The sequence below is a fragment of the Anolis carolinensis genome, chromosome 4 (assembly GCF_035594765.1).
Source record: "Anolis carolinensis isolate JA03-04 chromosome 4, rAnoCar3.1.pri, whole genome shotgun sequence".
Taxonomy (NCBI): Eukaryota; Metazoa; Chordata; class Lepidosauria; order Squamata; family Dactyloidae; genus Anolis; species Anolis carolinensis.
The window spans coordinates 216,150,716-216,439,073 of NC_085844.1; the positions used below are offsets into that span (position 1 = coordinate 216,150,716).

At 39.9% G+C, this 288,358-nt stretch overlaps 2 protein-coding genes and 3 long non-coding RNA genes across 14 annotated transcripts in view; 4 read left to right on the forward strand and 1 right to left on the reverse strand.

Annotated features, from left to right (window-relative positions):
- Window positions 1–2,085, forward strand: part of LOC134298450 (uncharacterized) — a 2,982-nt gene extending 897 nt beyond the window's left edge. The window contains exon 2 of the long non-coding RNA XR_010005548.1: window positions 1–2,085. This exon is cut by the window's left edge and continues 506 nt beyond it. This is a non-coding gene — a long non-coding RNA (uncharacterized LOC134298450).
- Window positions 2,086–14,569: 12,484 nt separating this feature from the next.
- On the forward strand, window positions 14,570–119,476 carry cbfa2t2 (CBFA2/RUNX1 partner transcriptional co-repressor 2). Of its 10 annotated transcripts, none has more exons than XM_062978795.1 (12): window positions 14,570–14,742; window positions 90,266–90,409; window positions 91,153–91,394; window positions 93,943–94,032; window positions 96,421–96,602; window positions 100,614–100,864; window positions 101,170–101,282; window positions 110,110–110,305; window positions 111,301–111,375; window positions 112,261–112,407; window positions 113,050–113,240; window positions 115,682–119,476. In XM_062978795.1, the coding sequence occupies exons 2-12, from the start codon at window positions 90,292–90,294 to the stop codon at window positions 115,970–115,972; spliced, it is 1,896 nt and encodes a 631-aa protein (XP_062834865.1). In that variant the 5' UTR covers window positions 14,570–14,742; window positions 90,266–90,291; the 3' UTR covers window positions 115,973–119,476. The 10 variants fall into 10 exon arrangements, with proteins under 10 accessions (XP_062834865.1, XP_062834863.1, XP_062834866.1 ...); XM_062978793.1 differs by lacking the exon at window positions 14,570–14,742 and adding an exon at window positions 18,374–18,524; XM_062978796.1 differs by lacking the exon at window positions 14,570–14,742 and adding an exon at window positions 50,272–51,172.
- A 43,156-nt stretch (window positions 119,477–162,632) lies between these two features.
- On the reverse strand, window positions 162,633–266,617 carry necab3 (N-terminal EF-hand calcium binding protein 3). The gene is made up of 13 exons (XM_008109993.3): window positions 266,249–266,617; window positions 221,036–221,060; window positions 218,666–218,774; window positions 200,566–200,591; window positions 200,100–200,197; window positions 177,101–177,237; window positions 175,515–175,636; window positions 173,942–174,021; window positions 173,587–173,640; window positions 173,185–173,297; window positions 171,106–171,186; window positions 168,552–168,643; window positions 162,633–165,674 (listed from the first exon to the last, which is right to left on the reverse strand). The coding sequence occupies exons 1-13, from the start codon at window positions 266,600–266,602 to the stop codon at window positions 165,646–165,648; spliced, it is 1,320 nt and encodes a 439-aa protein (XP_008108200.2). The 5' UTR covers window positions 266,603–266,617; the 3' UTR covers window positions 162,633–165,645.
- On the forward strand, window positions 187,157–191,386 carry LOC100565767 (uncharacterized). The gene is made up of 2 exons (XR_506301.3): window positions 187,157–187,363; window positions 190,960–191,386. It is a non-coding gene; the product is annotated as an uncharacterized LOC100565767 (long non-coding RNA).
- On the forward strand, window positions 223,898–244,422 carry LOC134298453 (uncharacterized). The gene is made up of 2 exons (XR_010005551.1): window positions 223,898–223,965; window positions 244,101–244,422. It is a non-coding gene; the product is annotated as an uncharacterized LOC134298453 (long non-coding RNA).
- Window positions 266,618–288,358: the final 21,741 nt, after the last annotated feature.

Below are 288,358 nucleotides of genomic sequence, written 5' to 3' on the forward strand. Positions count from 1 at the left end.
GCTCCTTCTGCAGCCTTGAGGGAAGAGCTTGGAATTGGGACTGTATTATCTGCCAATTGCAATGAGATTGCTCTAATATTGTAGTGCCATTTGTGTATCTATAGGTTCTGTTCTGCAGTATGCTGTAATATGCCTTGTGATCCAGTCATGGTATCATCATCATCTTCAAGGTTTACCTGCCAAGAAAGCAGGTATGACTTTCCGAATCATCCAGTGATTTTAACTGTGATATTTCTTGGTTTGTTTATTTATTATCCTGCCTTTCTTATAGTGCTAGAACCAAGCCACCTTGCATGAATTAAAGCAAGAAACAGTGAATTAAACCAGCAATGAAATAATATTAAAACTAAGAACTAAATTAAATCGGGTTTAAAGCAATTAAAAACATAGCCAGAAAGAGGTGAAATTAGAGCACCAACTCAATAAAAAGAGTCTTCTGCATAATTCTCTTTTTCCATTTCTGTATAATTATGAAACAAGTAGATGACATTGCTTTATTATCCTATTCCTATCAAAACTATTCAAGTTATTGAGCCCTATCACTAAAATACATTGGACGTCATTTGATGGCTTCTTTTGACATTCAGAATAACACTTACATTGGTTTGATGGTGTGCTGATAGATAAGCCCTACTGCCCCCTCCCCACCCCCACCCCATTGCTGATTTTGCCAACAATAGCATCTACTGCTAGAGTTATAGTTGAGAGTGGGGCATGATGCTGCCCAGATAAGAATTCTGTCTCCACACAACATTTTCTGTCAGTTCCAAAATACCTTGCATTTCCAGCAATGTAAAAACGGAGACATCAGGAATACACTTCAGTCATCCAAATGAGAAAAAAGCAACAACCCAGCCATACCAAACTAACAAATCAATGCAATGTGTCCTAAAGATTATGCATGGTAGAATCACCTCTAAAAAGAACAAGACATTTCTGCGAATGAGAAAGTAGGAACTGCAAATAAGGTAGTGGATAGTAATTTTAATTACAATGAAAGCAGACTGGAAGGTTTCACTGAATATAGAAAACTCCTGTGTTGGTTGACCTTTATGTAAATAGCACGTCACTGCATGAGTTGAAGCATCCTGCATGCATATACCATCTCCATGTGATCTGAGCTCTCATGATTACATCAGACATTGGGAATTAAAATGGTGATGGAGGAGGAGATAATGCTCTAGAACAATGGTTCTCAACCTGCGAGCCCCCAGATGTTTTGGCCTTCAACTCCCAGCTGGTAACAGCTGGTAAACTGGCTGGGATTTCTGAGAGTTGTAGGCCAAAACCCGGGAACCCAGTGCTCTAGAAGATTAAGTTCTAATGAGAACGTAGGGAAAATGTTGGAGAAACTCTTTGAAAAAAGGCTGCCAAAATTTCCACATCAAGTAATTTAGCCAATTTCATAAGGGAGACAATTTTTTTTCAGAAATCTGAATTATAAAATAGCAATTGAAAGATGAAAGAAAAAAACTGAATTATCCAAAGATCAGAAACTAATTCAACATGGGCAGATGATGCCCTTAGGAAGAGCAGGCTGGGTGGGGGCGGGGGGAATCAGATCCTCCCAAGTTGTTAAAAAAGCATTCATTTAATTAGCTTGCACTGTTACGACATCCATTTATGCTGAAGACTCTGACATCAGTTAATGCACAGTTTTGCACTTTGTAAGTGTGATTTATACTGCATTTTGAGTGTCTAGCAGCCAAGAAAATTCCACCATATTGATTTAGGTTACTGCTATGCAATCATTCTTTTCTTTGGGCAGCCTGATCATATGGTGGCAGTTCGATTGTACCAACCTAACCTAATCCCACCAATATAGCAGCAAATATTTGTGACTGGTGGATACATTGCCCTGCTACATTACCCTAAATTACCCTGTTACTATGTGGTCTATTTTATTTGGATTTATGGCCTATGCAATCAATCAAATAAATATTTCACTACTCATTACTAAATTGGGGGGTTGGGGAATTCTGGGATTTGTAGTCAAAAAAGTAACTTTCCTAAGATGTGGCTCAGTCAACGTGTAGGTTGAACCTCTATAGAGACTCCATGAATCCAATAAAGAGGGAAACCTGGGATTTAGCTCCTCTACTCTGCAATTTATTTCTAATTCTGAAAGAACCTCAGAATGCAAGTCATACGTTTGAATTATCACTGGAAAGTAGGACAATTACTTCTCTTGCTTGAAAAAAAACACATCAAAATGCTATCCACATTTTCAATATAATTAAAATGCACATACTTTACAATTCCTATAAGCAAATCTGGAACAAACAACAACCTAGGATACTATTTGCATATTGCCTAAATAACATGGGTGTTAAAGGAGAAGGTCTTAACAACTGCACTTTCCTGACATTTTGGCACCTGGGTGATCAATGAAAATACAATAAGTAAAATCAAAAATAATGTAAGTTTTGGGTGGGGATATTAGTAGTTTTTTAAAAAAAATCTTTGTCTTTTCTATTTTATGGATGTAAATGCATAACTTCTGGCCGGCTGCATTATGGATACTTACTGGTTGTTGTTGTTGCCAATCTACATGATGGTGTCACTGTTATTATTTTTGCTGCTGCTGCTATTACTATTAATAGCAGTAGTGGCATTAAGGCTGTCAAAATTGTCTACCTCTTGGAGACTTATATGTGGGCTTACACTCCCAGCCGACACACTGTCCCAGGTTAATGGGTTTACTTTTGTCATGCCTAGTAGGTATTGGCCTCTGCAAGTGGGTGTTATTTTGTTATTCTAAACCAGCAGCTGTAGGCTGGGATTGTAAGAGCAGGTGGCCGTTCAGCAGCCAAGGGCACAGCATTGGAGAGGCAAGGGGGCTGGGTGGAAAAGTGGGGGTTCAAGATTATGGGAAGAGGAGGAGGTTACTCAGGAGTTCACTATGTCCTGCATTGATGGATTAAACATCATGTGACACCGAGCTTTGGATTTGAGCCAAATGTATTTATTCTATTTCAGATGTATACCCCCTCTCCCAAAAAAAGAGAAACTGCTAACCATGTTTTGCCTCAAAAGAAAATAGCTGATCCTTCAGTTCTCACCAAATCTTTTTCACCTAGTTTCTGGTTGGTTGGTTAGTTGGTTGTTCCTTTGCTCTTATCCCCCCCCCCTTTTCTTTTCTTTCTTTCTTTCTTTTTTGAGAAAAGCTTAGGAATCCAATAAAAAGTTGAAAATTGCCAATTACATGCAAGAATCCCCTTCAGTAAATCTTAAGTATCTGAACCACAGTCAAGGCACTGGCCAAGAAAACTGAGACAAGGATGCGAATTCCATTTCATCCCCAAAAGAAAGAAAGTAGAAAATAAATAACAATACGAAGTATACAGAAGTCATAAATTAATGAATCAAATGACCAGAAAGCAAGCCACATTAACTAGATGTTTTTCTGTCCCTATGTTTGGCTGTTAATAAATTGGAGAGCTCTAATGAAGAAAACTATGCTCTCAAACCATTAACTTTTTCTTTCTTAAGAATTCCCATTGTTTGGTTCATTATAGAATGAAAATGAACAAAGATGAGGCAACTAGGTAGATTTCATAGTCCATAGTCCTTGTATTATGGGGAGATTTTAATGAGAAAAATAAGGTCAAGAACAGAAAGTAGGTGATGCTATTATTAATATAGTGTCATTTGGGAACATAACTTTGGGCTATATATAGAACATACTCTACTAGCAGTTAAAAGATACTGATAGACATTTTCAGACAAAGAAATCTCACAAACAGAAATGAAAACTGATATTTTAACACTGTTTTGTTGTTTTGGGGAACAATTATATGTTCACTTCGCTGTAAAGTGTAGGATTGGTTTTGAGTAGATATGCGCCCAATTGCATAGAATAACCTTTTTGGACATCATTTTCCAGAATCATGAAGGCAGCATGGACAATGGGGGTGATACTTCACATGCCACAATGTCACCCAAGCTTAAAAAAATCACGTTTTGGTCAACAATACCCATTATTCCCAGCCAGCCTATTATCTGGCTTCAAATAATGGGCTCTGTTGCCCAGTAAGGACAGTTCCGAGGACCTGTGGCAACATCATTTCATACAACGTATGACCATAGCATTTCAATCATTCAATTAATGAAATATGATGCTGAAAATAGTAGGAAAGAACCTCTCTCTCTCTCTCTCTCTCTCTCTCTCTGGTTGTTGATTTGCTGGCTTTAAATATCTTGTTTTAGACTTTACTCACTTGATAACCTTGTTCAGTCTCCATCATTTGTCTGACATCTCAACCGACAGGTAAAGATTTTGAAAACGTATAAAGTGATCACCTGAATAATGGAACAAATTGTCTCTGGACCCCAATCTGGGGAGCAGAGGGAATTCAGTTCCCTTCGGGTCACCAAGCAAATTTCCCCCCAGGAAGGAACTGTTGTTACTAGCATCTGCTAGGCAGAACACTCAGAATGTCTATTTACTTTTCAAAAAAGCAAACATTAATTTCAGGATGCTGTTTACGTAACAAAGCACATATAGCTTTAAGCCATTGCCTTTTTCTAGGTGTCACATGGCATTGCTGTGTATTTAACATTTAACTGTATGTTGTTTTGCTGATGGCAGATGGCAGGCAGTCTGCTAGGCTCGGCACTAGGAAAGGTGACTGTCATTCTGAATAAGAGAAACTGGGACACTTTTGAAATAGTGGGAGGAAGCCTGATTTACAGCAAGGCAGATACACTTTTAAAAGTGAAAATTAGTACTTAGAAATTGCTGATTGGTTGTAAGTTGTAACCTGAATCAAAGGAAGATATTTTCTTGGTGCAGAAAAAAAATCACTATATATATGACTGGAATTACCAGTTTTGCTAACATAACGCCTTTGTGTGCTGTTGGGTTGGATCTCCTAAGATGTTTCCATTGGTTAGGTCTGCTGGGAGCTTCAGTTTAAAACATTTGACATTATAGAAACTCATCTTGTGTCCAAAATGATGTCACATGCTGAGTCATATGGGTTAATATACAATACTCCATATTTTATACCACAGCCAGCATTAGCTAGTTGTTCTTATGTCGGGCAGGAAAATAATAAAAAAACAACACAGGTTCAGTACCTTGGACAGCTCCTTTAGTATTCTCACTAACTGCTGGGTTAGGTTCACTGTTAGGTTGATTGGAAGCCACTATAGTCCACAGTCATTAACTTTATGCCTTCAGTTTAAATCTGCACTTGTTGGCTGGGACATTTTTCCCATAACATAGGATTTATTAGAGACTATATTGGTTTGCAATATATTAAGCTATTAAGCAGGACAAAACATAGATTCAAAAGTATAAGTTTAGGAATTTTTATCTCAGAAGGAAATTGAACCCACATAGTTATTCACAGGCACATGTGCATCACATTGCATTGGTAATTTGGTAGGCTACTGGGGTGTTGCCAACCTAGAGCATTAGTCATGACCTTTTCCTTCAGAGAGCTAGAAAGAGTTGCTACTTTGAAAGTTTCTAGCCAAACTATGATTGGCTATGCTGGCCTACCCATGTTGATTGGCACTAGAGGGTTAAACAGGCAGTTTCTTAAAGATCACTTTTTAATCAGTAATTGTCAGGACCCAGGCTGCAGAGCACCAATAACCATGCGCAGAGACCAGAATCTAACTAATATCTTTATTGAGGAAATATGTAAAGTTAATAAAAACAAGTGTAGAATATAGTTCAGAAGTAGACCTTTCAGGAAAGGTCAAAAATAGTCCAGGAAAACAATGTCCAATATGAAATATTAAGGTCCAAAGTTGTAATCCAATAACCGAAACACACACTTTGCCAAGCAAAGTGAGGGGAAATGACAAGGTCCTTTAGTCCATGAAGCTTAATGCAAGGCTAGGAAGCAAACTAGATTCTTGGCAAACAAGGCTTGATTCAAGGCAACAAGAAGCGAGGAGCAAGAACAGGGTCCGTGGCGAAATCCGTGGCGAGGTCCGGGGAACAAGGCAGGGCTGGAACGAGAGCAAGGTCCTGGAAACTGGAGTAGCGTAGTCCACACACAATCTACTCCCGAAGCTGACGAATTGACTCCGCAAGGATTCCTTTGTGTCCAAACACCTATATAGGATCTTGTTTTCCCGCCAAAGAACACCTCCTCTGGGGAACAAGAACCGAAACCTATGCTGTGTCCAGATGCATGACTCCTTAAACTTTCCCAAGGGAAACAGACTTAATCATCTAATTGTCTGGCAGCTATCCTAGCGCTCCGGCGAGTCGCCTCCCGAGCGCTTCTATCTTGATTATAATAAAGACGGTGAGAAAATGGGGGAGATTTTTGCTCAAGGCTTGTTTGGCTGACTTCTTGTGGGCAAACATCCTGCAGCTGCAAGGGCTCCAAATCCGGCAGAAACGGTGGGAAACCCAAGTTTTCCTCTTCATCTGACACAACAGTACTAGGAACAGGACTACATGGCCCATGAGTCATCACAGTAATGGAAAATGTAGCAATGCTTCTTGTATATATACTGTTAATAATTTGACTTTTAATGAAACATATGTAGAAAGTACAGTAGGACTCACATATCCATGGAGGATGCATTGCTAGACTTATTATGGAAATGTGAAAATGGAGATAACAGTGAATCTTATTAAAATGAATGACTTCTGGCAGAAGCATACCACAAAATCACACAAGAGGACCTAGAAAATGCCTAGAGGGAATAGCCCTCTAGCATTTCTAGGTTCTCCATCATGGCCAACGTTTAGCAGAAACATACCATAGAATCATGACAGAAGTTCTACAAAGTATCTAGAGAGAACATATTTTTAAAAAACATGGGTCTTCCAAATGCCCAGACAATTCACTGGCTGCTGCAGAAGATGGAAGGTTATTTTTTCAGAAGAATAAACCTAAAGACCTACTAAAACTATAACATTGTAGTTTGATTTTTCAATCTCTAATCAGTTTGGCATATCTTTATACTCCTTCTAAAAAGTAACTTTCCCGATTCTGCTTGCTAGTCCCAAAAGCAGCTGTAGGCAACCATGTCTGGAGATCTTCCTTTCATCCTTTTCTTTGTCTTGCATTTTAGAGGCACTTCTAATTCATACCAAGAATTTGGGGAAAGTCGATCTTCACATTCTGGGAGATCACAACTACCAGAATTCCCACAGCAAATGTGGCCGAAAGATTCTGACAACTGTAGTCCAAATATATATTTCTGAGCTCTGCTCAATACCTCATTTTGAGAGAGTTTCCATTCAGAGATTATTAGACATAGCAAAATCTCTGAGCTGTATCAAGCCAATTTTTAAAATGAAAAAGAACTCGCAGGGTGCTTAAGAGCTTTACATTAATACTGTATTGAGCATTGGGGACATGTGTTCCTCAAGATGCTGCTTACAGCTCTCATCTTTTCCATCAGCAATGCTGTTTTAAGCTAATGAGGGCTGACGTTCAGTAAGGTCTAGAGGGCCACAGATCCCTTTGCCTGCAATAAGTCAATACAAATGTCACCCTCCACTTTTGCAATGCAGCACTGTCAAGCCTTCCGTGAAAAGTATTAGGCAATGTAATAGGGATGAACATCAAAAGCCATATGTGCACAATTTAATGGTCAAATATGGCCTCTAGCAACATTTTAACAAAAATAAAATGAACTTTGAGGAACTTATTTTCTTTTTAAAGGAACAGGCTAATCCCAAAACCAAAACATTATTTGAGTTGCATCAGAGATTTGGCCTGCTGACTTCATTTGGCATATCTGTGCATGAAGTAATCTCATGTCAAAAACAAATCACAGATACAAGCTCCTTCTGTACAGCTATTCGTTGGCAGCCACATAAATTCTTGTTGAATTTAGGAGAGATTGGAATACTCGTTTACTTAGATCTTTAAGAGGAGCCTTGTTGCAAGTGCCCCGGTCTTCTGAAGCCACTTTGGCAGTTACAAAGAACAGGGCTTCTTCTGTTGCAGTGCCCAGTCTGTGTAACTCCCTGCTTAAGGAAGCTCCCCAGGCAAGATAAATGCTTTCATCTTTTTAGAGGGTGTTTTTTTTTTTAAAAAAAGAGGGACATTTTTAAAGAAGCTTTGCAGAATTGCTTCAAGGTTTTTTTTGTGGGGGTGGCTTTTATATTTTACAATAATAACAAAAAGAATAAAATTATTAAGTTTTGTATTGTTAATATTATGACTGTTCCACTTTCCAAATGTTTAAAAGTAAGACACAAGTGTGTGCTTTCCACCTACGTAACTGTGAAGCCAACAGGAAACTTGGGAAGGCCAAGAGCTTGAACACTGATTCCATCCTAAATATCTTGGTGTCACCTTAGACCGAACATATAGGAAACACTGCATGAACACCAAGTACAAAGTAGCTGCATGCAACAACCTCCTGCGGAAACTTACTGACAGCGCATGGAGTGCAGACCCACAAGTAATAAGAACATCAGCCCTGGCCTTGTCTTTCTCAACTGCTGAGTACGCCTGTCCTGTGTGGCACAAGTCTGCCCATGCGAAGCAGGTGGGCATAGCACTGAACGAAACATGTAGAATAAGCACAGGATGCCTTAAACCTACACCTGTTGATAAACTCTATAAGCTAGCTGGCATTGCCCCTCCTGACGTGTGATGGGAAGTTGCTGCTAACTGTGAGAGAAATAAGGTCGAACATTGTGAAAGCCACCCACTGCATGACTATCAGCCTCCTCCCAGTAGACTCAAATCAAGGAAGGGCTTCATGAGAACCACCACTCCTCTTGATGTTCCCCCAGCAACAGCAAGAGTGTCCCTCTGGGCAGCTAAACCAGGGAATCCCAACTGGATGGCCCCCCATGAGGGTCTGCCTCCAGGGGCAAACCAAGAATGGGCAACTTGGAAGTCCCTGAACAGACTCAGAAGCGGAGTGGGCATATCAAAAGACAACCTGGCAAGATGGCACTACCTGGAGGAATCTTCCACCTTGTATGATTGTGGAGCTGAACAAACAACTCCTCATATGTATGCTTGCCCACAATGCCCTGCCTCATGCATGGAGGAGGAGTTGTTTAAAGCTACGGACAATGCGATTGCTGTTGCCCGCTTTTGGTACAAAACTATTTAGCTGTTTGTGATTTCTTTATTTTATCAGTTTTAAACTTATTTATATTGCAATGCTTTTGACACAAAATAAAAAAAACTTTCCAGGTGGAGGCCACAAGGGGGTGCTAGACAGAGAAGGATGGTTCATTTTAGGGGGGGGGAGGGGTGCGGGGATTGAAGGAGTAAAACCATTTCCCCCTGTTTTCCTGTTATTCCCCCCAGCCATGTCCCTGTCCTGGAAACAACCCTTGTTTATAAAATGGGAAGGGGGAATAACCAGTGAAAACAGGGAAAATTGTTTTCCTCCTTCAACTCCACTCCCCCCCCCAATAAATGACCATTTTTTTCCCATGCCTGGATAAATGGAGCAGTATCTTATGATATATCACTATATTAATGTATTGGCCAGCTGTTTTTATTATTTTTATCTGTCTAATGTGGGGATGGATAGTGCAGGTACAGCAACACTTTTTAGCCTCTGAAGCTTCCTTTCAATTTTCCAAAGCCTGACAACCTCTCACTCACTTCTTTAAAAAATGGGACGATGGTCGAGCAAAAATCACCCCCTCTCCTAATTATGATCAAAGGGTTAAGAAATGCACAAAACACCTCCACAACCCTTTTCTGCTCTGTATGCTGGTGAAAATGGAAACTGGAAACTATACAATGTCACTTCTAGTTGCCATTTTGGCTGGAATGTGGAGGAGAAGGAAGCCCTGAAAGGGAAGGTAGGCCTGAAGAGGCTGACACAGAGGTTTGTAGGAAAGGGAATTGATCCTTGTTTTTAGTGAGAGAAAGGGCACATTAGAAAGTCTAGAGGGGATGACCGCTACAAAACTGTCCAGATGATCCCAAGGCCACATTCTTCCTATTCCTGATTTATGGTGCCTCTGCACTGTAGGAATAATGCAGTTTGACATCACTTTAACTGCCATTGCTCATGGCTATGGAATACTGGGATATGTGTGAAGTTATTCAAGGTCTTTAGCCTGATTTGACTCACAAAATTAAAAATCTCAGCCTCCCATAGCATTGAGCCCTGGCAGTTCAGGTGGTGACAAACTACATTAATTCTACAGTGTAGAGCAGTGGTTCACAACCTGGGGTCCCCAGATGTTTCTGGACTACAACTCCCAGAAGTCCCAGCCAGTTTACTAGCTGTTAGGATTTCTGGCAGTTGAAAGCCAAAAACATTTGGGGACCCCAAGTTGAGAAGCACTGGTGTAGAGCACCCTTAGAGACATGGTTACTAAATATCAGGGTATTGGCTGAAGTCTCAAGGAGACTCCTCTGGGTATTCAGGCAGGCAGATACATATTAGGGAGAGCAACTCTGGAGGAAGAGTTTTGTAATGAGGTCCATTTTCACCTATCTCCTTCTGACAGATGGTTGAGTGGATTACTGTGAAAGCATTAGCACAACAAAAAGCCAGTATTGTGCTAAGAGGAGGGGACACTGGTGAGCAGTGATGGGTCTATATTCTCAGGTTATTTTAAAGAACGATAAGGAGTAAAGTGCCAGTCTTGCAGAATCTCCCACAAGCCCCAGGAGTAACACAAGGCTTGGATGTGTACTGAAAACAAGAATGTATAGGATGTCATTTTATTTATTATTTTTATAGTATGGCTGCTGGACATATTTTGCTGCCTCTCGTTCTTACACTGGTTAATCCAGTTAGAAAGGTTTATCCCAAGTCCTGCTCTTCTTTGTATTATGTATTCACCCACACAGCACCATTTTCATAGCCACAAATTCATTCCTAACCAGAGGATTCCTGAACAGTTTGTAGTCAGGAGGGGCTGGTACACCCAGAAAATCCTAGGAATGAACCACCAAAACTCTTAAATCTCCCAACTTGATAAATTCTGATGTAAGCAAAGACCATTCAGGACCATTCAGTCCAGAGACAAAATTACCTAACCCCATTGGCTACAGTCTTTCTATTTTTCAAGTCTTGTGAAAATGCTGCTTACCCTACATAAAGCATGGAGGTTATGTACAGTGTCTTACAGTCTCTCATTTGGCATGGTTTATTTTGCTTGCACATTGCGTGGGGTTTGGGTTACACAAATTCCTTCCATACAAGGATTTTATGCTCCACCTGTCAAAAAAATGAAAATTCCAGGACAGTTTTGCAATGCACAGTAAAATACAATAGACAAACAATCCAATATCAACAATAAAACAGAGGAGTTGTAGTTAAAAGCAACCTATGATATCTGCAGCAATGCCAACAGGGAACAGGACTGTTACAATAGTAAAAAAAAATGTTTTTTTCTAGTGTTTTTGTCACTAGAAAGGATAATGGCAGGCTCTAGGCAAATCAGACTTGGAAAAGTATTCTTCAACCGGGGGGACATCACAGTTTCATTCATAGGGTGTGTGCTGATGTATGACCGAATAAAGGGACAAGACCTTCCAAACATGAAGAGAAACGAGGTCAAATCTGCATATGCTAATTAAATCAACAGATGCAAATATGGACATTATAGTGATAATTTTAATATGAATGTGATGGTATTCATCATGGGGATAAGACTGTGGTCCTGTTTACATTGCTATATAATGCAGTTTCATAATAAACTTTAACTGTATTGAACTACATTATATGGCAGTGTGGACTCATATAATAGTTTCCATATGTATCTCCATAAGACACACAACAATAGAGGCTGTTCTTTCTAATTTGCCTCTTGCTTGGCCTTGCCTCTCTCCCCTGAAAGGCCATCATTGCCAAGACTAACCTACTTATCTTGATTGTTAATATTATGTGTTATGAATATTTCCAACTTATATAATCAACCAGATGTACTCTAACCATTTCCAGAGTCCGGGGTAAAGCTGTGTGAAGTAGTATCATTGCTTCTGGGTGTATCATCTGGAGGATGTAGTTACCATTTTAGCACACAGTAATTGCATTTTTAAGGGTCTCATCCCATAGCATTAAGGCTCCTTGCCTTAGGGAGAACCTCCATCTGGTCTCCTGATGTGTTCTTTCATATTGTTCTTTTCTCAAGTACCCTCAAATATCCCTGGAGTCGGGCAGCATTTCCCAATCTTCTGCCTTCCAGATGTTGAATTGCAAGAGTGATCATAATCACCTCAAATCAGCATTGTTATCACAAACACAAACCTTTCTAAAGTGTTTCATGGAAATGATCTCAGTAATCTTTGCAACAGAAATGGGGATACCTTGGGCCCTCCAGGCATTTGATACAGCTCCAAATGCCTTTCCATTGGATAAGCCAATAGGATTGTTGAGAACTAGAGACATCTGAAGAAAACTTAAGCTGAAACAAAAACTTATAGGGAAATAAGTTGGGTAGTCTTAAAACTGCCATAGAAGTCGCTTCCACTCTTCCTCCCCCTTTGCTTTCTTCCCTCCCTTTTACATTGAAACATATAACTATCTCTGAAAACTACTCCATTCAATGGCAAAAGCTACCCCTTTAAGAGAGGTCAGTATCTTTATTGTAGTTAGTGGAGATAATAGAACAACTGCTGAGCCACAACATCTTGCCTGAAGCCATCCTGTTATTTCAGGAACTAGTTTTACAGCTAAGAAAAACAAATGGAATTAAGGCGGGCTTTGTTTTCTTTAGTCCTTTATCAATGTTCCTGCAATGCCACTGAAGTGTTCAAAAGATACATATTTTATAGTCTCAGGAAGTGAGCGATTATCACAGTATTGAGAAACATTATTTGAAACAGCTAAAGTTAAGAGTAGAAATGGTCACATAAATCATAATGAAAACAAGTACCTTTGTATATTGATGAATAATTAAAACTTTAAATAAGTGTGTGTATTTGTGTGTGTAACTTCAGTTTGAATTACTTTACTTTTTTCAATGTTCCTTTTTCTAGCTAAATGGCCATGCCAGCAGTGGGATTCTCTTACAGTTGTAGTCCAAAAGAATAAAGGCATTGTGGCAGATCAAATTCAAAATAAATTCATCATTTTTACTGACCACTAGTTTTCATCTGAAATGTGGTGCTGGAGAAGAGTCCTATGGATAACATGGACTGTATAAACAAATAAATGGGTTCTAAAGCAAATCCAGCCAGAACGCTCCCTATAAGCAAAGGTGACAAAATGTTGTGTGCATCTATATTGTAGAATTAGTGCAGGTTGACACCACTTTAGCTTCCAATCCTTAGTGGGAGTTGCAGTTTTACGAGGACTTTATCCTTCTTCACCAAAGAACGCTGGTGCCTCACTAAACAACAAATCCCAGGACTCCGTACCATTGAGCAACAGCAGTTAAAGTGGTGTTAGCCTGCATTAATTCTACAGTGCAAATGCACGCTAGACTGACTGATTTTGGACATACAGTGAAAAAGATAACAATGTTCAGCAAAGTGGAAGGCAATAGGCAAGGGGAAAGACCACACTACAGGTTGATTGATTCAATCAATCAAAAAAGCTAATCCCAAATTTGCAAAGCAGTTAATGACTATGGCTGTTTGTGGTCGCTCATTCATAGGGTTGCCCTAAGTCAGAATTGACTTGACAAGCAACAGCTGACCCTCCATATCCATAGATTCTGCATTCACAGCTTGAAAATCCCCAATCTCCAAAAAGCAAACCTTGATTTTGTCATTTTATATAGGGGACGAAATTCTATTACACCAATGTATGTAAACGAATATCCATGTATTTTGGGAGGGTTATGGAACCAAATCTCAGCACATACCAAGGGCCCACTGTACTATTGAAGTCTGATCTATACTGTATCCCTTTTGTCCTCTTCTGAAGCTGCTGTTGAAACTGAGAGAAGAATGATTGTTCCCATCATCCTATAAGCCTGTCAGTTCTCTTTGGCACAGGCAACCGTGGGAAGATCAGCCGCCTTCCCCTGGGAAATCCAGCAAGGATTTTGCAGTTTATGTTGGGAAGGATATGCTTCAGCATTGCCTGATTTCAGAGGGACAAAGGTTGCATTATCTAGTGAAGCAGTACAATCATTTTAATATATCAAAATACTAATTGTCAATAAAAAAGTTATCTTGATTATAACAAAATGCAATTTTTCATTTATAAAATTAAATCAGACCATATAATAGTGTTTTAAAGGGATTGTAAAATATGGAGCAAATCATACTGCACATTTCCCCCTTTTGTTTGTTTGAATGCTGTGACTCTTTCCCCCTCAAAAAAGCAGCCCTCTGTTTGGAAGTGGAGAAGGTGAATCATGCAGTTTTCTGGACTAAAAGTCCCAGCAGCCCCACCTAACAAAATCAATGCTAAGAAATGCTGCAGTTCAACAATGTTTAGAGGGCCACATGATTCCCATAGTTATTTTAACACTCAATAATGATTGAGGAATTATGGCGAGTGAAGACTGGTGAACAGGGCATGATCAAACCCTGCTGTTCTTCGCAATCGCTGATTAGAGATAATAGCAGGATTCCCTCTTTCAGCTGGAAGACGGAGTTGCAATGAAATCCTGCTGTTTGCAACCGCTGTCAGAGATAACAGCAGGAGCTCCTCAGCTGTGCGACTCCCCATTATCTCTAATCAATGATTGGTGATAATATCGTGAAACGTTTGCACAGATGTGAGGAAATCTCTTTTCAAGAGGAGGCGAAAAGCTTCCAGATCATCCAGGTGGAGGAACTCCAGCCATCAGGATAAATGGTGAAGAATGATGGGGGCTGCAGTCCAACTACATCTGGGATGCCGCAGATGGCCAACAACTGGTATCATGTGAGTACATTATTTTCCTTTCATTAAGCTGACCATTTTGAAACTAATGCCCATTGGAATCCCAAAAGATCTGGCTCACTTTACTAATGGGGATGATTTTACCTAATCATAGTGTGGTTGTTTATATCCAAAGCGTTTCTTGCTTGAGTTTTAATAATGCCAAATTTTACTTGGTTTTTAACTATGCAAGAGCTAGTTCATAGAGTATTTTATGTAGTATTTTGGGGGTGCATCTCACCATTGATTTATGTAGCATTTTAATGGTTTATATAGTATTTAATGGTGTATTTTGTACAGTCAATTCACTTTGCTACTGGACATGGAAGCAATCTTTGTCTCAGACAGCAAAATATCTGACCTCAGTCCTTTGAATGTCTGTGTGCATATGTATTTTCATGTTGCCTGTTGGCAACCCCACCAATTTCACAGTGTTTTCTTGTACAAGGAATACTCATAGTCTTGCCAACTTCTTCCTCTTAAATATAGCCTATAGCACCTGGTATAGTCTCCCATCGCCTCAGGTAGCAAAAGATCTTAGGCCAGGACTTATCTCAGTCTTCTGAATGTGCTTTCATGTCATCTGTCACTTAATGATGATGCCATGGATATCATAACAGTGCAACAGTAGTATTGTCAGCTAACTTCCTCTGAAACATAGCCTACAGCACCCCAGTACTAATTGGCAGTCTCCCATCCAACCTTTGCCTCAGGCAGCAAAATATCTTAGGCTGGAATTGATCTCACTTCTCTGTATGTGCCTTCATGTCGCTGCTGACTTATAGCGGCCCAATAGCTTTCATAGGGTTTTCTCAAGGAATATTCAAAGGTGGTTTTGTCTGTTCCTTTCTGTGAAACAGACACTACAGCACCTGGTTTTTGTTGGTGGACCTCCATCCAAGGGCTAACCAAGGCTGATCCTGCTTATCTTCCAAGATGAGTTGGGATCTGGGGGCCTTTAAGGGAGTTTAAAGCCCACTGAAACATTTAGACTGCAAAGCTATACTAGTTTATCTTGGGTTAAATCCTGTTAAACATAATGGAAGTTACTTCTGCACACAGCAGCTGCTCACTGACATTTGTAGCTAAGGCTGCTTACTGGAGGCGGTAAGTGGATGTGGCCGAAGCGCCTTCCCTTCAGGCTTTACAGACACAGACAGCAGATACCATATCTAAGTGGGGAACAAAGATTTGAAAGAATAAGGACTAAAATCTGCATGATTGCAGGGATTGGAAAATTCCTCGGTGTGGAAAAGAAGCTAAGTTTGTCCAAAACCAGCATGGTATCTTAAAAGGAACTTACTTTTTAAAGCTGGTTTACATCTGCAACTCACTTTGTGTAGAGGTCTATCACAGTGTGATTTATATTTGAACACACAGGACAATTTATATTTGAACACACAGGCCCCTCAATTTTTGGATGAATGTACTTATTGCAGTTTGACACCACTGTAGCTGCTATGGCTCAATGCTATGGAACTCTGGGAGTTATAGTTTGGCCAGGCACCAACGCTCTTTAGCAAAGAAGGTGAAAAACCTTGTAAAGCTACAACTGCTAAGATTCTATAGCAGTTAAAGTGATGCCAAACTGTATTAATGCCAGTGTAGATGTACCCTATGTTGCACTTCTATAACTCCACAGTGTGTACAATATCAAAGTTTGACATCTCATTTACTGCCACAGAAAGGTGGCCTTTTGCAGTTGACCGATTGTAATTTTGTCAATGTTTATTGTTTCCAAATGCCGACTGAAATCTTTTGGTACGGCACCCAGTGTGCCAATTACTACCGGGACCACCGGTGCTGGTTTATGCCAGAGCCTTTCCAGTTCCATTATTATTATTATTATTATTATTATTATTATTATTATTAATGAAACAATTGAAAACTTGGATGTTTAGGCTGGCCTTTGGAGAGACAGCCATTGGATGACCAGCCTCATTATAATTCTATTCTGAATTTTACTAGGTCCCTCTTATCTGGGTATTTTAATCTAATGATTCTGTCTTTATATTGCTGCTGCAGTCCCACCACCTATGAAGTTTGACTGGTGGTTGTTTGATATTATTACTGTTGTATTAACTTTTGTTTTAACTTTTGTTTTATTACTTTATTGTGGTTTAACCTTTGTATATTGTGCTAATGTACTTGTGTTGTTACTTTTGTAACAATGTGAGCCGCCCTGCGGGGAGATGGTGGCGGGGTATAAATAAATAATAATTACAATTATAATTATTCAGCCCTGTCCTTCTCCTTTCCCAATCTTGAACCAGACTGTTGTTCCCTGGTCTGTTCTTACTGTTGCTACTTGGTCATTATACAGATTTCTCAGGAGATAAACAAGGTGACTTGGTATCCTCATACCACCAAGAACTTGCCGCAATTTATTATGATCTACACCAGGGGTCCCCAAACTTTTTAAACTGGGAGCCAGTTCACGATCCTTCGGACAGTTGGACGGCCGGACTATAGTTGGCCACCGAGCAATAAATAATAATAATAATAATAATAATAATAATAATAATAATAGACATTGGCAAAATTACGATCTGCCAACTGCAAAAGGCCACCCTACTGGGATCTGCACGCATCATCCGAAAATACATCACATAGTTCTAGACACTTGGGAAGTGTTCGACTTGTGATTTTGTGATACGAAATCCAGCATATCTATCTTGTTTGCTGTGCCATACAATAATAATAATAATAATAATAATAATAATAATACAGTAGAGTCTCACTTATCCAACACTCACTTATCCAACGTTCTGGATTATCCAACGCATTTTTGTAGTCAATGTTTTCAATATATCGTGATATTTTGGTGCTAAATTCATAAATACAGTAATTACTACATAGCATTAATGTGCATTGAACTACTTTTTCTGTCAAATTTGTTGTCTAACATGATGTTTTGGTGCTTCATTTGTAAAAACATAACCTAATTTGATGTTTAATAGGCTTTTCCTTAATGCCTCCTTATTATCCAACATATTCGCTTATCCAACATTCTGCTGGCCCGTTTATGTTGGATAAGTGAGACTCTACTGTAATACATCACACAGTCCTAGACACTTGGGAAGTGTTCGACTTGTGATTTTGTGATACGAAATCCAGCATATCTATCTTGTTTGCTGTGTCATAATAAAATAATAATAATAATAATAATAACAACAACAATAATAAAAAGAGGGTTGGAAGCGACCCTTTGGGCCATTGAGTCAAATCCCCTTCTGCCTTTGTGCACCAAAAGCACAAGCAAAGGACCCCTGACAGATGGCCACCCAGCCTCAATGTTAATAATAATAATAATAATAATAATAATAATAATAATAATAATAATAATAATAATAATGGTTGTAAGAGAAGAAGAGACCCCTTGGGTCATTTAGCCCAACCCCCTTCTGCCCTTGTGCCGTGGGGGCAGGATAAATGGCTTCGATGGGCCGCATCTGGCCCCCGGGCCTTAGTTTGGGGACCCCTCATCTACACAGTCAAAGGCTTTGGAATAGTCAATACAACAGCTAGGAGTGAATAAGTAAATACATAAATAAGCGCGTTGAACACTTCCAAAGAGACCAAAGAGAAGTTAAAGTAAACGAGGGAGGTTGAAGCCAGAGTGGGCGGGGAAAGGGCGGCTGACGTGGCCGGCGAGGGGCGGGCCAAGGCGGAGGCCTAGCGCCGCGGAGGTGGCCTCGGCTCCTCTCGGATTCCTCCCTGAAAGAAGGACGGAAGGAAGGAAGGAAGCGGAGCGGCGATGGTCGGCATCCCGGGAGCCTCCCCGTGTAAGACTCACATCGCGGGGCCTCTGCATCCCATCCCTTGGGGAACAGTCCCACTCTTGAACGGGAGGAGGACGGGGAAGGCGGTGATTGGGGGGAAAAGCCGGAGCAGGTTCCTTTCAAATCGGGGTTTGAACCCGCTTTCCCTGTGGGGGCATCTACACTGGCAGTTCGACACCGCTTTAGCAGCCATGGCTCTTGGCGGGCTGTCGTTTGTGAGGCGCCACCTCTCTTTGGCAAAGAAGGTTAAAGAACCTCGCAAAGTTGCAACTCTGAGGCATTGAGGCATGGCAGTTAAAGCGGTGTCAAACAGTGTACAGTGTAGATCGGGCATGGGCAAAGTTGGGCCTTCCCTCCAGGTGTTTTGGACTTCAACTCCCACCATTCCTAACAGCCTCAGGCCCCTTCCTTTTCCCCCTCAGCCGCTTAAGCGCCTGAGGCTGTTACGAATGGTGGGAGTTGAAGTCCAAAACACCTGGAGGGAAGGCCCAACTTTGCCCATGCCTAGTCTAGATACACCCAAAGAATAATATGACTTCTTTGTTGACCATTCCTAGGTACTTGATATTTTGGGGACGATCAGATACTTTATATTTCTGTTTATCAATGTGCCTTTGTTCTAGGACCCCTAAATTACCTTTGGAACAAACTAGGCCCTCCCGCCAGAGAAAGTTGGATATTTAGATCAATTGTATTGAATGTGTGTGTATATATATATATTGCAGCTCAAGGTAATATGACTCAAACTAAGTTAATCGTGGCTCATTCCACTTGGAGAGGCATGGAGAAAGCTTGGCCCTCCAGACTTTTTTTGACTGTCAGATGTGAGGGGCGATAGGAGTTGCAGTCCTAAGTGGCTATAGGGTTGTAGGTAAAGGTAAGGGTTTCCCCTTGACATTAAGTCCAGTCGTGTCCAATTTTGGGGGTTGGTGTTCGTCTCCATTTCTAAGCCAAAGAGCCAGCGTTGTCCCTAGACACCTCCTAGGTCATGTGGCCAGCATGACTGCATGGAGTGCATTTACCTTCCCGCAAAAGCTGTACTTATTGATCTACTCACATTTGCATGTTTTCGAACTGCCAGGTTGGTAGAAGCTGGGGCTAACAGCGGGAGCTCACTCCGCTCACCAGATTGGTGTAGGGTTGTAGTTTTGGGCAATAGGTTTTCTTGGAGCAAGGGGAACTTTCCTCCTCCTTTTTCCAACTTCATTTCCCTCCACATGCCATTATTGCATTAGTTTTGGTAGAGTTCAGTTGAACAGATTCAGCATTGTGTTGTCAAAGGCTGTCATGACCAGAATAAGTACGTTGCTGTGAATTTTCTGGGCTGTATGGCCATGTTCCAGAAGCATTCTCCTGAAGTTTCGCCCACATCTATGGCAGGCATCCTCACAACCTTTGAGGATGCCTGTCATAGTTGTGGGTGAAACATCAGGAGAGAATGCTTCTGGAACATGGCCACACAACCCGGAAAACTCACAACAACCCAGATACGACATTGTTAACCCTTGTTTTGGTATAACAGTGTTATATAGGATCTATACTTCTCCCCAGATGGAATATTTGTATTAAAATATACTTTGGGAAATGAGAACTATATTTGTTGTTGTGCTGCCTTCAAACACCTTGAGAAAAGAGTTTGAAGTAGTAACCGTAATGGGAAAAAACATCAAAATGTAATATATAAGATGTGAGGCATACCAGGTCTTTATGGTGAATTTTAAGAATTTCAAACACCATTTTTCAGTATGGTTTATCAAAGGCTATTATCTTAATAGCATGTGTGGTTTTTTTTGATGACTAGTTCTCTATATAATGTATTGCTACTTTGCACAAAAGGTGGTTGGTTAGTAAATAAATAGTTGTGGAAAATAAACACTTCATAATGTTAACCTCAGGCTTGAAAGGGGTGTGCATGTTCATTGTTTATAACACATAATTCTATTTATTTATTTCAGATATTTATATTTATATTTTTTTTGGGTGCAACCCTTAAGCAGGCTACACCAAAATCATAATGGCAGAATATATCAATGAAACTGCAATCTAAAACTGAATCTTTCTGATAGTAAAACAGCTGCATTGTAAAATGAAATAGATTTCTGTGCGTGATTCACTTGGAAATGAAATGTTTTCCTTTACCACAGTACCACCGCATCCTAAATGAAAGTTTCCATGTACTGAGCCAGATTTTACACAAAATACCTTTCATGAGAATGTGGATTTTTGCAGGTAGCAGATCACTGAAAGACATACCAGTGGTTTCAAAAAAGCCCTTGAATTCTAATATTATAATGCAAGGGAGGCATCTTCAAATGCTATGGGGTGCAATCATAATAAAATATCTGTGAGAAGTACAACCAGATCTGCAGTGTAAAATGATATAGAATTCTATGCATGATTCACTTTGAAATGAAATGTTTTCCACAATTTATTTAAAAAGGAGAGATCATAATTTTTGGTGGAGTTTTAGGACATTCTAGAAATATGGGGACCAATGGTAAGGAAGGCTGTCTTATCTCATGATTGCTGCTCTATAGTAGACTTCAATGACAAGTCCAAGAGCAGAACTACTGTGTTGTCTCAAAGCTTGAACAGGTTTGTGTGTGTGAAGCAGTCTTTCAAATGGTCGTGTCCAAAACCATTTGGAGCTTTAATGATCATAATAAACACCGTGGCATTGGCTCTAGAGATGGGTTATGCCAGTGGTTCTCAACCTGTGGGTCCCCAGGTGTTTTGGTCTACAATTCCCAGAAATCTCAGCCAGTGTAAGGATTTCTGGGAGTTGAAAGCCAAAACATCTGGCGACTCACAGGTTGAGAACCACTGGGTTGTACATTCGTAAACTTAAACTGGAAAGGGTCACAAGGGCCAATCCAGCCCAGCCCCCTGTGTATAAAGACCTTCAAAGGAGAGTCTTCCAAGCTTTGAGGCAATAAACTCTTAACAGTAAAGAAGGCCTTCCTTGTGTTTAGGTAGAATATCTTTTCTTGTAACCTGAACCAATTGCTGCTTAATCTTCAACATAGTATCCCATCATGTATTTAAAGAAGGTTGCCATATCACCTTAATCTTCTCTTTTCCATGTGTTATATACACATCCTCCAAACCCAGGGGTGTCAAACTCATTTCTATCAAGGGCCACATCAGTCAGCCTTACGGTTGCCTTCAAGGGGTCATTGAATCCATGGATGGAGAATCCATGGATACAGATGGCCAACTATAATGTTTATACATAGTGGTCCATGCGCTTTAGTTTTTACCCAAATTGGGTTCCCAGATGTAATTGAACTGCAACTTCCATCTCTTTTGATTATCTTTATGCGGACCGGGGAATGAGAATTGTAGCCCAACAGGATTTGTGGCCCTGAGGTTGGGGAAAAGTATAAAGACATGTTAAAGTTGGGCATCATAGCCATAAGCCTTTTATCTAAATATAGACCTCACTCTCCTGATGTAAACAGAACAAATGGCAGCCTGCCAGGTGTTCCTATATCCCAACTCCCATCGGCTGTAGTCATGATGTGCAGTGATGAGGAATACAGGAGTTGGAGTCCAGCATTTGAAAGAGAGCCACATAAAATGACATTGATTCAGCCTGTGGGACTTGAGTTTGACACATGCGTCCTAAGCAATTCCACTTCAGTAACCAATGCAGACAATCCATAATATAGATGTTCCAGTTCCTTTGCTTCTATTGCACTTCTACTGGTTTCTCTCTCACATGTGTGACAGGAACATTGTACTGTTCTGATCATAGGAAGATTTTTTAGGTGATAATTATATCTTTCCATTCTTCCAAATATCTCGAAGATGGCTGTCTTACAAAAACCCTGTAAGATTGGTCAGACTGAAAGCAAAAACTCAATATCATCCAGTGAATTTTGTGTGTCATTGGGTACTAGAATTTAGAATTTCCCACATCCTAATCTATGAGCAGGAATCATGAGGTTCTCACACTCCATTATACTTCGGTGCTTGTATGATTTTTTTCTCAAAAGGATCAACTGATTTTGACCTCAGGTCAATGTGATAAATTGCTATTTTCATCCCATTCCCACCCCCAAATAGCCTGAAATCATGATAAAAGTAAGAGTGTCTGGAAGGACACTTGTAATGATGGGAATGGGGAGATATAGCACTTAAAATGAACTGGAAACTAAAGATAGTCCTATGTGTGTCCACTCTTGCTGTAATGCCTTACAAAAGCAATCCTCTTATAGTCCCTCTTATGGTCCCTCATACTTTGCTCCAACAAAATAAAGCATAGGAACTTCTTACTAAAGTAAGGCATAGGAGCGTCTTCTGAGGTTGAAGTGGCAACTTAATTGTGTTCAATGCACATTAGGTTTACTCATTTGGCTTTCCTTTGATTCTTTGTCCCCCAGTATGAATTTGATGCACTAGAATTTTGCGTAGTGCTCCTTGGATCTGCTGAACTGGGCTCTATTCCATGAACATTTACGCCACAATAAATCTGTTTCTCTTTAAGGTGCCACTGAATATTTTGTTTCTGCTGAAGCTTCCCTTCTGGAAGTTCTTAGGCACATTCCTAAAAGTTCTGCAACTTGTTTTCAGTTCAGTGAAGCCACATCTGTTTCTCACTACGCTTCTTTTTTCTTTCCAACATCCACAAAAGCTTTCCCGTTTCTGTTGTGGCTTGCTTCACTGTGGTGTTGGTTCTCATTTGTCCAGCACTGTATTCTGATCCAGGAAAATACAGGGCTTTCTATAATCTATGGGGGATGAACATGTGTTTAAGAAAGTTCAAAAGATGAAAGAAAAAAGCTGGGGGAGGACAAAGCAAGAGATACTCATATCATTTGCACATTCCTTTTCAGATGTGTCGATGGCCTTCCAGTTCTGTAAAACTTTGGTTAATATCCCTCCACTTTAATGATACAAGCCATTTTCTGGCAATGTGTATACAGAATTATAGTTACATTTTAGATTTTGCATTATAATTATTTGCATTAAATTGTAGTTGTATTTTACACATTAATATAATTTTCACAGTGGATTTCTTTCTCTTTAATTAATCTGAATCTTTCACAGGATCACACAATATTTTGATGGCCTTCACTGGTTTTAAACTGCTGGAAACAAGATAGTGACCTTGGCTGTGGGCTTGGTCCAGCCCTTCCTTTTTCTTTACTGCTGACTTCCAAGTCAGAGGGAAAACATAGTGCATTGGCTTGATTATCTGAGTATAACTTTGCAAACCAGGTTGTGAATAATAATAATAAAAAACCATTTTTATTCCGCCCTATCTCCCCAAGGGGACTCAGGGCAGTTTACAACAAAAAAGGTTGGCAAACATTCCATTCTAACAAAGCACAGCAGTGGATCAGATCATAAACAATAAAACAAACAACAAAATTGAAATTTAAGTAAACAGATAAAACATTTAGGACACATTTAACTGATAAATCTAATAATAAGCAGTTAAAACATTAAAAGTATTGGGCAATTTGTGGCAAGCCAACAGTGCTGAGGTAGATTTCCATTCTCTTCAGTCAGAATGTTTAGAAGAGAGCTAATCCTCCTCCTCCCCATAGACTAGTGTACATAACTGGGTTTTTAACAGCTTCTTAAAGGAGAGGAGGGCATGGATCCCTGCCATGGAAGTCCACTGGGTGATCCTGGCCAAGTCACACTCTCTCATCCTCAGAGAATGCCCCTTCTGAACAAATCTTGCTAAGATTTGTTTGTTTTATGATAGGTTTGTTTTAAGTTGGAAATGATTTTAGAAGAACTAAAGTCTGTTATTGATGTATGCATCAATAACAGACTTTAGTTCTGCTCGGCTAGTCACAGCATTATTTATTTCAAGAACTGTATCCCATTTTTTTAAAACAAGGATTTTAGGAAGTCTACTTGCTAGGATGATCCTAGGATGATATGTGGCACAGACAAGGAAGTATTAAATGACATACATAACTCCTTTTCCTGCTTTCAGTTGATTGGCTTTACGATAATAGTGTGGAAATACCCAGTTTATCTGCCCTTTTCTTTCTTCCAACTATAGGTTAGCCCTATTTATGTTACAGTGGTTGACTGTTTAAATGTATTATTAAGAATAGCAATGCCAGGGGTAAGAATAAAATGCAGAAAGCACAGTAATAACTGCTTTAATGGTGGCCATTAACAAACAGTGGCATGAACTGTTGGGCTGAGGACCTTCCCTAATGCCAGAGCAGTAGGGACCTCTGCTGTTGCTAGATTAGCACTTCTCTCCTAAATCCACCATGACCCAGAGACTCTGGACAACTTTAGTAGCTGAGTATCCCTTATGTCAGGGGTCCCCAAACCTTTTAAGCAGAGGGCCGGTCCACAATCCTTCAGACTGTTGAGGGACCAAATTATCATTTGAAAAAAAATACAAATTCCTATGCATACTGCACATGCCTTATTTGTAGTACAACTACAACAACGAAAGAACAATACAAATACAATATTTAAAAATGAAAACAATTTTAACCAACATAAACCTATTAGGATTTCAATGGAAAGTGTGGGCCTGCTACTAGCCAATGAGATAGTCAAGTTAATTAGGATTGTTGTTGTTGTTGTGTGCCTTCAAGTCATGTCAGACTTTGGCCGAGCCTAAGTCTAAAATTAATTATTTATTTACTGCATTTATTTACTACATTTATATCCCACCCTTCTCACCTCGAAGGGGACTCAGAGCAGCTGTATGTACATACAATATATTTTATTAGCATAACACAATATTAGCATTATATATTACTATATTGAACTATACCACTATACTATTATATAATCTCTAATATATAACATATAATTAATATTATTATATGGTATTACTATTAGTATTATATTGTATAATATACGATTATTATCAATATTATATGTATATACAATATATTATACTATTAAAACTGATATAAAATATTATATTATAAAACTGAGGACGGGGGCCAGGTAAATGACCTTGGAGGGCTGCATCCGGCCCCCGGGTCTTAGTTTGGGGACCCCTGCCTTATGTGGAATGTCGAAATCCAAAATAGACCACATGGATGGCTGAGATAGTGACACCTCTGCTTTCTAATGGTTCAGTGTACTCAAATTTGGTCTCATGCTCAAAATTATTAAAATTATTAGATATAAATTACCTTCAGGCTATGTGTATAAGATGTATACGAAAACATAAATTAATTTTATTTTTAGACTTGGGTATCATTTGCAAGATATTTCCTTATGTACATAAATGGAAATAAAGATACTTAAAAATACAAAAACACTTTTAGCCCTGAGCATTTTTGATAAGGAATGCTCAACCTGTACAATAGTCAGCTAATACTTGGTAATGACTGTTTTAAATTACTACTTGCATTTTTTTGTATTGAAACTCTTTTGTCATCCCACTAACTTTGTTTGCCACCCAAGCATGTGTCCAAAAGGCCAACTAACTGAGACAGCACTCTATGTAATTGATGTATTGGGCTGCATTCAATGAAAGTTTATTCTCAAGTAAATCTATTAAGTCTTTTAGTTGCCACAATATTCATTGTTAGTTTTGCTGCATCAGTCTAACAAGGCTACCTTTCTAGAACTTACTTGTTTTTCCTTTTTTTAAGGAAGTCAGTGCAATATTCTAGCTTTACATCAACCCTGTAAACTAGATTATGCTAGTAATTTAGTAAATTTCTTAAAGTCATTAATGAATTCCAGAGATGGATATGAAACAAAATTGCCTATATTTTGGCCACTGCGCTATACTGGTTTTTTTTTAATGAACCTCTTTCTGGTACTCTATCAACTACATTTATAATAATAATACAATAATGCACTTTATTTATATTCAGCATTATCTCCCCGGAGGGACTCAGAGCGGATAACATTACACATATAAGGCAAACATTCCATGCCTTTTAAAACAATGAACAACAACATACAATAGACAGACAAGGTGAAAAGGCCTTTCCCCTTTATGAAGGGATCCGCAGCAGTATTGTTGACTGCATTTTAGGAAAATTTGAAAGTACATAATGCAAGTTCTCTTAATGCAAGTTATTTAAAAAACAATTGCAGTGAATATTCGTACAGTTTGGTTGGCATTTGAAAAGATGGGCTCAGAAAGAGCCTTTGTCCTTTGTTAAAAAATCCAATGGGGGTAAATAGGAATTTGAAAAGTGCCTTTTTGGGAGATGGTTGTGTGATGTCTGCTACTCTCCTCATTGAATAAGACTTTCAAGTTTAGATCCATAAGCATTGTTAGGGCCTACTGAGTTCTTTGTTGACAGATTATTGGCACAGGATATTTCTGTTGTGTGCTCTTTATGGTAGCATGCTGTGTTAGGGGATCCCCAAGATACCATTAATTGCTGACCTAATAGAGACCAATCAATACATTTGGGCCTTGATATCCTCTGGGGTTTGGTTCCAGGAGCCTTGTGGAAACGGAAATCTGTGGATGCTCTAGTCTCATTGTATACATTGATGTAGTAGAATGCACCCCTTCTATAAAATGACAAAACAAATATCTGGTTTTTGGAATTTCTAATTTGGAATATTTTCAAGTTGTAGATCTCTGAATCTATGGATAAAGTATCTGTGGATACGGAGGGCAAATTATACGACAGGATAGTTACTGTCTTCACTTCTTTATCATGCTGCAGGTATAAAGAATCAATATGCTAATTGTCTGGAGTCTTCTTAATTTTTACCATCTTCAGGAGAGGCTTTCTCTCCATCTGTTTTATGGTTTTCTTTAGTGTTTTAAATTAATGTCGTTGAAAATGATTTTAATGAGATTAGTTGTTCAACATTTTTCAATGTTTGTACCATATATTGTTTTACCTATTTTATTTTAACTTGCATTGTAATATTGGGTGAATGTCATGATATAAATCAAATTAATAATAATAATAATAATAATAATAATAATAATAATCATCATCATCATCATCATCCATTGTTGGTAAGGTGCCATCATTCCCCATCCAGTTTCTTTTTGCAGAGTTTTATTTTATTTTTATGTGAAGAGGTTTTCAGGCACCATAAAACAATAACAGATGGATAATAAGTTGCCTAGGCTTCTTTTGGAACAATGAATCAGAAAGGTAGATAAAAAAGTGACTCATGGTTTTTATTTCATCAGTGTCCACTGTATTTGCTCTTAAATGCCTGTCCTAAGATCCAAGACTTTCAGGGTTTTTGTCATCTGTTTGTAAGATATATGAGTCTGTCTTGCATACATTTGGACATACAAAGGGGAAGGTTGCAGTGACCACAGATGGAAGTGTTAGTTCAAGCCAGAATACAGCCATTGAGTGAAAGATAACTTGATTAGTCCAACATTGCAGCAGTTTCACTATTCAATGAGAATACTTTAATGAAGATTAACAATTGAATTTATACTTCTATATTGGATCAGATGGTTGTCATGTTAAGATCATCTCACCGAGTATCAGATCTAAAATCAAGCAATTTTTCAATCCTTTCAGAAGCAGGAAGCAAAATAAATGAATGTGCTTTGCTGTACACCTGATGTTAAATTCTTCCAAAACAATACTGTTGGCATCCTGAGTGCCAGTTACAGCCAGCTGTTATAAATCTTTGACCTTCATTTGATTTCGAAGCTTGGAAAAAATGTTCTTTTGGACTATAATTTACGTCATTCAAAAATATGTTTTGAAGCTCTATTTAAAACATGCCAGCATGCTCACACACACTCTGTCATTTAATGTTAAGAGTTCATTTTTTATATTTTTAAAGATTTTTTACTCTCTACACCAGTTATTTGGAAATACTTTGATGGGTTTTATTTCTCCTTTCTGGCCAAGAGATGGGTCTACAGGGCAAGTTGTTACAACTTTTGGTGCCATTGTGGTCCTAAAACCTCCCATCAATCCAAGTTAACACAGTTGATAGGAAAAGAGCAGGGGCAGTAAAATATAAAACATCTCGTTGGGGAAGTCTGGTCTTTATTTTAATTCCTTCTCTTTGCAGTTGTCATTGGGTTGTGAGAACTCTTAGTAAGCCAGAGTGAAAGAGTGGAATGAATGGCACAATTTGGGCTGTTGCTAAATGGGTCCACATACTACATAGAACTTAGGAAACTTCGAAAATATTTCAGAACAGATAGGGATATTGTGAGATGTGGGTGGTTATGTGTCCAAAGAAGAGAAAGTCAAAAATCCCACTGAATTTACTCAACTCTATGGTGGTATTGAAAAGAAGAGCTCTTTAAATCTTCTTGTTAGTCCTGTCTTAAGAATTCTGAATCCTTTTCATAGAAAAGGTGATTGATCTGGCAAGCACATGGGAATCCCAAAGGACTTATTGGACTAAGCCACTGAATTCATTCATGATTATGAGGAGACCTTTAAGAGGTCAAGCAAATGATCTCATGACTCCTATTGATATAGCATAATTGAAGTTAAATGGTGGGGTGGTCCTCATTAGTACTTTGATGGGAAAATACCATACAAACTCTGTAAGCTGCACCAAGCTCTGGTTTTATTCCCCCCTGTGCATTATGACTCCTGGATAAATTAAACTGTACCAATTTCTTCCTCAATTCTCATTTTCCCAGAACAACATTTCTATGTGTCTCTGGGCTTCGGGGCCTCCAAGTCTTGTCCCACCTCTTCTTAACTTAGAGCAGACTATAAAGCTCCCGAGGGCAAGGAACAGAGTTTATCTGGTGACATCACCAGCTTTTCTAGCATTCCAGTAATAGAAACAGTAACTTAGGCTGTGCTTTCTTTATCGTAGGCCATATTTTTTTGATTAAAAGCACAGCTCAGTAAATATTTTTTAAATGATTGAATTTCGAATCTATGGAAAACACATGTCAGTAGTCCGAAACACTGAACACTGTGTGTGATCAGTCCTAGTTGTGTCTTTGAGTTGAGGGGTGTGAATGTAGATCTAAGAACTATGGTTGGCAGGTTTATCTGGGATGATTGGCAAGGATTTACAAAGCAAGAGGGGATTTACTTACTTAGCCCCCTCCCTCTCCTTTCCTCCTCTTTTCCTTTCCTCTTATTCTCAGAAAAAGGAAATTGGGATCACATTAAGGCCCTAATTGGTTTGGCTCCAGCCATAGCTCAGAGCCTGCCAAACAGTTAATTTATTGTGTGAGTTGGGCCATGTGTTGAACAGCAAATGTGTCCTAAGCACAAAAAGCAAGAATAAGAATCTTTGTACACTGTACATGTAGTTGTTCGCCAGACCCTTCTTTTTCTTTACAAGTGGATTGTGCACAGGACACGGGGGAAGCATAAAAGACAATTCCTGACCCTGTTTTACATAACATTTTAAATCAGAAAAATCTGAATCTCTGGGGGCGGCTTTTGGGGAAAGTTGACAACCACTGGATCTTGTCTTCAGTCCTATGTGAAGGGAAGTCATAGGGAAGAGGGAGCAAGCTTGTTTTCTGCTGCCCTGCAGACCTAGGACACGGAACAATGGCTTCAAACTACAGGAAAGGAGATTCCACCTGAACATCAGGAAGAACTTCCTCACTGTGAGAGCTGTTCGACAGTGGAACTCTCTCCCCGGGGCCGTGGTGGAGGCTCCTTCCTTGGAGGCTTTTAAGCAGAGGCTGGATGGCCATCTGTCGGGGGTGCTTTGAATGCGATTTCCTGCTTCTTGGCAGGGGGTTGGACTAGATGGCCCATGTGGTCTCTTCCAACTCTACTATTCTATGATTCTATGATTCAGTCTTGTGCTCCTCTGAAGGAGAACTTTTTAAAGGGGATGAGGGAGCAAGCTTGTTTTCTGCTGCCCTGCAGACTAGGACACGGAACAATGGCTTCAAAATACAGGAAAGGAGATTCCACCTGAACATCAGGAAGAACTTCCTCACTGTGAGAGCTGTTCAGCAGTGGAACTCTCTCCCCCGGGCTGTGGTGGAGGCTCCTTCTTTGGAGGCTTTTAAGCAGAGGCTGGATGGCCATCTGTCGGGGGTGCTTTGAATGCGATTTCCTGCTTCTTAGCGGGGGGTTGGACTGGATGGCCCATGAGGTCTCTTCCAACTGTACTATTCTATGATTCTAAAATAAGTTCCCCCCATTTATTTGGCTTATTTAATTGAGAGAGAAATTGAGAGTCAGTGTGGTGGTGTTGTTTGAGTGCAGGACAAGGATTCTGGAGACCATGTTTTGACCCAACCTGAGAAGCCACTGAGTATTCTGGGTAAGTCACACTTTCTCAGTCTCTGAAAGGCAAAGGCAAGCTCTCTCAGAGCAAACCTTGCCAAGGAAAGGCCTGTGAAATGGTGCCTTAAAGTTGCCATAAGTTGAAAATGACTTGAATGCACAAGTCAGCAAGGGAACATTTAAAAGATGGAATGCACTTTCCTAAGTTTTGATTCTGACATGAAACTTTATCTGAACAGTTGGGGGAAAATCACACATCTACACTGAGAATAAAAGCAACCTCCAGGCTGTCACCTCCTGGTACGACCAGGTGGAGTGGCTTCCCCCCAGGGCATTTATAGCCTCAGTATGTTGTGAGGAAGGCTAAATAGGAATGCACTTTTATCTGGCTGGCTTCCTGCAGAATTTGGATTTGTTCTTGCCAGCAATGCTGTTCATCATCACTCATGCTGTAGTCTAGATTTGCTAGAAAGAGTTGTTTCATATAGTAGAATCTACTGCCATGAATTGGGAAGGTGTGTGAGTCAGAAAATTGCTCTATTTCTTAATTTGTCTTCAGATCTCCCTCAATTAATGAAGTAGATAAACATTAGTACCAAGGGTAGAAAATAACACAGAAAAAAAATAGAAATAGGTTACACAAAGAAAGAGCAAACTTCAATCAGTTTCAGCAAGTCTTTAAATTAAAAACTAATAATATACATAGGTGAATGAAACAACCAGATCAGGAAAGCCTTCCCTAATTAAATAAACATATCTTGATCCTCTTGGAGACATTTTCAGGTTTCTTCCACAGTGTATGCAGGGATTCTTTTTTTTCTTTTCCCAGCACGTAATTTTTACGATTTTTGTTACAGACCTATGCTTTTTTAGAAAACAGGTTTGAATAGCTGGTGGGACAGGCTTATTTGTCCCCCCCCCCTTTCTCTGTTCTGCTCAATAAGGAATTCTAGATGAAACTGCTGTTTATCTTGTCTTTTCTAGGCAGGCACACCCAGTTACAGTAGAATTAAATTCTTTCCCAGCTCAAGCTTGATTGCATTGCTTATTGCAGAAATTCTGCTGTGACTCAGCATTGAAAATGTATACTTCTCCAACTCTTCTTCACCCGTCCTCTCAACATTGATGCTGTTATAAAAAAAATCCAGGAAGACAGAGACCAAGGAAGAAAAGTGGATATGGTGCGGACCAGCATTAGAGACTTTCTAAGAAAGGATCTTCATCAGAAGTTTTGTTAACTAAGATATTATTGTATTTGAGGCTGCCCACAGTACACCAGAAAGCCAACTTTGAAGTTTACTTTGCTGAACTAAAACACTGTCAGCTGGAGATATTTTTATTTCTGACTTGGCTGTAGGCTGGGTGTCATGTTTTGAAATATTTTGTAATTGCTGAATAATGTTTTATGATTTCTTCACTGGCAAACTTATGCTGCATTACAGAGCTTCTTCCAACAAAACAAATGAAATCATAGTCTATTAATTTTATGGCATGTTGATGGCTTCTTTCTATTGAAATTTACTTCCTGATAAATTCATAGCATTAAAAATAGTGCCTTGAGAGCGATCAGAATTTTTGCATTTTTTAAAGGGTAATTTGGTTAGTTGCAGATATAAGATAGTGTTGGGGCTATAGGATTTCATGGGTAGTGTTTACCAAAGTATTGTTTACAATGGTGGTACATGATGCAAGTGTGTCATGCAATGTAGTCAAAGTGTTGTACTGGAATGTCCTTTAGGGCTTCTGTCCCGTTTTGACTGAGAATTTCAGTCTGCCCATATTATTTTACATGCTTATGTTGGTGGTGAGGATTCATTACCAATGAGCTATAATAACTGGGTTGGTGAGAGATTAAAGTCCAAACTCAGTGCTCACATTTGGGAAAGACCATTATAAATCTCTCCCAGGAGAGCTTCCATTCATGCAGTTTTTGGGGTCAGGCCTTTATAGCTTTAGCGGAAGAGCCATTAAAGGCAGTCACGTCTTCAGCTTATTAGACTCTTACTAAATTCAGGGCCAGGGAGCTCCTATGCTTCAGGCATCATTGGATTGTAGCTCTTATCAACCCCAGACCATTGTAGCCAGTAAGGAAGGAGGATAGAAGTTGCAGTTAATGACACTTGGACACATCCATCCCTGCTCATTATAGCACAGCCTTTGCTTTCAGATAAGTCAGCATTCTTCTTTTCAGTTGCAGGTCATTTTTTACTCCCTCAAAGAGAATTTTTAAATCGTTATTTTATAATACATAATCATAGATACGATACATTTTCCTGTTCCAGTCCCTTCTCCCTCCCCACACCCAGCTGCAGGTCATTGAACATAGTCTAATAAGCTCCACAGAGACGTTAGCTTCTCATTTTAGGGACAAATTGTTGAACATTCTGAAGGTAGGAGCCCTATAATCAAGTTAAACAATAAATCCCTAAGATGTATATCTGATGAAGCCCTATAATACCATATATGCTCATGAATAAGTTGGCCTCATGTACAAATTGATGGCAGGTTTTGGGGTAAAATTATGGATTTTTTATATGACCAAGGGACATTCCACAGAAGGAAAAGCAACCATGCCATCATTGCTACCATTTTCCTGCTCTGGCATTCAACAAGGTCAGAAGCGAAACTATGCTGGAGGGTAGAGGGGGTCATTTTGTCTTTTAGGTTCTTTTGGAATGGACTAAGCCAGTAGTTCTCAACCTGGGATCCCCAGATGTTTTTGGTTTTTGAAGGCCAAAAACATCTGGGGACCCTAGGTTGAGAACCACTGGACTAAGCTCTCACCTTTTATCACTCTACTCAGAGAAGGGGATGGTTCCTTTCTGATAAGAGTTAAGGTACACTATTCACATTGACCCATGGATAACTCAACCCAGTTTTTTGGGGGTTGATTTATTTTTATTAAAATTTCTAGACTTATACGTGAGTATATAGGGTAGGTTTGTTCGAGTCTGCTGGATCAGAAAAACTCTGGTGTTATGAAATCACCAGCCTGTACCTCCCCTCTCCGGTATCCTGCGGAGGTGCAGATACATCAGCATTAATGTAGCTAAATGCTAAGCATCTTTTGTGAGGAACTGTGGTGAAGGAGATGAGATCAAGCTGTTGAACTTCTTTGTAGGCAGGCCGCTTTTGCCCACGGCCACCTGGGGCTGCCACATGTTCCTCTGACACACAGGCTAACACTCCCAGCATGTGCCAGTCTTTTTAGACTGTTGCAAGGCCGCACAGAAGTCACGCTTTGTCCAGAGAGGCTGGGATTGTACCCAGCTGGGAAAACAATAATGATCAGTAGCATTCATAAGGGATGGTGCCCTTCTCTTTATTCAACTCCCAAGCAAAATCCTGTAAATTGCAGGTAATTAACATTTTTTTGAACATTCCTGGCTGCTGAGAAAACAGACTTGATAGAAAACACGGGTGTCATTTTCTCTGTGTAAAGAATACCATTTTTAGTGTCTGTCTGTTGTATCTTACTGTTTTTTATGGCATTGAGTCCTATTCTAGAAGGCAGATATTGGTATAGATTCATCTTCCTCTTCTGGATGATACTTTTTGTAAAAATTGTACTGTATCATAAAAGCGCCACTAACAAATAACTATTATTCCACGAGAGAGGAGTAATAAGAGTAAAGCTATAAAAACAGTTTGTGAGATGAAAAGGATCCCAGAAACTTATCTAATTGAGCCAGCTTCTTTATGGCCAGGTTTTTTGAGCATCACATTATAGAAAGTAAGCAAAGCCTGTTAATAACGGTGCCAACAACATAAACCCCAATTCAAACTCCTCCAAATTACCAAGCCACTGCTGTAGATCTGGCTCATTTAGGGTCCACTGTCTTTTAATGAGGGTTGCATTAATGAACCAATTGATAAGTTGTTGCCACTGATCAATTATTCCCCCCAGCTGTATTTAAATTTGCATTTTGACAGGGAATAAGAAAAGCGCCACTAATTATTTGCAAAAAAACTAAATGGCTTACCGCAGATTAGGAATGGCATATGGGGCCTTTCACTTGGAGGTCACTAGATCAGCTGCAGCCCAGGTTGGCATTGATGAGGTTATTACCATCTGACAGCTGTTTGCTGGCCTGTGTGAAATGAATGGCTGGTTTTAGTCCTTTTCCTGTCAGACAGGTGTCCTGCCACAGTTTGTCCCCTTTTACTTGGCAGTGTCTGTAATGATACCAGCATTATTAAGATATTTGGAGTGGGTACCCATTAGGCTTGCTGGTGTAGATCTCTCTTCGACTGTATCACTTACACTATCTGAAGTATCTTATAAAAATATCCTAGAAAATACATAGCTCTGCTGAAAAACATACTACTGGTTCATTTGCGTGCCTAACTGCATTAGTCGTTTGTGACCTAGAGGAAAATTGAAACCAGGCTTTTGACAAATCAGCTATTTTAGGAAGTCCAGTTAGGATTGGCCTTTTAAAATGGGTTATTTACCTGTAGAAATATGCATCTGCACCATAGAATTGATGCAGTACAACACCACTTTAACTGCCATGTCTCAATGCTGTTGAATCTTAGGATTTGTAGTTTGGAGAGGCACAAGCACTTTTTGGCAGAGAAGACTAGAGATGTTGTAAAAGGACAACTCCCATGATTCCATCGCATTGAGCTATGACTGCTAAAGTGATGTCACTCTGCACCAATTCTATGATGTAGTTGCACTCCTACCATCAATTTTGTGTGTTATAGGAGATGCAGTGGATTGGATCAAAAAGGAATAATCCTGGCTGCTTCATTATATCCTATCTGGGGGTATGAGTCAGTTTATTTGTGCCTCCTTGCCCCTATTATTTGTCCATTGCGTTTTTAGATTAGCAGATAGAAGAAAGCCTTTTTATGTGCTGTTTACCTGTGTGTTATTGAGGCTCACAGGAGGCTTTGAATATTGGATATTGGAATGTCCTGCTAGGGCTCTGACAGCATTCACAAAGCTGAGCTCCTGTTGAGGTCAATGTCATAAGCAGGGCAGTTAAATATAATGTGACATATAAACATTTTACTAAATGGGTGAAATGAGAAAAACAAAACTAAGATTCGGATCCAGTAGGTTTTTTTTTCCCTTGACAATTGCTGCTGTCAGTGTACCACAGGAGGGGACATTTACCCCCCCCCCCCCGACTCTCCAGTATCCCCTTCCACAGAATTGGGAGTCCCAATATGCATGTTGGGATGGAAAACAGGCTTACAGGATAAAAGAGCAGGGTTCTATCTTGGCACTGAGCATAAGCCTCAGTAATCATAGACATTTGCCTAGTGCTTTGGAAGTGTGCTTCATAATATTTTGGTAATCCTTATATCAGTTTTGTGAAGTAGGTCAGTATTATTTTCATATTGCAAATGAAGGGATGCAGTTGAAAGGTAGCAGTTTGCCTAAGGCTACCCAAAGAGCAATCTTCAGATGTAAGTCCCATTGAGTTTGGTGAAATCTACTGTCATGTATTTGAACACAGGATTGCATTCATCTTTATTCACACTTTATTGTTTAATCTGTTTTCACTCTTTAGCCAAAAAAGCTTACAAATGTGAGCAAACACCAGCTTGTAGTATTAAAGAAATGACACACAAAATAGAAAGGGACCCCAGAAAGTAAGAAAAGCATTCTTACTCATTCTTTTCTCTCCCTCCCGTTACACCGTCTAATAATTTGTCTTCATGTTTGTTTTATATTAAATTCATCTAACCATATTTATAAAACCTTTGTAATTAATAGATGCTTTACAAAAGCAAGGCTAATTGGAAAATAATTGCTGCTTTGATTTCAGGAAGCGGATTGATGTCAATTCTAAGATACTGTGACTTGCAGCAAACAGTTCATCCCATCCACTATATTAAGGCTTTCTGCTCTTAATGCTACATAATGAACAGAAGATACAATAGCTGACAGGTTCTCAGTCTTATCTCTGGGCTTGAAAAGTGAATGTTTCAGTTACTATTTGGAGTAGCCAAAGTGCAGCTTTCAGACAATATGTAGATTTTAGGGTCTACGGGTCATTTCCTAGGTTTTTTTAATGGTTGCTCCCTAATCCCTTTAGGAAATATAGGGGGTATTTTGCCAAATGTTTGTTCTCCTTCCCCAACAAATTTTAGGACTATGAAAGAACATTTTATAATCATCATCATCATCATCATCATCATCATCACAACAGCAACAGCAACAACAATTCTGCTTCTTACCCGCCTCTCCTTGTGGCTTGAAGAGGGGCACAGCATAGCTAAAACACTTAATAAAACATTATATGAAATACCTATATTGAAATACAGAAGACAGAGGACACAAGTTTAAAATCCATAGTTAAATTGACGGGATAGATCTGCTGGAAGTGATAGGTAGGTCTTTAATTGTTTTATTTAATTCCAACAGTTGATTTATATGTTTAGAAAGCAAGATATAATTCTGGACACTTCTTATTGTTAAAAAAAAAAACTCACCTGGCCCTGAAGTGTCCCATGAGAAGGGCAAAGCATGACAAAAATGCTTCAAAGGTGTTCCAAGTACATTTTGGTGATTTTGGGGGGGGGGGGGGGTGAGGGGTGGGGAGATGTATGTATCCCTACAAGGTCTCCTGGGGGCTTAATGTGACTTTCTAGCCTCCCACAGTTTCCCAATTCTGTTTTATTTATGTCACTTTAAAGGATGTGTGTGGTTTGATGCGTTAATCTATTGCAGAAAAACAGGAAAGAGTCACACGAATGAGTCCCACCTTAAAACCTATAATAGCACTTGCTAAATTTATAATTCCATGTGTTTTGATGAAATCTAGCCAGCTTCATTATATATCTGAAGAATTATTTTAAAAATCACATATAGTGTATGTGTATATATGGGCAAAGGGGATATTGTAGAAAGTGAGGAAATTATGACTAAGAAGAAATGAACCCAATTACATTTTCCTTTAACACTCTTGTATTAGGTTTACATGGAACAGTACTTTGTTAACAGTGAGTATGTTAACTACTGAAATAGAGTTTATAATTATATAAATTATAGCTTATTAACTAGGCCAAAGTTACAGCTAAGGTACAGCTTTATTAACTAGCCCAAAGCTGCCAGGACTTCTCAGTTCTTAGTCATTTTTTAAAAGTGCAAAGGAGGAACATGAAAGATCAGGTGTTTGCCTTGAACTTCATCAGCAACAGCTGTGGAAGCAGGTGGAGGCAGTGGGCAGAATTCACCTGGTATAAGTTAAGAAAAAGCCTCAGGTAGGCCGTGTGCCGTCGGATAGACTGTGTCATGGGAATAAACATGACCATTATGCCCATCTTTCGTTGAACATGTGCAAGATGTTAAGAGCATGAAGGTTTTCTGTTTCTTTTGCAAGTATATATTTTTTGCAACTGAAGTACTGCAAAAAAGAGATGTTTCAGCTCTCAGTTAAGCCCAGTTTAGTTGCCCTGAATTAGAGTATTCATTTTGGTTTCTTTTTGTTATTATGTGCCTTCGGATCATTTCCAACCTAGAGCAACCCTATCACCTGGATTCTCTTAAAAAGATATATCCAGAAGAAGTTTGTCTTTGCCTTCAAGGCTTAGAGAACCTGACTTGCCCAAAGTCCCATAGTTGGTTTCCATGGCCAAATCATGTTCTCCAGCAGTTCTAGTCCACTGTTTAAGCCACTAGACCAGTGGTTCTCAACCTGGGGTCCCCAGATGTTTTTGGCCTACAACTCCCAGAAATCCCAGTCAGTTTAACAGCTGTTAGGATTTCTGAGAGTTGAAGGCTAAAAACATCTGGGGACCCCCGGTTGAGAACCACTGCACTAGACCATCCTGGCTCTGCTTGTTTATATCAAGATTAAAGGGATTATTTCAGCAAAGTAAATTGAAAGGAGAGAATTTTTCATTGGGAACACACTATATATCAAGACAGATCTAATATAATTTTGGGGTCGCAACTTCTACTAACTGTGTATATGTAAGTAACATTTCTGCATTTCTTGTATAGTTTTAAGCTGCTAAATCAGCCAAGCTCTATGACTAAAAAGGCATTTTTAGAAGCAATTCCATTTTTTAAAAATCTACTCTTTAGGAAATTAGCTTTGGAGACTGACAGCATGCCAACACGAATATTGAAAATTCTTTGAACTGCATGTAGTTATATTGACCTGCCATGGTTACAATGACTTGTCCAGCATCCATCATTCACCATTACTTAAAAGTATTAAAACACTCCTTAATATTCAGCCTCTGCTTCTTGAGAAATCATCTTTAAGTGCTTTATCTTGCTCTTATCCCTAATTACAGGTGGAAGATAGAACAGTGTTGGAAATTATCCTTATTGAGCTCAATGGCATCTATCCCCTGGAAAGTGTGCATACAAATGCAATTAAATATTTCCACACTCTGACCAGTGACGTAACATTATATTCCATGTAACAGTGAAAAACAGATGAGTAAACTTGCACATGAATGGATTGCTCATTATTTTCTGGGAAAGTGGAGGGAAGGAAAGAACTACTGTATTGGAGCTTCCTCAGCACGACTCAGTTGAATCTTTAACACTATTAAAAGGTTTGCTATCAAACAGGAGGGATATTGTCCTCAATCTGTGTAGTTCCTGTATGCAGGAACTTCAGAAATGTTGGTGGACTGCCTCTTCAAACTCAGGGACACAATTTGATCCTGCCCTCCACTTCTAAAAGCACAACAGAATGTATAAGAAATGCTAGATTGTCTACTCATAGACCCCGTGAGGGCACTATGATGACATATATGCCAGATCCACTGACAGCTTTATTTTTAATGAATTTACCTTGAAGGTGTCCTTTGCTGCAGCTAGGAGAGTATAGATTGTCAGGGCTGTAATAGTATCCCAACACAGCTCAATCTATGCACAAACACACCCACCACTGCTTGCTTAGTCTGTGAGGTATGCTGGCGGACTCCCAATTGGATGCTGGGACTGCTACTATCCTTCCACTATCCTATATCAAGACTCAAACATTGTGCTGACTGTCTGTCAATATGATTCAAATGCTTTAAGTGTCTTATTATTTTTTAAAGTGTGTCCATGGCTCCTTATATCTCTCTTGGTGATGGTGGTTTAAGAAGTGATGAGGAAATAGGAATGTAAAAATGTCCAAGGGCAGGAGTACGAAGAAAGATAATGCATCTTGTGGAAAATGGTTCAGGTATAATCCAGAAATTCTGTGTTGGTGATGATAAATCTGCTTTTGAATGCTGCTTCTGTGGATTAGAGCCATAGTTTATGGTTGCCCTCACTGGATATTTCCATATTGTATTGTTTAAATGTTAATTCTTCTTCTGTGCTAGGAAAACTCAGTATGCCCTGCTTAATATTTACAAATAATTGAGATCTTCAGCTTTGCAGATAGTTGTGATCTTTTTGTTGTGTTGCATCCCATTAGCATGGAGGAGGGATCATCAGGGATACTATACCAGCCTTAGATATATGTTAAAGAACCCAACCACATACTATGTTTTAAACAATGATTCCCACATGATGATCACACCTGCCTTAGCGGATAACTTCCACTTGATGGGCTACACCCAGAGTTGTATGGACGGGCTTTCTAGTTCTTTTCCATGAATCTGTTCTAGAAGGTCCCCCGACTATGGCATTTTGAGGTGTTGAAGAGGATGCAGTAAGTGAGAGATAATTTTTATGTTAATGAAAGATAACTGTAGGGAGACCAGACACCCCATTTTCCACCTCTCAGAGCTCTATCTTCGAACCCCAACCCCCCCATATCAGTCCCCTTCCACCATCCCCAAAAGATGTACAACCCCAAACAGTATTAAAGTGGACAATCAAGTACACTGGGAATGTTACATACCTGTTTTAGATTGAAGTATTTTTGGGTTGGGGATCCTTTCAGAGCCACATGGAGACCTTGATAGCCCACAGTCATTAACTTCCTTTCCCTAGATAAACAAATGCCATTTCACTGGCATATAGACATATCTACTTCATCTATCATTTGCCTTGCATTAAAAAAAGTAAATAAGGATGACTAAAGGATGCATTAGAACAGGAAAGGAAGCTTTATAGAAGTACACTCAGTCCCCCCATATCCACAAATTGTGCAGCTAAAGATTCAATTATGACTGGAAAACGTTGTCAAAAAAACATTCCAAACTTTGATTTGCCAATATATGTAATAGATATCATTTTACCTTGCCATTGTGTATAATGAGACATGTGCATCCACCCATGTGGGTGTCCGCAGGGGGTCCCAAAACTGAAAGCCAGTGGATACCAAGGGTCCACTGTAGTTTGAAATGAACTTACTCACACCTCTTTTCTTGAGAAGGAGTGAGAGGATGAAGAGTAATAGAGAAAGAGTGTTTGATCCTTAACAGAACAGAGAGCACCTCCCCACCCCCCTCACCAAGAAAAAAGGGAAGAACTAAGTGCAAAGAACACATCTGTTTACATTGACCTAGGTTAATGGATAGTGACATGCCAAAACCTCCCAAAAACTGCACATTAATTAATATCTCCTGTGCCAGGCACACGGTCTGGAAGAGATCCTGTAATTCTTCTCTTGACCTCCGCTCTCCTCTCCTCTGGTCATTTGATTGGTTTCCTGTCTTAAGTGAAAACCACAACCTTTCAGGGTCCACTAAGGTGAAATGAAAGGCACATGGTGTGGAGGGTGTAAGAGGAACCCCGCACAGTCCTTGTCTGCACTTGGGTGGGCGTGCTGGTCCTTTCATAAACTAATAGCTCCCAGCACTGCCGCTGCATCAGACTTTGTGGAGCCAAGAGGAGAGAGTTTGGAATGCCAGGGCAGGCACAAAAGGTTTGTCTTTCCCCCCCTTTTCCTGGCCATGTTCCCCACCCCCTTACCAATGCTATTAATCCCGTAGACCAAGTGACAGTAAACTTAGACTTGAGACATTAAGACAGTGTGCAGGTGAGCACATGTGCGACCCCTTATTTAGGAATATATAGCTTGTGTTAAAGTGTGAGATGAGGAAAGGAGAAAACAGTATCAATGCTTAGCCTATTGAACAATCAATTGTCGAGTCCAAGGAAGATTTATCTATATGTATTGCAAGAGCTTATTAAAGTTAGTAGTATAACGTCTGTTTGTATTTATCTACATAGTCTATTACCAAATGTGTTCTTTTGCTCTTCCTTGAAGTGCAGTCTAAGCACCATAGAATACATCTAAGAAGATAGGAGCCCCCAATTGCGCAATGGGTTAAACCCTTGTTCCGGCAGGACTTCTTACCAAAAGGTTGGCGGTTTGAATCTGAGGAGCAGGGTGAGCTTCCATCTATCAGCTCTAGTTTCCCATGCGGGACATGGGAGAAGCCTCCTACAGGATGGTAAAACATCCGGGTGTTCCCTGGGCAACATCCTTGCAGATGGCCAATTCTCTCACACCAGAAGGGACTTGCAGTTTCTCAAGTCACTTCTGACACGGAAAAAAAAAATCTAAGTAGATGGGATAAACTGAACTCTGTGTTGCTTTGTATTTGAATCCATCTGTGTAATAACCACATGGAACATGTACTGGTGAGGATGTTTCTTGACGTTTGTGTTGCAGTACATCCCCCATTAACACTGTTGAAGCATCTCACAAGTAATGTGAGAAAATGTTGTGTGTGAAAACTATGTTTAAAGTTAAAGATGTGGTGTTTGAGAGCAAAGATCTTGCTTTGCTAGCAAGCAAAGCAGGCCCATCTGTCTTGCATAGGCATCCTAAGCTTACAAAACTTCTACCTCCTGCCTGTGACTTTGTTTGCAAAGCTGTTGGTTGTTTCTCTCAGTTTCTAAAAGGGATTAACCTGCTATTGTAATGCATCACCAGTGGCTCTATTCAAGCCATTATCCTAGAAGCCTCTTCCTCACCACTAGTTCCCACCTTGACTGATAGGTTAAAGCCTGAGCATTCTATTGCGTTATCAGAAACAATAGGTAGCAGTTACTTAAAAGGGGGCTACACACCAGTTGAGAAATTGCTCTGCAATGCTAAAATATTCTAACTCTATTAATCCCTGTAAGATGCTCCCCAAATTCTTTTTTTTTTTTTGAGCTCCCATTTTTTCTGTGAAAGATGAACACAGCCATTGGTATTACCAAATGCTCTCTTACGTCATGATATTGTGGGCAGAAGGAAGGAGGGCCTCTGAGATATGCTTGAACATTGCAGTAAAAGTGAACATGAGTAGAAGAGCTATTATATTTAATCTGAGCACTTGGAACATGACTATTGTGAAGGTTGATCATACAGAACTCTAGTTACAATTCATTATTTCTGCTGTAGAAAGAAGATAGGTCACCTAGCAGGAAATATTTTTGTGCCTACTACCTAGGGATGTAATGAATAAATTTTCTTATGCTACATGAAGAAATATGTCTCAATAAATTACAAAAGCTTTGTTTTTGCATTTGGATTTTTTGCCTGCAAATGAATTGGTGTCCCCAAGATCAGAATTGAAACCATTTCTGGAAGTGAGTTTGCATAACCTTTCTGACCTTCAGCCAATAGCCTCTGAGCAGGAAAGTGGTATTTTTAGGCCAGTGGAGACCCAGGAACAATTTCTGTTGGCGCTGTCCCAATGACCTAACTCTTCTGGGTGAAGCAGTGGGCAACATGTTGCCTTGAAAGATTCACTCTTGGGTCAACGAACAAGTGAGGGCACTTGGAGGTGGCAGAGGAGGGCTTGGACGTCTCCCCTTTAGGGCTATAAAAATTCTTCCTCCCAGCGCCGATGCAGGGATCACTGGGAAACAACTCGGTCCTTCTCTGAAGGCTGGCTGTCCACATTTTATGAATTTTCCCTAAATTAAAGGTAAAGGTTTCCCCTGACGTTAAGTCCAATCATGTCTGACTCTGGGGGTTGGTGCTCGTCTCCATTTCTAAGCCGAAGAGCCGGCGTTGTCCATAGACACCTCCAAGGTCATGTGGCCAACATGACTGCATGGAGCACCATTACCTTCCCGCCGGAGCGGTACCTATTGATCTACTCACATTGGCATGTTTTCAAACTGCTAGGTTGGCAGAAGCTGGAGCTAACAGCGGCCGCTCCTGCTGCTCCCGAGGTTTGAACCTGGGACCTTTCGGTCTTAGCTCCAAGCAATTTCATTTCTTGGTTTTGTCACTGAGTGCTTCAGAACTCCTTTTTTGGTTTGGAAGGGGATTGAAGGAACTCCCAGTATCAATTTACACATATTTTTGGTTATGTTTTCTGGCTGAGGGAAGAGCTTTCAGGGTCCAGGAGCAGCCTAAAAGGGAGAAAACTCAAAAGTGGCTGTGGACTTGCACAACTAGATCCAATATATGGTTTACAAGGTGCCAGAGATAATGGATTAGATGTACACTCTTCTTTACCCAGCCATTTGAATTAGTTCACCACATTCTGTTCCTACAGGCTCCAGTAAAAGGGGAAAAATACAGATTTCACAAACCAGAGGTTTGTCCTCCCATATCCTGAATAGCTATCCATAAACACATACAGGGGGAAAATTATAAAGTTTGTGACCAGACTTGTCTAACAAAGTGAGCTTTTGAGAAAAAACAGAAGTGAAATAGTTTGGTGGGGTAGAGGTCTCTGCCAAAGTTTCTGAAACTGAGACAACAACCACCCCATGGAAAGAAATAATCCTGCCTGCAATGGATTGTAGCTCATTTCAGTTTCTTCTCCTAAGACATTTCCATGCAACAAGCTAGGAAAACTAGTGTTTGAGCACAGAAGACTATTCATACTTGCATCCTTGATGTGGTTTCTGGGAGGAAACAAGGAAACCATATTTGAGTTCTATGCCAGAATTTCGGTACCTATCAAGGTCCATTTCCAAAATTACTCCAGAAGCTGTAGTCACACTGATGCTTATTAATTTTCACAATATGGTATGGGCATTTTCTTCTTATTTTGCATGCAAGTTTTAGAATGAGAGCTTCCTGGTTCCTTGAGTCTGCTTGCTTTTCTTTACTTTTGTCTAGCAGAGATGCCCAGGATTTCAGTTTTGAAGTGAGCAATGGAAAAGAACGTATTTGGGGAGCCTGATGCTGTTTCATGGGTTCATGCTCATTGCTCTGCTCCAAGGCAGAAAGTGGCACAGCTTGAATTGGACCAGTTTGGATTAAAATAATGAGTGACAGCTTGCTGAGGGGAAAGAGGAACAATTGCTCTAGAGATTATCTGAGTTTCCTTCCCTCAAAACCTTTGCCTTGCCATCACCATTACTTTCCCCACAAGTGCCTAGTTGGCTTGTTCTTGGAGTGAACCTGGAGCAAGCAGCATATTTCCTCCTCTTTGGCAAACAATGTTGAATATTATAATGTAGTTTCATTGTGATACACCTTATATTAGGCCTATATAGAGTATAGACCCCGAAATAAAAGAAATTTGTTGGGTACAACCAAATTACGTCCCATTCATTCCGCTGATTCAATTCCAGCTATGAATAATATTGCTTTTAGCAATTCATAATAACAGCTATCTACATTTGTTTTGCAATTACCGTCAGGTTTTATAGTTGCTCATCTGACTGGTGAGTTCACCATCTTTTTTTTTTTAAACCAGTCATGTGTTCAAACCCAAGGAAGTATCATATAGTTTTTAGGACTAGGAGATTATTGCTACTGTTGTGCATGAGTATTTATAATATAAACCATATACTATCCGTTAAGATTTTTAAAGAGTCAGCTTTCAAATACAGAAACATAGATTATTTTTGATACCTGAAACAAGATTGAGCATTTACCTTACGTATAGTTTGTGTGGCGCATACAAACATTGTGAGAATAATAGCCTATTTTGTGTACTTTTCAATGTGGATTGAGGGTTTATTAATTCTCTTTAATAAAAGTGTATTCACAAGTACAGAAACAAAGTGTGTATAGGAATGTGTTTAGCTGATTGAATAGCAACCGGGGATTCAGGAAAGTTTATGGTAATAAAATGGAACATTGGTTTGCTAGGTTGCTGTGCAGCCAAGCTGTGCTAGACAGCAGTGAGGACAGCTGGTTTTGCCTGTCCTTCCTCCTAATTCTTCTGTCTTCTTTTGACATAATATGATGCTGGAAAAAATGGTCCTTTGCCAGTAGCTGGAAAATTTTAACCTCGTCTCATATAATGAGTGATTTATGGTAGATAGAAGACCAGCTCTTATATTACATTTTAAAAGGATAAGTCTACTCTTCACTAGTCCAGCCATCTTCATATACATATGCAAGAATGTTAACACATAAAATTACAGTATGAACTCCATATCCATGGGACAGATATATGTGATTAAAAATATGTCCTCTCGACATTTTCTAAGTACTCTGGCCCAACTTGGTTATCTTGGGTCAGAAGACCTTCATTCTCTCAATAGGATTAGCTATTATCTGTGTTTTTGCATATCCACGTGAAGTCAGAGAATGTATCCCTCATGGATATAGGGCCGGCTGTACACTGAATAAGGTTATTAAAGACAAACTCACTTTTGTCTTCAATAACCTTTCTGAACTAATTATTTGCATTCTTTTTATCAAATAAAATCTGCATGCTTTGTTTTATCAAATGTCACCTGCGGGAGTCTACCATTGACACATTATGATGTAAGGTGATATCTCCTGTATGTCTTGGCCATGATTGATCTGCATCTTATATGTTTTATGTATATTCAAATGCTTTTGACAGAAAACAGATTGTGTCCTGAACATCTTCTCCATTAAAATCTTTTTCTTCGCCATGTGGAATTCATCAAAGCAAGAATTAGGGCATGATTATGCTGCTTAGTTGTTCTGAATACAAATTTAAAATGGTGGATAAGTTTTCAGAAATGTTCATTATATCTCATAAATAACAATTAAACTGTGATCTGCTTATACTCATCCCATTGTGTATGTCATTTTAATTCATTGGGATCTGAAGGAAAGTAACATGTGTAGGATTCCTTTAAGATGTCTTGGTATTTGGGAGCTAGAGAATTTGGAAATGATTACTTCAGTGCTTTTGTTACCTTGGTGTTCTGCTTCACCTTTTTCTTTTTCAAATGATTCAGTGCAATGTATTTAAGGACTCAGTATGGTTTGAGTGTTAGACTAAGAATCTGGAGATTAGAGTTTGAATCCGTGCTTGGTCATGGAGACCTACTGGGTGGACTTGGGCAAGTAATAATCTCTCAGCCTTGGAGGAGAGGAAAGGAAAGTCAACCCCTCTCTTGAACAAATCTTGCTGAAAAACCATGTGATAGGTTTGCTTTAGGATTGTCATAAGTTGGAATGCCAAAGGCACACAACAGCAAACGAAGAAACCACCTTTGGGTGTTGGAAGTTTATTGAGAACGAAGAAAGCAGAAGTGCCCATTTCACCCAATTGCAAAATCCTTATGACATTCCCTTGTGTTCTTTTCATTTCCTTCTATTCTGTTCTCTCTCTCTCTCTCTCTCTCTCTCTCTCTCTCTCTCTCTCTCTCCCCCCCCCCCCCCCTTACTCTTTTCTTTTCCTACTGGTTTCTCTCACATTGTCAAATGAGCCTTTCTCTCACATCACTTTTTCTCTTCCACATAACAGCCACCAGGAATTCATACCTCCCCAAATGTTTTGAAAAACTTGGGGATCTCTAAAGAGAAGCAGCATATGCAAAGAAATTACACTCCCAGGTCCATCTCCAGCCTTATTTGCATAGTAGATTAGAACTTCCAAATGTGTAAAGGATGATATAAGGGTCTAAATGTTGGATTACAACTTTGGATACTAGGATTCGAATCCTTGCTTGGCCATGGATAACCATTGGATGGCCTTGAGCAGGTCACACTCTTTCAGTTTCAGTAGGCAGCAAAGCCAAATACTTTCTAAACAAACCTTACCAAGAAAACCCTGCGGTAGCTTGGTCTTATGGTCACTATAAATCAAAAACAGCTTGAAAAGTACCCTAGAATGCATAACAAAGGTACTGCAGACCATCCACAGATTTCAATGAACCATAATTCTATTTAAAATAAAATAATGCTGAGATGTATACTCCCAGGGAACCTGTAAGTGTCTATGCCAAACACCATATGGCTAAGTTTCACATTCCTGAAACTATGCTAGAGACTGGTGTATTTTCTTTCACATCTATATAGTTTTGTTGATGGCAGTTCAAGAATTTTAGCCAAAGTATTTGATCATGATTAGAAAGCTGTAGTCTACAGCACACTCAAATGCTTTTAATACTGTCTCCCCTCTCTGCACAGTATACTGCTTTTCAACCTTTACATTTGCTACCACCTACATTTCCCTTAGACAGTGAGATTTCGTCTGGCCTGTGAGAATTGCCCCCTACATTTCCCTTAGTCCTTGAGAACTTGCCTTTTATAAATATTCAGTTCCTGTGTTGGGGATTCCATATTTAGATTAGTGCTTCTGCAACATCAGAACCCTATCATTTTTTCCTCCCTCACTTTTTTGGGGGAAGAGGAGAAGGTGCTGTTTTCTAATTGCTAACATATGCCAAGTTTATATTGTTGCAGACATTGTGGCCAAGATGTATGAGAGAATTTACAGGAAAGATTTGCATACTCCTGGAAGGCTTCAGAAATTAACAGGCTAATTTTCCAAACAGTTTCTCCAAATCCAAGTTCTTAGAAATCTGCAACTAAGATTAAATCTGTTTTCAATATAGAAGGCTTGTGGGAATTCTAGAGGGTATCTTTAATGATGTCTTGTAACAAAAACAGTGCAAAAAGGGGTCTGGTCACTTCATTAGATGTATGAAGCAGTTGGTAGACATATACAATGTATATATGCATATTTATGTAGCCCACATTTTAGAATTGTGCATCCCACTATTGTTTCTTGAGAGCAGTGCATTCAGCACAAAATCTTTATGCTGACGCAACAGTCTATGAGCATTACATAATTCAAATTAACACAAATCTACACTAAAGAAAAAATGTTGATAAGTATCCAGTAAAAATGTTGATGAAATAAAGGAAAAGTTAACAAGCCCATTGGTTCAGATATTTCACAAAAAAGTCAAGTTTTGCATATTATATCAAGTTGTGTAGCTCTGCTGGGATTCTCAGATATAGCATTCCACAACATTGATGTAACCACCAAGAAGGCCTTGTTCCTACTAATCATTTTCCATGCCCCATGTCACCTTATGTAAGGTTCTTTTGGGTATGGTCAATATGTATGGTAGAAGGTAATTTCTCAGATTTGCAGCTTCCAAGCCACCTTCCAACACAAGGTTTTGTTTTATTATCTTAATTTGATCTTGGAAGCTGATAATCAATGTAGAACGTTAGAGTAACACATTCTGACCACCTAAAACCATGAAGCAAAAGGATAGCAAAACATCTGGGCACTCCAGGTTGAGAACCATGGTTCTATAGATACCTATCAGAATCTTAAGATATAAGAGGAAGCCTTTCTTTTGGTCCCACCACCATCACAGGCTCTTTGCTTAGGGCATGAGAGAGAACCCTCCCATAATGTGAAATTCCCCTCCATGGAAGGTTAAGTTGGCCCTCTCCTTGCTATCCTTTTGCCAGAGGCAAAGACCTTTTGTTTGAGCAAGTATGTTGTCATGCTTTGAGTGTTGGAGTGCATCTCTGGAGTCTGGGGTTTGAATCCTTGCTTAGCCATGAAAATCTATTGAGTGACCTTGGGCAAGTTATACTCTTTCAGTCTCCGAATAAAGCAAAGGCAAATTCCCTTTGAACCAATCTTGCTAAGAAAACTCTATGACAGGTTCACCTTAGAGTTGTCATAGGTCAAAAACTATTTGAAGACACACAGTGACAATACTTTCGATGTGTAAGCAGGGAGGCTTCTTATTGTGGTGTGTAGACTATTTATATTTTAAGGTTTGCATGCCTTTTAAATAAATTACACTGTTTTAATGTGATAATTGTAATTGTTTCTAAAATATTGTTAGGTATTTAATTGATTATTTACAACTCCAACTAAGGAGAAAGGTGGGATACAAGTGAAATGAATGAATAAGATTCTCATAAAGTCTGACTTATCTCAAAGGAGAGATAGCTAGCAAATTAGCTTAATTGATTTTTAAAAAGTTTTGATTTTTCTCCTCCTAAGAATCATCTTCCAGGGTTCTTCCGGTTTGCAGTTCCTATCCTCCCTTACTATTGGCCATGATGGATGAGAAGGATGAGGATTACAGTTTAAAATATATGGAAAATACAAAATTGGAAAAGTTCGCAATAGAGTAGCCAGGAATAGCCTGCAGAAAGTAGAGATCCCTTTATTGGTGTGTGTGTGTGTGTGTGTATACATACATAGTAAAGGTAAAGGTTTCCCCTGACGTTAAGTCCAGTCGTGACCGACTCTGGGGGTTGGTGCTCATCTCAATTTCTAAGCCGAAGAGTTGGCGTTGTCCATAGACACCTCCAAGGTCATGTGGCCGGCATGACTGCATGGAGCGCCGTTACCTTCCCGCCGGAGCGGTACCTATTGATCTGCTCACATTTGCATGTTTTCGAACTGCTAGGTTGGCAGGAGCTGGGGTTAACAGCGGGTGCTCATTCTGCTCCCAGGATTTGAACCTGGGACCTATTGGTCCGCAAGTTCAGCAGCTCAGCGCTTTAACACACTGTGCCACCAGGGGCGCTGTATACATACATACATACATACACATATACATATATTGCTTCGACCTCTAACTATGGCATGCCCAATTGCTTCTTGTGTCTAATAACCAAGAGCGAATTGCAGTCATATTGATCTGTCTTTTATCCATTTGATTAGCTCCTTGTATTCATTTGTGCTTTGGCATAGTAATGTGGCATACCTCCTGCCTTACTACAGTCCCATTTGGCTTTGATGGCCAGGTCTGTCTGACAGAGTGATCCCATGTCGGCTTATGACTGTATGTATATATATAAGTATGCATGTATGTATATAGCCACTTAATGTATCAAGATGCTCAATGAATTCTGCTGGTGAGTGTGTTTTATGGAAGTGCTTCTCCTTTGGTCAGAACCTAAAAAAGGAGAAGACAATGGGGCTTTTGAAAGTGTCAGTATGTGTTGGGGTCATAGTTTCGGAGGCTCTGGCTCACTGTGACTCCTGAGTAGTTTTAGCACAATGTCATTCTTACTGCTGACCATATACAAATTATATTTCTTTTGCATGTTAATGTCAGAGTAGCTGAAAGCCACCGGTAGGTATGTACTTAATGACATCAGCTGGCAAAGAGCCCTGGTAACAGAGAGAGCAAAAGACAGAGAAGCAAAGGAGAGCTAGATAGGGAGTGTGTGTGTGTGTGTGTGTGTGCATGCTCTTGTGCATATACGCAGCAGATCTGGGTATTCTGGCAAGGTAAAGAGCTGGTCTGTTTGGCAGGACCTTCCCATCTGGGATCCATCTGTGTTTCTCTGGAACCGGACAGGCGGCTCTAAGTCAGTGAGAAATCGCAGATGTGAGAGAGCTGACACATGTCCAGCTAATGAAAAGAGAAGGAAGGGTGGTTGCAGGCTCGGCTTGAGGATTAGGAGCCGCAAAAGGAAGACCATTTTTTATTTGTATTTTAAAGAAATTGGGTGTCTGCGACGACCACCTGATTACTTGGGCCCTTGGGTACATACGGTAAGCAACCTCCTCTAAATAATAATTCTCTGAACAAAAGCTATTGGATGTTGAGTTTGCTAGGATATATTTTTTTAGAAAAAATGTTTTGTAGGCTGAACTGCACCAGAAGCATGGTTTTCTTCAGATCGCTCTTTGTGTGTTCATCTGTGCGTGTAAGAGAAAATGCTACCAGATGCAGTACCTTGCTACCTCTCCTCTTCCCTGCACCCTCCTCCCCACATCAGTTTGACTGCAGTGCCTCTGCTGTGTCAAAACTTCATTAAATGAGCTGATTTGTTATACAGATTCTTGCAGCTGAGAAAGATGTCAAATAGCATAAATCTGTGCCTCCCCTCTTTGTGGCTGTGATAATGACTTTTTATTATTTTGATTCCTTGGGAGGGGACAGTAGCTTTCAGGATTTCATAGTCCAAGGGAAAAATTTGTGGTGCCATAGACTTCTATGGTGGGAAATGGTTATTTGCATCTATGGATAATAATGGCTGACATAATGAGATAGGATATTTTTTTTAAAAAAAGACTGAACTCCAGCTTGGTATTTTCTTTTAAATCATCACAATGCTAACATTTCCTCTATTCAGTTCTTCTGCTTGCATTATGTTAGCGGTTGTGTATCCCTGTGTAGGACTGTGTGTGGTGGACTGTGAAAGTAGCTGGTAATTCTCATTGTGTTTAACTCTTTTGGTGCAGTATGTGATGCAGCAAAGTGTACTCTTTTGTAAGTGTTCATTTTCAAAAGCTATCCCTATTTTCTACAGAAACTTGGATTTTCCTTTGAGCATCCAGCTGTCACCTATATCTCAGTGTTGCAAAATTATTGTATATTTTTAAAAGCACAGATCTAAAATTCTGATTCCTCTATGCTTTCATTTTTTTCTCTTTGTGGTGTTGAAATCCTTCATTCTTTAACTTTGAGGTGAGACTCAAATGATTGTACATTGGGCAGGACACTTAGGCTGTAGCAAGTTTTATTCCCCATTGAATGCCTATAGTTGTTTCTTGCAAGCTATTGGGGGTTTCCTATTTCTGAATACTAAATTGCAGTGTCTGTTTGTTCAATTGTTCATTGTTCTATGCCCTAGCTGCAATGTACTTTATGTCTACCATGGCACACATATCTTAAACAGCTTTTGCTGTCTTGAACTCAGAAACATTTTGATTGAACAAGGTTTATCCTCTCCTTGGTTTAGGCAGAGGGGAAAAGGAACTCAGCTGTGTCTCTGCCCCTCCCCTCCTTTTGGTCATTTTCAATCCATACTGCTAAGAAATCATATCCACAATTGGGACATGTACAGTATTGTTTTCTGATGATTAATATAAATGTAAGTATTCCAACAAAAAGCACAACCTCGGTAACATTGGTGTTGAGATATTATGCTGTTGTGTCACATTTAGCGTTATCTTCTCCTCCTAGGGAGATCTGTGTGGCTTTGATTCAGTTTCCATTTTTCCCTGTGACTATCTAATAAGCTCTCTTTTATTAATCTCGAAGGTAAAGCTTTCACAGTGTGAGGTTGTACAGGATACTAATGGTTGCTAAGTCAGGAAGGGCGAACACCAGGAAAAGGCCAGAAAACAAGTGCAGGCTAAATGGGGAAACAAAACAAAATGATTATGGGGCATTAATTTTAAGATAGCATCAGGAATTTGATAACTAGGAATTGGATAATATGGAGATAAAAATGACATACCTTTTCCTGAAGACTATAATCTTAATGAAAGGTAAAGCTTTCACAGTGTGAGGTTGTACAGGTTCAAGGTTGATTCCCACTTTCTCATATGGGATAGATAATATTTGTAATGACAACTTTGAAAGAGGGGAAGAGGAAGCATATGTAATTGAATTTAGAATGAATAGGTGTAATGCTATAAATGACGGAGGAGAGTTTTACTAACCCCTTTAGGTACTGAACTTTCTTTTATCTTTTATACTATTTTCAGAACTCCTCTGGATGTGGGATGAAAGTGTTCTCAATCATGGCATTAGACTATAAACACTGATGATGTTTTAATGTGTAGCAGTCTCAGCAGAACATGCACAGACTATAGTATTCTTCTTTGTACTTTTGGGAAAGCTTCATTTTTCCGGAGTCCTATCTGAAGTATGACAAAAAGCTGTAAAACTGCTCTATCCAGAATACAAAAAAGTCAGTGTGTGTAATGTAAGGAAACTTCAATTTTGTAGTGCTGTCTCCAGACCTTTGAAAAGCTATATTCTGAATGTAGTCCTTTAGAAGTAATGAGTCTGATATTTGAAATAGTTTTTTTTTGGTTTTGCTTTTAGTGGGTCATTTGAAAGATGTTTGGGGTACCTGGGGAATGTTTGTTTTTTCTTTCTGTTCACAAAATGCCAAAACCAGTTGTTTAAATGTGTAGTTATATACTTGTTGCTTAATATTATTATTATTATTTTATTTTTATACCCCGACCCATCTCCCCGAAGGGACCCAGGGCGGCTTACATGGGGCCAAGCCCAGACATCAGACAATATAAAAACATAGCAATAAAACAAGTCTATCAACAATAAAACAAATCATAAAACAAATAAGGTCACATACAATAAATATACTGATAAAATCCTGGGTTGACTCCAAAAAGAACTGGGCCAGAAGTACAAGAAGTGTCACTACCATTAGGGAGAGGTAGATACAAGAGCTATTGTTCCCATTAAAGTGCTGGGGAAGGCGTACACAAGGGACTATTGCCAGCTAAAAAACTGGAGAGCAATAAAGATAAAATAGGCAACAGGTCGATCCTTTACTATGGAGATCAATCGCCAAAGGCCTGTTGGAAGAGCCAAGTTTTCAGGCTCTTCCGAAAAGTAAGGAGGGTAGGGGCCTGCCTGATCTCCCTGGGTAGAGAGTCCCAGAGCCAGGAGGCAACAGCGGAGAAGGCCCTCTCCCTCGTCCCCACCAACCACGATTGCGAAGGTGGTGGGATTGAGAGAAGGGCCTCCCCCGATGAGCGAAAAGGCCGTGCTGCTTAAAAGAGGTAAATGAATAGAATTCCCCAAAGATTAAGGTTTTATAGTTGTTTTCTTACAGTACTGAAAAGCGAATACTGTAATTCTTCCAACAAGGATGAAGGATGTCTTCTGTAGTACGTACTTACTTACTTACTTAGGCAATCCCTTGTAGTTCGAGGATGATGGTCCTCCGTCTTTGCTATCTTGGGGATGGATCCGTAGATGGCTGAAGAGACCTATTCTTGATCTGCATGTTCTCCCACAGTGAGGACATCGGTTTCCAGGTGGAAGGCGGTTTCGGTCAGGGTTGGCTTGATGCGCCTTCCTCTTGGCACGTTTCTCCCTTAAGCCCTCCATTCATGCCTCTTCGAACTCCGCAGCACTGCTGGTCACAGCTGACCTCCAATTAGAGCGTTCAAGGGCCAGGGCTTCCCAGTTCTCAGTGTCTATACCACAGTTTTTAAGGTTGGCTTTAAGCCCATCTTTAAATCTCTTTTCCTGCCCACCAACTGTAGTACATGGGTAGGAAAAGCAGCTGTTTTTAAATGAAAATCTTCAACTGGCTTTTGATAGTTATATTTCTCATGAAGGGATAACTGTAGTTTCACAGTTCTCCTAGACTCTTCACTAATTAGGAAAGCTGGTTTGGGAATGCCTTTTACCAGATTTGGCTAGCCAGCCATCTATGGCCCTATCTGGAGAGAATGATCACGTCTCAGTTTCCCACCCACTGGTGACACCCACACTGGACTACTGGAATTATCATTTCTGAGAGGCTGAAAACTGCCTGGAAACTGCAGTAGCTGCCTGAATTGGTGGCACACGTGTCACTGTTTGCAAACATTTCTAACCTGTTTAGAATGACACTGTTATCATGGTTGTCAGTATAAGATTGTTGAAATGATGCAGCCCAGAAATTTGAAAGCTTCCAATCCCCTGATGAGCTGGTGCTTAAAATTTTGACACTGGCATTCAGTTTGGAACACATTTTCAGTGCTGATACAGAACTGGAAAGCACAATCTTATGAAACAGTTCTGGTAGGAATATCACTGTTTCCTATTCAATTAGGTAGTTTAACTATTGGTTGTATTGAATAGAAAACGAGGGTGCCTAAAATCTAAAAACAGAGATGAAGCCTTTCCTCCTTTCAAATGAATTACATTTCTTAAATCATATATAGATGGAAGTTGGAAGGACTAAAACAGCACCTTCTGTAGAGCATGCTGCTCAAAGTGTTTTGCTTTGTCTTTCTGTAAACATAGCTTATAAACAAATTCACTGCTTTTACTTCTTTGGATGACAGAATTGCATGTTAAAGTTTTAGTCCTTAAATATTTTATTTTCCCCCAGTAGTCATTTATTCTATTCATGTACTGGTGCCATGAATAGAACATGGTCCAATTAGAATCTGTGTTCTTCTCAGATTTGACAGATAACATAGAAAAATTATCCTTTTTGAGTTTTGCTGGTTCATAGCCATGTCTGGCAGTTGAATAAATTCAAGAAGAAAATAAATATTTGTTGTTGTAGTTTTTGTCGTTATAGTGATCTTGCTCAATGATGAGCTTTTCCATGCTTACTGAAAATGTCATAAAACTTTGAGTTCTATCAGTATATTTCATTACTGAATTAAATATGGCAATGGTAGCATAAACACAACAAACACAAAAAACTAGGGTAAGAATCTCATACTTAAAAGTAGAGAACAGCAGTAAAAGCATTTGCAGAGAGAAAGAAGCATTTGTGAATTTCCTCTCTCTCTCTCTCTCTCTCTCTCTCTCTCTCTCTCTCTCTCTCTCTCTCTATATATATATATATATACCGTGTTTCCCTGAAAATAAGACAGTGTCATATATGAATTTTTGCTCCCAAAGATGCTCTAGGTTTTATTTTCAGGGGATGTCTTATTTTTCCATGAAGATGAATTCACATTTATTGTTGAACAAAAAAACGAGCATTTATTATATACTCTACAGTAGTTGTCATCACAACCAGCATAACCAGACAAACTGAATCCTATCAAGAATTTCTTGTTACTACCATTATTTCCATGTATAACACTCTATGGTACGTACATTTACCGATCCTACATGCTCTGGTGTTCTGTTCAGCGGGCATGCTTCCAAACACAAACTTTGCTAGGTCTTACTTTCGGGGGAGGCCTTATATTTAGCAATTCAGCAAAACCTCTACTAGGTCTTATTTTCTGAGGATGTCTTATTTTAGGGGAAACGGTGTGTGTGTGTGTGTGTGTGTGTGTGTGTGTGTGTGTATATATATCTATGACTAATAGAGCCTTTAAAAAGTTAGTCATCTCTAGAGTGATGTTTTCCCAAGTATGAAGTGTGTTGTTGTTTTAAAAGGCATGTATTTCTGCATAGTCTATGCCTTTCTGCTCTAATGGTATTCAGTGGCAATGAAGCATTTGGATGGTGACACAAATTTAGGATTGGAGGGGAGATGGACCAAACCTGTGAAATAGTGAAACGTCCATATGTCTGGAATACCAGGGAATTGCCTTGATTTCCCAGACTTTAGGGGCCTTCCATTAACTTAATTTGACATATATACACACACTTATTCCTAACCAGGATATTCCCCTGTTCTATGGGGCAGATTGTGATAGCCTTCTGTCATTTATCTCTTTCTAGGCAAGACAGAGAAGGGGGACTACTGGAGCTTTGAAAGAACTCAAACTTGTTGCTATACGTCAAGCTGTGAATGTTTAAAGACCTCATATGGCTTACACAGGCTGGTGGAGAAGGAGGGGGAGGATGGGCCACTTTGCGAGGGTAACAGATGTGCCCTGTGCTGTTGACGCGTGCCAGCTCTGTTCCTCTGCTCCTAACACCAGGTGCAGCTATTGTTCTAGCGGGTCTCTATTCATCCGGTCTCGTCTGTTACTCTGCTCTTTCTAGCTCATTGTTTTGGAGGGGAAATTAGCATTAAAAACCAATCCCGAGCCCCCATGTCCCTCAACTGCAGGTGACTGTTATTGGCCCCAGCTGCCACCCTTGCGCTTGATTACTTCCATATGGGCTTGTGGTGAGAAGTGGTATCCACTTACCAATTTCTCCACCCCGAAACACATACACTTTATTATCTGCAGTGAACAATATCCTGAAATCTATTAGATATCCCCCCAAATGGGCTTCCCATCAGTCAGCATTACAACTAAGGTGAACATTTTTACAAGTGAAGCTAATTATACGCTCTTCTCTCCACCCCTCCTTTCCTCTCTCAAGGCTTCCCAAATGAACAATAACTGTTGGCTAGTAAGTTAATGCTCTGAACTAGCCAACTGCATGGATGTTCACTAGCTAGAAATTTTCTGCTAGTTTACATATTTTCCATTTAAGATCATCTAGTCAATGAATTTTTGTATCCTGTTGAACCACTCCTATATGAGTGTAGCAAAGTCAGTCTCAAGAGAAAAGTGGTAACTTGTTGCTCATTATTTTGCTAAAAATAGCCAAATCAAGACAGGAATGTGGAGTTTGGAGGGTGAATAGATGTCTTTCTCTTAAATTTATAGTTGAAGGGCAGAAGTCAATTGGAAGTTGTCTTGTACAAGTATCATAAAAATGAATTCATTTTAAAGTTAGATTACTATCCCACCTTTTCTCTGGTGAGAAAAATAGTGATGTACACAAATTCTCTTCAGTTTATCTACCCAACACTGAGGTAGGCCAGACAGAGATAAGGCCAGGAGGCCCAATGAGTTTCATAGCTCAATAAGGAACAGACCACAGACCAAGTCCCATATCTAACCACTGTGCCATGCTGACTGAATGGTAGCATAGAAGGAAGGCAGGACTTCTCAGATTTGTTTTATATTAATTTTCCAGAGAGTGTCTGTGACTGTGCCTGATTTTTCTTATGTCACTAAATTACAAGTGTTCTGTTGATACTACTTTTAAGTAGCTTCTGTCTTAAGAATTCAAAACCATGAAACATACACTTTTTGGTTAAGGGAATATGTAACTACAAGGACCTTTTTGTATTCTGAACAAGTTTACAGCAGTGGTCCTCCAGTTGTTTTGGACCAACTCCCAGAAATACCAGCCAGCTTAACAGCTTTTAGGAATTTTTGGGAGCTGAAGCCCAAAGCACCTTGAGGACCAAAAGTTGGGTACCACTGACTTACAGTATGAACAAGGGTACCGTCATTGGTATTCACTAGTAAATACCATTTTTTGTTGCACTTATTTACTGAACTTTTTTCTGTATAATTCACTAGATAGCATTGTATCTGAATTTGTTGAGTTGGATCAGTATTGTATGAGGGGCATGTTTCATACATAAATTTTATCTAGGAGTTTCATAATTACCTGAGCCCTTCCACAGGCAAAGCATATGCTCTGTCACTCAGTCATATTCCATCCCTTCAAACAGGATGGAAATCAAGTGGTTATTCACAAGTTTGCAGACTCCAGCTCCAAGGATTCCTTATTGTTAGTTGTACTGGATAAGTTGGTTAGGGCTGTTGGCAGTTACCCTTCAACCACGTCTGACAGGATGCATGATTCCTATTCTTGTCTTAAAAGGTGAATGTGAAATAATTGATAATTATTGCAAAATGGTGCTGTTCCATTATCCAGAAGCCAAAGGGGGCGCTAGAGAGAGGAGGATAGTCCATTTTATAGAGGGGGGGCGGTTGAAGGCAGAAAACCACTCCCCCCATTTTCACTGGTTATTCCCCCTCCCCCTTACCATTTCATAAACATGGTGACATGGATGGGGGAAATAAAAAGAAAACGGGGGGAAATGATTTTACTCCTTCAAACTTCCCATCCCCCCCCCAATAAAATAGATTATCTTTCCCTATTGGCCTTTGTCTGGATAATAGAACAGTACCTGCCAAACTTCTGAATGAGGTTCTAGTGATACTGATGTCAACTGATAGTTTGTGATCCAAGCTGAGGAAATGTGCCTACATATGGCGAGGGTGGGCCCTTTAACCTGTTCTGTAAAAAACCCATGTGTGTATGGTGTGTCCATCCAGTGATTGAGCTATTACTACTCCTCTTTTAGAGTTGATAAATAATTTATATAGAATATGGTAGAATTCTGCCCTGTACCACCTCAGATTGCAGATGGAAGGCTCATAGTTTTGAATGTTTCACCTGCATTTAGAAATGAAACAAAATGGGGGGGGGGGGGGTCACACAAAATATCTCTCTCTATGAGCTCCTTCCCTTCCTGCAAGTACTATTTTAGCACACATTCCCTGTGCATTAATTTATATTGAGATTGCTTAAATCATGGCTATTGTAACTAAAATTGCCAGTCTCTAATGAAGGATTGTCTCAGAGCAAAAAGGAAAGAAATTACATGGGGCTAGGGAACTGTGTTGTAGATGAATGAGAAAGCTTAATTTTCCCTCAATGGGTCAAGGTAAAAATGCATTGTTTCAGGAGGAACTTTTATCTCTCTGTTCCAGCTGGCATTATACCATCTTATATATTTGCCAACCCCATGTTCTTCATAGCAGTGTGCCTAAGCCTCTGTTGCTTTGTGGGTGGAACTAAGAAGGAAGGCGAAGAGACTTAATTAATTACAGGAGATTAAAGACAGTTCAGGCAAGCTACAATCAAATTCCAAAATAAAAATAAAGATCTCCTAACTGCACCTAAGTGCTCTTTCCCTCTCCTCTTTGTATTCAAAGCATAAAGAGCAAGAAAGAAGAATCTTGAATTATCTTAGTCATAGTCCTTTCCCAAAATGACTGGGACTAGAAAACCCGCATTAATGAAATGAAACCTAAAAAGATACTATAAGACTCCATATGAGGTTCTATTTTCACTGTGATCATTTTAGAGCAGTGGTTCTCAACCTGTGGTCCCCAGATGTTTTGGCCTTCAACTCCTAGAAATCCTAACAGCCGGTAAATAAGTCAAGAGGTGCTCATATTGGATTGAAAATTCCTTATCTCTAATTTTTTTCAATGGGAAATACTTATTAAGCATCATTTTAATGCAGGATATTCCTGAAAACATTTGCTTTATTTTATTTGCTGGTAGAAGAGCTCCTATTACCAAGATTTAGAAACATCTAAGTGTCTACCCTGGTGTACTTCCTCAGTGTTGACAGCAGGTTCACATCTAGGGAACGTTAAACGTATCCCTTCTCGTTACTGAAAATGATACTGCATCTTGTAAATTTCAAATAATGAAAAGTAATTATTCCAGTTTAAAAATAACTCCGAGGTGCACACTGTAATGGTCTTCTTTGTATCCATGGCATGTTTCAGGTGTCTAGATTTTACAGTATTGGAGAAGGACATGCACAAGCACACATATTCTCTTTCACTATTAAGGGTCTACCGAAAGGGATTCATGGGGAACTCATGTTTTCCTGCTGCCTCTTTCTTCATCCTTTGTATCTTGTCAGAGCAGCTTTAGAGAGGCCTCATCTCTTCCTCTACTGTTTTTAAAACTTGAAGAGTCTTAGCAGAGGTGCATCAGCCTGTTTTCTTGTCCTTCCAGCAATTGTAGCAGGAATGCCCCAAGAGCCCTCTTCTGTTCTCTAGCTCCTTCTTTTCTAGTGTCATGGAAAGCCTCCATTTTGCTTCTTGGAAATCACACCATTTGGCAAATGGCTACTTTGACCTTGAAAGTAGCCATCACAACTTGGTCAACATTCAAAAGCTGTGTGAAGTACTTATCCTGAGAAGTTAGGGCATTCCCACCTGCTTGAAAATTCAAATTGGGCACTGGAACTCGACAACAAGTAGAAACACCGTACGCTTTTTCTGATGCAGTAGCACAGTATCCATTTTAGAAACTTCCCTTGTGTCAAGTCTTGCCTCTCACAAGCAGTTAATATGGAAGCAGATTACAGAGAAGCAGCCAGCAATACCACCATGATAGACCCACAGCCCACTGAAGTTTCCAGTGATTGTGATTTTGTGGCCCAGTCTTTAGAATGTCCCAGTAACACATCCAGGTGGAGGGTGGGCAAAACCATATTAGCAACTCACTAGATTTTGAGTTTCCTGGCTTTTCTACTTATGAGTTGTATATCTCCAAGAATGGAATAGAAAGCAAAGGAAAAAGTGGTAACAGAGCCCCACAGGCCACCATTCTCCTGCTGCTGAGACTTTTGGATGTTTGTTTTTTTCATGTAGAGAGAGAATGTATTATCTCTCTTGGCCACAAATAAACTGTGCCTGGGTCTCCTGTGGAGAAAATGGACATCAGGTTTTGAAAGGTTTAAATACACAAATACCTAACATGTGGAGTAGGTAGAAGAAGAAAGCTGATTGGGCTCCCATAATATATAGCCATTACATTGTTCAAGGCTAATTCTTCAAAATCATCATCTATGCTCAAACTTAACAGATCCTCAATTTTCTCACACACCGGAGCACTTAGCAACCTCCTTCCTGTGTACTGTGCTTAAGTGCATATTACACAGTATAGTGGCCACTTAAAGAAACTACGCAGTTTTGTGTTTTGAACACATAGCAACATTATATTAATGTAATGGCGTTGCCTGGTGGTTAACCTGGCTGAGAGCTAAAATGTAGGCATTCTCTTCTCACAGAATGGCACTCAATTACTGGAAACCTTAGTTATATTCTGTAATTCCTCTGTTTACCCAACTGTAAAATACCATTGATTCCTACCACTAGCTTGCAGGGGTCTAGACAATGAATGCAATGGTTTCCCAACAATATATAGCAGACATTTTTTCCATTTACTTTGTGACAACCTCTTCCAAACCAGACCTCAGACTAACCCGTTTCGAGATAATAAAAGCCCAAAACTTAGGAAGCCAGCTTGAGCATCCCCTGTAAACTTAATCACTTAATTTAATTATTCTGAGGTATTGAACTTGCAGTCACTCCAGGTTCCCTTTCCTTTTTCTGACCCTTTTTGGTCATAATGAGAATGGGAGAAGCTTCTCTTCATCTGTATCTCTGAAAATGTGAGAAAACAGATTTGGAGGTCTGTCTGCTCTTGGTGGATATGTGTGTGGGTGGGACAGAATTGATTTTTTCCTGCTGTGTTTACAAATTAATGGGACAAACCTCCCAGCTGGTGGTGATCAAGCAAGTTGTTTGATTCCAGCTGCTGACACAACCATTTAGCTAATGTGGGCTGCAGAAAACTTCAACTATTACTTGTTCCTTTTTGAGGATTAACACTGGGGGAATTTGGAGGCTGCAAACAAGCCTTGAAAAGGAACTTGCAAGTTACTTTAGAGCCTGGTTTTGTGTTTGAGTTGCTTGATGTTCACATACACTTGGATTGTGTGCCTTTTAAATGTAGAGGAGATGATGTATATTCTGTTTTATCCCCACATTAAACATGAAGTGCAAGTTCCTGACACAGTCATGGTTTATTTGTAACATCTAAACTGTCCTTCATCAATATCAGCAGTGTTTGGATTGTTTTTGAAGTCAGAATACTCAAAGCGTTTTTTACCTGGAATCTCTGATTTCTCCAAAGGGAACTTTGCTCTGAGAATTGTGACATTGATTTACATTGCCAAGATGTAGATATCAGAATGCCCCGCAACTTGTGATGGTTTCTTTCATAATCTCAAATTCTCCCTTGAAGTTTCTATTACATATGTTGATATTTCTCAAAATATACTTTCTCTATAAAGTATCCTGCATTGAATAAATGCTTGCGATCATGTACAGGTATCATGTACAGATACGTGATGCTGTGTGAAAACTGTCCATGGAGCGTTTGCAGAATACATCAGTGGTTGCTGATGTGTTTGATAAGGACTCCACAAGACTAAGTCCATTTTGGGACTGTGGCTTTTCTTACTTACTCACATTTGGTAAGTAGAAGAAAGTTTGTTTACTGTCTTACTCAATTTTTAGAAAAAATGCCTTACCTCAAGGGTTATGAGATCTGCTTCTTTTCAGCCTCTTTGGGCAGAAAAAATAGCCCCGGGTTTCAGCAGCCATTGGCTTTTAACTGCTATTGTTTTTAAAGATTTTGAAGTCAGGATCTGTTGTTAGTCTCTCTGATATCTACCAGTAGAATCTTCTGTTTGTGCACTTTACCAGTGTTCCTATTCTAGAAGGAAAGTGTTTCTCTGAGTAGCATAGGAAATGCAGATAACTAATCATCCTTTCAAATATTGATGCACATATTTTATTTATCTTCATTTAGTTTGTTGGTCTTCCTACAACATTTGTTCTCAGAGAAAAATAACCAAAAATAGTGGCATCAATAAAATCCAAAGGTATTGTCCCAGAAATATGACAATAAAACAATCTGCTTAACACAAAATGGAGCCTAGAATCATTTTGTTTATTTAGTCATTGTAATTCTTCCACTTTTATCCAGTTGAATAAAGAAAGTTCTCTGGGTGGCATCATGCTAGGTATGACACAAAATAAAACCAATAGAATGGGATAGAAGCAGCACATAAAACCAAAGTTGGTTTAGGAGTAAGAATGAAACAATGCCAAAATAATAAAATGACCTTCTCTATATAGGTAGCAATAGCACTGAACTGAGGTTCCATCTACACTGCCATATAATTCAGTTTCAGAAAGCAGATTATGTGCATTGAACTAGGTTACATGAGTCTACACTGCCATATAATCCAGTTCAATGCAATTAATCTGCATTCAGAAACTGGATTATATGGCAGTATAGATGGGGCCTGAGAGGCCTGGAGGCAGAACATCTGTAGTCATCCAAATTAAGGTATTCCTGACACTATTTTTATACCACCTGAAATGTTTAGACAATGGGTCCACATATCAGATCACAACAAGTAAGTCATTTTATGAGGAGGACCATTTGTCAGCCGTTTCTAAACCATGAGGATGAAGTGTTTATCACACTGCACTACATCATATTATTCTCTGTGTTCACTGTCAAGATGAAGCCCCATAATAGCAGCTGCCATGTGGAGTGCTTCTTTAAAGCAGTCTCAGTGCCAAACCTTTACCTTGTAAAACACCTGTTAGTATTCTTTGACTTTGTCCTCATTTGCCTTATGGCTCATTGTGTCCTGAATTCATCTTTCTTCCTACCCATAACTTACCTCTAGTGGCTTTTTAATCTTGGCTATGGATACCTGTGCAGTATCTAATTTTTAAATGCATCCTTAAGCTTCTACTACTTACCAAAAATATTGCTTCTAACACTCCCCCTTCTCACATACTCTAGACCTGTTGCTCTCTGTGTATGCCACCCATGATGGATCTGGAACACACTTGGTATACATATTGTCCATGAACTAACTAAAAATACTGGAGAATTATGGGAGTTGTAGTCCATCTACATCTGGAGAGCCATGTCAATCCCACCAATGATAGATCTGGACCAAATTCGCAACACTCATCATAACCAACTTAAAATACTGGCATGATTTTGAAAGGGGTGTGTGTGTGAGATAAAGGATTATGGGAATTATAGTTGCTGATGGGATTTGCACCTTACTGGATCTGGGGGAAATGGGAGTTGTAGCTGGCCTAATGAGAGTTACAGCCTGACCAGGTCTTGAGCTAGTGGGAGTTGAAACCCCTCAAATGTACAATTTTTATAAATGGTCCAATTATATAGTTATGCATTTTCTAATGAAGCCATTCATACAATTCAAAACCAAACAATGACTATTTCTAACAAATAGCATTATGAACTACCTAACCCAGGCAACACCAGGTACATAGAATAGTATGATATATTTGGCACACATGCAGCTGGTGATGGCTCTGGTTAATCCAATAACATTGCCATATACTGGAAAACTAGGGCTGCTTCACTTTGGGTCTCTTATTTATTTATTGCACTCATATACCGCTTTTCTCACCCCAAAGGAGACTCAAAGCAGTTCCCAACATATTCAGTGGAAAAAATTAAATGCCTTACATGTTCAATGCCTTAATCCTGCCAGTTGAATGTCCCAAACTGTGACAACATGCTGGGTCCTTAGACTCAATCTTACATGCTCATTTGACTGCTTAGTACAGTGGTCTCAACCTGTGGGTCCCCAGGTGTTTTGGCCTACAACTCCCAGAAATCCCAGCCAGTTTGCCAGCTGTTAAGATTTCTAGGGGTTGAAGACCAAAACATCTGGGGACCCACAGGTTGAGAACCACTGGCTTAGTACCACATGAGCTTAGGCAGTAATTGATGTGTGTCAACTATAGATGCTCATTAACATGTACTTGTTTCTTTCTCTTTAACTTTGGGATGTTGTATTTTCATATTAACCAGAACCAGTACTGATCTTCGAGTTGTGGTAAATATGTTTATAAAATGTTAGCAATTTCACATCTGCTTTGCATAGTCAGTGTGTCAAGGCAGGAGGGGTTCACTTTTTTGTAGTATCAAATATTCTACAAAGACATGTGAACACAGGTGGTAATGATGGCTCAGATCTACAGTGGTAAGTTGTCCTAAATGTGTTAACATGTAATTATGCACATCGTAGGACACCAAGTAAATTTATGTCTGTTACAGTAAAAGGTCACTGCTGTCATGAAGCCCAGGTTTTTTTCATATCTGCTACTACTAAATACAGTCTCGGCTCATGAATAGTTCTAAACATCTTCCTGCATAATTCATGGGCACATTATATCTATTTTTCTTAAGGGTCTCTTTCTTGTCTTGCCAGTTATCTTCTCCTGGGCAAACCTATTTTGCTTAATGGCCTTCTGAATGTAATTGAAAGACTTTCTATCCTAAGTAATTGGGCGATGGCTCACCTGTGCTCACGCACCAATATGGCTCCATCTGCTTTGTTCAAAGAAATTTATAGGCCTCATAGTATTGATTGACGTTTGAAAAGTGAGTAATGCTTATCTCTTTGTGTCTTACACCTGGAGCTGAAGAGCATCCTTTCTGATGATTGATTTGTGAGGATCATGTGTTTGTGTCCTGCATTAACCTTATTACAAAGTCATTACCAATGTAGGCAATGTATGATTAAAATTGGTTATTACCACATGGTAGATGTTTATAAGATGCTAAATAAATTTGAACATCACTTTGATGCATTATCATTTTTCCAATATTTTAGCAATACATTCCGTTTTTAATTAAACCAATTAATCTGCTTTTTATTCAAATAAAGCTTATCAGTTTTGCTATCATGTCAGATCTATAAAGAGTTGACTCTTAATTCAGTCGTACTGTCTTGAGAGTAGACCCACAGAAATAAATGGAACTGAAGTTAATTGCAGTTAAGTGTCATTGATTCCAGGGTGTTGATGCAATGTTTGGACCCAAATTGTAACTCTCAATGACATAGAGTTCATTTTCCAGAATTTTCCACTGCAGGATTCTTGATACTTCCATGTACCATTTACGCTTTGCCTAAAGATGGATTTAGTTTGGTTTAAGAACTGAAATCTATATTACCACAATGAAAATATTGGGATCCACTAATATATGTTGGGCTCTTTCTCCATCCACTATGTCATCACTTTATGGAATTGTAATTAGAAAGTCTGATGTCAAACTGTATTTGAATGGATACTTCATGGATCATCAGCCACTTCTGCACCACCCCACCATTGCTTACTGTCTTTCCTGATGGAGAATTTTGTAGTCTGTTGTTGTTCAGCAGTGAGATGTGATGTGAGTTGTGGGGCAGAAACGTATGAAGGACCGCACCTTCGCAATCCAAAAACAGATATCTGCTGCGGATAAGATCAACTGACCGATCACTAGAGGGCGAAAGGGAGAAACATGGCAAGAGGAAGGCACATCAAGTAAGCCCTTGTCAGGAACGCTTTCCTTTTGGAAATGTATGTCCTCACTTCAAAAGACTATGCGGATCTAGGATAGGTCTCTACAGTGACCTACGGACCCACCACCAAGACTTTTCAAACGTCAGTCATACTTGGCCATGAATGATACCTATGATGATTATGATATGTTCACAGTTCTGAAGTTACTGTGAGTGTCAAAAAAATGTCAAGTTTTATCTGACCATCATTTCTTTTGTAATTTCTTGAAGTGGGCTTTTGAGCTACAAAGCTCATTAAGAGAGAAAAAGTGGGATCTGCAAGAAATACATGGGCCGGGCTGTGGCGCAGGCTGGTTAGTAGCCAGCTGCAATAAATCACTATGACCAAGAGGTCATGAGTTTGAGGCCAGCCCGTGGCAGAGTGAGCACCCGACCATTGTTGACCTAAGCAACCCAAAAGATAGTTGCATCTATCAAGTAGGAAATTTAGGTACCACTATGTGGGGAGGCTAATTTAACTAACTTACGACACCATAAAAATTTTCCAGCAGCGTTTGGAATGGGGAAGTCGGCATCACAGTGGATGACGAAGCAGCTGCTCCCCCTATGGCCGGAATCGAGCATACTCTCAGGAAGCTGGAAGCTGGAGAAGGTTAAATTTGCCCTATGTCTGTCTCTGTCTCTATGTTCATATGGCATTGAATGTTTGTCTTGTATGTGTACATTGTGATCCGCCCTGGTTCCCTTCGGGGTGAGAAGGGTGTAATATAAATACTGTAAATAAAATAAATAAATAAGTAAATACTGAGCTATATTAGATAGGGGACCAGTATAGCAGGGGCTAATTTTCATCCCTGCAGAAAGACACACTGTTTCCACCTGAAAAAAGGCTCTAGAAGTGACCAGATGTCTTGTTTCCAGTTTCTACCTTCTGATATTTTAGGTTTATTATTGGATATTTCAATGTTTCTGAAAGGTAACATTCAGGTCACTCCAGGTAATCTTTTAAGGACATTATGGTAATATGTTTCAGTTGATTTGTAAGGAACAAGGGGAACTTGAGAGTTTAGAGCTGCTTATGGTTCATAGGCTTCTCCCCCCCCCCCCCCCCAATCTCTATAAAAGAAGCTTCTCTCAGGTTTTCTCAGGTTCAGTTATCATTGTGTGTGTACTTATGTGTGCTGGTGAAATTCTTTCTCCCTCTTTTCCCCCCAATTCTTTTTGTACTTCTCAAATCTCAGGTTTCCCTTGGAAGCCTTGAGATTCTGCTCTCGGACCCACCTCCTTCGCAGGCATGGTTGGTGGGAACAAGAGACAGGGCCTTCTCAGTGGTGGCCCCTCAACTGTGGAACTCCCTCTCCTGTGATATTCGATCAACTCCTTCCCTACTAGCCTTCAGAAATAAAGTTAAAACATGTCTATGGGACCAAACTTTTAGAGAATAACTGTAGTGCAATAATTGAATGTAGAATCTGTGCAATGACAATTGGAATGGCCCTGGATTACGATTTTGGATTATGTGATTTTAATAATTGATATAATTGTTTACAGATGTTTTCTCTGGTTTTTAATGTAGGTGTTTACCAATTGTATATTATTTTAAGGCATTAAATTGTTGCCGATATGTGAGGCCGCTCTGAGTCTCCCTCAGGGTTGAGAAGAGTGGGGTCCAAATATGGTAAATAAATAAATTGTTTCTCAGTGATCAGTTTTGGCTCATTTACTCTTGAACCTCACCATCTCAGTTTGTAATTAGGAGTAATAATAAATTAGTGCTTTACCCAAAAGCATATTCTTTACTATGTTATCCCTCACTTTTCTTATTTAGAGAGAAGGTCAGTCTCCTAATGTTTCAGCAGATTGCCAGATTGCCTAAGGTGTTTTGAGGTTTTCAAAGAGCATTTATATTCTTTCATGTTTAATGATTCTTTTGTTGGTTCTTTTCAAGGAAAACTGAACTTACAATGAAATTTGTTTCTCATCTCAGTTTGGTAGTTGTCCCTTTCATTTTTGTGGGCTGCATGTTGTCTGCCTAATTAAAACTGACTTTGTTCAACAGTTGTACACTTTACAGTTGTCATTATCTCCCTGCCCCCTTATTTTGAACTTAAGATCTCTGTTTATGCACTGCGTTTTGGCTTTACTTACTAGGTTGCTCCTTCAAAGACTAAGCACTACCGGTACTTAGATTATTGTGCAGTTGTTATCTAAAAAGGTCTGTGCAATTTCCAGATTTTCAGAGCAGGCTTTGTGAACTTCTGAATCTTGATTGCTTTTCAGCCTTAAATAGAGCCATTCTGCTGTGATTTCTTTAATGTATCTCCTTTTAGATGATATTTAATTCACAAATATATTTTCCAATTACTTAGAAGGCTCTCATCTCATAATCATTGTTCCCCAGAGTTTCTGTACTTTGTAGAAATAACAGACTGATGGATAAAATTCAAATTAGGATTGTTTATAGTTTTCATCACTATTTGAATTTTATTTTTAACTACATTGCTTCCATAAGGTAATTGCATCTTTTATTTTCATTACTGATTAATGTTTATAATTTTTGCCAGTATTCTTCATTTACAAATCTCAGTTTAAATATTTTGGGATTTTTATGAGTTGTCTGTAGTTTTGTTTAGTATACCCAAAGCAATATGATACATTATTTGTTTCTTTGAATAATTCTCAGATTGGTATTCCTTTTCTTGCGTCCAACTTTCTTCCCTAACTGTGCGGGTAAGGAGACTGTACTCTTTGGTAAAGCCAGGTACACATTTTTTCTTCATGCATCTCCCTCCCTGTTTTTAAAATAACGTCACATTTCATATAGCATTTCACAAACTGGAAGACAAATTCTTTAGAGGCCTATACAACATTAGTAGAAAATGGAATTCAAAGTCGAGATGTAGAGTTTCCAAAAATGTAAAGCTGGAAGTAGTAGTAAGTAGTATGAAAAGCAAAGGTGGTTCTGTTGACCATGAGGGAAAAATATTAGTTTGTTGTTGTTGTTTATTTGGTCAGTCATTTCTGACTCTTTGTGACCTTATGGACCAGCCCATGCCAGAGCTTCCTATCAACCACTGCCGCCCCCAGTTCCTTCAAGGTCAAGCCAGTCACTTTAAGGATACCATCCATCCATCTTGCCCTTGGTCAGCTTTTTTCCTTCCATTTTCCCCAGCATCATGATCTTTCCAAGCTTTTCTGTCTTCTCATGATGTGGCCAAAATACTTCATCTTTGCCTCTAATATCCTTCCCTCCATTGAACAGCTGGGCATTATTTCTTGGAGTATCGACTGGTTGGATCTTCTTGCGGTCCAGGGCACTCTTAAGAATTTTCCTCCTACACCACAATACCAAAAATATTATTACAATGTCTCAATTAGACCAACCATAAGGGTATAAAAATATTACACAAAGCATATTGGGGGGGGGGGGGGTATTTTATAGCAATATTTTCATAGCAATGTAAGAAACCATCTTATAGTAAATCAAACTATTGGATTGTCTAGTTCAGTCAACTTGGACTAGCAGTAGCTTTACAGGACTTCAGATCCTGGTGGCCTGCCATGCAAGAACCAACCAGGGTCAACTATGTATAGTATTCAAAACAAAATAAGGGTGTCTTCAAGATCTTGTGGTGATATTTAATAAAACAGCATCTTGCCCAGTGAAGAGTTCTAGATCTCTCATATACTTCCTCATACTTCCATGTTCGTTTGTTAGACTAAGAAAAATATTCACATATGAGCACTATTTAGTAGGTGGGGTTATTCCAAAGTTGTGAGCTTGCTTATTTCAGGCTTCTATGAAGTGTGTTGATACAGTGGGTGGTAGTGGCACAGATTGTGTGAGGGAGAAGAACTTTAGAAGGTTGTGTTAGATAGAGAGCATGACTATGCATGGCTTTCAACTTTGAGAAGTAGCAGCAAAGGCTAATCTTGTTGTCCAAGTTGCCTGGCAATTTATGGTGACTCTATAAATTCATAGGTTCTTCTTAGATAATGATGATGATAATAAATAATAATAATAATTAATACTTTATTTTTATCCTGTTCTGTCTCCCCGAGGGGACTTAGAGATGGTTTACTCAGAGAAGGTTCACCAATTCCTTCCTCTGAAATGCAGCCTACAGTATTTGGTATTAGTTGACACATGCAAATATTAACGAAGGATGACTCTGCTTACTTTCCATGGGATCTGGTGCCTTTAGGGTTTAGGTCTTTAGGCTAATTTTATGTTACTTAGTAGATTGAGTGGAGAAAAACACAATCTTTGCAGTGTGTTTAAAGGAAACCATTAATACTTATAGATAGGTAGTCAGAATGTATGCTATGTAATGCAGGGATGTGTAGTGTTCCAGATAGATTCAGATCTCTAGTAAGCACAGAGTTCTGCATTCATATCAGTAGTGAGAGACAATCCAGAGCTTGAAAAAGTTACTTTTTGAACTATCCAGGCAATATAACTACAGTGTTTCCTCGCTACTTCGCGGTTCACCTTTTGCTCCCTTGCTGTTTTGCGGGTTTTCAATTAATATTCATGTACACATTTATCCCAGTATTTTTGCTGTTTCGCGGGTGTTTGGGGTGTGCAAAGGATTTTGGAAGGGGGGTAAAGGGAGAAATAAAGGGAGAGGGGGGGAGGGGAGGGAAGGGTTGGAAATAAAAAAGGGTTATTTAGTTTCCATTCTTCTCTGCCGGTGTACTGTATATTGTAACTGCTAAAATGAAGTACAGACTGCATTGTACTAAGTAGTCTGTGGTTTGCTCTCCTCCACACATAGAATAAATACAGTGTCCCTACTTCACGGATTTTCACTTATTGTGGGTGGTCCTGGAACGTAACCCCCACGATAAGTGAGGGAACACTGTATTATGTTTTCAGTAATACTAATGCTCTTCTGGAAATAGTAAGCCAATCACATATAGCATTTTATACAATGTATTATGTGAAGGATCTGTTCCAGGATCCCTAGTGTAATACAGTAGAGTCTCACTTATCCAACATTCGCTTATCCAACATTCTGGATTATCCAATGCAGTCTGTCTCCCACCCAGATCCACAGCTGTTTCTCTAGGCAGCAATGACTGAATTTTTTATGCATTTAATTTCCGACAATATTATTACTGTAAGTTCATTTTATGCAATTCTATCTTTATTTGTAGTCTATTTGTTAGTAGCCAATGTTTTTGTAGTCAAGGTTTTCAATACTAAATTTGTAAATGCAGTAATTACTACAAAACGTTACCATGTATTGAATTGCTTTTTCTGTCAATTTGTTGTAAAACATGATGTTTTGGTGCTTAATTTATAAAATCATAATGTAATTTGATGTTTAATAGGCTTTTCCTTAATCCCTCATTATCCAACAGATTATCCAACGTTCTGCCGGCCTAAGTGAGACTCTACTGTATATTGTGCATATAATCTGGAACCCTATTTTTACTACCTGAAATGAACAATGTTTTGTGTTTGTAGCCAAAGCACACTATAGGATTGCCCTGGGGAACATAGTAATGCCCAGAAAAGTGTTGTCTTTAAGCCCTCCATCATGATTCCATCCATGGTATACAAAACTCATCAAGCGTAAAACAGACAATTCAACAAGCTCACATAATGAGTGTGTCTACTATACCTTTAGTTTGGAAAACAGTATGCAAAGCTTCCTAGCCCACTCTGTCTATATAATAATTTATTGTAACTGGCAATTGTTTATCTACTAGCCAACTGCCCTTAACATCCAATGCCAGATAATTATCTTAGATACAAAGCATATGTCATATTCAGAGTTTGGAAAAGTTTGAATTTTTTTGTTGGTAATTCCAGCTTCATGTTGGCTGGGGGATTTTAAGAGCTGTCTCCAAAAAAAGTAACACTTCCACACTCTGGGAAATCCCTGTGTCTTTCTTTGCATGTTTGGCTCCTCTCTCCGTATGGGCCAGCTGTTCTCCAAAGCTTCCCCACATGGAAACGATTGGGGCGACTATCTATGACTAGCGACATGGCCTTGCCTGCGGGAAGACCACCTACATGTCTGGGAAAAGGTTATAAAGTTCTTTATAAATGTTTTAATTAAGCCTCTTGGGCTTGCTTGCCACATACATGTGAGGAAGGAGCCTTATTAAACTAAGCTTATAGATGAGGAAATGTTTCTAACTCCTCTCCTGATCTAAGTTGGAGAAAAACATTGAAACTTGATACTTCCATTTACAACCAAAGTATCTAGTTTTAAACATCTTAGGGCCCTTCCAGACAAGCTCTATATTCCAGGATCTGATCTCTGGTTTTCTGGTTATCCCAGATTATCTGTGAGTGGGGACTCATATAATCCAGTTTAAAACAGAAAATCTGGGATCAGATCCTCGGGTGTAGGGCCTGTCTGAAGGACCCATAGTCCCTCTCTATGACCTTGTTCTTTCTGCCTGCTCAGATCCCAACTGGAAATGGAAGGCCATTTTTTCCCTTCCCAGTCCAACATCTTTGATGAGGCTGTTTGGTTGAAGGAAACAAGTCAGCTCTTTAGGCAATCGACAAGGATGTCTGGTTTGCGTATCTTTTTGTTTCTTCAAACATTGCTGTGACCTTGGCCAAGACACATTCTCTCAGCCTTGGAGGAACAAATCTTGCAAAAAAAAAATACCCTGAACAAATCTTGCCAAGAAAACACAGGTTTACCTTAAGGTCATCAAAAGTGGGTAACAACTTGAAGGTTGTTGAACTAGACAACAGTAGAGGGAGTGGAAAGCCTGTTTGCAAAATCAGGATGCATGAGGAATTGAGAAGAAAAGATTAAGCATGATTCAAAATCAGCTCTGCATTTTGTCAACTACCTAGAAGCATTTGAGATAATAAGGAGAAAAGAACACTGAACAGAAAAAATGATGTGGGAATTTCTTTTTTTCATTTCAAGAACTCTTCTGATAACTGGAAAAATAAATGTTTTGGAATAAATTCATGAAATTATATGATTTGTGTAAGAACTCATGCATGGAGTTGAAATCATCAAGACCAACATGTGCTTAGCATTAAGTATGCAAGTAAATCATCCCTGTGCACAGGATCCAGACTGAGTATATACACAAAGAGTTCTTTATTCAGATTTACTGTAATCTGTCTAGGGGTAAAAGGATTCATTTTCATTTTTGTGTTTGGTAGAATCACACATCTCCCCCCCCTCCCCCCGCATGCTTAATAATGCTGGACTATTTGGACACTGGCTGTTTCTGCCAGTTTTTCTTTAAAAATGTAAGCAAATTAGAGTTCCCATACTTTGGATTAAATTGACATGTATCGTAGAACCATTTTGTCTTCCAAATAATTCATTTAATATGCCATCGATACTGGATATTTCTCTTAATGTTGAATGTCTTGAGTCAGCATTCTGCTGAAATCCAGCGATTCGCAGTGTGAGATGGTTGGTATATTACTGACCTTAGTCCCATTCCCAATTTGCGAAAGATTCATTTTCTGCATTCCAAATATGTCAGTAAAGCAACCTACACATTGAGCTGTTAGGTAGAGCATAGGGACCTGATGGAGCTTCCTTATCTTCAATTGGAACAGGAAGGGAACCTTTGGTTCTTCAACTCCAGCCATCATGAGCAGTGGTCAGGAATGATGGGAATTGTAATCCATCAACAGCTGAAGGACCACAAATTTTCCAGCCCCATTTTGAACTAACAACCTTGTTTCCACATATCTATACAAGGATTGTCTGTTTCAGAAGTGATGAAACATATTTTTGTTTTTGTTCAGAGCTACATTTTGGCAATGGTAATACGTTGGCTACATATCAGTGAAGCTGCTGTTGATGGTGGCCAGAGCCCAAAGTGGTTCTGTTCATCCTTTCTCTCCTCCCCACCTTCCTCTGGGCCCATAATTCAACTGGATGAGGCAGATATATTAATATTCAGCCTATATACTCATGTATAAGTATAAATTTTAATTACAAAATTAATCCCCCCAAACCAGGTTCAATTTATTCAAATGCCAATGGGAATACTGTACCTTTCAGAATACTGTACCTTGCCCACATGTCAATGGGAATACTGAACCATCCCCTTCCCTTAGTAGGGTGGCGAAAGTCAAGAGCTTAGTCTATTCTGAAAGAGGCAATGACTTGCTCTATTCTGTCTGCTGCTGTGCCACTTTTGACCTTTTTGAATGCCTGGGCGGGGAATTGGTAGCGGCAGAAGAGTGGCTGGCCCATTAGGCAACATTGGTGCTTTCTGCAGAACGTTAAAGGTCATTTTGCAGAATGAACTTTAACTTACCATATAAAAATCCATAATTTTGGCCCCAAAACATACCCTCAATTTATACATGAGTATGTTCAGTAACCTTACCTACCCAATGAAATATTCTTTTGGTGGATCAAATCTTACCTTGCTTGTAGAGGGTATTTTGACATTAGACTTGAGCGTGGTTCACAACCTGTGCGTCCCCAGATGTTTTGGTCTTCAACTTCCAGAAATCCTAACAGCTTGGTAACCTCTCTGGGATTTCTAGGAGTTGTAGGCCAAAACACCGAACCACTGGACTAGAAACTGTAAGAAGTTGAGTTGAAACCTGGTTGCTTACCTTTGTCTATGCTGACTGTACCAGGGAGCTCATATGAGATGTATGTTCTTTCTGAGCCTTGGGTTGTCAAAGATGATTGATATTCACTAACTCTGAGTGGGATCAAGCACCAGTGATGTCATGTATATATTGATTTCCACCACTTATGCTCTGCAGCTTGTTTGGGGATTCAGTCCATGTTTCTGTGGAATAGATCTTTCTTTTCAGATCTAGCAATCAGTGTGTTTTGGATAGTATATTTGATTTCTCGGTGACATGGGAAGTACTCAAGGAGTTCTGTTGTTTTTATTCTCTTGTCCTCTGTATGATGCAGATGAGCATATTTGCTTTCAAGATATAATTATATTGTTCTTTGTGTCTATAAGAGAGAGGGGGAGATTACCTTGTCTGCTTAAAGAAACACTCAGAAAATTTCAATGTGTTCAGTATTTGTGAGTGGCTCAATAATAGTAATTTTTTGCTCCAGATTTTTCTTTAGTTTTGCTTGTTATGTCTGGGGAGTGTTGGGATTGGAGTTGTTAATCTTCCCCATGTTTTCTTGGCTGAAACAAATGTGAAACAGATGTTCACATCTGGAAAGTAATTCTAGGCTTCATTGTTGAAGTGAAATAGTTTAAATTGTAACAGAAATATTCAGAGTGCACACGCAGAAGACAATTTTCTTAAAACCTCTTGGTCAAACATGCATTTTTTTCCACCAGCATGTTGTAACTTATGCCTTTTGAAAATTTTCAATCTGTATTTAAATACTTGAAAAGGAGCATTAAAGAACATTTTGTTAGCAATGAAGAGACTTAAAAGAAATCTTTTCTTATAGTGTTAAATTTAATGCTGCAGTCCTAAGTCGGTCTACTTTAAATTCCTATGGCCATGTAAGAAGGATTGGCATGCTGAAGAATTTACTCGGTGACAGTACCATGAGAAAATTATGTACCCTGTGTGTTTTTCAATACACATATTAATAGTCATTCTTTTTATTTAATGTGTATGTCTTTGTGGTCTAATGACTTATACTGATCCCATGGATTTCTTAACAGTTTACTTAGTCAAGGTTTATTTAGCAGTGTTTCTTGGTAATTCTTTCCTCTGAAATATAGCCTACAGCACTTGGTATGGGTCTTCCATCCTTAGCTTCCAAGATTAGATGTGAACTGGTGTCTTTTAAGGTATAATAAATGCTAAAGAGTTTGGTGGTTATGTGAAAGAGAGAGCAGTGAAAGTGATTATCCACAGTTTTGACAATTTAAGCAAGCTGCTGTTCTCTCGACTTCTTTTCTGAGGGTTGTTGTATGTTTTCCAGGCTGTATGGCCATGTTCCAGAAATGTTCTCTCCTGACGTTTCACCCACATCTATGGCAGGCATCCTCAGAGGTTGTGAGGATGCCTGCCATAGATGTGGGTGAAACGCCAGGAGAGAATACTTCTGGAATACTTCTGGAACATGGCCATACAGCCTGGAAAATATACAACAATCCTGTGATCCTGGCCATGAAAGCCTTCGACAACACATTGAACTTCTTTTCTACCTTTATCATTAAAATGGGATTCCTACTGTCCTGTGTTGATTGATGGTTGTAAGTGGTAATAAATCTGAAAATAATGTATGTGATTCTGGCAAAGCATTACATAAGGACTGTGTTATTATAAATTAGACATATATTGCTGTCAGCTCAGCAAAGCTTTGGCCCATTCCCTAATCTCTTGCCTAGATGAATTGTCTTTCTCATGTTCCCTTCCCTCACTTTGGTACCTTTGGATTTGTTCAGCATTCACCTGCCAAAAACTTCCCCTTTTTCATTGCTTTCAATCATGTGATCTCATGTCCCTGTGTCACGCCAATTTTGTGTCCTCTGGCCACCACACATTTTGATGCTTCAAATGTTAGCTCTGTTTCTGGGTATATTTGACCTGCTAATTAACACTTAACAATTAGCAGGACGAATTATTATTATGTATGCTGGAACTCAATTGACAAACCTAGTCTTTTAGACTTGAACATGCCTATCTGTATTTTATAAGTGTTTTTATGAATGTCTGATTTAATTTAATAACTTTTTAATTGATTCACAATGTATTGTACACTTTTATATATGTGTTTTATTGTAAGCCGCTCTGAGTCCCCTATTGGGTGAGAAGGGCGGGATATAAATATCGTAATAAAATAAATAAATAAATAAAATAATTCTAAAAATGGCACCAGCTTTCCCTATCAGCTGTAGTTTTTGAGATGTCACCTACCAATCACCATCTGCTCACCCAGAAAAAAAAAATCATGATAACCATATGTAAGAAACAAAAATTGATGTAGTCTATTCAATGCATTTTTCTGAATCCATGCCTCAAATGACCCCAGGAACAGGCCTTAAAACCAAGACACCAAAATAGATTTGTCTATCTATCTATGTATCTATCTATCTGTCTGGTTGGACAGTGTTATTATTACATGCTTCAGTCCACCACAGATGTCCCCAACTAGGCAAAGACATGACTTGAAAGTAGAATATTAGAAGAGACGCTGTCATAGGAAGAAACTCTTACATCATCTAGAAGTGCTCTATGCAGGCTGTTAAAAACTTCCACATATCTGCAGAATGTGCTCGCCATCTCCTTTCTACCATTTTTATTAGCCACCTGCCCACATATAAATGTGCGAGTCAGCTGCAATATATTGCCAGCCTGCAGGGTTGGGGTTCAGGCAATACCAACTGTCCTTCAGTTTTCAAAGGCTTTGCCAAGATAACCATGCAAAGGAAAATTTACAAGCTTTTGTAAGACTGCAAGTTTTCCCAAGGCAATTATGAGCATAAAAGTGGCTCTTTCTGTGAGCCAGAATTCCAGCAAATCTAGAGCATTATTCCTAAGAAGCATGCTGATACACCCTGCCTGAGTTATCTTGGCTGGCCTTTCCCACTGCCAGGAAAAAATAGAGCAATCCATTGTTAAGCAAGAGGCAAAAGCCTAAGCAAAAGGATCCAAGCCAGGATTATTGGTTTGTCACTCCCTTAAGAAGGCAGAATCTGGACTCAGGTTTTATAACTGGTTTTTGATTTATTTTAGAGAATGACAGGTTGAGAACTTAACTGGGTTGTACATTTTTGATTTTTAGTTACTTGATCGGAGTTTGCAGTCCTGCAGCTCTCCAGATATAGTTTGATTACAAGTCCCACAACTTTACCTAGCATACCAGAAAGTGAGGAATGCTAGGAGCTGTAGACCAACATCATTGGGAGGACCACACAATCCCTACTTCTCTGTTAAGTGCTTCCACTTAAAGAATGATGAGAGTACCTCGTACTTTTTAATAGTTGTGTGATGAAGGGGAGTTTCAGCAGATGTAACTTGGAAGGTACTCAGACTCTGTCTTCTTTTCCTGTGATGACTCTAATTAGACTATGGCACGGTAGATGCTAAATCAGAAATTTTAGTCATCCTTCCCGTAATAAGGGTTGAGGTTGAAACACTCAGATTTGGGGTTGACCGCTCTCTTTGCAGAGAGAAGCAAGCAGAAGCTGAAGTTATAATTTCTAAATTAAACATATAATAATTGCAATAACATGATGATAGTAATAGAAGACAAGCCATCATAATTTTCAGGCTGTGAATATGAATAAATTTTAATGATGGATAGAGGGCTATGCTTCAGTCAAATCCATGTAAGAGCTCTTCATTTCCCTTTACACCAGGAAAATGCCATATATTCATTTTCCCTCCTTTATTAAATACTTGCTAAATGGATTTTGAATGGTAAAATACTCTGCTGTACCAACCTTTTATGCTTATTTTTACTGCTGAATTGAACATAAAATGAAACAGCTGTGTGTGGGAGAGGCATGTATTTATTTTTGAATTGACTAGTATCTGGCCCATGCTTCTGGGGTTCAGTTCTGCAAGCTGCTGAGAGCTCACAAGAAGTGTTAAATCTCTTCCCCTCCCACTACATCCTGGAGAAATAAAATACCAAGGGATAGATTTCCACCAGTATGCTGATATTCACTCCCCTTAAATATAAGGGGTCATTTATGTCCTTCCTTGAGTGCTTTCATAAGACATTCAGAGCACTCCAGGAAAACAGGATAAGACTATTCTGCTCAATGAGAAAATAGTTTCTTTGAAGGGACTTGCTTTCAAAATGCTTTTTTGCCTTTCCCAGAACTTTTGACACTGAGGATTAACAATTTAGGAATTAGAGAGTCTCAGAATACACCTAAAATGCCCCAGCTATGGGTTAGAAGCCACCACTTCATGACAAAATGTATACTATTCAATGGGTTTGGCATCATGTAAAATACAAGGAAGTGGCAACTACTCAATTCATATTTTCAGCACTGAATAAGCTGCTCCTCCCAGGATTAATTTCAATTGCTGCTAACATCTGCAACTGCCTTGCAAATGGCTCCAGCATGGCCCTAGGTTGGTATGGCAAAAGGGAAGAATAAGCTATTCTACACTTGCCTTTCTATTTAATTTTAATATCATGGGAGGGTGTGTTTTTTTAGGAGCCTATCCAGGTTTTTATCCAAGTATGTCTTACTGTAAATGTGATTTTAATATGTTTTGATTTGTTTTTATATTGTTGTGCTTTTTATACTGTCTGTATTCACCTGGGCCTGGGCCCATGTAAGCCGCCCCGAGTCCCTTCGGGGAGATGGAAGCAGGGTATCAAAATAAAGTTGTTGTTGTTATTATTATTATTATTATTATTATTATTATTATTATTATTATTATTACTACTACTACTATCATCATCATCATCATCATTATTATTCCACATAGTTTGTCCTTCATTATATTTCTTCTTCTTTGCTCCTATTAAGAGAGGCTGACAGTGAATTCAGGATCACTAAGACAGTTTGTTCCATGAAATAGGTCAACATATCAACCACACTCACTCATGTCAAGGGGAATAATGCCCAAAGCTAGCCAAGGTATTGTGCCATATATGGCGGGAAATGCCACAATCACTTCTTCCCATATGACATTGAAAATGCAACATCATTAATCGTTCTGAGTCCCCATTAAGGAGATAGGGCAAGATATAAATACAGTTTATTATTTACACTTATTATTTATCAGTAAATTTGTGTCCTGCCATATTATAACACTTCTCCACATGATTGTCTGAGGTGGCAACATCAACCTGCCAAAAGTGCTGGCTTTCTTGGGGTTGAAATGGCAGAATTGATGGGGATGAGCTGATAGCAACATATGATAGGAATGAATAGCAGTAGTCCCCATAAAATGTTTCTTGAGGCCCCAGATGGCTGTAGTCTCTTGTTTCCTATAAGTATCCGGCTGGCAAGTCCAGTTTTGTCCTATAATCCACTTATTTACACTTTCTTGAATCATCAATACGTGTGTCACTTTTATTTATATGGAACCGAAGCTTTAAAGACTGCTTTACAATATATCTAATTCTTCCATTCAGATCACTCAAGGCCCTACTCACTTTAGTTCAATTATGTGATGGTAGCGGACCATGCCCCCCCTTTATATTTAGGATATTTTCCATAGTTTCCCTGTTGTTTTAGTCCTTTTGTAGTTTGTTTTGTTTTTGAATATTTCAAGGTTGACAACGCTTTTTTAATAGCATTGTTTCCAAACAATCCAAGGGTGAGTTATTCTTTTGACAGTACATTATTTGCAGATTTGTCTGAAATAAATCATGGCACATCAACTACACAAAGATAGTTGCAGAACCAAACAGGTGATGAATTGCTCTGAAGGGTGTTGAGTTAGTTCTGGGATGCACTTCTCTACAGTTGAGTACACAAGTCTGGCTAGTGACTGACAATGGCTGGAAGGGGATATTCTATAGTAGCCTTAACCCCAATTTGATGGTTACAGTTCTCACAATCTTCTACTTACTAGAAGTTACCAGACCAAGCTACCAAAATCTAGGTGTATGGTCAATGTCTAGACTGTTTGGAATAATGGGATTTTAGATCAACGTATTATGAGGGTGCTGGGATGTATCCCAGAATCTTATACAATATTCAGAGGTTCTTCAGTAAATAAGGGAATATGGAACAAATTTTGTGAGAATAGAACTGCTTTGAAAAGGTTTTGGTAACTAACACATGCTTACACATATACATGTACCTTGTCAACTGAGGATGTCAGTGGATACAGAACCATCAAGTAATGGATAGGCTTGAGTCGCATGACCTCAAATGGGGGAAACAATGTTAATTATAAAACAAAAGAGAGAAATTCCCTCCTTTTTTCTGGTTCCCAACATGGGGGAAGAAATTAGCTTGAGGAAAACTGAAAACAGATGGTGAACAGCTGAAGTAGATAAGTGTGTTGTTCAAAATAAGCACTTACTCAGGCTGGAGAAGTGACAAGCCATATTTACATTATCTCATCCAATTACAGTGAAACTACTTTTAGCTATAGTAAAATGATTATCATGCAGGATACTTGGGAAACACAAGTATCCTTCCATTTTGGTGAAAGGAGAACTTGATAAAAAAAGACTGGCCTGTTCTTTGCTTCAGAGTCAGCAGTCCCTCCCTGTTAGTTTTAAGGCCCCCTAAAGTAATCTTATCTTGAATGTATTGATTGATTTGCCACTGGTGTGTGGCCTAAAGTTATCCTTCAAAGAAGGTTTCTAGTCTGAAATTGTCTTCCTTTAAAAAAAAAACAACCCTTAATACTTTATTATTGGTAAAGATTTAATGGGGTAATGGCTGTAAGTCAGCCCTTACAAATTCTGCATCCATGGGTTTGTGGTCTTGATAGATACAGCATGGGTTAACCAAACCAGAGGCGAGTAACTGTAATCCTTGATCTGATAGTCCTTAATATGATGGCTGTGATGGCTTAAAGTTGACAAGAATTGTAGTCCAGTAACTTTTGGAAAGCCACAGTTTTCTCGAATCTGAAATGATTCAGTTGTTTACAATACTAAGGAAACTAAACACCTTATATCCTGCCTTCCATAGAAGAAAATGACATTGGCTTGGCAAAGTTAAAATATCCAATAAGGGCATGTGGGAGGGCTTGCCTGAAAAGATGATGACTAGGAAGCGATCCAAAAATGAAAACATGAAGAAACAAAGTAATGGAGATGTGTGAAAAGGAGAAAGTAGTGCTGATGCAAAGTTATGCATAGCACAGGAGCCATGAAGCTAAGCAGTATTGTCAGGAAAAAAAAAGGCCAGACAAATAAATGAGCCATAGGGACATTGGTTCTATAGAGCAGGGCTTCCTAAACTTTTCCACTTTGGATCCTCTTTGACTTGAGAATTTTTACTTGATCCCGTATATATATGTATATAAAACAGGTATACAATCAAACATTTATTGATAACAAATCAATCTTCGCAAGGCTTGGCTAAACAGGTTGATTTTCCTTTTTATGAAGTACAGCTTAAACATTTTCTGCAGAGTCCAATTGGATTACAGATTCATATAAATGTCTAAAACAGCCATTTGGTGACGTTCAGAATTTTTTGGGAGGACCTCAACACGAAGCTAAGGGGACTCAATTTTGGGTCAGGACCCACAGTTTTAAAAGCACTGTTGTAGAGTGTAGACCATGTGCAGTCTTCCCCCACCTCCCTAATATTTTGGGCTACAGAATTCTTAACCATTGACCATAGAGCTAATGGGAGTTGAACCCAAAGCACCAGGTTGGGGGAGTATGGCTTAGATCCTGCCAAGAAGTATGCCAGTTAGTGGTTTTTGCTATCATTGTAGAAGTGTAACCTCACGATCCTAAACAAAAAAATAGGGCTGAGAAGCAGTAGAAGGAAGTATGATAACAGATACTATCTTGGTTTACTAGCAAGCCTTCCCATCAGCTCATATAGGTTTGAAGAGAAGGCAAGGATTTTGGTTGTGTACATTGCAGGGATTAGAAGGTGCTGTTGCTTTTCTGCTCAAAATTACTACACTGTTAGAACATTCTTCAAGTAAACACCCATCATGCACAGAAATGTTGGAAGAGAGAGGAAGAGAGAAAGAGTCTTGTCCCAGTTAAGTGAAGACTCAAGTAAGATAACAAATAATGGGACAAACATCTGCAGTGTCTTCACTCATCAAGACTTATATACAAATGAAACAAGGCTGACTTTCTCTGATTCTCTGCAGTGAGCTTGGAGGAAGGATGGAATATTCTGTCACTTGCAGGGCAGCATGTGGAAGAGAATAACAGGCTGGAGAAAATTCAGCTGTTTCTTCAAACTAAGCAAAGTCTGCAGATGTTGCTTAGACTCTTCTTTGCCAGAAGCTCAGGGTGCGTTCTCCTGTTGAACTGGGTGGTGGTGATTCAGATAGTGATTTCAGTTGGCCAGCCAGTTCTCATCTTTTTATTACTTTGGGGTTTTTCTAATAAATAAATAAATAAATAAGCCATAAATACATCAGCCCAGTTTTTGTGTACTGAAATTTATGATAAGAAAAAGAGCATACGGCTGGTGGGAACGAGGGACAGGACCTTCTCAGTGGTGGCTCCTCGGCTGTGGAATGCCCTCCCCAGTAACATCCGGCAGGCCCCAACTCTTTTGGTCTTCAGGAAGAACATTAAGACATGGCTTTGTGCACAAACATTTAATGAGTAAGTACTATATTGACATGGTTTGAACTAACGTATATGTGTAAGGTTTGTTTGTTTTTTGGAAGAATGGAAGTAATTAATTATATGTTTTTAAGCTTGAATAATGTATTTTATGGATTATTGTCAATGGTTTTAAATATGTTGTTTTTTACTGATTTTGTGTGGCATTGAATTTTGCTGGTTGTTGTAAGCCGCCCTGAGTCTCCTCGGGTGAGAAGGGCGGGGTAGAAATGTTGCAAATAAATAAATAAAAAGAGCATATGGCTGCAGATTGAAGAATCAACACAATTTCTGCAGAATGAATCCAGAGGTTTTTAACTAATATGTTTCTGTCCATGCTTTCTAAAATCTGACATTCGAAGAGTTTGGAAAGATCTTGCTTGTTTGGTCAGCAATCCCCAGAATCCCTCAGTTGGCCTGGCCATTTGGGGGCACTTCAATATTTGGAAAAAGGATCTTATTATCCAGCTTACAAAAATGTGAATGCCCCTGTGGATTGTGAAAAGACTGAAATAAAACCTTATGAATAAGGTATCTTTTAAAAAGCACGCATTCATGTTCTGGGTTCTAGATCTTGTTGCCTGACTTCGAGCAGTACTATGCATTCTTAGTACTTTTGCTGAAGACATTGTAGGAGTGCATGTAACCAGTTTTTGAAGTCTGGCAGTTCTCTATGTCTCTGCTTAGTCTTCATCCAATACTATTCTGAAAGTGATGACCACATTCATAAATATTTCTTAGATTTATTAAACCGTTAACATTGGATCAACGTGTACTAGCCAGTGCTTAAGACATGATCTCAGATTTGATAATATTTCAAAGAGACAGAGGTTAGTGGCATACCTCGGCAAAATGCTAAAACTCCCTGCCGGTTATAAAGACTTTAAAGTCTTTTATGTGAGAAGTCATGTTAAAATGACATTCAGAGGCTGTGTTGAGAAGGTCAAAGCAAAAATAGTTTGGGTAGGATGATGTTGGTGCAAATATTACAAAAATTGAGGAAGGATATTTGGTAAATCAGGTTGAATTCTTTGTCTCCCCAGTAGCTTTTGAGAGCTAACATTCTTATTGTGAAGTAGTCTGAGAACAGCACAGTCCCATGTATTTTTTCTTGCAAGTAAACCATGTTGAGTTCATTTGGACATATTCCCAGATAAATTCATGTAGGATTGTCATTAAAAATAAAAGTAAACAAAGGAGGTTCATTTGGGCTTTTCTTTGGATGGAATAAAGAGTTGGCCAGGGCAGCCACAAGTTCTGTGAGTTTATGCAGACTTGTATTTGGGGTTTGCCACCTTGTGTTCTTTGCTTGACCTTAGTACAGCTGTCAGATGGCTGCATAGTTTAGATATTTAGCATTACAACTATTTAAGTGCATGAAATGTCATTTCATGTTAGGGGGGTGCCTTCAGAACACATCCTATCTAGATTACAGCAGTAGAAAGTACTATAGTTATATTTGATGCACAAGATTTTTGGTAGGTAACAGTTGACATCTTTGTTTACACTGGATTGCATAGATATTGTGCATACACCCTACAAAGGTTAATAACTACACATCTTGTATTACTAAGTATAAAATATGCATTCAAATGAGAAATAACTGACGCCTTCGTGGTGAGACACCCCCCCCCCCATTTGATTCCTGGGAAATGCTATTATCAAATTTGTTAATGAATTCCAGATTCCAATTCTGATGCCTTCTATCCAGAATTTTGAAATCCTTCTGTTTAATGAGTAGCTTCAGATATTTTAAATAGAGGAGGAAAGGAAGAACAGAAGGCCGATCTCTTTTTTCCCCACAGAAGCTCTTTTGAATGTTACAGTGAGGTGTGTACTTTTCTTAGCTCTCTTTATATTCAAGTGTAAATGCTATTCAGAAGTGCACAAGATGCAGATGGACAGAAAGAAAGTGCCATTTAATAATCACAAGGTGGTACAGAGAACAGGAAACATAGCCTCCTTGTACTTCAATCCTACCTTCTCAGTCAACATTTGAAGCCGCCCTAAATATTACAGTACTGCCATAAGAATTGCAACTTTCTTGGCGATTGAAATCTTATTTGTCTCTTCTGTAAAGGTACCAGATCTCATCTGATCTTGGAAGCTAAGTAAGGTCATCCCTGGTTAGTACATGGTTGGGAGACCAGCAACAAATACCAGGTGCTGTAGGCTATATTTTAGAGAAAGGAACTGGCAAAACTTATCTTTTGAATGTTCATTGCCTAAGAAAGCCATATGATATAGGGTCACAATAAATTGACAGGCTACATGAAGGCACATATGAACACACAATTCATCACCAATGTGTCACCCAGAAAATAATTCTGAGTAATGAGAAGCCTGTTTGATGGCTTTACACTAAAGGCAGCCTAAAAGAAACTTTAAAATAAAATAAACTTCCTAAAGAAATTTAAGAAATGTAGTGGCTTTGCAGGCAAGTCAGGTGCATTTGACCATTCTGTAGAGTTGTTTACATTGTATTAAAATTGAGTGTATTGCAAATGCACAACATAGTAAATGCACATCTCAAAAACTTTGGAAATTCTTTCATGATGCATTGGATATTTTAGGCTCTGTAAGTAAGGTCAGTCTTGCCTTAAAGAGTTTAAAGATGAAAAAAACCACTTTCTAAGTCACTAAACACATGCAAAAAGGAATGATAAATGTTTCTTTCCAGTATTCATTTCTGCAAATCCATAGTTTTTGCTAGACTTTTTTCTTCTAAAATGAAGCACAAAGGTCAGACATTGAAACATATTAATGCTAGAAATAATGTTTGTTCTTGATTGCTAGGGTTTACTTTTTTCTAAAATCTGGTTTCTGCAAACTGTCTAATGTACCAGGGATTGAACAAGTTAAAAAAACACAATGCTCCTGTCATTTTACAGACAATAACCCTCTTGGTGTTGTAGTGAAATGCCACCACCCTTTCACCATAATTGTCTAACTAACAAGTTTCTCTGTTTTTATGTTTTGTGTCTGTTATATGACACAACTTTGATGAGATGCTGTTTTCACCAATACAGACACTGGAGAGAATGCCAAACAAGTTTTTGCTTGCTTTGCTATTCCTTCTGGATTTTTTAATGAAAAAGTGAGCCAGCTCAAGGCACGGTCTGAGACTAAATAAAATCGTGCTTTGAATTTCCACAGGAATTTCTAGGTAAACGGCCACTGAGCACAGACCTTTGTGCAGAAGTCTTCCTGTGCTACTTCGGTGTCTTGCATATTTTTACACCCTGACTTTTTTTGGGGTGCTCCTCATCACCACCACCTTTAAGTGAACAGATTGCCAACAGAAGTTGCAAAATGGTGTTTGTTTGGTCATGGTAATTCAGTGAAAACCTGGAGTTTTCTTTTATTTGACTGGGGGCCTCAACAGTTCTTTAGAGCTCTTTACATGCATAACACTCAATGCACTCAGAAGAAATGTAGACAGCTTATTCAAAGGAAAGTGCTTTAACTGTTTTGCTCATTCGCATGTTTGTGGTTTTGACTTTTGCAGATTTTATAAAAATATTATTTCTACGACTCTCTTGGACCTCTCAGTGCAATTCTTTGGTCATCTTTATTCACTTTCTCACTTTATTTTCCACTTTCCTGCATCCCTTAATCCCAATGAATGTGAAGGGCTAACTGAGTTGATGATGCCCAGGTGTTCTTGGGTCCCTGTCCAAAGCTTGGAAATGTTACATTTTGCATTTTTGAAGTTCCGGAAGTTGCAATTTGTAAAAGTCACTTTTTGCGTTCTGTTCAAATCTCTTTCTTCTGAAGCTGGGTTGATAGGATCAAAAAATAGGGCCAACTCCTTGTTCTTGGACCATTTCTTTTGAACCTTTAGAAACAGAATAGTAAAAGATGTTCTCTTCTTGTGCGGCTAAATCTTTAGGGATTGGTGTGATCAGTATTGGTTCCAGCTACTGACTGTTTTGTTCCAGAGTTCATGATGATTTCCATCTCATTTTTATTGATATTTTAGGAATACTGTTTTTATGTTGAAAATTCAATTGTTTCAGCCTTACATGAGCTGAAGGATTGAAGTGGTGCCACATATAGTTCAGGTGTTCCTTCCAATTCAAGACCTTGAGCTCCCATTGTTACAGAAATATTCTTTAAAGAGATATGATTTGTAATTGATTTCTAAATAAAGTATACTTATATTATATCAAATGTGATAGTTTACCAATTTATCTTAATTTCCTAAAGAAATTCATTGAGTCTCAATTTGGAAAAGGTTCTAATATGGCAGAGGAAATGAAATGCTTTTCAAGATCCACGAATTGTACTTCAATTGTTAGAATGCCATATTCAATTTATATTTAGGGGAGGGAGCTGCAGTGATGTTAAAAGAATTTAAATTGAACAGCACAAAAGTCCAATGAAATCCTTCATAGTTTCTACCCCTAAAATGTTGTGGCCAGGGAATCCCATATCTTGGAAGCTAAAAATGCCTGTGTTCTGAAATGACTCTCAATTTTTCTTAAATTCTTTCTGCTAATTGTTGTTATGTTAAAATGACATTGATGGAGCAATGTTATCCTGCTCTGCCTCTGTATCTAGTAATTTCAGGAATACAACCAGCCCTACATACTTGTGGGTTTGACTTTTGCAATTTCATTCATTCACCAATTTTATTAATAGGATCTCTGCTGGATGTTGACTGTAGTTGTGCTGGAGGACCTAGCGATTCCCAGAGACAACACCTGCTTGGAAACTGAAGATCCTCTAGCACAATTATGTGGTTTTTTGTGGTTTTCCCCCTTCTCAGTGGTGAGTGTTCTGCACCCCTAGCCCCAGAAAATGTGGAGGACTGACTACCTCTTCTTTTTAACATGAAAATTCTGGTTACTCTATGCATAAATTTCTGTAACCCATCTTCATTTTAAAAAGCCACTTCAGCTGTCAGCACTATCTCACAGTAGTAAATCCTGAAAGTTAATTATGCATTTTGTAAGTTAATTATGACACATTGGAGTTACATGATAACTCTACTGATGGTACGCATTGAATGGAATGCAGATTTGAACATCAGCCATCACAAAGCAGCAGCAAAACTCCAGTGTGCCAAGTTGGGGGTTGGGGGAGAGCTCTTTTCTGTATGCTTATTGAGTAAGTAACGGCTTCTTTGTGTATACTAATAGAGGCTGCAATTTCCAGTGCTAGAAAAATGTAATCAAGTCTCCCTTTGTACCCAATTTGTTTTCATAGTCTGTCATTGTTCTCATAGTTACCCTGCACATTCTTGTAGAGATGGTATTTTGGTTTTCTGCGGAAATGTAGATGCTGCTTATTTTTGACTGGAGAGAGCATGTGGAGTTTTCCATCTACCTTCTGAGCAGGCTTTTCAGCATGCCTGTTGGTGAGCTGTGCTGAATTTTGCCAAGTGCTGAAGGTTGCTTGCAATGTGTCTGACTGCAAAGACCTCCTCTGGGCCTATTGGCGCCCATCGCTGAACAAGCAGGTGGTCTGAAGTGAGGGCTCCCTTTGGGGTTTCACACTCTGTGCACAACATGCAAAAGTGAAAGACAACTGTCAGTTCCTTCCATCCCTACTCGTCTCCCCTTTAACAAAAGGAGTACGGCTGTGGGGTGGAAGATGGAACACAGATGGATCTGTTGGAAACCTGTCAATATGTTTAGGAAGGAAATGCTAAGTATCAGTCCCAGATTGCTCATGAAATAATCAAATGAGACAAGCGCCCATTTATTTATTCAATAAATAGGCAGTCCCTGTGGTGTGTAAGTGCTACAGAGTGTATATTTTAGGCTGCAAACTTGCAAAAAGGTAACTTTCCAGCCCATTGTGTGGTTCTACTAAAATGGCCCCACATATGGAAGAAGCCAATAAACTGTAACTTCTTTTTCATTTTAGTAAAATATTTTGATAAAGAACCAAAGACCAGCTGTAATTTACACAGTTCTGTTTATGATATTCTTGCTTTTTATTTTTATTGTTAAAGATGAAATTACAAGTATTTTCTGTTCAGTTATTTCCTCTTGCAAACAAAATTTGGAAGGAAATTTATGTCATTGATCATTATACTGTTCCATCTTACTTATTTCTTTACACCCTCCCTGTAAGTTGGTGCCTCCTTCCTCGTCTTTCCCAAATTTTAAAAACTCAGCGCCTGAGATTCTTTAAAGTATTATAATACGTTCTTTGAGTTCTGTGAAACATGGCGTAATGGCTAAAACCATCGTATTTTCTTTTCTCTGTATTTTTGCTTTCTCTCGGCATTGTATTTGTTTTACTGACAGTCCTTATTGTATATGTGGCTTTCTAAAATGCTTACTTCTGCTTTTCCTTTTCAGTTGCTAGTGAGAAGAGGGTACCAGTAATGCCAGGATCCCCCGTGGAAGTCAAAATACAGTCAAGATCTTCTCCATCCAGCATGCCACCACTGCCACCTGTCAACCCTGGAGGACCTCGACCTGTCTCTTTTACCCCAGCAGCATGTAAGGCAGTGGCATCTTAGACTTGCTCTGAACAACCATTTTACTTTACTATTTCCTATCCATTGGGTCTCTTTGTTATGATTTTGAAAGAGTCACCATTCTCTCTTTCATTCTAATGCAGACAATATAGAAGGGAGTAATAGGTAAACTGGTAACATTATTGCCTGATGAATTTCCCCTTTATTTTAATCAACAGAAGTTAGGAAAAACTTGCTGATATTTAGATGTTTAAAAAGGAATCGCTCTATCAGCTATACAGAAGTTTTTATAGTGCCCCAGTATCCATGGGAGATACATCCCCAAATTTCATGTGGATATGCAAAACCACAGATGATGATGATGATGATAGCAATAACAACAGTAATTGTATTTTTTACTCACCTCTGCTTGTGGTTCGAGTCAGGTTTCAACAATGCTAAAACCACATAATCATCTAAAAACATTCTATAAAATACAAATATTAAAACATGTTTCTACAAATATTAGCAAAACCTATTGAAATGAAGGACCTGTGCCCCAAAAATCCCGGAGTCATGCTGGAGGACCTAGAAAATATCTATAGAGACAGACATGGATAAATGAAACTGCAGATACCAGTCCTACAGATACTGTATTTTCCAATAGTTTTTTCCCGCTCATTTTTTTTTAGGAATGGTGGGTGGTGATAGTTTTACGATGGCTTTAAGTAGTCAGATTTTAAACATCTTACATCTTCCTTTTTTTAACCTCTTCCTGGCCAATAGTACCCAATGGGATGAACCATTCTCCCCCGACACTGAATGGAGCACCGTCGCCACCTCAGAGATTCAGCAATGGGCCTGCCTCCTCATCTTCATCTTCTCTGACCAATCAGCAGCTCCCCGCTACCTGTGGGGCTCGACAGCTCAGCAAACTGAAGCGTTTCCTTACCACCCTCCAACAGTTTGGCAATGACATTTCACCAGAGATTGGGGAGAAAGTCCGGACCCTTGTTTTGGCATTAGTGGTGAGTGTTAATAGGTTGAAAGCAGCAAAGAACTGAGAAATAGAGGCTCTTGCCATTAATTGCTGGAACATCTCACAGTGTTAGGAATTTTTTCAGCTTAATGATATTATACAATAGCTTATTTACACTCTTCTGGAAGTCAGTTGTGAATCTTTTTTGGAGAAACTACTTGTCATGCACACCAGAAGAATGATGTTTTAATCATTTTCTCATGTTCAATTACATTCTGTGAAAAATTTCAGAACATCCCGGCTGAACTGTTTTTTTGTTTTGTTTTTTTTACTGCTATTAAATTCACCTTAAATTTCTTCTGAAGAATCTTTTCACTAAAAGCACGCCTGTGTGGTGATTGGGAAAAACATTGAATTCTGGCTCACTTCTGATGAGTGCAGTCATATTCTAAAACTGGGTAGAAGCAGCTTTTGAAGCTAATGTATTTTTTAAAAAGCACTTTGTTTAATAAAAATATGACCTCCAGCTTCAGTGTGCATTTTGATGTATGCAACATATGTTTTAAATGAGCAATATTACAAATTTACAAATAGCATGTCAGTCTGTGAGCTTTCAGAAAAGAATGCATTATAAATCATGCCAGATCAAGCTTAACATCCTTTTTTGAAAGAGTTTTTAGTATGACAAGTGATGGGAAAGCTATATTCATATCTTGATTTTGAGTATTTTACAAAGTTATTTGTGATGTCTTTGTTGTCATACAGGTCAAAATGGACGAAATAGTAACAGCTAGGTGGATCCACAGTTGCTTGAACAGCCAGAATCAATTTAAAGTTGCTCTTTGTAAAAGTGGAGAAAGGTCTCAAGTGGTAGTTGTAGAGCTCTGTCCTAGAACTTGTGCTGGTCAGCATTTTAATAATTAAGTGGAGATTATATAGGGAATTCTTTTCACATTTTCAAAAACAGGAAGTTACAGACAAGGTAGGTTCTGTAGGTTAGTTCTTAAGTTAAATTTCCATGCGGAACAGGTACATTTTTAAGTGTAGCTCCAGCCAAAAGTATAAGTTTTTTTCGTTTTAGAAAGCACATGGAAGGCTTAACAGCATTGTGGCATTTGTTTTGCTGTCTGTGCTCCTATTCAGAATAGGATTGGTGGTAAAGTTTCAGTGGAGAAAGAATAATAATTCTTTCAGGAGTGAATTTCTCTTTCTAGGGGTAGATCTCTTACCTCCTGTTGTCTCACCCTAATTCTTAACTATAAGTTGTTTGTAAGTTGGGTGTTTATAACTCGGGACTGCCTGCTATGAAGCTTGACAGGAAAGCTAGTATCATGGCAGGAAGAAAGCAAGATCCTCACCTATATTTCCTGGTTGGAACACAGAGCTGAAGCCAACAAGGTGAACTTCAGCAGGTATAAATGTGGGTACAAGAAATCATGTGCACATTCAGTAGGAGAGATCTTGCTTGATAGTAGGGCATGTGAAAAGTATATAGGATAAATGATCGGAAGCTGCATTTGAACATGCAGCTGCTAAAACAATTAATCCCATCTCGAACTCTGCTTAGAGCAGTGGTTCCCAACCTTTTCTTGGCCAGGGACTACTTGATCAGGGACCACTTTCCAACATTAGTACCAAAAGAGTTACAAATCAGTTTTTGGTCAACTTTAGATCCGGTTTGGTTATTTGAGGTGCTGATTCAGAAAGTTGCATTGGATAGACCATATCAGCTCTAGTTTCTGATACATAACATATGCCACCCAGTTGTCGCCATCAGCTCACCCACAGAAAACCATATTCAATCATCTAAAGCTGATGTGATCTATCCAATGCAATTCTCTGAATCAGCACCCCAAACAACCCCAGGAACAGGCCTAAAATAAAAACACCAAGGCACCCCCGCTTCCAGGTGCCACATGGAATGGCTCCACTCAGGGTTAGGGAGGAGAAGAAAAAGCAGCAGTCAGGCAGCTTGTCTGTGGCTTTTGTGGGTAGTCAGCCTTTCCCCTCCTAACATCCCAGTTGCCTCGGTACTATGAAGGTTTTGCGAGACCAGTCGCTCTTGTTCCAACGGTGTAGTAACTGTGAGGCTGCGGACCATATTTTAGTTCTTGGGGACCACTGGTGGCCCACAGACCACAGGTTGGGAAGAACTAGCTTAGAGAAACATATTAGGAGAGGTCATAGTTCCATTCTATTTTGTGCTAGTCATTTGGGCTACTGTGTTCAATTCTGGATGCCAGTTTTCAGCAGTCTGACAAATTGAATCTATCTGGAGAAGGTTGTTTAATCTTCTACAGTCAAAAATGTCCCCATTCCTCACAAAATTTGCTTTCAAGATTCTCCAACATTTGGTTATTTTTTGTATCGCAATCTATTTAAATTGAAATATTCTGTTAGAGCTGGTATGATTTGTGAGCTTCAATGTGTTTTCAGATACATATGGAGTGGAACTGAATAGCTAACTGAATGCTACAAATGGTTAATTAGTTCTCCCTCAGTAAATGCAAAGCCAGCTTCTAAAACAAACATTGTGCAGGAAGGGAGAGCTAGTAAAATTAATTAAATCCCAATTAATCCCCTCTTTTTTTTTACAGAATTCTACAGTGACAATAGAGGAGTTCCACTGCAAACTTCAAGAGGCCACTAATTTTCCTCTTCGTCCATTTGTGATTCCATTCTTGAAGGTGATTAAATACTTTGTAACCACTACCCTTTTTGTAAACTTTACCAAAGGATGGTTATTTAATCCTACAATATTCAGAATATACAGCATCTGCACTTGTTCAGGCGGTTTTCATTTGAATTGCAAGTCAGGGCTACCATACTGTTAGATGGCTGCCTCGGGCAACATGTTTTTCCTGTTATCACTAGGCAGCATATAATTAATGAGCAATTTATGATATTTAGACTCCCAAGGAATTTGTGAAGGTACTTATAAGGTTTTATGCCTTAGGTGACAAAATACAACTTGATTGTTTTTTTACTATTGTATAAAAAACAGAAGTAGCAGTGTGATCAGAACAAAAGCAGATCTAGATAATACCACAGATGCCGCAAAAATGTTCTTTGGATTGCTTCAGCCATTTTATCAGCTTGCGGTTTCTATCTTGAGATTTAAGTCTAAGTACTGAGCTTATGGCCACGACACCCGACCTGATTCTTTAATTTTACTGCCTCTCATTCCAATTTTTTGCAACATCTGTTCTGATGAAGAGCTCTAAAGGACAAATGTTTGTCACTTCTGTGATGTTTCAGTGACCCTAATAAAAGCATAACCCTACTTTAACCATCACTACTGTTAATCTTGAATTGAGGGAGGGTGGATTCAGTACTTAGCCTCAGACAGCAAAATGTCTTGGACCAGGCTTGTTGTAAGTACAGGAGTTTACTGTCGGTCCTCCATATCCATGGATTCAGCCATACACATTTTGGAAATCTTAAAAAGTACATTCCAAAAGCCAAAGCTTTATTTTGCCATTTTACATGCCATTATATTTAATGGGACTTGAGTGGCTGCGAGTTATGGAATCTACAGGAGGGCCTGGAACCAAATCCCAGCAGATACCAAGGGCCCTTTTTGAAAGGGGATTAAAGATGTGTAAACTATCATATTTATTTCCTGAATTAAGGCACATATGGCTTGAATCAGTTAAATTGTAATATTTGATAATGTTGTTAGGCCAAGTTTATTCTAAGGTGGATTGTTTCACCAACAAAATAATTTGCAGATTTTGAAATTGCTTGACTTGACTAGCAGACACAGCAGATAATGCTTCACCGTATGTATTTTCATAGAGCTGTTTAAAGTTGATGAATGTTGTAGATTTGTGTAAATGCTTGAAAAATTCTCACTTTAATTTGAGATGCTACTATGCTGGTGGAATACTAGAGATAGCATCCCTTTGGAACTTTGGTACCAGTTCATGCCTACTGAATTTAAAGGCAGCATCATTCCCTTATTGCTTTAAGGAAGATTTAAACTTGGCTTTTGCAAAAATAAATGGCAAATATGATCATGAAAAATACCTAAGCATTCTTTAAACAACAATAACACAAGAATTGTCACACCTTTACTTGGGTTGCATTTTATCTGAACTGCAAGGCTGTGAGATTCTATTAGGAAGGGTCTGAATGTGGGAGGAAAGGTCTTCTACACCAATCAAGAATAGCTGCTGAAAAATTGTTTTTTTCCCTATCTTCCCAAATATAGCCCCCCTCCCAGCAGACTCTGTTCAGTGGATTATGTATTTGCTCTTTGCCTGCAGCATGTGTACAACAGGAGCAGCTTTCCTATTTTGATTACTTTGACAAAATGGCAAGGGCCAGCGAGAGGAGTTTCCTTCTGTTTCACAGATTGTTTGCCCTGGGGTGCCAACTGGACCGAAGGTTTTTCTGGTGTCTTTTCATTAGCCAGTCCCTTCCCTAAAAGGACAATGTTACTGTTTTAATGATCGATTGGCCCTTGAACTCAATCATTCCCACAATAGCCAAAGCCATACGGCAGAAACAGAAATCCAATAATAAGTTACTTTAAAGGGTAACACAACACTGTTAAGAACATTATTTCATGCCCCAGGCCCATTTAGGTGTCTGCTTTCTCCTTTTCTTTTGTTGATCCACTTGTCTCACTTATGTGGAACTACTGGATTATGTCTCTCTTCTGTGGATATTTTACCTGTAGAAGGAAGCAGGGAAAGGAAACCATACTAAATTGCAATATCTGGGATCTAACAGATATCCCTTGCTCTTTGTCTTATCCTAATGAAGAAGCTTAGCCCCTTATTAGTGTTCCACTAGGCATGTGTGGGTTTCAGACCTTCAAACCCACTGCAGTCATGCCTGGGAGTAGGGTGTTAGTGATGCTGATTACTAGTGATTCCACTACTTTTTTGTTTTGTTTACTCTTAAAGCTTTGATTCCTTGGTTTGTTTGTTTTTTGTTTGGGAGAAGGATCTTTGACTAGAGAAAAAAAATTGCAGTTGCATTTCTGCCATAGGACATTAAATGAAGGACAGTAATAGACCTTCTGAAGTTTCTGGATTTATATGGCAACTGATAACTTTCTTTTGCAGGCCAACCTTCCACTTCTGCAAAGGGAGCTGCTGCATTGTGCTCGGGCAGCCAAACAGACCCCTTCCCAGTACCTAGCCCAGCATGAACACATCCTGCTGAATACAAACACTGCCTCCCCGGCTGATTCTTCGGAGCTGCTGATGGAAGTGAACGGGAATGGAAAGAGGCATAGTCCAGACAGGTAGCAAAAGCCTTTTTTCCAAAGTGCATTGTCATTTATAAAATATGTCTGTGGGACTCCTTCTGCCAGTCTTCCCCATGTAATACTTCGACAGATGTGTTGAACTATAGTTCTCATCAGCTCTATCATGGCTTAGTTATGATAGGAGACATAGCCCAGCACAGCTGGAGTGCCCTAAGTCTTCTATGAGAAAATAGATCATGATCTGTCAAAAACTTGTGATCTATGAAAGCATTTGGGTTTTACTTTTGTGATACTTTCCCCTCATATTTTGACACACAGGGAACCCAATGTCTGTTCCCTTTTTTTCAGGACAGAGATACAATGGAGGGAGAAATTAGGATCATGTAAACAAAGGTGTTGCATGTGCATCAAGATCAATTTGAATTGGAAATAAGGATTTGATGGCAAAAGAAAGGTCAAATGACAGGTGTCATCTTGGTATATTGAGTGCATGCTTGTGTATGTATATTCATTTAAATTGTTTTGAGAGCCAGTGTGGAGTAGTAGTTTAAGTGTTGGACTAGAACTATAAGAGAAAAGGCCATGGAAACCCATGAGTGACCTTGGGCAAGTCTCTCTGCATCAGAGGAAGGCAATTGCAAACACTTTCTGAACAAGTCTGACTGTGAAGACCTTATGAGAGTTCATCTTTAGGTTGCAAATAATTTGTATCTATTGTAAATAATTTGAAGACACATGGCAGCAACTATTCTGTTTCTCATTTGTAACCAAGTCATAGAATTCTGTTTAATCCTAGAGTATAGATGCATCTGAGTTGAATTAACACAGATACATTCTCTGAATTCCTTAACAAATATTTAGCCCCCTACAGGAAGCTTAGAGCACAACCCTTTGTATCTCCGAGTAACTCTCATAGGAAATTTGGAGGGTTATTTTTGGGATGAGTTGAGGTACATCTGAAATAAAGAGCATACTAGAATAGGGGGCTATACTATAATGCTGTACAGCGTTGCATTGATTTACCCCAGGCCACTTCAGCTATTTAAGTAAAGTCAATGGAAGTTTTACATTTTGGTTAAGTATTTGTGTCTTCTCCCTAAAATTAATGGTTTTCACATTCCCTGTTTTTTAAAAAAATGGGATCAGTCCAGAGGATTCAGTAAAAGAAAGTGGTGATTGACAGAACATACTACACTTTGAGAATAGAATAATGAAAAGTTCATGATTTGGGACAGATGAGAGGATGTATTATTTGGCATAATACATAATTAAAATGCAGACATTGCTGCTCAAAGTACAGCTTCTGCTGCCTCTATGATACTAGTTTAAATGATTTTTCAAGGAGATTAGATAATACAATGGATTTTAGACCAGTGTCTTTAAACCATGATATGTAAAATCATATTGATTATCTATATCATTTGACCTTTCTTTTGCCATCAAATCCTTATTCCCTAATCAAATCAATTTTCATATCCTCTCTTGGTAGCATACAAAGTATAATAAAAGCAAATGCAAAAATTAGAATAATAAATCAATTAATAAATCAAATTTTAAAACTATGAAACAGGAAGCTGAACGGGTATTAGAAACAATGTGAAAATAGGCACAAACAAGGCTTTTTTTGGCTGCATTCCATATTTTGGATTTTTGGTGTACAGTGGAGAAGGACCTCATTTCATGATTTCTAGTTGGTGCATATCAGAAGAGGAGAATTTTACATATGGAGCAGAGCATTAAAGGCTAAAATTAGCAATTTGAAACTAGATTAAGAGAAGATGGTGAAGTATTGGTGTACTGTACTCCAGCCTGGTTTTGCAGTCACACTCTGTAGTAATTGTAGTTCCTTGGCTCTTTTCAAAAGCAGCCCCATCTACAACTGATTAAGGTAATTTAAACAGGAGGATACCATGACATGGAGCAGTACAATGATATTTTTGCCCACTGGATTCCCAGAAGTATCTGGCTGAACACTGTGGACCAAGCTAATCATGACACAAAACATATCTGGGTTTGTTTCTGTTTCTGACCTTAATAGCAGGATTGAAGAGGAGTTATTTTTCACTCATGCCACCACAACATTAGGGAGGAGAGTTTCATTTCTGGAAGATGTCATTGGTACTGCCCTACTTTGGTGCCAAGTTAAAACTTGTCTCGTCACCAAAGCTTTTGGAGCCCATTGACCGTACGTTGATTGGAATGTGCATTTCCCCAGTAGGTTATTCGTTGTTGTTATTACAGTAGAGTCTCACTTATCCAAGCTGCTGGATTATCCAAGCCATTTTTGTAGTCAATGTTTTCAATATATCATGATATTTTGGTTCTAAATTCATAAATACAGTAAGTACAACATAACATTACTGCATATTGAACTACTTTTTCTGTCAAATTTGTTGTAAACCATGATGTTTTGGTGCTTAATTTGTAAAATCATAACCTAATTTGATGTTTAATAGGCTTTTCCTTAATCTCTCCTTATTATCCAAGATATTCGCTTATCCAAGCTTCTGCCAGCCCGTTTAGCTTGGATAAATGAGATTCTACTGTATGTGCTTCTAAATCATTTCCGACATACAACATCCTTAAGATGAACCTATCATGGGGTTTTCAGCATGATTTTTTTTCAGAAGGAATTTGCCTTTGCCTTCCTCTGAGGCTGGGACAGTGTGATATTCCCAAGTGGGTTTTCGTGGATGACTGGAGAATTTAATCCTGGTCCCTGGAGTCCTTGTCCAACATTCAAACCTCTAAACCAGGTGTCCTTAAACTTTTTAAGCAGATGGCCGATCTACAATCCTTCAGACTGTTGAAGGGCCGAATTATCATTTGAAAAAAAATACAAACAAATTCCTATGCACACTACACATGTCTTATTTGTACTGCAAAAAAAATAATAATAATGAAAGAACAATACAATATTTTTTAAAAAACAATTTTAACCAATATAAACCTATCAGGATTTCAGTGGGAAGTGTGGGCCTGCTGCTGGCCCAATGAGATAGTCTAGTTAATTAGGATTGTTGTTGTTGTGTGCCTTCAAGTAATTTCAGACTTTGGGTGAGCCTAAGTCTAAAACCCCATGGGCCTTCGTTTGGGGACCCCTGCTCTAGACCATGCTGTCTTTCTTATAGTAAATGAGTAAGTGTATGTGCCTTGAAATCCCCTGTTTGTTGACTTATAATGACTCCATGAGTTTTATAAGGTTTTCTTAGAAAAAGAATACTCAGAGGTGCTTTGGCCATATATGATGTCTTACATGATTTTCAACTGCTATATAGCATTTTGCACAAATTTAATTTGTTTAGGGCTGTTTAATTTCCTGTAACATATCCCTGTAGCCTGAGGGTTTTTTTAAAAATACAGAATGTGGTATATATAAATAACTCCTTCCTTATCTAGCAATGAAATAAGTGAAAACTCTTCTTCTCCAATGCCACTACAAGTAGAGCATGCCTTATCTGGAAATTCAAAATCTTCCCAAGTGCTCTACATGAGTGGCTGAGTTAGTGACACCTTTACTTTCTAATGGTTCAATATACACATATTAAAACATTGTATAAAATTACTTTAGGGCTGTATGTATGAGGTGTGTGTGAAATGGAAATGAATTTCCCATTTAGACTTTGGCTCATCTCCAAGATAACTCATTATATACATACATTGTGGAGTACAGGTATTCAAAAAGTTCAAAACCGAAAACACTATGGCCCCAAGCATTTCAGATTGGGGATACTCAGCATACATTGGCTTTTTAAATAGATGCTGGCAGAGGAGGAAGAGATTTTGAGACTTACTGGGCCATCCATATGAACCCCATCAGAGCTCATCTTTTGTTTCTAGCTAGATGTCTGAATTTGTATTTTACTTATTTTTCTTTCCAGTGAGTTCATTTGTATAACTCTGTTTTGTGCTAATTACTGATTTCATTGCTTGCACAAAACACACCCAAATATCCTTCTCTCGGATGGCTCAAGACTCATTTCCTTGCCTTCTCCCATTTGCTTTCTCAGCCCTAATGGCAGCCTTTCTTTCTTGACTCTCTTACAGGAGGGAAGAAAACAGCTTTGAGAGAGAGCCGCTCCCATCAGAGCCTCCTGCTAAGAGGGTGTGCACCATTAGCCCAGCACCGAGGCACAGTCCAGCTCTGATGTTGCCTGTCATAAATCCAGCTGGGCAGTTCCATCCTACTCCACCCCCTCTCCAGCATTACACCCTGGAAGACATTGCAACATCCCATTTGTACAGAGATCCAAGCAAGATGTTAGAGCATAGAGAACTGAGAGATCGACATAGTATAGGTAAGGAGAACATTTTCTATCATATCCCTGCATTTCCTTGGCCATAAACATGATCAACTCCACTATTTGAATTGTAATCTGAGAATATCAGGGGTTCAAATTCTACCTCAAAAGCAGTGTTTTCTATTCTTGTATAGAGACATCAAGTGCCAACATATACCATCTGAACCCCTTTATTGATCTTGCCAATCCTTTGGGCTCTTGTCCAGACCATATTTAGAAAGTAATAGTTTCCTAGGCCTTGTATCATATCAGCTTGTGGAGATGCTTCTCTAATTGTACCATTTTCCTCACTATGCCTTCAGGATTAAATGGCGGTTATCAAGATGAACTTGTGGATCATCGTTTAACAGAGAGAGAGTGGGCTGATGAATGGAAGCATCTTGACCATGTAAGAAACTGCAGAAAGTATGTCTTGGTACGCTGCATAATAGATGTCCGCATGTTTGCTTCCGCAAATTCCAAATATGGATAGTTTCACAGAGGCGAAGTCTGTTTGTGGCTCCTGGTCACAACGGTTAAGAGCCGACGTTGTCTGTAGACAACTCCAAGGTCATGTGACTGGCATGACTACATGGAACTCGGTTACTCAGTGGGATTCAGTGGTTATACATAATTTCTTACGTGTGAGTATACACTATGTGTGGCATGTAGTGATAGATGTCAACCAACTGAGCCTGAATATATTGCACAAGATTTCCCTAGCCTAAAATGATACATTTTAATATATTGGGTTTATGGTTCCCGTCCCCTTGATCTGGTCATATAAGTGTGATTTATTCTTATAATTGTATTATTTTACTTTGTTTAATAATGTGTATTATGTTGTTATGTAATGTTTGTGTTGCTTTTATGACTGTAAACCGCCCTGAGTCCCATCCGGGAGATAGGGCGGTATATAAATAAAGTTATTATTATTATTATTATTATTATTATTATTAGTATTAGTATTAGTATTAGTATTAGTATTCCTTCATGAAAAGAGGTCATGTTCTCATGTATATCACTTGCTGGAGAACATAAGTAGAAGGGTGCTGTTGCACTCATGTCCTACTTCTGGACTTCCTATGAGTAACCAGTTCGCCAATATGTGAACAAACTGCTGGATAAGATACACCTTTGATTTGATTCAGCTTGGCTCTTCTTCTGGTCTCTCCCCATAAAACAAAAGTATGTGTGCTCACAACCAAGTTGAACTAATATAATGTTTATACGATTGTTAGTCCAGAGAGGCTGATCTTTCCCCCCAGACATCCTAGATTCATTTTCCAATAGCAATTCTTGATAAACCTACATTCCTTGGAGAAGCACTGCTGGTCAAATTAGGCAACGTAGGCTAAATGGATCAATAACACAGCCCAACCAAAGGAAAAAAAATCTTGGTGTCTTGGTTTTTAATCCTGTTTCTGGGGTTGTTTGGGGCTCTGATTCAGAAAGTTGCATTGGATAGACCACATCAGTTTTAGTTTCTTAGATTTTCATGATTATCATGATTTTCCATGGGTGAGCAGATGATAACTGGTATTTGGCATATGTTCTGTATTTCAAAACCTGGAGCTGATAGGGGGAATCTGGTGCCATTTTTGGAATCAGTAGGTCAAATATACATAGAAACAGGGCTAACATTTGAGGCACCAAAATGTGTGTTGGCCAGTGATCTGACTGGTAGAAGGAAGCATCCAAATCTATTTCCTATAGGAAGTTTGCAGACTGTCTTTAACAGGTTCAATTTCACATAGATGAAAACTGTTACATTGAAACCACCAGTAAAATGTAATTTTAAAGATTATACTACGATCCCCAGGATTGCATCCTATAAAGAGCTGCTGGGAAGCACACAGTTAAGTTTGCATTTCTGTATCCAACCAAGACTCATATTTTGTTCTTACAGTTGGCAAGCACTGCAAGGCAAATGAGTCTCAAAGGATGAAATGGCTAAGATTTTGCCAAGTAATTTGCTTTGAAAATGCTTTGCTACTGGTGGGTAGAAATTGCAAGCGAAAATCAGAGTGCTATTTTCTAACGCTGTTTATAAATAGCTGGTGAAATATTTTCAGTGTGCCCTATTCAATAAACATATCTCACATACAGAAACATGTGACCAGTAATGAGATTACATATGCAATCTCATATGGACATTGTTCACTTACATGCACAGTATTGCACCCCTTTCTACTATTCTGATAGTTTTCTGGATCAAATCTGTAATGTGAAGATTCCCAGGTTTCATTAGCAAAAGTACTTGGAGCTGTACAAGAATTCAAAAGAAAAATTCTCAAATCTGTGCTGTGGAAAATTAAAAAGGAAATGTTGTTGTACATCCAAAATTCATCTTATCCAGCATATCCAGCTTTTTTATATAATACGAACACTTATACTGGTTTAAGCTGCAGTTCTTTTTAAACTGAATGTTAAAGCCACTTTTTGAAACCTATTTGCAGTGCTCTCTATAGTTTATTTCCATGTACATAAAGCCTGGAATCCATTCCAGTTTGCCCATATAAGAGGAGTGCCTGGAATTAATGCAAATATTTCCACAATAAATAGACCAACAATGAATAAAGTTTTATATGTCACACTTTTCAAAAACTGGATATTTATTTCATGTTGGCACTCTCATTTTTGACATCATTTACTTGTATATTGTAAATCCGAAATAGTATCAAGGTGGTACTTAGCATTCAGTAAACTGTTTCACATAGAAAAATCTGCGTGTGACATTTTTTTCTCCACAGGGCCTTTCAGACAGGCCCTATATCCTAGGATCTGATCTCAAGTTTTCTGTTTTTTCTTCGTGTACTCTGTGAATGCACACTAATGGAGAGGCTGCGCCTGCGCAGGTCCCAACGGAAACTCTTCCCAAGCTGAAGTTTAAATTTTGGCGGTAGCCACGCCCCTCCGTCCCCGGAGGGCATATAAGGCAGCCCTTGGCGTCTGCTCTCCAGTTCCTTTTTTTCCGCCGCAAGGTTCACTTCGGATTCTCATGTCTACGACTCGCTTCAAGCGCTGCACTCAGTGTGCCGCTAAAATTCCTGACTCCGACGGCCACGCCAAGTGCCTCTACTGCCTCGGAGAAGCACATGTCGTCGGTACCTGCCGTTTCTGCCTGGCCCTAACGGCCCAGGCTCGAAAAAATAGAGCCGCGAGGCTTAGAGCGGCGCTCTACGAAAAATCGCTCGCTCCTGAACCCGCTCCGTCGACTTCGGGCACGAAGTCGCCGCTTAACCCGGAATCGATGTCGTCTTCAGCGGCTAAAGCCCCTTCGGTCTCGTCTAAGGCGTCCAGAGCCTCCAGGTCGTCCAAGGCCGCTAAACCACCGTGCACTCTCACCACGGCCACGGTGTCGACACGTTCTGGTCGGGTCGGTCCTTCCTCGACGTCGAGCTCGGTAGCTTCCGTTTCCTCGGCTCGATCCCAGCTCGGGGCTCCTCCATCGACCTCCGCGATGAAGATCGCCTTTAAAAGGGCTCATGAGGAAGCTCGTCGGACCCAATCCGACTCAGCAATGATCCCTCCCACACCGGGTAAATCCCTGAGGGTTCCATCAAAACAACCGCTCGCTAAGAAGAGGGCAACCCAACGCTCTTCCTCTTCTGCCTCCTCCAAGATGGATGTCCCTTCTTCGGCAACTTCTTCTAGAAGGTCTTCTCCGATCGCTCCCGCTCAGCGACCTCGCCAGCCTTCTCCTCACCAACTCTCGGACGGCGAGTTGCAGGACTCACCCCACCACTCCACTCAGACAGTGGTCAGGGTCCCATCTCCTCGACCTGCTGCTTCTCATCGTTCATCTCGTCAGCAGCTTTTTCCCCCGACCTCGACACCGGAACGGGGTAGACAAACCACTCGCCTGGCTCGAGCGGTCCAGGCTTCGGCCTCCAAACAAACTCGGCTGCAGATAGCTCCTGCTCTTGAGGCGGTGCCGCCACCAGAGACTGTGTTGTCATCTCCCCCCCAGTCCCCTCAAGGGGCTGGGGACGATGAGATAGAGATTGATCGCCCGGATTCTGCTCTCTCGGCCTCGGTGGTATCCTTAGGCCTCGATCTCTCTCCTCCCCATGATGCCTATGAGGTGGATCCTCCTTCGCCTACCGACAACATTCGGGCTTTCTCCGAGCAAATGATTAGAATGGCTGATGCCCTGGGTTTAGAAATTAAACAGACTTCCAAAGCAGTAACTGACCCGGTTTTCAAACGGGTCCAAGCCCAGGCCCCTCCAGCCACGCTGTTGCCGTTCTTACCCTATCTCCTCGATGTTATCCAATCTTCGTGGAAAACCCCCTCCTCGATCCCTCCTACCTCGAAGAGAATCGAGTCTTGGTATCGTACGGATGACGACACCTTAGAATGGCTTAAACACCACCCCGACCCGAATTCCATGGTCGTGAAGGCCTCTCAGTCCTCCGGTCGTGAATCCACTACCCCTGCAGACAGAGAGGGTAAAAGGTTCGACGCGGTCGGCAGAAAGCTCTACTCCGGAGCCCTTCTACTTTGTCGAATGGCGAACTATGGGGCCTGTATGGGGGCATACCAGCAGATCCTCTGGGAAAAAGCTCAGCCCTTCTTCGCGAAGTTGTCCGACGAAGACCGGTCGGTCATGTCCACCCTCCAACAAGAGGCCGATTCGTTAGCGCATCATCAAATCCAGATGGCTAAGCATACGGGCGACACGGCCGGCAAGATGATCGCCCACGCCATTGCCATTCGCCGCCACGCCTGGCTGAGATCTTCCGGCTTATCTTCTTCCTCGAGGCAGGTCATCGAGGACCTCCCCTTCGACGCCATGGGCCTCTTTAATGCTGGCACCGATGACAAGCTTAAAACCAACCATGACTTTAAAGTTCTAGCCACTAAATGCGGCGATCAACCCCAGGCTCACCGCACCAAGTGGTTTCCTCAACGCTTTCGACGCTTCCCGCCTCCTTCTTACCGCCAGCAATCTTTCAGACGTCCCTCGGTATCGAACAACCAAAATCGCCATCAGCCCCGTCGGGCCGCACAACCTCAAAGACAGCGCGGCCGGGCCACCCCCACCGCTGGTCAACCTATCCGGCGTTCCTGACGCCATCTCTCCTTCCAAAGACTCTTTCTCCGGTACCGATGTCGTTCTCACTCCTCCACACCCCTCTCCTCCACCAAATCAACCTCATGGTCTCTTTATAGACCGCCTGGCTCCCTTCTTTCACCGGTGGAAATCTATTACTTCAGATGCCTGGGTTCTAAAAATTGTCCAAGAAGGCTATGCCTTAGAATTCGAAGAACTCCCTCCCACCGGTCAGGTCCTTCTCTCCAACCCCTCTCAAGAAATTCTCGCAGAGGTCGACGCTCTCCTCGCCAAAGGGGCTATTCGGCCTTCTCCATCGGCACAGGACCCTCAAAGCTTCTTCTCCAGGTACTTTACGGTCCCGAAGAGGGGTGGGGGCCTCCGCCCAATTCTAGACTTGCGCATGCTCAATGTCTTCATACGCCCAACCAAGTTCAGGATGGTCTCCATCGCCTCCATCCTCCCGATGCTTCAGCGCGGAGACTACTTCGTGTCTATAGACCTCCGAGACGCCTATTTCCACGTGGCGATTCGAGAAAACCACAGGCGCTTCCTCTCTTTCAAGGTCCTCGACCAAACCTACCAGTTCACCGTTTTGCCCTTTGGCCTCGCTACCGCTCCAAGGGTCTTTACCAAAGTCGTCGCTGTCGTGGCTGCCCACCTCCGGCTCCAGGGGATCACAGTTTTTCCCTATCTAGACGACTGGCTTCTGGTCGGATCCGACCCTGTCCTACTCCGTCGACACGTCGACTACACCCTCTCTCTTCTAGATTCTCTCGGTCTCCAGCTAAACCACGAAAAATCTCACCTCATCCCGTCGAACAAGATCCGCTTCATCGGCGCCCTGTTCGACTCAATCGCTCAGACTGTCTCGCTCCCGCTCGACAGGTTTCTAGCTCTCCGTCATCAAATCATCTTCTGCGAGACCCACCGAAGAGTTCGGGCTCGATCCATTCAAATACTGCTGGGCCACATGGCCTCCACAGTCCTCACGACCCCGTTCGCCAGGCTCCGTCTCCGGTCCCTACAGAGGTGGTTCATAGATGTTTTCAAGCCATTTCGCCACCCCAACTCGAGGTTTCTCTCGATCCCGCCTCATGTTCGTCGGTCGCTTCTCTGGTGGAAGTCCCTCTCCAACGTCTGCAGGGGTCTTCCGTTTCACTCGGTTCCTCCCTCGATCACCATAACCACAGACTCATCCAATTTCGGCTGGGGAGCCCACATGAAGGGCCTCACTGTTCGGGGCCTCTGGTCTCCCTCCGAGAAGGCCAATCACATAAACTTTCTCGAACTCCTTGCTATCTTCAAGGCTCTGAAAGCCTTCTCCCGCCTGATCTCCCAAAGATCTGTCCTCGTACAGTCAGACAACACAGTAGCAGTATTCTACATCAACAAACAGGGCGGCACGGGCTCAAGGAAGCTGATGCTTCTCTCCTCCCAACTGTGGCATTGGTGCATAGCCCACAACATCCAAATCTCGGCGACTCACCTTCCCGGGATCCACAACGACTTGGCAGATGCCCTCAGCAGAATGACGACTTCCTCCCACGAGTGGATGCTCGACCCCGAGACTCTTCTTTCTCTCTTTCTCAAATGGGGTTTCCCCACCCTAGACCTCTTCGCTTCTCCCCAGAACGCTCAGCTGCCTCGGTACGGGGCAAGACTTCTCCCGTCCTCCTCTCCAGGCTGCCTGGGAGACGCCTTCCTTCTGGACTGGTCGGCGGAACCAATCTATCTCTTTCCGCCTTTTCCTCTGATACCGAAGGTCCTCCAGAGGCTCCGATCGGTACCGATGTCGGCGATCCTGATAGCGCCAGCCTGGCCTCGTCAACCGTGGTTCCCGGCTCTTCTTCATCTTTCCAAGGCGACCTTCTTCACTCTGCCTCTCCTACCACACCTCTTATCCAGAGAAAACGGCCAGATTCTGCATCCGGATCTCCCCTCTCTACATCTCACTGCTTGGAGGATTCTCGCCTGACCTCCCTCCCGCAGAACTTACAAGAGGTCCTCCGCGCAGCTCACAAGCCGGCTACAACCAGGGCCTACACTTATAAAGTCTCTCGCTTTCGTTCCTTTCTTCGCTCCCGAGGGATCACTGCTTTCCCAACCTCGGTACCGATTGTGCTGGACTTCCTTATGTCTCTAGCAGAACGAAAGCTTTCTCTTGCCTCTATGAAATCTTACCTGGCCGCTCTATCATGGTGCTTTCAGCAGCATGGTAGACCATCATTGTTTTCCGATCACCTCGTCAAGACCTTCTTAAAAGGATACAACAACATCTGCCCACCGGCCCAACCTCCTACCCCAGGCTGGAACCTCGAGCTTGTCCTTTCCCAGCTCACTGCTTCTCCCTTTGAACCTTTGGCCTCGACCGACCTACGTCTCCTTTCTTGGAAAGTTGCCTTCTTGGTGGCCATAACCTCAGCGCGCAGACCCTCGGAGCTGGCGGCCCTTCGGGTCGATGAACCCTACCTCCGCTTTCATCACGACCGCGCCGTTCTCCGTCCGGACATCACCTTCCTTCCCAAGGTGGTCTCTGCTTTTCACCTTAACCAGGACATTGTCCTTCCCGCTTTCTTCCCAGACCCCTCGTCTCCCCTTGAGCGGAGACTGCACCTCCTTGATGTGCGTAGAGCACTTCTGTTCTACCGAGACCGTACTAAGGACATTCGAAAGACCCCAAAACTTTTTGTGGCCCATGCCCCAGATAAACTGGGCAATCCTATTTCTTCTCAAAGACTCTCACACTGGATTGCTCAGGCCATTGAACTGGCCTATGAACTAGCCAAAAGACCTCCTCCCCCGTCGGTCCGCCCGCGTTCGACGAGAGGTCTCTCCACGTCGACTGCCTTCCTAAGGGGCATTTCCCTGGACTCCATCTGCAAGGCAGCGATCTGGTCTAACCCCCTTACATTTGTGTCTCACTACAGGTTAGACCAAAAGACTTTGAAGGATGCCGCCTTTGCTAGGGCGGTTTTATCCTCATGCTTGTCCTAACCTTCTGCATTTATGACTTCTATGTGGGTGCCTTTTCTCATGCGACCCTCTTGTTGTTTTTTCCTGTTTGGTACATGTTTGCACTACTCTCCTGATGATCCGTGCCTTATTGCTATTGCCTTCCCCCTTAGGGGAATGATGTTTTCCTGTTTTTCACATGTGCTCTTAAAGGGTTATATCATGCCTGACCGAACTGCCTTCGGTGTTTGGCGTGTGTTTGATGCAATACCTTAATGGGTCCTTGGACCAGGGTTTCTTTGATGTTTTCATGTTTAATAAACATATGTTTGGACAGTTTTCTCGTTGTCAGGGTTTGCTTAGCCCGCCTCCGAGACCTAAGCTTGCTAGTCTCCATTAGTGTGCATTCACAGAGTACACGAAGAAAAAGGACAGGTTGCTTACCTGTAACCATGTTTCTTCGAGTGTACTCTGTGAATTCACACAAGCCCGCCCTTCCTTCCCCTCTGGCAAACCCTCTTCCTTTCTCGTTGCCTTTGCGGCGTAGGAACTGGAGAGCAGACGCCAAGGGCTGCCTTATATGCCCTCCGGGGACGGAGGGGCGTGGCTACCGCCAAAATTTAAACTTCAGCTTGGGAAGAGTTTCCGTTGGGACCTGCGCAGGCGCAGCCTCTCCATTAGTGTGAATTCACAGAGTACACTCGAAGAAACATGGTTACAGGTAAGCAACCTGTCCTTATCCCAGATTATCTGCCAGTGGGGACTCATATAACCCAGATTAAAACAGAAAACCTGGGATCAGATCCTGGGATATTGGGCCTATCTGGAAAGGCCCACAGACAATTGTGTTGAAAGAGTCTACACACTGTTTTATTGAAAATCTGTGGCGATCTGTGAATATGTCCTGGACAATATGTGGTATAGCTCTTAGTAGGCTTTATGGCTTTGGGTGATAGACTTAGGTTTTTAAATTTTTCTATTAAAATTTTTTAAAAGTCCTCCATGTTCCAAATTAGCACATACTCAGGCACAACCATTTCCCACAATGCTAGTTTTGTTTGTAGAGTGCATAAGCTGTTATCATTTCTCCCAAGGGCACGCTCATATATGCTATTTTCCATTGTGATCTGGTACAATATGGTGCAAACTGTGCCATATTGTTTTGATGGTAGTATAATTTCCCTCTGAGTTACTTCTTTTAGACCCCCCAGAGGAGAAATACTCACAACATTCTTCTCTCCCACCCCAGGCATTGAACTGCATCATGGAAATGGTAGAGAAGACCAGGCGCTCCATGTCTGTTCTCCGCCGTTGTCAAGAGGCTGATAGGGAAGAGCTCAATTACTGGAAGAGACGGTGTAGTGAACCCACAGAGCCGCGGAAAGGGGGAAGTGACATCATCACAAGGCAGCACAGCCCAGGGAGCTCAGACTCTATTAACAGTGGTAAGGCATGAAACTCAGGGGATAGCTTCTGTTAACACTGTGTTGTGAGGTGTATGTGCATGTGCATTTCAAGTTGAGTTCAAAAGGATAATTATCACACAGCTTTGGATCACAGAAGAGTCTTTTTCATTGTAGCCCAGTAACTCAATAGGTTCAAAACGTCCAGATTATTAGTGGGGCAGTTCTACAAGTTTACAGTAATTTGCGCAATCTCTGTTATGTTTTACGCTATCAAGACCAGGCTAGGGATCAGAATGCTACTCAAATATAAAAGATTGGTTTCAATTTAGGGAATATAATCTTTTATGGCACCTTCAGTCAATCTTCACCTTACTCAGGGTGCATCTGCACTGTAGAATTAATGTAAATTGACACCACTTTGACTGTCATGGTTCAATGCTATGGGATCCAGGAATTTGTAGTCAATGAGGCCCACTATTGCAGAGAAAGCTAAAGACCTTGTAAAAATACAACTCCTGTAACCCCATAGCATTGAGCCATGGCAGGTACAGTGGTATCAAACTGCAGTAATTCTACAATGTAGATGTACCCCGAGTCTCTGTGAATCTTAGTGTTCCAGTTCTCAAAGGACTGATCCTTTAAAATTCAGCTGTTGCTTTAAGTTGCCTGCAATTCCTGAAAAACAAGGTGCTGTGTAAATGCCATTAGCAAGGATTAATGTCCATTACAGCAGGTGAACGCAGATGTTTAATGAGATACATTTAGAAGTGTGTAGCCTGTGAGGACAAGAGTATTAAAAGATGGAAATGGCATGTGCTGTATAATAAATTACATAGGACATCAAATTAAAAGCAGCCATTTTTCATTTTGCCATGTGATGAACACTCTTAACTTCAGAAATCGCCAGGCTTTAGATTAATGTGATTAATCCTGCCCTGTTCTCATTGAGCCACCTCTTGCTGAACAGATCTTAGGAGTTAGGAGAGGGAACATTTCTGCCTCTAATATTCCTGACAACACTCTTCCTGCTACAGAATCTCAGCGGGAGTTCAGCAGCCGGTCAGGAGGAACTGCCAGTTATGTCACAGAGGAGATATGGAAAAAGGCTGGTAAGTAAGGAGATCTTCTTCAAAGGACCAAAGCATTTGAGATGTCAGAGGAGAGAGAAATACACAGGCTTGATTTGAGGAAACAAAAAATATATTGCTGTCTCATTACCTTATCAGTAATAGTGAGACCCAACTTTCTGCTTGTTGGTTTGATCAGCATCTTCAGCATCCTGTGAAATTCTCTTAGCCATTCGTGCAGTTAGATCTCTGCAACACTGGCTCTTATCTGGGCCAACAAAGGACATTTTGCTGCACGGGAGATACAGTAACAAGATACCCCTCCGCCCCAAATGCCATTTATAGAAGCCAACTGGAATGATAAATGAATCCTTCATCTGGACGCAGTTGGCTAGTTTAGGAGACATAGAACAGACTGCTGAGCAAATAGTTTTCTTCTCCAACACCTTTCTGCCATCTCCTAGCATTTACCACTTGAGGTGACTTGCCTCAGCATTGCCTGATGATAGGTAACTGGTGTTTAAAATAGAACTATCCAGGAAACTGTGACAATCAAATATGAATCAGTTAAATATGCCCTCTTTCTCCCAACATAGACTCTCATGCAGCTACTAACATAAAAGCTGCTAGTTAAAAAAACAGGAGAATGTTGTTTAATGATAAAATTATAATTATAGTTTAGCTTTAGAACTAAAAGATGAAATAAACATGTTTGCCTTTAGAGCAGGTAATAATTTCTCCCTTCTCCTTTTCTTGGGAGAGATACTTATCATAGTAGCTGGTTAAAAATGTAAAAATAAATAAATACACAACAGAGAGGAAAGAGCTTCCTTTGCCCACACTGACATTTGATCCTATTGGCTGTTGTGATTCATGCAGTTTTGTTAATGATGCAACAAAGTTACCTCTTATATGATGATATCATAGATGCTTGTAAACAGATGGTTGTAAACAGAATCATTGCATTGTGGACAAATGAGGCTGAGAAGGAGAAGAAAGTGCCACCCCAAAGCATCAGCAGCCAAAGGAACAAAAAGGTGCCAAATGGCATCAAAGCAATGCACATGTATCTAGGTGGGTATATTTTGGGTAACCACTTTGGCTGTGTCAATAGTCTATTTCTGGAAGGAATGGGGGAAAATATGTTTTCGAATATGACTCATTAAGGAGATCTATCTTTCCCAAGGAAATGTTGTATGATGTTTAGGACTAAAACTCCCATCAACCTCACTTAGCATGGCCAGTGGCTTTGGATGACATAGAATCATAGACTTTTAGATAGCATAGGTTGAAATGTATGTAAAGTGTTGGGGAAGGCTGGGGAAGAAGAACCAGGATGAATTTATTCTAATCTTTGAGGCTTTCTAGGCATATATGGTCAAGTTAGAATTTCTCAGCTTCGGTTATTTGATTCATTGGATGGTGAGGGTAAAGTGAGGTTTTATTTATATACGATCACTATTCCCTTCCCTTTCTCTCTGCTGGCTCAACTCTTATAGTTCAGGTCTAGTACATGTTTATGAGCCTTAGTTACTGCAAGATAGTTGACTTGATACTACTGCAGTTTAAACTGTTTCCACCATGTTGCATTGTTTGATATGTTTTGCCATGTTTAAATTATTATTATTATTATTATTATTATTATTATTATTATTATTATTGTTATTTTAAAAATCCATTGTGAAGCCATTTGATGAGACTCTTGTTTTCCTCCAGAAGAAGCTGTGAATGAAGTGAAACGCCAGGCCATGTCTGAAGTCCAAAAGGCTGTTGCAGAGGCTGAGCAGAAGGCCTTTGAAATGATTGCCTCTGAAAGGGCCCGCATGGAGCAGACCATTGCAGATGCAAAGCGGCAGGCCACTGAAGATGCTTTCCTAGTGATCAATGAGCAGGAGGAGTCTACAGAGGTGAGGAGACAATGGAAACTTTGCCGAGTCTTGGCAGCACAGGTGAAAAGTCCTAAGGGAAGATCATGAAGATGGCTGACATGGCTTTATTTAGGTTAAATTAAACTCTGTTATGTCTGATCTTGACAAACCAAAGAGTGACTTGGTATTGTCCCGATCTTCAAGAAGGGAAAATAAAGAGGACCCAAACAATTACTGTCCAGTCAGCCTAACATCAATACCAGGAAAGATTCTGGAACAGATCATTAAGGAGGCAGTCTACAATCACTAATAAAGGAATGCTGTGATTACTAAAAGTCAACATGAATTTCTCAAAAACAAGTCATTCCAGACTAATCTGATCTCTTTTTTTGATAGAGTTACAAACTTGATAAATGCAAGGAATGCTGTGGATCTAGCATATCTTGATTTCAGTAAGGCTTTCGACAAAGTCCCCCATGACCTTCTTACGAGCAAGTTAGTCAAATGTGGGCTAGGCAATACTGCTACTAGGTGGATCTGTAATTGGTTAAATGACTAAACTCAAAGTGTGCTCACCAATGGTTCCTCTTGCCTTGCTCGACAACAGTCCATGTGAGAAAGATCTTTGAGTCTTTGTGGTCAAGTTGAACATGAGCCAACAATGTGATGCAGCAGCTAAAAAAGTCAATGGGATTTTGGGCTGCATTAAAACAACTATAGTGTCTAGATTGAGGGAAGTCATGGTGCCTTTATATTCTGCTTTGGTTAGACCTCACTCAAAACACTGTGTCCAGTTCTGGGCACTACAGTTCAAAAGAGATATTGAAAAGGTGGAAGGTGTCCAGAGGAGGATGACTGAAATGATCAAAGGTCTGGAGACCATGCCCCATGAGGAGTGTCTTAAAGAACTTGGTCTGTTTAGCCTGCAGAAGAGAAGGTTGAGAGGAAACATGATAGCCATGTATAAATATGTGAAAGGGTATCAAAAAGAATAGGGAGCAGACTTGTTTTCTGCTGCCCTTGAAACTAGGACTAGGAGCAGTGGGTTCAAATTACAGGAAAGAAGATTCCACTTAAACATTAGGAAGAACTTCTTGACCATAGGAGCTGTTCAACAGTGGAACTCTCTGCCACAGAGTGTGGTGGAAGCTTCTTCCTTGGAAACTTTTAAACAGAGGCTAGATGGCCATCTGTCAGGGATACTTTGATTGTGTTTTTCCTGCATGGCAGGGGGTTGGATGGCCCAAGTAGTTTCTTCCAATTCTTATTCTTTGATTCTATGAAAGAGTTTTTTTTATAGTAGCCTCTAATCCAGAGTCACAGAGCTATGATGTTTCTCAACCATCAGTGGGAAACAAGAGTAATCTACATGATGAAGAGGTGTCTTATTGATACTAATAAAATGATTGTTAACAATACTACTACAATTTGTAATATATATTTTTGGAGCTGTCATACTGAAATATATGTTCAACAGCAATAATACAATTTTGCACAGCTAATACACTCAACTGCTCTCCACCTTTTTGGGTTTCACTTTTGCAGATATGATTAAGATATTTTCTCTGGGATTCTCAAAGTCCTTCAGCATAACTTTGTTGTCAACCCCTGAAAATGTAGCAGTATTTGTTCCTTGACAATTATTGGTTTGACTTAAAATGGGAAGAGCTGAAGAGCAGTGGCAGTGGGCACAGGGTCATCAGTCACAGTAGAACTTCCTATCCCTTCTAGGTGACACTGGCTAGTTTCTAAGGATTTTGGCAGCTGATGGAATTCAGTTAAATAAATACACCTTTATAAGATTGTCACAACAAAAAACACTCTTCCCCCCAGTTTCTGCCATGAACCCTCAAGTGTAGCAAACAATGCATAAGTGATCAGCTAATCATTGTAATACTCAAGTGTTTCCTCCTGCAATTGCAAACTTGTTACACATTGTAAATCCATGTATCCTGATGAGTCATCTACCTTTATATATATACATATATACATATTATACATAATATATATATATATATATATATATATATATATATATTATTGTTTTGCCTCACTCCCACCCTCTGCCTTTTAAAATTTATTATTGTTGTTGTTGTTGTTGTTATGAGTAATCCACCTTGGAAGGTTTTCACGTTCCTCTTCCAAATGAGGTTGTTCAAATCCTCAGTATGGCAATCTTAACTGAAAGTTGATTTGTGAAGTATATATTTGTGAGTTGATACTTGTTATCCCACTGTGATTATTTCACTTGGGATTAGTTGTAAGTAGGCTGTCACATAAATAGAATTTGAAAAACTCTTCCCTTCTATTATAGAACACATTTCAATACCCTAGATGTAAAAGTTTTCCCCACCACCAGGAAATTGAAGCTGTTCCTTGTGTAGCTTTTTCCTGGACATTTTAGTCATCCTTGAAATGATAATCGGACCTCTTGATTGGCAAGTGGCTTTAACAGAGATATTCTTTCTTTTCTTTTCCAGAGCTGCTGGAACTGTGGCCGCAAAGCCAGCGAGACGTGCAGCGGGTGCAATATTGCCCGCTATTGTGGCTCCTTTTGCCAACACAAAGATTGGGAAAAGCACCACCGGATCTGTGGGCAGAGCTTGCACAGCCAGGTCAAACCAATCCCTTTACCAGCAGGGCGGTCCACATCAGCTGCTGTGAAAACCGTAGACGGGATAGCAAGTCCAGCTTTGGAGAAGACGTCTACCACCACCTCGCGATCCTCCACCCCAGCGTCTGTGACAGCAATAGACTCAAATGGTCTCTAAAAAGGAAGGTTTCATTCAGCACATTTTTATTTGTTTTCTACATTTTAAAATAAAACACCTCAAAACGTGGTCAAAAGTTTGTCCTTCAGCACAAAGGCATTAACGTTATTATGTCTGTCGCAGTTTGACATGATTTTTAGGAATTCATGTCCACCCTCCGGAACTAGGATCTCAGGATTGTCTCCCTGGTTTCCTGGAATCCATGAGGACTTTGGGCCTGTTACTTTGTTTCATCTAAAGTTCCTTAAATGAGATTTTATTGTTATCCTGTCATGCTTCTTAATAGATCAGTCTCCATTTTAATCACAAAGCATAGTTGTTTGGGCAGATTCTCCTCTCGGTTTGAAATTTAGATTCATCCATTGTACAATCTTAGACTGTCGATGCACACAAACACCATGACTCTGGGCTTGAACACACTGTGGCAAGTGGGCCATTATTAGAAACTATTTTCTTAGAAAAAAAAACCTCTATCAATTGAAATGAGGGATAAGAAGAAGATTGTTTATTAGTTCTACCTATTTTCATCTTCCTTCCTTCCATCCTCTATCCAAGGTTGTGTATGTATTTTTATCAGCATCTCACCACTCCTTTTATTTTCCCCCACCATTCTCAGTCTGGATACATGGGATGGAAGAAGGAGGCAGCAGAAAGATGCTATTTTTGTTTGTTAAAAGGAGGATCTAAAACATCTTCATGTAATGACTCACCAGCTATCTCACTTCACCCATTTAATCCCTTCTAGTCAGAGAGCAGATGGTTTATGTTGTACTTGGGGCTTGACAGATTGAAATGTTCAATCCAAAGATGTTTGCAAAATGTTTTCCTGCTCTTTGCCATCTTTTAAATTGGTTTATCTTGTAACTGTTATTCTGTCTTTGCATTGGAGTTGTTGGCTATAAATATATTATTGGAGGTTCATCCTTGTATACATTAGGTGCTGGTCTTTTAATTTCTGTTCCAGTCTTTCATAGCATGCTCGCAAAACCAAGCAGAGTTTTGGCTAGTTATAATAACTTACAGAAACACCAAAGGCTACTACAGTTCTCTTTCTTCTCTCGTCATTGTATGTTGACTCCAATTAAAACTTTCCTACAGGGAAAATCTTGCAGTGTGATACCTTGCCAAAGCATTTGACTGTGGATCCGAGTTCTGCCCCTTGCATCTTTTCATACCTACTGCGTTCTTCTGTTGTATTTTGGAAAATATCTGTAGAGCAGCAGCTAGGTAAAAACAGCCCCCCCCCCCCCGATCATATAGAGTCATTCTGTTGTTTAAAACTGGGCTGAGCAACCTATAACCCTTCAACTATTGTTGAATTTATTTATTTCGTGTCAAAAGCATTGCATTGTTGAATTACAACTCCTATTATCCTTCCCCATTGGCTTTGTTAGTTAGGAGTTGCAAATTGACAGTATTTGGAGGGCCACAACTTTTGGGGAAGAATTTAAATCACGAAGTTGTGTCACCCCTTATTGAACATGCCAAATTGCCAACTAGACATGAAGATCAGACCAAAGTTAACAAATAAGGGCAATCACCAAAATGCCACACGTGAAAAACTATAGCTTTGATACCTTGGTTGTGTAAGATCTCAGGGAGCTGGTCAAGAGGTGAGAAGGTTATCTTCCCAAACATCAAGGCGCTCAAGTTTGAGTCATTTCTTTCCACACAGCTGCTTTTAACCAACACCACAACCGCACACACAAACAAAAACATTGGGAAATAATGTTTACATATCTCAAGTCATCTTTAGTTTAATATTTAAAAGAGTCGCTCTGTAAGGTTTACTTTTGAGGCATTATTGTGATTGGTTCACACATACACTATGTAGGAGGAAGTACACTGTGCTCTCCCACTTTTAACTTTGCAGCAAAACTGTTCTGTTTTATTTCAATATTTTGCCGATCTTCAATCGGAAGAAGAAAAAAATGATGGTACAGAGTTAGGAGGAGGATAGAAACAGATGTTGTTTGAATGAAGCTGAAACATGGTTTGATATTGTATCTGAACCAGAAGGGGCAACTGTCAGAGGTTAAGGGGCCAGATTTGTGCACAACATGGCCAGGGCTGCATCCCCCATTGAAGAAGAAGGTTTTCCCATGTGTCCCTCCTTTTCTGGGTCATTTCCTCTTGGTTAAAAAGGCTTCATCTTGTGCTAAAATGATCAAATGCCCCCCTCCCAATACATTTAAGGGCATTTTTAAAATAAAAAATGGGTCCTGGGGGCCACATACAGCCAACAACTATGTTTTTCCCACCTTTATCTAAATCACCCCATTTTAGGCCAATAGGAGGTACATTATAAATTATCTTTTTTCCCCTTTTTCATATATTATGTGTCTTAATGTATCCAGATATGCAACTGCTTGGAAAAATAACATCCAAAATCATATGTGAAACCCCTCCCTTAGTGACACATTGCCAAAGAGGGAAATCTTATGATCTGTGAGGAGGAGGAATAAGCATCTGAAGATAGCAAAATATTCTGATTTATTGGCATCTCCAGGTGGAACCAATAAAGCAGAAGTCCAAAATACCAAGAGCTTGAAAAGAAATTGAAAAGTGTTGACAGAAACATTTATTGTTCCAACTGTTTCATTAGGGATATCTTGAATAATGAAGTTACCAAATTTACTTGCTGTCCACCTTCACAGATGTCGGATAATATCAACAATAAGAGGCCTAAATCAATTGCTAGTCTCATTTATAATTGACCAAGGAGATACATTTAAGTGGTGGTGTATTGTTTAGTAACTGATTGAATAGATCTGGTCTTGAAGGGACTAGCACTTGGATTTAGACTATTTCCCTGATGAACTGCTATGTTTAAAAGAATCTGAAATACTTTGGAATAATAAATACGTTTTGTGTACTACATTTTTTAAATTCTTGGTCATCTCTGTTAGCTGCAGAACTTTCCCTACCATTTTGAAAAGTCTTGGACTTCTAGTGCTATAAGGATCTGCTAAAATCGTTCTCTTCAGCAGAGATCCTTAAAAATATGATGTGAAATTATTGGTTTAAAAATCTCAGTGGCCATTTGACACTTTGAAGAGAACTGAATTTTGCAAGATCAGTTCCAAAGAACTGTGAGTCTGCATCTGTGTGAGTGTGTGTATGTGTGTGAGACAGAACGCCGGTATTCTGAAATTGAGTGTAAATAGACAGTCTTCCATAACTTAACTTGCAGTTACAATGGCTTGCTATATATTAAAAGAAAAATATGTTAATGTAAATAAGTGAAATACTACCTGTCATGATTTTAAAATGATTTTTGAAAATGGGAGTGAAAGATGTGAAATTCTACTATGGGAAGACTTTGTGGATTCTGTTTTCTATATCCATTTTTTGTCATTTGGTTCTATACTAGGATACTTTTTGTTACCTATTTCATGCCCATAACTTATTTAATGTACTGTATAAAGGAACCCAAACTGTTACAGATGTATTTAGTTTGTTTTACTCACAGTAGTCAATAAAAAGACTATATTCACCTTACAATGCCTGCCTGCCTTCACTTGGTTGTTTAGAACAAGGCTTCTTAAACTTTTTCCTCTCATGACATATTTTCACCTAAGAAATTTTACATGACCCTGGGTATATAATAGGTATAAAAACCAAACATTTACTGCAAATAAACCAGCATTTGTGAAATCTGGTGATTTTCCTTTTCGTGGAATACTGCTGAAGCATTTTCTGTAAAGTCCACTGTAAACACTGCATGTTATTGCTAACAGATTTGTGTAAATGCATGGCATTTTACTGTTGCTAAATTTTTCATGACCCCAACATTGAGTTAAGGGGACCACATTTGGGATCGAAATCCTCAGTTTAGGGAGCTGTGCTATAGAACACAACTCTTTGAACAATGATAGCCAATGTATAAAATGCAGTATGGGTCCACATGCAATTGCAGTTTTGGAAAAGTGAAACAATCTTGTTACAAAACAACTTGGGTCACATAGTGTGTGTTAATTTGTGTGTGTGTGCTTTATATATAAAAAATTATATTTTTCCCAATCTCCTATGAAGATTGTTAACATCCTATAATGTACTAACTGCTAGACTGAACATTTTACAGAACATGTAGATTGAAAGAGCACAAGAGTGTGTCTGTCATCCAGCACTTTAGGAGGATCCTACATAATGCATTTTCATTCAATGCTTTTAAAGACCAGAAGTGGCACTTTGATCGAAGCCTAGAAGCGGTAAAGAAAAAGTGAGTTGTATGGATCTGAACTTTGGGAAACAAAGCAAAAGTATGCTGATGACACCCAAATATATTTCTCTATACCTTCAAAAATAGCATTAGCTAAGGATAGGGTGTTGCCTCTGAATGGAGGTAATGGGATAGATGAGGAAAAACATTGAAATGGAATCAAGACAAAACAGATGTTTGCCATCAAGGGTCCTAATTTGGGGGTGGAGTTGAGTTAACCAGTTCTGGATGGGTTATACTCCTACTGAAAGACTGTCCACAGCTTAGGAGTGCTCCTGGATCTCTCCAAATGTTAGCCCAGATGGTCAGGAGTGCTTGCTATCATATTTAGCTGATACGTCAGCTGCGCCCCTTCCTAGAATTTGAGGACCTAAAGAAGGTAGTGCATGTGCTGGTAACCTCAAGCTTGGTCTTCTGCAACGTGTTGTACATTGGGTTTCCACTGTACCAAGTTCAGAAACTCAAATTAGTTCAAAACATAGCAGCCAGATTGGTTACAGGAACATTTAGGAATGAGCATATTACTAAAGTCATTCAACTGGTTGCCAGTTTCCGAGCGAAGTACAAAGTGGGTTTTTTTTTACCTTGAAAGCCCTACATGGTTTGGGTCCAACTGAAACTTAAAACATGAGGTGCATCTACATTATAGACTCAATGCAGTTTGACACCACTTTATCTTCCACCACTCAATTACGGTAGATGGAATCCTATGGTTTGCAGTTTGGCACAGTTCCAGCACTATTTGGCAGGGAAGACTAAACTCCATAGCACTGGGCCATGGCATGGCACTTAAAGTGGTGTCAAACTACATTGATTCTACAGTGCAGATGTACCCATGGTGAAAATGCAGCATAAATAGGCATATGAAAGCAAAAACAATGTGGTGGGGGGGCAAGTATGGCCTTGCAAATTCTCCTAAGAAACTATTGCATTACCTAACCATCCACAGCTGTCCACCTAATCTATCTGCATGACTCATTTTCATTCCTATTCATTACATGTCTGATATCAAAGAACCATTTTATCCTCCTTAAATTGAATGAATTTAATTTTTCTCCTGGCTTATTTGCAATATAAAATCAATGATTGATTGCAGTGTAGGTTAAAACAAAATATAGCTAAAACATTGTAATACACACCCATCCACAGACAGATGGAAAGACAACAGAGAGATTGCCAAATTGACTGTTGACTATAAACTCCTATACCTAACTTATACCACAATGTGGCGCCTGTGATCTGTCTTTAGAACCAAAGGCCTCTTTGCTAGTTTGCTTGAATCTTTTCATTGTATTTTGGCTGCTATGTACCTTGGTGATTCAGACTAGAGCTGAATTAACATTTTTTACCCCAGTGGAATCCGGCAAAAAATTAATACGTTGAAGCTTGCAATATAATACGTGCATTTCCACAAGGAACAAACTGTGATTGTTCTAGTACTCTTATTAGATTGGCCCTATTTAGAATTTGAGTGGGGAAGTTAAAAACTCAAGTTGTAAACTAGGCAAAACAGTAGTTCTTAATCTCTCTTTCACTCGCATTCACACACATCCCCCTCGATGGATTGTCACCTTGCCGTGGTGAGGGGGCTTGCGTGTTCTGTTGAACCTGTGGGCACAACCACTGGAGTGATGCACTCCCAGGAGTGGCCGCAGGGGAGGTTCTAGACCAAGCACAATCCGAAGACACAAAGACCTCAACGGCGGAGCAGGCGGAGGATAACATGGTACATGTTACAACGGCTGTGAAGGCAGAAGAAGGCTGCAACAGACTGAGAAGCCACTCTTCATTGTGTTAACCACACCACTGCTGGAACCTCACTCTGTGAAGACTGTGTGTTGACCGGCCGTGCACCGATCTCCGCACATTAAAAAAAAATCACGCACAGGCATCTTCCAACAAAAAAAAAAAACAAACCTACAAAAGTCCCATGGCGATCAGCGAGTGGCGACGGGGGCAGGACTGTGAAATCTGGAAGCCCCTAGTCACAGACTGGCACATGGGCGGTGGATATGGACTCAGTCATTCTACCTCAAGGACCGAGGCAGTTGAGTAGTCTGGCAGCTGTATCCATGACTGAGCAGCCCTTTTTAGGATCCGCTCTGCTCACCCCACATGGGGAAGGGGCTAGAAAAGGTGCCCTAAACATAGTCTGCCTCCCCTACCCTGACTGGATTGCCGCATCCAGAGGGGTCACACTCTGCGGCCAAAAAAGAGAAATGAACTTTTGAAAATGGAACGTACGGACACTGTTAGATAACACTGACAGTGAACGCCCCGAACGCAGGACTGCTATCATTGCAAGGGAGCTGGGACGCTTTAAGATCGACATAGCAGCCCTTCAGGAGACCCGGAGAGCAGGAGAGGGACAGTTGAAGGAAGAAAAGGGAGGCTACACCTTCTTCTGGAAGGGACTGCCTGAAGAAGAGCGAAGAATACACGGAGTTGGCTTTGCGATCAGAAACGACCTGGTGAAGCACCTGACTGAAGCACCCACTGGCATCAATGAACGACTCTCAACCCTCCGAATTAACCTTGCCAAAAACCAACAGGCAACCATCATTTGCGCCTATGCACCAACTCTAGATGCTGACGAAGACATCAAGGAAAAATTTTACTGTCAGCTGGACACCATCCTATCGGAGATACCTAAGGAGGACAAAATCATCCTCCTGGGGGACTTTAATGCCAGAGTCGGAAGGGACTCCGACCTGTGGCCAGGGATCATAGGAAAAGACAGGGTCGGAAACAGCAACTCAAATGGCATCTTGCTTCTCACCAAATGTGGAGAGCACAACCTTGTCATCACCAACACGCTCTTCCGCCAGAAAAACAAGCTCAAGACATCATGGAAGCACCCTCGGTCAAAGCATTGGCACCTCTTGGACTATGTTATCACATGTGCCAGAGACCGCCGCGATGTGCTTCTCACAAGAGCCATGACAGGTGCTGATGACTGCTGGACGGACCACAGGTTAATCCAATCCACGATGGCTATCAAGATCGTCCCCAAACGCAGACTCCAAGGAAGAAAAACAAGGCGCAAAATGAACACCCAAGCCCTTCAGGAGCCCTCCAAACGAGCCCTTCTCCAAACAACACTCAAGGATCATCTACCCACAGAACACCCCGAAAATGTTGAGGAACATTGGAGCAAACTGAAGACCTCCATCATCACAGCCTACAAAGAAACCATTGGATACCAAACTAAGAAACATCAAGACTGGTTTGATGATAATGACAAAGAGATCCAACAGCTAATTGATAACAAAAGGAAAGCCTTCCAAACATGGCAGAGAGACACCAACTGTGCTGCCAAGAAAAAGATCTATGCCAGTGCAAAAGCTGAGGTCCAAAGAAGGACCAGAGAACTCAAGAACATCTGGTGGATAAAGAAGGCTGAAGAAATCCAACACCTTGCAGATACCCATGACGCTCAGGGATTTTTCAAAGCCACAAAGATCATTTACGGACCAAGAAACCATGGCATACAGCCTCTACGCTCATCAGATGGAACCAAAATTCTGAAGGACAAAACATCAATTGCACTACGTTGGAAAGAGCACTACCAGAACCTGCTGAATCGCAGCTCCAATGTGGCCAAAGAGACCCTCTCACAAATCCCGCAACAACAAACCAGGGATGAGCTTGTAGCACTGCCTAGTTTGGAAGAAGTCAGAAATGCCATCAGCCAACAAAAAAACAACAAAGCCAGTGGACCTGATGGGATTCCTGCTGAAATCTTCAAAGAGGGTGGACCTGAGCTGATACAACAACTCCACCAGCTCATCGAAAAGGTGTGGGTGACCGAGAAATTCCCAGCTGACTTCAAGGATGCCACCATCATCACCCTTTTCAAGAAAGGGGACAGAACAGACTGTGGGAACTATCGTGGTATCTCCCTTCTAACCTCCGCCGGGAAAATCCTCGCAAGAATCCTTGCAAACCGCCTTCTCCCTGTTTCAGAAGACACCCTCCCAGAATCCCAGAATGGCTTCCGTCCCTCCAGAGGAACAGTGGACATGATCTTCACTGCACGACAGCTCCAAGAAAAATGCAGGGAACAAAACCAACCTCTGTACATTCATTGACCTTGCAAAGGCATTCGACACAGTGAATCGCAGCGCTCTCTGGACCATCCTCCAAAAAATCGGGTGCCCTGACAAATTTGTGAACATCCTGCGGCTCCTCCATGATGACATGATGGCAACAGTCTTGGACAGCAACGGCTCCCAAAGTGACCCATTTAAGGTGGAATCAGGTGTCAAGCAGGGCTGTGTTATTGCCCCCACCTTATTTTCCATCTTCATCGCTATGATACTTCACCTTGTTGATGGGAAGCTTCCCACCGGAGTGGAAATCATCTGTCGGACAGATGGCAAGCTATTTAACCTCAGCAGACTGAAAGCCAAAACCAAGGTCACCACAACATCTGTTATAGAACTCCAATATGCTGATGACAACGTAGTCTGTGCGCATTCAGAAGAAGACCTACAAGCCACTCTAAACACCTTCGCAGAAGCATACGAGAAGCTCGGCCTCTCACTGAACATCGAGAAAACCAAAGTGCTCTTCCAACAGGCACCAGCTAATCCCTCTGCAAAGCCAGGAATACAGCTTAATGGTGTCACATTAGAAAACGTTGACCATTTCCGCTACCTTGGCAGCCACCTCTCCACAAAAGTCAACATCAACACTGAAATACAACACCGCCTGAGCTCTGCGAGTGCAGCATTTTTCCGTATGAAGCAGAGAGTGTTTGATGACCGGGACATCCGTAGAGATACCAAGGTGCTTGTTTATAAAGCCATTGTCCTCCCAACCCTGCTCTACGCCTGCGAAACGTGGACTGTCTACAGACGTCACACCAAACTCTTGGAGCGTTTCCATCAGCGTTGCCTCAGGAAAATCCTGCAAATCTCTTGGGAAGACAGGCGGACAAATGTCAGCGTGCTGGAAGAAGCAAAGACCACCAGCATTGAAGCAATGCTCCTACGCCATCAACTCCGCTGGACTGGCCACGTTGTCCGAATGCCCGATCACCGTCTCCCAAAGCAGTTACTCTACTCTGAACTCAAGAGTGGGAAACGGAATGTTGGTGGGCAGGAAAAGAGATTTAAAGATGGGCTCAAAGCCAATCTTAAAAACTGTGGCATAGACACTGAGAACTGGGAATCCCTGGCCCTTGAGCGCTCTAATTGGAGGTCAGCTGTGACCAGCAGTGCTGCGGAGTTCGAAGAGGCACGAATGGAGGGCTTAAGGGAGAAACGTGCCAAGAGGAAGGAGCGTCAAGCTAACCCCGACCGGGACCACCTTCCACCTGGAAACCGATGTCCTCACTACGGGAGAATATGCGGGTCAAGAATCGGTCTCTTCAGTCACCTAAGAACCCACCCCCAAGATGTAAGACCATCGTCCTCGAGCTACGAGGGATCACCTAAGTAAGTAAGTAAGTAAGTACACACATTATGGTAGCTACAAGATTTTGCACACCAAGTCAGCCCTACAGATGATGCTGGATTATAGCTACCATCAGCCCTGGACACTAACATGATTGCAGAAGTAGTCCCAATAGCTATTGGACAGCTGCATGATTCCCATTACTGCACTTGGATTGCAATTGATAATAAGCTTTGCAAATCTGTGGGAGTAGGTTGGAAAATCCCATTAGTTTTGTTGTGGTACTGACATACCAATATCAGAGATGCCTAGTCCTCATAAAGAGTTACAATTTCTATTGAAACAGCGGCATCTCTTTGTGTGTAATCTATGGAACAGAAACTATATTTTTCCTTAACCTTGCTTTAGCTTGGATTAGCAAGGATGGAGGAATGGGCACCAGAATTTCCTCTCTCCATTCCATTTTAAATAAGCATTATTATTATTATTATTATTATTATTATTATTATTATTATTATTATTATCATCATCATCATCATCACCACCATCTCCCATCAGGGACTATGGGTCAGGAAAGGTGAGGGTTGCATTACTTTCTTCTACAGCACCTGATATTCTTTGGTGCTTTCTCATCCAAATACCAGGTTAATTAGTCCTGCTTAGCTTCCAAGATCTGTTACCTTCAAAGGTTCTATGGAATTCACCATTTGTTGGTATTAACTGTCAACGAGCCAACTTCAATTTATGGCAACTCCCTAAATGTCATTCTACCATAAATAAGCATTATCATTATCATCACCACTGGCCACGGTGGTCCACGCCTTAGTTACATCTAGAATGGACTACCGTATGCACTCTACATGGGGCTGCCTTTGAAGACGACTCAAAAACTGCAGTTAGTGCAAAGGTCAGTAGCTAGATTAATAACTGGGGCAAGCTTTAGAGAACATACCATGCCCCTCCCAAAGCCGCTCCATTGGCTCCCGAAAAGTTTCCTGATCCAATTCAAAGTGCAGGTGATTACCTATAAAGCCCTATACACTTCAGGTCCAACCTATATTCGAGACCGCATCTCCTTCTATAAACTGGCATGGGCATTGAGGTCTGCTGGGGAGGCCCTTCTCTGGATCCCAACACTGTCTCAAATACAGATTGTGGGGACGTGAGAGAGGGCCTTCTCAGTGGTGGCACCCCGGCTCTTGAATGCCTTCCCTAGAGAGATCAGGCTATCCCCTTTGCTTTAAGCCTTCCGTTCCATCTTAAAAACATGGCTCTTTAAGCAAGCCTTTGATATTACATAGGGTTTTAAGGATTAGTCTGAGAACTTCCTGTGGGCATCACACCAGCACTGGGCTATGTCAATGGAAGCAACTTGTTTTTATTTGCAGCTATGACTACATTTCATGAATTTTAATGTTTTACATTGTAATTATGTATGTGTGTGGTTGTAATTCTGTGGTTTTTATTGTTCCAGATTTATGTATTATCTATATGTGGCACTTTTTTACTGGACACCCCTAGTCCCTTCAGGGAGATGGTGGCGGGGTAGAAATAAAATGTATGTGTGTGTGTGTGCGTGCGCGTGCATGCGTGCGTATGTGTGTGTGTTTTTTTGTTTTGTTTTGTTTTTTTGTGTCAGGAGCAACTTGAGTCGCTTCTGGAGTGAGCGAATTGGCCGTCTGCAAGGACGTTGCCCGGATGTTTTTGATGTTTTTACCATCTTGTGGGAGGCTTCTCTCATGTCCCCACATGGAGCTGGACAGGGAGCTCATCCGCACTCTCCCCGGGTGGGATTTGAACCTGGCAGCTTTCAAGTCAGCAACCCAACCTTCAAGTCACTTAGTTCACTATGCCATCTGGTGGCGGCCCTAGGTAATTTCGCCTTGTAGATGAACCTAGTGGCCACGCCCACCCCGAAATTGCGCCCCCCCCCCAAGGCCCCGCACATACCTTCGGCTGCAGCGGGGACCATCGGGAGACCTCGCGAAAAGTGCTAGGCCTCAGTTGAGGCCTTCTGCGTTTGGCGAGGAGGGAGCCGATGGTCCCCGCCGCCACCGTGGGAGCACCTTGATGGCGCCCCCGGGGACAATGCGCCACAAGCGGGCACTTACATTGGCCTCTATGTTGGGCCGGCTCTGCACATACACATACACATACACATACACATACACACACACATATCCCTGCTCAGGTCTTGCAGGCTCAGGGACTGTAGCTTCCTTGATTGATCCTACCCATCGGTAATGTGGCCTCCAACTTTTCCTACCACTTTTTGCCTTACCAGATACTATGATCTTTTCTAGTGAGTTGGCCATGGTATGGCCAAAGTACGACAGTCTCAGTGCAGTTGTCTTGGCTTCTTGAGAGAGTTTTGGCTTAATTTGCTCTTGGATCTGCTTTCTCTAGAAAATCACTATGTCATCATTATTTTCCCTTGGTGGACCATATGAAAGAAATGAGTGGACTTTATATTCTGTGGATCAAAAGTATCTCTCTCCAAACCAGCTCTACCATGTTCTCAGAAGAATATCCCTCTCCATCTAGGATACATCTACAGCAAAAGAGCTTTCCACAGGTGTAGAAACACTTGCACACCCTTCAGGGAAGCATCATTCCACAGACCGAGTAGCATTCCCAATATAGCCTATGGTCCACTGGAGGAGTGGTGTTGAGCTGTAAGAATGTACTTCTAACCTGTTTTTCTCTCTTCTTCCATATTGACATAGTTGAGTGAGCCACCACTTTGAAACTGCAAATATAGAGGGGACACATATTGTGATGACTCATGGGCCTTGTAGTCCTGTTCCTAGTACTATTCTGGCAGACGAAGAGGAAAACATGGGATTTTCGCCAGTTCAGCCAGAGCCGGAGCCTCTCCACCTGCAGGATGTTGACGTTTGCCCTCAAGAATTCAGCCAAACAGGCCTTGGGCAGAACTCCCCCCCCCCCCCCCCGTTTTCCCGGAGGGACAATTATACCAAAGATAGAGGAGTCAGAGAGGCTAATAGCAGAAGCTTGAGAATCGCTGCCAAACAAATGGCTGATTAGGTCTGCTTCCCTTGGGAAATTCTAAGGAGTCATGCATCTGGACAGAATTGGGTTTCGCTTCTCGTTCTCTAGGGACAGAGTTCCGTTGGCGGGAAAACGAGACCCAATATAGGTGCTTAGCGCCAGGGAAACTTTGCGGAGTCAATTGATCAGCTTGAGGAGAGAGATCGTGTGTGGACTTCGTAATCCCAGTTCCTTGCTTCCCGGATCAAGTTTCAAGTCTTGCCTTGTCTCACGTTTTGCCACGGACCTTGTTTCATGCTTCATGTTTGCCTCATTTCAAGTCTTGGATCAAGTCAAGAATCAAGTTTAATTCCAGCCTTGTTGTCAAGCTTCATTGGACTATAAAGACTCTGTTATTTCCCCACACTATTGCTTGGCAAAGTGTGTGTTTCGGTCAAGTGGATTAAAACTTTGAACTCTAATATCTTATATTGGACAATACATTTCTGGACTATATTTGACCTTATCTGAAAGGTCTGCTTCTGAACTATATTCTTCACTTGTTTTTATTGACTTTATATATTTCTTTAATAAAGATATTAGATAGATTCTGGCCTCTGGGTATGGTTATTGGTGCTCTGCAGCCTGGGTCCTGACACATATAAACCTAGATCTACAAAACTGTCAATTCTCTGTCATATACAACACTTTCAGGAGGATTTTAAGGACAGGAAACAGATGGTATTACTTTTTTTAAAGCATTGGTATAAATTAACTAAATTAATAAAAACCTACAAAAGCGCCAGCTTTTTCCCTCCAGATAAAGCGAGTAACTTAATTAAAACACCAAGGAGGATAGTATCTTTGATGTTGGCAGGAAACTGCATGGCAATAAACACAAATTGTTAGGCTCATTTCTTCAGTTCATCACAACATCCATGCTAGTTACTAAAATTTAATTAATTTGTTGCTCACTAAATATTCATTATTACTGTTAATTACTAGTATTTCTGAAGAGACTAAAGGACATAAAAGAGATCAAGGCCCTTGATATGATTACTGATGCTGGACTTGCAAGAAAACGGGAAATAAAGAAGATCATTTTTAGTGGATCATGAGTCAACTTTTCTTTACACACATGCTTCAGCAAAATAGGGTTGAAAAGAAGTTGAAGATATTCTTCTCTCTGGACATTTTAGGACATGCTGACTATAGAATTCAGAGATTAATTATCAAAACACACACAATGTTTCTAAGTTCTGCAAAAATGCAACACAGACTAAAAGTATTTATTTATTTATTTATTTACAGTATTTATATTCCGCCCTTCTCACCCCGAAGGGGACTCAGGGCGGATCACAATGTACACATACATGGCAAACATTCAATGCCATATAAACATAGAGACAGAGACACAGAGGCAATTTAACCTTCTCCAGCTTCCAGGTTTTTTGAGAGTATGCTCGATTCTGGCCACATGGGGAGCTGCTGCTTCATCACCCACTGTGACACCAAGTCCTTGATGGATTGCTTCCTCATTCCTTTCTGCATACTGCTGGATGATTTTTATGGTGTTGTAAATTAGTTAAATTAGCCTCCCCGCATAAGCGGTACCTAAATTTTCCTACTTGATAGATGCAACTATCTTTCGGGTTGCTTAGGTCAACAATGAGCTGGGCTATTTTTAATGGTCAGGCGCTCACTCCGATGTGGGCTGGCAGCTGCTCCACAGCCCGGCCCACATTCTAGGCAATCCATTCTCTCTTCTAATCTCCCTGTTATGCAAGCAGACAAGTTTGAAAGTTTAACAGTTAACATTTCTATGACAAATCATAAAGGTGAAATTTAAAATCCATCAGGACTGGACTTACCATTAGACAAAGTGAAGCACTGCCTCAAGTGGCAATGGATACAAGACAGGACAGGGAATAACCTTTGATATGCCTGGATCACTCCAACTAATGGCAGATAGCGGGCTCCATATGACTGAGGTTTATTCTCTAACCTTTGGTCCTCCAGGTGTTTGGGACTCCAACTCCAAGAAGCTCTGGCCAGCTTGTCCAATGCTCAGGAATCCATTAGCCAAGATGCTCAGGATAGTAGTACCTAATGGATAAATATACACATAGCAAAAACAGTTGCAACAGTACTTGTGGAAATATGAAATGATGAACCAGATTCATGGCATTTGCATGCACTTTCACTTCTTCATATACTTCTGATGCAGTACCATGTCCTTAAAAAAATTCCTTTGAAGCTAATTAAATTTGTTTTTTCTTCTTTTTTGCTGTAACCTGTAGTGCATCCATGCATGTATATGTACCTAAGGGACAGAGAGGAACTGCTAGTACAGGAAGAAGAAGAAAATTTGAGCAGATGCAGTTTTTCCTTCAGGGATCTTGAAACTTGTGAAGAAGTGTATGATTATATTTTGTATATAGATGATATGTGTATTTAATTTAGTTTAAACAGTCAGGTTTGGCTAAGTTTAAAATGGTGAGTATTTGAATTGATATGTATGGGGGAAGGTAGCCATCTTAGAATGCTAGAACAGGTTACCATAGCAACAGGGGCGGAGCCAACCGCCGGCTGGAAAAGAAGAGGGGGAATATTTTAAAACCCAGCAGTCTGTGATATCCATTCACAGGGAAGGAACTGATCCTTGTGTAGAGGATCAGGGTGACTCAAAAGAATTTGAGTCAGGCCTAAAATAAAGGATTTATTTTAGGGGTCTGTGATTTTCTAGTCACAGGGAAGGATCTGATTCTTGTGTGGAGAATCAGGCTGGCTTAAATAGAAGGATTTGAGTCAGATTTAGGTTAGACCAGACTAGGCAAGTTAGGTGATTTGTCTAGGGTCAGTTATAGAGTCTGTGGATTAGGGAACATTAATCCCAGGGGATCCAGGAGGATCAGGGTTTAGTGTAATCCAGAGAAAGAAGTATTTTGAAAGTTTGATCACCTCATATCCGTTTGTAACCATTAAGCGAAGTGCCTTTACCAAGTTATATGAAACCATCAAGCTCTGTACCTGCAATACACTTGTTTTGATTTTATTCAAATCAAGCCTCTGTCATACTCTTATATTAAGTTAAGTAACATCAACATCTAAAGTGGAATAACTAGAGAAAGCTTATAAGAACCAGCACCATCTGCCTGACATCTCTTCTATTGGTGGCAGCGAAGAAGAAGATAGTCAACAAATAATTATTTAACATCATCTCTCATAAATCATCTTTATTAAGTGGTGGTATCTGTGTGTGTGTGTGTGGATTCGAAAGGGTTCCATCTCTGTCACTCATTCCTGTCAGACACCTCACCTCTGTACATATTGGTGGTATAGCTGAGGGATCGAAAGGGATTCCATTCCCTGTCACCCTCACCTCTCTACAAAACTGTTTTTTAGTTGTGGGGACCTCAGCCTAGACCGACATATTACTATTAATTTTCCCTACTTTCATGTACATTCAGGGAGGGAGAAAATTGCTTTCTGCATCCATTATTATTGAAATATTTTTAAATATGAAAACTCTTACAGGTACAATGTGTACTTAGAGGCGCCATGCAAATATTCAGTGTATCTCGGTAGTTTGCATATTCTGGCTCTCCAGATGTTAGGAACTTCAAATTGAGCACTGACCAAACTGTCTGGGACTCATGGGGGTTGAAGTCCAAAAACCCTGGAGGACCAGAGGTTGAGAATTGTGAAGATATTGTTTTAAACGTTTTTAATTGTTTTAATGGATTTTATAATTCTATTTTAAATGTTTATTTTAATTATATATTGTTTTTAAGGCATCTAATAGTTTCCTATGTGCAAAACCACCTTGAGTCCCCTCTGGGGTTGAGAAAGATGAGGTAGAAATGTCATAAAAACAAATAATAAACCCCTAATGTAGATTGCCACTATTTAAGTGTTCATAGGATATATTTCAGGCAGCCATTCTTATTTATGGGAAGGTTCAATGATTGATTGATTGATTGATTGATTGATTTACGATAGTTATATACCACCTTTCTCACTCCTGGGGGGAATTCATGTTACAGAAATCTGCCCCTGGAAAATGTATCTGTTCCGACTTACAAACAAATTCAACTCAAGAACAAATCTAAAGAACCTATTTTGTTTGTAACTTGGAGGCTACCTGTATTTTTACACAGGAATTGAGGGGGCCACTTTTACCAGATCATTCTTGCAAACACTGCCACGACCACCCCTGCATATGTTGCCAATATTATTTCAGGGCACTTAGCAGGATTAATGTCAAATATCCCCTTTGTATAATTGTCAAAGGAACAGGAGCTTTGGTCTATGTGTATTCTCCATATTCCTTCACTGTCTGTGACATTGTGTGGGAGTGATGTTGGTGGCTCGGTCCCTTGTCTTCAGCTAGAATGTGAAGTAGGTGGACATGCCAGAAGATAAAGGCTGTAGCACTGATCAATTTGGTACATTAGAAAGCATTTTTTTTCTTCTTTTCAAAAATCAATCTGTTCAGGAGTGCCTGAGCAGCTTCCTTCAGGACCTCACCAGGTTTCACTTCATTAAACACTTCAAAACTCCATGGAAACCACCTCATCATCATGCAGCTTGGAGTGCAGTTCACTAGCACAGGCATTCTTACAATGGTTTTCCCATGCTACAAGTCAAACACACCTCGCCAACTAAAAGCAATTGCTTCCTCCCAACCCTATGCTTCATCAGCATCCCAGAAAATGACATTTTTCTTTGTAGCATTCTTGTAAATAAATGTGCTCTTTAGCTGCCTCCCAAGTATATCAAGATTATCTGTCTATGGCACCATTTTCCTCCATACAAAACAGAAGTAACCCATCATTATAATATTTTAAAGAATTAAGAGGCGCTTCTGTGCTTGAGAACTGTAGTGTTTAATATAAAAGCAGCAATCATGATATGCTCTGGATGTTATTGAACAGCCTCACACTTGGTTACGATATTTAAGCTTTCCAAGACCAACAATATCTTGGAAGGCTGCATGTTTTCCACCCCTGGTCTATTGGCTTATCATAGAATCATAGAGTTGAAGAGACTTCATGGGCCATCCAGTCCAACCCCCTGCCAAGAAGTAGGAAAATCTCATGAAAAGCACCCCCAACAGGTGACCATCCAGCCCTGCTTAAAAGCCTCCAAAGAAGGAACCTCCACCACACTCCCAGGCAGAGAGTTCCACTTCTGAACAGCTTTGGAAGTTCTTCCTAATGTTCAGGTAGTTTGAAGTCATTGTCCTAGTCTCCAGGGCAGCAGAAAACAAGCTTGCTCCCTCCTCCCTGTGACTTCCCCTCACATATTTATACATGTCTACTCTCAGCCTTCTCTTTTGCAGGCTAAACATGCTCAGTTCTTTAAGCCATCTTTGGCAACCTTTTCCCCTCTGGAAGTTGTTGGGCTGAAATTCCCTTCAGTTCTAGTCACTATGGTCGGGGATTAAGGGTATTGCAATCCAAAATTACATAGAAGTAGAAAGTTGCTCACTTGTTGATCTTAATACATGCTCCACATGGTAGATTTTGAATGTTGTAGGATTGTGGCTGGCTGGGGAATACTGGGAACTTTAGTCTAACTAGTAACTTTTTCTAGCTTTGATAGGTTTAGCCCTGGCAGTTTCCAAGAGATATAGGTGCATTGGCTTTCTGCACATTTGGAGAAACTGAGTTTTGTCATTGTGAGTCAGCCATCCCTTCATACTTGAACTAGCTTTGGCTGTGTTTTTCAATAATTTGCTGGGATGATTCTTCCTAGTTAAAATTAAAAACAATGTGTGATTATCCCATAGCAATGTTAGGGGATAGTTGTGTTCTAACACCAAAAATAGCAGGCAAAATCTCAGTTGGGTATTTCATTTTGATCCCTCACTACTCTTGATGTTGCCTTTGAAATAATTTCCCCTATAGCAGTTTTTTTCTTGCTTCCCTACTTCAATAAGTTCATGCCTTACATGTTGAAAGACGCAATCAGAGGGGGGGAAACTAACTTTGAGTAACATCTTATGAGTCTTGAACCCGCCTCCATGTCACACTGTTTGAAAATTTAAATGATAATGTTTTCCTTTTAACTAAAATGCCTGGAAATGATTGCTCTTCTATATGAAGCAGGGAACTGTTCGAACAGAAATAGCAGGTAACAATAGGGAATACTCTGGCTTGGATTGGAATGTTGAAATCCAGTGTAAAGATTTGGAGTGGAGGTCTGGGTGGGGAAATAAATTGTTTTTCTGATAATGTGATGGTGAAGTACAATATGTATATAAAAGTATTTGTTATTCAAAATGGTTTCAATCATTTTTTATTGTTAGGAAACAGAAAAACAGGCCATCTTTATATTCATAAGGCAAGGAAATAATCATAGCTTTCAGAGGGTGTGTGCAGAAGAGTTAACATCATGTGTTGTCAAATGCTTTCATAGCTAGAACCACTGGGTTGTTGTTCATTTTCCAGGCTGTAAGCTCATGTTCAGCCCAGAAAATGCACAACAACCCAGTTAACATCTTGTCTGATTAAGAGATTGAGGGCCCTTCCACACAGTCATATAACCCAGAATATCAAGGAAGATAATCCACAATATCTGCTTTGAACTGGGTTATGTGAGTCCACACTGCCATATAGCCCAGTTCAAAGCAGATAATGTGGGATTTTATATTAACACAGCTGTGTGGAAGGGGCCTGAGACATCTCTAAAACTGGCACATTTTTGTTCCTGCAGGATTGGTTGAACAAAGACATGAATATGGAATAATACTCAAACCCGAATAAGTTTTGAAGGGCTGGTGACAGAAGAATGAGTTGTCAATGATTTATATACCTTCATAAATCTTTTCGCTTTTTGCTTGCTTTTGGTTTTTGTTTTTCTCTTTAGTTGCTAATTGTGTTAAAATCAATCAATCAATCAATTGTATAAAAATAGCAGATTAATGTGAAAATGGAATTAATAAGTGAAAACATGCAGAAGGAATGTGGGCCAGAAATAAGCTCTTTTGGCTATCTCATTGTACACAATAGTGGAGCCAATGTGATTTTATGGTTTGAATACAGGATTAGAACTCCAGGAGACTAGGGTTTAAAGCCCTGGTCAGCCATGGGAATCCAATGTTAGAGTTAGGTAAAGGATCTGACAGATTCATGGTTAATTGTAAAGTCAGGAGTGAATAAGCAGTACATAAGTTTATTTATTTATTTGCCTTATTTATAACCCGCCTTTCTCTATCCCGAGGGGGAGTCAAGGTGGCTTACAAACAGCACTTGTCAGTGCCTTAAAACATAAAACATGAACATGAGATAAAAATGGATTAAAATTAGTATGTACATAATAGCATAAATAAAATACATTACAATATTAAAAACACATCATCCAGATCAGAGTCTGAGTAAATCATACAGTAATGGATGGGACCTGTAACAATTAAGAATATGCTGCAGTGGGGGATGATGTAATGCAGCAGGTGACTGGTTAAGGGGAATTAAGCAAGCAACCATAGCACGTGAGTTTCCCAATGATAGAGCTTGTGGGCTTCCCTGTTGAAGAGAATTTGGTGTGTTTGATTTGATTCTGTAAACTTGTGGATCAAATGTTGCTTTAAGACTGAAGACACAGTAAATATTATACTGTAAGTGATAGTAGAAGGGGGAGAAACTGTGTATATATTGTACAAACTGTGTATATTTTGGTTTATGGAACTGTAAAGATAAAAAGCCTTTTTGGTTGGAATGAAGACAAATGTTTAATTAACTCCAGAGTTAACTCAGAATACCAGTACACACTTCTGCTCCGTAACCTGAAGTTTGATAAAATACTGATAGGCTAGAAAATTATCCAACATCCAACTGGTTGACTTTGGGTAAATCTTAAGAGGAAGACTTGCCCAAGTCTTCCTTCCTCAGTCCTTGAAGACAGTGCCAAATCTCCTCTGAATAAATCTTGACAGGGTTACCATGCATCAGACTTGACTTGAAGGCATATAGCAATTACCGCATATACTCGAGTATAAACCAACCCGAATATAAGCCGAAGCACCTAATTTTACCACAAAAACTGGGAAAACTTATTGACTCGAGTATAACATGAGGGTGGAAAATGCAGCAGCTATGGGTCAAATTCAAAAATAAAAATAGATATTAATAAAATTGCATTATTTGAGGCATCAGTAGGTTAAATATTTTTGAATATTTATATAAAACTGTAATTTAAGATAATAATACTTTAATAAGATAAGACTATCCAACTCTGAATACTTATATACTCAAGTATAAGCTGACCTGAATAGAAGCTGGCCAGGACCCTCACTCAAGTATAAGCCAAGGGGAGCTTTTTCAGCCCTAAAAAAGGGCTGAAAAACTAGGCTTATACTCGAGTATATACAGTAATTGTCCAGAGACCTGGCCAATATGATTATTCCTTATTGAAAGTCAATTGAACAAGTATCATATTTGTTGTTGAAGGCTTTTATGGCTGGAATCACAGGGTTGTTGTGTATCATATTAATCACACCCACAATGGAATGGTGATATGGTCATATGAACACAGATACACCCATGAAATATTCTGCTAGCACACCAAAGCTCCAGTAATATTTGTTTTCTTTCCTCCACTCTTGGAGTTTAGCATCTAAAGTACTACATTTAGTTCCTCAGTGAAAGTCAGGATTGATGTAGACGCCAAGCTGCTCTGGATTCCCTCAGGCGGTCAGATATTCATCACTAAAGCCTCCACAATCTTTATCAATGATATTCAAGTTAAGCAGCAAATTGGTGAATAGTCAAGATAATCCACATCCTAGTGTCAGTAGAAGACCATGAACAGAGAAGGCCAAGAAGGAAGCGCTCTCCCACCTGCATCCAGATGAGATGTTTATCTACCGAAGGATTTTAAGACTTGAAATATATGATAGGGGAAGAAGACAAGGAAACTCTCCCTGGCTGCTCTGATAGCCATTATCAGTACTTTTTTTTTTTAGCAGCCCTTGATATAGGCTACACAAAAGGGAAACTATTACTAATTGATAACTATTTTGTTTCCTCATTATTAATAAGTTAGCAGAAACAGTGGTCCTAACTGAGACAAGACTGAAGTATATCTTTTTTCTTCTTCAGGAAACCAGTCTGGTAGGCTATGGAGACTCAGTTTTTAGATCTTTCTTCAGCACTCCAGATTGGACACAACTGACTTTCTAAAAGAGCAGGAAGAAGAACTTCTGGCTCTCAGGCCCAACCCAACCAACCAAAGCTACACACACACACACACACACACACACCATGTTGGAGAAATCACCTTCCTCCAGATGGAAAAACAAACTGCAGATGGGGGAATATCATAAATAAGAAGTGTGATAGGATTTCCCTCCTTTCTGTGCTTCTGTTCCCAAGAGGGAATGTGAGTGCAGTGATGAAAGTCGTGGTGCTATTTCCAATCTAAAACTAAAGTTGTTTGTGTGATTTTTTCTCTCTCTCTGTTCTGTCTGTGTTTCTCACTGGGAATATCAGTGATGTTGGGGAAGAATGCCCTTATTACCACTGATCTGAGACAATACATATGTATGTGTTTATGTATATGTACTGTGTTTCCCCGAAAATAAGACAGTGTCTTATACTATTTTTTGCTCCCAAAGATACTCTAGATCTTATTTTCAGGGGATGTCTTATTTTTCCATGAAGAAGAATTCACATTTATTGTTGAACAAAAAATGAACATTTATTATATACTGTACAGTAGTTGTCATCACAAACCAGCAGAACCAGACAAACTGTGAATCCTATCAAGAATTTCTTGTTACTACCATTATTTCCATGTACAATACTCTATGGAAGGTACATTTACCGATCCTGCATGCTCTGGTGTTCTGTTCGTTGGGCATGCTTTGAAACAAAAACTTTGCTAGGTCTTACTTTCGGGGGAGGCCTTATATTTAGCAATTCAGCAAAACCTCTACTAGGTCTTATTTTCTGGGGATGTCTTATTTTAGGGGAAACAGGGTATGTATGTGTATGCATGTGCGTGTGTGTGTGTATCTATATCTATATCTCTATATCTCTATATCTCTATATATCTCTATATCTCTATATCTGGGTATGGCAGAGAGAGAGAAGTCTTGCCACAGACAGGTAAATGATATCAGGAAAAGAAGATCAGGAAAAGAAGATATGACATCAAAGGAGTGGACAAGATAGGGGACAACTCCTTCCTAAGGAGATGAGACTGGCTGTTCTTTCAACAGCAGATAAAGACCCCTTTTTCTTTGGGGAACTGATTGTCTGCAAGGAAAGGGCATTTAATAGTGTGCTATCCTGTTTTTATTCTTTGCCTTTTAAATGTATGGCTGGCATCCTGTTTTGAGTTACAATGACATAAATTGGATTGATGCCACTGTGACTCACTTTTTTGGCTGTTTTAGAGGTCAGGATTATCTACAAAGACAAACCCTCTAGCCACCCCCCCCCCCCCCTTTCTTAGCTGCAAAGGCATCATTTGCAGAGACCTCTGGAGAACCTTGCAGATGTCAGTTGCTGTGCATCCAGCTATAGGAAAATGACTTCTTTGCTACTCCTCTACTCTCCATCAATCAGGAACTGAATCCAGGATCCTGGCCTGATTTAAACTACTATATTTTATAATAATGTCAGTTTAACAATACATTTTTCATGTATGCAAGAGCCTGGTTGGATCCTGCATAATAAGACATTCATACAATGCATTTTTGTATGCTTTTATCCATATGTCTTTGTATTTGAAATGCTTTGAGTCCTAATACAGGTGGTGGAATGGAATAAAAATAATCACCACCACCGTCATCCTCATCCCTTGAGACAAAGGAACTGAGTAGGAAAAGGAGGAAATGTGGCTCCAGAGGTAATAATTCTGGGAGCAGTTCCAGACAGATGAAACAACTGGATGAAACTGCCACAGAGGAGATTACAACAGTAGCACCACAAGAAGCAACACTACAGTAAGCTCCGTATCCATGCATTCCACCATCTATGACTTGAAAATATTTTTTTAATTCCAAGAGGCAAACCTTGATTTTGCCATTTTATATCAGGGACACCATTATACTATATATAATGGAATTGAGCATTCATGGATCTACAGGGGGTTCTGGAACCAAATCCCACTGAATATCAAGAGCTCATTGTACTTTGAATGTGCCATTATTCAATAATATGCCACCAATTCCTAATTTTTTTTAAAGACTCTGCATCACTGATGCTGTCAGTAAGTCATGGCATACAGTGAATGTGAAAATGAGATGGTGATGATAATAATGACACAGCTATCTCTTTGCATTTTTTTCAGCTCAAGCTCCAGATGGAAACTTTGGTACATCCAGGATAACTTCACAGGTTTACACCAAATAACTAAGGCCTTTCTACACAGCTGTATAAAATCCAGATTATCCACTTTGAACTGGATTACCTGGCAGACTCAGGCCCCTTCCAGACAGCTATATAAAACCACATTGAACTGGATTATATGGCAGCGTGGACTCAGATAACCCAGTTCAAAGCAGATATTGTGGATTATCTGTCTTAATATTCTGGGTTATATAGCTATGTGGAAGGGCCCTCAGCCTCAGAGGAAGGTAATGGCTCACCCCTTATTCCTAAATTCGACCAAGAAAAACCTTGTGATAGATCTGTCTTAGGTTGGCCATAAATCAGGAATGACTTTTTTTCGTGTCAGGAGCAACCTGAGTCTCTTCTGGAATAACTTGAAGGCACACCACAAAAGACTTACTCGCTAATTAGCAAAGAAAAGCTATCTTTGGTGAAAGTATGAGTAATAACTTTTGGAAAAGTGAGTTGGAAAGAAACAATTAAAGATAGATTTGGAATAAGGGACACACCATGACCTGTGCTAAAACTCATCACAGAAGTGTTGTTATTTTCTCACGAGACAGCAGTTTGACAGGGAGAAATCAATTAGGAGATAACTAATTGATAATGATCAATGACAGGATATGGGATGAGATGCTGCCTACTCACCAGGCTATTTGTAGCGATGTGGAGCTTGAAAAGGATCTGGTGCTGTAGATACAGCAAGGGCAAGGAAAACACAGTAATTATGCAGCCTTTCATTTGTGAATGACCTATTTTCTAAAGGGCTAAGCAGCACCAGAATTAGAAATAGTTGCCGTTCAGTAGATCCATCGGTATTAAGCTTGGGACAACCATTATGGATAACGTACCTGCACTACACAGGCTCCTTCTACACAGCTGTATAAAATCCACATTATCTGCTTTGAACTGGATTATATGGCGGTGTAGACTAAGGGTTCTTCCACACAGCCATATAACCCAGAAAATCGAGGCAGATAATCCACAATATCTGCTTTAAACTGGATTATGTGAGTCCACATCTATATATATATATATGAGTGATGGAATCCTGGCGACCGCCAAAACGACAAAACTAAACACCCCACAACCTCGAAAATTGACAACACAACCCATCATCCATGCCTCTAGGTTGATACAACAAAAAGAAAAGAAAAATAAAGTCCTAATTAGAGGGAGAGGGATAATTGTTTTTATCCAATTGCTGCAGTTAGAAGGCTAAGCTCCACCCACTTGGTCTCCTAGCAACCCACTCACCCAGGGGACAGGCAGAATTAGGCCTCAGGCCTCTTCCACAGATTATCTAATTTGCACTAGATTAGATGGCAGTGTAGATTCAAGGCCCTTCCACACAGCTATATAGCCCATTTATAATCTTATATTATCTGCTTTAACTGGATTATCTGGACTCCTCACCTTTACCTTAACTACCACCAATTCCTCAATACTTTATTTCCCATACCACCATACTTCGCCACAGCAACGCGTGGCCGGGCACAGCTAGTTGCCATATAATACAGTTCAATGTGGATTTTATACAGCTGTGTGGAAGGGGCCTAAGATAATCCGGTTCAAATCAGATCATGTGGATTTTCTGCTTTGATAACCTGAATTATTTGGCAGTGTAGAAGGGGCCACAGTTGCTTGCCATATTGGCTGGAAGATTCATGGGAGTCATAGTCCCCTATATATTGTTGTTGTTGTTGTTGTTGTTGTTGTTGTTATACTACTACTACTATTATTATTTATATCTCACTTTTTCTCTCTAAACAAGAGACTTGAAGTGGCTCACAAGAAAACCAACACAAAATTAAATTAAAATAAATTAAAACCTAAAAATACACAAATATTAAAATTGAATTAAACATGAACAGTCTCAAAAAATAAACAGTTAAAACCCTTAAACCCAATTAAAACCTATTCATAGCTAATAGAGTTGGATGTCATCTGCATATAGATGGCACCACACTCCAAAATTCTGAATGATTTCTCCTTTTTCGGTTATTAATGTGTGAAACTTAGGTAACAGGTGTGTAGCTATTGTAAAGTTTGCAAAAAATATTTTTGTATTATAGTTGCAGTTGTCAGAATACCTCAGCATTGATTGTACTAGCTAAAACTGCTGGGAATTGTAGTCTATCAACATCTGGACGATCACAAAACTACCACTTCTGGTTTATGAGTTAATACTAAAAAGGGAGGATGGGAAGCTGAAACTGGAGTTGGAAATGGAAAAAGGATTTAAAAGTATGTAAAATACAGTTCACATCCCATTAATGAGGCAGAAAATCAAATACAAATGGTTTATTTATATCTATGTGGTAAAGGACATCCTATTCTTATAAAGAGATATATAGGTAGACCCACTAGTCCTTACTTTAAAAAAATGTTTGGTTTACAAATAGACAAAATGCAGCACAATAATTCAAGAAATCATCTGTAAAACCACAATAAAGTTCCTTGGTTAGACCAACTATTGATATTCAATACAATACAATAACATAAACAGAAAGGGATGATTTATCCAAACATGTGGCAAGCCATAACTCAATATACCTTAACGAAATTTAGAACAGAATGTGAATATTGCCAAATTAGCTGTTATTGCTGTTTAAAACCTCGGGTGATGCCAACACTTTAAATATATGCATGACAATTTCTGAAATGATGGATAGCTACAGTAAGGTTTTCCATTAATGCAATATGCCATAATCTGTTTTTCCACTAGGTTAGAGACAGTTTGTTATTACTATCTCAAAACTTTTTCCAATTTAAAGCAGTCTTTAAGCTAGCAGCCAAACAACAGAAACAGATAAAAAAATTTATAGTTCACAGGCATATTAAAACTAGTCAACTAATGTTATGGCGCCTTATGTCAAAGATAGTTCAGATATTGTGCTTTGGCTGGTTTGGTTTTCCATTTTAGATAATACTTTCCACCACAACTGCTACATCTATGAGTAAAACCACTGCATGTGGATATATGAATTATTCCATGAGCACAGCCTCTATAATTCATCTGAAATATTTTCATTTATATAAATGCTACCATATCAGTGGTAGTACCTAGATCAGAGTTGGCCTCTAAGTCATTGGTAAGTTTCTAGGAAAGACATCTATGGTGCTGGTCCCTAGTACAGTGGAAGATAATATATTCTTCAAAAAGCAAGAAGTGAGCTAATCTTTCACCTGAGTCTGTAAAGGAAAGAAATAAAGAATAAATAAATAAATAAATAAATAAACAAACAAACTTTATTTATATCCTGCCACCATCTCCCTGGAGGAACTTGAGGCAGCTCACAAAAACACTTGAGAGTGCAACAGCACACAGAATACAACAAGGTACATAAGCATATAAACAACGACAATATAAGTTTACATAAACAAATTCACATAAAGAAGAGGAGACAAGTTTCTTCTTCCATAAGTTCCAGATTTCAAAGGTGCACTGGTTAGGTACACAGGTACAGGAGTGTCTAATGTTTCATAGCCAGATAGTTTTTGATGAAAAAGAGCTAGCATGTTGTTGTAATTAGAATGCTTGATAAGAAGAACTTGTTAGAAATCCAGGCTGAAATCCGTACTGGAATATTTATTTGGAAAATTTCTATACCGCCTTTCTCCAATGACTCAAGGTGGTTTACAACCACAGTTGAAACATACCATATAAATACACAATCAAAATAATCCCAAATCAATCCATGTTGGATATAAAATTATCATAAATAAGCAGAACAATCTTAAATTCCCAGAAAGATAAAATATAAATATGTATAAAGTGCAGATCATAGGCTTCTGTCACCATTAATTAAAAGCTATTTCACATAAGAAGGTATTCAGGTTTTTCCTAAAGGACATGAGGGTGGGGGCTGCTCTAATTGCTTCTGGTAGCAAAATACGTAACTACCTAGGTGATCTTAGGCTTGTCATTCTCTTTTAGCCTCACTTACCACACCAAGTTGTTGTGAGGCTAAAGTGGGACAGAAGAAGAGAAGATTCTCCAAGCTCCTGGAGGAAAGTAGGATATAACAGTGGCAACTGCTAGCTCTCAGGCCAATAGTGTAGTGAATCCACAGTGTTGGACCTATTTAGGAATAGGATTCAGAACCTTGGAGAGCTCATTTAGAAACTTGATTAAAACTGGGAGTGGATAGCAATGTAATCAATGGGATATGAATGTAAATTAATGAAAATAATTGCAGAGGTTCTATATCAGAATCTACATTTTATAACTTTACTAATCCATAGCTAAGTTGCAGGGATGTAACAGTGAATTCAGAAGGAGCACATCTGGGCACAAGCAGGAGAGCCCCAATGTACATTAGGCATGTCTGCTCTCCAATGAGCATTTCTTATGCTCATCAGGCACTCCTATGCTCTGGCACTTGCTAGCTGGCATTTGGGTGCACATTGTGGAGCATTCTGATGCTTGTCAGTGCTGCTTGCACATTGGATCATGGCACGTAAGTAACTTCACCATTGTACAATGGATGCCTATATGTTTTGGAATCAAGGCAACCTCTGGGTGAATATGGATGTTGTGAAGCCACTCAGTTCACTCTTGTGCACATGTAAGTTCATTTATGAAGACATAAGACCCAAGCAGATTGCCAAAAAAAATGGAAAGAAAGGGACATTGAACTTTCCAGTGTTCTTCCACTGACAGTACCGCTTCCATAATATTTGTGTGCATGCCTTCTTCTCCCCAGCATTCTCCACAGGCTTATCTATTTGTTTTGGGAACAGCTTTATGCAGAGACATGGTGGTAAAAGTTGGGCTACAAATTCTCATTTCAGTGGTCACTGCAGCCAAGTTTAAACATGTAGGCAGCTGGGTTAATACTTAACTGCCAACCTGTTCTAATAAGGTTCATCATCTGAGAAGTTTGTATTTTATGAAGTTGGCCGATCTTGATTGTTTGTTCAAAACCAAACAATATTAGAATCCTTTGTATTATAATATGGGTAGTTGGAAGTATATTGCTGTAAAATAAGCCCTCCTTTCTGCAACTATTGTGATGACTTCTGCTAAATTTGTAGGGAACAAGAACCTGTGAGAAGGATAGCAAATGATCTCATCATCTGTGTTAATCAAAGAATTTTCATGCTCTAATCCAGTGATTTTTGGCTTTATTATATCACTTGCTTGGTGGTTTTGGAACTAAATATAAAAGCTGTATAGGCTGTATGAATTGTTACACAATGAAGTTCTCATCCAAATTTTAATCGGTCATGTGAGTCTGCTTTGCATGTAGTTTGGCAAATAAACTTCAGAGGTGCTATCATATAAACAGCAGATTCCATCATATTTGGAGAGATCCATTAAGATCAATGAAGCAAATCAGTCATGACTAATATAAATGAATAGAATGCAATGAGTATAAAGGTTCATGAGGTCTTCTCTAAGTAGACTAGATCTTGATCTAACCCACAGCAGATCTAATGACAGACTTGTTTCTGTGATTAAATTTACCTACAGCCTTCCTTTCCCCTCAAAATTGCAACTGAATACAATTTTAAAATTAAATTTATACACTATAGGAAAGACTTCAAAATGTCCTGGGTTCCAGGCTCAGAAGCCCCATGGGTTCATTATTCACATTTACATAAGAAGCTTCATACCAGCCATGAAAGATAAAGCCAGGCAGATGCTTCATAGAATATTGGTGATCTTAGCTGAGAAACTAGAAGTGGATATTTCTGTTGCAAACAGCCTTACTTAAAGTCCACTGTTTTTTCTAGTTGCAACCCTCTTGTAGTCATCTACTGATGTTTCGTATATCTCAATTCCCCACAACTGAGACTATCTTCTGAAAAGGGATTATTCTTTCCCCTCTCCCAAGTATGTTACCTGCTTATACTGTGAGAATAGAAGTCAGGCAAAAGATATATATAAAGGTCAACAATCTGGTTTACTGAGAAATTGATAAAAGCCAGTCGGATGAATGATGATATGAAGAAAACAATATAGAAGAAGGAGCACTGTGGAGATATATGAGTATATATCCAACTGATTTTTTTTTCTTGAGGGCTGGATTGAAACCTGTGCATTAATTCCCTAAGGCTTCTCATTGCAGAAAAGTGGTTTGGAAATTAGAACAAAATTCAGTCTACAAAGCTCCTGATGCCAAACAGGTCACTGATATCATACATTTTGCCATGTTTAGGAGTTATTCGAATAAATAACTGTTAGTAGGTCTAGCTTACACAACTTAAAATAAGTTGTTCTTTCTTTTTCTAGATATGTTCAGCAGAAGAATTCTGCTCCTTTCCATATTAAATGCCGTGTCAATAAAAATCAATGCTGCTTTTCCTCAGGTACAAAAGTAAATTAGCTGCCATCTCCCAGCCATGATATGCTGGTTCTCTAGTTCACAAAGCAGTATCTGGTGATGCAAAGTTGATGTTGATTGCCTTCAAGTTGGCTTTGACTTACTGTAACTCAATGGGAAATCTCCAAGAGTCTCAGCCATCAACAGATTTGTTCAGGTCTTGAAAATACAGTGCTTTATTGAATCAATCTATTTGTAATGCTGTTTTCCTCTTTTGCAACCAACTTTAACTTTACTAAGCATTATTTTCTTTCCGAATGAATCACGCCATGTCATCATATACCCAAGGTGTGACAACCTCAGTTTGATCATTTTGATTTAGGGTCCAGGTTTGATTTAATCTTGGATCTGTTCATTTGTCTGTTTGACAGACCACAGAACTCTCCTCTGCTACATTTCAAACGTATTTATTTCCTTCCTGTCCACTTTCTTCACTCTTCAGCTTTCAGAACCATATATAGAAATCAGAAATATTATGGCATGGATGATTCTGACTTGGATATTTAATTATATATTTAATTATATATCTTTACACTTGAGTATTCTATCTGCTTCATTCAAAGCTGTCCTTCGAAGTCTTAGAGTTATGGATTTTTTTTAAAAAAAGTCTCCTTTTGGGTTAATGAAAACCACCAGCTTTTTAAAAGTTCTATAAATCAACTGTTACTATTTTTATTTTCGTAATATTAATCTGTGTCCCAGCATTTATATTTTGCAAAGTTTGCAAATATTTTCCAGATGAAAATTACTAACTAAGCATATGTTTCTGTTCCCAAAGGCAGAAATCTAAGTCAATTCCATGTAACATGCTTAGACCTGTTTGCTGGATTTCTGCATGTATGTTAGTAGATCAAATAACAAAGGAAAACCAAAGGAAATTAAAACCACTCTTTCCAAGTGATTTTAGTGTGATTGACCCAATTTGCAGCAACCTAGACAGTATCCAGGAGTCAGAGGCAAAACATTAAAAGAAGTCATCAGATGTGCAATTAAAATTCAATTTTCTGAAAGGCCTAATGTGCTTGGCTATTGATTTTCAGTTATGGTTCTTAGCAAAATATGTTTTTCAGACTGCATTTCCCAGATATATGTGCAGATATGTATATATATGAGATCTGCATATAATTCTCACATCATTCTTAAGTATTTAAGTGCTAGCTTCACATCCTGGTAGGAAAAATTCCTCTAAATGAATGTATCTGCATTGTAGAATTAATGCATTTTGCCACCCCTTTAACTGTCCTAGCGTAATGCTATGGAGTCATACAAGTTGTAGTGTTGAGGGGCACCAGGATTCTTTGGCAGAGTAGGCTAAAGACATTGTAAAACTATAGCTCCCAGAAGTGCATAGCAATGAGCCATGGCAAGTAAAGTGGTGCAAAACTGCATTAATTTCACAGTGTAGATGCATCCAATGTGAGACGTTTTGTTGCATGTTTAAGGAGGTCATATTGTCCCAGAAAATTTTATGGTTCCTGAAAAAGTAGACAAATAGGAAGCATATAAAGATCATTAAATCAAACAAAAGTCACTTCATACCACCAAGTTTATGCTGGCATTGTGGTGATCATGAGCTGTGTAAATCTGCAGCTGCTTCCAGTCAATTTGTAGTAAAAGTGTGTAATATTTTAAAAAAATTAAAACTCAGATTTGATGTGAGTTTAACAATTAAATTATTGTTCAGCATGTGCTGGATGCTACACAAATCAGTCTTCCTGCTAACCAGGGCAGACCCAAGGCAATTTGTTGCCTGAGGCAAATACTACCTTCTTCCTAACGTGAATCTGGTTATATTGGCACCTGAGGCAGAAACTCTCATAAGGGATTTTGCTCCTTCTTTTTGGTTGTAAAATTACAATCACAATGAATAAAATATAACTTTGCTATCTTTTATGATATCCTAAATCTGTTGCCTGTCTCTCATGAGACAATGGGTAGGACTATTGTCTGATAATGTCAGCTGCTCCTTATCGCTAATACTCTTCTCTCTCCTCCTCCAATGACTTGGAAAGTCCTCCAATTGTAGTTTAGGATTCTAGTTTTCTGAACTGAGGATGGGAGATTTTAGCCCTAAACCTGCTTTGTTTTACTGAGCCTGTCATTCTGTGTTACTCAGGGTACAATCGTTTCTTCCACTCGCCAATTAAGGATGCCAAGCATCTTTTTCTTCATTCCTGTGCTGACATGTTGCCCTTATGTGATCCAATTGGGGAGAGGGAAGCTGTTCACTGCCACTCCCAGGTGGAAGTTCTGGCTCATCTGTTATTCACGAGAGGTAACAGGACCATTCTGCTGGTGAGAAGAGTGTCAGGCAACACAGCAGGGAGGAGCCCTGGGGCTTTTGCAATTGCAGTTTCCTTGACTCTGACTCACATTCTCACTTTTGCAGCATAACAAGAGTGTGTACATATCAATCAGGTCCCTTGTTCAGTAGGTGGTAGAGTTTCAAAGTTGCCTTGAAACAAGGAAAGACTGCATAGAATCTCATCATCATAGGCTAGCACTCGTGCCCTAATAATAATAATAACAACTTTATTTTTATATCCCGCCACCAGTGGCTTACATGGGGACCAAGTCCAGCATAAACAAAGATTACAAGCTAAGACACAAAACCATAATAGCATATAAACAATCTAATTGAAATAATTAAAACCAGCAAAGTAGAAACATCATAAAAATGCATCAACCAACATCAACAACCAGTAACCAGGAAATGATTGGCATGATCAGATTCGAGAGAACTGGGTAAGGACTTGGGCAAAACACAGACTATAGGGCCAGGGTTGGGGGTAAAATGCTGAAAACCTAATCAGGAAATTAGGGCTGGGCAGACCTGTATCATTGTCTTCCTATTCTGAATCCGCATGTTGTTTTGCAATGAGGACATAGATTTCCAGAAGGCAGTCCCGACAATGCTTTGGTTAACGTTCTTTCGTCTTGGCATATCTCTTTCTTTTATTGGTGACCCTTCAATCCATAGCACTGTTGGTAGCAGCTGACCTTCAATTAGGACACTCAAGGTCCAGAGCTTCCCAGTTCTTATTATACCACATTTTTCAGGTTAGTTTTAAGCCCATCTTTAAGCCCGCCCACCAACATTCTGTTTTTCATTCATGAGAAGAAAGTTACTGCTTCTGGAGATAGTGATCAGACATTTGGACAATGTGGCCAGTCCAGTGAAGTTGATGATGGATGATCACTGATTCAGTGCTGGTGGGCTTTGCTTCATCCAGAATGCTGATATTTGCTTGCCTGTCTTCCCAAGAAATTTGGAGGATATATTTAATACAATGCTGATGGAACTGTTCCAGAAGTGGAGAGTGATGTCTATAGACTTTCCATGTTTCGCAGATATACAATAGAGTTGGAAGGATAAAAGCTTTATAAACAAGCAACTTGGTATCTCTACAAATAGCCCAATCCTTGAACACACTCTGATTCGAAAAAATGCTGTGCTTCCAGAGCTCAGATGGTGTATTTCAGTGTCAATGTCGACTTTTGTGGAGAGGTGGCTGCTTAGCTAGCAGAAAATCAACATTTTTTTAGCATTGCACCATTAAGCTTTATTTTTGTCATTGCAGAGGAATTGGTTGATGTCTTTTCATATGCTTCTGGAAAGGTGTTTAAATTGGCTTATAGGTATTCCTCTGAATGAGCATAGACTACATTGCCATCATCATATTGGAGTTCTATAACAGAAGTTGTTGCAACCTTACTTCTGACTTTCAGCCTGCTGAGGTTAAAGAATTTGCCATCTGCCCAATATAGGATTTCCACACTGGTGGGAAGCTTCCCATCAACAAGGTGTAGAATCATAACGATAAAGATGGAAAATAAGTTTGGGACAGTAACACATCCCTGTTTGACACCTGATCCCACCTTAAATGGATCTTCTTCTGTGATATACTGTATCATGGTATATTCTAAATTCACATGAAATAGCAGTCAGGTTCAACAGGCTACCTCAACATTTTACATCAGGGGTCCCCAAACTTTTAAAACTGGGGGCCAGTTCACAATGCCTCAGACCGTTGGAGGGCTGGACTATAGTTGGCCACTGAGCAACAACAACAACAACAACAACAACAACAAGCCCAACCGCCTTCTGCCTTTGTGCACCAAAAGCACAAGTAAAGCACCCCTGAAAGATGGCCACCCAGCCTCAATGTTAATAATAATAATAATAATAATAATAATAATAATAATAATAATAATGATGATGATGATGATGATGATGATTGGAAAGACCCCTTGGGCCATTTAGTCCAACCCCTTCTGCCTTTGTGGACCAAAAACACAAGCAAAGCACCCCTGACAGATGGCCTCCCAGCCTCAATGTTAATAATAATACAATAATAATAATAATAATAATAATAATAATAATAATAATAAAGAAGGTTGGAAGAGACCCCTTGGGCCATTTAGCTCAACTCCTTCTGCCTTTGTTCACCAAAAGCACAAGCAAAACACCCCTGACAGATGGCCTCCCAGCCTCAATGTTAATAATAATAATAATAATAATAATAATAATAATAATAATAATAATAAAGATGGTTGGAAGAGACCCCTTGGGCAATTTACCCCAACTCCCTTCTGCCTTTGTGTCATCGGGGCCGGATAAATGGCTTCGATGGGCCGCATGTGGCCCGCAGGCCATAGTTTGGGAACCCTTGCTTTACATGAACACAGCAGTCACCCAAATACTGTTCATTGAAAGCATAATTATAAGGATGTAGGTGACAACAGCAATGGTGGTAGTGGAGGGGTGATGACAACCATTCTGAGGATATTCCATTGTCATAGAATCATGGTGTTGGAAGAAACCATAAGGATCATCCAGTCCAAGGGAAAAGATACTGTTCCTGTTTCTGTTGCACTGTGTGTGAATGGGGAGCTATATTTGTAAAGGGGCACTGAATACCATCTCATGCAAGCATTTGAACAGTGCAGCAGGAAGGAAAATGAAGAACTATGTCCCGACAGGGCTCTAGCCTCTGTCTGATTCATCATCCGGACTCCCCCAAATCCTCTGTAAAGCAGCCACATTCATGTGAAAATTGTTTTCCAAAGACAGAAGACTTGCAATCAGCACAGGAGTTTATCATATGAGGCAGGCAAATCACAATTACAGCAAGATGTCTTTGTATTGGACTTTTCATGTAGTATCACTCTTTCCCCACTACTGTCCTGGTGGGAAAAGTCTGGAAAGCATTTATTTTACAAACACAAATAATCTACTAATGAGCTCCTTTTGTAAAAGAAATGACTTCCAATAATCTCTCTGGAAGAGCAGCAAGAGAGGAGGAACATTATGTGATAAGCCCAAGGCAAAGTCCTGCTCTAATGGTGATTTGCTTGCTTTGTGTGATGAACACCAAAGAAAAGACAAATTCCTGGAGGGAAAGGTATCAGTACATACGGGCCATGATGGCTGTTACTGCTAGGATGAAAGATGACATCATGCTTCTGGGCACCAATTGCTGGGAAACACAAACCAGAGATGTTGTTATGTTCACATCCTATTTGTAGGCTTCCCACACATATTTGGCTGGCTGCCATGGGGACAGAATGCAGAGTGAGAAAGACCTTGAGTCTGATCAAGCACAACTTTTATAAATCCTGAACAATGCTTTTCAAAAGCATGTGTTGGTCAGCTACCTGAATGAAAGTGAAATAGAAAAAGTATATTTATGATTTTTTCATAAAATACATCACAAACACACATAGTAATATTAAAAAAGGACAGAGTAACTACTGTTTCTCGTTAACTAGCCAAGCTTTGGCAACTGGGTAGTTGACAAGTAATCACCAGCATCTTGTTAGTAACATACTTAAGCATATGTGCAGTATTTATCTCATTTGTTTCATTTGTGTTTCTGTTTCGTTTCGTCCATTCATATGGCACAAAACACAAAGACTCCCAACCAAACAAAAACTGACTCGAAACAAAAGGCAGGCAGGAGTCAATATCAGCTCCAAGCCTGTCTTTCGGATTGATCAGCTGTAGGCCCTGCGAGGCCCGGGTGTGTAGGGACAAAGCCAGCACCCACAGGCCCAAAGCTCCTGGGCCTCCGGTGCAGGCTTCGGGCCTATGCACCCGGGCCTCGCAGGGCCGACAGCCAATTGCTGAGTAAGGAGCTATCCTCACTCAGCAATCAGCTGGGCCACAGCCAATTGTTAAGTAGGGGCCTCTCCTTACTTAGCAATCGGCTGTAGGCCCTGTGAAGCCCAGCTAGGCATGGCCCGAAGCCTGCACCTGTAGGCCTGGGCACCCGGGCCTAAGGGTGCAGGCTTTGTGCCTATGCGCACAAGCCTGGCAGAGTGGAGAGGTTAGGGGTGGCTGGGCATCCTGCACCTCCCCCTCTCTCCCTTTGCCCGGCTCCTTACCAGGCATTTGAGTGGTGATAGCTGGTGCTGTGGCCTTGGCTGGCACCTCCCCCCTCGAAACAAAACAAAACAAAACAAAAGAAACAAAACAAAAACAAAACAAATGTCTGACCTCCCGATTTCGAGAGGTCAGATGAAAACGGATCAGGGCCTCGACGAAAGCTGGGACATGAAGCGAAACAAGGTAAGTCCCAGAAGCATATCTCTAATGTCTACCTATGCCTTTACATGTTGTGGTATTGTCTTTCATGCAAAGGCACCTCTTCCCTGCTCACTGATTCATGGTTCTACTGCAACAGCTTCCCTTAAAACCTATTCCATGGCTGGAGGAAGATCTGAAGGATCTCTGGGTGCACACTAATGATGCTATCCACTGAAACTGTAGAAGATTTATTTGGCTATGGAGTACAGTCAAACACTTCTGCAATCTCTATCATCTCTAGACCATTAATAGAGTTACTGCTGAGGGGGGTTATTTCTGAAGCAAAGTTTAGAAAAATGGCCTTTTAGTGTACTATACCCAGACCACAAAGCCACACCAACTAGGATTTTATGGGAACTTTACTCCCCAATAGTAACATCTCAAAGCTCTAAGTATTTTAAAAACAATTAGTTGATGCATATTGGTACGTTTTAAAAGCAAATCAGAGAGAAAAGAGGAAAGTAGATTTACCTGCTTCACCAGATCAACTCAACCTGTCAAAAAGTCCTTGATTTGTTTTGGAATAAGCTTTCAAGTAGATTCTAGAAAATTCAAGTTTTTAAAACTTATGAAAGGCCTACCTGTCCTGGTGTTTCATTCCATATGTGAATATTGTTAATACAGAATGAAAAATCTGATGAAATATTTTTACCTTTCCTCTTTTTGTGAGGTAGGAACCTATCCACATTCTTTCTTCATTATTTCCTCCCTTAGTACTGCATTTTCTGTGAAAGAAGTAATGCCTAGAAGTATATCTACTTTTTAATCTAAGATATAGCTATACAAGATGCCTTTTGTACATTTGATCAAAGGAGATCTGGAGAAATGTCTGTGTTAGAAGTATACAATTGTTGAGCAGTCCTTCTGTGACCTTGGCTATGGTACATTAAAGGGCAAGACTCAAGATTCACTTATCTCACAAAGTATGATTGAACAAAAGAATGCAAGAACCCAGCCTGGTGAAATAAGGCAAGTGATTGATATTAACTTAAGAGCCATTGATTTTTCTGCCTTCTCTAGAACTAGGACATGAAAAGTAGTGTGTCTTCTGAAAAGATAAATCTTAGATCAGAGTTAATTGCAAACAACATCAGTAACGATTGTAGAACAATTGATACAACATGACAGAAGAGGAAATAATACCAATCCAGGTACTATTTTAAATTCAGTTGGATGACCTTGGGAGAGACACTCTTTCTCTGTCTTTGAAAACTTTTCTACAGTACTTTTTCAAGTGATATAAAGTCTATCTAAATATATAATTCAATATTTCATCGAAACATTTATTAGACATTGACTAGAGCAGTGGTTCTCAACCTATGGGTCCCCAGATGTTTTAGCCTTCAGCTCCCAGAAATCATAACAGCTGGTAAACTGGCTGGGATTTCTGGGAGTTGTTGGCCAAAACATCTGGGGACCCACAGGTTGAGAACCACTGGACTAGAAGTAATGTATGATCCCTTTACCTGCACAATTACTACACGTTCTAGGTCTTCCAGATGTTATGTGGTATGCTTCTTTCAGAATAATAATAATAATAATAATAATAATAATAATAAAACTTTATTTATACCCCGTCACCATCTCCCCAACGGGGACTCGGGGCGGCTTACATGGGGCCTTGCCCAGGACAATACAATATAACAAAATATAAAAAACAACATATCATAGTACAATTAACCAACACAATAGATAAAAATATGCAATACAACACAAAATCAAGAAAGCAATATAACAAGAGCGGGCCGCATGAACACTAAATTAAAAACTCAGGGTGAGAAAGGGATCAGAATAAAAACCTCGGGGTTTTTACATGACTCTAAGGTACCATATGTGATGTCTCATGGGCCTTGTAGTCCCGTTCCTAGTACCATTGTGGCAGACGAAGAGGAAAACATGGGATTTCCACCGGTTCAGCCAGAATCGGAGCCCCTGCACCTGGAGGATGTTTGCCCTCAAGAAGTCAGCCAAACAAGCCTTGGGCAGAATTCTCCCCCGTTTTCCCGGAGAGACAATTATAATAGAGATAGAGGAACTAGGGAGGCGAATCGCCGGAGTGCCAGAATCGCAACCAAACAATTAGCTGATTAGGTTTGCTTCCCTTGGGAAATTCTAAGGAGTCATGCATCTGGACAGAGCTGGGTTTCACTTCTAGTTCTCCAGGGAAAGTGTTCTTCTGGCGGGAAACGAGACCCTATTTAGGTGTTTTGCCGCGAAGGAAATCTTGCGGAGTCAATTTGTCAGCTCGAGGAGTGAGATCGTGTGTGGACTCCAGTTCCTTGTTTCCCGGATCAAGTTCAAGCCTGCCTTGTTTCACGTTTGCCACGGACCTTGTTCTTGCTTCTTGTTTTGCCTCGCATCAAGTCTTGTTTTGCCAAGAATCTAGTTTGTGCTCTAGCCTTGTTGTCAAGCTTCTATGGACTAAAAGACCTTGTCATCTCCCCACACTATTGCTTGGCAAAGTGTGTGTTTCGGTTTATGGATTATAACTTTGGACTCTGATATCACATATTGGACATCATTTTCCTGGACTATATTTGGCCTTTCCTGAAAGGTCTACTTTTGAATTATATTCTTCACTTGTTTTTATTGACTTTATATATTTCCTTAATAAAGATATTAGATAGATTCTGGTCTCTGCGCATGGTTATTGGTGCTCTGCAGCCTGGGTCCTGACAGTTTGACTCCGCCACCCTAAGCACCAATTAACCTAGGCCAGAATGTCTACAGGAACCGGGGCGGAAGCCCAACCACTCAGCTACACCATTTCCAAGGAAGAATTCGACAGGATCCGAGATACCCTCCGAACACAGGAGGGAGAAATACGGGGCTTAAAGGAACGCGGTGTCCGGCTCCCTGGCCTAGCGCTTCCAACCAAGTTTTCTGGAGAAGCCTCCAAGGTTCATGTTTTCCGTCGCCAATGCCAGGCGTACATAGAAGCCCGCCAAGCCGAGTTTCCCCAAGAAGAAGTCAAGGTGGCGTGGATTTACAGTCTCCTAGAAGGGCCTGCGGCCAATTGGGCAACGGCGCTATTTGATGCGGGCTCCATGCACCTAAGTTCTGCGCAAAACTTCCTGAATCACCTTAAGGCGACTTGGGGGATCGAGGACAACGAGGAGGCGGCCGGCCATAAACTCCGGCGTCTCTTCCAAGGGGACAGACCGCTATCCCAGTACATAGCCGAGTTCCGGGTGTTGGCCCAAAACACCGGCTGGAACGATATAGCCCTCAGAGGACAGTTTCGTGAGGGTCTTAACATCGAGATGCAGGAAGAAATCTCTAAGGTGGATCCTCCAAATTCTCTTGAGAGACTTATCAATCATTGTTTACGAGCCGAAGTCCTGCTTGCCAAAAAAAAACAGTGGCTCCGAGGCCAGAGTGGAAGAGCAGGAGTGAAACCCCCTGCTTCCGCCAGTATTCAGCCACGTCCAGTGTGGAGACCCCCACCACCAGCCCCAAACCCCAGGGGAAGCGAGGACGAGCCGATGCAGTTGGGCAATGTGCGCCCCAGACTAGATGTTGCCGAAAAGGCCCGCCGCCAACATCTAAACCTCTGTTGGTACTGCGGGAACGGGGGCCACTTCGCCAGAGAATGTCCAGCCAAGAGAAAGCCCGCCGCTCGCTTGGCGGCGGCATCCTCCGCGGAGATGGAGACGGCCGAGGCGGCTGGAACAAAGCCGGCGGGGGAAGCCAGCGACCGGGCGTAAAGAGGCTCGCCAACCCGGTCAAAAACACCACTCAAGAGCCGCAAACCGGGGTCCTATTTCTCCTAGTGGTCACGCTATGGTCAGCGAAAAAAGGACCCGTCATGATCCATGCCATGATAGACTCAGGAGCAACAAACAATTTCATCGATAGAGAGTATGCCGACTCTCTGGGATTACAATATCACGATTTCAAGAACGCCCGGGTGGTGCAGGCAATAGATGGCTGTCCCCTAAAGACGGGTCCAGTGAGCCAATGGACTGAACCCACCAGAATGTGGATAAGGGAACACAAGGAAGAGATTTCCTTCTTCGTTACCGAGGTGCCCCACTTCCCTGTGATTTTGGGAATTCCATGGCTAACACTCCACGACCCAAACATCTCCTGGTCCAACAGAGAACTACAGTTTGCTTCAAAATATTGCCAAAACCATTGTCTAGTAGCCAAGGTCTGCCATGCCACAGACGCTGAGCCCATCATCACCTTGCCCAAGAAATATTCAGACTTTTGGGATGTTTTCAATGAAAAGGAAGCCGAGAAACTACCCCCACATAGACCCTATGACTGTGCCATTGACTTGGTGGAGGGGGCCCCGATCCCGCGAGGACATCTCTACTCCCTGACTGAACCAGAGCAAGAAGCTCTCAGGGAGTTCATAGAGTCAAATCTTCGCAAGGGATTCATCAGACGATCTCAATCCCCAGCTGCTTCCCCAGTGATGTTTGTAAAAAAGAAGTCAGGGGACCTACGCTTGGTTGTGGACTATAGAGCATTGAACAATATCATGAAGCGGAACCGCTACCTCCTGCCTTTGATCTCGGACCTATTAGACCGGCTTCGAGGGGCCAAGGTTTACACCAAGCTGGATCTCCGGGGGGCTTACAATCTAGTTCGCATCAGGGAGGGGGACGAGTGGAAAACCGCTTTCCAGACCAAATTCGGATTATTCGAGTCCCTAGTCATGAATTTCGGTTTATCCGGAGCTCCCGCAACATTCCAGCATTTTGTCAACGATATCTTCCAGGATTATCTAGATCGGTTCTTGATCATATACTTGGACGATTTTTTGGTGTTTTCTAGATCACAATCGGAGCACGAGAAACACGTCAGAATGGTGCTACAACGATTGCGGGATCATGGACTATATGCCAAGTTAGAAAAATGCGCCTTTGATCTGCAAGAAGTAGACTTCCTGGGGTACCGCGTCTCGCCACTAGGGCTCTCCATGGACCCGGCAAAGGTTTCAGCAGTATTGGAATGGCGGGCGCCAACCAACAAGAAGGAAGTACAACGCTTCTTGGGGTTTGCAAACTACTACCGCAAATTCATCCCAGACTTCGTTCGCTGGTCTGACCCAATCACCAGCTGCATCCATGGGAAACAGCCGTTCCGCTGGACGGAGCAAGCAGAGAAAGGGTTCCAGCAGTTAAAGAAGTTATTCACGTCCCAGCCAATTCTTCAACACCCTGATCCAAAAACCCCTTTTGTTGTACAGGCTGACGCCTCAGATGTGGCAATTGGGGCTATACTCATGCAACCAGTGGGAGAGCATCTTCATCCTTGTGCCTATTACTCCCGTCAATTAACCGCCCCAGAGAGAAATTACACTATTTGGGAGAAAGAACTTTTGGCCATAAAGGCAGCTTTTGAAAATTGGAAACATTGGTTGGAAGGGGCCAAATTTCCCATTGAGGTTCATACTGATCATCGTAATTTGGAGCATCTAAGAACTGCACGAAAGTTAAATCAAAGGCAGCAACGCTGGGCTTTGTTCTTTGAACGTTTTGACTTCCAGATCCATTATGTAACCCCGGCTCAGACCAAGCAGGCAGATGCTCTATCACGGAAACCAGAGTATGCTGCAGGACGCAGAGAGACCTTCGAATCTCGATTGCTGCAGCCCGAAAACTTTGCCACGCTCACAGTGGGAAACACCAAATCCACTTCAATTGAACCAACTCCCTCTAACCCAGAACCCCTTTGCGCTCAAGAAATTAGAGCCAGTCAGCAGGCGGATGCCTGGGCTCAAGAACAGATTCGCCAAGGACTACGTTTCCCTTTCTCACTTAAGGATGGACTACTATGCTACAGGAATCATGTTTACATCCCTCCAGGTCCAGGCAGAGAAAAGGCACTTCATCTGTGTCATGACTGCAAGCCAGCAGGGCATTTTGGACTTTTCAAAACCATGCATTTGATCCTACGGGATTTCTGGTGGCCCAAGATCTGCAAGGACGTGGAAAAATATGTCAATACCTGCCCTGTATGCCAGCGTTCCAAGACAAGAAGGGAGAAGCCGTCAGGGCTACTGCAACCCCTTCCTACTCCATCTCGCCCATGGGAGATAATTTCCACGGATTTTATCACTGACCTACCACCCTCCCTTGGATTCACCACGATCCTAGTGGTGGTGGACCTTTTTACCAAGTTGGCCCATTTCATTCCCTGCGATGGTCTCCCCACGGCCAGAGAGACTGCAGATTTATTCCTTCAGCATATTTTCCGGCGACATGGATTGCCCAAGAGTTTAGTCACTAACCGTGGATCTCAATTCACCTCTCGTTTCTGGAAGGCACTGCAACAACTACTGGGCATAGACTCTCGTTTATCTTCAGCTCACCATCCCCAAACGGATGGGCAAACGGAGCGCACCAATGCCACTTTGGAACAATACCTTCGCTGTTATGTAAACTATTAACAGGACAATTGGGCTTCCCTATTACCTCTGTCAGAGTTTGCCTACAACAATGGTGTCCAGGCTTCAACTAAGGAAACCCCGTTCTTTGCGAACTATGGCTTCCATCCACGCTTCTTCCCTTCTGTCATTGAAACCTCAGAAGTCCCCGCAGCGGAAGACTGGCTACAAGAACTCACAGTGGTGCAACAACTATTGCTCCAGCAACTGGACCAAGCCAAGGAGGACTATAAACGCCACGCTGACAGTCACCGCCAGCTGGGCCCCGAAATCGCTTTTTGCCCTCCCACTGTCCCTGCCGGAAGCTAGATGCCCGCTTCATTGGTCCCTACCCAGTAGTGGCGCAACTTAACCCCGTGACTTTCAAACTCCAACTTCCGCGCTCCATGCGCATTCATCCAGTGTTTCATCGTTCCCTGCTCCTTCCAGCAGATGGTGTACGCCCTGAACCGGCCGGCCCCCACCCCTGTCTTGGTGGACGGGGAGGAGGAATTCGAGGTTCAGGACATTTTGGATTCTCGCTTTCATCGCCGCCGCCTCCAGTATCTCATTGACTGGGTGGGTTTTGGCCCCGAAGAACGCTCTTGGGAAGACGCTTCCACGGTCCATGCCCCCGACTTAGTCCGCCGTTTCCATCAGGCCTACCCTGCCAAGCCGCGGCCCCGCGCCCTGCGGAGAGGGCCCATGTTGGAGAGGGGCCTTGAGGAGGGGGATAGTGTGATGTCTCATGGGCCTTGTAGTCCCGTTCCTAGTACCATTGTGGCAGACGAAGAGGAAAACATGGGATTTCCACTGGTTCAGCCAGAATCGGAGCCCCTGCACCTGGAGGATGTTTGCCCTCAAGAAGTCAGCCAAACAAGCCTTGGGCAGAATTCTCCCCCGTTTTCCCGGAGAGACAATTATAATAGAGATAGAGGAACTAGGGAGGCGAATCGCCGAAGTGCCAGAATCGCAGCCAAACAATTAGCTGATTAGGTTTGCTTCCCTTGGGAAATTCTAAGGAGTCATGCATCTGGACAGAGCTGGGTTTCACTTCTAGTTCTCCAGGGAAAGTGTTCTTCTGGCGGGAAACGAGACCCTATTTAGGTGTTTTGCCGCGAAGGAAATCTTGCGGAGTCAATTCGTCAGCTCGAGGAGTGAGATCGTGTGTGGACTCCAGTTCCTTGTTTCCCGGATCAAGTTCAAGCCTGCCTTGTTTCGCGTTTGCCACGGACCTTGTTCTTGCTTCTTGTTTTGCCTCGCATCAAGTCTTGTTTTGCCAAGAATCTAGTTTGTGCTCTAGCCTTGTTGTCAAGCTTCTATGGACTAAAAGACCTTGTCATCTCCCCACACTATTGCTTGGCAAAGTGTGTGTTTCGGTTTATGGATTATAACTTTGGACTCTAATATCACATATTGGACATCATTTTCCTGGACTATATTTGGCCTTTCCTGAAAGGTCTACTTCTGAACTATATTCTTCACTTGTTTTTATTGACTTTATATATTTCCTTAATAAAGATATTAGATAGATTCTGGTCTCTGCGCATGGTTATTGGTGCTCTGCAGCCTGGGTCCTGACACCATAGAGTCATGTTGGGGGGAAGTAAGATGCTTCTCAAAGAATTTTCTAGGTCCTCCAGGGTAAAAGTCATTCATCTTAATAGGGTTCATGATTATCTACAGTTTCCTGTTTCTAGGAACCACACATGAGCCTTCAGGGAGATTTTTGAACACAAAATTCCTTCTACACCTTTTTTGATCAAAAACACCCATGTCTTCTAGAGGTTATTTTTGCCCCCAAGAAGGGGTTTTGTTTTCTTTCTTTCTTTTAGAAGGAAGATAATGTCCTGTTGACTTTCTGCTTTTCAAAATGTTTTTTTTTTTGAGCCTACCATTCCTAAAATGGAAAAATTGCCCCCCTGATTACAGAAAAGACTCATTGCTGAGCCTGGAAACTCAGGTTTCGGTGGTGGCCAGTGGAAAATTCGCACAATTAAAACTTGTGCACCAGGTGCATCTGTACCTTGGGAAGTCAGACTTGGCCACAGTGGTTCATGCTCCGGTTACATCTTGAGTAGACTACTGTAACGTACTCTATGTAGGGTTAACTTCAAAGATTGCCTGGAAGCTTCAAGTAATCCAATGGGTGGCAGCCAGGTTCCTTACTGGAGCAGCGTTCAGGAATCACACAGCTCCCTTGTTTCATCAGCTCCACTGGCTGCCAGTCTGCTACCGATCACAATTCAAAGTGCTGGCTTTAAATCCATGAATGGCTCTGGTCCAGCATACCTGTCCAAATGCATCTCCCAGTTAGAACATTAAGATCGGCTGGGGAGGCCCTGCTCTTGGTCCAACCGTCTTCGCAAGATTGACTGGTGGGAACGAGAGACAGGGCCTTCAGGGCCTTCTTGATGAATTCCCTTCCCAGCAAAATTAGATTGGCCTCGCCCTCCTGGTGTTTAGTAAACAACTTAAAAATTGGCTATTCGAGCAAGCATTCAGTGAGTGATAACAGCTACGAAGCAGTGAAATAATAACCTTGGGATCAATGCAATTGTTTAATGTTTTATGTTTTATCTCAATGTCTATGTTTGAAGTTTTATATTTACAATCATATGCTATTTTAGATATGTGATACATTTTTATATTGTGAGGCACTGAATTTGCCACTTACCATGTTGTAAATCACTTTGAGTCCCCCCAGGGGTGAGAAAAGCAGTATAGAAATGCAATAAGTAAATAAATAATAAAATATGGAAGATACTTTGGCTATAACAAAAACATTCTTAAATACTGGTGGTTGGTGTGGCGCATGGCAGACCACAGTAGGCCAATGTACCCCCCATCCCTGATAATTGACTTTCCTCATCATAAAATGTATGTGTGTCAAGTGCGAAATCCAAGCCTTTGCCCTAAGCAGACATTCCATTCTTATCTCTGATTCCAAGCCATGTCAGTGTCATATATTATTTTCTTAATACATTAAAGACATTTGAAATTTAAATCACTTTTATCTCTAGTCACTGATAAAAGTGGTTTTTCATCATGTAGTGTTGAAGAGATCTTTTCCACCCTGCTTCAACAACCACAATCTGGCTTGCCATCCCAGTGCTAATAACAGCGTCCTTTCCCTGGCAGGATCATTTCCCTCCAGCTCAGCAGAGCTATAGGGAAAAGAAGATTATAGATCCATGCCCTAAATGTTCAAATGAATACTAACACATTCTCAAGTATTAAAACCTCCAGAAATATAGTATGTGTGCATGCAGTCAAAGGCTCTGCATTTATTTGAGGCAAAGTCAGAGGATCATTACAAAGAAAACTGCCATGTCTCTAGCCTCAGTTATTCATACAAAGACCTAGAAGGAAATTCATGAGAAGGTAGACTAAAAAACAAGCTAATGCAGGAGTGGGGAAGTGTTTATTAAGAGATGAAGAAATGGGAGATACAGCTATGTTTGGTTACTGAGTACAGACAGAGCCTTGCATATACACAAGAGGAATAAAAAAATAACCAGGCTTTTGTAAAATGGATAAGCAACTTTCCGGCTTTGGGATCAAAAGTTTCCTCTTTTTCTTTGCTTTAAAAATAAACAGCACCCCTTATTTGTATGGGGAAAGAACATACCAATGGTAAAGCTTGGAACCACAGATTTTGAGAAAGTGATGTTTTGTTTAGAATTCATTTTTGAAAGGTCCATTAAGTGCTGCTGGGCTGCCTGTTGACAACGATCAGCCAGAGAATTACAACAGCACAACAGCCTGTTCAGGCTCTCCCAAAGAAACCTGGGAATGGCGGTTTGATGAAGACGCTGGGAATTTTGCAAGAGGCACAGGATCCTCCCCTCAAAGTCCCACAATTCCCAGAAAAGGGGATTATGATCAAACCTAAATGGCATATGTGATATACATATGCCCGGAAGGGTTTTCAATGTACTCTTTTCTTCCCTAATAAGTGCAACCAAAGCTTACACTAAAGCTGAATATAAGGAAATCTTAAGAGCCCCTCTTCCTTTGCTAACAACTATGAGAAAAGATGTTCTGGGGAAGGGAATACTTCCTCTTTCCCCAACAGTTTATTTTCCATGAAAATCCCAACTAGGGAGGTAATAATAATAATAATAATAATAATAATAATAATAATAATAATAATAATAACTTTATTTTTATACCCCGCCTCTGTCTTCCCAAAGGGAATTGGAGCGGCTTACATGGCGCCAGGCCCAGGTGGATACAGACAATATAAAAACACAACAATATAAAACAAATCAATAAAACATAGCAGTAACTTGCCTGGTCTGCATTTTTATATGAACATAACCTGCTGAATTTATATGTGAACCAACACACTCTTGCAAATTGAAATCTGCAGGTTTCAGCCATTTGCAATCTGGTTTACAACTTTTAAAAAATCTGCAAAAAATGAGTATATTAAGGAAAAGGGTGCACAAAAACTTCATTATACTGATGGAAAATGCTTGCAAAAAGCGCATTCAACAGAAAATGTGCATATAAAATGTTTTTTTTAAAAGGGAGAAATCACAGAAAATGCATATCTATGAATGTTAAGGTGGACATCAGGGATTTTTTAGCATTTGCAAACTGACGCAAAGGTGGGCTGAAACAATTTTGCCATTGGGGAATGAGGAAGGTGTGAAACTGAAATGCCAAAATTGGTCCATCCTTGCTCCCCATCACCATCAATTCATTTTTATTTCATGAGAAAGGGGGAGACTTATAGTCTTCCTTTATGCAAACAGCAGTCTGGAATACTAGGAGAAACAAATGAAAATGTTCAGTGGCCCCATTTGGCCCGAGTACTTGTTCTTCATGGTTGCGAAGCCCTTACTAGATCAAAAGTGATATCACTTTCATTATGAGACCTAACCAAGTTCGTTTATGTCAGAACTTGGGAAAAAAGCTACTTTTTGGGGACAACAGCTCTCAGAATCTAATTGAAATGGTAGTTGCCCATGTTGGCTGGAAAATTCTGATAGCATTAGTTCAAAAATGCCCCCAGGCTCTAGTTTCTCCATAAAACTACAGTTGAGCATTAAAGCTTTTATTTATAGAAGTGAATGGCCTCTGAGAAAAGAGGGGTTGACTATTCCTGGAATAAAACACAGCATCATCTCCATTATATGTTTTCAGCTATGCTGAAATAAAAACATACTCACATTCAATTGAGCATTGGAGCTGCAGTGGAGCAATGGGTTAAAAAAATAAAGTTATTAAAGTTATTATTAAACCCTTGTGCCAGCTGGACTGCTGACCTAAAGGTTAGGTTGCTGACTTGAAGGTTGCTGGTTCGAATCCAAAAGATGGAGTGAGCTCCTGTTTGTCAGCTCTAGTTTACGGGGACATGAGAGAAGCCTCCTAGCAGGATGGTAACACAGCTGGACGTCCCTGGACAACGTCTCTGTAGACGGCCAATTCTCTCACACCAGAAGCAATTTGCAGGATGTTCTCAAGTCTCTTCTGATACGGTCAAAAAATCAATTGATTTCTATTTCATATGAATTGTTTTTAAAAGAAAAGGAAGTTTTACAATGTCTTGGATTTTATGCAATGTCCCAGGATCCATATTTGGTTTTTCAAATTTTAAAAGTCACTGTCAAAACTCATATTTGAGTAGGGATTTGGACATAGCTTCAAAACGCAAAGAAGGCAAACTTACAAACTTGAACATGAATTCTCTGTTTTGGATATGGCATCTAGAAGAATAGGTCTGATAAGCAACGCCTTAGGAAACTGGTCAGGTTACAGAGGAAATAGTCAAGTCCAAGGATGGGCAACTTCCTCTAGAGCTTCCTGGTCTTCAGCTTGTGCTAGCCAGGACTTATGGGAATTGCAGTCAAATAATTCATATTACATGGATCATATTTTTCACATTTCTATACTAGTTATTTGTTACAAACCAATGACTGGCTTTAACATGACTCACTTGGATGGGAACAGAATCTAAGGTGATCCTGCTATAGTCCCTTATGATACAAGAAAGTTATTTTTATAGTAAACATAGACATGGTTCCCCTGTCAAAACATTTGAAAACATATAGATTATGTTCCACTTTTGCACTGCCATGTTACACTGGACAGCCAATTGACTATCCTATCACTAGTCATAATTCCTCAATGATATTTTGTTCTTTTAGACAAAATGCTAGCAAGGCTATTTTGTTATAAAACTTCTATGCCAAAATGGAGGAAGGATGCAGGTGATGTTCAGGCAGGATGCATTCAAAAGCGCTTTCCCATTCCCCCAGTTGCAGAAAAAAGGAAGCATTCCACATGAATACAGAGGAAGAAAGCAACATTGAAGGAGAATAGGATGAAGAAGAGCAACTCAGGGAGGAACGCTTTCTATGAACGGTAGTGCTTGATCCATCCACATGCTGGCTCTCTTGAGGGAACCTCAGTTATTGTTCATGATCCACCAGGATGCTGAGGAGACAAATGCAAGAGGTTTACCAAGATAAGATACATAAATTGGGTTACCATTTATTCTTAATCATGAACCTAGCTAAATCATAACAACCTTGACCTTATCAAATGGGGTCTGATCACCATACATATCTCTTGTCAAAGGCTTTCATGGGTGGAATCATTGGGGTGCCATGTGGTTTCTGGGCTGTATGGCTATGTTCTGACAGCACTTTCTTCTAACATTTTGCCTGCAGCTGTGGCTGGCATCTTCAGAGATGCCAGCCACAGATGCAGGAGAAACATCAGGAAAAATGCTACTACAGCACTGACATACAGCCCGGAAACCACACAACACCCCATACATATGTCTTTACCTGATAACTGTAGCTGTAGTGTTGTATATTAAACAATAATTTCCTGTGAGATATCATCAAGGAAACTGAGGTTGAATAAATCACCATAGAATAAGAAACTGAGGAGATGGTGCATGGCATAATTTGAAAGTAAATCAATGCTACATTTGAACAGGACCATCTTGAGCATAAACTCAAAACTATGTATATTTTTCCTACAGAAATTAAGAATGGTTTTCAGAATGCGCATTAAAGAAATCATGAGCAATTACAGAAGTTTTACTGCCCTGATTCATTTACTTTGGATCTGTGTGTGCATGCCCTTTCAAGTTGCCTGTTGATTTATGGAAGCCCTATGGATTTCATAGGGTTTTCTTAGGCTTCATCAACATGGACCATTTAATGCATTTCAAAGCTAGGTTCACACTGTAGTGGCCAGACAACAAACTCCCACAAAAGAGTGAAAAAGAAAGCCCTTAATGTGCCTCAGTACTCTGTGGTTTGTGGAATCACCATCCAGGTATCAAAATACAGTAGAGTCTCACTTATCCAACACTCGCTTATCCAACATTCTGGATTATCCAACGCAATTTTGTAGTCAATGTTTTCAATATATCATGATATTTTGGTGCTAAATTCATAAATACAGTAATTACTACATAGCATTACTGCGTATTGAACTACTTTTTCTGCCAAATTTGTTGTCTAACATGATGTTTTCATGCTTCATTTGTAAAATCATAACCTAATTTGATGTTTAATAGGCTTTTCCTTAATGCCTCCTTATTATCCAACATATTCGCTTATCCAACATTCTGCCGGCCCATTTATGTTGGATAAGTGAGACTCTACTGTAGTTCCAGGATTTTCTATTTCATCTGCATAATGAAACCACTTTCTTCAGTATGATTTTGAAACTGCATTAAATTGTTACTGTAGACATGTCCTTAGAGAAGGAATGCTCAGAGGTGGTTTGAGTACCTCTGAAATCAATCATTTAGTGTTCATTGGATGGTCACCCATCCACATTCTAACAAAGGCTGATTTGCTTAGCTTCTAAGCTCAGATGGCATTTGGCACCTTTATTGCATTTAAGCCTTTGGATATGCCAACTATATTGCGCCAAATTGCTATGTGTGTGTGTAAAGAAATCCTTGCAAAAGAAATCCTTGCAAAGTTGGTTTGCAAAGGGAACTCTGCAAAAGAGCTCAGCCTTTTTGCAGAGGCAAAGCCACGCCTAAAACAATGTATCTTTTTTCTGGCAGGTGGCTGAGAATGTCAGTTGGAATTTGAGCTTGGAGGGAGAGCACAGAAAAAGACAACAAGGCTCTCTAGCTACGGTCAAGTAGCTAATTTGAACATGCTATGCTGTATATATTGATGCTGATTGATTAGGTTATTGATCTTATACAACTACATGGAAATTGTACGATTGCAGAACTGTTTTGTATTTCATCTCAACAAGCAAGAGTAAAGTTTCCTTTGTTCTTTTTAATTCCTCTCCCTGGTCTGAGTCTTTTGCGCATGGTGTTATCTGGATGCTACTGATTCCGCTATACTCTCACCTGGTAACAAACTAGTCATTTTCATTTTAACAGCTTGTGTTATCCTGTGATCCTAATAAAACTCAAGGTAGCATTCACAAGTCACCTTGGCAACCTCTCATACCTGCTTGAACAAAGGAAGAATTGTTTAAAGTTACAGACAATGCGGTTGCTGTTGCCCGTTTTTGGTCAAAAACGATTTAACCACTTGTGTTCCCTCTATTTTTATCAGTTTTATACTTATTTACGCAATGATTTTGACATGAAATAAAATAAATACTTGCTTAGGTTAGTTTGTTTGTTGTAGTACTTATGCACTGCTAATGTATTATAATCTCTTAATCTAAATCTCATATATTTCAGTAAGGCTGTGTATCATGTCTTCTGCTTGTCTTTGCGGTTTATACATATCTTATTTCCTGCTAGTGATTATAGCACCAATAATAAATACATATCTTTATGTGCCTGTTTAGATCTCTCTCCCCCCTCTTCTCCCTCTCTCTCTCCCCCCCCCCTCTCTCTCTCATAAGCAAACAACTGTACTCATAAGCAAATAAATGTATAATAGTCTCAAGTGTATGGTTGGGGAACTTCTGGCCTTCCAGATGCTATTGGATTCTAACTCCAAGCATCCTAGGCTATGCTAGTGCTGATAAGTCGCAGTTCAGTGATATCTGGTATGTCATACAATATGGAAATTAGTTTTGAAATTCCCAGTTAAATTAGAGCTAGGCAAATACATTATTAGGGCCACTTAAATGTTCCAAAAGTGGCACAACCATTCTCCAGAACTCTTCATCATACAAAATGGTACATGATGATTAGGGGAAGGTACTAAAAGTCCAAAAGTATTGCACACTGTATTAGACCTTGAGTGCATATGCAGGTCCAAGATGAAGATGGAATGTGCTTGAAACAGTGTTCTGTGTTCTCAGAATAATCTTTTGAAATAAAAAATGTGTGGAAAAACCAGGAAGCTGTATTGAACATTGTCCTACCTGGAAATAGCATAGTGGTCAAGAGTTCTGGCGAGTCCAGTATGCCCATGATGGCACGTTGGAACTTCATACTAGATTCTGATTGCACATGGCTGTAAAGGAAGGAGGAGAATTGGAACAGAATACATTTGGACCCTTCTAAGGACAATAAACAATCCATCCTATCAAACCTCATGCACATAGCTGACTTCCTAGACTTTGCTCAGTAGTAACAGGTATTCCTTAACTCAGAGTTTTCCAACTACAGTAGAGTCTCACTTATCAAAGATAAATGGGCCAGCAGAACATTGGATAAGTGAAAATCTTGGATAATAAGGAGTGATTAAGAAAAAAGCCTATTAAACATAAAATTACATTATGATTTTACAAATTAAGCACCAAAAACACAATGTTTTACAAGAAATTGACAGAAAAAGCAGTTCAATACACAGTAATGTTATGTAGTAATTACTATATTTATGAATTTAGCACCAAAACATTGCAACATTTACTACAAAAACAATGACTACTAAAAGGCAGACTGCCTTGGATAATACAGAACCTTGGATAAGTGAAGCTTGAATAAGTGAGACTCTACTGTATTTCATGTTAGTGACACACTTTTTAGGCATACATCATTTCATGACACAGCAATTCGGTTTTACTAGCAAATCGGAGGCAAACCAACCCCTTATAAGAGGAATGGACACTTACATAAATTGTAGACACAACGTATCTCATATTTTTAAATATATATTATTTATTGCTTATTTCACATAGACTCAGAGGTCTCTCATTACATTCTCGTGACACACCTACACGCTGCAGCTGACATATTAACATGCCATGATGCACAGTTTGGAAAGCTCTGTCTCAACTCATCAGAAAATTCTGAAGTACTCTGCCTATCCTCTATGGCCCCTTCTACACTGTCCTATAAAATCCACATTATCTGCTTTGAACTGGATTGTATGAGTCTACACTGCCATATAATCCAGTTCAAAGCAGATAAGCTGGATTTTATATGGCAGTGTAGAAGGGTCTAAGTCTTCCATGGTCCAGCAAACCTTTCTACCACTTTGAATCATAGAATCATAGAATAGTAGAGTTGGAAGAGACCACATGGGCCATCCAGTCCAACCCCCTGCTAAGAAGCATGAAATCGCATTCAAAGCACCCCCGACAGATTTGCTTTTATTTTCCCACAAACTCTTACGATAAGGATGTATTGGCATAACACTAGGCCTTTAAAAATGTATTATAAATGAGACCATGCTTTGCTAGTCCCTTATCACAGCTTGCTCCATTCTTTCTTAAAAGATAGAAAGGAATCTGTAGCACATTTGAGACTGAGAAAAAGACATTTCTAACATAGTGTTTTGTGGACTCTAGTCCACTTCATTGCAGGTGCATTCTTTGTTGTTGTTTTGTGTTTTCAAGTTGATTTGGACTTATGGCAACTCTAACCTACATTTTTCTTGCAACATTTATTCAGATAATGTTTTTTGCTGCCTTGATCTGATGCTGGGAGAGCGTAGTTGATACACCCAAGGTCACTCTATGAGTTTCCATGGCAGAGCAGAGGTTCAAGCCCTAGTCCAACACTTAAACCACCGCATCGTACTGTCTTTCCCATTTTAATGTTTAACAAATTCATTCTTTGTCAGAACTTTGTTAAACATTCTGATATTCTTTTTTGGTATTTCTTAAGCATTATCAATTTGTAGCAGAATGGTTATTTCCTCCTATTTCTGTTGCATGAACTCAGACCTATTCTTTTTAAAAATCCCTCAGTCCTGAGGGTATGAGTGAGGAACCTCTAGAGCAGTGGTTCTCAACCTGGGGTCCCCAGGTGTTTTGGCCTATAACTCCCAGAAATCCTAACAGCTGGTAAACTGGCTGGGATTTCTGGGAGTTTTAGGCCAAAAACATCTGGGGACCTCAGGTTGAGAACCACTACTCTAGAGATTTGAGGGCTCCAGTCACAGATTTCAGGTTCTGAGGAAGATTTGTATCAAACCTCAAAACTAAACTAGACATGACTTTCCATGCATCTGAATTTGTTACTATCATAAAGGAATCAAATAAGAGAGGACCAAGCAAGGGTAAAAGCTAGGACTCCAGGACTGTTTTTAAGATGGTAAAGGTCAACATTAGCAACCAGATTATTATAAATTTTGTATACTTAGGGATACTTGCCAAGGAAAGGCATATTAAATTTACCACCCATATAACAGAAACATCCTTAAAGAGGAAGACTCTTACAAGCACAATATTTATTCGGAAGCCCCTTCCATCTGTTCAGCATAGCTGCTTCCCAAATCAGTATGCATGGGAATGACTTCATGCAACCTTACGTATCTCCAACATTATGTTGCGCTATCAATTTCACAGATAAAAACCAAGGCATATGTTAATACACAGCATAAGAGTGAGATCAAGATTGTTAAAGCCATTAACATTCTGAGGATGCAGCTTGGTCTAATGCAGTTTCGGATGTATATGTTCACCAAAACTCAGCCAGCTTTGAATTATTTTCCCCACCTCCAGAAGAATACCGTAAGGAGCCACCCACCTTTTCCATGAAGCCACATCTTGCCAGAACTCATAGAGGATGAAGCATGTGTCACTCAACATCATTTTGTGGGCGGATACGCTATAGGAAAAGCATACAGAATTTGAAGAAAATAGTTGTCAATGTGTATCAGGCAGTGTGTTGCTGTTGGGGTTGTATGCCTTTGCATCTCTGATAATCTCAGTCTGGTTTTTGTGATCTTTCAAGGAATTTTGGACTTAGTTGACTCTAAGGAGAATCTATTATGGGTTTTTCTTTGCATGATTAACTGCAGAGGGGGTTTTCCATTGCCTTCCTTTGAGAGAAGGTCAACAAATGCATTTCCATGGGGATTTGAACTGTGGTCTCCAGAATCATAGTCCAGTACTCAAACCACTCTATCACACCAGTTTTCCAGGCAGTGTGTAGTTGATATAAAGTGGAATTTTAGTATTGACAGTTAATTTCACTCTGGTATCATAATTACTTACCATTAGTGACTCATGGATGGATTCTTAGTATTGCTTTCATAGAAAAGATAATGTGCCCATGCCAGTGTTAAAGAACACTCAGTACTTTTAAAAGAGCTTTTCTGACTTTTGATAGCGACCAAATTAATTACTTCAGCTTTGTCGGATAGAATAACAAACACCCAAGCTTTTATCTGCTGCTTTGAATGTCTACACTTTCTTGACTTTAAAGAAATTGCTAGACATATCAGGTATTTTCATTCAAAGGAATAAATATTAATATCATACCTCTCTTTGGAGGGGTCATTCATATAATCATTTAAGGGACAAATGAAAGGTCATGCTTGACATGAAATCTGAAAAGGCACTCTTGGTCCCTTTCACATTGCTTAATTATAAAACCTTGATACCACTAACTGTTGCTTTCCATCCTACTGAATCCTAGGACTTCTGGTTTTGTAATGTTTCACCAACTACAAATTATACATTTTTACAGTATGTAACCATGGTAAATTAAGTGGTATTAAAGTTTTATCATTGTGAATTGTGAAAGAGATCCTTCTGCCAACTTTTCCCAGTCAGTCTGGTCATATTAGGAATACATGGTCTTTCAGGTGTTGCTGGTATCCATTCTCTTCAACCTAGCCAGAATAACCAATGGTGAGGGATGATGAGAGTTATAATACAGCAATGTATTGTAGGCTTCACATTTCTCATTTTTCTGCTATTGTTTAGCTATCCGTTCATATTGTTCTCCAACCAATGATTTCGTAGGGCAGTATATCATATCAACACACAGCAAATAGTGACCAAATGTTATGGGGAATAATGTGGTAGTGGAGAGAATTCAGCTTGGTTGCTGGTTTTTGTGCCAATTACATGTTGAAGAATACATTGCCCCCTAAAACTTTTGGGATTTTCCAGCAGCCATGCTGATTCTGTTATAACACCAAGCAATTTAAACAATTTTAGAACCACATAATTTTTATAATGTGAGTCTTAATTAACAGCCACTGCATCTTGATTTGCATGCTCACCAGCCATAAATGTGTTCCAGTAAACAATGAAGGTGTGCCAACAAGGATAATTTACTGGTTAGTCCATTCCAAAGTGTTTGTAATATACATATTAATACATAAACACACTTTGTTGGATCTAGTTTTTCCATTATTGTTGCAGAAAAAAGAGATTTATTTTCTTCCAAAAGTTGGCACCTAAAATTTAGGCTATCCTTAACACATTTCCTTTTAGAAATGTTTATTCGTAAATTCAGAGGTGCGTATGTGTGGTAGCTGATCATCATGTCAATGCACACCTTTTTCTATCTTTCTGTATATTTGGTTATCTGTACAGAAATATAAGTAATAATATTTCTCTTTATCAAGTAGGCTTCGTCTTGTCTTGTTTATGGGGCTGTTAGGTGGACAACTTGCGTAGTTCATAGATGTTTATCAGTATGAAACAGCCCTGTATATACTCAAGGTTCTATAAATAATACCTCCCTGGCAGTTGGCAGAGTGAGTCAAGTTCATTCTCTGAAGACAGAGGGTTCAGCTGAAGCCACAATTACTGTTTCTAAAGATGTTTCTTATCCTAGCAACCTATAAAAGTCAAATGCTGGAAGACTTACTGTAGGCAGCTGCTCTGTCCAGATGTGATTTCTGTGTAGGATTGGAACGCCTGGCAGAATGCCTCTAATCCACTTTCTGCCACTGAAATTTGTCTCTGTGCCACCAAGATGTGCTGCAAGAAGAGAAAGATATGCCAAGGAGTGGGTGGGGAGCTCCAATTATAACATGCAATGTTCAAGGTTATCTTGGAAGGAAGACCTTCATCTTTGATTCCAGAAGCAAACTCATTAATTATGAGGATGAAAGTTTAGGGAGAACTGCTTAATGACTCAGCACAGGAATTTTGCTACATACCACCAAAACATTTATGTTTTTGGGTGTTCTCATTTTTACACATAGGAACTTGGGCAACCAATTAATAATAATGACATCAAGCAATTACAACAGGAATGATAACTTACAGAATCTCTTCCTTTGCAGACCACATTATCTTTCAGGGGTTCCAACCTTGGACTCTAAACGGACAGAAATGCAGAATTATTGCAAAAGGTGATAAATTAGCACAAATGGAAAAATGTATATAATGGACCCCAGAATCATCTTTTACATTTGATTTTCACAGAATCACTATAAATTAATACTAGAATGTCATAGATGTATGTTGGAGTAGACACTCTGCATGACACTTTATCACAAGATGCTGAATAGATTTGGTATACCATTTTTTGTGGAAGTAAAGCCTGCCGTGGTATCTTAGAGGACTACATTAAGATTAATCTTCATTCTATGTATTGCTATTTTAACCTGCTGGCCTACCTTACATTCCAGTTTGTCAATAAGCTGCTGTAGCTGATCAACCTGAGTAGTCCAGTGGCTGTTGGTGTTCACACAAACACCTAGATGCAATGCAGAGAAAGGTCTGAGATGAAATTAAATGATGAAAACACTTGGAACAGAAGGGTTTTGGCTGAATAAAAAGTGAGACAGACAGAACAGCAAACCTTCACTCTTTCATTTTATAACAAATCAGGGAGATTTAGTTGCTTTGTAATTCTTCCACCTTTCCTTTCACCCAATCTCCCTATCCCCAAGCAAGGCAATGTTCCATTCTCTCTGTCTCACATAATGTCTTTTCTTGCATGTTCAAATATTTCATAAATAATTTACTCTGTGCTTCAAGATAGACAGGAGACATATCTGGAAATGAGCCATGACCACTTCTAATATTGTATTATCATTCGTGGGCATCCTTCCTTATGTCATTCCTGCAATGAAAACTAAAGTGGCTGAGCCTTACAGAAAATACTGCTTCAAGCTTTTTATAAGAATGCTGTTATGATTCTGTCTGAGAGATGAAACACATAAGAGGAGACAAGTGATTGCCACAGACCACTATCTACACCATCCATCTCCTAGGCATGGAATGACATAATCAAATCCAGCATTTCTCCATGTCTGACACAGAAGTGCCAATACACAGAAATAAAGAGCAGGGGAAAACTAAAAATAATTATCTCAGTGTATACATTTCTTTTCCTTGACATGACTGGGAAGACACAAGTAGGAGGGAACTCTCTGTCTCCTTATAATAGCCTCTGACTTGCAGTATGTTTTGAAAAAGAAAGACAATGTCTTCTAATGAAGACATTGAACTTGTTGGGATAGGCATACTAATAACTTGCTAACCTCAGTAGCAAATGGTGGCTTTTATGCATGAACCTTCATAAGTTAAACTGAAATATAGAATTTCTAAATAGAGAATTTTATGCACGGACCTTCATAGATTGAACTAAGATACAGAACTTCCACATCACTGTGCAAGGCAAAGCTTTTCCTCATATGTTGATAATGAGTTATCAATTTCTGAGTGATTGAGTAATCAGCAATCATGGCTATGTGAAGAAATGTATTGCTATTTGCAATGAAAGAATATGGACGAAATTTCTTGACAATACATCCCTCTATCCAATTTACACATACTGCTCTAACAGAATCCACTTATACTGTAGGTAATTGCAGAACCTCTCTGGTAATGCAGTCCATTCACAAGAGAAAGTCTTAGAAAAAGATTTATTACTTATGTTGCTAATAAAGTTTGTGCAAGAAAGTCCCAGTTTTTCTACCCACTCCTACTACCCCCTCCCTCGGGTCCATGGCAAGTCAGTTCATGCTACTTTTTTCAGCTCAGTCCTCCCCCCCAGAACTGTTATCAGACTTTTCCCAAGAGAAATATTTTTAGAGATCCAGGTGTCATCTCTGCCTCCCCATCGGTACCTCCTTCTGGCCTTGAACTGTCTAGGGAGGATTTATGGTGTTTTGTTTTTCATAACATCAGAAATCTGGTCCTGACACATATTAGAACAAATACTAACACAGCAGTTGTTCATACCTGTGGTCAGCATCCCTGAGTAAGGATCTGTAGGAGACAAGCAGATGTTCTTCTGAACTCTACGGCCACATCTTTTTATAGCACGTGGGCCAACAAGAGTTTGTGATTTCTTTACGTTATTCCTAAAAAGCACAGAATTATCACAATACACTCTTAGAGACCATTCTTGGTGTGTCAATGGATCAAAATAAAATATAAATTTGTCATATTTTCAGAAGAGGTGCTTCCTGAAGTGTTGAAATATGCTTCTGTGGAATAGCATATGGTTTTCCTTCTTTTTGTATCATGCAGTTAGCATGTTTTGTATTGTGACTGACCATTTGGAAAGTATACACTGGTTTAATTTGAAAGACTGGTAGCTGAGACATGTATCTTTGAGAAAATTCCATGGTGAGAAGAAAAACAGGTTAAAAGTGGAAAATAAGTGTTTCCCATAACAGCCTACTGACCTTATGTAACCTTATGGAAGCAAGATCACTAATCTTTCAGTAGAGGAAGACAATAAAAATAGAAACATAGATTCATAGAGCTGGAAGAGACCACATGGGCCATTTAGTCAAACCTCCTGCCATGCAGGAAAAGCACAAAGTATCCCTGACAGATGGCCATCCAACCTCAGTTTAAAAGCCTCCAAGGAAGATGCTCCCACTATGCTCTGAGGCAGAGACTTCCACTGCTGAACAGTCTTTACGGTCAGGAAGTTCTTCCTAATGTTCAGGTGGAATCTCCTTTTCTGTAATTTGAACCCATGGTTCCAAGTCCCAGTTTCCAGGGAAACAGAAAACAAGCCTGCTCCCTCTTCCTTATGGCATGTTTTCACATATTTATATATGGCTAATGTCTTCTCTCAACCTTCACTTCTGCAGGTTAAACATACCTAGCTCTTTAAAACGCTCCTCACAGGGCATGATCTCCAGACCTTTGATCATTTGACACCTTCCAGCTTGTCAATATGTCTTTTAAACTGTGGTGTCCAGAATTGGACACAGAATTGGCCAAAGCAGAATAGAGGGACACTATGATTTCCCTTGACTCATGCTAAACATCATTGTGACTTAAACATGAGGGTGTTCATTCGAGATAATTCATGTATTAAAAAGTAATGGATAATGGCACCTGGTGGTTCTTTGGTAGGATTCGCTCTAACAACCAAAAAGTAGGAACTTTGAATGTCAGTAGATAATTCCTCCTGACAACATTTATTATGCTTACCACTTCATCTGATGAAGGCTTCTTCTCTCTGCTTCTCTCCTCTGCTGGCACAGAGTCCCCCGGCATTCATAATGGAGGACTACTTCTGGCGGGAATCCATGCCAGCAGGGTGCCGATACTGGAGAGAAACGGAGCCCAGAGAAAGCCAGAAGAGGTGAAGAGGAAATGGGGGACAGCAGAAAAACATTGTGGGAAGTGATACCACAACCCCCAATGATGTCCAACTATAGGGAATGCAGCGTGACACTTCCCCGTGATTTCCCCCACGGTCCTTATATATGTATAATATGTATGTAAAAGAATATCTGCACAGCATTTGATCCAGAATCAAGCAGACTCATGGAGAGATACAGTCCATCAGACAGCTTTTGTACCTTTCTCTGCCAGCTTGTTCTTCAATGGTGTCTGAAGCCCACTCCAACGAAACCTGCAAGGATTGTAACTGGTTCATCGTCTCCCGCAATAGGAAGCGAGTCACAAACTGTTCCATCTTGGAAGAGCTCTCATACACCTGGAGGGATAAGGACACAATGGACAGCTGAATACTAGCAGACTTCTATGGTTCAATATCCAAATTAAGAATTTTCCTGAATCCCAGATCAACCCAGCAATACTTCAGAGATAAAACCAAAACTTGCAGAGCTGCAGTGAGATTTTTTTTAATCCAAGGATTCTCAGATACCAAATAAAATATAAATGGAACTGTCAATATCATTAGTAAAGATGAGAAACTATGCACAGAAATAAGCATTAAACACCAGGCTTCTTCTCATGACTGAGCAACAGAAAGTCTCCACTGCTTTGTTTATCAGGCAAACTCACTATAGCGTTTTGCAAAGTCTCTGGAGTGTGGCAGTCAAAAAATGAAATGTTTTGCCTGACATCACAGAAAAAATATTAGGTTCCCGAGAGGCTTGATTTACAGTTCCATCTCCCTGACCCAGAGAAAATTGGAAAAAGGAAATACTCAAAATTTAGATTCCCACCACCAGACCAGATGCATAAGGAGTTAGTGGTTAAGAGGAATGTAGACCCTTTCCTCCCCAAGATGTAGCTACTGGAGGTGGTTTTGGTGGTATTAAATAAGGCCATTGCACCCAAAATAAAAATCCAATGAGATTTCTCTTTGTCCCCAAATTTCTAGCATTAAAGTAACTTAAAACCTTTTAAATTATTTTTAAAATAGTGCAAACATAAGTGCATTTTTTTTAAAAAAAATAGTAGTCAGTTTATCTAAAAACTTCTTCTTCTTCTTCTTCTTCTTCTTCTTATTATTATTATTATTATTATCATCATCATTTGAAACACAACAAGATGAGTCCACAGCAGACACTCTGCTGACTGTTGTATTGGATCACATGTCAGACACTTCCCAAGTGTCTAGGACTGTGTGATGTATCAGCGAATAAGTGCAGATCCCAGTAAGGTGGCCTTTTGCAGCTGGCAGATGGTAATTTTGTCAGCGCCGATTGTGTTCAAGTGCAGGCCAAGGTCTTTAGGCACTTCACCCACTGTGCCAATCATCACTGGAACCACCTTGACTGGCTTGTGCCAGAGTCTTTGCAATTCGATCTTTAAATCCTCATATATTGCTAGCTTGTTTTTCTTGTTTTTCTGTCCAGATCATCCAGCTCTGCTTGTGTCCAGTTCACAATTCCATATTAGAAAAATGGGACTATTCTAGACACAACATGTGTAATCTATCCTCGGGAACCTCCACCCCCCTTAGAAAACCCACACTTTTTAATGCCCTGGTTGTTTGGGTTTTTAAATACACTACATAAAATCAAACCTTTCCCTTCTATGTCTATTTCATAACTGCTCCTGCAATAACAGTCTTTTTGAAAATTATGAACTCAGCTCCACCAAGGTTACAGCATTTGCTTCTTGTCATTTTCAGGAATTGTACCTAGGAAGTCTACACTTAAAAATGTGCGTTTTGTATGTGTGTAAATAGTAAATACTAGACTTAAAGGCTTTCTTTTTTCTTTCCAAATAGTGAAACCTGTTCCAAGTTTAAGGCAAAAACCTCCCTCCCCAAATTGTTGTACATACAGTTCAAATATAGACTAAACAAAAAGCAAAACAAATAAGTAATTATAAATACTGTCAAAATTATAATTACAAATCAAATAATACTTCAGCAAGCATTTTATACAAAACCAGTTTTTTTATTTTGTGTCAAAAGCATTACATAAATATATATGTTTAAAACTGATAAAATAAAGGGATCACAAGTTAGTTTTAGACCAAAAACGGGAACCAGCAACTGCATTATCTGTAGCTTTAAACGGAACAAACATTTGTATCCTTGCCCACAAGGCAGGGTATTGTAGGCAAGCATACAGATGTTTGTTTGTTCTGCTCCACAGTCACACAAGGTGGAGGATTCTTCTAGGTAGTGCCATTTTGCCAGGTTGTCTTTTGATCTCCATTTCTGAGTCTGTTCAGGGACTTCCAAGTTGCCCCTGGAGGAAGACTCTCATGGGGGGCCATCCAGTTGGGATTGCCTGATTTTGCTGCCCATAGGTATATTATTGCTATTGCTGGAGGAGTAGTGGTTTTCATGGAACTTTTCCTTGATTTAAGTCTATTGGGAGGAGGCTGATAGCCATACAGTGGGTGGCTTTCACAGTGTTCAATCTTATTTCCCTCGCAATTGGCAGCAACTTCCCGGCGCACATCGGGGGGTGGGGGGGGGGGGTGGTAGCTAGCTTATAGAATCTATCAACATGTATAGGTTTAAGACATCCTGTGATTATTCTACATGTCCCATTCAGTGCTATATTCATCTGCTTTACGTGGGCAGATTTATGCCAGACGGGGCAGGCGTACTCAGCATTAGAGAAAGACAAGGCCAGGGCTGATGTTCTTATTAGTTTTGGTTTTGCACTCCATGCACTCTTGGTACACTTCAGCAGGATGTTATTGCATGCAGTTACTTTGTGCTTGGTGTTCGCACACTGTTTCCTAAATTTTAGCGTCCAATCTAAGGGGATACCGAGATATTTAGGGTGGGAACCGTGTTCAAGCTCTTGGCCTTCCCAGGTAACCTTCAGTTTCCTGTTGGCTTCACAATTACATAGACAGAAAGCACACAAAAACAGTTGAGGAGCCTAGACCCTCTCATTGGAAAGGTTATTATATGGGGATTATTTGACTCACTTTGGCCTGTAAAGTGGCCACATAATTTGCTGTTAATGTTGTTGTGTGCTTTCTACTCACTTCTGACTCACTTCTGACTTCAGAAGAACCTATTACAGGATTTTCCTGCCAAGATTTGTTCAGAGGTGAGTTGCATTTGTGTTCCTCTGAGGCTGAGAAAGTGTGACTTGCCCAAGGTAACCCAGTATGTTTCCATAGCTGAGCAGAGATTTGAACCCCAGTCTCCAGAGTCACAATCTAATGCTCACACCACTACATCAAACTGGCTCTGCCTGACACATACGTACATATATTTTATAAAAGAAATATTATTAATTTATCAATTATTTTATTTTTTTATCTTTGCCAGCAATTCCATTCCAGATTCTTTTTTATATAAAAAAACCCCCAATACCACCAGGTTTTATTTGGGAAAGAAATGAGTAGATCAAAAGTCTTTTATCCACTGAGTTATGCTTCAAGCAAAGAACCTGTCCTTTTGCACATAATGGAAGAAAGGCAGAGTGTTCATGAGTCATGCAATTAGGGCTCAGGTAATAATGAAATACTACATACTCTCTCCTTTGCTTTTCTGTGTAATGAGTCAGTGACAGTAATGATCTATACTGAATGGCTACTTCATCTTTATCCATTTAACAAACTAATGTGAGCAAAAATCTATTAGGCTTGACCTGATTACATAACTGTGAATTCACTAATCTAGCATCAAAGTTCATCTCAAAAGACTATTCTTTAAGGGTTGTTGTATGTTTTCCGGGCTGTATGGCCATGTTCTAGAAGTATTCGCTCCTGACGTTTCGCCCACATCTATGGCAGGCATCCTCAGAGGTTGTGAGGTATGAAGAAACTAAGCAAGGAATGTTTATATATATCTGTGGGAAGTCCAGGGTGAAGGAAGAACTCTTGTCAGTTGGAGGCCAGCGTAAATGTTCCAGTTAATCACCCTAATTTGCATTGAATGGCTACATCTACTAGCTACTTTCTGCCTAGGGACATTCTTTGTTAACTGCCCCTAGTTCCCATGTCTCAGAGTGATGCTTCTTATTTACTGTTCTGATTTTTGAGTTTTTTTAATACTGGTAGCCAGATTTTGTTCATTTTCATGGTTTTTTCCTTTCTGTTGAAGTTGTCCACATAAACAGCATCCACCCAAACATCCAATTCACCATGGAAAAGGAAAAGGAAGGAAAACTGCCATTTCTAGATTTCTAGATGCTTGCCACAGATGTGGGCAAAACGTCAGGAGAGAATGGAACATGGCCATACAGCCCGGAAAACATACAACAACCCTGTGATCCCGGCCATGAAAGCCTTCGACAACACACTATTCTTTAAAATTGAACTCTTAGGTCTAGTTGGATGTAAGAAGACTGAAATCTTTGTGCCATCAGGACATGGTTTGTGCTGCTAGAAAAATAAGACAATTGATGGAGACATTAAAGCGAAACACTGGTGGATGAAAAGAGGTTTCTGCCCATTCTCATTCTTTGAAATCTCCCTTCTTCCCATTTGTCTGGAAAAGAATATTTGAAAATATTTAAGAAGTGTTTAAAAGTGGGTGGCTCAAGTGTTGAGGAACTCTGATAAGGATAATCTGAGATTGGGGAAAATCTGTGCAACAAATCTGGGAGGATTTCAGTGCAGAAATGTTTTCTATACAGAAAATGCTGTTTCTGCACAAAAAAATTCCACATGTATGTTTTCACAGAATACATACCAAGCTGTAAATAGTCCAAAAACCTTATAGTTTTCCACAACTTTCTTGCAAGTAGGAGAAAAATTGTAAAATTATTCATTCTTTCTTGTGCAAATTAAATTTATGATTCTTGAATCCTCACTACCTTCAACATCGTAACACACAGTCATTACTATTTTTGTTTTAGAAACAGATTTGCTTTAAAAAAGAGAAAGAGATTCAGGTGGCTGGAAATACCCTTTTTGCACCTTTTAAGACCTTTCTCAGAGATCTATACATTTGCAAAATTTGCAGTGCATTTCAGAGCGAAAATATATTAACATATAAACATTCATAGCATCTAAAAACACTTGCTTTCAACTTGCAGGATAGCCTTAAATGCAAAATGAGAACAAACTATCATGGTAGAAGATATTTGGGATACTGGTATAGCTAGGGTTTAGCATCTCCCTTATCACTCAATATACCCCACACTTCCACCTCATTAGAGTCTGGTCAAATTTAGATGATCATATCTTGGTTTGATGATATGAGTTATGAAAAAAGCCTTTGACCTACACTTACAACTCCTTCCCTTCTCTCTTACTAATGCAAGAAACCAAATGAAGATGCCTCCAACCATAGTTTTCTGCTTCAGAACAAACTTCAGAACAAACTGAGCTCAAAATGGGATGTCATTTTGAAGCTTCTTAGCTTGGTAATTCCAGATTCTTAGTTTAGATGTTCAGATGAATTCTGGTAATTACAGACCTCTTTCATTGATTGATTGCAATAGAAAGGGAGAAGTGCATTTGGCTATAGCCTGAGTCTCATATTAAGAGAACAGCAGGATATTAATTGATTCATCTCTCTATCCAAGATACTATCATCTGAGTGTTATCTATCTGCTAAAAACACTCTGTCCTATAAGCTGAGATTTATAGCCCTGGCTTATTTGAGGAGAGACAAATCAATGTGATAGGTTTGGATGTGACAAGAATCATGGAAGACGTGTGGTTTGTTCAGCTACTCCTATGTACAGTGGAAGCAATGTGGTGACACGTAAAAGCATGTTCCTCATAAACAACATATCCAAATTACCAAAGGACATGAAAGGCAGCTGACAATTTAATAAATCTATCCCTCACTCTTAAAAAGAAAAGACATCTGGGCATTCACAGTAATAGATCAGAACCAAAAACAGAATCCCCAAAGAAATAATTATACCCTTAAAGAGATAAAGAGAAAAAAATGAAATCTGACACTAATTAAAATTGTCCCCTTTCTAATCTTTCGTTAGCTCATCTTCATATTAAAGTCTGCAGTTCTAATTAAAGAACCTATATTTAAGGATTCTTTCATTAGTTTTATTACTTCAGTGACTCATTTATGCAGAGAAGTGTATAATGAACAGATGAATTAATGAAGTATTTTGAAAATGTCTGTCCATAAGGTTTGACTATATAGTGAAACTTTACTCATTTTCTATGCATTGAAATGTAGTGACTTCTCAAAAATGAGGTATAATGCAAACCTTATGTTCTGATTAAAGAGAAGCAACACAGCAATTATTTTATTTCACCTTTAAATTAATGAAAATTAGCTAAGTGGTTGTAAATTCTAAACAAATGTACATTGTGTAGGATGTCAGGAATCATAAATTACATGAAAGCATCTTTAGTAAGTGAGTCACTTCATCCATAGACGGCACAAGCACTTTAATTTATTACTGCACTTCGTTGATTCATTCATATGGCATCTTAGATGGATGTGAAAGTGTATTCAGATGGCGGGTGTATGATTCAATGTCTAAACAATTTTATAGGACTTCAGGAGACTACATTCTGGAGTTCCAGATCTGCCATAATGTTACTTTGAGTAAGGTGTGAATTCCGACTCTCGGGTATTGATTTGTAATGAGGTTAGAGTCCACACAGAGGATTATGTTGCATTTGAATAGAGGTATGTAAGGCATTCATTTTGTTAGGGTTTAATGAACAGATTATCTATCTATATCTCCTGGTATTCAGACTTGTGGTGTATTCCATAAAAGAAAAATATGTCTGCCGATATATGCACCCTTGCAAAATATTTTAAGAAACCACTATGCATGTTTCTACAATGAACAAACATGGGGATTATGTCATCAATTATGGGGATTATGTGTCCCTCAAGATGTTGCTGGACTGCAACTCTCCATGTTCTTCACCATCGGTTCTGTTGCTGAGGGTCTATTGGGATTTATAATCTAACAATATCTGAAGGTTGCAGGGTCATTAAGCAATTTGTGCAGCCCTTCAGAAAATGAATACAAAATATGTAGTTTCTTTCAGTATGGAAAACTGCAACATTTCACAGAATCACAGAACATTCATACAGTAGTAGTAATAATAATAATAATAATAATAATAATAATAATAATAATAATAATAATACTTTATTTTTGTATCCCACCAACCATCTCTCCGAAGGGACTCGGGGCGGCTAACATGGGGCCAAGCCCAAAAGAATACAAGGTATAAACAGTTAAAATATAAAGCAAAACAATAAGAATAACAATATAACAATAAAATAAAATAGATTCAGGCATGCAATTATACAAGTAAAACCATAACAGCAAGATAAAAACAACGGAAAAAATCATAAAAACAACTTCAGTAGACTTGAATATACCAAAGGAAAACATTCACAGAAACATTCTGCCCGTCCTAAGTAGTTGCCAACACTAAATGTAGCAACAAAGGGTCTGAGGTAAGTGTAGGTTCAGATTTGGGATTAGGATCGGAATAGACTGGGACAAGATCAATCTGGAATGAACTAATCTTAGACTTTAACTGGAAGAGCCATGTAAATCTCTAGTTTTTATCTTGAATTTTAAAAATGTGTGCACATCTTTAGAAAAGGACTGAAATGGAAGATAATATTACACTAGATAATCGGCAGTCGTCCTACTTCCTTGGCTGCCACACAGCTGAGTATCAAGAATTGTAATATGTTAGTGCTGTAGAGCCCCCCAATGATCTCATGGAAATAAGACTTTGTGTTGCCAAGACAATAATAAGGTGCAAATAAATAATGGTTTAACAACACTAATATATCAAATGTGCTGCTGGAAGGCCAAGGATAAAAAGTAGTGATAACAATAGCAGTAATTATGGCCATCTCTGTATAACTCTTGAAAAATACATTAAGTTAAGCTTAATCATTGCAGAAAGGACACCTAATTCAGGTATCAGAATACTTATTTTCAGCAGAAAAATTTTTAATTGACTAAAAACAAGATCACCATTTGAAACCAAACTTAATACATTTCACTCTTTATGTTTGCCCTTAAAAATTAACATGAGTGCTGAAAACAAAACACAAATGTTAATCATGGGGAGACATCATAAAGTATAGTGAGAACCATTTTCACACAGATGATAAATTACTGAGTTGCACAAGGAAGGAAGCAATAATGAGCCACTGAAAGGGGGCTCATAAATTAAGAAACAAGGAAGATGCCAGAGTTGTTCACTCACAGAAAGTTGATAGACAAAAAGCATGTTGACACCTCAACATGGAAAGAAAACCCCACTGTATTCTTAGTAATTGCCTGTTTGCTACTCTGAACAAAACCCCCCCAAAACCAACGAGAAAGTGAAAGATAAAGAACGATTTCAATTCATTGGGAATCAGCAGACACCAGATTAGCAAAAGGCTAACTCCTTCACATATGAATTTTGGCTGGAGGAACTTCCTAACTGCTCCTTTTAGCCTCATACACATATTCGGAGTACCTTTCTCCATGGTCTCCTTGCTGTCTAAATTCCATTTATTGGAGACATAATAAATATACTTTCTACTGATTACTGCACTAGTGTCTGGTATTGAAGAAATGATCTTGGAGTGGCATAGAGCTTTATCAGTAAGCTAGAAAGAGAAGGATTGATGAAAAGTGATGGAAATCAAGGAACACTGAGTATGTGGTTGAACATGTTTGAGTCCATGTATGTATCACAGCAGCCCTTGGTGGTGCAGAGGGTTAAACTGCTGAGTTGCTGAACTTGCTGAATCCGGGGAGTGGGGTGAGCTCCCACTGTTAGCCCCAGCTTCTGCCAACCTAGAAATCCAAAAATATGCAAATGTGAGTAGATAATAGATACCACTCTGGTGGGATGGTAATGGTACTCTATGCAGCCATGCTCACCACATGACCTTGGAGGCGTCTGTGGACAACAACGGCTCTTAGGCTTAGAAACTGAGATGAGCACCACCCCCCGGAGTCGGACTCGACTAGACTTACTGTCAAGGGGAAACCTTTACCTTACCCTTAGGTATCACAAACTAATACATCATAAAATCATAGAATCACAGAGTTGGAAAGGGCCTTATGGGTCATTTAGTCCAACTTCCTGCTCAATGCAGGAGCTCCAGCTAAAGCATGCCCAGCAGGTGACTGTCCAGCCTCTTTATAAGACCTCACCATGTTTCTTGGCAATTTGTTCTATTGCAAAATCACTCTTACTATCAAGGTTCTCCTTCCAATGTTTAATCAAAATCTACTCTCCTGTAAGTTTACATCTGGCCCTTCCTTTTGGGACAGAAGGACCAGTCCTGCCATCTCCTCTCTGTGATAGCCCTAGAAGTATTCAGAGAGTGCAATCACCAGTTTTCTCTTAAGCAGGCTGAACATGTCCAGCTCCTTCAATCTTTCCTCATATACTTTATTATCCACGCCTTTTATCACCCTTGTTGCCCTTCTCTGAATCTTTTCTAACTTGTTTATATCTTTCTTAACTGAACATGGTATTCCAGATGAGGCCTGACCAGCACAAAATACAATGGGACAATTACTCCCCTTGATTTGGAAATTATGTTTTCGTTTTTGCGGGATAAAATACGATTTGCCTTCTGTGCTTTCAGCATCACATATTTTGACATCTTACACTTTGTGTCAATACAACGTAAAGAGGATTCAGAATTTGGAAATGTTACACTTTGGACTACTGCTATAGAAAAGCACTACTTGGAGTTAGCTTCCTTTGAATGAGAAAGCACTGATAATAAAAAAGACTACTTGTATTATCTATCAATAAGCCAATTGGGCACAAGATGATGTATTATGGGAGATATAATCCAAGAAGGGACATTTTTGCAAGTCTTCAGAAGACAGATTATTGTGGAGAAAATGGATGCACCACACAGGAAACAGGACAGAGCTTTCAGCAACATGAGCAGTGACAAGTCATTTGGACAGTGAATTTTTGCTTGGAAATGATAGGATACTGTGTTTGCATTTCGATTTGAAAAATGTGGTAGCAACTAACACTGATATTTGAAAACAGAAATGGCATTTGTGGCTCTTCCTATGACATGAGACTGCAAATCCTATCATGCCCCACTATTGACTAGGCTGATTATGCCTGGTGAGACCTGCAGTCCATCAGCATCCAGAGGACCACAAGTTGTCCATCCCTTTTTTAAAATAAGGCTATCTGGAAGAAAGACTCTGGTTACTGCTTGCAGCCTGGTAAGATCTCAGTAATGTGTACTTCAACCATTGTAAGATCACTTTATGGACTTGGATGACATCACAATAGTACCTTGTGCCAGTTCAGCAGTCTGAGGAGGGACTGGGAGTAGCACAACTGCAGCTGCTTCCCAAGAAGGAGAGGGCCACTACTTGGGTGGCATGATGGGAAATAACACCTCCCACAGAAATAATATAAAGACAAAATCTGAGAAGATTACAGACCAGGAAAATGACCGAGAGAAGGGAGGACTTGTAATCTACCTGAAAAGAGACAAAGCTACTGTAAGTATCAGCTGAAATGCTATGCTGCCATATCAGACGCCCATGAATTTGTGAGTGTTCCTCAGCCTCATACAACTAGTTACTACATACCAACAATCTACACAACTCTAGTTCACTTTTATCACTTCCTTTGAGCACAGGGGCAGGTAGCTAGTAAGGAGAATATCTTCTGATTATGTTGTTGAAGGCTTTAATGGCCGGGATCACAGGGTTGTTGTATGTTTTCCGGGCTGTGTGGCCATGTTCCAGAAGTATTCTCTCCTGACGTTTCGCCCACATCTATGGCAGGCATCCTCAGAGGTTGTGAGGTATGGAGAAACTCAGAAAGGAAGGTTTATATATAGCTGTGGAAAGTCCAGGGTGAGAGAACTCTTGTCAGTTGGAGGCCAGTGTGAATGTTGTAGTTAATCACTTTAGTTAGCATTGAATAGCTTCATCTCCTGGCTTCTTCCTGACTGGGGGAATCCTTTGTTTAGAGTCATTAGCTGCCTCTGGTTGATTCATGTCTGAAACTACTCTGTTTTCAGAGTGTTGCTTCTTATTTACTGTTCTGATTTTTGAGGTTTTTTAAATACTGGTAGCCAGAATTTGTTTATTTTCATGGTTTCCTCCTTTCTGTTGAAGAAGTCTATATGCTTGTGGATTTCAATGGCTTCTCTGTGTAGTCTGACATGATAGTTGTTGGAGTGGTCAAGCATTTCTGTGTTCTCAAATAATATACTGTGTCCAGGTTGGTTCATCAAGTGCTCTGCTATGGCTGATTTCTCTGGTTGAGTTAGTCTGCAGTGACTTTCATGTTCTTTGACTTGTGTTTGGCCAATGCTGTGTTTGGTGGTCCCTATGTAGACTTGTCCACAGTTGCATGGTATACGGTAGACTCCTGCAGAGGTGAGAGGATCCCTCTTGTCCTTCGCTGAATGTAGTATTTGTTGGGTTTTCTTTGTGGGTCTGTAGATAGTTTGTAGGTTGTGTTTCTTCATCAGTTTGCCTATGCGGTCAGTGGTTCCCTTGATGTATGGTAAGAACACTTTTCCTCTTGGTGGATCTTTGTCTTTCCTCTCGTGGCTTGCTCTTGGCCTTGCAGCTCTTCTGATGTCCATGGTGGAGTATCCATTGGCCTGTAGAACCCAGTTTAGATGGTTTAGTTCACTTGGAGGAGATGAGGTTCGCAGCTTCTTTGTGCACGGTCTGTCAGGGCTTTAATTGTGCTTCTTTTTTGACTTGGGTGATGGTTGGAGTTTTTATGAAGGGCCTACAGCCAAGTGCCAAAAATCAGCCAACCAAACGTCTACCATTCCTCCCCCCCGCCTTTTTTTTTTTTTTTCCGTTTCATGCTTCTTTCGTTCCGGAGGGAGTTGTACCATTCCATGCCATCTGAATGGATGGAACGGTGCAAAAACACAAAAGAAACAGATAAAACAGGATTTGGGCCCAACTCTACATAGCACCAGTTCAAAAACAAATTAGTGAAAAGCCAGGTAAAACCAATGCATATTAAAACAATTAATCCATGTTTTAAAATTAATAATTTAAAAATTATCTGGATAGCCTGCAGGAAGAATAATAGGAGAACTGGTTTGGAAAATGTAGAGGAACAGCTTTACAAGGCAGTATATTTATTTATTTACAGCATTTATATTCCGCCCTTTTCACCCCAAAGGGGATTTAGGGCGGATCACATTGCACACATAAAGGCAAACATTCAATGCCATAACATGGAACAGAGACAGAGACAAGACGCAGGCACAGGCTGGCCTCGAACTCATGACCTCTTGGTCAGAGTGATTTGTTGCAGCTGGCTTGCTATCCAGCCTGCGCCACAGCCCGGCCTAGCTGAATGCTTAATGGGGAAGTATGGAAAAAAAACCCATGGCAATTCATAGTAGTCAATATCAGTTCAACATAAACCCTTCAATCACTGTAACACTTTCTACTGTTATGAAAGACAAAAGCATCTTTTTATTCTAAACAAAGATTAATTGTACTTGATTTATAGAGCCGCAGGATTTTCTACTAGGAAACTAAAAAGATCTGATCCAGAAGTTCTCCCACATTCCTAGAGACATCAACATAGATGAAAGTGTGCTGTAGATAACCACTATAATTATTTTAACACTCCACTTTGTGTCTACATTGTTTGCTTAATTCTGGAGAATTATGCTCCAGATTGCCCCCGAGACAGACTATGGTGGCAGCCACACATACTAGGTCAAATTCTCTGTAATACTGTATCAGTGTCTAGATAGTCCATCTTGGCTGAGACCACATCAGCCCCGCTGTGTTGTCCTTGTGTCAACACTGATCCTGCTTCTTTCTGGCCAAGAAGCTCCCTGCAAGAGCCTCATCATTGTGGTCACATCTGCTGAGGTCATAACAAGGTACCTGTGCAATCAACGAGGGGGGTAGAGCAGCCTCCTCCTCCTAGCTGGCTGCACAGATGCCCCATTCTGAGCTCTGCAGATATGACCATGAGGATGATGCTCTTGCAAGGAGCTATTTGTCCATAAAGAGCAGTGGTGATGATATAAGGACAACCCAACCCCTTTCTTGATCACTGGAGGAAAGGTGATGGTGGCAATGTGTGTATGGATTGTGGATTGGATTAAACCCGATCCAGTTGTCCAAACATCTGCAAATCCTGAGAACACTGGAGTTTCCTACAAATTTGAGAGTATCCCCCAATTTTGCTTATCTTGGGGCAAAGTCAGGTTAAAGGTTAAAAGGTCTAGATTCTTGCTGGAAGTCACTCTCACAGGCTTGAGGGAGAGTGCTTTAAAAAAAACTTGTGTAGATACTGCCAAGTCCTATACTTTCAACTTGGATTGTTTATTGGGCTTAGTTTACCCTACAGCTGTGAAAGACAATCAAAGAAGTAGGGAGTAGAAACAAGTCACATTATCTCTATTGACAATGGTTCAGTGCATTCCTGTTGGAGTCTATCCTATCCCACATCACCACAGTGGTCAAAAAGTTCATTTTTTGGAGTACAGCTCCCAAGATTTTCTAGCCATCATGGTCATGCTAGCAGAGGTGATTTTGGAAAATAAAATTCCTAGCCTTTCATCTCTTTCTCCTGCAACTATTTTTAACAGAAACTGGAGCACTGAAAACCTGACACACATATCCACATGCCACCCTCTTCAGATATGATCTAAAAATGGACATGATATTTCAATTTTCCTTAAAAAATAAGTGTGTTTTTGTATCAGTTATCAGTAGTGTGATAAATCCATTCTAGGTTTTAATTAAAACTTTAAAGGAGCTATTCACAATGTTGTACTTATTTTGGTGACTGGGAATAACCACTTTGGACAATTTGTTTTATGTATAGACTAAATTTGGAACAGATTCAGTGCCTCATTGACATAGACCTCAACACCAAGAAACCTTAGCTGCCTTGTCCAATGATCAGGGATCCTGGGTGTTGAAGTCCCAAAACACCTGGAAGGTCAGAGTTTATGAAATGCTGTTCTATCAGGGAAAATGTGAGATCCAAGGAAGCATTTCTCCCAGGCTGCAGAAATGTATTGGAGTGGGGGGTCTGGTTTGAGGAAGGAAAATTACAGGTTATTAGGAGGCTTCTATTTTGCTTACAGGTCAAGGTAGTCTTGCTGCCTCCTCTTGGAAAACTATCTCATGGCTCAAAAATCCTCCCTCTGTTCACTCTCCCCCTGGGAGGCAGGGTGCACATTTATGGACGACCAGAAGTGAGGGGCTTCCGTAGAGACAATCCCAGCGCCTCATTGACATTTCCTCCAGCAGCACAACATGGAGCAGGAGACTGTCAAATCCAGAAGAAGCCACGGTATCTCACGTTGTTCTTTTTGGTTGAGGGGGAGAAGCAAACGGGATTCGACGGAGATTCCTCATTTGCCAAGAATAAAAGCAAGCATTGGTACACCATACATCCAATAGGCATGAGGGGACAACGTGGGCTGTGATTGGCTGATGTGATCAAAGCAAAGGGCAAAAGGAAAACCTCCAGAACATGGGAAGGCAATAAACCAACTCAAGCATCACAAATGGCTGGTTGTGTTCAGTCATTGCATTATAGTGGCAAAGCAACACCTTTATGCTGAGACCTTTGAAAACTAATTTTTGAGGAGTATAGACAGCATTTTTTTGGTTATTTACACTGGCATTATGCTAGTGTAAGTACTTTGAAAGGGGTTTCACAAGACAGTATCTCCTTGCCCAATAGTTTCCCCTAGCTGCAAAATGGCAGTTAGAAGATGCCACATCTTGGCTATGAGGGTATGTCTTGTGTCGCACAGCCAGCAAAAAAGTGCCAATCTTTTCCTTTTTTAGCATAAGCATACTGATGAAATTTTATGTTCTGCAAGTGCTTTAATACCAAGTTATAACTCCCAGTGTGAGGTCTTGTTAGCAACATACATGTATCTTAAGTATGGATATGCCTCTTTGGGTATAGGACAAAGGAAGTTATTCATTAGCCTTTGGGGTCTTTGTGAGAAGATGTTTCAGCAGTTTTCGAGCCCCGAGAAGGGCCACTGCTGCTGCTGCTTACCTAAGGGGAGACAGGGGAGGCAACTGAAATGATGAAAAAGCAGCTGATCTGGTCTCTAAGGGAAAGAAAACAAGGAAGCACTCATTTCCCCCATCTCTAAACTGAGAGCTGCTAACTATCTCAATTGCCTTTACCCTCTCCCGCCCCCAGACCCTCTTGGTACTTGACAGATCATGGAAGTGATGGCAAGAACACAACTGTATGGAAGAGTTTCCTGCTTAGTGTAGGATCACGGAATTCAACCAGCATAACTGATGTTTCCATGGCTGACAGCTGTACTAGCCAAGGAAATCAGAGGGATTAAAATACAAAAAAAAAACCCAACTTTTTTTTAAAGCTCAGACCATCACTGACCACAAGGGTAACATGGAGCCACATTAATAACCATGAAGAAGATTGTAATGGAATAGATGGAAGCAGAAAAGATTGGAAATTTGACCCCCTAAAATGCATTCACACACACATTTAACTGGACACAGCAAAGGTGAAGATATCATTGTAAATTACTGGCCTACATGCAAGCATAGATTCATTCTAGATGTAATGCCTAAAATTGCAATCAAAGCTTGGAAAAGTTACCTTTTGTATCACAGCTTCCAGGATCCCCCACTAACTTGGTGATAGCCATGCTTGCTGACTAGCTGTGATAGTTTATAAAGATAACCTTTCCACCTCTATTTCCAATCCAGCAGAGAAGAACCAAAACAATTTAAGATGTTTTAGTAACAACTACTGAGTAGACACTGACTGCTACAGTATTTCTATTGAGCTGATATCTACTGAAGCAATCCCACATATTTGTGAGTAAGGCCCAATTCACTTCCTCATGATAAGTATATGGCGCGTCTTGAAGCCAAGTGAGCATTTCCCCCTTTGTCTTTTAACCAAGGTGCCTGAGACCATCAGGTTATAATACGTTTACAGGCTAGGGGCCCTTTGCATTAAGTTGTAGTACTATGATTCCATGTTAATTCTCATAGCTGCATTGTATGAAATGCTGGGCTCTATAGTTTAGTGAGGAACATTTAGAATTCTCATCCTGAGAGCTCTAGTGGCTCCTAAATCTACAAATCGTAGACTTTCACAGAATAGCACCATATAATCCCTGCAGTCCTTGAAGAAAGATGTCTGGATTTCCTGTGCCTTCAAAGGGAGTTTTTGTGCAAAAATCCTGCAGCTCTTTCCTTTGAGATGACACTCTGTGAATATTCCGGAGTGCCTTAGCTCTAATTCAGGAGCAGGTAAAGTACAGCTCTCTACATCTGAGAGATGTAGACCAACAACACCTGGAGAGTTGCATATGATGCTAGTCTGCTCTAGAATTGTCGTCTTTCCTCCAAAGAGCTACTTCACTGATTGTAACTTTATTTGAAACAAAATAAAAGGAATGTAATTCGAAAAGTAATATTTCCGACTTCTTGTAATAGATTAGCATGTGGCTCCCAGCACTTCCCATACACATTAGCAATGGGATTACACATCACTCATGTCACCTTTCTGAATGCTTCTATGTCCAGTGAATCTCATGTTTTTTCACATATGTGGGAGATAAAAAAGTTGGTGGGTATTAGCCATGACAAACCAAATAGAGTCACTGTTCAGAGACATTATGCCGGTGATCAATAGAATGCTGGGGTAAACAATAGGAAACAGTTACTACAACGTCTGAGCTTGGAACATAGAATCTGTCTTATGACATGCCAGGCTATTTGTGCATTTATCACAGTAGCATTCACCAACTGGTAATGGTTTCCTTGAGTCTCAGGCATGACACTTTCATAGTATTTGTAACTGGATCATATTGAATTGTGACTGAACCTAAACTTTGCATGTCACATTCTCCACACAAAGTATATAGGGCCAACAGTCATTCTATATATTGTCGTTGAGAATTGTCCCACCCACCCCCATGTTTCACTGACCACTGATGTGCCAATTGATCAAGCTGCTGCTGTCATCCTGACTCCTGCAGCACATGAGCAGGATATGGAACTGTAGATGATGGAACCTGATGATATCAGAGGAGAAAAAGCACACCCTTGTTGAGAACCTAAAGTAGTGGTTCTCAGGCTGTGGATCCCTATGTGGTTTGGCCTGCAACTCCCAGAAATCTCAACCAGTTTACCAGCTGTTAGGATTTCTGGGAGTTGAAGACCAAAACATCTGGGGACCCACAGGTTGAGAACCACTGACCTAAAGAAAGGTCTAAGAATAGCCAACAAAGCTAAACTCTTCCTTCTATCAGCCACATGATTCACAACCTCATGGTATCGGAAGAGATTTCAGAGGGTTGTTGTATGTTTTTCGGGCTGTATGGCCATGTTCCTGAAGTATTCTCTCCTGACGTTTCGCCCACATCTATGGCAGGCATCCTCAGAGGTTGTGAGGTATGGAGAAACTAAGCAAGGAAGGTTTATATATATCTGTGGAAAATCCAGGGTGAGAGAAGAACTCTTGTCAGTTGGAGGCCAGTGTGAATGTTGTAGTTAATCACTTTAGTTAGCATTGAATAGCTTCATCTCCTGGCTTCTTCCTGCATGGGGGAATCCTTTGTTCAGAGTCATTAGCTGCCCCTGATTGATTCATGTATGGAACTCCTCTGTTTTCAGAGTGTTGCTTCTTATTTACTGTTCTGATTTTTGAGTTTTTTAATACTGGGAGCCAGATTTTGTTCATTTTCATGGTTTCCTCCTTTCTGTTGAAGAAGTCCACATGCTTGTGGATTTCAATGGCTTCTCTGTGTAGTCTGACATGATAGTTGTTGGAGTGGTCAAGCATTTCTGTGTTCTCAAATAATATGCTGTGTCCAGATTGGTTCATCAAGTGCTCTGCTATGGCTGATTTCTCTGGTTGAATCAGTCTGCAGTGCCTTTCATGTTCTTTGACTCGTGTTTGGGCGCTATGTAGACTTGTCCATAGCTGCATGGTACACGGTAGACTCCTGCAGAGGTGAGAGGATCCCTCTTGTCCTTCGCTGAATGTAGCATTTGTTGGATTTTCTTAGGGGGTCTGTAGATAGTTTATAGGTTGAACAAAGGATTCCCCCAGGCAGGAAGAAGCCAGGAGATGAAGCTATTCAATGCTAATTAAGGTGATTAACTACAACATTCACACTGGCCTCCAACTGACAAGAGTTCTTCTCTCACCCTGGACTTTCCACAGATATATATAAACCTTCCTTGCTGAGTTTCTCCATACCTCACAACCTCTGAGGATGCCTGCCAGAGATGTGGGTGAAATGTCAGGACAGAATACTTCAGGAACATGATCATACAGCCCGAAAAACATACAACAACCCTGTGATCCCGGCCATGAAAGCCTTCGACAACAGATTTCAGAGGCTCTCATGAGGATACTCAGAAAATATGAAGAGGCTCCTGTGAAGAATTAAAGGTAAAGAAGCAGAAGGTTTAAAAGGTGGACATCCACCCTCTGTAACTATTAATATCAGTGAATATAACATGGGATGGGACTGTCATGGTTGGAGGCTGTGGCATTACAAGAACACAGTTTACAGGCAACAATGTTTAAATATTTAAAAGGATGTCACATTGAGGAGGGGGCAAGCTTTTCTGCTGCTCTGGAGACCAGGTCAGGGGGCAAAAGATTCAAACTGCACCTAAATGTTAGGAAGAACTGCCTGATGGCAAGAGCTGTTTGACACTGGAATGCCATATGCTCCCTTGGAGTGTGGTGGAGTCTGCTGCTCTGGGGTTTTTATACAGGGGCTGTATGACCATCTGTTGCAAGTATTTTGATTGTGTATTCCTACATGGCACAGGAACCCCGGTGGCAAAGTGTGTTCAAGCACTGAGCTGGAGACAGAAAGGTCCAAGGTTCAAACCCCGGGAGCGGCGTGAGCAGCCACTGTTAGCTCCAGCTCCTGCCAACCTAGCAGTTCGAAAACATGCCAATGTGAGTAGATCAATAGGTACCGCTCCGGCGGGAAAGTAACAGCACTCCATGCACTCATGCCAGCCACATGACCTTGGAGGTGTCTACGGACAACGCCGGCTCTTTGGCTTAGAAATGGAGATGAGCACCAATCCCCAGAGTCAGACATGACTGGACTTGACGTCAGGGGAAACCTTTACCTATTCCTACATGACAGTGGGTTGAACTGGATAACCCTTGTGTTCTCTTCCAACTCTGATTCCATGATTCAGAGCCATATATCATTTTAGTTTTCACCACATTTGTCCACATTTTCCCCATAGTTCCATGTACATGTTATGTCCAAAATTCTGAGCCCATTTGACCATACTAGTTTCAAAAACAATGTACACATCATTGCAGTTAAATGTTCCTCATCTGTACAAATCAATTAGTTTTAAAAGGGCTGCTAGATTCCTCTTTTTCTCCCCATTTCTCCACATTTTGATCTTGGCTTCATTTTTTAAGCTACAACTACCTTCACCCAATTCCTATCTTCTTTTTTTGTCCTACTTGAGGAAGTTCCCATGAGCTGGGGGAGAGAAAGGCTTGACCTGAGGATTGTGAATGCCTCCTGTCCAATTCCCATTCATTGTAACCAACGTCTACTTCCCTTTTCTGGAGAGAGTGAGAGAGGGAGGAGGAAAAGTTGCCATTGTACTCTTTTATTTTGTGTATTCAGGAGTGGCTTACCCCTCAACTTCCATTAGGATATCAGTGCTCCAAATAGTGTCGTCCCCCCCCCCTCCTATTTTCCTTTTTATGCTGCAACCCGCTGTTTCTTTGATGATGGATGATTTCATATTCCAAAGAAGATGCATTTATTATTGCTTTACCCCATTTCCTCCTTTCTTTTCTGTTTGTGGGAAATCCCAACCATGGCAGGCAGTAAGAAAAGGAAGGATGATGGTAGGAAAGAGGAACAAAAAGAAAAATAATACTTTATGCAGATTGCAAGTGATCTTTTATAGGAGTTTCAATGAGAGGGGGGGAGTGTAGCCCTCCCCACCTTTCCAATCAGGACATTGCTGGCCTTACAAATACAAAATAACACACTCAGGGGGCTCCCTGGAATATTACAGATGCTTCTGTGGCAAGTTCTCACTAATTTATCATCTGGTGTTTTCTCGGTTATTTTTAAATACAATGGATTTGACTCAGGAGCTGTTTTCTGCCTGCAGAAAGGATTATGGAAGACATCTCTGCTCAATTGGGTAGGCGTCTTCTCATCCCATCTCTTTCAAAAGGATCTCCTCATCCTTTAAGCAATATTTCCAGGGGACTGGAGGGGCTGCCATGGCAAAGATGGGACAGAATAGATTGCACCCATGGCCCAGTTATTGGTGCTTAAATTGGGTTCCAAATCAAGATTTATCTGCTCCAATCTCCACTTAATGTGAACATACTTTGGGATGTGAAAAACCTAATATGTTTTCAAAAATATAAGGAAAAGTATTTAACTTTCTTTGTGATTAATTATATGTTGCACTTGATTCATATTTTCACATGCTAGCTCTATATCCAAATTGCGAACTTGTATCTAGCATTACTAATACATGTCTGTGAAAGTAATACTGCACAAAAGTGGCCTGCACTGTATAGTAAATACCACAGGATCAACAATACACCAAACATAGTTAGAATGGCAATTTCCTCTGTTAAGTATTTTAGGTACATGAAAAAACACAGCACCTTGCCTAAAACTACAGTATTTTCATGGACTTACATGAGATCCTGCAACATCATGTTTTGTTAGATAATGTTCACTACTAGTAAAAGAGGTCTTCATAGATAACTATTCCTGTACATAACAATTCTTATCATGGCTCGTATATGGATATGTGGTGGGACTGTGATAAAGTACAAAAATTCTACAACAAGGTAAAGAAGGAGATGGAAGAATTTGATTTTTGGATTATGTGACTTTTAATGTTTAAATGAACATGTTTTTAACTCTATGTTTTAATGTTATTGTGTTTTTATGATTCAATCGATTGTTTTCTTTTATTATTGTTGTGTAGGCATTGTACGCAAACACCCTATTCAGATGTGACCTTTAGGTCATGCCTATCACTTTAGAAAAAGTGAATCACCAGGCACATCAGAAATCCATCATGCTTCCTTCCTGCAGAGCACATTAAATTATCTCTCTAGCACATTTATATCTAAAATAGATCTCAGTGATGGTAGCTGTATTATTAGCCTTGAATGTTTGCCATTCTACTGGAGGTGAACTGTGATCCAGAGAACAAAGAAGAGAGATTGTTCAGCATTTAAAAGCATTTACAAGATTTTCAGCAACTCATCACTAAGAGCCACTTTCATATATGGTTTTCTTCCTTGATGGAATTCTGGTTGTGCTAAATTATAGGAGCAAACCTCTATGTGACAGGAAAAAGTCAGAACCTGGAAATAAGTAACTTTGTTCCTCATTAAAGCTAGTGCAGTCTTTCAGTGTTGGACTCCAAAAGACAAGGATTTGAATTCCTGCTCAGCCATGAAAACCCACTAGGTGACCTTGAATGAGTCACATTCTCTCAGGTGTAGAGGATACCAATGACAAACCTCTTTGGAACAAATCTTTCCAAGAAAACCCTATAATAGGATCACCATACCTCAGAGCTGACTTGGAAAGCAACAACATTAGTCATTACTCTATTTTAAGTAACAATAGTTAAGAACATTACTTTTAATCACTTAAATTATTTTCATGATGTAGCTTGGGCAGTAACAGATAACATTAGCTTTTTATATTCAAGTGTGATTTTGAGAAGGTTATTTCTAGAAAAGTTTAGTTTGGATTTCTGGAAAAGGGAGTCAATCTGTATCTGTCTTGCCCTTTGGTTCACCATTCCCAGTCTTTTTACTGTATTTGTGCTGAATCCCACATGTTCTCTCTCACCAAAATGGAAGAAGCATTTAAGTACAGAAATGAAGTTGTTTTGCACATTTAAGGTACAAACTATTCCCTGGAAATGTTCTCATACATTATTTATTTGGGTTTTTCCCCCATTGATGTTTGTTTTGCATGGAGGGCACTCTATTGCAAACATAATACACCTTGGCAGAAGGTTTCTAAAAAGCCCACAGTGTCAGTTTTTGGTACAAAGTAAGGCATTTGCCTGTTAGCTGCAGAAAGAAAGGAAGTTTAAAAAAGGGAATGTTGTACACAATGAATTTAGTGATGGATGCTTTGTGAGTTGAGTGAAAAACTCATCTCTCTTGATTACAAATTTTCTTTGAGAAATCAAACAGTGAAATCTGAAGGTATCAGCTGTTTTTATCAATTATTTTGACTTTGTGGATTCAGGTTATAGTCTCCTTCTAACATACAACAGTTTGCGCATTCACTGCATGAGGATTGGAGCAACCCAACAACAACAGGAAAAGGATGATGAATGGTGAGGAGAAGAGGGTGGAGAAACCTACGTTCTATTAGGAAGATTTAAAGCTCAGAAAAGTTACAGATTCCCCAAGATTTAGGGAGCTGCAGTCGCCAGAAGTAACGGTTCCAAGATATGAACAAAATCAGACTTTTTAATTGCTGGACAAAAATATGTGTGTAATGTTTCTAATCATTGCCAACATTGTCAGAATGATATAGAGAGATGTTCCTTCATGGTGATCTTCACTGCTACTCTTGCAAGGTAAAATTTGAAGTTGGAGTAGAAGGAATGGTGGAAGAATGGAACAGGAAAAGTTGTGCCCGCATTGGCTTTTTAACAATATAATCCTGTGCATGCCTCCTTCAAAGTAAACCCAAGTCTGCTCAATTGAGCTTACTTCCTAATAAATGTGATTGGGAATATAACTCCTGAATCAGATTTTTTTTAAAATTGTGCCAGATGTCCAGGTTGTATGTTGGCAATGGTACAGAACATCAATCAAGCTGAGAGAGCTGTCCTGGTGGGTTTGAAACAATTTGATTCAATATGATTTTGGATATTAAATGTGGTTGGCAGACTCCAGAGAAGTGACCCAAATGGTGCCTAAGAAACTTTTTCAGAGAATCTCTTCCTCAGTTTGGGAAAAATTAAAGTAAGAGCATGATACTAATTTTGTTTTGTTTTCTTTTTTGTGAATTTTGACTGAGGCAGTCCACCTTGGTTAGTACATTCATTATACCATCGATCATGGATATCTGCACAGGAACTAACAGTCCGTATTAGGAGCTGGGGACAAATGGCGGTACCAGAGGCTAATTAAAGCCATCTGTAGAAGCAATATACTCTTTGCTCAATTCATTTCCTTGACTGAAAATGACTACACGCTTACCAGTTTGGTTTTATCCATGGCTGACAAGACAGCAGTGTTGAGTTGCTCCAAAGCAGTCAGAACATGCTTATATTCTCCAAGATGTTCTGAGAAATAATCTGTAACAGGAGGGGGGAAAATGCCATCATGACATCTCAATAAAGTAGTGCAGTGTTTTGTCTTCTATTTGCTTTTTTTAAAAAATCAAAGCCCATAGGTAAATAGAAAAGTTGCTTCATTATTATTATTATTATTATTATTATTATTATTATTATTATTATTATTATTATTATCTACATCTGTTGTTTTAGTATGTAGCCAGTGGCATTAGGAACAGATCAGACATAACTCCAGTTAGACCTGGAGTTATGCAACATCCTTTCCTGACAAAATAGTGGCCATCAGCTTCAAAGGAAGAATCAACATGCACTGTAGGTAATTATGAGATAATTTGCAAAGATAGAGGGAAAGTTAATGACCTACTTACCACAAAACTTTTCCGTCTCTAAATTGCTGCAATAAACAGGGAAAAACATAATATGAGATGGTGAGTTTAAATCTGAAGAGAAACTGCTGCTAAAAGTGGCTATTACTAGATTAAATCTCCATTAAATCTTCACTTGAAATGATGCTAAAATTGGCCTATCTGGGAGTAAACAACATTCACTAAGAGTTTCCATAACAAATTCTAGTGTGTTGTCTTCAAAGGCTGGCATTTTTCTTTATATCCACACTTCTCTTTCCTATCAGCTGGAGCAGGGTCCTTCTAGATTTGTCAGATGACAAATCCTACAACCACAAATAGTATGGCCAACAGCCATATTGTCCAAAGGATATGGGAATTGTTCTTCAACCCATCTCGAGGGCAATAAAGTACAGGAGGCATAAATAACAACAACAACAACTTTATTTTTATATCCCGCTTCCATCTCCCCAAAGGGATTTGGGGCGGCTCACATGGGGACAAGCCAAGCAACAACATAGGTTAAAAACACAATCCATGGATTAAAACAATATAACAATATAAATACGACATAAAACACATCAAATACATTAAAACCTGGACATAAATTACTGCATATGCAGAGGGTGAACTTATGCAGAACTCTGAATAGGGCTCCTGAGTAGTATAGGGGCGATTAGGGATAAGGGTGGAGGAACAGTCACAATAAAACACCTATAGATGTGAGGAGCAGTGATAAAATGCAGTAAGAATTGTAAACAAGCTGAATATCTGGTGGGATTATTCACTCAAAGGCGCGCCAGAACATCCACATTTTTAGGTCCTTGTGGAAGATGGACAATGGAGGTGCCAGTCTGATCTCCCTGGGGAGAGAGTTCCAGAGCCGAGGGGCCACTACAGAGAAAGGCACCCATGCCGAGGGGCCACTACAGAGAAAGGCACCCATACACAGAGAAAGGCACCCATGCCCAACATAATACTACTTTTATTTATACTGGGACAGTTTTATATTTTATGTTTCGTTATCAAATCCTGATAAACCTTAACAATCTTTTCTAAGATCTCACATATATATTGACAAAAACTTCCAGTGGTTAAAATCCAATAGGGCTGCTGGCAAAGCAAAAATCTTCATTAACATACTTTTGTTGGTGGTTAGGGTGGTGGGTGAAGGTTGCTCTTTCTTGAGTGAGTGAGGGAAGGCAACCCATACTTTGTAGGTTAGGAATGGAAATAATGTTTTAAAATATAGGGGAAATGGTCAAAACCCATGATTTTTGAGTGCTAAGAAATGTCAGAAGACTCCTAAACTTACTGAAGTCGGGACGTATTCCGCACAAAATCAACATGTGGTTGGTTTATTTTTGCTGAAACAGCATCTGCATGGAAAATAAGACTTCAATGCAGAAATATTAATTCCTATGCAGACTATGCTATTTCCTGAACAGAAGGTGCTATAATTGGGAATTTATTCGGCATAAAATATGTACCTGATTAATTTGCATACAAAACAGTATTTTATGTGCCAAAAATATATGTGTGTGAATTTTGTGCAAAATAAATTCCAAATTGTTAAAAGCCTTTGGATGGATCTACTGTAGTTCCCTATCCTTTATCCACAGAAAACTATTGGATTTTTTTAAAAAAAATCTTAACTTTTAGGCTTCAAGGATTTATGAAGGCATTCTCTAAATTATACCTGACAGCTTCTATCCAGTAGATACTAAAATATATAATGTGTAATCTGAACACTCGAGCTAAGAAAACTCTGGCTCTTACTTCCCTAAGGGCACCAAGAGTACTTGGTACTTATCTAGCCCTTTTCATCTCCTGAATTTGTAACAAACATTAACCAATTAATAATTAAAATGCTGAATAATTTAACACTGAGACAAACCTTGAGGAAAATCAAACAGCTAGATCTATGCCCTGTGCTCTAAAATAGAATACCAGTAGAATCTAGAACAGGAACACTGTGTTCAAATGAGAAGAAGGTTGAACCAGAATTGTCACTATTAAGACAAGCCAGTTTACCGAAGCATCAGATTAGCCCCCACGTTAACTTCATTCTGAAAAAATCTGAAAACCTGTTTTATTTCAAGCCACTTTGACTAGATGAACAGTTCTTTGAGTCCCCATTTTTATCTATCCTAGCCATCTGACCCATGCTAACAGTATCCTTTATATATTGCACAGCTATAACCTCATTCATCTCCCCAAAGGCTAAAGTAGGAAGTGCCAACTATGTCGTCCTTGGTCATTAACTATGTTTTTATCCTGTGATGTGGTGTTTTATACTTGCTGATGAATGCATTGTTATGTTTTGAATGCATAGTATATTGTTTGTATTATGAATTCATATCCCCAAAGATTTCCTGGACAGTTTGCGTTGAAAACACCAGCATTACTCTTAAGAACTTCAGACACATTTAAGCTACTTTGTACAAATGTTTCCATCTGATTGTACTTCTCCTGTGGATTTCTTGGAGGCCATGATATATACAAAATGTGTTGTTAATCATAATAATAATATTTATCTATTTATTATTTATTTATTGCATTTATATCCCATTCTTCTCACCCTGAAGGAGATAATAATAATAATATAAATAATAACAATAATAGGGTTGTTGTATGTCTTTCGGGCTGTGTGGCCATGTTCCAGAAGTGTTCCATGGCCACACAGCCCGAAAGACATACAACAACCCTGTGATCCCGGCCATGAAAGCCTTCGACAACACAATAACAATAATGACAATAACATAACATTTTCATTGTAAATGTGCTTCACCTACATTATCACAATATGATGTTAACTACCATTCTGTAAGATTAGTCTATGCCACTATGACCACCTTACAAATTGATGAGCAGACAGAGAGTGAGTGTGTAAGATCACAATATACTAGTTGACCAAAAATCCCAGTAGATTATATCTTTGCACAAGAGGTTATTCACCCAACATGTGCGACCTCTTGCACAACTGGGCATTGAACTGCATTTCATAACCACATGGGAACCTGTATTCAGAATGTAACTTTTGCACTAACTGTGAAAATGCACAACCACTAGTGGAATGAAATCTGCACTTTGGTAATAATATAATCAGATACAGACTCAGGATATCCCAAAAGGCTCGGTATAAATCAGAATAAGAACTGTGCATATGACCTAGATGTTGCAGAAGCAAAGATCCTGTCCTGGAGATCCTAGTCATCATAGCAATGGTGAGGAAAGCTAGGAGTTGTACTCAGCCAAGGATACACAGTCTCATTCTTGATATGAATTTCATAATAAAGTGGAAATCTCCACCAGGAACACTCATTCAGAGTGGTCTACCATTAGGTAAAATGTGGTGGCTGCCTCAGGCAGCAGATTTTGGATGGCATAAAAGGACAGAAAAACATTATTTTCTTTGTTGTTCTTCTATTTTTACTCCCAGGTAAAAAGTCCTTGTAGGTTTGTTTAGTTTTTTGCCTCACATAAGAAAGTAACTTAGCTGGCTTTAGTTGTTTTAAAACATAGCTTGGCGTGTGTGTGGCTGATTCCATTTGTTATTCTGCCTCAGGCAGAGCTTGGAAAAATCTTTTTTCTAACTATAGCTCATAGAATTCTCCAGCAGCCAGCATAGTTCTTCTTCACTGAGGAAAACAAAAGATACAGTAGCTTCTGAAAACACACACACACATATATAACATCTGGTGGGCCTCTATAGTCCTATGAATTCTGAATTGAGTGCACACTAATCTCTTGACTATATGCATGGGAGATGGGGATAGATGTTGGATCGATGCTTTGTATTTACCAGTCACAGATATGAGATAGGTAAAGCTTAATCTACTTCCAGGAATCTGCCCATCTTGACACCAAAGAGCTAAATGGAAAATGGAAGAAGTAGCATTGCTTTTTTTGTTTCGCATTATTTACTACACGTATAGCCCAACTCTACTGTCAGGAGCTCACGAGAGTGACATGCCCCCACCCTACTCCTTAATATTTCTGCTATAACAAGCCAACCAAGTATGATGCAGTTTAGGTCAAGAGAAAGTGAAAGTCTCGAGGTCACCCATTGAGTTTTGATGGTCAAATGGAAATCTGAACCTGGGTCTACCCAAATTGTGCCTAATCACTACAACACCACATTAGTTATAAGAAGCTTTGAGAAGACAATAGATTACCCTAAACCAAACAATTGAAATTGCCTCTGGGAGAAGTTTCAGCAGTGGCAGCAGCAGCGAGAAGCCTCCATTTCAGTGATGTTGTAACTCTGCCCCAGGATAGGATTCAGCACCTTGGATAGCTCTTTTAAAATCAAGCCAGACTGCATTTTAGATGAACTATCCAAAGTGCTGAACCTTATTCCCAAAATAGGTTCAGCAGTTTCCAGGGCTCCTCTAATGGCTAGACTAAAACCTGGAGCCATCCCACTGACACGGATGCCACTGCTGGGTTTCAGGATAAAAAGTCAAACTGTTTTGCTTTTCTGTTGCTATTTATTTCCTTAACTATAATGCTTTGCCAACAATGATTACTGTGGAATCCAAGGAGAGGCAGAAGGTTCATCTGATGTGGCTCTCTGTGGGGGTATGAAAAGAAGAAAATATAATGAATGATGGATCTAAAATATTCATCTTCCCAGATGTCAGCTCTTTTCCCAAAGGAGAGGAAACACACTAGGAAGTATGAGATCCACCCAGCCTTTCCATAATAAAATCTCAATTCTATTGTGTAGCTGGGGTTCTCCCTATGAGGACTAAATATCATCATCAGCATTTCTTCTGTTGCCAATCTGCTAGGGGAAATAAAACCAGCATGTTGCATACCCCCAGCAAAGAACGGCTCCATTGCTTTTTCTTAAAACCCATTCACACTAAATAAATCAGGCTAATGCAAAAATCCTCCCATTATAGAAATGCTGAGTGCAAAATTAATAATTGGATGAAGGTTATCATGCATCCATCTTTATGGAAGACAATTCTCTATCTGAAGGAGAGTAGGACAAGATCATGTTTAAATGCATCCCCTTTTTAAAGTGCTGCCCAGTCAATCTCTGGTTTAAAAATAAAGAGGCATCAGAAGAGAGAGCAAGAGCTTTGAAGTTGCCTATCAACATTCACCACCTGTGCAGAAAACAGAACAGGCACACAGGCCCTTGGTCCCACCTGCCCCAGCTATGAGAGATAGCTTGTATTTCTATTTAAATTCCAATAGTTATTTCAACATCTGTATCAATTCATATAAATTAGCACATGGAGATTTTATGTTTGTCTCCTCTTTTGCCCTCTTATCTGGGGATGCTTCTTCAGAAATTCTAGGGCATCTAAGCCAAGAGCATATTGGAATCTATGTCTGGTAACAACTACATTAAAAGTTGGACTAGTTCAAGATATATAGTGACCACTTGATCTGAGAAGTATACCTTAGCATCATCTCTTAAATACTTTTAACTACTTTAAATATGTATTTAACTGGCAAATCCATTTTCAATCACTGAGAGATAGACTTTCCAAACTAGTAGCCAGGAAGATGTAGTCAAGCCTATCTGATGCATTTTGCCAGGGAGCCTTCGGGGAGCTCCATGTGGGTCAGCAAAAGAGCAGTAGGTATGTGGATAAGGGTTGAGAAAGTCCACCTAGGTGGGTGGATGAAGTGAAAGAAAGGCTATTTAAAAGAATGGGAGGGAAAGAGTGGTGGAGTAGAGTCAGGAGTAAGAATTCTCTAATCTTTCTGAAGCTGAGTACTTTTGCTTTATTGTTCTTGTGTGCTTTCAAGTCATTTCCAATTTATAGTGACCTATAAATTGTGTGTCACTCTGGGACTTAGAGTGTGTGACTTGCCAAAGGTTAAGCTTAAGCAGCTGGGGGGTGGGAGGAGGAAAGGGCCTGAGGCTGTTAGGAATTGTGGGAGTTGAAGTCCAAAACCCCTGGAGGGCCCAAGTTTGTCCATGTCTGGTCTATACCATATCACCACAAGATGTGGTCCAACATATCTGGAGAGCACCTGCACAAGGAAGATTGGCATATGTGTTTATCAATTAAATATTTCTGACTTAGGATATGTGAAAGGGCATATCAGCTCTGAACTCTGGAAAGTGTGTAATTTTTGAATAGATGCAAGTTTGTGGTGGACAAAATGAGAGCATTGCCCTCAACAAAAATTCTGCCATCCGAAATGAAAGGGTTTTTTTTCTGTTTCCAAATTTTTAGCATAGTAGGAATTTAGAACCTAAAACAGGTTAGGTATCAAAAGAAAAGTAACAGGCAAATTTACCTGGGAATGATAACATAGCAACAAAGAAGAGTTCTAGGTGTGAATTATTTTCAATGTCTTATGGGATATCTTATATAAGAGAAATCTTATAAAGAGAGGCACAATACTTATTTAGAGGGATGATGTCCTCATCTATGCTACCACCCCCATACCTATATATCTCTGTGTTATAAATGTGAGTCTTATCTCTCTGACCTTTTCTAGAAATCTCAATCTCAGAAAAATCTACTGCCAGTATGATATACACAGAAATTGAGTCCCACTGGATTGGCTCAAAACCCATTTCTTTAATCAATCTGGTTGTGAAGACTGCTCATCTTACAGGTGTCAGCATCAAATAGCTAATCTCTAGGGACACTTTAATTTTACATCAGGCAAGGGCAATGAAGCCACCAAAAACACACTGCCCTGCCTTCCTGGGGATATAAGCAGGCTTCCAACTCAAGACACTCACTTGGAATTATCTTAATTGCATAAACAGGTTGCATACATTCCTCTTCTTTCAGCAGCTCCCAATGGAGCTAGCTATCTCTCAACATCCCCTTATTCCTCATGTATCTTCCATTACTTTTCCCTTTTGTTGTTAAAGATTAATTTAAGTTAATTTAATCAGTTGGGTAAAAAAATGCTCCAGGCCAAGGTTAAGGAATCATTAAGCAAAGGAGGACCTGAGGTGTGATATTTTCAGAAGATAAAGCACATTATTTCCAGGCCTGTTGGCGCCAAAGATGGGGGAATAAAAAAAAAATCCAGCTCTCAAATATGCATGGAACACCATGTGCTGTTGCCACATCCTCATCTCCAGAAGCCTGTCGAAGGAGGATGAACCATTAGAGACACACGCTTCCTCTTCCTTTTCTTTTACAAAAGAGCATTCCTAGGTACTGTTATTTTAACTAAATTTAGATCTCTATTGTGACAGACTCATATACTTCTACCAAGTCATTCTGCTTCCTCTGTCACTCTCTTCCTCCAAGGACACACTGCCTTTTGTTTCTTTGGGACCAAGGTATCCTAATGTGATCCCAGTTGAGGCTGCCACAAACATGGTGTTTGAAGGCTTTGTGTGTGTCCAAACAATAAAGTCTCTCAGTCACTTCCCATTTTTAACTGTCCACTACAGTTAGCCCTCCATATTACCTGGGCTTAGGGGCACAGGGCCCCTACAAAAGTGAAAAGCCACAAATAATAAATCAGCTTATTTCCTTTTTTTAACCAAAAAGAGCACTTCCCTAGGAAAGGTTTCCATGGCCAAGTAGGGATTTGAACCCTGGTCCCCAGAGGCATGGTCAGCTTTACCAGATTGGCTCTCAAAGTCTACATTGGGCTCACCCCCCCCCCCCAACACCAAAAAAGCCCAAACCCAAACTGTAAAAAGAGCATGAAAAATTTAGGAAATAACAAAATCTAACAAAAGCAAGTAAAAAAACCTGAAGAGGAAACATCAAACATCAGTGTAAGGCTCTTCATATTGATTGTCAATAGAAATAGAAATCCTTCTAAAACTACAGATTACAGCCATGAGAGGATGAGACTAGGCCATGGATGAGAATCATATGGTCTTCCAGATGTTGTTGGAGTGCCATGTTTAAATATCTGAAAGGATGTCACACTGAGGAGGAGGTAAACTTGGTTTTTTTGGGGGGGGGGGTTGTTTTTTTTTTGTTTGTTTGTTTGTTTGTTTTTGCTGCTCTGGAGACTTGGACACAAAGCAATGGATTCAAATTGCAAAAAAAAAAAAAAAGGTTTCCAACTAAACATTATTGTTGCTTATTTGTTCAGTCGCTTCCGACTCTTTGTGATCCCATGGACCAGGCAATGCCAGAGCTCCCTGTTGGTTGTTGCCACCTCCAGCTTCTTCAAGGTCAAGCCAGTTACTTCAAGGATACCATCCATCCATTTTGCCCTTGGTCGGCCCCTCTTCCTTTTTTCTTCCATTTTCCCCAGCATGGTCTTCTCAGGCTTTCCTGCCTTCTCATGATGTGGCCAAAGTACTTCATCTTTGCCTCTAGTATTCTTCCCTCTAGTGAGCAGTTGGGCTTTATTTCCTGGAGTATGGACTGGTTTGATCTTCTTGCAGTCCAAGGCACTCTCAGAATTTTCCTCCAACACCATAGTTCAAAAGTGTCTAAACATTAGAAAGAACTTTATGATGGCAATAGCTGTTAAGCAATGGAATATGCTGCCTCGCAGGGTTGTGGGGTCTCTTTCTTTGGATATTTTAAAGAAAAGACTAGATGGCCATATGCCAGGGGTATTTTGATTGTGTTACCTGCATGGCAGGGGTTGGATTGGGTGGGCCACATAGTCTCTTTCAACTCTATTGTTCTATGTTCTATGATTCTATCCTAACAGCTTCAGCCATCATGTCTAGTGGTGTGGGATGCTGGGAGTTGCCATTCAACAATGTTTGAAAGCCTGCACAGTCCATGATCCTCTTCAGCCATGATGCTTGCAACAAAATACACCTGGATCATCTTAAAAAATGTGTGCTGTTTCCCTCCATTTTTGGAGCAAATGTTCTTTCCTCGCCATATGGAAATTTCTGCATGAAATGGATGGTGAATCAATTTCTCACTGAAAACTCTTACTATTAATTGACTGAGATTTTCTTAATCAAGCAAGAGTCTTGCTCTGATTGCTCTGTGTGTTTGAGATCTGAACACTTAAGCAGGAGGGAAGGGCTGTAGCTAAGTATCAGCTTTGAATGCCCAAGGTCGCAATAAAATGAGGTGTAGCTGGCAAAATGCTTGCTTCAAAGAAACTCAGGGACGTTTCTGCCCATTAATAGACTAAGAATTTACTGCAGATGTATGTGTGTGACGCACAAACATACAGGCACACATACACTACAGAATCCAGAATTCAAAAATCAAAAATACTTCAGAGTTTTCCACATGGGTGGCTGAGAAAGTGACACCTTTACTTTCTGATGCTCCATTGCACACAAATTTCATTTTAGGTACAAAATTATTATTTAAAATATGACATAAAATTATGTTCAAGCTTTGTGAATAGTGTGTTTAGACCTGGGTTTCATCTCCAAGAAGATATCTCATTATGTATGTATATGCATATGTAGATATTCCAAAATCTGAAAAAACTCTAAATCCAAAACACTTTTGTCCCAAGCATTTCAAATAAGGGATATGTGTTGTCGAAGGCTTTCATGGCCGGGATCATAGGGTTGTTGTATGTCTTTCGGGCTGTGTGGCCATGTTCCAGAAGTATTATTTCCTGACCTTTCGCCTACATCTATGGCAGGCATCCTCAGAGGTTGTGAGGCATGGATAAACTAGGCAAGGAAAGGAAAAATATATATCTGTGGAGAGTCCAGGGTGTGACCAGAGTCCTTTGTCAGTTGGAAGCCAGCGTTAATGTTTCAGTTAATCATTCTAATTAGCATTGGAAAGGTTTGTCTCTTGCCTGGGGGGCATCCTTTGTTCAGTCATTAGCCGTCTTTGGGGCTCCTCTGCCCTCAGAGTGTTGCTTCCCATCTACTGTTTTGATTTTAGAGTTTTTTAATACTGGTAGTCAGATTTTGTTCATTTTCATGGTTTTCTCCTTTCTGTTGAAGTTGTCCACATGCTTGTGGATTTCAATGGCTTCTCTGTGTAGTCTGACATGATAGTTGTTGGAGTGGTCCAGCATTTCTGAGTTCTCAAATAATATACTGTGTCCAGGCTGGTTCATCAAGTGCTCTGCTATGGCTGATTTCTCTGGTTGAATGAGTCTGCAGTGCCTTTCATGTTCTTTGACTCATGTGTGGGCGCTGCGTTTGGTGGTCCCTATGTATACTTGTCCACAGCTGCATGGTATCTGGTAGAAATAAGGGATACTTTACCTGTATATATCTAATCCAAGGATGAGGCAATCTGATACAATAATGTGATAAAAAAGGGTAAGTCCATCTTGCAGTTCTTATTGAACTGAGTAGAAAGGTTACAGAAATCAGAGATTTTTCTTTCTGCAAGAATCAGAACCTGTGCACACAACTTAATATCAAACATAAATCTTCAAGGCAGCTGCTCATACATGCTTTAGAGACAGCTAGTTTGATTCCTAAATCACTTAATGTCAAAAAATAATAATTCTCAATGTGTCTGGAACATGTAGATTTCATACAGATTTCATTGTTGCCTACTATCCTTTTTGCTTCAGTGGTTGATGTGCCTTCAGCAACAATACATAAGCAAGACATACAACTGGTTTCTCTTATATTGCAGCAGCCATGATCCTTCATGCTGAATCTAACACTTCCCTGTCCTCAAACAAAAGGTTAGCACTCCTATATATCATTTTACTAACAGAACACACTGAGGGCCCATCCACAAAGGACCAAAACACGTGAGCTCACATGCTTTTACTGGAGGCGTCCAAATGACACCTCTGGTAAAAGCAAATTAATTCGAGACAAAGCAGGAAAACCCTGCTTTGTCCCAGATTAATTTGATACCTGGTAAGACCCAGATTTTTGATAAGATTCGGGTCTGTCCAGGTATGGTCCCAGTATGGCCCAATCCACACAGCTCTCTTGGGTTTTTCGGGCTGTATTTGCCCAGAAAACCCAAAGAGCACCAACCCCTTTCCCAGCCCCCCTCCCAAGGAATTAAAATAGAAAAGAACTTACCCAGCTACCATTAAGGTCTTGCTGGAGTCCTCCTGGCATGTAGAAATAATGTGTCAGGGGAGGAAGGGCAGGAGGAAAATTGCTCCTCACTCCCCCCCCCCTCCTTCCTGGCACATCATTTCTACACACCAGGAGAACTCTAGCAGGATCTTAATAGCAGCTGGGTAAGTTCTTTTCTATTTTAAGGCCTTTTTGGGGAGGGGGGTTGGGTGTCTGGGTGCCCTCCCAGAAGGTACTGGGAGGACATCTAGACACCCCTCTGGGAAAGGGTGGGTTTTGGAGGGAGGTGTGGGGACTTAAACATGTGCCTAAGTGGGTTTCTTAAACTTGCTTCAGCGTGTGTTTAAGTGCTGTCTGGATGCAGCCTGAGGATGTATATGGTGAAAGTAGCATTAACTATCCTGAACAGCTTTAGGGCCAAGCTTCATATAATTTTGTTTCAACTGTTCGTGTTACAAATAGCAGTTATTTGGGAACTGCCTGACAGATTATTTGGGGGGCAGTGGGAGACACACCACAGAACACATTACAGATGCTGAAGAAGCCAGTGTACATATTTCATTGTAGTCTAGCCAGGCATTGTCTAGTGAGACAAAATGCATATCTTTAGAGAATTGCATGAAATTGGATGCGTTTAAGAGAGGCAATCCTGTTCCTTGTTTCTAAACATTTTTGCTTTGGGGAAATCAGAGCTGCGGAATGTGGAGAGTGTTGGAGGTTGTGCTACTAGAATGAAAACAAGAGAAGGCACCTGTGCCTTTCTTTAGTGGTTGTGTAGAAGGGGGAATTTAAGCAGCTATTGCTTGCTACTTGGTTGCATGACAAGCAACTCCTGCCAAACTTCCGTCTTCTAATGTCAAGGTACAAGTGCCCTTTCCAGTTTTCAGCCTGGCAAACTACTACCTTCTCCTGCTTCCAGCTCCAAGGCTAACCGGTGATAAGAAGAATGCTGGCAGCTGTGTCATTCAGCACACGAAGATACTGGAGACTCAGCAAACCAGGAGGAACGGGGCAGGCTAGGTAATGCAGATATAAAAATAGAGGCTGCAGCCAAGGAGAAGAATGAAGCAGCCCAATTGTCTTGATTTGTTATGGGTTTGGATGTTGGTTTCAGAAGGAGACAAGGAACAGCCAGTAACCACCTAGAAAGCAAAAGCTTTCAGAAGATAGAGAAGACAGAAGAGCTTTTCACAGCAGCCTCTCACACAGTATTTGATTCTTAAACTCAGAAGCCTCAGTTTGCCTAGCTTCTTCACCCTCCAGAATAGTTCTAAGGAATCAAAGAATCATAGAATAATAGAGTTGGAAGAGACCTCATGGGCCATCCAGTCCAACCCCCTGCCAAGAAGCAGGAAATCGCATTCAAAGCACCCCCAACAGATGGCCATGCAGCCTCTGCTTAAAAGCCTCCAAAGAAGGAGCCTCCACCACAGTCCGGGGCAGAGAGTTCCACTGCCGAACAGCTCTCACAGTGAGGAAGTTCTTCCTGATGTTCAGGTGGAATCTCCTTTCCTGTAGTTTAAAGCCATTGTTCCATGTCCTAATCTCCAGGGCAGCAGAAAACAAGCTTGCTCCCTCCTCCCTATGACTTCCCCTCACATATTTACACATGGCTATCATGTCTCCTCTCAGCCTTCTCTTCTGCAGGCTAAACATGCCCAGCTCTTTAAGCCGCTCCTCATAGGGCTTGTTCTCCAGACCCTTGATCATTTTAGTCACCCTCCTCTGGACACATTCCAGCTTGTCAACATCTCCCTTCAACTGTGATGCCCAAAATTGAACACAGTATTCCAGGTATGGAACCTATAAATATGCCTCTCTGTGCCAGAAGGTGCATCTCTGACATAGTGGCAAAACAAGCCATCCAGCTAGGAAAGTAGTTGGTCCAACAACCAACCTTAAGAAACAGCTAACCCCTCTGCTGTTCCATCAGTTGGGAGGAGTGGTTCTAGGAGGCCTGAACCTGCACAGACTCATTTTCCATATGAAGAGAAATCCTGGATCAGACCAGGCATTTTAAATCCAATTTCTGTTTGCACCAGGATCGTTCATTTGTCTTTGGGAAGCCTATTGGAAGAACATGAATGTAGCTATATTTCATGTATGTTTTGAAGTACCAGAAGCACAGAAAAGCTGTGTGAGACCTAAAGGCTGACCTTATCTAATGAAGAAAGACTCAAGTTGAAGAAGTCTTTAGTTCACAAGCTCCATGGTGGAATTTTTCAGCTATGATAAACTTACAGTAGGGAGTTTGTCCTTGGGGATAAAATATAAATTCCAACTGGGAAGAGGACCATGTGAACACAAAGTACTTTTTTATAGATGTGTTAATAAAGAACATTTGAAGACAAGACACCTGCATTGTGTAGCCTTGAAAACTTACTCCCAGTTAACATTATGCAACTGAAAACCTATCTTTTAGCTGTCTTGTTGAGTACGAAATACTGAGAACAGGCATAAAAACCTAATAATGAATTTTAAATGTTTTGCCATAATTACATGTTATTTGCTATTACCTTATGAATTGCTTTCATTTAATAAGAATAGAATTGATTCTCTGTTGACAGAAAGGGGATAATTAGGTGAAGTTTATCGTATTGTTTCTTTTAACTCGTTAGTTATAAATATTTCTTTTAATCTACTCTTTAAATTATGTATATGTTTATGTTTGAAGTAAGCATACGTTCCTCTTTTATGCTTTCACAGTGAAACAAAAGAGTTTTTATGCTTTGAATACAAACTTCATAGAGACTTAAAGGGCTTAAATAGAAAGTTGAAATTTATTTTTCTGTGCGATTAATCAATGTCAGGGTTTTTTTTGGTTTTCCTCTTAATTGGTACTGATAAGAGTTGTTCTCAAATCTTTTTAATTACTATGGTACTAAAAAAAGAAAAATTAAGCGGATGCATTTGTGCCTCTAGTCACAGGTGTTTATCTACTCTGTAGAAAGGATAAACATGGAGTTCAGAGATTTATGACCTTTTCTGAGTTTCTAAAAAGAAGATTAAAGAGTTGAATCTGGGGAAATAGAGAATAATTAAACTTTTGACCCAACAATCAGTCCAAGCAGGTGCATTTTTAATTGACAAAAAGTTTTAATGAGATAGATTTTGAGTGAACATTCTTAAGTTTGGGAACTTGGGAACAGCCAATAAGAGGACACAACATATGCAATGCATATTACACCAACCCCTTTCATCCTCTTCTCTTATTTTATCAGATTTGTGGTTGGTAAACTTCTCTTGAAAGGAGAGAAAGACATCAACTTTTGTAGGGTTTTAGGCTGACGTTAGCTACTGAATCTTCTCTTTAAAACAAATTACTAGAAGAAAGGGTTTAGGCAGTGCAGAAAGGTGGAAAACAGAGAATAGGAGATGGGCAAAACTAAGCCTGGGAGAGAGCAACAGTCCTCTAAACCAGTGGTTCCCAAATGTTTTCAGTTATGGAACCCTTAGAACCATAGAATGGCCAATAAGAACCTCATCACATTGAGGTCAAAATTGTGGGCAGCAGCTGGGAGATTTGCTATGGATCATGGCAAATATAAACAGGTTAGCAGAACGTTGGATAAGCGACTATGCTGGATAATAAGGAGGGATTAAGGAAAAGCCTATTAAATATCAAATTAGGTTATGATTTTACAAATTAAGCACCAAAACATCATGTTATACAACAAATTTGACATAAAAAGTAGTTCAATACATGGTAATGCTATGTTGTAATTACTGTATTTACGAATTTAGCACCAAAATATCATGATGTATTGAAAACATTGTCTACAAAAATGCGTTGGATAATCCAGAACATTGGATAAGCGAGTGTTGGATAAGTGAGAATCTACTGTACTTAAAAAACAAAAATTGCAAAATGATAGTATATAATGACACATCAGATAAGAGTGAATGACCAACGGATTGTCTCAGATCAAGTAATAAAGGGGAGAAGAAATGATATCAAAAGATAAACAAGACAAGAGATATAGGGGCACTAAGTGCACTAAAAGAATAATATGCACAGCACTACATAAAAGAAGGAAGTCAATTTTATGTAATTATGTTGAGTATGCATGTGTAATTTTTGGTGTGATCTCTCTTTTTAAAATTATTTTGTTTGTTTGTTTGTTTGTTTGTTTTGTGTCCCGTCCCCCCCTTTGGACACTTGTCACTCCCCTGTAAGCAGTTGTGTATATGTTTCACACTTTTGTTAAATGTTTTCAATAAAAATTTAAACTTCTTAGAAGATATTTTTCCTATGGAACCTTAACTCTATCCTTGGTTTTTACCAAGCGTTTTGAACCCACAAAGTTCATCCTTCTTTCATCTACTCCCATTGCCTGAATGTTCTGTATAACATAGTAGGTTTGGAAATAAAGAGAAAATGTTTTAAATATAACCACAAATATGAGATTGCTCTGAACTGAATGAAAGGAGTAGTGGTACGCCAGTATTTCTAAGACAAAGAACCTTCTGGGTGTTGCTAGAAAAGCCCAGCGCAATCTACCATGCACCCAAGGAACTTTGTCAGAACTTCCATGTGCTTTCCCTGAAGATCACACAGGTCTGAAATGACAGACTGTGATAAAATGATATTCGTTGGTGAGTAGGTGCTTGGAGATAACCTACCCTTTCTCTCACATTAGAGGCAATTGAATCATTGGTCTTATGTGGTTTTATTTTTAAATCAATTTTAAATTTAAATTTTGAATGTTTTTGTGGAATCCTAGTGTTTCGCAGAACACAGTTTGGGAACCACTGCTCTAAACTCAATCTCAAGAAGCAGCTAAGGATCAAAAATTTTCTTAATTTTGTTTCACTATCTTGGCAGATCAGAGATAACGGTTTTCAATCCTTTAATTGTTGCCTACGGTGGTATGGCCACTGCAAGATATTGGGGGGGGGGGGAAGTAACCTTGTAGGTTTAAACCTTGTTGGAAACCCTTCTCTACCATAAATTCACTCTTCCTGAGCCTCTATTTGTTCATCTCCAATAGGCAAGATACTGAAACTAACTGGTTGTACAGGGCTGTTGTAAGAATCACAAGTAGATAAGGCAAAGTGTTCTGAAGACTCAAAAAAGCACCACACAAAAGTTAAGCATTGTAAATGATGACAAAGTGCTTAAAGACTGGTCCTTTTGGAGGCCAATTCCACTCATTCAAAACAAGCAAAGCAGTCAAGCTGAGCCTACAGAAGAGAAAGGCAACCCTCTTTTACAGTGTAACTCCTTCACTTAGCTTAAATCATGCTGTGGAGGACAACACTTGTTACGCTGCTTAAAAGCAAAAATGTCTTCTTTGCATGTATCATAGAGAATTTACATGTTATTTTAATCTGCCCTTGGACAAAAATAGTAAAGGAGATTTTGATCCATGCAATTCAGGCATACTGCTGTGAAGTTAACATGCTATCTTAATTATGATCAGAGCCTGGACTATTTTTAAAACAGCTTTAATTCCCTGGCTTCCCAAGCTTACCAAGACACAAGCTGTGTCTTCAAGCAATCTGTTGCTCCCTTACCAACATAAGGCAGCCTAAATTAGCTTTTTAAAAGAGTACTATCTCAATGAAGTATAAAGTCACCCCACTGTAAAGCTGGCTGCACATGAAAAGACATCTAGCCACCCCACCCCACCCCCCCTCTAAGAAAGGTTCTTCTGCATTAGGAATGGGGAAATCTGTGGTCATCTAATTGTTGGGACTGTAACTCCAATCAAACCTAGCCAGCATGATCAATGGTAATAGATTGTTGGGAGTTACAATCTAGCAAGATCCAAACAGCTACAGGTCCCCCATGTTTTGTTTTGCACATCCCTTCCAATGTATAGTTCAAAATGTACAACACAGCAAGATGGAATGAGAATAAACCAATTTATGTATTCACTCCCTATATGTAACAATAAATGCAATACATCATCCATCAAGCCATTGATCTTATTATATGTTTGATCTCTGTTAACATTATTAGTTAACCTCTGTTAAGCAAAACAAGAAAGTGGCAGTCAAAAACATTTTATCCCCCTTTCTTTGTATCTTCTAGTTCAGTATTATCTCCTCTAGTGGTTCCAAAGTATGGCTCTATTGGGTTGTTGACATTCTATTGCCCAGAATCTCTGATAATTACTCATGTTTATTAGGGCTCAGCAAAGCACCTGAATGTTTGACAATATCTGGGGATCCAAATTTGGAGACAACTAGCCTGCATAGTCTGGTTTTTATTCATTAGGGGATCAGACAGGGAACTTTTGCAGCACATCCTGAGAGGCCAGGGATTGAATCAGGCAATTTTTGCATTCAAAGCAGATTCTGTACTATTACTGACCTACACCTCCTGGGAAATATCTGTATTCCATATCTGACTATTTCCAATATCTAGTGTTTTGGTTTTTTTAAAACTGAACTTTCCTGCCATATGAAAGACATTACATTTTGTTTTGGGAAGTTTTCTGCTACACTGCTAAAGTGATACAATCCAATAGAGGACAGGAACTACTGACTTTGCTTTGCAAACATGGCTTTATTGTCTCACATTCCCATCCTACTGGTGCAAACGGGTCCATGGTAAGTGCTGCATCCATCCAGTGGCATGGTAACGCCTTCCCAGGGACCCTTCTGGTTTTCATGAGTTCACTGATTCATGCTAACAAGTTTCGGAATAACTTTCATTGGAGAGGAGCATCTCTCTCCAGTCTGCCTCTATAGCTTGCTGGCTTCATTTGGCTTCCCAATCTTCCCTCCATCTGGTAATGGCATGTGGCATATTGTGACAATATTTGATTTCTCATTTGTTGCCATGAATTGAACCATTCAGAATGGGTCTAGAACTTCTGGCAGATTAGAAACGGGTTTTCATCCCTGTTACTTTGGAGATGAAGGCTGTCAAAGATATGATCAGCGTGGTGGGGGGCTACGGGACCTGCTTCACTTTTTGGTAGCCCTGCCATTCTCTCTGAAACCACATAGGAGCTCATGGGGAATCCAACTTCTCATGAATTCCCATCTCCCCTCCTCAACAGTCAGGGTGAGGTTAGGCTAGTGATTATCACAGGCCAAGAGGCAGGCTGTCTCATGACTGGATCCACCACATCATCAAATACAAAGACTACAGCTGTAATCTAGAAAGATTGTGGCTAACTGGGAAGTTCTGTCGTCCTTTGCCTTCTGCAATCAGCTCACCACTTCTAGCTAGGTCTGCAATCTCCTTATCTATGGTAAACATTCACTTACCCTGAATGACGCCTATCAATGCTGTTGAACAGCTCCCACAGTTCTTCGGAGCTGAGGATGCCATCAGCACAACAATTTTTAAACTCTTCAAATGACAACTTCCCATCATCTACATTTAAACAAAGGAAGAGGAATAATTATACCTTTACAAAGAGAAAGCAACATCATCCCTGGCATGCTATACTGTCTAATTAATTCAGCTTGTTCTATACTAGGAGGATATCAATATAAACATGTGAGGCAAATTCATCAACCATAGCAATGGTAAAGCTGTATCAGAAAATGGAAGAATCGTTTTTTGTGGACTACAGCTCCTCAAAGACCTCAGTCAACATGGCCATGCTCCAATATATATTTTGCCATTAATGTTGGTTAAATGCCAAAGTGGTAGAACTGAGCCTAACTGCTCCATCCATTTCTAACTTTGAGTAACCAATACAGTTAGTGGCAACTTAAAAACAGGGACAAGATGTTTTGTTGTTATGCACTTCCAAGTCAATTCTGACACAGAACAATCTGAGTACATATAGGGGTTTCTTGGCAAGATTTATTCAGAGGTTTGCCATTGACTTTGTCTGAGGCTGAGAGAATATTACTTGCCCCAGGTAACTCAGGGGTTTCCATGGCTAAGTGGGATCTGAACCCTGTTCTCCAGAGTCATAGTCCAAAGCTCAAATTGCTATGACATGCTGGTTCTCACACCAGAATGGGGTGCTCAAGTAAAGGAATGTAAAGACTCTTCCAACAACAGGATCATATGCAGGCAGGAAGAAATGTCAGTAAAGGTTTGTACAAGTTATCAATGATCATTATGTAGACACAACATCAATAGGACCGTAGTAGTTTAACCCCTGGCAGCGCAGCAGGTTAAACTGCTGAGCTGCTGAACTTGCTAACCAAAAGGTAGGCAGTTAAAATCCAGGAAGTGGGGTGAGCTCCAGCTATTAGCCCAGCTTCTGTCAACCTAGCAGTTCGAAAACATGCAAATGTGATTAGATCAATAGGTACTGCTCCGGCAGGAAGGTAACTGCACTCCATGTAGTCATGCCAGCCACATGACCTTGGAGGTGTCTATGGACAACGCCAGCTCTTTGGCTTATAAATTGAGATGAGCACCAATACCCAGAGTTGGACAAGACTAGACTTAATATCAGGGGAAAATCTTTACCTTTACTATTCTTTCTTAGTCACATCTTGTCAATGGAGGTTAGTGTTGTAGACAAGTCACTAATTGTTTGAATAATTTACCTAATAAGCAGTTGTGAGACAAAATTTTGATAGAAGGGAGTCAATGCTTGTAACATGACCTCCTCAGAGAAGAGGTGGAATAGAAATAAGTTAGTTCATTTTATTTTCTACTAGCTGTGCCCGGCCACGCGTTGCTGTGGCGAAGTCTGGTGGTATGGGAAATAAAGTATTGAGGAATTGGTGGTAGTTAAGGTCAAGGGTAAAGGTTTTCCCCAGACATTAAGTCCAGTCGTGTCTGACTCTGGAGGTTGGTGCTCATCTCCATTTCTAAGCCGAAGAGCCGGCGTTGTCCGTAGATTCCTCCAAGGTTATGTGGGATGACTACATGGAGCGGCGTTACCTTCCCGCCGGTGCAGTACCTATTAATGCACTCACATTTGCATGTTTTCGAACTTCTGAAGTGGATTATATGGTAGTGCGGAGTCAAGATAATCCAGTGCAAAGCAGATAATATAAGATTATAAATGGGTTATATAGCTGTGTGGAAGGGCCTTGAGTCTACACTGCCATATAATCCAGTGCAAATCTGATAATCTGTGGAAGAAGTCTAAGTGAGGCCTAAATCTGCCTGTCCCCTAACTGAAACCTGGCTGTCCCTTGGTTGCTAGGCAACCAAGTGGGCAGAGATTAACCCTCTAAACTGGCAGCAATTGGATAAAAAAAAATTATTGCTCTCCCTCTAATTAGGACTTTATTTTTCTTTTCTTTTTGTTGTATCAACCTTGAGGCGTGGATGATGGGTTGTGTTGTCAAATTTTGAGGTTGGGGGGCCTGTACTTTTGTTGTTTTGTGAATTGCCGTGATGCCATCACTCTTTTATATATATAGAAGGGCCATTTAAGTCCTGAGTCCATTAAAAAGCATGTGTTGCCCATCACTAACATTTGAGAAGAGTGAAGACTACACCAGTGGCGGCTAGTGGATTCCATACCCGGTAAAGGAGTTGTTCATAGTGATGAACCCTGTCCCCAGAATAGGTAGCTCTTTTAACATTCAGACGAAAACCTGGAATTGCTTCACCAACCCACTCACATGGGAGCTACCACTTACCAGTGGGCTACATTTTAAAATCCTAAATTGCCACAAGAAAAACAATCAAGGAAATCATGTAGCACCACTCACCATTCTTGTCGGCTCGCCGAAAAATCTAAAAAAAAAAAGAAAGAGTATTCAAGTCTAGCTTAGTATGTAAATCTTCCTTTTGTATATGGATGTTAATGAAAGTACAAAAACAGCTATCTCAACTAGCTATATCAATGTAACAGCCGATATGATGCCAGCCCTATCTAATGAGTATCTCTAGGGTGGCCTGTTTTAATGAGCAGATTTCTTTATTTGGGAGGCGGTTAAAGGATAGCATTTGGTTTGAAGATGTCATCTTGTTTGGGCTCAAGAAACCTTGACATGGTTTATGAACACATCACACATTTCTATTGAAGTTACAGGCATTGTTTTTAAAATTTGCTTTCATACAAATTAGCATCTCCATGAAATGGGGAGGTAGGAGACCTCTATGTTCTTGTATGTCCCTTTCACTGCAGCACAAAAATAATTCCCTTTTGTATTAGTAGCCATTAAATACATGCATGTTTCCCTCCTGTTTGATCCCCATTGGTACTGTAGCATCAATGAAAAGAAAAATCCATGTTGTGTAAACTGCACATCACACACTGGCATGGCCAGTGTCTCTAAACACACAGAGAGATAAAAGCATGGCTGGAACTCAGTGGGCCGAAGAAGAACCCTGTGTGAATGAAGCACCATCTGTACATTTCCCAAAGAAGAAACGGGTTGACATGCCCCAAATCCATGTCTCTGTACTATATCAAGTGATGTAAACCATCATAAATTTTGTTCCAGAGTCAAGAAGGAATCATTTCACAATTTTCTATGAACATTTTTCTCTTTCTGAGAAGGTTTTCAAAACTGAAGTTTATAAAGACTATTTATATTTTGAGACCCATTCTACGTTAAGGGAGCAGTGTTTGGGAAATTGAGATATCCTTGGCTATCAATACTATAGGAATCTGGTGAAACTGAAACATCAATATGTGAGATACACTGTGTTTAGATCAGAACTGGAACTGTCCTTTTCCTGTCCAGTGTTGGTTTTTCTACCAATTATGGGAAAGCTAGTACTACAGTGTTAAAGTCTGAAGTACGATCTTTACTGAAACTCTTGATCATGTAGAATCCAAAAATTCAGGTGGCTATCTCAACCAAACCCGATTCTAGCAGTTTTCATATCTACCAGGAACAAACACTTCATAAAACCACCTTCAAATTGGTGCAAACCACAATGGATCACACCATTAGAGGGGCTTACACCAGAATGACCACCTATCAAATATTTCAGCATATTATTTTTATTTTTTAAATTCCTGCAGTCAGATATACACAAAAACATATTTTAAAAGGCTGGCTTAGGCATATTATCTCAACATACCTACAAGCCTAAAACTCTATGTTAATTTATTTTTTAATCTTCTCGTGCACATTTTTAAAATCTTCTCATCTTCTCATGCACATTTATTCTGGTTAGAGCTGTCATTATTATCCAGTTACAGCAACGCTTTCAACTTCTTCACGCGGTCCTTTTAGGCCATGCCATTTTGCCAGCAATTCCTGATGAAAGGGAAAGCATGTGCAACGTCCTGCTTGCCCTCCCTCTTTCCCTCATCATCAGTAGGGATGAGACAGATGGGAGAAAGGATGGCAAAGGATGTCCCATTGCCCTTTTCCATCATATGGGGGGAAAGGATGAAAGTGTAGGGAGCTGTGTAGAAGCTATCCAAAGTTGTGATTAAAAGCAGTAAAACAGGGCTAAAATGCCCCGTGTGAAGAGGTCCTTTGACTCATGTAGTTTTATCTGTATCCGCTATAAGCATGTCCTGTTGTTTTCATTGTTACTAGTTTTTTTAAGTCACTGGTTTTGTCAAATTTTCTGATGTTTTAGCTACTATATGCTCTAGTCTGGTACAGCAGAGTGATACCATGAATTACCGATCTGGGTAACACCAATCATAATAAAGCTACTAATTCAAATATATTCGATTACTACAAGGATAGATCATAACAACATGTCATTGCTGTGGAGGTGGCTTTCCGTTCTAGTTACCCTGAGGATGATGACTAAATTCAGAGGGAACAATGGAGTCTAAATGAGATGGCAGACAATGTTATTGTCCCTGCTGGGCCTTTGACACTGTGAGCCCTGAGTTCATCATTACATCATTGAAGACAATTTATCCAATAACAGCAGCTAAACAGTGCTTAGTATGAAAGGGATGGGTTTTCTTGGGACACAATTTTGGCTGCAAATTTAGAGAGCTGATCCTGTTTTCCAACCTTATATGGCTGTATGGATGCTTCTCTCTGCTTTAGCAACATGTAGGGCATCTAGGAGCATCCTTTTACTCCTTTACATATCGTAGGTAGAAGGTCACAAGGGAACTGTACAAAGAAATTCCAAAATTGCATCTTTGCTACATTCCCGTTACTCTCACTTCTTTAAATTTTTAGCAGCTTTAGACAAAAAGCCTCTTGCTTAAAATACACCAGAATAAAACTTCTAAGTGCACTGCCTCCTGCATTCTGTTATCAAGAGAAAAATATCTTGAATCTGACAGCATGAAAGAAATGAGAATTTTGCTCTTGCATAAACTCCTTGATGATGTTTCAAATAGCAAAATAATTTTATAATGCCTTAAAGACTAATATTTTTATCATGCCATAAGCCTTCTTGGGCTAGAGCTGTTTTCATCACAATTTTAAAACATCCTTATTTAGATGATAAACAGAGAACATGGCACATGTGAAGCTAGCTGATTTAAGGCAGAAAAGATATCTACAAACAAATGCATATGTATCTACAAAGTGGTCAAAAAGGAAGCAATTTATACAGTTTTGTAAATGCAAAAATGTGCTTCTACTTCCAACAGTCCCATATAAACTAATGCCTCGTTGCTCTGTGTTTTCAAATCTAGGATTACAAGGATGCTGCCAATGTATTCCCAGGTGGATTTTGCTGACAGTCCTAGCTATAAGTATTGGTAAGCATAAAACTGACTACACGCATATGCACACACATGCACACAGAGATTGTTCTACTGTTTATTCTCTTCCATTTCCCTATCTTCCTTTGCTATCTCCATTGTGTTAGATTCTATATCCCAAAACCTATGCCGCACTGATAGATGAACAGATGGCAATATGCACAGAGAAAAAAAGTTTGTGAAAAACTGGGCCAAAGGCCATAAAATGCAAATGATAACAGTCAGCCTATGACGTATCTACAGGGAATCCAAATATATACAGGAAAACAGCAGATTCTTTCACAACAGCTGTCACTGGAGATAATTCATCATTTGTTCAGTTTTATGGGTTTACATTTAAATAATAATAAACTTCATTAATATGTTTGAATATTACTAAAGAAATGCAGTGAAACCTTCACTCGTTCAAAAACATTTAATTATCAAAACTATCAAGTTTATATGTCCTGTATTCATAACTGGTACGCATGATTTCATTTATCCACATCTGACAAAATACGTCTTCTCTATGCATTTTCTAGGTAGTGCAGCAATTATTATGGTATTCTATAGTATTCTTGGCCAGAAATCTTTCATTTAAATAGAGTTCATTATTATCTGTGATTTTTTGTATCTCCCACAGATACAGGGGTTATACCGCATAAAACATTAAGATCAACAAATAAACATAATAATGATTAAGAAATTTTTCATTGTACAAGTCTCCGTAATTTTACTGCAATACAAAAAAAGAATATATATTCTTTCTTCTTACATATTTATGCCTACCTCCAGAAAGCCTCTTAGAAACATGACCTATCTTTTAAAAGTCATTCCATTTCCATGTACTCTATTTACAGATTAAAAAAGCATTGATTCTTGCCAAAACCGACAAGTCTCAATCAATCACTTAATTTTTTGCACATTAAAAAGCTTTTTGTGTGTGTCAAGAGCGACTTGAGAAACTGCAAGTTGCTTCTGGTGTGAGAGAATTGGCTGTCTGCAAGGACGTTGCCTAGAGGACGCCAGGATGTTTTGATGTTTTTATCATCCTTGTGGGAGGCGTCTCTCATGTCCCTGCATGGAGGTGGAGCTGATAGAGGGAGCTCATCCACTCTTTCTCTGGGTTGGATTCAAACCAGCAATCTTCATGTCAGCAACCCAACCTTCAAGTCATTAGTCCTGCCAGCACAAGGGTTTAATCCACTGTGCCACTAGGGGCTCCATTAAAAAGCTGTATGGAGGCCACAACAACAAATCCTGTTTGATCTTGGAAGCTAAACAAAGTCAACGTCGGCGATTAGTACTTGAGTTGAAGACTGGCAATGAGTATGTAGCTGGAGGGTACATTTCAGAGGAAGGACTTGGCAAAACCCTCTGAGTATTCATTGCTAAGAAAGCCCTATGAAATTCATGGGGTCACCATACATTGACAGGCAACTTGAAGGCATATACATGCACACACCTTTCAAACTGCTTCTTTAAATTTCTATAAATAACCCCTTTGGCCAGTCTACTTCAAAATATGCTCAAACTATTCTAAAACTATTCTTTCAACCAAGTTTCAAATCAATCTGTTGAATTGTTTTCTGAGGATAAACATTAGACTTCCCCCCGAGGCAATTTCTTATTATAATTGTTCTACTATGATTCATCCATAACACAGGCCAACACTTTGCCCTCTAATCCATTTGAGAAAAGACTTCTCCTCATTACCAGCTCACTTTCCCCTTTAGGAGGTCATGCTAATATTTTCATTTGCTCCAGTCGCCAGAACTATCTTCACAAACCTTTCTCACTACAGTAAAAGTGTTCAGTACAGGAAACCAATTTTCTGAGGAAATGAGGTCAAAGAAGAATCCTTCCTCTATTGTGCATGATGTTCTATAATCTGCAATGATCTTTTGTGAGACTGTCAGAAGAATGGAATTATTAGAAACAGGAATTGAAAAATAATTTACTGCTAGCTCCTCCTCATTCGCTTTCACAGCATCAAAGCCAACAGACTAAGCTATGCGCTTTTCTCCACTTGCGAACATCAGCTGATCAGGACACACTTGGCTGGCTTCAAGTGCATTGACAAGATTCTAATGTATCAGGTTCATTTGTTAAAAGGACAAGGCTATTAATTGCTTTCAAATTCTAGCACATCGAAGAGGATGGGTTTACCTTATTCATGGATGTGTAGACCGTGTAGCTGCGATTAGCTAAAAATGCTATAACTTGACACTATGATACTCAGAAGCCAGTTTGGCAAAGTATTTAGAGCGCTGGACTGGGAATTCGGTTCAAGTATTTGTTAAGCATTAAAGCTCACTTGGTAAATGATTAACTTTGTATTAAATGAGGTGTCGGGTGAAAGAGTAGCGGGTAAAGAGAAATGTGATTTCAACAAGCTTTCTTATGTTGGAATCCTTAGCAAAATTCATCCAGTGAAACTGACATACACTCCAACATTTCACACATGAAAACATCAGGGTGTGTTCAATATAATAAAAGTTATTAATGACGACGTATGAACAAGCTAAGAAAAGTTGCAGCTGCTTGTTTTTGCTTGAACCTACAGGGAAGGGCAAGATTTTGTCCCTTTCTCTCCTCCACCCCAATTGAATTAAATGGGCTCAAATTACTTTGTAGCAGTTTTCAGCAATTGAAGGGGCAAAGTCGAAAAAATGAAGAAGTCAGATATTTTGCCAGCAGCTGTAAAAGTGGAATGACAGCAGATTAATCATGATTACCCCTGCCAAATTGGGACAAATGAAAGATATTAGGTGGTAGTTGATCTGGAAAGGAATCTGCCACTCATTGTAGGAAAGGAAAGACTTCCCTCCTTGTTTTTTGAGATCGTGAATGCTTTTTCACACTACTGCTACAGGTGGTTGCTAACTGCATTTTTAATAATATAGTAATTAAATGCAAAGGTACAGTTAAGGCAATGTTTGGTTTGGCCCTTAGGCTAGGAGAAATTACTAAAGCATTCCCAAGAGTGCAAACAACAGAAACAAATATTGGAGAACTTGTTTGCCATACAATTTTTTATTCCAGAAAATATCAACTGCTTCTCTAAATAGAATGAAAACTTTTTTTGGATGGAAGTCTCAAAAATCTGAAGCATTTGGCTACTTATCATACTAAACGGAGGATTCTGGAATTTATAATCTAAAAATAATTTTGCTCATTTTGGAAAGAGAGATGGTGGGAAAGTACAAAAATATGCAGCCCTGCTTTAGACTGATCAAGCAAATCAGACATCTATTATCCTCTTTTCTGATGTGAGAGCCTTTTCTATGAACACTTGAGAAACTCCTCATTTTAGATATATCCCAATGGGCTTTTTAAAATCCTAGACAATACATGAACACAATGAAAGATTTTTCCACAGGAAGAAAGCACCTCTGTACAATCTCTCTCATGGTGCTACAAGAAAACAAACCTGCTCTTCTCTTATCAAGTGTTAGGTAATGAGTACCTTTGGGAGACAAACACTGAGTCAGGCAGAAATGCAATCTTAGCACTAAAAAATCTTTGTAAGTTCTCCAAGAATCCATTAGCCAAGATTTCGGAGAGTTTCGCATGTAAACAAAGAATACGTACATTTCCATCCATTGGGAATATTCTAGTTTTGAGAGGAAATCATTTCTCACGCAGGAAGAACCTCCCAGTGGACTTTCTTCAGTGAGTGTTTTTTTCTAGATGTGTGTGATGACTTATGGGCCATGTAATCCCGTTCCTAGTACTGTTGTGGCAGATGAAGAGGAAAACTTGGGTTTCCCACCGTTTCTGCCAGATTTGGAGCCCTTGCAGCTGCAGGATGTTTGTCCACAAGAAGTCAGACAAACAAACCTTGAGGAGAAATCTCCCACATTTTCGCGCCGCCTTTATTATAATCAAGATAGACACGCGCGGGAGGCGACTCGCCGAAGCGCCCGGATAGCTGCCAGACAATTAGAAGATTAAGTCTACTTCCCTTGGGAAAGTTTAAGGAGTCCTGCATCTGGACAGTTTAGGTTTCGGTTCTTGTTCCCCAGAGAAAGTCTGCTTTGGCGGGAAAACAAGATCCTATATAGATGCTTGCCCACAAAGGATTCCTTGCGGAGTCAATTCGTCAGCTTCGGGAGTAGATTGTGTGTGGACTACGCTACTCCAGTTTCCAGGACCTTGTTCTCGTTCCAGCCCTGCCTTGTTCCCCGGACCTCGCCACGGATTTCCCACGGACCCAGTTCTTGCTCCTCACTTCTTGTTGCCTTGAATCAAGCCTTGTTTGCCAAGAATCTAGTTTGCTTCCTAGCCTTGCATTAAGCTTCATGGACTAAAGGACCTTGTCAATTCCCCTCACTTTGCTTGGCAAAGTGAGTGTTTCGGTTATTGGATTACAACTTTGGACCTTAATATTTCATATTGGACATTGTTTTCTTGGACTAATTTTGACCTTTCCTGAAAGGTCTACTTCTGAACTATTTTCTACACTTGCTTTTATTAACTTTATATATTTCCTCAATAAAGATATTAGATAGATTCTGGCCTCTGTGTATGGTTATTGGTGCTCTGCAGCCTGGGTCCTGACAATGTGTTGCTCATGAGATGTTGAAGAGATATGCAGCCATGAGCAGAACACCATGCTTGTGTATTCACTATCCTTGCAGGTCATGTCCAAACAAGTAGTATGGTTTTATGGAAGCCCATGGGAGCTAACAACCACTGTGTTCACTTGAGCACTGAAAGGTGTCACCGAATCTTAGAGTCCATCTCGTCATGTAGCAAAATTGCATAGTGGAGGCCCTGCTGAATCATAACAGCCTCATTTGAAGTACTTTATCAAAGATTATTGACTTCCAAATGTTTATTGCTAGCAGCAACAAAATGATCTCTCTTTTCACAAAATTATGCTGCTAAAATGAAAAGAGCTGTGTTGACAGGGGGACAACAAGTAGGACAAAATACCCTCCACTTAGTTTTGGTGTTCAAAACATTTACACACTACTTTGAATAGTAAAATTCAGTTTACAGCAAGAATAGGCAACTGACTAAACTTGAGGGGCAGCATTGCCCCCACACACACACACACACATACATACACAGTATGCTTGGAACATACAACGTCCATTGTACTCTCTTGAAAAAATGTGAGGGTTTGTGCCCCACATTTTGTTTCCCAACAGAGAGAGATTGTTTCAAGCCATGGATGGTTGCATCCATTGATTTAAAAATCTGTGGATATGGAGGAGTGATTGTATTTGTAAAATTATTGTAAGGTACCAAGGGGTCCCAAAAGGCTGCATAGCCTCCAGCTTCAATTTATAGAAATGTATGAGTGTGGATCTTATAAATATGTTTTTATTTAGAACTTCCCTCAAGGGCATTACATCATTTTGCTTTATTAACTAACCTCGCTTTACACATCAATTAAAAAGTAACTTTAAGAGCAAACAACTCTACTAATAAAGGATAGCAGCCATGTCATGAAAGTCTTCACTTTGCCTCCCCAAAATTGGAAACGTTGTTATTGTTAGTAGTAGTAGTAGTAGTAGTAGTAATAGTAGTAGTTTTGGACGGCTCTTCGTTAAATTCTCCACTTACTGTTATCTGGTGAAATAAGAAATACGGCTCCTGTATCTTGAATTGTTGTGTAAAAGAGTGTATTTCAGCAAGTATTGTTCACAGAACAACTGACTCCAGCTGATAAGCCTTTTCCTACACATTATTAAATGTACAAGAGCACTGCTCCTTATTTAACTTGGCAAATCTATCTCCATCCAGTATTGAAAATGATAATCATGGTTGAGGGATTATTGAAGTATAGTCCAAAGGTAACATTTTCAAGCTTGACCCTTCCTTTAAACTTTGTAAGCAACCTGATGGAGCCCATGGTGGCAGAGTGAGCTAAATCGCTGAGCTGTGAACTTGCTGTCCGAAAGATCAGCTGTTCGAATCTGGGGAGCGGGGTGAGCTTCTGCTCTTAGCCCCAGCTTCTGTCAACCTAGAAGTTCAAAAACGTGCAAATGTGAATAGATCACTAGGTACCGCTCTGGCAGGAAGGTGATGGTGCCTCATGAAGTCATGCTGGCCACATAACCTTGGAGGTGTCTATGGACAACACTGGCTCTTCGGCTTAGAAATGGAGATGAGCACTAACTCCCAGAGTAGGACACAACTAGACTTAATATCAGGGGGAAACCTTTACTTTTACTTTAAGCAACCTTAAAGGATAATATTTTTCACCCTAGACTTACTTTGTGTTATTTTTTCCTTTCTTCATCAACACAACTCAAATCTGCTGACCTTCCAATACCTACAAGACTGGTTTCTCTCCAGCAATTATTAGTCAGTGTATCTCATCACCTTACCATATGTTTTGCAGTCTTTCTTTTTGCTGGGGTGTAAATGATGAACACAAAGGTTCAGGAAATTGCTCAGAGGGACCTCAATTCATTACTATAGGAAAAATAACCTCCGGATATTTTCCATTTTCTTCAGCCTTTGATGTTATGAATTTTTTTAAAAAAAAAATATTACTGTGAAATATCAGGTTAAGGAATGATGTGTATGCAGCATGCCAGCTTCTTGTCATTATGTTTGATATTGTCAAAGAGTTTCCCCATCTTTTGTGAAGAATCATGCAAAGGCTTCAGCTGGACCATTTCAGATGTGCTTTGAAGGGCAGCTAATAAATGGGTCATCACAGTTTCTATAGTTCTGTAGGTTTTAATGAGATATGTATTGGTTGGGGATTCCTACATTATACATTGCCTATCCGTAGATCAAAAGTTTCAGTTGAATTCTTCTCTTGCTTTCTCCTTCTGATAATGCTTGGTTTCTCTTCTGTTGCTTTCATCTGTATTTCAGTATCTGCTATTCAAAATTTACTAGACTGCACTGCTGTTGAACCTTTTAAAAATAACTAGAATGGTTTAGAAAAGAACTACATAACCGAAAAGTATTTTCGCATGCATGGGAATGTCTGGTGGTAATGGTGGTTGCTACACAAATCTGTTACAAGAAATGACATTAAAATTAATGATTTTGTTATCCCATAAGCTTAAAAACTGGTTCGTTGTCTGCAAGGACAAGGAAATAGTAGTTGGAAAGATTGGAGGAGAGAGAGAAAGAAAAGTATATATTTGTGTGCATATTATGTGTATGTATATGTATGTGTGTATGTGTGTATACACACACACACAGCAGTATATAGAGAAACTAGACTTTTTTAAAAAGAGGCTGAAATGGCAATGAATTGTAGGTGACATTACCATACAAAATTCAGATAAAACAATAAGCATGGCAAGCATTCGTAATAGCAGAAACTAATATTTAGTAACATTCCTTTAATGCAACCTCTCTCTCTCTCTTGCTGTCTCTCTCAATATTATAAACTGGTTGGCATCTTTGTTTAGGGGGTCAAGAATACACATTCAAATACATTCCCCATCAACTCTCCCTCCTCACATATGGTCATAATAAGGTATACAAAAATATATTACAATTAAGTTTGGTAGTATTAATGGGAGAATGCCAAAGGATGGGACTCTCTAGAGCAGAAATTAATTTTAATGCAGCTAAGAGTATTGTTATGATTCTGAGAAAAGGAAGCTTAAATTAGTGCGTACAAAACTGGTTCCATCACAACCCAATGGATCTTGAATTAGAATAGGGAAAATTATTTGCTTGAAATGTCACCAGAGGAATCCATTATTCAAAACCATGTATTTAATTTAGGTAACAAAGTGGGCAATTTTCATTTATGATAAAATAAGACATCAGAATCTTTCAGAACCTTTTTGAACATCTTCTTTGTCCCTCTTTTTTAAAGTTTCCGCAATGCAGAAACTGCAACGAATTTTTAAAGTTAACAGCAGAACTAGGAAGAAGAAAATAATAGGAAATCTACATGCATAATAGCAAGGGCTCTTCAACAAGGAACTATAGTTTGTTTGAATAATTAAGCTAAATGAATAGGTGTTGTGACTACTCCATATACTTATATATAAGTCTAGAAATTTAAGTCCAAAAATCCAACCCACAAAACCTGGGTTGACTTATCCATAGATAAATGGAAGAACTATACCTGAACTCTTACCAAAAAGGGAACTATCTCCTTCTCTGAGCAGGAGGGCAACTCAGGAGAACCTAAAAGAAGCACTAACCCTCTCAACTCTCTTCTGTGTGGCAACTCTTCTGGCCTTTTTGAATGCATGGGTGAGAAAACAGTGGCAGCTAGGAGATGGCTGCCCCCATGAGTTAGCATTGGTGTCTTCCCCTCTTCATGGAATGACCCTTGACTTAGCACTGGGTCATATCAAAATCCATTATTTTGACCTCAAAACCTACCATTGTGTAATATGTGGGGTTGACATATATGAGTATATAAACAGTAAGTTAAAATAGCTACCTGTATTATTATGAATGGGACCATAGAGATATTTATATAGCAAGGATGCTGGAAAAGTGTAGGAGAATGCATACCAATTTTCTTTAATGACAACTTTTACTCACTGGCAGTTCAGCAAATATCCTTTCCCCTCTCTTCTGTGCCTAGGCTGAAAATGTGAAGTACAGTAGAGTCTCACTTATCCAACACTCGCTTATCCAATGTTCTGGATTATCCAACACATTTTTGTAGTCAATGTTTTCAATACTTTGTGATATTTTGGTGCTAAATTCGTAAATACAGTAATTACTACATAGCATTACTGCGTACTGAACTACTTTTTCTGTCAAATTTGTTGTATAACATGATGTTTTGGTGCTTAATTTGTAAAATCATAACCCAATTTGATTTTTAATAGGCTTTTCCTTAATCCCTCCTTATTATCCAACATATTTGCTTATCCAACGTTCTGCCGGCCCGTTTATGTTGGATAAGTGAAACTCTACTGTATATATTTCTCTCATATGAACTTGTCCAAACACTAGAATCATCTTCAAAGGAATCTGTAATTAATCATTTGACCTCCTGTGTTATGGTCCTGTCCTTCTGATGTGTGGTCCTGCTTCTTGGCAGGAGGTTGGACTGGATGGCCCACAACGTTTCTTCCAACTCTATGCTTCTATGATTCTATAAGCTTAACTAGAAGTTACTGTCCTGATAATTCAATACTACCACTCTTCAGACAAACAATATCGCCATTTGCCAAACACATACACACACTTAAAATTCCCAACATCCCTATTTCCATGCTCCAACAATTCTCAAATTGCATGATTTGATTCTACTTTTGACCATCGCAAATTGTTCCACAAGCCATTCTACAATCCACTATAATATCTGTAGGCTTAGTATTGCTCCCTAACCCATGAAAGCTAGTTCTGATCATTCTGTGAAACATGGATGCTTTTTAACACTACTGTAATAAGTATACAATTATTTTTGAAAGCTTGATAGAATCTGCAAAGGCTGTAATTGCAGAACATTGAGCAAAAAAAATTGCTGTGATGTTGGAGTGGCCTTTGCTAGTAACAAAGACTATTAAATTAACTGGTCTAACGCAGTTCTGGAAAATGAATAAAAAATTGCATTAAATTGCTGTGCAGATGAGTTCTTTGTTCACTGGAACAGAGATGGATATCTTTTCTGTCTGTTTGATTGTTCTGAATGTTTTCATATGTTTTCTTATCAAACATTTTTAAAGGCAACACTGTAAAATCGATTTAAAACCCAGATTTGTGGTAAAGAGGCATTTTATTTTGCTTCTCTTGATAGCTGCTGAAATATTGAAAAAACATATCTACAGCATAATCAGTAGAATAAACACTGATATTGTTTAGAAAACTACAGTATTGAGCTGCTTTAAATAAATGAAGGCATCTTTCAAAAGAACAGTAGAAATTATGGTTCAGATGTGGGGTAATAAAGACAGAGGGGTGCATCTACACTGTAGAATTAATGCAATTTGAGATCAACAGCATAGCTCAACACTATGGAATCATTGTAGCTTACAAAATCTTTAACTCTCTCTGCCAAAGAAAGCTGGTGCCTAACAAAACAAAAACATCTCAGGATTCCATAGCATTCAGCCATGACAGTTACATTGGTGTCAAATTGCATTAATGCTTTACGGTGTAGTAGATGCACCCTGAATGATCTTTTTAAGTGGTGTGAATTAACTTGTATGACTTTCTTGGACACCTTTTGTATTTGTTTTGCAGCCTGAGGATGAAGGAGAGATGAAGGCTGGAAACAGCTCTGGATAATTAATTTTCCTGTTTATATAGTTTGTGTAGCTTATTTATCTAGTTTCCCTAGCTTAAGAGAAAAGGGTCAATGTGTTGTCAAAGGCTTTCATGGCCGGGATCACAGGGTTGTTGTATGTCTTTCGGGCTGTGTGGCCATGTTCCAGAAGCATTCTCTCCTGACGTTTCAGATGTGGGCGAAACGTCAGGAGAGAATGCTTCTGGAACATGGCCACACAGCCCGAAAGACATACAACAAAAGGTTCAATGTTTGTTTCACTTTGATTTGCTTTGATTCTACCACTGTAGAGTTTGAGATGATGGATCGTATCAACAAAGAAGTTGGAATGTGTCTCTGCAGTAAATAATAATAATAATAATAATAATAATAATAATAATAATAATAATAATAATAATATATTTATATTCCGCCACCATCTCCCAGAGGGACTCGGGGCAACTCATAAAACACTCAAGGTGTGACACAAAATATACCATCTGCTGCATCATTTACTATCAATAAAGCTTATGCTATACCACAGCAACAATGTGTTCCAGCACCAAGAGAATCCTTGAAGAGCCCTGTAACTTCACCCATTTGTGGCACTAGACATAACTCAGCCTTATGGATGATTACATGAAAGGAAGTCTCCAGATAGTTCAATGGGAATTGCTCCTCACATTGTGCTCATCGGACCGCAGCCTTGAAATTGGAACATGCAGGAATCCTTTTAACAGCCTCATATCCCACTGGAAACTTTCCCATTTCTACTTCAGGCATTTTTAAAAGGTCAGGAACTATTAGGGCTGAAGTAACCCAGACTTCAGTTCAATTCAATTAATATCCAGACGGCTTTTTACCAAGACATTACTGAGCATGGAAGCCCATTGATTGAATAAAATAGTGTGTTGACTCACATTCCAGGTAGCTGAAAATGTAATCCAATCCTTTGGGAGACAGGAAGGCCAAGAACGGGAAGTGGATAGTGGAGTCCTTGCCAGCAAGAAGGTTTCATGCAGTGAATATTTGTTTCTTCCTCTGTACAATTCCTGCTTGTCATTTCCCCCTTTCTTTTCTGTAAGAGCTGATGCTGGTAAGGTTATTACGCTATCTTGCAGTGCACTGACATTTTGTATCCCCTCTCTGAGTATGCGCAGGGTGCAGTCTGCAGGAGGTTGTATTATCCCCTATTTGCTTATGATAATAATAAACGAACTATTTCTATTGTACTCTGCCAGAGTAGTTGAAAAGCAGCACAAAAAAGAAGCACTTACCACTGTACATGGCAGGAAGATGGCATTTCCTGATAAACTCCCATTTGGCTTTTACCTTCTCAGCGTGTGCCCTGTTATTAAATATGAATTGGCCTAGCAGCTGCTCTTTCTTTTGATTCGCCGCCTTTCAAATAACACGGCTACTACTCATGACTGTACTAAGAGTGCAAACTTCTCAGAGAAAAAGCCCTCAGAAGCTGCACTATTTCTCAAGGAAAAAACAGCCATCCATTCAACTACTATTTGAGAATGTGGCCATTTAACTTGGAGAGATCAAGAGAGAAATGTTCTCCAGCATTTTCCAGGGGGCTTAACACATGTATAATGTGCTGTTACACCAGCATAAGACACTTTTTGAAGCACTATATGGCAGCAGTCTAGACGTGGAAGAAAGAGCTAGAGAGAGCTGCCCTTCTGGTTCCCAAGTAATTCAGAAATTGGAAGGACGTCCTTTGACAGATATGACTTCCCTTACTTTGTCTCTTTGTCGTCATAACAAGACAGAACTAGAGAAAGCTGCCCTTTTGGTTCCCAAGTAATTCAGAAACTGGAAGGATGTATTTTGACATATTTGACTTCCCTTGCTTTGCCGCTTTGTTGTCATGACACCTGCCAATATTTTAGCCATGTTTTTCCATGGCTACTAAGAAGCCCACCACTACTCCTTATCCTGTGCGATTATATCAGCCATCAGAATTACATCCTTGACACCAAACTGTCTTGAGTCCCAGCTTGAGAGGAAAGGCAAGATTTATAATGGTGTTCCATGCAGTCATGCCAGCCACATGACCTTGGCGGTGTCTACGGACAACGCCGGCTCTTCGGCTTAGAAATGGAGATGAGTACCAACCTCCAGAGTCGGACACGACTGGACTTAACATCAGGAGAAACCTGTACCTTTACCTTTACCATACACACACACACACACACACACACACACACAAATTGATACCAGGTCATGAGTTACATAGAACAGGCAAAAGGGAAAATGTGAGTAACCGAGCTTTCTTCTCCTTCTGTTTATTATCCAGCATCAGACAAGAAACTGTAGTGTAGCTTTCTTCCAACTGGTGTTCTCCATGCAGGCTTTCACACTACAGAATTTTAATCACTAGGATTCCACTTTAGCCTAGAGGCACCAGATTTTAATTGGATTTTGGAAACTTAGGAGGAGCAGCCCTGATGAGGATTTGGCTGGGAGACTCCCAACAGATATCAGGTGTTATAGACTATTGTTTCAGGGGAAGGAACTGACAAAACCATCTCTGAGGATTCCTTGCTCATCTCATAGTAAACTGCATGAAAATCATAGGGTTGAAATTGGTCAACAAGACATTTGAAGGCACATATATGTATGTTACGTAGATCATAGTACTATTCTATGAAACTCTAGGATTTAGCACTTCATGGATTTGGCTTTATTCACTGGTATCCACTATGAGTTCCACTTGTTTTCAGAATCTTTTTCCACTCAGCCTTCTCAACTGATGTGGCTATGGGAAGAAGGAAATTACTGAAGTTTTCTCAAGAACTGTGGCATCTATAGTGAGGATTTCATGGGGTTTGTCCCACCTTGTTAATAGATGGAGTCATCTGAGATTGTGGTTTGAGGACAAAGAGTGACATGAGAAACTGCAGGTTGCTTCTCGTGTAAGAGAATTGACCATCTGCAAGGGCATTGCCTAGGGGATGCCCAGATGTTTGATGTTTTTACCATCCTTGTGGGAGGCATCTCTCATGGAACTAGAGCTGATAGAGGGAGCTCATCTGTGCTCTCCTCAGGTTGGATTTGAACTGGCAACTTTCAGGTCAGCAACCTACCTTCAAGTAAGCAATGAGTAACCATTGCGCCACCGGGGGCTGCAGTACAAAGGGTGAAAGCCTAGAAAAACAACCCATAGATCCAGACTGGAAATACATCTTCATGTACAGAGTGCAGAGTGCTTTTGGAACTGCCAGACATTCAATGACCTAAAACTATTAAGAATTCACACTTAGACTAACATCAAACTAGTTCCGTTTGTTCTTTGGTTAAAGATATGCCAGCAAAACATTTTCTGTCCTATAATCTGTTGTTCTTGACAGCTTAAAATGAGCTTCTTTGTTATGTCCCTGAATATTTAGCAGTGTGCATATAAATGTGGCCCTATATTCTGAGCTATAGAAAACATACTTTGTCTGAATGTCTGTCAAAGGGCAAACTTGTTTGAATGTGTGCTCAGATTTTAGGGCTACTTGGTCCCCAGTCGAAGCAACTCCTGGAACGATTCCATCAGTGTTGCCTCCTAAAAATCTTGCAAATCTCTTGGGAAGACAGGTGGATAAATGTCAGCGTGCTGGAAGAAGCAAAGACCACTAGCACTGAAGCAATGTTCCTATGCTGTCAACTTTGCTGGACTGGCCACGTTGTCCAAATGCCCGATCACCATCTCCCAAAGCAGTTGCTATACTGTCAGCTCAAGAACAGGAAATGTAATGTTGGTGGATAGGAAAAAAGATTTAAAGATGGGCTTAAAGCCAACCTTAAAAACTATGGCATAGACACTGAGACTTGAGAAGCCCTTGAGCGCTCTAACTGGAAGTTCAGCTGTGACCAGAAGTGCTGCAGCATTTAAAGAGGCACGAATGAAAGGCTTAAGGGAGAAACATGCCAAGAGTAAGGTGTGTCAAGCCAACCTTGATCAGGACCACCTTCCACCTGGAAACCAATGTCCTCACTGCAGAAGAACACGTGGGTCAAGAATAGGTCTCCACAGCCACCTACGCATCCACCACTAAGACACTACACTTGGAGGGCCATCATCTTCAGGCTACAAGGGATTGCCTAAGTAAGTAAGTACTAGAGTTGGTGTCACCCAGGGCAGTATTTCATGGTGTCATCCCCATGGACCTCCTCCTGTACCAGACCATACTTCAATACTTAGCTGTAATACCATAAATGAAAGCAACAGTGTGGGATCATAGGACGCGTTGACAAAACCACATGATTCAAAGTGACCTTGTAATTGGGTAACAACGACGTCTCTGACTTGAGCATGGGAATGTTCAAGAAGTAAATTATCATAGAGTTGTAGCCTTGTTGGTATATTGATAACGTACATGTAAGCTAGGCTTCTGAAAAATGTTTTTGAAGTTCCATCTAATTAAAAAATAACACGTTTCTGGTGAAACACTGCACAGAGTTTTTTTTAGAGACTGTCATTTTGGTGTCACTCTCTCATATGGTGTCGCCTGAGCTATTTTGCATTTCTATTTAAATGATATCCAGCCTGGCTAAATTGCATCTACATGCACCCAACTTTTATGCAAATTTGTCTCCTCTTTCATGACACTCATGCGAACTCTTGGATGAACCTATATTATTAGGAAGATGTAATCTCCATTATCCCAAATGCCACTGAGAGTGCAAATGGCTAGTAGTGGGTGTTTGCAGTTAGCATGCAGCAGATAAGCTGGGAATCAGAAGTACTAGGTAACACAGTCTAATTTTGTAGAAGACAAGTTTAACTAGGAGGGGACCCAAATTTGGAGAACTTGGGACCCATGGTATTAAAACAAATTCCTTTTTTCTTATTTACCATTTCTCTTCTGAGTGATTGCCAATTGTGTTAGATTACAGACTGGATGTCACAAGGAGGGGGGATCAATAAAAAGGAAACTGTCACTGCTTGAGTTAATGTAGGAATAAATTCTGACTAGGAAATGATAACCTGCCATCCTAGATCATTTAGCTTCCTTAGAACAAAGCACACTAATAATAGTAATCTCAATTAGAACCAATTTGATGTCTAAGAATGGACTACCAAATGACAGCTGAAATCTTGTCTATAGCAGCCTACATTAGTCCCTGGCTACAGAATGAAATATTTGCATACAGCTGCAATATATCCATTCAATGTGATAAGAACCAAGTTTTTACAGGAGGTTTGTTTTTATGCTTCAGCTTATTAATTGTTTCCATATAAAATAACTCCATTAGGAAGAGATCCTTTTAAAAACTAAGCTACCAAGGTAAATCAGTAATTGCTCTTGTGAATCAGACCATGATAAGCACATTTGCAAAAGCAATGTTTTGAACTGCAACATCACCACAAAGGTTGCCAGCTCAGGACCAAACCAGGCCCTGAGTTCTCTCTCCCCCCCCCCCCCCCATATTATGCCATTCAGATAAAAAGATCCAAGGTCTAGCAAGTACAAAATAAACATTTCTAAAAGACAGTGCTCCTATCCTGGGATTCCTTGCTCTCAGCCTGAGGAGAAGAGACCCTGAGATATGTGAATCTTAAGACCTCTTGTTATTTTTGGAATTACAGTCCCCAAAGGCTGACTTTTCCAGACTCTGGGCAGAAGTAAAGTATTATCTATCTTTGTCCCAGTTACCAAGCACAGAAATATTGCTTAATTAGGTTACTGTAGTCAAAGCAGACACAGAGGATTGGATGGTTGTCATAACTATTTGCATAACTACTCTGTGAGATGTGTTGTCGAAGGCTTTCGTGGCTGGAATGACAGGGTTGTTGTGTGTTTTCCGGGCTGTATGGCCATGTTCCAGAAGTATTCTCTCCTGACGTTTCACCTACATCTATGGCAGGCATCCTCAGAGATTGTGAGGTGATATACCTCACAACCTCTTAGGATGCCTGCCATAGATGTGGGCGAAACGTCAGAAGAGAATACTTCTGGAACATGGTCATACAGCTGGAAAACACACAACAACCCTACTCTGTGAGCTTTATCAATAGTTTCAGGACTATGGAATATTGTTAATAGCATCTCCCTTAGAACACGAGTTTTGTGTCTTTGAACATATATTGAAGAGCAATATAAGAACAAACAGAAATGTAAAAATATCACATGTAGCCAGGGCAGAAAGAAGACAACTAGAGGAAGGGGTGTAGTTCAATAATAGTGTACAAAATGTCCCAGGTTCACTCACCAGCATCTTCAATTAGAATTGGAGAGCCACCATCAGTTTGCATAAACAAGAAAGAACAATGGGTCCAACAATGGGAAAGTTATTTTGGATTGTTGTTGTTTATTCATTCAGTTGCTTCCGACTCTTCGTGACCTCATGGACCAGTCCACACCAGAGCTTCCTGTCGGCCATCGCCGCCCCCAGTTCCTTCAAGGTCAAGCCAGTCACTTCAAGGATACCGTCCATCCATCTTGCCCTTGGTCGGCCTCTCTTCCTTTTTCCTTCCATTTTCCCCAGCATCGTGATCTTTTCCATGCTTTCCTGTCTCCTCATGATGTGGCCAAAATACTTCAGCTTTGCCTCTAATATCCTTCCCTCCAGTGAGCAGTCGGGCATTATTTCCTGGAGGATGGACTGGTTGGATCTTCTTGCGGTCCAAGATACTCTCAGGATTTTCCTCAAGCACCAAAGATCAAAAGCATCTATCTTCCTTCGCTCAGCCATCCTTATGGTCCAGCTCTCGCATCCATAGGTTACTATGGGGAATAACATTACTTTCACTATGTGGATCTTTTTTGCCAGTGTGATGTCTCTACTCTTCACTATTTTATCGAGGTTGGACATTGCTCTCCTCCCTCCCAAGAAGGAAACGTCTTCTGATTTCCTGGCTGCAGTCTGCATCTGCAGTGATCTTCGTGCCTAGAAATACAAAGTCTGTCACTGCCTCCACGTTTTCTTCCTCTATTTGCCATTTATCAATCAGTCTGGTTGCCATAATCTTGGTGTTCTTGATGTTTAACTACAACCCAGCTTTTGCACTTTCTTCTTTCACCTTGGTGATAAGGCTCCTCAGCTCCTCCTCACTTTCAGCCATCAGAGTGATATCATCTGCAAATCTAAGGTTGTTAATGTTTCTTCCAGCAATTTTAACTCCAGCCTTGGATACATAAAGCCCTTCACGTCACATGATGTGTTCTGCATACAAGGTAAATAGGTAGGGTGAAAGTATACAGCCCTGCCGTACTCCTTTCCTAATCTTGAACCAGTCTGTTGTTCCATGGTCTGTTCTTACTGTGGCTACTTGGTCTTTACACAGATTTCTCAGGAGACAGACAAGGTGACTTGGTATTCCCATACCACCAAGAACATGCCACAGTTTATTATGATCCACACAGTCAAAAGCTTTAGAATAGTCAATAAAGCAGAAATAGATGTTTTTCTGAAACTCCCTGGCTTCATCCATTATCCATCGGATATTGGCAATTTGGTCTCTCATTCCTCTGCCTTTTCTGAACCCAGCTTCGACATCTGGCAACTCCATGTATTGCTGGAGTCTGCCTTGCAAGATCTTGAGCATTACCTTACTGGCATGGGAAATAAGTGCCACTGTACGAAAATTTGAGCATTCTTTAGTGTTTCCCTTTTTTGGTATGGGAATATAAATGGATTTTTTCCAATCTGATGGCCATTCTTGTGTTTTCCATATTTGCTGGCATATGGCATGGCATATGGCATTACTGCTCTTCAAAATCTCCAGTTGTTTACTCCAGCTGTTTACTAGAGTTGGAGATGCTGGGAACTGAATCCAAAATTAACCTTTCTGAACTTTGGAGTACACTGATTTAGCACAATATATGGTAGTTTCTCTATTTTAAAATGCAGTAAGCAAAAGCAATGAGAAATGGGAGAGAGTGACTGCTAAACTTCTATTCCATATAGGCCTAAAGTCAGCATACTGGATCTTGTATTTTGATCAAGTGCCCTACCACAGGACAGGTTATTTCCAGTAATTCCCTGGAATCTCTCCCTTGCCATAACACAGCCCCATTTTGCTTGACCTATCAACCTTTGCAGATTTCATAATCTTTTGTATTTTAATTAATTGTAAATGGCTTTAACTCTACACTATATTGATTGTTTTAAATAACAAGATGATAGATACTGTGCTTTTCTATGTTTGACTCTCAATTTGAAGAGAAAAGCTGAGACAAAAAATGAAGGCGAGATGTAAATGACTTCTGATTTTGGTTGCCAAAACCAGAATTTACATGTGGGTGCAAGAAGGAAGGCTGATTATTTCATCGAGATTTTCAAGGCTTTGCTCCTTAGTAAACAGGATTAAGATATTGGCTTTAGTCATGGGCAATGTGAGTCACATTTTATATTAATGGAACCTAATTATGAATTTTGGCCAAGATGTTCTTTTAAATGCTTTTTAGAGCTAGCTGTATGCTTTTTGTGTATTGTGTTTTTATTTTCAAATTGCTGATTCCAGTTCTTTTATCTAAGTGCTTTTGCAATGCCTGTTTCAAACAACTGAAGATGAACGATGAGGCAGTAAGTTAGTTTGGCCGGTCCTGTTGTAGAACATAATTGCTGTTCTCAAATTTTTCACAATATGCTCATTACACTATGACAATGCAGGAAAGCATGTTTCTTCTTCTACAGTGTGGCGGGGAGCCAGTGCCTTTTGCAATTATCTCTGCCATTCCCTGTCATCCAGCAAAAGCTAGTTCTTTTTCTTCTCCATCAAACCTAATAGGCCCTATTAACAATAAAAAGGGCAAGCTACATGTTATGCAGAAGCACACATAATGATGGCCCGACAGTCATTTTATTTACTCAGAACAGCTCTCTCAGAAGAAGCAGTTTTGAGCAGACAAATGGCAAAAAAGGAAGAAATGCTTAACTCTTTCTTCACATGCTGCATTTTTGCTTCAAAGGGTATCCACCCAGATGAAAACCAGGGTGTGTAGCCAAATAACATCAGAATGCTGTCAAGGAGACAAAAGGCATTAATGAGGAAGAATGCACAAGCTATGAGACTCTGCAACAGTTTGCTTTTTCCCAAATCTACAGGGAAGGACAAGATTCTGCCTCCTCATCTCTCCCTGGGTTTAAATTACTTTTGCACTTGGAACTCAGTTTTCAGCAACTGAAAGGAAAACTTGCAGAAATAGAAAGAAACAAGAACATTTTGCCAGGATTAATCAGGACTATCCATAACAAATTGGAACTACTGAGGGGGGGGGTGGGATTGAGCTGGTAGGTTTTAAATGGTACAGTTTTAGGAAAGGCTGCGAGCCATTTTGGGTCTTGGCCCCAGGGATAAAAGCAGGATATTATTACTATCATTACCAATACCACTACCATCACCATGACTATGAAATCTGCCACTCATAATAGGAAAAGAAAGAATGAAGTTCTCCCTTTGCTTTTTAAGGTCATAATAATGAACTACAGAGGTGTATTTTTTAAAAAGCAGAGTTATTAAATGAGTTAATGGTGTACAAATTGCTTTTGATCTCAGTTTGCAACAACTGAAATAAATGAGAGTCAAAGAGGAAAAAGTGCGAGGGGAAAAAAGAAAGGAAGACATTTTAAGGACAGCTGAAAAACTAAAAGGACAGAGGATTAAGACAGTGCACACCAGATCATAACAATTGGAAAGATTGACACTGTATCATTTCTTTGCCGCTATAACATCTAGCATTGCAACTAAGACTTGCTTGATTTCTTTGCAAACATGTACCTGGAACTGCAAGGGAGACCATAGCCTTGAGGGAAACAATGTGAGTAGAAAAGAAGCAGAAAGGTTAAGGATGCCTTCATGCTTCTGAGCATATTATCCTCTGCTGGTGTTGTTTTGTCCGTGTTGTTACCTGTGTTTGCACATCACAGACAGTTGGCTCTGCAGACCTAGAGCTTTCCTGTCTGAGAAAACAAATGCTTCCAAATGCACTATAAAGTGCTGCTTCCCTGAATAGGATGAATCAAATGTTCTTTCTCATTTCAGGGAAGAACATGGCTGCCATTTGCCCACCCTCCTCCCATTGCTATCTTTCCCTGTGGATTCAAGTAACACCTTTTTCAAATGATGAGCTGGATTCCATTCAGGCACCTTCAATCGATGGTACAGAAGGTCCAAAGGCAGAGTTATTGTTCAGACAATAATAGTGGGTGAGTCAACAAGAACACAGTATGAGCCTCTCTGTTCCTAGACTGATCTTGCCACGTCAACAGCAAGAGAAAATCTTTAAGCTCCCCTCTGAGCTACAATACTCAAGAGCATGAGATACATCACAGTAGAGGGTTTGTACTGTGGAAGGAAGGGGGGGGGAAAAGAAGAGACATTGAATAAGTGGATATTGCAGGATACATGCTCCTATCTGCTGCCAAAAGCTGTTCTCAGAATGAAAATACGCGGGCAGTGTCACCTGGAATGGGAACTATTCAGTGAGTCTGCAAGTTGGTCATCTCCACTGAAAACTGTACAGTTTAATTCTGATATGTTTAGGGTGCGGTGTACGTGGCCACGGCAGTTACATGAAATTATGACTCTTGTAGGACTTGTCCACTGATTTTGAAAAAATGAGTCCACAAGAATTATTTATTTATTTTATCTACATCCTGCCTTTATTTAATATGAATCCAAAATGCCTTATTGTGTAAATTAAAACAAAATGCCTAACACAGTTTTGTAGGTACTATGAAACTTTAGAAGAATTAAACAGTCAATTTAAATAATTTAAATAAAAAGAGCAGCTCTACAACATTGTGACTAGTATAAAGTTGCAACTACAGGCTGTGTCTCCCTTATCTAGAATTCCTTGGGCCAAAGGGGACTAGTCACACATCCAGCGCCCATTGGGTTGTTACTCAAGGAGCGATGGTGGAGGAAAAAGTAAAAAGGGAAGGGAGGAATCTGCTTATAGAAAGACCCTGTAAAAAAAACCCAGATGTTCCAGGTGCTTTCCCAGCTGCTAGCACATTTTAGCAAAGTTCCAACACTCATTGTGCTGGGGGACTACAATGTCCATGCCAAGATCACCCTTTTGGGAGTGGATCAGGACTTCATGGCTGCGATGACAACCATGGGGCTGTCCCAAACTATAACTGGGCCCACTCACATAGCTGGTCACACTCTGGACTTGGTTTTTAACACAGGCGAAGATGAGGGCATTGGTATGGGGCAACTTTCCATCATTCCGTTGTCATGGACTGATCATTACCTGATCAGATTTAGACTGGCCATGACTTCTAACCTCTGCAGGGATCGGGGACCAATTAAGATGATCCACCCCAAGGGACTTATGGGTTCAGATGGATTCTTGACGGCTCTTGGGGAGTTTCTTGTCATGGCAGCAGGTGAGCCTGCCAAAGCCCTGGCAGACCTCTGGAATAGATCACTCCTGAACTCTACCTTTCACTTACCAGAGCCAAATCGGCCCCTTGGTTCACCAGGGAGCTAATGGTGGTAAAGCAGGTGAGGCGGAGACTAGAGTGCTACTGGCGGAGTACTCAAGATGAATCTGACAAATCTTTCTTATGGCCTACTCCACGACAGTGAAGGCAGCCAAGAAAGTTTACTCTACAAGCACTAAAGATATAAATGGGACTCGCTACAGGAAACATACAACTTCCTTGTTGCAATAGCTCCACTGGCTTCTAGTCTGTTTTGCGGAACAAGTCAAAGTGCCCATCTATAAAGCTCTTTATGTCTCAGATCCAGGTTATATCAAGGATTGTCTTCTCCTGTATGGACCCATCTGTACTTTGAGATTTTCTGGACAGGCTCTTACTTCTGTCCTACTGTTATCACAAGTACATCTGGTGGGAACCATGGAGAAGACCTTTTTAGTGGTTGTTCTGGATCTTCCTTCATACAAAAGTTACACTAGTACTTAGCATGCAACTTATATCAATTGGGCAAATAAAAGAAATAGGAATATATTTTGTTTTGTTGTTTTCAAAAGTCATTGGAAAGGGCAATGCACTAAACAATGCTTTCAGACTTACACTTTTAAAAATGAGAACTTATATTTTTGAGTAAGGTTGAATTCTGCTTCATTATATCAATGCTTCCCCAGCAGAATCACGAATCTGCACATAAGTACACTTTCTACAGAAATATCTTTTATTAAGAGTTTTTGTTCAGATTTCTGCAGTATTATTTTCAGCCATCATGCTATGCCTTACCAGCTCAAAAGTACAGAACATTTCAAAAAACCTGAAAGCTTCCGAAGAGAGCAGCAGCATATTCAGTCTGACGGCACCTTTCACATTTTTCTTGTAAAGACACCAGTTTTTCAGAACTTCAAAGCAAACACCAGAGCCATCTAAAGGCTGACCTTAAGATGTAGCAATGATCAGAACACTGATTTGAGAAAGACAAATCCTTATATCTGTACATGTATTTTACTTGTCTCTGTGATGCATCTGCTTAGAGTGCTAATAAAATCAAGCAGGAGCAGAGTGAATATCGCTGAAGCCTAATGGGCCCCATGTCAAGTGATTTGGGGAAGATATTCCCAAGGCTCATTTACACCAAGGTAAATCATAAGACTATCTGCATTAAGAAATGCAGAGGAAACTGGGTTTTGTTTCATGTGTGGGGCATCAGGCTTCAAACGCATAATGTTACCCGTTTTTTTCTTTAAAAAATCTGAAACTACTTGCATATAAGATATAAAGCTCTCTTATTTTAGTATTCGGTTAGCTTGAATGCCTTTATACCATTTAGCATTCCATTCACAGAGTACTTTTCCTAAGTCCTCAAAGCCTTTTAATATATTGCTTCTATAATCCTTTCCAAGCTCCCCTGAGAGAGATCAGTATGATTATTCACTTCATAGTGCACCTTACATTAAAGGATGAATGAAGTAGAGGGATACTGATTTGCCTACAAGCTTCCAAAATCTCATATAAAGTAATTATTGAGACAAGGGCATCTAGAGAATGCCCACCCATTTGTTTTTGCTTCTCTGTATCTTTCTTGGTCTATGTGCTATAGCCTTCAGTTTTCTTTTTGACTCCAAAAACATATTTCCCTTCTCCCAAAAAGGTAGTTTCTTTGTTTTTCTTTGGAATGAAAGGATGTTCTATGAGGTTCCAGTCTCAACAATGGACACTCTTTTACACATGCAAATGAGAACCAGCTTTTAGATCAGCTTCTTTTGCTTATTTCCTTTCCTATCATAAGATGGATTTCCCAAAATAATAAGCATAAGTTATCTTTTTAGAACACAAGAACATTCAGAGTTATTCCTCCTCTTCCTACCACAACTGCACTCTGCTTAATATAGATATCAAATATTCCTACACTTGTAATAGCTTTGACAGGTTTCATTTTTCATGCACTTGTGTTGTCATTGCAGAAGTGGCACCTGTCAAAAAATAAAATCCCTTCTGGACAAGTGTTAAAAGAGCCAGGAGATATGCCCCTTTTCAGTCTGACAACCTGTTCCTCCACCTCCTCAGCTTGTAACATTGCCAAAAGGAAGAACAGAGCATATTTTGCACTCCGGCAATGGTGGCACCACAAGCATATTGCAGAGCAGGTTTTTTAATAATACAGACAGACCTCCTTGCCAACTCAGGTGTCCCCTGACAATCTTGTTTCCTCTTGTAACCCTTTGTGCTGTTGTGCAGCAACACCTGGTGCCAGCTCCAAGCCTGCTCCTTGTTGTTGGCTATATTCACTGCCTTCTATAACGAGGCACAAAAGCATGAAGGAATGACAAACAGATGCTTCCCAATCACAGGTTGGCAACAACAGAAAAGTGCAGACATGGCTGTGGAGGTGACAAGGTCATACAGGGTCGGGAAGGAAGCAACTGCTAAGGAAGGAGGAAAGAGTCCATTAACAGACCCAGTGTGCTTCATAGCTTGGCACTTGGATGGATGGCTCCAGATCTCAGAACGGGGATCTCAGAAGGGCACCATCACCTTTCACGGCTGCATAGAATGCAGCATTTTACTACTTGCTTTTTCCTCTTTGTAGGCAGAGTGGATTCAGTAGTAAATTCTGAGGTGCAGCCCCCACAATACACGGTCTCCATAACTGTACTGCTAACAAGAGGTTTTTAAAAATGCAAGTTGTTTTGTCAGTCCATATTAACAGGCCACTTCTTTTCTTCTTTCTCAGAAGTGGGTATTTTGTAGATTTACTGGGTCATAACTGCCCATCCAAATCCAACCCACCTCCAAAACTGTGCATTACAATAGCAAAGGTACACAGTAATATGTTGTTATTGAGTGCATCTGTTTCACCTCCCCAGCTACTTTGTAACTATGGAAGCCAGAAAGGCAACAGATGAATCATGGCCACTACTAATGAAAATATCCAATTTTTCCAGCTTTGTCAGCTCTGACTCTACTGCCAGGTGTTCAACCTTTGATTCTCCATATGAGTCAGCTTGAAGGCATATAGCAACAGCATTTTCATTTAACTTCGGGTGCACAGATCTTTTGCATATTGGATAGGTTGGGTACCACATATGGCCGAAAGAATGCAAAGGTAATTCTAATGCTTCTGATTTTGATATTTCCCCTCCCAAAGCATATAAAACATTTCAACTCTCTGTATCTCTATTGAGAAGTAAGCCCTCAATGCAACAAGTTTCAGGCATGCAAAGCACAGCTTAAGGTATTTAAAAAACAGGATATTTAAAGTTTAAATATATCGTTCAAAGAGAAAAGTATTTAAAAATGTAATGCCTCTAAATGGCTCTAGTCTCCTGAGATTTTAAAATTAATTATCCTGCTTCAATAGCTGAAGAGAGTATCCTTCTCCATCTCTGTCTGGGTCTGTTAAAACCAGCCATCTCTAGTTGTTGTTTTTAAAGCAAACTATAGTGAGCACCTAGATGTGCTTAACGTGGTTAAGACTAGCCCAAATGTCACAAACACTTCAAATATGCCTTTGTGCATAATAGTGCTTTTCTCTGGTCCAAATGTTACGCAAAATTGAGCAGGGATGGAGCAGAAGGACCTGACATGATGTTGAATCCTTGAAGCTTTCGATTTATGACAAGGTGGAGTTTGGGATATGTCAGATTAGGCCTGCTAGGTGCAAAATCAGAGTTTACTTTGTACTGAGAGCTGTAACAGTGATACAACAATAGAAGCTGGAAAAGTAGCTGAGCAGATTTGGAAAGCTGTAATCCAAAAATTACCTTTCCCCAAGCTCTTATCCTGTAGATCAGGCCCTTTTATACATGAACACATACGCACATGGATTTTTCTCTAGCACTAAATGGAACATCTATGTCTTTTAAGAGGAAGGAAGAAGTATGAAAACTGTCACATTAGGAAGTCTAGAGTATAATTTAAGTGCAAAAACAGTGCAAAACAGTGTGTCAAAAGTGGATAGTGCTCTAGCAACAGGAGAGAAGGGTCTGAATTTTCAGTCTGCTCAGATATGTGTTGAAAGGTAAGAGTTTATCATTTCTTACAACCACATCTGGATGTTTTTAAAATGCAGGAATAGCAGAGAAACATGAATGTGTAGCTCTGGGACTACTCCTGCCAAGCAGGAGTAATGAAATCTTCTGTGTGAAGTGGCACAATCATCTTTGCTTTAGCAAGAGAACTGATAATAAGAATTTCAAGTTTTACCATTTTTATAGATAAGCACACTGTTTAAGAAAGGCTTATTTTCGTAAACGGCTTTGGGTTTTTGGTAGAAAGTCCTTTGGCTATTTGGTCTATATGAATATTTTAAACAGCATAATACCCTTGGCATTGCTAGTGAAGAAACAGATTATCTCTTGAACATATCCATTGAAATAAAGTAAAGCAAGAACTGAGACTATGGAAGTCTGATCAGCTATTCAGACTGTGAAAGTGATATGACAGAGCAGAGCATTTTCATATAGGGAGGTTCTTTCCCATTCTCCATAGGGGTCCCGCAGAGCTCTTCGTCTTTAATATTAGGAATTAAACTATGATTTGAATGGGTTGCTGTGAGTTTTATGGGCTGTGTGGACATGTTCCAGAAGCATTCTCTCCTGACGTTTCACCCACATCTATGGCAGGCATCCTCAGAGGTTGTGAGATCTCTTCGAAACTAGGCAAGTGAGGTTTATATATCTGTGGAATGTCCAGGTAGGGAGAAAGAACTCTTTTCTGCTTGAGGCAAGTGTGAATGTTGCAATTGGCCACCTTGATTAGCACTGAATGGCCTTGCAGCTTCAAAATCTGGCTGCTTCCTGCCTGGGGGAATCCTTTGTTGGGAGGTGTTAATTGGCCCTGTTTGTTTCCTGTCTGGAATTCCCCTGATTTCTGAGTGTTGTTCTTTATTTACTGTCCTGATTTTAAAGTTTTTTTTATTTTGGTAGCCAAATTTTGTTCATTTTCATGTGATTTGAATGCCTAAATATTCTTGCACAGAGATTATTTTTAAACAGACCTGCAAAGAATATAATCCAGGATATTCTGAGAACGCTGTAACAATAAGATAAATCAAATTCAACTTAAAATAACCTGTATGTCTTACTATTACATAGCCATTAATAATATGCTGCATCATCAGAAGAGATCAAACAGATTGTAAATATTTTAGGATCTTGATAATGCAAACATTTCATTTATATTTGTATGTATGGTAGGCTGTTGAAGTTTTCTGAATTTTGAAAAACTGTCTTACTGCCATCTATATCTAATTTCATAAATACAATGAGGAAAATGTGTTCCACTATTCTTGAATTCAGTAATTTTGATACTGGATATAAAAAAAATACAACAGTATTGAATCAAAAACATAACAGTATGCTAAAGATTATGTCTCATTTCCACATTAAAGTCCTAACCATTAAAATACTCACTGGACACATTAAACATGTGCTGATATGCATGCATACACAAGCACATTCACATGAATATGGACAAAAACACCCACCCACCAATCATTGTTTAGTAAAAAAAAAATACAATCTTCGCTCTCCTAAAATGCCTAACTGCAGAAGTAGCAAATATAATTTTCATTATGAGAGGGATGCTAGCCAAAATTCAAAATGTTCAGTGTTAATTAGCAAAATAATTGTGTAGACTGATTGATTGCTATAAAACAGAGTGGGTTACTTTGTACAAGCTTCATTAACGATGTCTGAGCCAAGCTGATAGGCTTTGGCACAATCTAGCAGCACAAGTATTCACTCTCTTGTCAGGTCTTCTCCTTCTTCCATGATACCGTCTTCATGCTGGGCATAACAATACTTTGAGCAGCATGCATTCAAACCTAAGCCAAAGTCTTCCAGAAAGATTCAGGGGCATATTTCCCTTCATTATAGTATACACAGGTTATTCTCAATGGGGGGAAATGGTACCAGGGGAATTGCTGGCTTGATTTAAACTGGGAAGACTCCAAATGCAAGGGAATGCCATGACTGGAAAGAGTTCTGCTGGATACTGATAGGACTCCTCCACCACTTGCTTTATGTACATGGCAGTGTTTCTATGGAAATATCATTCTTTTCCGCTTCCTTTTATGGGAAAGCCATATGGGTATCCAATCAGGAGAAAATCTATTTACACATCATAAGAAAATGGGATGAAAGAAAACACAGTATGAACAAGGATTTTCATTAAAGCATTTGCTACATATAAGTAGAAATCTATTTATTTTAAGTGTTCGTTTATCACCTCTCAGCTTACCAGCACCTCCGAGGCAGTGCACAATGGATAAAAATATTTAAAACATAAAATGCATGGCAACAAACAATTGATATTAAGATAAGCTCCCTCCCTCCTGGCCTTCAAAAGGAAAGTGAAAATGTGGCTCTGAGGTCAAGCCTTTGGAGATTAACTACAGTGCAGTAATAACTATGAAATATGTGCAATGATTCTTGGAATGGCCTTGGATTACGATTATGGATGGCGTGATTTTAATAGTGCTTATAATGTTTATATGTTTTAATGTGCATTTTAACTCTAATTTTTAAATTTTAACAAATGTGTTTAATTGACTGTTGTCTAAAGGCATCAAATAATTGCCATATGTAAAGCTGCCTTAAGTCCCCCTCGAGGTAGAGAAAGGCAGGATATAAACAGAGTAAATAAATGAATAAATAAATAAATAATAAAATAGTTTTTAAAATATTTCAGAAACTACATACAATTACAATCCAGCTAAAAGTAGCCAGCCAGTACAGGTCTATCCTAATTTTAAGAACCGAAGGTCAATAAAAGTAACTGTCACCAGAAATTCAGAATTTATTACAATTAAATGAAGCAAAAATGTAGTACCCTGTTTCCCCAAAAATAAGACATCCCCGGAAAATAAGACCTAGTAGAGATTTTGCTGAATTGCTAAATATAAGACCTCCCCCGAAAGTAAGACCTAGAAAGATTTTTGTTTGGAAGCATGCCCGGCGCCTGCCAACCAGAGCATGCAGAATTGGTAAATGTACATACCAGTTGTACATGGAAATAATAGTAGTAACAAGAAATTCTTAATAGGATTCACAGTTTGTCCGGTTATGTTGATTTGTGATTACAACTACTGTACAGTATATAATAAATGTTCTTTTTTTTGTTCAACAATAAATGTGAATTCTTCTTCACGGAAAAATAAGACATCCCCTGAAAATAAGACCTAGCATATCTTTGGGAGCAAAATTTAATATAAGCACTGTGTTATTTTCGGGGAAACACAGTACATGTTTATAATAATAGGAAAGACTGTTTATATACAACCTGTGTACCTGCTTCTCCGTCACTATGGCCTCTTTGTCCTAACTTTGGGTGGCCAAATTTGAAGTCCCTTCTGTCCCATCTTCTCATTCTTTGTGTCATCTGGACAGTGGACAAAAAGAGATCATTGCCTCCCCAAAGAAGAATTCTTCCCCCAATTAAAGTGTCCTTCAGTTCCCAAATTTCTGGTGTGCAATATATTAAAACTTCAGTTGAATATTTGGAAATATAATTATAGGCACCCACGCGCAAAGTTAGCAAGGAAATTCTAATGCCAGATTGTAAAACTTCGAGATGTGAATGATTTTCAGTGTCTCACTTTTTGCTATAAATTTGGAGACTGAAATAAAAAATTATGGAGGGGCAGAATTCTTATTTGAAGAGGCAAAACCCTCATATAGCATTCCCTCCTTGCTTCTACTACCTGTATCCCTGTGTTTCAACCAAAATACTTCATCACATGGTGGGCTGCAAGCATCACAGGACGCTTGCCGCACAGCTGTTGTAAGGAGCCCAATGTCACCATCACATGACGCACAGTCCCTTCTGGTGGGGCTATACACAACAACTGAGGTGCAAGTGTCCATAAGGAACAACAGGGCCAGCGCGGGGGGAAGCCATGTAGCAACGCTTTACCATGTGTGATGGGGAAGCATAGCTGTGGGCAAGGCAGGGTGTGGGGCGCCGGGATTGCCAGCCAATTGACCACAGAGGCTGGGGAATCGCCCCGCAGGAACTCATTAATGGAATGAGGTCCTAGAACATAATAGCCCTTTTTTGCCTTGGGGCCACATTGTGGGCCCAGCTGGGAGGGCCGGGCCAAGAAAGAGGGCAGCTGAGCAAACACTGGGTTTGATGGACCTGGAAGGGGGAGGGCAACGCCAGGATGGGGCAGGGCAGGGCCTGGGTCATCCTCCGGTTGTCCTCCTGGCATAATGATGGGGCTGCTACACCAATTCTCCTCCCCAATACTCCTCTCACAATCTTCGGACTGTCCTCTTAGCATTATGCTGGGAGGAGGGCGAGAGAGGTGATGTCTGAGAGCACTCCGGAGGGCTGTCAACCACTGTGTGCCTTCCTCAAGCTGTCCTCCCGGCATAAGGACAGGGCTGCTCATACCATCCTTATGCTTGGAGGAGAACAAGGCATGCGGTGGCTGAGAGCACTCCATGTGGCTTTCAGCTGCTTTGTGCCTTTCCCCCCAAATCCTTTCTGCATAACGATGCAGCAGGCCACTGCAACATTGTGCCAAGATGACAGGGAAAATGAGGAGGGCCTGAGGTAAGTGCTCTCCTCATTTGCCATTGCCTGAGCTGCAGTGTGGTGGGGAATGACTGCCAATTTCTAACCCATCAGTATTCAATACTGGCTATGTTTCCTAGGTTATGCCTGATCCAAATTTATTGGCTTTTCCTCTATTTTGAACTGGCTGTCCTTGTTGTACAGTCACCTTTTGACCACAGTCTGATGATCAAATCACGCAGTGCAATAAAGAAAGCTTTTTTTTCTCCCCTTCCCTCTCAGTCAGAAAACCTGTGCCAGCCTGTTTTAGAACCCTGGACAGAAGCCGTGTATATAACATTGTTCAAGCCAATAATTCTTTTAAGTTACCAACACCTATGTGGAGAGGAGAGTCTGAATTTATCATGTCTGAAGATGCAATACAAGTCCCACAGTCATAACTATCTCTCCCTCTTGTTCAATTTCAGCTGCAAGATATTTGGAGCAGAGATCATGTGTCCTCATGCTAACCTCATTCTAAGTCCAGTGATTTGCACCCCCCCATGTCCCCAAAATGTCATAGACCATTTAAATACAGAAACGGTCCCTGTGTGACAGGGACTATCACAATTAATGCTCTACCACTACATTTTTTTCAACAACTTTTCAAATGCTCCACTTTATCCTTCTCCAGTTTATCCTGTCTTCAATTTGCTACAAAGTGAATTCAGATTACAAAAGTATTTTGGACTTAACGTATTCAGTGCAGAAAAATGAGAGTAGAATGCAGAAACTTACCCTTCCCAGGCCCCTTCTACATTGCCAAATATCCAGATTATCAAACAGGATTATATGAGTCTACACTGCCATATAATCCAGTTCCAAGTAGATAATCTGGATTTTATATGGCAGTGTAGATGGGGTCCCAGTAGACTCAGGCAAAAACAAACTTTTCAGCTTCTCCTAGTTTGTGTGATCTTCCTCCTTAATAATTTATGCGATCATGACTATGCTCTAATGATGACTGGCCACACTTCCTCTGGTTTTCATCTTTGAGAAGTTGGAGGGTATGCAGTGGTTGTAGAAAACTAGCAAGAGGTGTGAAGAGGACACTGGTATTGCATTTTTAACACTAGATAAGCTAATCTCACTAAAAAGTCTTTTCTTTCCTGCACCCATTAAAAATGCTGGAACCTCGGCCTTATTTGCACCTGCCATCCTAGGATAGGGGCTTTCAAAGTACAGCCTGGCAGATGCTTTTGAACTGAAACTCCTCCAAGTTCTCATTATTGGCTATGATATGAATGGCTACTGGGAGCTGCAGTCTGAACATCTGGAGGGTTTTCTTTGCCACTCCAGCCTTGGAAAAATAGGCTTGGACAGAGCAGACCAATGGCCAATGACTTTTAGTTTTCCCAATGCTTTGAACTGCAATTCTCAATAATTGCAGCTTGTGTTGTCAGTGGTCAGGGATTATAGCATTTGGAGGGTGAAACAGTGGAATATCCTGAAAAAGCTAGCTCACTCTTCCATGCCACAACATTTTGCATTTTATGAATGCCCTGCCGTGGTTTAATTTAACTCTTTTTGTTTTAATTCAAATTCTTTACAAAGTAACATATACAGATAAAAAGGAAGGACAAGATAGCATTAGAAATAGCACCTGTCAACACATGCAGCATATTTATAAAATAAAAGGGCCAGAGCAAATGTTAAAGCTGTCATGGAACTGACAATGAAAATGGCTTCCTTGAGAAAGCAGAATGCCTTGTGACCCGACGTCCTACGCTACTTGCCAAAACTCACAATTTGACTCATTCTCACTTTCCGTGCTCCACTCACAGCACCAACAGTTTAGGTCAAGCAGAAGCATGGAGGTAAAGCTCACCAGTGGATAATTAAAGAGCATCCTAGTTTTTAAATTTGTTCCTCAAACTGAAAACATCTCTTGCTCTTCAAAAGAGTTGCCATTTGACCCTATCAAATGCTTTCTCTCTGTACAACGAAGGCACTATTTAAGTCAAGCTGGCATTGTTAATATATTCACCAATACCTGCTGATAATTTATTTCATCTTATAAAGCCACCGTGTGCTTCTAGGCAATCAATCCTAGTTAATATCCATTATTAATGATTAATTTAAATCATTATTGATTTAATGAATATCTTGTCTTATCATACAGTTTCATATGACAGCTTTATGGATTCTTGTATTCAGAGATTACAAACCTCAAAATTCTGAAATCGATCTGCTTTTGAAATGGCAATATTTTCAAATTTTTGGCAGAAATTTATTTTTTGTGTTTTTTAAATAAAATTAAATCATGCCTTCTTGTTGATTTTTTAATATTCATTGCATAGTGGACAGTTACATCAGTCAGTGCTCTATGTTGTCTATATATTTGTATTTCACCACATCATCTACATTATGCCAATGGTAGGAAGTCAAGGTGTCCTAGAGAACATATTATTGCAGTGGCGTCAAAATGCTAGGTAGCACCATCAGAGGGGAGATACCAAAAATGGCGGTCTGTGAAATGCTTATGCAATGTTTCAGCTGACATTTATTATTTTTAATAAAAATATCTCTATAGTTAGATGCAACTATAAAAGCATTGTTTGTAAACCATGTGTTTCAATATATGTACAAGGCTAAAACTCTATGCAAATTTGCTCTCTGAACCTTCCATTGTCCATTGCTCTGGTCAGAGCTGTCCTTATTACCCTATTACAATGAACCTTCAGATCAAGGGTTTTATCTACATGTGATACTAGCACATACTGCTGTTTTTATTGCAGCTGTTTTTTCTAGTAGTTGATTTTGTCATTTTTTCTGGTATTCTAACTGCAATATTGTGGTATGGTCTGGAACAGGAGAAGGTCCATGGGGGGAGTACCATGAATGACTGCACCATGTGACACCAACTCTAGTGGCACTGCTGCACTTCTACATTGCTTTAAAGAAAGCACCTGCATCTAGGCTTGTGCATTTCGGCTGAACCTTGATCCATTTCTGCTGTCTAATTACTGGTAGACCCCATATCCATTTTCACGCACCTCCTGAAAATAGGTGGGTAGCTGAATAGCCGTTTTCGGTCCATAGCCGAAAAATGTGGCTAGATCCAGCCCATTGGCGGTAATGGGGAATTTACGAGGCTTCCCTTTCCGTTCCTGGGAGCCTTTCCTTTTTTCTTTTAAGGAAGCCTGGGTGTCAGCAATGGCTGTAGAAGAGACCGGGTTTAATGCTTTCTTAAATGTTTCTTTCTACTCTAGAGGAGACAGGTTGCAGGTGCGCACTCTTTCTCCTTGCATGCAGCTTTCCAAGACATTTAAAGAGGCTTCCTACTTCCCAGGGAATCTTCCTACTTCCCAGGGGATCTACCTAGATCTATCTCCCTGGGCTTCCTTTAAAAAACCCTCTTTTTCTTTACTTACAGGGTTGAGAAGGAAGCAACTGCTAAGGAAGGAGGAAAGAGTCTATTAACAAATACATGAGTCATTCATTATGCTTCATAGTAAGGTTGTGCATTTCGACAGAACCTCAGTCCGTTTCTGCTGGACAGATACCAGCAGATCCCCATATCCATTTTCAAACACCTCCCAAAACTGGATGGGTGGCCGGATAGCCATTTTCAGTCCGTAGCCAAAAATGCAGCTAGATCTAGCCTTCTGGTGGTTTTTGGGAACTTATGAGGCTCGTCTTGCTGTTCCTGGGAGCCTTTCCTTTTTTCCTTCAAGGGAGCCTGGGTGTCAGCAACAGGGTTAAGAAAGCACACTTACTGGGAGCCTGGGTGTCAGCAACTAGGTTTAATGCTTTATTAGAGCTGTAGAGGAGTGGTCCTGCAGGCAGGCATGCACTTTCTGTCCCTGGAGCACATCACAGTTTTTCAAGGCATTTTAAGGAGACCCAGGGAAGGAAGAGATGATGACCTGGAGCTATCATCCCTGAGCTTCCTTTAAAAATCCCTCTATTTTCTCTACTATAGGCCCTGTCTGGAGTGGGCACACTTCCATCTCCAGATTTAATGCTTCCTTAAAGCTGTTTCTACTTTCTACTCTAGAGGAGAGGTAACTAGGTGGTAGTAGTTTTCAGAGAATGAGGGTCTTCTTTTTGTTTGCTGGGATTGTTATATTTTTAGAAGTATTTGAAGGAGAGGAAAGGAAGGAGGAAAAAAGAGGGGTGACTCTCTCAAGCCCCCAAATGCGCATGCGCACTCTACCCACCTGTCCTCGCACATCCCCAATTTCCAGTCAGTCCCACTAAATAGAAAAAACAAGAAAATCAAGGAAAATCAAAAAGATTAAACTGTGGTGCTGAATAGGGGAGCAGGAGCCGGGATCATCTGCCACCTGGTCCCATTATGGACAGGAATCCGTGACAGCTGGGTCCTTGCCATTACAGGCACCCAAACAAACCCAAGAAGCCGAATTGGCTGAAAGAAACCGCTAAAAATTGATCCGTGCTCAAGCCTACCCACTTCCACAATGGTTATATCTGTGGAGCTATCCTTGTGTAACCATAATGGAAATGCTGCTGTTATGAAATGTTTCTAAAGCTGCAACCACCAACAAAATGGTTGTTACACTGCCACAGATCATGAACAGAATTCCAGAATTCGGTGCATCAATGAAAAGTCTTTTCAGAAGTAAGCCCCTAGGAAATGGTACATTTTGCTTCAAGAGAAATGTGTTTAAGGGTTGCAGCCTTAACATTTTTTCTTGTTCTGGAATTCCTGGAAATTGAAATTTGAAAGCCTCTGAAAAAATCTACTGCAGGTAATTGACATGTTAATAAGAGTGAAGTCATTTTTGTAACAAGTTCTTTTGTATTTAAATGCTTGTTCATTCCATGATTTCCCAGTATTCCATCGACCCATTATATTTATTTAAAAATACAAATAAATTTAATCTGTTTCTGCATAATTTAATGCCTAATATTTTCAGGGATAATTCTAGTTTTTGATGGACTTTTTTTGAATAAATAGGGAGGAAGGGTTAGTACATTTTTTCATACAATTTCTGATGTTACTTGCAGTGGACATTATGATTACACGCTTGACCACACTGAGGTATAAATAATCAATAGTATTTGTGTACCTTTGCATTACGTAAAGAGAAGTCAAGGGTGAACGTTCATGGTTGGGAATGGGGAGGTGGTGAGACTGAGGAAATAATATTTGTATTTTGATTGTGAAATTTTGAAGATTATATGTTTCTATGTATGGACACACACAGACACGCACACATATATATATATCAATAAAAATCTTGCAATGAACATACAATGTTTGTTATTTCCCTCTATAACTTAGTAAAATTGTTCATTAATGGCTACGTTCTCTCATGGGTTTTACTGAATAAACATTCCATCCTGTTTAATTGAAAAGAGCTTATATTTAATTGTCTCTAGCCACAAATAATTCATGAGGGAAAATGCTTTGATAGCATTTCTGGAGCAATAGAATAATTTTATGAATCATTTCCAAAGGAGATCAATATTGGGGAAAAAAGATTGTTGTGTCATTAAAACTCTACAGACTCCTTAAAATTTTATGAGTTTTGGGTTGCTTTAAGTTTTCCTGGCTCTGCTGCCATGTTCCAGAAGCATTCTCTCCTGATGTTTCACCCACATCTATGGCAGGCATCCTCAGAGATTGTGAAGTCTGTTGGAAACTAGGCAAGTGGGGTTTATATATCTTTAGAATATCCAAGGTGGGAGAAAGAACTCTTGTCTGTTTGAGGCAGGTATGAAAGTTGCAATTGGCCACCTTGATTAGCATTGAATGGCCTTGCAGCTTCAAAGCCTGGCTGCTTCCTGCCTGGGGGAATCCTTTGTTGGGAGGGGTTAGCTGGCCCTGATTGTTTACTGTCTGGAATTCCCCTGTTTTCAGAGTATTGTTCTTTATTTACTGTCCTGATTTTTGGTAGCCAGATTTTTATGAGTTTTGTTTCTATATAGACACAGCAACAGGATTCAAGCCAGAATGTGTGCTATAGAAATATACTCTGGAGAACAGATGACAAAATATGGAATATTGATTTAATTGCAGAGATTTCTTCTCTGTGCTCATAAATGGAGAAATGCTGGGCTGCCTGAATCATTCAACTCTTACAGTACTTAAAGTACAATTCAGGCCATATTTACTTGAAGGGTAGTAAATTCCATTGTGTTCAAGGTAATTGCATAAAATTGCCACTATGGAAACATTCAGTCATTATTTAGGACTGTTTTCAGTTCTTACATTTATGAGACATGCTGTGTGCATAATAGTTGGGTAATACTTGCAAATCAGTGACAAATTGTACACATTAAAAGCAAATCTGTTTTTACATGTTTCCCATATGCTAGATCTCATGAAAAACATAACCGCAGAAAGGAATATTTTCTTTCTCTTTAAATTAGAGTTGAGCATAGCATACCATGCAGTCTGCTTAAAAGTTTCCAAATGACACTTTGAAATCCCCAGCCATCTCCAATCCCTTAAAATATTTTAAAGGAAAAATCAAAAGATGCATAGGCAATTACACATTTTAACCAAACCTTTTACTAAGCTGTGATTACACCAAAAGAGGAGGGGGAAAAAAATCAGAATTAGAAGGTTGTGGCCCTTTGAGATCCTCTCCAGGGAATGTTGTGACCCTACAACCCTTGGCAGTTGCTGCAAACTGAGTTCAAAATTCCACTTCTATCTCACTATGTTAGGCTATTAAAACTCTTAATAGATGAATATCAAAAATCTCTGACACAACGTTTGGGGAAAATTATTCATTTGTATTACATTTGCCAGATTTTAGGAGTTGTAAGGTAAAGGTAAAGGTTTTCCCCTGACATTAAGTCTAATCGTGTCCGACTCTGAGGGTTGGTGCTCATCTTCATTTCTAAGCTGAAGATCCGGCGTTGTCCATAGACACCTCCAAGGGTATGTGGCCAGCATGACTAAATTGAGCACAATTAGGAGTTGTATTCCATCAAAATATATTTTCCAATCTCTGATGTTAGCTATTTTTCCACCTTGTTCCCTTAAATACATGAATGAAAAGCAGTCCCTAGTCCCTAACACCTGTACCCGAAACTCTTCATTCTTGACTTTTTTCTTTGAAGCGTCAAGTGCAGAAAAGGAAATATTTGTGGGTTGTCCTTTTTGTGTGTGTGTGTGTGTGTGTGTGAAATAGCCACACAACTGGGAACACCAGCTTCTGGTTGTGGGATAAATCCTAAGTGTGTATTCTTCAATTCTTAGAATTTGACAGGGACAGTCCTTTTTAATCCTCCATTATGCCACTTTTTCAGCTGTTTTTGAAATGTCTGAGGTTTTTCCTTTTCTCACTGCCTTTGTCCACAACTTAATTCAAACTGAGTCCAAAATGCAAAAGTAACTCATTTAACTCAGTGGGGGAAAGGAATCTTACCTTTCCCTATAAGCCCAGGCAAAACCAAACTGTTGTAACTTCCCTTAGTTTGTCTGTTCTTCCTCATTAATACATTTTACCATCTTGATCACACTCAGACGTTGCTTAGACATACATATCTGATTTTTCATCTGTGAAATATTGGAAAGTGATCAGCTAAATGTGCAACGATCCTCTCTTCATATCTTTCCATATGATACGTGACAGACAAGGAATGTGTTGATGGAAATAGGGACATTGGGTTGATGTAGATGTCCGTATTCTCACATTATACCGCAAGCAATACCATCCTAAGGGTAAGATCAAAAACAACTTGCAACAAACTCATGCTGCATTATTGAGGGTGAATTAATTATTCCAAGTAGACAAAAGATTTTTCATCCACTTCTCTCATTTCAAAAACAACATCATATTAACATTTATCTTGTCTGTAAGACTTGACCATGGTGACCCCACTGAGAGAAAGGGATTCAAAGCTGACGTTCATCGAGATGTATCACCATTACTTAGTCATTTTTAGAAGACCTTGGAAAAGTTCCTGTTTTCTGCTGTAATCTATGTGCTAATTTTCCAGGTGCTACTTTTTAGTTGTTTGATTTTCATTTTAGTTTCACATATGTCCATTTTTTGAACAGCACAGTGTGGTGGTTTCAACATTGGGACAATGACTCTGGAAACCAGGAGATGGTCATGAAAATCCATTAGGTGATCTTGAACAAGTCAAACTTTCTCAACCTCAAAGGAAGTCAAGGGCAATGCCCCTCTGAATCATGCCAAAAACCCCTCTGAATCATGCCTCTGAATCATGCCATAATCGATTCACCCTACGATCACCATTAGTTGGAAATGACTGGAAGCAACGCAACAACAACAATGTCCATTTGCATTATAATCTAACTTTAACCACTTTTTACCCAATAGGCATTTTGTATATACAGTACAGTCTCACTTATCCAACATAAACGGGCCAGCAGAATGTTGGATAAGTGAAAATGTTGGATAATAAGGAGGGATTAAGGAAAAGCCTATTAAAGGTCAAATTACATTATGATTTTACAAATTAAGAACCAAAAACATCATGTTTTACAACTAATCGACAGAAAAAGCAGTCCAAAACATGGTAACGTTATGTAGTAATTACTGTATTTATGAATTTAGCACCAAAACATCGCAATATATTGAAAACATTGACTACAAAAATATTGGCTACTAACAAATTGACTAAAAATAAAGATAGAATTGCATAAAATGAACTTACGGTAGCAACATTTTCGGAAATTAAATCTATAAAAAGTTTAATTCTTGCTGTCTAGAGAAACAGCTGTGGATCAGAGTGGGAGGCAAACTGCATTGGATAATCCAGAATGTTGGATAAGCGGATGTTGGATAAGTGAGACTCTACTGTAGTACAAGCAAATCATATCAATGAAACCGAATATCAAGCTTTCCACATTTTTAACAGAAGGGGTCTAAATACCTTAAAGCCACCAGATCCCCTCTGATCTTGGAAGTTAAGCATGGTCGGCTCTGGTTGGTACATGGATGACAGATTAGCAACAAATATCTGGTACTGTAGCCTATATTTCAGAGAAAGGAACTGGCTAAATCACCATTGAGTATTCCTTGCCTAAGAAAACCCAGTGGAATTCTTGGGGTTACTATAAGTTGACAGAGCTGCTGGGAGCGCAGTGGATTAAACCCTTGTGCCGGCACAACTGATGACTTGAAGGTTGCCGGTTCAAAACTAACCCAGAGAGAACGCAGATGAGCTTCCTCTATCAGCTTCAGCTTCATGCGGAGACATGAGAGAAACCTCCCACAAGGATGGAAAAAACATCAGAAACATCCAGGCGTCCCTGGGCAACGTCCATGCAGACGGCCAATTCTCTCACACCAGAAGCAACTTGCAGTTTCTCAAGTCGCTCCTGAGATGAAAAAACAAACAAACTATACGTTGACAGGTAATTTGAGTTCCTTATTGTATTCACTGCCATAAACAACCACTACAAACTAACAGCTCATTCAGGTGATCAACTGATAAGAAACATGTTTTGACCCAAATCGGGATTTTAATATTATTGTGTATATTGACTTTTATGACTGTTTTTAATCATGTTGAAGTTTTACTGCTCGGTTTAATGTTTTATCTGATTTGTACTGTCGTGTCTGGTCATGGCCCCATGTAAGCCGCCCCGAGTCCCTCCGGGGAGATGGGGCGGGATATAAGAATAAAATTATTATTATTATTATTATTTTGTATTTGAAGAGGACGCTCATAGAGTTGCACAAAATATTATGTTCCAGCAAGTTTAATGAATGAACAAACTTTCTCTCAGTGGGATATTTGCATAATGTTAAATTCTAGTTATTGCGGGTCTTATGCCCTGCCTCCCTTTACATAGTAATGTGAATTTATTGTTCTATTTACCTCTGGCAGTGGTGAAGCATCCCCATTACAGTGGGGGATTGTTTCACTTTAAATGTCTGTCTGTGGTGAGTCAGCTCTGCTGGGTCTGGTTCTCCTCTGCCTCTTTTGAATGCATGTGGCTCTTTTTGATGCAAGTCTTGCCCTGATAGCATCACTGTTTGCTCTTCTATCAAACTGTAATCCCATTACATTCTTCCTTTACACTTTGCTCATCTGATTATGTGCCCAGGTGATGATCAGTATTCTGTTCCCGGCAGAAAACTTGTCCCTCATGTAAGAGAGAGGCGACAAATTATGTTGCACTGGTCTCTGAAGCACACAAGCTTATGCCATAGTAAATGTGTTAGTCTTTCAGAAGGGTCACAAAATGTTCTGTGTTATTTGCTTCAGAGGTCTACTTCTCAGGGCAAAACTCTCCTGCTATACCTATTTTCTCCCACAGTCATCTATCTTCACATTCCTTGCTGGACCCTTTGAATATACACATTCAATGCTCAGTTTGTATCATTTTAACCATGTGGTCAGATCTTTATTTAATACCTCAGAGTGGCTTACAGATTATGACAAAATGCAATGATACACAAATATAACATTTCAAATTCTAAAACAGATTGAAACATATAGATACAATAAAACAAATCATGCTGTCTCTGATAACCTGACAGGGAAAATGCTGTGTGTATTTTAAAGACAGTAGTGCTGGTGAGAATATGGGAGGGTAGAATTGAGCCAAAGTCAGAGCCAGTCTGTGTTCGACTTCATATTAATCCACAGAATCCATCAAATCATATCAACTCACATCCTAGGATGGGCCAAAAGCTTGGTCCCACAGCCAGGTCTTCTGCTGCTCCCTAAAAGACGTGAGTGAGGGGGCTTCCCTAATCTCCCTTGGCAAGGAGTTCCACAGCTGCGGAGCCACCACCAAAAAAGCCCTGTCTCTCGTCCCCGCCAACTGCACCTGTGACGGCAACGGGACCGAGAGCAGGGCCTCACGTGAAGATCTTAATCTGCAGGACGGCCCACAGGAGAAGATACCTTCTGAGAAGTAAGCATTTGTGTCCTTTCTCCTGCTAATTTCTTTGACAGAAGCTAAATCTATGTAGTTCCTGTTCTTTCTCTTGAGATGCTTTCTCATTCACATTTTATATCTAATTTATTGGCATTGATGAACACTTACACATTTAATGTTATCTTGACTTTAAAAATAAATTAAGCCACAATTCTAGGTGGAACAAACAGGCAGGAATTAATAGCAAGGGAAATACATAAGAGTAGAGATCTGGATCTATTGCAGACTACGGAAGCTCAAGGACCAAACACAATTTGCCCAAGATCAATAATATGTTTGTAGAGGTCAGACACAAACCCAGGCCCCGTCTACACTGCCATATATTCCAGATTATCAAATCAGAAAATCCACATTATCTGCTTTGAATTAGAATATGTGAGTCCCCAGTGGCGCAACGGGTTAAACCGCTGAGCTGATTAACTTGCTGACCAAAAGGATGGGAGTGGGGTGAGCTCCTGCTGTTAGCCCCAACTTCTGCCAACTGAGCAGTCCAAAAAATGCAAATGTGAGTTGATCAATAGGGCGGGAACGTAACGGTGCTCGATGCAGTCATGCTGGCCACAAGACCTTGGAGGCGTCTATGGACAACACTTGCTCTTCAGCTTAGAAATGGAGATGAGCACCAACCCCCAGAGTTGGACATGTCTAGGCTTAATGTCAAAGGGAAAGCTTTCCCCTTTATATGAGTCTACACTGCCATATAATCCAGTTCAAAGCAGATAATGTGGATTTTATATGGCAGTGCAGAAGGGCTCCAATTCTCCCAGAACAAACCCCAAAATTCTGTGACAGAATTCAGATTTCAGTCAGCCAGCTCTTAAAGATAACAGGTCCACATAGACATGTATACACATTTCTCTGGAAGCGTCTAGCACAGATGTTTTCCCTATAGGAACACATGGTGATCGATTTGCCTTGATTCCTGAAACTTAAGTTGTTTTTAAAACCGCGTCTCCACCGTTCACAGTGAAGCATGACATTCAGAAACCTTGCAATGGGGGGAGAAAAAACAAACGGTAGTGGGTGATGATCATATGCAGTTGAGCAGAAATGATATTCTGCTGGGGGACTAGCAAAGTGAATGCCTTGCCCCCCAATATGAGTCAAATGATCATCGAGCCCCCAAGTTTCCAGCCGTGAAGTCACTTAAAACTCCAGCATTTAAAAGAAACTCCAAGAAAAGGGGGGAAGACAAAGTTATGAAGAGGAAGTGAACAGGGCTGGCAATGCTAGACATTTCAGAGGGTGGTCGCAATTCTTATGGGAGCAGGGGATGCCCTGATTTTGTCCTCTTCCGCAAACACTCTGCGTAAATAAAAAAACAAGTGGGGGAAGCGACTTACATCGTGGAAGATGGCCATGCCTTTGCCCAAGCGCTGCGGGGTCTCGCTGGGTTTGGGGCTGTAGGCGTGCTTGGCAGAGAGCAAGCACATTGTCAGCATCTCCGTGCATGCCATCATCTTGTCCCCGGTCCCCGCGGATGGCCGGCTGCTCCCTTCCTTCGCAAATGCCTGCGGGCTCCTTCTTCCCTGGAGGGTCTCCCTCGCCCCCAAACTGCCTGCTGCTTCCCACGGAGGATGCGGCGGCGTGGGTCCAGGGACAGAGGCGGCCGCGGCTGCGCTGCAGGACTTGGAAGCGGCGCCGGGAAGAGAGAGAGGTTCCAGGCGGCTTCTAGGCAACTTTGAGTGTGTGTGCATCTCGAGTCCCGCCCTCTAGGCTTTCGCCTCCACCCATTGGTCAAGATCCTTGACAGGCAGGTGTTCTGGGAGCCGCCCCCCTTCCCCTCATCACTCAGGCAGAGATAGGGTAGATTTATTGAGTATTTAGGGTAGATTTATTGAGTTGCACTAAACCAGGCATGGGCAAACTTTGGCCCTCCAGGTGTTTTGGTCTTCGACTCCCACCATTCCTAAGCCGTTGCAATCCACAAGCATATGGGCAATTTCAACAGAAAGGAGGAAACCATGAAAATGAAAAAAAAAATCTGGCTAACAGTATTTTTTAAAAAATCAGGACAGTAAATGAAGAACAACACTTTGAAAACAGGGGAATTCCAGACATGAAACAATCAAAGCCAGCTAACACCTCCCAACAAAGGACCCCCCCCCCAAAAAAAAGGAATCAGCCAGGCCTTGAAGCTGCAAGGCTTTTCAGTGCTAATCAAGGTGATTAATTGCAAAATTCACACTTGCCTCCAACCGTCAAGAGTTCTTTCTCTCACACTGGACCTTCCACAGATATATAAACCTCCCTTGGTTAGTTTTCAATATACCTCACAACCTCTGAGGATGCCTGCCACAGATATGGATGAAACATCAGAAGAGAATGCTTCTGAAACATAGCCATACAGACCGGACAACTCACAGCAACCCAGCTGGTAGGCTGTTAGGAATTGTGGAAGTTGAAGTCCAAAACACCTGGAGGGCCAAAGTTTGCCCATGCCTGCTCTATACCGATATCCGTGCTCTCTATTCACAGCACTCAGATTAAGGGAGCATCTACACTGTAGAATTTCCCTTTTTCCGAAATACTCCAGAATCCCAAACTGTCCGCATGAATGGCTGACAAAATGACATATCTGCTTTCTCAATGTGCACAAACTTTGTTTCATGCGCAAAATTATTATATTGTGCATAGTTACCTTCCGGCTATTTGTATAAGATGTTTATGAAACATAAATATAGTCCAAACTATTACACATGTGCTTTTTATCTGTACAATCTATAAATATTATTATTATTATTATTATTATTATTATTATTATTATTATTATTATTATTATTATATGTGTCAGAACATGATGAGAGCAGTTGGGGTGTAGATAACCATTCTTCAGGCAATGGAGCAGATAGATTTGAATAACTGTTCCATAACTGGATACTTTCAGACATCTCTGCCACAGTGATTTTGTGGAAGTTGGACAGGCTCTGGCATTTGGGAGGGCGAGGCAGTTGCCTCTAGCAGCCAAGGATGGCTATTTTTCCTCAGCCATTCCTCTCTTTTGGGTGTTACAGAGCATGCTCTGAGCACCTTAAATTATTCTGCTGTCTTCTAGTGTGGTAGAAGGCATTGTCCCATCTCAAGTCTTGGAGTAAAAATTGACTGTCATTTCAGCTTGATTCTGTCTAGACTTGAGATCATGGGGCCACCTTGAATTTTTGTTTCAAGCATCTTGGTCTGGCCCTGTGCAGACGGTGAGGTGGGGACCTCCATCTTTGTAGCTGGGTGGGTGCTAGAGCTGGACAGTACTAGTTATGGTTGTGCATACCTTTCCTGTAGAATGTTACTTTGAGAGAAAGACAGGGTATAAATTGAATAAATAAATGCACATGCATGTGGAAAACAGTGGCAGGTGTGGTATTATTGTCATGGGAATGGTGACTCCACACCAGGTATTACTCTTAACTTTAAACGAGTGGTCTGATGTGCTGAACTTCCTTGGAATGTTCTTTTAAAATTTGCACGAAATGCTGGAGTGCTGCTGCTGTTGCCAAGCCTTCAAAACTGCAACTATAGATAAGTAGACTTTTGAGTCAGAATCGCAACAAGGAATGTCATGCTCTGGTTCAGCCCCCAACCAAAAATGTACTTTAATAAACTATTTCTATCTCTGAGGTATTCTGCACAAAATGTACTCAGACTGAACAATCTCTTCATTTCCCTCCTGGTGTCTTAGACTGGAAGAATAAGCATCTTTCAACAAAGGCAGCCAGAATTTAACCAAGATGAATGATCATCACACAGCAGTTACAGAATGGTTGTTTCTCAAAACAGCCTGGCTCTGGTTTTTTAGGACAGCCTTCATACCCTGTGACCTTCACACGTTTTGGACTATTGTTGTCTATCTTTTGGTCAGTTGGCTGAGGATAATAAGGATCCAGAGGGTGAGAAGTAAGGAAAAGGTGCTTTAAGATAAGTTCTCAAGTCATACTCAAGATCACTGTGATTTATGTCAGGAAACCACTCCCTACCCTTCTGATATTGTTGAATTTTTTTTATATTCAATTTTATCTTGTAAATCGCCTAGAGTATCTTGGATGGAGGGCGATTAATAAGTAATTAAATGATGATGATGATGATATTGTAATTTTCTTCTGGCATGAAACCCAAGGTGGCTAACAACATAATATAAAGTGCAAATAAAACTGTAATAATAATGGGTGTACACCTTCAAGTTGCTTATTGATTAATGGTAACTTTGTGAATTTCATAATGTTTTCTTAGGCAAGGAATTCCCAGAAATGGTTTTGCCAGTTCCCTCCACTGAAATATAGTCTACTGCTTCTGGTGTTTGTTGAGGACCTCCAATCCAGGTACTAGCTGGGGATGACTCTGCTTAGCTTCTAGTGCCTACAGGATACTTTGGCTCTTAATAATAAATAGCTAAAATAATTAAATATTTATTAACAGTATTTATATTTATTTACAGTATTTATATTCCACCCTTCTCACCCCGAAGGGGACTCAGGGCGGATCACATTATAACACACATAGGGCAAACATTCAATGCCCATAAACACATCAAACAGAGACTGAGAGACACACGCAGAGGCAAGTTAACCTTCTTCTGAGGGGATGTTCGATTCTGGCCACAGGGGGGAGCAGCTGCTTCATCATCCACACTGACGGCACTTCCTCATTCCAGGTCGTAAATTAGTTAATCTTGCCTCCCCACTTTATAAGTGGTACCTTATCTCCTACTTGATAGATGCAACTATCTTTCGGGTTGCTAGGTCAGCAACGAGCAGGGGCTATTTTTTTTAATTTTTAATTGACGGGTGCTCACCCCGCCACAGGCTGGCCTCGAACTCATGACCTCATGGTCAGAGTGATTTAAGGCAGCTGCTCAACAGCTGCGCCACAGCCCGGCCCCATTAATATGATAATAAGTTATCATATTACAAAGATTAATATTAAAGAGATTAAAAACATTTAGTGCATAGTAAAGAATATTAAAGAACAACATGCACTATTAAACACCTTTCGGTCACAACCACTTAACAGACATATGCTTACCTCAATTAATAGTGGAAAGAGAGCAGGGAGAGGGCCAATTGAACAGCCACCAAAAACAATCTCTCTCATATCCTTAGCAACATTATGATAGTGATGCAACGCTCCCAAGGGTAAACTCCCATTACCCTTACTTCCTTGCCACAATGGCTAGGAGGTTATGGAAGCTGGAGTCCAACAACATCTCTTAGCATATGTTCTCTAGCCTTGGCTTATCTTAACTTTTCTTAATTAAGTAGTACCATGCATACTGTTCGAAAAGATCCCTATCTATTTTCCCAACAAGAGAATGCTTCAACTAAGATGCAAAATGCCTTATTTCATCCTAGATTAATTAGAATTGGATAATTCCTAAGATCAGTAACATAGGTGAGAATTCCCATGAGATCCTTCAAATGCATTTGAAAGCAGTGGTGTTGGTGAGGATGCAGATTACCATGTGGTGCCCTATCCCCTTGGCAATACAACAATGGATACGACATAACACTGGTGTAACACTTATTAAGTGTTGTAAAAACAACTAAGAAGGATAAGACAAAACGTTACATCCTTGATGAATTGTTTTGCATGCAGTTCAGACCTTAATAAACACTTAATGTTTTTTACCATTCCGCTCCCAGCTGTCCTTGCAATAGCAACCATATGGGCTGGTAACAGGAAATTATGGAAGGGTTGGTTGCTTTTTTCTTACCCTCAAACATAAAGCACTTCTTTTTGTTGTGATAATAGCAACAAGCCTGTCAATCCATGTACCTGAAGCTATTCCCGCTAGACAAGTGAATCTTTGAATGGTTAGTACATGCCAATTAACATCAAATGATCACAGACAGAATTCAAATTGTTCTGTGACCATAAAACTATTTTCTATAATAACCGGTTAACCAGAAAGAAAACAAATCAGCCTAAAATCTGGTGGCACACATAGAATACAAAAGTGTTGATTATTGTATGCAAGACAATGCCTTAATGAAGACTTGCCTATAAACACTGTCTGGGCTGAATTACTTTGGAAGTAAATGTTTCTGTAATGTAGGTTAAATATTCCTTATCCAAAATGCTTGGGACCAAAAGTCTCCTGATGTACAGTGGAAAATTAATTAGATTTTGTGCATTTGGGGAAAGTAAACACAGGACTTTTCACCGTTTGACACTATCTTGTTGTAATTGAAGCCGCTGAGTTATAGGCAACAACTCGGTATCGTCCACCTTCCTCATGTTCTTCTCAGGTCAGGGAAAGTCTCTGACAAAGTCTCATGTGAAATGTTCTCACTAAGAGCAGATCTGTCTATAAGGCATTTCCCATCATCCAGGGAAGAACTGCTTTCTTCCTGAGGCACTACAGAAGTAGCGGGCTCCAATTCAGGCTCCAATTCAGGAGCACGAGGCCCCACCAAAGTGTTCCCTCCTCAGACCAGACCTCAATACTATGACCTAATTCTATATATGACATCATTCATTTAATTATTTGTTTAAATGATAATAATTTTTAAAACAAGCTTAGTAATAATTTTTGATTTTTGCACTTTTCATCTTGAATGTTCTGAATGTTGTAAAGCTTATTGTTGGCGGTTCAAATCCAGGAAGCGGGGTGAGCTCCCGCTGCTAGTCCCAGCTTCTGCCAACCTAGCAGTTTGAAAACATGCAAATTGTGAGTAGATCAATAGGTACTGCTCTCGCGGGAAAGTAACGGTGCTCCATGCAGTCATTCCGACCACATGGCCTTGGAGGTGTCTATGGACAATGCTGGCTCTTTGGCTTAGAAATTGAGATAAGCACCAACCCCCAGAGTCGGACACGACTAGACTTAATGTCAAGGGGAAACCTTTATCTTTTAAAAAGTAAAGGCCTTTGGCCAGTACAATAAACCTATTGTACTTGAATGATACCTTCTTCTGGAATACAACTAGGAGTAGATTAGATGAGATCAAAAATATGGTTGAACTGGTTTCTTCCACACACAATGGCAACTGGTAGCTTTCATGTCCATGGGGTGGTAAATCTACACTGCATTTTAGTCCAAACCTTAAAGAAGCTATCTAAAGTGATGAACTTGTTTTGGGGATAGAGTTCAGTGTTTTGGAAATCTCCTTTAAAGTTTGAACTAAAAGATGGAGTAGATCCAGCAATCCTTGAATACAGAAGCCAGCCACCAGATACCACTTCAAATAATTTCCACTGATGTCCCTTATAGTATAGATGCAGAAAAAGAGCTACATTTACCTGATACTGGCATTGTGATTGGCTTTCACAATCTCTTTTGGAATAAATCACTTTTTTAGGTGCTAAGTCAGAAGTTTAGACTTCCCAACTCTTTTCTAGCAACTCTCTGTCACTCCATAATTGCTTTGATCATTCAGATGGAAGGGTGATTACCTGGTGACAATCATGTGAGAAACAGAGCACAGCATCTTATAGTTTGCTGTCCTTTTCATTGCAGAGTCTGAAGCCGAAGATTGAAGCAAATCACAGTGTTACAATCTCACCAGTCCCGCCTCACTATTAAATACCTTCTCTTTCAGCACTTTAAAGGCTGCCTAACCCCATAGAGCTAGATATTCCTTGCTCTCAATCTTTCTCTTTTCAAAATCATCCATATTTGTCCAGTTGAGCTGTGTTGACTTCCACCATCCAAACTGCATTTTGTCTACAAGTATAAAACACAATCTAGAAGCTTATTACATGGCACTGCGATACAGCAACTGCATTGCACTAGTCCTCTCTTTCCCTGGCATATATTACAGGATGTTGTGGCTCCTAAGTGCTGTACCATGGTGTACCATTGTTGGGTTGTTCAGAAATCTATTCTTTTCCTGCTTGAAATCATCCTGTTTCCCATCCTACTCCACTATGTGTCCTGTATGGGAAACAAAGCTCTTAAAGCATTGAAGCTTTCCTTAAGATAACAGGGTTGCTCATCATACAATGGACATTGTTAGATCTGGGGAATGAATAACTGCACAACACATTAATTAGGTAAAGCACTTCAAATATTCCTCAACTTTCATCCTCTTTGTCAATATGCAACACCATTCCCTCTTGTACCAGTTTCCTCTGCATTGACTCATAAAAGCAAAACATTCCAGATATCCTCTTACTTTCACAAGAATCGCTTTGGAGCTATTTGCCAGTTTCTGCCTCACTTTTTGCACCTGCAAACCATAAATCTAGAAGACATAGATAAACATCTCCAAGCTAATAAGAGAAAGTGCCATTCTCTATCTGCCCACCTAAATGTAAGTACATAGCAGCATGGTTAAAGCATGGCAACACACATCACCCAGTGCACGTAATACATAATCAACACGAGCACGTAGATTCAATAAATAAAGAATACATATGGTGAGATTCGTGCTCCTGACACTATGATTTAGTATTCACTTTAGGTGCAGATGCCTTGTCTGTTTCATTGTGATATAGACATATTGGGCAATGTGTGAGTGTGATTTCACCACTCCTCCCTTGCAAATTCGCTTAGGCTCTCCTTATAGGGACACTTCAAACTACTTCTGGTGGTTGGACTGAGAAAAAATGGGACTCCCAAGAGCTCCCAATAAAACTGCTGGATGTTTATTCTCTGTTCTCCAGCATGTGGTGGTAGGTCATTGTGTTTTTTTCACATTTTAAAATTATTAAAAAGAATAAGTAGATTAGTACAATAGTGCAATTCCAGTTTAACCCCATTAAGGATTAATTTCAAGAAAAAATGAGATCCAGGAAAAGTTTTAAAAGTTTAAGAAGAATAAATATAAAAAGTTTAAAGAGTATCAAAGGATAAATCTACTAAATGTTAGAGTAATATGCAAAAGTAGAATCAGACAAGTATTGGTTCATTAAAAAAGCATAGAAAAAAGGATGGAAATAATATGATGTCTGCTCATTTTCCTAATATAGCAATAGCATCATAATATAATTGTGCAATTATACAGTTGCAACTTCCTGTTTGTTTGGTTTTGTTTTTTTGTTTTACAAAATACCAGTCATGGAATATGAGGCAAACAGGGTGGTGTGTAAATGGTGTTGGAAGCAAAGAGGCACAAAGACTTGTAAAGTGATTAATGAGAAAAGAGAGTCTAGACCAGGCATGGGCAAACTTTGGCCCTCCAAGTGTTTTGGACTCCAACTCCCACAATTCCTAGCAGCCAATAAGCTGGCTGGGGTTTCTGGGAGTTGAAGTCCAAAACACCTGGAGGGTCAAAGTTTGCCCATGCCTTTTCTAGGTTATGTCCACCCTTTTATTTTTGCTCCTTTGTATCTTTCGCTGATCTACGTACTCAGGCCTTTTCCTATCTTCTGGTTTACAAAAACATCACTTCCCCCTTCTCTCAAAAAGTTTGTTCCTTTGTTCTGGAAGGATCATCCAGTTCCAACAAAAGAGGATAATTTACGGCCACACATGTGAGGCATCTTTTAGGAGCTCTTGCAACCAAATTTAAGTCAACCTCTCTTTCCTATCTCCTTTCCTAACCTAACATGGATTTCCCAAGCCAGTAAATGCAACTTTTCTTTTGCAACCTTATAAGAACATCCCAGATAATTTCTCTAGTCCACAGCTTTCTTCTTAATATACCAAATACTCCCACAAGAGCTATTGTCATATTTCAACTCTGAGAAAGCAAACACAGGAACTAATGTCATTGAAGTGCAAATGCAGTGTGGGTACAAAAGAGTACATTGCTATTCTAATACCTTTCCAAATACTGTATAAGAGAAGTTGTTTTCAAATAGAGTGACCCAAAACAACTGACTATTGAGATGAACATTATTGTCTGCTCTGCACATCCCAAGACAGTTCTGTGATACTCACCAAATGTTTGACCATAATTCCCAATATCTTTCACCATTAGGTATGCTTGCTAGAATTGGTAGGATTTATACTCCAGCAATGTCTGAAAAGTTACGCATTGTTCATGTTTGCTCTTTGGAAGGGGGGGAGGCAGGGAGGGAGTCTAATCCAAGTTTGATTAAAAGATAATATATAACAGAAACCAGAATAAACTAAGTAATGAAGGAGATAGGAAGAGAATCACAACTCATCATTCAGAAAGACACACAAGCCAATAGTTTGGGGGGAGGGCATCAGTCTTTCAGGCTTAAAAGACCGCAATGATGAGTTAATTACCTAATTAGTTAATTACCTACATCTTTAGAAAACCTAGCATGGAACACCAGTGGTAACAACCATCCTAGATTAGTTACTATATGTTTGTGATTGAACTGAGGGAAAATGGTAGGGACAGAAAAATCTAATTGAGTTGTCATTATTTTTATATAATTGGACTTCTTCCATTCAGTTGAACAGTTAACTCTGTCAGCACATTTACCTTGCAATTTAATTTCAAAATTAAATGGCAGCAGAGGGAAAAATACAAGCAATTCAGCTTCCAGAGTGATTGCTGCAGGCTTTAACAGATCACAGTACAAGTTTGAACAAGTTAAAAGTGTAAAAGGCTTAAAACAATTATTGTGTTTAGTCAACTGGCTAGGAATAAATAATTCTATGACCTTAACCTCCCACTGTTAAAATACAGTGTAGAATGTGGTTTATCTAATTTTTTGTGCAGACATTTATACCAAATATATGTTGCAATGGCAGAAAAGGATGCTGCAACACTGACGGAAAAGTTTACCATGGAATGGCAATAAGCTCAATCCCACTTGTCAAATAAAATAACAAGATCTGAACTGAATCCCTGGCTTCCGGGTTGTTGTTGTTATTTGCCATCAAATTCACTTTGACTTATGGCAACCCTATGAATGAGATAACCCCCAAGAACCTTGGTCTTCAACAGTACCAAACAATGTGACCTCAACCATTTGTATGGATGCTAAATATTTGTAGGCAATAGAGATGTGCAAATAAATGGGAAGTCATCGTAACTCGGATCATTTTTGGATATTTCGAACTTACGATGCATATTCTGATACGCCTGCGCGGTGCGCACCAAATGTTAAGAAATTGAAGCTTAAGATGCCTTTGATTCTTAAGTTTCGATTCCTTTAGAAGACCCTGTGATGCAGTTAAAATTCACAGGGCAAATAATTCCTGCTGAGAGGCAAAGCCAAACCTGTTGGCATACCTCTCAGCCAATCAGGGCTAACAGAAGAGGGAGGGGGAGGCAAAGCACTTCCATGTTGCCTTTAAATTGCAGAGCCCAAGGCAGCAAGCGCCATTCGCAGTCGCACTCTGCAGGGAAGGGATCAAGGGTGGAGGGTAGTGAGGGTTCAGGCAGGCAGAGAGAAAAATACAATAAGGCAGACATCAAAGGAAGGGAGAAAGAAAGAAGGCAGACACCAAGTTTGGAAGAAAGACAAAGAAAGAGAGTTACTGATTGATTGATTTATCTGTGCACTGGGCTCAGGGCTCAGGGGTAGTGCTATGCATGCTGGCTGGCTGGGGTTTGAGTTTTGGCTGTTGGCTGGCTGTAGTGAAAAGGGCCTACCAGTACTTTGAAATTATATTTAATTTGAATTTAATTTTTGGTGAGCTAAGAGTGGTGAATGTGTTCTACCACTGTTGCAAGTTTCATCATGATAGCTCTAAAATGTGGTAGAGAGAAGCCCCTGAAGTTTCCTTAATTATAGTAATTGTTTAATTAATGTGCATGCACTATTACTATTAACAGAATAATAATGGAATTTCATTTGTCTCATTATAGTAACAAAATTTTTGCCAGACACACTTTAGAAATGAAGAGCCAGTGCCCCCCAGTTTTTTAAGTACTTTAAAACCATTTTTAATCAATTGCACATGTCTAGTAGGCAACTGAAGGCTCCTGCTCTTCTGTAGTATGGTTCTTGTCTAGAAAAGAGCTGTGGGTCGGGACCACAAATGGGGTCACCATAACAGTATGTTGGGATCGTCTTCCTCCCCACCCACCCCAATATGTGACATGCTTCCCTCTGCTTTTCCTCCCTCTCCCCCTCTCTCTCCCTCTCTCCCTCCTTCAAGCATTTCTCCCCACCTTCCTTTTCCTCTCACACACTTGTTCCTTTCTGCTTTCCTTTCTGCCTTTCTCTCCCATGCACAAAATTTTGCTATATTTTGCACTTTATTCTGCTCTTGTTGGAAATAACTTGACTTTCTACCCCACTCCAAATCTCTCAGAGAACACTTCAGCACTTTGTCCATTCATGCTCCCTAATGGTTTTACAATACATATCTTTGCACTTTTGTCTAGACCGCCCTCCCATTTTATTCACTTTGCTTTTAAATGGTGGTCTTTGGGTTTTATCATTATCATTGTTTTATTATTGTACTATATTGCATTATTGTGGTTTTAATTGTTTTTTTATTTCTTTGAAGATGTTGTCCATACATGTATTTTATTTTGCTTATTGCTTTTTTTGGGCTTTGCCCGTGTTAGCCACCCCGAGTCCCTGAGGGGAGATGGAGGCGGGATAGAAAAATAAAGTATTATTATTATTATTATTATTATTATTATTATTATTATTATTATTATTATTATCATCATCATCATCATCATCTCCCTGTCCTTTTTCCTTTCTCTCTCTTGTGTGCACGTATCTCTCTGCCTTCCTTACTTTACCTTTCCCTCTCTAGTATGTGTGTTTCTTTTCTTTTTCTCTCTCTTGTTTGCATGCATCTCTGGCTTCCTCGGTCTCTGTCTCTCTGTCTCTTCCTCTCTCTCTCATGCACATGTGTCTCTCTCCTCTTCCCCCCTCCCTTGATCTTTTATATATTTTGGGGTCATGTAAACATTTCTTGGGTAAAAAAGGGATCATGAGTCAAGAAAGCTTAAGAAGCGGTGATCTAAGGAGACAATGGTATTCTCTCAGGACTTTATTGAACAAAGCTGCCATGCCACAGCACTCACATGATCACAGATACTGGTAACTTATCAGGATGATCACCCATGAGCTTGAGCCTCACCATGGTTGTACAACAGTGGCAACCGCCCAATCCTTGGCCCCATAGCCTGTTAGGGACATAATTCCATCTTCCCACAGTTTTGCTGCTTTGTAAGACTTTTTAAAAATTATTTTTGTAAATGCAACTTTGCAATTTCAGGAAAGATTAGGAAAAAGAAATATTTTCCTAACTTTAAATCCGAATTTAGTACAAGGGCAGAGTGAGAGATGAGAACAATCCTGCTCCCTGGCATCACTTCTGTAGTTTTCCTGTCAATAACAGGGGATAGACAAGGGGAATGTGGCTGATTGGCAATAAATGGAACCATAATCATTTCCCCAAGTTCCCAATTTTTCAATGGCAGTTTCCCACCTTTCTGCAATACAGTCCTCAGATAGTGGTGCATTCTCTCTTGTCTTCTCTCAGGAGGCCAGGACAGCTGTGTCTTCATCGTTTAAATCTCTCTACCTTCCTTTGCCATGGTAAGAAGCAGCAGGAACCCTGCAGCTTTGCTGCTACTTGGGGGATGAGATTTGGGGACAAAGCATAAGTGTAAGAGAATAGCCTCCTGTGACCCCTCCAAAAAAGGGACATATGTAATTGTATGTCACTAATAGAATGCTGGCCAGAGACGCCCTGGTAGGAAGTGTGCTTCTTTTTCTCATTTGTGAAATGTTAGAGACAATGCAATTTATTGTGAGAAATAACACTTTCTGGATAGCACAGGGTGAAAATCATTCTGTCTTTCAGATGTCTTTCAGATGCTCATCCACTTGCAACCTTTTTCACCATTGGCTGTGCTGATTATGGATGATGGGAGTTGCAGTTCAATAACATCTAGAGGGCCACATGATCCCCATCCCTGACAGAGGATGACTCCTCTAGTCAGATCTTCCTGAGATCCAGCAATGCTAGGAGTGATTAACCCTAAGCTGAAGAGGTTAGTATGTTTTGGTTCTGTAAAAGTTCGAAGCAAAAGGATTTTCTTCACCTAAAATGTGAAGAAACTCTTCTGACACATTTTCCTCTATGGAACCACTTACTTGAGGAAAAAGATTAGATCTCAGGAACTATGCTGCTTAATGTCAACACTTTTAAATGAAAAAGAAAAACAGTTCCGAACAGTTAATGATGAATGTCAGAAGGAGTCAAGCTCATCTGTGACAAGAATTCCCTCTGGGAGGGTGATTTGACCCCACAAAATCCAGATCATTTATGCTAAACCCATCTGATTCAGCAGATATTTGCTCTCAGCTAGTTGAGAATGTCCACCTCTCTTCCACTTTCTCTGCAGTGTATATTAATAAAACATTCTCTTCTTTTTTAAAGTGCCATTTCTATATTGCCTGCACTGAAAGGTTAGTCCTAAATTTAAATGAAGCAATGCAACCGCATCAGGTAGCATAGTAGGACAGAGCACTGTGTGCTACATAACTTGCCCCATGCCTCAGTAATTATGGTCGAAACAAGGTTCAACTAGTAGTTTCATTATGGAATAGGATGCTTTGCTTCTTGCAACTAGATGTCATAGGCCAACATTGCAGGATTGCTACAGACCCTATCCTCTAATACAGTTTCATGGACTCAGGCCACTGTCTTGCAAACCCTTTGGTTCTAAGCACAATTATCATCTTCATCTCAGCTTCCTTCTTTGTTCCACACATGGGAGGTAATCTTCAAATATTGTATACCTTATTGTATCAAATGGCTAGTCCACCTTGCTTAGCATTTGTCTGTGTCAGAGTAATTCGCAGCGTAGCAGCAGTTGTATGTTGTCAATGGAGCACACAATGAAGAGACGTCAGAAACGATGGTAAAAAATATATACAAAACTTTACTGTACAAGACAAACAGACTTGCAGATGAACACAGGCTTGGCTTTCACTCTAGGCAGACACAAACTCAGAACAGAACAAGATCTCAACTGACGCAATCAGTAATGTACAAACACACTTGAGTCTGGATACTCCCCAGGTTTCAGCTACACATCAAGGTCAACACAGCTTCTCAGTCATTAACTCTTTACAGACTATAGCATACTCTGGATGATGCAACCTGTATGCAATACATGCCAGACACAAATTTCATTTAAACACTACCAATACACAAATCCCACATTAACAGTCTGTACAAGCCTTCCTTAAGCTGGTGGCCTCTAGATGTTTTGAATTATTTAAAATTTAAATTTTACTAAATATGCAACAAATCAAATTCCTTATCAGCAACAATTCCCCCTCTTCAAAATTTAGCAATGCAAAATATTGAGCCCACAATCTTAGAGAAATCCACGCTTAAGTACGCTTTCCCCCACTTCCACCTCTTCGCCCTCCTTTCCTTCCGCCCGTGAAATCAGGTCCTCAATACTGACTGGCAGAGTTCTCCAGGGATTCAGACAGGTCTTTTCTAAACTTTCCTGGAGTTGTCAGGCTTGTCTAAAATCTTACCAAGGGTGTACCTTTCAGTGAAGCTGAGAAAAATTTCCCAGCACAAAAATCATATGAATGTAGAAAGTGGCTTCATGGGATTATTAGATAAATAAAGGCAGCTGCTTCAATTAATTATGAAGTATGTAGTCATTCTTTTGTTTGTTTGTTTTTGTTTTTACTGCCAGCTAAGGCAATTGTCTTGTTGTATCCAAAAGTATATCTACAGTATGTTCTTATGTTCAGTTTGTGACATTTTGAGGAGCTTAATCATTCCCTAGAAATACAAATCTCATGATGAATAAAGTGCTTGTCCTTGCTCCAAAATTCACTCTGTTATGGGATGGATTGCATATGCGCATCTCCAAAGTGACTTAAAAAAACTTCAGCTGAATGTCTCCCATATACCCTCCATCTTAATCTGGATCAAATGACAGCTGTGAGGACGATGGGGGATGATGTACCAGGATTCAGCTCTCCCTGTTTGGATTGCCTCTCAGATACCACGTTTTTTAAACCTCAATTCCCTGTCCTACATTTTAGGGCTGTCTGGAAATCCCCTCAATCGGCCAGGCAACTTGGGCAAACAACTTGGTCCCAACTGCACTACTTGCCAATACACTTCTGGACCCAATTGAAAGCACCGGTTGTTGGCTTTAAGGACTGAAATGCCTTGGAATCTAGAACCAAGTGATCTGCATTTTTCTTGCACCTTTATAAACTTCACCAGTTGTTCTTTGTCCAGCCAGAAAGATTTATCAGACAAGTGGGTAGAAGTGATAGGACCCAAGTATTGGTCCAATTGTTCTAAAACTCCCATGACCAAGGGAGATGAGATTGGATCCCAGAGTGGCTACTTTTAAAAGGGCCCCAAAGAGCCAGTTCCTCACTTTTGTACAGTTGTGCTCTTTAATTGCTATTTCTAACATTGGTGCTACTTTCCTGCTTCTTTCTTTAATTTTAAAGATAGAAATTATTCTGATTTTAGTGTTTTAATTGTAGTTTATTGTTTTATTATTAATTTATGGTATGAAACACCTTGTGAGATTTTCTTTGGTCCACAATATCTAAATAAGTATACCTAAAAAGCAGCTCTCTGTGTTCCTCCTTTTTTTAGACAGGGAATGATGAGAGAGCAACATGTATGAATAAATGATGCTGCCACTTTACCAGCCTTTTCATAGATGGTCTACTTTGCCTCTCATTCTTTATTGAAAAATACGTTTATTTACAGCATCTGCCCCGTCTTTTCACTAAATGATACAGCTATAAATAGGCTGTCAAAGTACACAACCTTCAGGATCCAAGCAAAGTTGAGAACCAAAGAAAATGTAGTTAACATAACAAATAACACTGGAATCATCCATGGCTGTTGCAAAGGCCAAATAGAATACATGTGTCACATGCAGTCAAGTTTAAAAATCATAGAAGACTTGGGAACCCTGCATTGTTTATTCTTATTTCTTTTTTAAGATGGGCAGGGAAGGTTTTGTATATTCCTCTCATGCAAAAACTGATACGAGCTCTGATGGAGTGGCAGCTTTTCTCCTTATTTGCTCAAAATTAACACAGGAAGCAGAAATTTCTGCTGATTCTGTACTGAGCAAGGAACTTCCTCTATGTTGTGGGTCTTTTGTTCATTTCCAGAGTCTGAAAATAATTTAGTAGAAATTATTGTTGACTTGTTATAATTTTTTTGCAATTGTTTTAACACATTATTTTAAATATTGGCTTCTATCGTAATTGTTGAGTAACGATTTAGGGTTTTCTTTACTATAATTCTGGGATCTCCCAGTGGCGCATCAGGTTAAACCGCTGAGCTCCTGAACTTGCTGACCAAAAGGTTGATGGATCAAATCTGGGGAGCAGGGTGAGCTCCCACAATTAGCCCCAGCTTCTACCAATCTAGCAGTTTGTAAACATGCAAGTGTGAGTAGGTACAGCTTCTGTGGGCAGGTAATGGCGCTCCATGCCGGCCACATGATCTTGGAGACATCTACGGACAACGCCGGCTCTTTGGCTTAGAAATTGAGATGAGCACCCCAGAGTCGGACATGACTAGACTTAATGTCAGGGGACAACCTTTATCTTACCTTACTATAATTCATTATTGGCTATTGTGAGTAATTTTGAATTGTATATATACATTAAAATAATGACTGAACACATTGATTCACAGTTTAATAAATGGATTTAACTTCAACATTTTGTTGTATGCTTTCAAATCATTTCTGACTTATGGAAACCTTATCAATGAGTTATCTTAGCAAGATTTATTCAGCGCAGAGCCAGTCCAACAATGAGGCGAATTAAGCAGTCGCTTCGGGCGCAAAACATACGGGGGCGCAGTCGAGACTGCTTTTTCTGTTGATTTGTTGTAAAACATGGTGTTTTGGTGCTTAATTAAGATTGTAAAATCTTAATGTAATTTGATGTTTAATAGGCTTTTCCTTAATCCCTCCTTATTATCCAACATTTTCGCCTATCCAACGCTTTTATTTTTCAGTGATTGGTTTTGGGGAGGTGGGCACCAAAATTCTGTTCGCCTACACTTGAAAAATACCTAGGGCCGGCTCTGATTCAGCGGATTTTCCTGTGCCAACATCTGGAGCTGAAAGTGTGAGACTTGCCCAAGGTTACTCATTGGGTTTCTGTGGCTGAATGGGATGCAAAACTAGTTCTCCAGAGTCACAGACCAGTGCTCAAACCAGTACACTATGTTGACTCTCTAACATTAAAGAAACTGAATCAACATGTTAGCGCTAATATACCTCTTCTGAGTTTATGGGCCCAATTGTATATGAATATTGCAAGAACAATCACAATGTACAGTGGGTCTTTGGTATTTGCTGGGATTTGTTTTCACTCCCCTTCCCCCAAATATCAAAATCTGTGGGTCTTCAAGTCCCGTTATATATAATAGTGTAATAAAATGATGTCTCTTGTATCAAATGGCAAAATCAAGATTTAAAAAAAATATTTTCAAGCAGTGGATGGTTGAATCCATGAATTCAGACTCCATGGATATGGAGGACTGACTGTATATCAACAATAACAACAAATTCTATATTGAATTGAACACATATCCAATGTCCCAAAAGTTTCAATCATCCAGTGAAGTGCCAGTGCAGAATTTTTCAATTATATGTTGCTCAGCGGTACAGCAAGCAACCTTGACTACAAATCTTACGTTCGTAAATAAAAGATGAAACATAGGTACAAGTGCATAACTGAACCTCCACTATAAAGAATTTGCTCCATTGCTCCCTCATAAATATTAAATTAGAATCCTGCTACCCCTTTCCTTATTCCTGGCAACTGTACTTCCTCTCCAGTTCTCTGTCTTTCTCTTTCTGAACTCATCTGGAAGAGCAGTTTTGTTTTTGGGGGGTTTCCCTGCCCACTGGACTGAACCAATAATTCACAGGAATTACATTAACATTATTCTTCCAAGTTTTCAGAAGATCCTCATTGCTATTTTTTTAAAAATATTTAAGATGAAATTACATCTGACACATACAACATCCCATTGAGTTTAACTCAAGACTTGGTATATTCACCAAGAATTGTAGCTTTTACACATTTCACTGCTCATGTGAATAACACAGTCAATAGAGAAATAATTCACAGGTTTATGCAATATCTTGTGAAGATAGTGCAAGCTGAAATGTAAAGATGTTGAGCAGATTCTGGGTCATTCACATATTTATTTCCCATAATATATATGTTACGCATATAAAATTATTTCCCACATGTGTGCATAGAGGCATTTTTGAAACTCTCGGTGGACAAGAGTAATCTAGCAAACTCAAAAAGATTTTTTGATACAATTCTTCAGCAAAGATTGAGCAAACTTAACAATTGTAAAATAAGGAGAAGTCCCCTTCTGAACCAAAAACCAATTAAAGTATTTCAAGCTGAGAACAGGAGTCAATGATTAATTGTCACAATGCTGAGAGCCGTTTGTTATAGGGTCCCTCAAGAACCTGTATTGGAAGCAGTGCTTTTTAAAACTGACTTGTAGAGAATGTGGTGCTAGTGCTGAGTAATGAAGTGGTCAAATTTGCTGATTACACTGAATTATTTAGGGTGAAGACCTAAACTCCATACTCCAAAATTATCTCATCCAAGAATCTGAAAGTGGCCATAAAATGACAATTGGAGTAAATTTAAGTAATGAAAAAAATGAGTTATTGGGCCAAATATCCCAACTTTTTCATATAATGATGGCATCTGAGTCTGCAACAACTGATGAAGAAAGACAGTGTTGACCCAATGTATGGCTTTTACATGAGCCATTTACTCAGTCAGCACTTTCATTCTTTCTTTCAAATTCCATATTGGGCACTATTAGAAAGGGAGTTGAAAATAAAACTGGCACTACTATATTTCCATAAATCCATGATGTAATCATATTTGGTTACTAGACCTATAAAGGATACTCTAGAGCAGATCAAGGTACAGACCAGAGCAAACCATTGCTCAGGGGACTTGTATGGTAACTGTCCTACAAGATAAACCTACAGCACTTGGGAGTATTATTAGCTTATTGAAAAGGAGAGCAAGGGCCGGCATAATGGAAGTCTATAAAATTATACATGATGTGGAGAAAGTAGATAAGGAGAAGCTTTGCTCCTTTAATAATACTGCATCTCCTGAATCTAAATGTGGGCGATTTAGGCCAGATAAAATGAAGGACTTCTTTAGATAATGCTTAGTTGAACTGTGGAACTCACTGCCAGAAGATAGTTGCCAACTTGGACAGTTTTAAACAATGAATTCATGGAAATTAGGATACTCAATTACTACTAGTACCTCACATATATAGGGCAGTATGATGTTGTTTATCCATTGTTAGGGAGTGTAAGTTGTTTGTTACAGCTGAATTCATATACTGCTGGCAAACTTCCCTTGGGCAACTGGTTGGAAACAGCTAATTAGATAGGACTTTTGTGTGATCCAAAATGGTTTTTCTTATATTTCTAACAATGGCACTATAAACAATTAATATGAAAAGCTGATAAATTAACCAAAATTGAGAGTCTCGATAATTTAAAATGCAATGCATATGTATTGGTCACTTTTTATCAGTAATTAAATGATTAAAAGAGACCTAATGGAGTGAACAGTAAAGAAGTTCCTAGTTTAATCATAGCCACAATTACAATAATATCTTCAAAAATGTTACCTGCACACATATGTCCATCAAGACTGATGGGGGGAAAGCTAAGTATCTTATCAAATTGCAAATCCCAGGATTTCATAGGATGAAGCTTTGCATGTTAAAATGTTAGACATTTGTTTAATTATACATCTATCACAAAGCACATGTTGTTGTTGTTGTTGTTGTTTTGTTGTTTGTATGGGGGGATGCCACGTCTGTAGCACATAGCACTTTTTGGAATAGTAAACTGAACACATTAGAAATGTTCTAACGAAGTTCCAGGAATTTTGCTTGCTGCAGCTTACACACATTCAATAATTTAACATTCCCCAGGGAGAGCATACATTATACAAATGAGACTGCTATGCAAATGATTGATTACAGAACTTAGAAAATCAGATTTGATTTATTAGACACAGATTGTGTTCATCATCCATAGACATGATGCCACCCACACTAGGTGAAGTGCTTTGTCCTTATTGCATGGCTGCCTTATCTAGATGAGAAAAAAATATACAGTATACCAGATCTGTGAAAAATAAGTGACAGTAATCTGATAAATGAATCTGGAAAGGGGAGTCCAGTGAGTGGAGTAAAAGGGACTCTTCAAAGACACTTCATCTTCCAATTATTCAGATTTGTTCTGAAACCAGTTAAAGAAATAGCTAGATGCATTGTAGAAGAACTGAAATTAGAATCTGCTATAATTTTTAAAAAGTATATCTGGGTATTGGATTGGGGTTATGACATTCACAACAGGGATTTATGTCTAATTTTCCATTTGGTCTTTGGATGACTACAGACAAAAAATACCAATAGACAAAGCATTATCAATCCTTTCAATATCCTCCAAACATTCCAATTTGGCAGGAACAGTCCAAATTAATCCTCTGTCCTCACACTTTCTCTACTGCTTTTAAAATGACCTAGTTTCTTGATCCTCCCCCCCCCCCCCCCACTTACCCTCTTTTTCCTCAGATTATTTCAATTGCTTCAAGTGGTGTTCAAAGGACACAAGTGGTTTGCACTCAGTTAAGGAAGCAATGGAGTCTTGCCCTTTACAACAGGCTCAGGCATAAACAAACTGCTGCAGGCTCTCCAAACGTATGTGTTTTCTATAATTAATAACTTTTGTCATATTGACCACACTCTGGTGTTGCTTAGCCACACGTTTCTCCCGTTTCATCTCTGAAATGTTGGAGTGTATGCCTTTCTTCAATTACATAACAGTATTGGAGCCCCCAATGGTGCAGCGGGTTAAACCACTGAGCTGCTGAACTTGCTGACCGAAAACCTTTACCTTTAACATATTGCAACTGAAATACTCCAGTAGCAATCGCCCAGGGAAACTCTCATAATTTCATACAGCGGGAGGGAAAGAGAAAGAGAGGAGACAGCAGTTCCAGGTTTCAGAACTGAAACAAAACATAAGGGTTTGGAAGAACATGAGACTAAATGCTATTTTGAGGATAGTGGTTGTGTAGATACTTTAACTATCACAGAGCACAATGCTATGTGTCATTGCTTCATTATTCAGTGAAATCCAATCATAAGCTTTGGCTGCTATGAATAATAGCATTTGCTGTGACATTGACTGTAATACATTGGAACGGAATATATCTCAGGGGTTTCAATCAAACTGCATGTGTCTGAAATGCAAGCTCATCGCCAAGCGAGAAAAAGGGACCAATTCTGCATACTTAGATATTACACAAATAGTTGTAGGCTGGAGGAATTCCCAGAATAATTGCCAGACAGTTTTGAAATGGTTCTCATGACAGCATATTAGTTTATCTAAGTTTCAGGCAGCTTCAGCACAGGGAGCCAGTGATCAATATTTAAAGAGCTGATTAATAGAAAACCGTTCATTCACAAGTGATTGTGTTACATTTTTATTTTTTAAATAAAGTGTGTCAGACCAAAATCTACCCAAACAAATGGTACCCAATAAAGAGAGTGCTGGGGTTTTTTTATATATATATATATATTCAATGGGCATTGAGGATAAATTGATGTGGCTGCTAGAGTTAAAGGAAGGTTTACAATCCTTAGTGTTTGGCAAGCTATTGTCCTCCCAACCCTGTTATACGCCTGCGAAACGTGGATTGTCTACCGGCGTCACACTCAACTCCTGGAATGATTCCATCAGCATTGCCTTCAAAAAAATCGTGCAAATCTCTTGGGAAGACAGGTGGACAAATGTCAGCATGCTGGAAGAAGCAACGACCACTAGCATTGAAACGATGCTCTTACATCATCAACTCCACTGTCTGAATGCCCGATCACCATCCCCCAAAGCAGTTGCTATACTCCCAACTCAAGAACAGAAAATGGAAAGTTGGTGGACAGGAAAAGAGATTTAAAGATGGGCTCAAAGTTAACCTTAAAAACTGTGGCATAGACACAGACAACTGGGAAGCTCTGGCCCTTGAGCGCTCTAACTGGAGGTCAGCTGTGATCAGCAGTGCTGTGGAATTTGAAGAGGCACGAATGGAGGGTGAAAGGCAAAAACATGCCAAGAGGAAGGCGAGTCCAGTCAACCCTGACCAGGACTGCCTTCCACCTGGAAACCGATGTCCTCACTGTGGAAGAACATGCGGGTCAAGAATAGGGCTCTACTGTCACCTACTTATCCACTGCCAAGACACTATACTTGGAAGGCCATCATACGCGGATAATGAGGTATCATCTAAGTAAGTAAAGTAAAGGAAGATTTATAATCCTTAGTGTTTGGGGGCAATTTAAAGTTCTCTAGCAGAAAAATTTAAATACAAACTAGTTTCCATAGGAAACTTGGAACCATGGCAGTTAAAGAAGCATCGAAGTCCTATAACTGCATTTCCTCCAATGTTTGAAAATGAAAATCAGGACACATGCTACTGAAGAACATCCGAATGTCTCCTAAAGAATGTGGACAAGCAGCAAGACGATACAAGTTATTAATGAAGAAGAACACACACATCTGTTTTAAATAGCAAAATCC

What these genes read in the sequence shown, in the direction of transcription:
- cbfa2t2 (XM_062978793.1), top strand. Translation starts at nt 18,497, where the DNA reads ATGGTCGGCATCCCGGGAGCCTCCCCGT. An exon ending in AAGAGGCATAGTCCAGACAG is followed by an intron (nt 96,603 to 100,613) that starts GTAGCAAAAGCC and finishes ACTCTCTTACAG; the next exon opens with GAGGGAAGAAAACAGCTTTG. An exon ending in ACTGCAGAAAGTATGTCTTG is followed by an intron (nt 101,283 to 110,109) that starts GTACGCTGCATA and finishes CTCCCACCCCAG; the next exon opens with GCATTGAACTGCATCATGGA.
- necab3 (XM_008109993.3), bottom strand. Translation starts at nt 266,602, where the DNA reads ATGCACACACACTCAAAGTTGCCTAGAAGCCGCCTGGAACCTCTCTCT. An exon ending in TTGACAAACTGGAATGTAAG is followed by an intron (nt 173,641 to 173,941) that starts GTAGGCCAGCAG and finishes CTGTCCGTTTAG; the next exon opens with AGTCCAAGGTTGGAACCCCT. An exon ending in GATGTGGCTTCATGGAAAAG is followed by an intron (nt 168,644 to 171,105) that starts GTGGGTGGCTCC and finishes CTTCCTTTACAG; the next exon opens with CCATGTGCAATCAGAATCTA.